This window comes from Capricornis sumatraensis, chromosome 12 (genome assembly GCF_032405125.1).
Source record: "Capricornis sumatraensis isolate serow.1 chromosome 12, serow.2, whole genome shotgun sequence".
Classification (NCBI taxonomy): domain Eukaryota; kingdom Metazoa; phylum Chordata; class Mammalia; order Artiodactyla; family Bovidae; genus Capricornis; species Capricornis sumatraensis.
Window position 1 is genome coordinate 41,310,331 of NC_091080.1, and position 241,099 is coordinate 41,551,429.

The 241,099-nt window shown below is 45.2% G+C and overlaps 1 protein-coding gene across 1 annotated transcript; it reads left to right on the forward strand.

Moving 5' to 3' along the window:
* Positions 1–30,030: 30,030 nt before the first annotated feature.
* Positions 30,031–236,600, forward strand: FLT1 (fms related receptor tyrosine kinase 1). The gene is made up of 30 exons (XM_068984312.1): positions 30,031–30,262; positions 63,736–63,832; positions 64,447–64,676; positions 93,679–93,803; positions 97,823–97,985; positions 98,097–98,233; positions 101,979–102,153; positions 103,536–103,653; positions 105,943–106,112; positions 106,740–106,899; positions 130,973–131,087; positions 140,224–140,332; positions 148,732–149,040; positions 153,973–154,119; positions 176,157–176,288; positions 190,586–190,692; positions 195,987–196,119; positions 202,743–202,847; positions 206,524–206,637; positions 208,246–208,334; positions 212,444–212,600; positions 213,057–213,154; positions 214,321–214,443; positions 216,160–216,271; positions 217,674–217,773; positions 222,205–222,310; positions 222,799–222,941; positions 226,887–226,971; positions 230,049–230,137; positions 233,916–236,600. The coding sequence occupies exons 1-30, from the start codon at positions 30,199–30,201 to the stop codon at positions 234,115–234,117; spliced, it is 4,014 nt and encodes a 1,337-aa protein (XP_068840413.1). The 5' UTR covers positions 30,031–30,198; the 3' UTR covers positions 234,118–236,600.
* Positions 236,601–241,099: the final 4,499 nt, after the last annotated feature.

Sequence of the window (241,099 nt, forward strand, 5' to 3'; positions counted from 1 at the left end):
TTTCTCAGGAGGCAGGTCAGGTGGTCTGGTATTCCCATCTCTTTCAGAATTTTCCAGTTTGTTGTGATCCACACGGTTAAAGGCTTTGGCCTAGTCATTAAAGCAGAAGTAAAGGTTTTTCTGGAACTCTCTTGCTTTTCCATGATCCAACGGATGTTGGCAATTGATCTCTGGTTCCTCTGCCTTTTCTAAATCCAGCTTGAACATCTGGAAGTTCACAGTTCACATACTGTTGAAGCCTGGCTTGGAGAATTCTGAGCATTATTTTGCTAGTGTGTGAGATAAGTGAGATTGTATGGAAGTTTGAGCATTCTTTGGCACTGCCTTTCTTTGGGATTGGAAGGAAAACTGACCTTTTCCAGTCCTGTGGCCACTGCTGAGTTTTCCAAATTTGCTGGCATATTGAGTGAGGCACTTTCACAGCATCATCTTTTAGGATTTGAAATAGCTCAACTGGAATGCCATCACCTCCACTAGCTTTGTTTGTATTGATGCTTTCTAAGGCCCACTTGACTTCACATTCCAGGATGTCTGGCTCTAGGTGAGCAATCACACCGTTGTGGTTATCTGGGTCATGAAGATCTTTTCTGTATAGTTCTGTGTATTCTTGCCCCCTCTTCTTAAAATCTGCTTCTGTTAGGTCCATATGATTTCTGTCCTTATTGTGCCCATCTTTGCATAAAATGTTCCCTTGGTATCTCTAATTTTCTTGACGAGATCTCTAGTCTTTTCCATTCTTTTGTTTTCCTCTATTTCTGTGCACTGATCACTGAGGAAGGCTTTCTTAATTCTTCTTGCCATCTTTGGAACTCTGCATTCAATGGGTATCAGTTCAGTTCAGTTCAGTAGCTCAGTCGTGTCCAACTCTTTGCGACCCCATGAATCGCAGCACGCTAGACCTCCCTGTCCATCACCAACTCCCGGAGTTCACTCAGACTCACAGCCATCGAGTCAGTGATGCCATCCAGCCATCTTATCCTCTGTTGTCCCCTTCTCCTCCTGCTCCCAATCCCTCCCAGCATCACAGTCTTTTCCAATGAATCAACTCTTTGCATGAGGTGTCCAAAGTACTGGAGTTTCAGCTTCAGCATCATTCCCTCCAAAGAAATCCCAGGGCTGATCTCCTTCAGAATGGACTGGTTGGATCTCCTGCAGTCCAATGGACTCTCAAGAGTCTTCTCCAACACCACAGTTCAAAAGCATCAATTCTTTGGCACTCAGCTTTCTTCACAGTCCAACTCTCACATCCATACATGACCACTGGAAAAACCATAGCCTTAACTAGATGGAACTTTGTTGGCAAAGTAATGTCTCTACGTTTGCTTTTTTTTTTTGCTTTCTCCTTTGCCTTTCACATCTTTTATTTTCTCAGCAATTTGTAAGGCCTCCTCAGACAACCATTTTGCCTTTTCCATTTCTTTTTCTTGGGGATTGTCTTGATCACTGCCTCTTATACAATGTCACGAACCTCCATCCATAGTTCTTCAGGCACTCTATCAGATCTAATCCCTTGAATCTATTTGTCACTTCCACTGTATAATTGTAAGGGATTTGATTTAGGTCATACTGAATGGTCTAGTGGTTTTGCCTACTTTCTTCAATTTAAGTCTGAATTTGGCAATAGGGAGTTCATGATCTGAGCCATAGTCAGCTCCTGGTCTTGTTTTTGCTGACTGTGCAGAGCTTCTCCACCTTTGGCTGCAGAGTATAATCAGTCTGATTATGGTATTGATCATCTGGTGATGTCCATGTCTAGAGTCTTCTCTTATGTTGTTGGAAGAGGGTGTTTACTACGACCAGTGCGTTCGCTTGGCAAAACTCTATTAGCCTTTGACCTGCTTCGTTTTATACTCCAAGGCCAAATATGCCTGTTACTCTAATCTCTAGGCCTATCTATGTTGCTGCAAATGGCATTGTTTCATTCTTTTTGTGGCTGAGAAATATTCCCTTGTATATACGTACCACATGTTCTTTATTCATTCACGTGTTACTGGATATCTAGGTTGCCTCCTTGTCTTGACATTTGTGAACAGTGCTGCTGTAAACATAGAGCTGCGTGTGTCTTTTCAGACCATGTCTTTTTCTGGATATATGCCCAGAAGTGCTTTGCAGGTGGTGCAGTGGTAAAGAATACGCCTGCCAATGCAGAGATGCAGATTGGGAAGATCCCCTGGAGAAGGAAATGGCAACCCACTCCAGTATTCTTGCCTGAAAAATCTCAAGGACAGAGGAGGCTGGCGGGCTCCAATCCATGGAGTCATAAAGAGTACCACTGAGCACTCGGGCGTACAGGCATATCCAGGAGTAGGATTGCTATAGGTGTGCATTTTTAACAGCCATTTAATTGTACCCACTGAGCATTTATAATTCTCTGGTCTGGAAATTGTTCCCCATCTCAATTTCCCCCCCATCATACCCTCACCTCTGATTTGGCAAACTGTTCACAAAAAATCAAGATGGAGCCACGGACGCCAGGATGGTTTTGTAGCTGACAGCTCCAATCCTGAGGAGCAAACCTTTGGGAAAAAAAGTCGTTTCCTCAGGAAATTCTTCTTTGGCCTCCTCCTCTAGAAAACTGAAGACATCGCAACCCCTGCTCTAGAAAGATTTCCTACTGTGCCCAGGAAACAGGCTCCTTACCCAGAAAGTGACAATTGCCAATCGGTTTAAAGGACAAAGTGCACCGTGTAGGGTTTATTTTGCTTTTTTTTTTTTTTTCAGAAGACACCCCCGTCAGGGAGTGCAGGGGGAAGGGCCGTGCATCTGATTTCTCTGCGGCCAAGGCTGGGGGAAACGCTTTTCGTTCTGTTGTTTACTTACTTCGCCCAGAGTTTTTATTCGGCCCCGGGAAGCTGCGACGCGGCTCCTCAGATGTTATTTATCTTTTCCTGCGAGGGACTTGTGACAGTCCAGGGTGTTGTGTATCCTGTGAGATTGTTTATCGCCCAGCCCATGCGGTGGCCGGAGCCGCCTCCTCGCCAGCACTTCACGTCCCCAAACCCCGGGCTACGTGAGCAGGCGAAGGGCGGGGAGGTTACTTTTGGGCGCTGGGATGAACCCGCGTCCTCTTGGAGCCTGTAGCAACGTGTCCTCAGGCGGAGGCTCTGACCCCGGGGCGTCCAGGTGAAACTGACCAGACAGCGTGGGCGTCTTCAAGTCACCTCCGCGCCCTCCAGCCCGGGGGGGGGGGGCGGGGGGGTTGGGGTTGGGGGGGTTGGGGAGGGGTTGGGGGTGCTGGGGGGGTGCCGCGCAGGGGTCGCCCAGAGCGCACTGCCAGCGGGTCAGCGCTGCCCAGGGGATCGGCTCTCCAGGGACATCTTACGTGAGAATCTGCCCCTCGGCCTGGCCGCCCCCGCTTTGCTCTGCGTGGGATCACCCTAAGCTCAGTTGGCGGGAGGAGCGCGCTTGGCCTGGGGTGGAACTGAGCTGGGAGTTTCGGGTCTGTCTGTGACCCAGGCCTTGGAGGGTTTGAGATGAGCCCGTAAGGTGAGTTTGACGTGAGTCTTGCCTTTTTCCTTCTCCTTTCCTTTCTATCGTTTTTTTTTTTTTTTTTGGTCTCTTTTTTTGTGCCCTCGGTGCTTTGAGGGGCTAGGTCTCTCTTGGCATCGTTGGAGACGAAGACAGGACGGAAAAGCGCAGGGCCCATCTCTACCAACCTAAGTATCTTTCTACCGCGCGCGCGCGCGCGCACACACACGCACACACACACACACACACACACACACGCTCTCACACTCGCACTTACGGGGGAAGATCAAACGCGCACGGCGGCCCGAGGTCTGTTTTCTCAGGCGTCCTCCCCATCACTACATTGTTAGAGGGACAATGGGCTCCTGTGTCAGTCTTGTTGGCACCAGTTTTGTACGATGCAGGAAACAGCATTTCCTCTCGGCGCTGGAAAATTAACTTGGATCGTGCTTTTCCCTTTTTATTGAGAATCCGCACACACCCCGGGAAACCCGAGCTCCCGGAGAGGGGAAGGAGCGGCCGCAATAGACACCCCACACTCCCGCCCGGTCCGTCCCCTTCCCGCTCAGCTCCCGGCTCGGCTCCGGGCCGCTGCCCAAGGAGGAAACTCTGGCGCGGAACAATGAGATGGGGCTGGATGTCTCAGCAGTGACCCTCCCGCTGGGGCTATCAGGACCCCGAGTGCCAGGCTGCCGGCCCTCCTGCGCCCCTTCTGTCTGGAAGGGGAACCTGGAAGAATTCCGAGTACCCCGACTCCCAAGGCCCCAGGGGGCTGTTCCTAAGCTTGGGCCGTGGGATGCGTTGCCAGGTGGTCTCCAAATGTACAAATCTGAACAGTTGTTAGGCCCACAAAAAGTCTAGTATGCCTCACCCACTCAATACTTCTATTTGGGGGTAGTCCTCTCCCTCTGTACTGCACTGTGCTTCCCAGGTGGCACTAGCGGTAAAGAACCTGTGCAGGAGACGTAAGAGATGGGGGTTCGATCCCTGCGTCAGGAAGCTCCCCTGGAGGAGGAAATGGCAACCCACTCCAGTATCCTTGCTTGGAGAATCCCATGGACAGAGGAGCCTGGCGGGCTACAGTAAAAGGGATGGCATAAGAATTGGACACCACTGATAGGAAAAGGAGTACGTCAAGGCTGTATATTGTCACCCTGCTTATTTAATTTATATACAGAGCACATCATGAGAAATGCTGGGCTAGAAGAAGCACGAGCTGGAATCAAGATTACCAGGAGAAATATCAATAACCTCAGAAATGCAGATGACACCACCCTTATGGCAGAAAGTGAAGAGGAACTAAAAACCCTCTTGATGAAAGTGAAAGAGGAGAGTGAAAAAGTTGTCTTAAAGCTCAACATTCAGAAAACGAAGATCATGGCGTCTGGTCCCATCACTTCATGGGAAATAGATGGGGAAACAGTGGAAACAGTGTCAGATTTTATTTTGAGGGGCTCTAAAATCACTGCAGATGGTGATTGCAGCCATGAAATTAAAAGACACTCCTTGGAAAGAAAGTTGTAACCAACCTAGATAGCATATTCAAAAGCAGAGACATTACTTTGCCAGCAAAGGTCCATCTAGTCAAGGCTATGGTTTTTCCAGTGGTCATGTATGGATGTGAGAGTTGGACTGTGAAGAAAGCTGAGCGCCGAAGAACTGATGCTTTTGAGCTGTGGTGTTGGAGAAGACTCTAGAGAGTCCCTTGGACTGCACGGAGATCCAACCAGTCCATTCTAAAGGAGATCAGTCCTGGGTGTTCATTGGAAGGACTGATGCTAAAGCTGAAACTCCAATTCTTTGGCCACCTCATGGGAAGAGTTGACTCATTGGAAAAGACTCTGATGCTGGGAGGGATTGGGGGCAGGAGAAGAAGGGGATGACAGAGGGTGAAATGGCTGGATGGCATCACCGACTCAATGCACATGAGTTTGAGTGAACTCTGGGAGGTGGTGATGGACAGGGAGGCCTGGTGTGCTGGGATTCATGGGGTTGAAAACAGTCAGACACGACTGAGCAACTGAACTGAACTGAACTGAGCAACTAAACAACAAGTATTGTAGGTAGACATTCGTGACTCTCCTGGCTACCCCTCTCCACCATGACCCGCCTGTCTTGGGTGGCCCCATACAGCATGGCTTAGTTTCATTGAGTTAGACAGGCTGTGGTCCGTGTGATCAGATTGGCTAGTTTTCTGTGATTATGGTTTCAGTGTGTCTGCCCTCTGATGCCCTCTCGCAACACATACCATCTCATTTGGGTTTCTCTTACCATGGATGTGGGGTATCTATTCACGGCTGCTCTAGCTAAGCACAGCTGCTGCTCCTTACCTTGGACGATGTTGCCCTTCCTGACCTTGAATGTGGAGTAGCTCCTCTAGGCCCTCCTGCACCCATGCAGCCGCCGCTCCTTAGATGTGGGGTTGCTCCTCTCGTTTGCCACCCCTGACCTCAGAATGTGGTCCACTGGAGAAGGGAATGGCAAACCACTTCAGTATTCTTGCTTTGAGAACCCCTTGAACAGTATGAAAAGGCAAAATGATAGGATACTGAAAGAGGAACTTCCCAGGTCGGTAGGTGCCCAATATGCTACTGGAGATTGGTGGAGAAATAACTCTAGAAAGAATGAAGGGATGGAGCCAAAGCAAAAACAATACCCAGCTGTGGATGTGACTGGTGATAGAAGCAAGATCCGATGCTGTAAAGAGCAATATTGCATAGGAACCTGGAATGTCAGGTCCATGAATCAAGGCAAATTGGAAGTGGTCAAACAGGAGATGGCAAGAGTGAACATCGACATTCTATCTACTACTGTGGGCAGGAATCCCTTAGAAGAAATGGATAACCATCATGGTCAACAAGAGTCCGAAATGCAGTACGTGGATGCAATCTCAAAAACGACAGAATGATCTCTGTTCATTTCCAAGGCAAACCATTCAATATCACGGTGATCCAAGTCTATGCCCCAACCAGTAATGCTGAAGAAGCTGAAGTTGAATGGTTCTGTGAAGACCTACAAGACCTTTTAGAACTAACACCCAAAAAAGATGTCCTTTTCATTATAGGGGACTGGAATGCAAAAGTAGGAAGTCAAGAGATACCTGGAGTAACAGGCAAATTTGGCCTTGGAATGTGGAATGAAGCAGGGCAAAGGCTAATAGAGTTTGGCCAAGAGAATGCACTGGTGATAGCAAACACCCTCTTCCAACAACACAAGAGAAGACTCTATACATGGGCATCACCAGATGGTCAACACTGAAATCAGATTGATTATATTCTTTGCAGCCAAAGATGGAGAAGCTCTATACAGTCAACAAAAACAAGACCAGGAGCTGACTGTGGCTCAGATCATGAACTCCTTATTACCAAATTCAGACTCAAATTGAAGAAAGTAGGGAAAACCACTAGACCATTCAGGTATGACCTAATCAAATCCCTTATGATTATACAGTGGAAGTGAGAAATAGATTTAAGGGACTATATCTGACAGATAGAGTGCCTGATGAACTATGGAATGAGGTTCATGACATTGTACAGGAGACAGGGATCAAGACCATCCCCGTGGAAAAGAAATGCAAAAAAGCAAAATGGCTGTCTGGCGAGGCCTTACAAATAGCTGTGGAAAGAAGAGAAGTGAAAAGCAAAGGAGAAAAGGAAAGATACAAGCATCTGAATGCAGAGTTCCAAAGAATAGCAAGGAGAGATAAGAAAGCCTTCCTCAGCAATCAATGCAAAGAAATAGAGGAAAACAACAGAATGGGAAAGACTAGAGATCTCTTCAAGAAAATCAGAGATACCAAGGGAACTTCTCATGCAAAGATGGGCTCGATAAAGGACAGAAATGGTATGGACCTAACAGAAGCAGAAGATATTAAGAAGAGGTGGCAAGAATACACAGAAGAACTGTAGAAAAAAGATCTTCATGACCCAGATAATCATGATGGTGTGATCACTCAACTAGAGCCAGACATCCTGGAATGTGAAGTCAAGTGGGCCTTAGGAAGCATCACTACGAACAAAGCTAGTGGAGGTGATGACATTCCAGTTGAGCTATTTCAAATCCTAAAAGATGATGCTGTGAAAGTGCTGCACTCAATATGCCAGCAAATTTGGAAAACTCAGCAGTGGCCACAGGACTGGAAAAGGTCAGTTTTCCTTCCAATCCCAAAGAAAGGCAATGCCAAAGAATGCTCAAACTACCGCACAATTGCACTCATCTCACATGCTAGTAAAGTAATGCTCAAAATTCTCCAAGCCAGGCTTCAGAAATGAACCGTGAACTTCCAGATGTTCAAGCTGGATTTAGAAAAGGCAGAAGAACCAGAGATCAAATTGCCAACATCCGTTGGATCTTGGAAAAAGAAAGAGAGTTCCAGAAAAATATCTATTTCTGCTTTATTGACTATGCCAAAGCCTTTGACTGTGTGGATCACAATAAACTGTGGAAAATTCTGAAAGAGATCGGAATACCAGACCACCTGACCTGCCTCTTGAGAAACCTACATGCAGGTCAGGAAGCAACAGTTAGAACTGGACTTGGAACAACAGACTCTTTCCAAATAGGAAAAGGAATAGGTCAAGGCTGCATATTATCACCCTGCTTATTTAACTTATATACAGAGTACATCATGAGAAACGCTGGGCTAGAAGAAGCACAGGCTGGAATCAAGATTGCCGGGAGAAATATCAGTAACCTCAGATATGCAGATGACACCACCCTTATGGCAGAAAATGAAGAGGAACTAAAAAGCCGCTTGATGAAAGTGAAAGAGGAGAGTGAAAAAGTTGGCTTAAAGCTCAACATTCAGAAAATGAAGATCATGGCATCTGGTCCCATCAGTTCATGGGAAATAGATGGGGAAACAGTGGAAACAGTGTCAGACTTTATTTTTTGGGCTCGAAAATCACTGCAGATGGTGATTGCAGCCATGAAAGTAAAAGACGCTTACTCCTTGGAAGAAAAGTTATGACCAACCTAGATAGCGTATTCAAAAGCAGAGACATTACTTTGCCAGCAAAGGTCCATCTAGTCAAGGCTATGGTTTTTCCAGTGGTCATGTATGGATGTGAGAGTTGGACTGTGAAGAAAGCTGAGCGCCAAAGAATTAATGCTTTTGAACTGTGGTGTTGGAGAAGACTCGAGAACCCCTTGAACTGCACGGAGATCCAACCAGTCCATCCTAAAGGAGATCAATCCTGGATGTTCCTTGGAAGGACTGATGCTAAAGCTGAAACTCCAATACTTTGGCCACCTCATGGGAAGAGTTGACTCATTGGAAAAGACCCTGATGCTGGGAGGGATTGGGGGCAGGAGGAGAAGGGGATGACAGAGGATGAGATGGCTGGATGGCATCACCAACTCGATGCACATGAGTTTGGGTGGACTCCAGGAGTTGGTGATGGACAATGAGGGCCCTGCGTGCTGTGATTCGGGGGGTTGCAGAGAGTCGGACATGACTGAGTGACTGAACTGAACTGAACTCAACTGGCTACCCCTGCTACTGTCTCCCACTCTTTGTAGCCTAGGAATACTAACAGCTGACTACTGAATGTACAAAGAATTTGCACATACAGGTAATTTACATGCTATTTTCTACACATTACACTTTGTACTGCAACATGCATTTAGTGACTGTAGTGCTCTTACCATTCAGCTCTTCACTACCCTGCCCTTGATGACCATCTGTAGAGAAGGAAATGGAAACTCCATTTCAAACCCATGAGAGAGGTGCACCTCTGCCTCTCATTAACCTTCTGCAACAAACTCTTCAATCATTTGATGGGGTTTTTTGAAAATGTTATTCCTTGTCAAAATTTAAACTCTCACTTTTCTAAAATAGACTTTATTTTTAAAATCAGTTTTAGCTTCAGAGTAAAACTGAGCAGATGTACAAGATTTCTGGGACTCCTCCACCCTCTGGCCCGGTAACAACAACCCCACCAGAGTGGTACCTTTGTTATGATCAGTGAGTTACATGGTTGATCACCATCACTAAGGTCCAGAGTTCCCATTAAGGCTCACTCATGGTGCTGTACATGTTACAAGTCTGGATGAATGTACAATGGCATGTGTCTACCATCATAGTATCATTCAAAGTAGCCTGACTGCCCTAAAAATCCTCCATGGTACATCTACTCATCCCTTGAACTGCTCAGTTTTTGAATTTATCATCATGCCTAATTGATGTTAAGATTAAAATAGAGAATGTCTGTTTTGTGCTTTGAGGGCTTTCTGTCCTACATGAGGAGGATATGAATAAGAGTTACTGGACTTATTGGTCTACTGTTGACCCTGCCTTCTAATCCTCCAGGTTTGAATCTGCTCTTTTTCTGAACACCGAGGTCCATCTCTTCTTCCTCCGCCAGTTCCAAGAGTTATCGGTCTGTAAAACAGTACCTAAATATTTAAATCCCCTAGGGAAGCACTAAAAGGAGCCCCTGGGACTCTTTGTAAAGTGAAAATCATCCTCTAATTGCTTTGCTCCTAGTTATTTCCGTTCTTACTGTCCTCTGAGGTGAGCCAGGGCTGAAAGCCAAGGCTGCTTTATGCTTCCTGAATGAATGAATGATGGATCATATATTTTATTCTATTTTTCATTTACATGTTATTTTATTTATATGCTTAGAAAAGAGATTTGTGGCTTGTGGTGTCTAGGACTAAATTTGGGGAGAAATAGATGATGTGATCCCTGAAATGGGTGCTTCCAAACTGCTCAACAGTCTATAATAATGAAGAAGTTGGCCTGTTCCTATGGTTAGCCAAGATGATGGAGTCCACTTCTTAGTAGGGTCCTCATGGGGGTCCGTGTGGCTTTCCCAAAATGCTCACTGTCCCCCCAAGAGCCGTGTTGCTGGGGCTTTTTGACAGTGTGCCACTCCGATTTGACCCTATAATAGTGGGGCTTCTCAGGTGGTGCTCGTGGTAAGGAACCCGCCTGTCAGTGCGGGAGGCATCAGAGACTCTGGGTCAGGAAGATCCCCTGGAGGAGGGCATGGCAACCCACTCCAGCATTCTTGCCTGGAGAATCCTATGAACAGAGGAGCCTGGAACAGCCCATGGGGTCGCAAAGAGTCAGACACGACTGAACGACTAGGCACAGCAGCGGCTGTTACTTACCTTTATATATGTGTGTTCCCATTAGACCGAGAGCTTCTTAAAGGATCATCCTGAATCTATAGATCTATTTCTGTTTCCTGCACCTAGACACAGATGAATAAATGTCTGACCCTGGCAATGAGAACAAGATAGTGACCCGTGTGAATCAAATGCAGAGGTCAAAAGTCATGGTGTAGCAAATTAAATGATGTCTAATGCCCTCCAGTGGCAGATGTCCAGTGGCATTCCATGGATGCGCTTCAAGGGACCAGGGAGAAGGGAAGTATCTAGGGACACTTCCTCTAGAGTGCTTTTATATTTAAAGGCCTGCTGCTCAGGACAGTTTTGCCAACATCCCCCTTAGAAGAAGGAAGCAGCAGGTAGAAGCAGAACGCCATCCCAAACCTATGTATGAATGGAGGAAATATTTAAGACTGAACTTTCCCCATCACCAACCAAAAGTCCCAAAAACCACGAAACTTTTTGGATTATGTGCCTCTCTATTCTACGAACTAGAAAGAAAATTTTTCAGAAAAGAAATGTTCCAAACTTGGAGAGAATGAGGAAGGTTTTAATTCTCTATTCTCTTTGATAGAAATAGTTGCTGGCTCCCAGCAGCTCTGACTTACTAGGCCGCACTGATCCCCATGCTATCGGACTGGTGGTGTTCCCACCTCACTTTTTTGCCGTCAGCAGAGGGGCAGGTGGCCCCCCGATCCTCCCTGTGCATCTCATAAAAGAATTAGCCTGAATTTAAACTAAACAAGTTAGGGGCTTCCTGAGTTGTGTGTCGTCTTTGATAACCTCCAGTTGGGAGAATTTCAGGGCTCCTTGGCAGCTGGCAGATGCAAATGGTCACATCTCTTTCAATGGTCTGTTCACATTGGCTTAACTCGTGCAAGTGACTAGAGATGGATCTTTTCTTTTCTTCATGGATTTCTTAAACAGCCAAGCTGTTCCTTGGCTCCACTAAACGGAGTCTATCTGAAAAAATTCGTTCAGGTTGCTAACACGAGCCCTCTGGCACTAGTGGTAAAGAATCCATCTGCCAATGCAGGATAAGAGATGTTAACTGGATCCCTGGGTTGGGAAAGATCCCTTGGAGAAGGGCGTGGCAACCCACTCCAGTATTCTTGCCTGGAGAATCCCATGAACAGAGGAACCTGGTGGGCCACAGTCCAAAGAGGGGTCGCAAAGCGCTGGACAGACACAACTGAAGTGACTAAGCACACAGCACTCTGGCTCGTTGGGGCTTCCTGCCTCTGGCTCCCACTTCCCACTCTATTCCAGGGCTTCTGATCTGGTCCTTCCTACCCTGGGGTCCCGCCTGTGACCTTCTTCTAGGACGGTTGCCAGGTCCCTTTACCCCAACTTGGGTCCCAGTGCTGGGACCTGGTTGAGAGCCCCTTGCCCACTGCTTCCTATGAAATAGGTCCACCCTGACATCCCCCTGTGGTCCTCTGCTCACATATTCAGGCATTCTTTCCCTTCATCCTAGGCTTCCTCCCTCATTTGCTGGCTAATTTCCTGGACTTGGACCAAAGATTACAATAAACTGTGGACGCCCCTCTCACGTGAGCATCCACGGCAGGTCAGCTCCCCTGGCCTCTGTTTCGCCTCTTAGAGTAGGGCCTTCCTCCTCTTCACTTACTTCAGTTTATTGCAAGCATCTGGCCATTTCTCCACTGGACCCAGTGACAGCTCAAAATCTTTCTGAAAGGAGGCAGGTGTAAATTTAAAAAAAAAATTTTTTATTTTGAGGAAGATCTTTGTTTGCTTTACACAGCAATAAAAATTATATATTGCATGTGTGAATAGTTGTTGTGTCTGACTCTGTGACCCCATGTAGCCCCACCAAGCTCTTCTGTCCATGTAATTCTCCAGGCAAGAATGCTGGAGTAGGTTGCCATTTCCTACCCCATAAAATAATTTTTAAAATATTTTTACCTGTTTATTTTATTTGGATGTGCTGGCTATTAGTTGCAGCATGTGGGATCTAGTTCCCTGACCAGGGATAGAACCTGGGCTGCCTGTATTGAGAGTGCAGAGTCTTAGCCACTGGACTACCAGGGAAGTCCCTGAACATTGTTAAAAGATTAATAGAGGGGCAGTGTTATGACACCCGAAAAAACAAGCAATATGAACCGCAACAAGGCTTGAAAATACCCATGATGTTTGCAGCTGCCTTGCAGATTTCAGTCTGCAAGCCTGGGTTCCCAGTATGATGATTTTTCCCCTGGAAATTCTGCCTGCATCCTTAGCGAGCTGCCACCTGGTGAGCAGTGATGACTTCGATTTTCACATGGGTAGATCAGCTCACATTCCAGTCAGTGAATCCACTGGCAATGTGGGCTTGACCAAGTTATGCATGTAAAAGAAGATACCTGTAATACAGAAATTCTTAGTGTAGTAAACATTCTTTGAAAAGCATAAAGAACAATATATTGACCTCCTAGGCTTCCCAGCTGGTACAGTGGTAAAGAATCAGCCTGCCAAAGCCAGAGATGCAAGAGACTCAGGTTTAATCCCTGGGTCAGGAGAATCCCAGAGAGGAGGGAATGCCAACCCACTTCAGTGTTCTTGCCTGGAGAATCCCATGGACAGAGGAGCCTGGTGGGCCACAGTCCATGAGGTGGTAAAGGAGTCAGACACAACTGAGCGGCTGAGCACTTGGCACACACATAGGAAATAAGCTTTCAGTTCCAAATGGCTCTACCCTGTCCTAAGTAGTTGGAGATCTAGAAGTTAATTTAAACTTATTGTATTATTTTCAGCATGATTTAATTAAATAAAACATCTAGATAAAAGATGGAAATAAATAAAATTCAATAACTGTCATTGGTCTTCAGCTGTGTTAAGACCATGGTCTTATGTATCTCTCTCTCTCGAAGTCGCTTGGTTGTGTCCAACTCTTTGTGATCCCATGGACTGTAACCCACCAGGCTCCTCTGACTATGGAGTTCTCCTGGCAAGAATACCGGAGTGGGTTGCCATCGCCTTCTCCAGGTGATCCTCCCGACCCAGGGATCAAACTCATGTCTCCTACATTGGCAGGCAGATTCTTTACCGCTGAGCCACTATACTTTATGTATATGTGAAAAGTGAAAGTGAAGTCGCTCAGTTGTGTCTGACTCTTTGTGACCCCGTGGACTGTAGCCTACCAGGCTTCTCTGTCCATGGGATTATTCCAGGCAAGAGTACTGGAGTGGGTTGCCTTTGCCTTCTCCAGGGGATCTTTCTGACCCAGGGATCGAACCCAGGTCTCCTGCACTGCAGGCAGACGCTTTACCCTCTGAGCCACCAGGGAAGCCTCAGCTGAGAACACCTTTTATCTCACCTGAAACCTTTCAGCCCTGCACCTACCTTCTCACCAGCCTCTTCCCTGTGTTCACTCTGGGTTCTAACAACAGCAACACTGTCCTTCCCCAAGGAAGATTGAACATTTTCTGTAAATGCCTCCTTCCTCTTTGTTTTCCTCGCAAGACCTCTGAATGAAGTAGCAGAAAGGATGAAATGGTACATGCAGCCCAACAGTGTGGATACCATGGTCCTCGTCTTTCTAATCAGAAGAAAACTTTATACAAGGAACTATATTCAGTATCTTGTGATAAACCATAATGGAAAAGAATATAAAAAATAATATATGTCTGTATAACTGAGTCACTTTGCCATACAGCAGAAATCAACACAACATTGTAAATCAAGTATATTTCAATTACAATTTTTTTAAGAAAGAAGAAGAGTTTATATTTTGGCTGCATTTCTTAACTAGGCTCTTTGCCACTGGAAGTCAGAGTTCATGCTCAGGCATCAAATATGCCAGTACACACCTCTGCTCAATGGGCGCAGGGGTCCAGACACACACAGTCACACACAAGCATGCACACCTGTCACCTGGCCCAGGGCAAACCAATCTGCAGGCTTGACTGAGCCAGCAAGACACAAGCTTGACAATCTAGATCGTGAAGAGATGCAGCCAGAGAAGATCCACACATGAGTCATTTCAGCAGGGAAGCCCCACTGAGCACAGTCCAGGAGGCTGAATCTGGCGTAAAGCATCTCGTCGCCTCTCCGGTACGAGGGCCTCAGGAGGCAGGCAATCTCATCCCTGTCTTACAAATGAGGAAACAGGTTCAGAGCAGTTCTGTCATTTGCGAGGATCATGCTGCTGGCCGCTTCAGAGATGACCAGCTTCCTCCATCCCTGGCTGGGCAAGAGAACAAGAGCCACGCTCCGCTTTCTGAAGCAGACCGTTCAGCTTTTCTTGGACCCTGGAGCTCTCAGTTCCTGCCACCCTCACTTCCTCTGCCTCCCTTGTTTGTTTTAACCTGATAAGTCATTTTGGTCTCAAAAGCATCTGAAGCCTACTTCACATCTCAGGAACAAAAAGTGTTCTTTTACATTCTCCTAAATTTTATAGATAAAAACATTAAGCAAATTTAGGAAAGGAGCTGAATGAAAGGAAGGAGGTTCAGAAAATTCCCAAGATGAATGCAAAGGTGAATAACTGTTCCAATCACAATGGAATTGGTATGAAAAAGACCATGAATCAGGATTACTTCCGTGTCGGAGTGCGTGTGGTCTGCACACAGAGCAGCTGTGTCTGTGGCGGGGTTGTCTTCCTCAAGTTGCCAAATTCATCACCACTTTTCGGTTAATGTTTTTCTCTTTTTGTTTGTGTGACTTCCCACCTATGCCCTCTAATTTTTTTTTTTTACACATAATGACATTTTGTGACTTTTAATTAGACAACAGTAATATCTAGTCGAACGTCTTTGTCTGACACTGGGAAATCTTGAGCAAAATTAGGCCTCAGATTTCTATGAATGCCAAAAACAGTGAAAACTCAGTTTTGCAGTACTCACCAATTAGTGAAGCAAGAAGATGAACATTCACTTTTCAAAAATAAGTTTAAAAAATTTAATAGGGTAAAAAATTCTAATAGGTTTACATTTTTTAACAGGATTTATTTATTATTGATTTATTTTTAATTGGAGGATAATTGCTCTACAATATTGAGATGGTTTTTGCCATACATCAACATGTATCAGCCACAGGTATACATATATCCCCTCCCTCCTCCCACCTCCCACTCCATCCTACCCCTCTGGATTGTCATAGAGCGCAGGGTTGAGTCCTCTGCGTCATACGGCAAATTCCCACTGGCTATCTATTTTATGTGGCGGTGTATATGTTTCAATGCTATGCTCTCAATTCGTACTACCCTTTTTCCCCCACTGTGTCTACAAATCTGTTCTCTGTCTGCCTCTCCACTGCTACCCTGAAAATAGGTTAATCAGTACCTTCTTTCTAGGTTCCATATATATATATTTGTTAATATTTGATGTTTGTTTTTCTCTGACTTACTTCACTCTATATAATAGGCTCTAGTTTCATCTAGTTCATTGGAACTGACTCAAATGTGTTCCTTTTTATGACTGAGTAATATTCCATTGTGGGCTTCCCTAGTGGCTCAGACGGTAAAGCCTCTGCCTGCACTGTGGGAGATCCGGGTTCGATCCCTGGGTCGGGAAGATCCCCTGGAGAATGAAATGGCAATCCACTCCAGCACTCTTGCCTGGAAAATCCCATGGACGGATATGTACCACAGCTTTTTTATCCATTCATTTGTTGACGGACATCTAGGTTGCTTCGATGTCCTAGCTATTGTAAATGGTGCTGCAATGAACATTAACAGGCTCTACTTTTTTTACGGGAAGTTTTAGGCTCACAGCAGGACTGGGTAGAACTTGTAGTGCTCCCACTACCCTGAGCCCCCACTGTGAGCATCCCCCACCAGCAGTGCTTCTGCTACAGCAGGTGAACCTGCACTGACACATCGCCGGCACCGGAAGCCCCCGGTTTACCTCAGAGTTCATTCTTGACGTCGTGCGCGCCGTGGGTTGAGACAAATGGGAGATGCCGTGTAGCCGCCATTGCAGTGTTGCCTCAAGTAGCTTCATTGCCCCCAGACGCCTCCATCCTCCACTCTTCACCCCACCCTCCCCCAACACCTGGCAGCCACCGATCCCTTTACTGACTCTATAGCTTGCCTTTTCCAGCACAGCATATGGTTGGAGCCATTCGTATGTAGCCTCTGCAGACTGGCTTCTTCCACTTAGTCGAGGTTGACTGTTTTAAACCAGCAAAGGAGTTTCTTCAAGCCAAGCTTTTTCTCAAAAGTTAATAACAGAATTTAACAAACCAAGGTATTAGATATACTGTGTCTTTAAAATTACATTAAAAAAAAATTTACGTAGTGTCAATGGACCCCCTGCCATAAGAGGATCTTACTTCCTGATGCTTTTCTTCCCCTCCTGATTTTTGCTTCCGTGCACAACATTTACATTCTACTAAGGAGTGTAGTTCTCAGCGTTATGCGAGTGTATATGTACATATATATGTGTGTGCTCAGTTGTGTCTGGCTCTTTGCGACCCCACAGACTGTAGCCCACCGAATTCCTCTGTCCATGGAATTTTCCAGGCAAGAATACGGAGTGGGTTGCCATTTCCTTCTCCAGGGGATTGTCCCGACCCAGGGATGGAAACTGAGTCTCCTGTGTCTCCCGCATTGGCCGATGGATTCTAGAAATATGTGTGTGTATACATATACCTTCAAGTGGCTTTAGTTTTTACTTTAAATCTTTTTACCATGGTTTCTTCATTCCCGAGTTCTTATATTTGGTTAATTTTTTGATTGGTTGGATTTATTGTCAAGTCACGTGGCTTTCCCATGCAGAGTCACGGGCTTTGTGTTCTCCAGATTCTTTCATGTCTGAGAGATGCCTGTCTCTGCCTTCCTACCTCAACAACATCCTGGCCTGGCCTAGGATCCTTTTCTTTGAAACTCGCTTGTCTTCTCTCACTGAGGGAGAAATGTGTGGCCAGTCTAATTTCTCTCCCTTACAAGCAATTTGCTTTTCTGCCTGAAAGTGAAAGTGAAGTTGCTCAGTCGTGTCCAACTCTTTCTGCCTGAACACCTGACAAATTCTTTCTTTATCCTTCAAGTTCCATAGTTTAATTAAAAGATATCTCCTCGGTATCATACTGTATTAGGTTTTCCTGGAATACAGTTTGTTCTCTTGATCTGCACAGTCAGGTCTTTCACAGAATTTTTCTTTCATATTTTAATAAACAATCTCTTTAATTTTTAGATTCTTTACTTCAGGGTCATCAATTATCTTAAGTTGGAACAACTTAACCTTTTTTACATTTCTATTAGTATCTCGTTAGTTGCTTTCATATCTTTGTCTTTTTCAGGTATGTTATATCTCAAGACTTTCCTTTATGTGAGTAGTTAGATTCTCAGTGGTATCTGCCTGTTCTTTTTGCTAATTAAAGTGTTCATTATATAATGATGTTGTTTGGAAGTTCCATTAGTTTCCTTATGTCTGCAAACTCTTTAAACTTCATTTTGTTGTTTCAATATGTTAGGATGGGCTAGGTTTTGCTATCAGGCTTCTCTGGTGGCTCAGACGGTAAAGCGTCTGCCTGCAATTCGGGAGAACTGGGTTTCCTCCCTGGGTCAGGAAGATCCCCTGGAGAAGGAAGTGGCAGCCCACTCCAGTGTTCTGGCCTGGAGAATCCCAGGGACGGGGGAGCCTGGTGGGCTGCCGTCTATGGTGTCACACAGGGTCGGACACGACTGAAGCGACTTAGCAGCAGCAGCAGCAGCAGCAGCATAGCATCTAAGCAAGAAAGTACAAGAGAAACATGCAGAACTGTACATTCTAGAGGTGAGCAGGGGAGAGAGGTCTGGTTGACTGGCATGCTTAGGGAGTCCTCAGAGCACCTGTGGCACCTGGACCAGGAGGTGCACAGTGGGTGAGAGCTGAACAGGCAGAGCAGGGTGTCAGGTGTCTCTCGGGCGGGTGGAAGGTCCCAGCAGGAGCGAACGATGTCAAGTCCTTCACATGCCGTACGGAACAGGATTGCAGCCTGCATTTAAACTCCTGCCACTGCTGGGCGCACACACCCAGGAAACCAGAATTGAAAGTGACACGTGTACCCCAATGTTCATTGCAGCACTGTTTACAATAGATAGGACATGGAAGCAACCTAGATGTCCGCTGGGGGGGCGAATGGATAAGGAAATTGTGGTACATATACGTGGCAGAATATTACTCAGCTATAAAAAGGAACGCATTTGGGTCAGTTCTAATGAGGAGGATGAAACTAGAGCCTATTATACCGAGTGAAGTAAGTCAGAAAGTGAAACACCAATACAGTATATTAACACATACATATGGAATTTAGAAAGACGGTAACGATGATCCTATATGCAAGGCAGCAAAAGAGACACACATGTAAAGAACAAACTTTTGGACTCTGTGGGAGAAAGCAACGGTGGGATGATTTGAGAGAATAGCACTGAAACATGTATATTAGCATATGTAAAATAGATGACCAGTGCAAGTTCGATGCATGAAGCACTCAAAGCCGGTGCTCTGAGACAACCCAGAGGGATGGGGTGGGGAGGGAGGTGGGAGGGGCATTCAGGATGAGGGGACATGTGTACCCATGACTGATTCATAACCATCACAATATTGTAAAGTAATTTTTCTCCAATTAAAATAAATTAATTAAAAAAAAGAAAAACTCCTGCCAGAATGTGGCCTGTTTCCCTGATCCCATGAAAAGTCATGCTCTCCATCTTCCAGGAAGCCCTGTGGATGGTGGATGATAGATGGATGGTGGATGGTGGGTGATAGATGGATGGTGGATGCTGGATGGTGGATGGTGGTTGGTGGATGGTGGATGGTGGAGCCAGCCCAGGCAGAGGTTTGAGGCTCTGCAGGGGAGAAGCACCTAAACAGTCCTTGTTCACACCAACTTTAGGCTTTGAGGTGTGGCTTTGCTCTTCACTGGGATCCCTGTCTTTCTACTATAGCTTCCTCCTGAGACTGAGATCTTTATCTCCTTTCTTAATTTTGCGTATTCTTTTTTTCTAAATTTAGTTCTTTTTGGTCCTGCCATGTGGCTAGTGGGATCTTAGTTTCCAGAATTGAACTGGGACCAAACCCACACCCCCGCCCCCCACAGTGGAAGTGTTGAGTCCTAACCACTGGACAGCCAGGGAATTCCATGTCATTTAAAAAAATTAATGTATTTTTAAAATTAGTAATTTGCTTTTTATTTTATTTTTGGCTGCCTTGCGTCTTCGTTGCTGCTCGATGGCTCCCTCTAGCTGCAGAGAGCAGGGGTCACTCTCGTTTCGGCATGTGGGCCTCTCCTGCTACACAGCATTGCCAGGGCGCCCCGGGCTTAGCACTTGTGGAGCAGGGGCCCAGGCGCCCTGTGGCATGTGGGGTGCTCCCGAGCCAGGGACCAAAGTAGTGTCCCCCGAATTGTGAGGGGAACTCCCAGCCACTGGACCACCAGGGAAGTCTCTCCCCGGCCATTCTTAATTTTGGTATCAGGGGACCAGGCTGAGGTCAGGAAATTTTCTTCAAGGTCCTAGAGAGCCTCTTAAGCTGACGACACCCCTGTTGTCCTGTTGTGAACGTCTCAGTTTCTCGGTGTGGTCAGGCTCCTCAAATCACCTAACTCTATCAATGACGGCGGATACCACACACGACAGAACATGAAACCATGTTTTCAAGTGAGTCTTCATCTGCGAGGCCTGACACCGTCGCTGTGGACGGAAACCCCGACTCTTGACTCTTGTACGCATGTCCTAGGCTGAGTCCTGTGGCCTTAGCTGGATGCATCACTTAATACTTTGAGTTTCATTTTCTTCATTTGTAAGGACTGAGTCACTGGGGCTTTCCTAAACTGAGTTCATATTTGAAGGGCTTGTTAATTATAACTGCTGTTCTTTCTAGATACTGAAATCACTGGATTCCTCCTTTATCCTCCTCTTCTACCATTTTTAAAGAGGGATGTTTTAAGCCTAGAGAACAAATATGGGAAAAAACAGTTATCACTCAGTTGTGTCTTTGTGACCCCATGGACTGTAGCCCACCAGGCTCCTCTGTCCAGGCAAGAATACCTGAATGGGTTGCTATTTCCTTCTCCAGGGGATCTTCCTGACCCAGGGATTGAACCAAGCTCTCCTGCATTACAGGCAGATTCTTTACTGTCTGACCCACCAGGGAAGCCCATAGGCAAAGGCAAAAGCAAGCTGTAGTTTGCCCAGTCAAGCAGGAGGAACGGTGGTCACCGGAAGGCCAGGCAGGCCAGCAGCTTTTTTTCTGAGTCCTTTCCCTATGGATTCTTCCTAGTCCTTGAGCTCAGCCAGGTCATGTGGAATATCAGCGTGGACAGGAGAACATCCTGTGGTAGGCTCTGAGGGGGCCGCCTCTGCCCCTCTTCGTGGGGTCCCAATAACACTGACAGCCATTTTCAGCTCAGCTCATGGCAGGTAAGGGAAGCTTTTATCCCCTGGGACGCTGCAGGGCAGTGCTGGGCCCCCAAAGACCAGCTCCATGGTGGTAGCAGGGATTAATGGGAAATTCAGGAAAGGAGATCCTGGGATGAAAGGAGGAAGGGGAGGCTTCACCAAGATGTCTCCCATCCCTGCTGACCTTCATGGACCAAGATTTTTGCCTAGTAAAGGAGTGGGTTTTCTTATATGAAGTTTAGGGTTTTACGCCAGAACTTCCGTAGCAGAGGCCCATGGAGAGAGAGGATAGGCAGGGCAACTAGGGCAGGGTGGAGAGGAAAGAAAGCAGTGGAACGTGATGATATGAGCTGGGCCTAGGAATGGCTATGAAAGGTACCACTTACTCAGCAGGGGACTTTCCTGGCAGTTCAGTGGTTAAGACTCAGCACTTCCAATGCAGGGGATGTGAGTTCAATCCCTGGTCGGGGAAACTAGGATGCCACAAACCGAACAGCATGGTGAAATAAACAAAAAAAATTGTTTTTTAATTATAAAAAAACAAAACAGCTACTCAGTAGACAGGCATCTGAGAATCAGGCTAGCAACTTGAGGCCATCAGCATCAGAGGACACTTGAAGTCAGACAGGAGACAAGGTCTCAAATGATCCCCTAGGGTCAGAGGAAGCAGGTTTGCCCGTTGGGACAAGCCTTGGACGTGTGGACAGTGTGGTGGGCCATTCAAGGCCCAATCCCATGGGAAAGCTAGAACTTAGCAGGCGTGCAGTCCACCCCCTGGGGATAGGTAGGTTAAGACTAGTTAGGGAGAGTGCAGGGGGCACGCCAAACAAACATTAGGGCTTCCCTGGTGGCTCAGAGAGTAAAGCGTCTGCCTGCAGTGCAGGAGACCCAGGTTCAGTCCCTGGGTCAGGAAGATCCCCTGGAGAAGGAAATGGCACCCCACTCCAGTGCTCTTGCCTGGAGAATCTCATGGTCATAAGAGCTAGCACTTAGTGTTTATTTTGGTCCAGGCACTATTATAAGTGCTTAAAAGGATTTCTCTTTCAGTCTTCATGACAACCCCATTATATCACCAGCCCTGCTGACATCCCAGGATAAGGGACTGGGGCTCAAGGAGGTTAAGTGGCTTTGCTCAAGGTCATGTACCTAGCCAGAGGCAGAGCACCCCTGGCAGGCTTGCCCCAGGAGCTGCCCATTGCCCTAGACTAGCAGAAGTGCTGGGCTCTCTGTTTTAGATTGCTTTCTGAGTGCAGGTGACCATCTGCCCAAAGGTGGTGATATTGAGCTGACAGATCTGAGCTGACCTGCAGGCAGGTCCTCCCTAGCATCAGCTGATTCATCCGATCATCCCATGCTCATCCAGGGGATGGAGCAGTGGGACTTTAGGGACCAGCACTCACCTTCCATCTAATAGACTTGGTATTAAGAGACCAGAAGGGCTGGGGACCGGGGAAGGGGGGTGGGGTGGAGTCTAATCCATAAGCCCAAGAAGGTCCTGCAGATTCAGGTTCCCTGCAGGCAAAGCTCATCACCTCTCTGCCTGTTTCCTTAAAGAAAGATCAAGTGTGTGGACGTGATCTTCTCTGAGGTTCATTTGTACTTTAAAATTTTATGATTCCGTGTTTTATCTTCTTCAGTCTTCTGGAATCTTTCTTTTTCTAACCTTTGTAGCTTTTTCACACATTGTAGAAAAAAATCGGCCGATTGTCTTACAGTATCATCTTTCTGTTCCTAAATTGCCTAGGATGCTTGCCAAGAAAGCCTGTTTCATTTTGCATCTGATGCCAGCTTTGCCAGATGTTGCATCTTTGGAAGTTCCAGGGCCACGCTCCTGCCTTCTGGCTGACTTCTGGTTCAGATGGGCCCACAGACCAGGGTAGAGAGTGACTCCTTGACTTCTGCTGCTGCTGACACGCATGAGAAGTACATCTGGGAGGAGTCTGGAAGAGATGCAGGAAGGAAAGGGATGGTCTTCCACGGAAGCGGCCAGCAGACCTGCCCAGAGGCTGTGTCTAGGGAAGGGGAACTTTGGAAGACGGAAGGGCTGAAGGAGGAGAGCTCTGCTGCTCACCCAGACGTGGGAATCCAACTCATGGCTTTTAGTAAACTTCCTAGTTACAGCCTGGCCATTGCATAAAACTCAGACCTTCTGAGTAAATAAGATTGTGGTCCAGCATTAGGATACAGCAATCGGATGATGAATTTCTACTTCCTTAAAATGTCTGGACCTGAGCCACTGGGTCACTTTAAACCCTAGCTTGGCTCAGGCAGGAAAATAAAGTAGGCTGCTTTCAACTGCCCACTCACCTCAACCTGGCTGAAACTTACAAGTCTATCCCTGCATTTCCCACCCCCACCCCAACCCCTGTTGCAACAGCTTCCCCTTCCTGGCAATGTTCAGAGATCTTGGAGTCCTCCTTGGAAACTTGGGGTTCTCTTGGGCTCCTCTGTCCTCCTCTCCTCGACCTCGGTGTTAATTTCTCTCTCCATCCCGTCTCTGATCTACTAACCAGAGCCACCTGTCCTCTGGGTTTGTCCTTCCCATAACTGTTACAGTTCTATCCTATTATTTCTTTTTAAAATTTATTTTAAATTGAAGGATAATTGCTTTACAATATTGTATTGGCTTCTGCCATATTCCAGTACGTATCAGACATAAGTATACATATGGCCTCTCTCTCTTGAATCTCCCTCCCACCTCCTACCCCCTCCCACCCCTCTAGGTTGTCACAGAGCCCCGGCTTGAAAGATGGTACCAATGAACCCACTTGCAGGGCAGCAATGAAGACACAGACATAGAGAACAGATCTGTGGACACAGAGGGGGAAGAAGACAGGGGGACGAATTGAGAGAGTAACATGGAATCATACATACTGCCATATGTCAAATAGACAGCCAGTGGGAATTTGCTGTGTGATTCAGGGAACTATTGCCTCTTAATAGCTTGTTTCTTCATAGGTTTATTTAACAGTTTATTCTGTTCATTTCAGTCTTATTTCCCTTTAATCCCCTGTATGCTAGTCTAACCATCCTAAACCATCCCTTCCTAGGACTGGCAGGATGGAATACATTTAAATTTACCTATACAACCAAGCACACACACCAGGTGGTCCAGGTCCCTCAGCCTTACCTGCTGGAGCTTGTCTCCCTGTTCCCTGGTCCTCTTCCCCAACTGGCCACCCCTGCCCCACACAGTCCCCCCATCGGAGTTGGGTTTCTTCCCTTTGCTCCTTGTCAGGACGCCTTCCTATCTCTGCCAACACAAATCTGATACTACCATCAAAACCGTTTCCCAGTCCAGTGATCAGTAATTCCTTTTGTGCTCACAACTGTATCTTGTTCTTGCCGTAGAATTGTTTTAATTGCAGTAAATTGTTTCCTAATGTTTCATGAAATCTGGCTGTCTCAAACTGTAAGGCCTTTGAGGGTAATCGTTAAATCTTCTATGCTACTGTTTTCAACAAGACTGGCCTGGGATTGTGTATGGGTGCAAAACAAAAAAAAATTTTTTTTCTCAATACTGAATGAGAAAATACATTTTCTGGATTATGCACCACAACACAAAACTTTTCCTTCTGATTGGCTGCCAGGTCACTGTTGGACTAAGCTGGTCCAAGTCTCAAGTGAGGCGAGAATATTAACGTGTGTGTGTGAGTGTGTGTTTTTATATGAAAGCGGCTCGTAGGGAGGAGAGGAATGGATACTGAGTGTCTGTATGTGCCTAACTGACTAAAAAACATTCCAGTGTCAAATTAAATTCATTTTGGAATTATTTATAATGGTGAAAGTGAAATGTCCAGCGGTAGGATAGTATTTCATAGCTATTAAATACAATAATTATGAAGGCTCTACAGAAACACAGAAAAATGCACTCTCTGAGAAAAGATTAACATGAAATATACCAAAGACATCACAGTAGGTTTGTTGAGATGATGGGGTTATGATTCATCCTCCAGCCCCCTCCTCATCTTTGCATTTGTCTAAAATGTTTTATAACTAAGAGTATATTAAAAGTGAAAATCACTTAGTTGTGTCCGACTCTTTGCAACCCCATGGACTATAAAGTCCATGGAATTCTCCAGGTCAGAATACTGGAGTGGGTAGCCTTTCCCTTCTCCAAGGAACCTTCCTAACCCAGGGATCGAACCCACGTCTCCTGCATTCCAGGTGGATTCTGTACCAGCTGAACCACCAGGGAAGCCCAAGAAAAGTACAGTGGGTAACCTATCCCTTCTCCAGTGGATCTTCCCGACCCAGGAATCGAACCAGGGTCTCCTGCATTGCATGTGGATTCTTTAGCAACTGAGCTATCAGGGAAGCCCTATGTTAAAAGTAATGTCATTTTAAAAAATAAGTAAAAATCAGTAGCCAACAGTTATAGACTGAGATAAAACTAATCTTTGGTAGAAGTTGTTCCATCTACTGAATAGATAACCATTATGCAGGCTTCCTTAGCCAGCTGCTTTTCCTTTAGGTATCTGTCCTTTTTCTGTTTTGCCTTTTCTCCTGCCCCAGTCTTCTCTGATTGCCTCCTTCTGAGATTTTATTTTTTTAACTTTCCTAAAATACCTTGAATAAAACTCACCTGTTTTATCAGCTCTTGCAAGGTCCATTCCTGAATAATAACATGGTAAATGGGTAAAAGCTAACATGCAGCCTCCCACGGTGAAGATGCAGCTGGAGACGCCTGCATGAGTGCTCAGACATGTCTGACTCTTTGCGACCCCATGGACTGAAGCCCGCCAGGCTCCTCTGAATTTTCCAGGCAAGAATACTGGAGTGGATTGCCATTTCCTTCTCCAGAAGATCTACCCTATCTAGGATCTCCATCATTAGCCAGTGGATTCTTTACCACGTGTCACCTGGGAAGCCCACAGAGAAAGGCTACCCACTCCAGTATTCTGGCCTGGAGAATTCCATGGACTTTATAGTCCATGGGGTTGCAAAGAGTCGGACACGACTAAGTGATTTTCACTTTTAATATACTCTTAGGCATAAAACATATTAGACAAATGCAAAGATGAGGAGAGGGCTGGAGGATAAATCCTAACGCCATCATCTCAGAGAAGATGACACAGAATACTTTGGTTTACTTAACTTCTGCAGACTCCTCCCTCTCTCCATTCACTGAACTCTGCCCTAGTCAGCTATTTTAATGATGAGACAGAAGGCACATTTATCCTATTTTCTGGATAATGTGAAGCAGGACATATAGAAAATGCTCTGAATGGCAGAACTGGAGATCAGAAAGATTTCAACAGGCCAGAAAGATAGACTAAGCGAAACAAGAACATTTTAAAAACCGTGTCAAAGGGTCTGCAATATGGGTCATCAAACACTATGGCTGGCCTAGTATAGCGAGACCACACGGCTCCCAAGGAAAAAGCCTTGGGTCTTTCAACCAAGAGCATGTCCCGCAAGCCTCCAGGGTACGAAGTGGCTGACAGGAAGGGCTCCTTTGATCTTAGGCTGCAGTAACCAAAGTACAGTGAGCTGGGAGACATGGCTCCAAAAGAAGCTGAACGCCTGAATCAGTCAAAATGAGATAAGCAGCAGCAGCACCAACCTAGGTGAGGAACAGGTGGTCAGGGATGGAGTGAAGCAGGTGGAGCCAAGAGTGGTGGGTAGGCGGAGGTTCCCTAAGGAACTCCGTCAGAACTTGGCAGCATTGGAGAAGTGAAACCATGGGGGCACCTGCCCGGTGAATTCAGCAGTTTCCCTAAGGAAGACTGTGAGCTTGTGCTACTCAGATCTCAGAGGCTGAGCTGTGAAGCAGAGATGTGCTGGGGGATACTGTTGGTTTTTTTTCCCCATATAACACAGAAGGGTTTTAAAAAGTCATTTGTTTCCTGTAACCAACCACACATAAGTATGCTACGCAGTGTGTAGCTTGGAGCAGTTTTTCTTTGCTCTGAGGCCACCTAATCTACAAGGGGACGAAGAATTCCTGACTGAGCCTTGGTGACTAGAAGCTGATGGGCTCCACACTTGGTCCACTGAAGGAAGATGAGGCTTTGGGTCCCCTCCTGTCTCTCACATGATGCTCCCATATCATTGTTCAGTCTTGAATATTAAAGCTGTTGGTTTTACCAACAGTCTGCCTCTGAATAGGAATCCTCAAGAGAATGTTTGTAGCTGATAACAAGTGAGAGTGTCTGGTTTTGCAGGAGATGAAATGTTCTTTTGTATCTGAGCAGGAAGCAAGCAGATAGTGTATTTCAATAGCTTTTTATACCCACCAGGCACATTGAAATTGATCTTTTCCATCACTATTATCTATAAAACCCCTTTCCTTAGTGATTTAGTTGGAAGAGCACTGCAGCCTATTCTCATTCAAAAGTATTATCTCTTTTCAGTGGGGAGGGCTGTGAGCCATACCTTTATTTTCCATCATTTTAGCTTAGCTATTTGTTTTTCTCAATGCTAAAATTTATGAGCTAGAGTGAAATGAGAACAAAACCTTGTGACAACTTGTAGCATCTTGAGTTCTCTGTGAGGAGGCTAATCCAAGTAACAAAATAAGAAATAGTAAGTAAATTGCTGACTATAATTAAAAGCCTGCAATTTTCAAAAGGATAGTTGGGAAATTTGGGCGAGATCATTCAATGCAGAATGTTTTTGGTGTAAATTAAGTTAGATTCCACTGGGACTCTTTAACCTTAAATCGCTGAGCCATATTCCAGGCTTATAAGGGCTTTCAGGTGGCTTATGGGCTTCCAAGGTGGCTCAGTGGTAAAGAATCCGCCTGCCAATCAACGCAGAAGATGGAGGAGACGCTGATTCCATCCCTCGGCGGCGAAGATCGCCTGGAGGAGGGCACAGCAACCCACTCCAGTATTCTTGCCTGGAGAATCCCACGGACAGAGGAGCCTGGCGGGCTACAGTCCATGGATTTGCAGAGTGGGAACACGACTGAGCGACAGAGCATGTACAATATACTAGTATTGCTGATGGACGTCTGAGGTTATGAAATTGTTTCAGCTGTCCATCAAATAGCCCTTCTGGCTTCATAAATAAACTCGATGTAGATTCATTTCTGGCAGCAGGCATGTGGAGGGTTGTGTCTCAAATAACATTTGAAGGGTTGAAAAAAACTTTTATAGATTGTCCTATGGACTGCTCCCGCCCGCCGCCGCCACCAACACACACACCCCACCCCGGAGTCAGCTAAGTGTCTTTCCTAAGAAACATTCCTGAGCTCTTGGAAAGACCGCCTCATCTCTGTGCCCATCTTGGACTCAAGCTCCCTCCAGCACTGGCATCCTCGAACTGTCATGTCATATACTCTTGACGCATCAATCTCCTCTCCAGAACTAAGCCCCTGGGAAGACATCTTCCCATCTCGGCATTTTTGGCCCTAACACGATGCGCGGCTCCAAGAGGGGCTGTAGAAGGGCGATGCAGAGCCGCTTCTGGGGATAGAGCATGGGACGGACAAGCACCTCTGAAGTGAGGCAAGAGGGACACCTCGGCTCTGCAGGTGTGTCCCAGACTGTGACCGAAGGTGGGGGGGATCAGTCGCAAGAGAGATCAGTTATCAGCCTCTAACCCTGCGATTCGTAATTAACGAAGTGTTCGCGGAATGATACTGCGGTTTTGAAGGAGTCAGCCTTGAGGGAGGAGAGAGAAAGGAGCCCTGGAAAAGCAGCAAAAGTGGAGAAGCCGATAGGCGCGCCCAGGTTCCGAGTGGTCTTTCTCCCCTCGGAGCCGCGTGGGGCTCCGACTCCCGCGCCCCATCGCCCGGTGCGCTGTTCCCTCGTGGAGCGCCCGCGGCGGGGACCTCTCCTTGCCCTGCCACCCACAGGTGTGGCAACTCCAGGTCTGCCTAACCTTGTCAGGCGGGAGGCCGTCCAGTCCTTCAGGAAGAGTCGCTGGCCCCGGGTTTAGGAGCCTTCACACTCCTTTTATCGTGACTATCTGGCAGTTACCAATAGAAGTATTTTTCAAACCAGCGGTATTTACAGGGGCAAGACTGGGCTGCTCCGTGGAGCCTGGGACGATATCAGCCTATGAGGTAATGGAGACCTAATTGGGGAACGAGGTGGAATTAGTGTCATCGCAAATGATCTAGTGTCTCACGTTAATTTCACTGGGTTTTGTTCGAAGAGCAGTGGAATCACTCGCCTTGCGGAGCAAGCTGCCGTCAGAAAAGATTCTTTTCGAGCATTTAATCAAGTTCAAGCGCTCGGCCCTTGAATGTTGCAGGAGCGGCTTCACGTTTCGGCCTTTCAAAAGGTATCGTGATGTTATTGCTTGTTTTGCTTCTAGAAGCGGCGAGTTTAGGAAATGACTTGGGCGGGTTCATCTGTGAGGCCGAAAAGACACAGACGCGCTCCCCAGGGACCCCGGCGGCTTCGCGGTCATCTCGAAGGTGCCAGCCAAGTGTCGGGTCCCGCGGGCGCTCCTGGCGCGGACCCCTGTGCCCAGGGTGTCCGGCGCCGTCCTAGCCGTCTGGGGACAGTCGGGGGAGTCGAGGGGGAGGGGCGGGCGGCGGGACGGCGCGGGAAGAGCATGGAAACCGGGAGGGAGCCGGCCTGCGCCTCGCCCCTCCGTGCCAAGGACACCGTCTCGGAGGCGCGGCTCGCTTCCCAGGGTCGGACTTTCCGCCCCGGGGGCCGGGCAGTGGAGGGCCAGCCCCGTCCCCTTCCCAGCTTCGGGCGGCCCCCAGGGCTGAGTAAGCCGGGCGGAGGGAGACAGCAAGGATTTCCTGAGAGCGAAGGGGAGGAGGAGGGGAGAGGGGCAGGAGCTCGGAGCCAGGACCCTGAACCTGCAGGTCGGTGCCCCGGGGGCGCCGCCGCCCGCGCCACCCCACGCGCGCTCCCGCCCCCGCCCGCCGCGGCCCCCGCCCACTCCCGAGCCGTAGGGAGTCAGGTCCCGGAGGAAGAGGGTAGGTGGGGAGGCGGATGAGGGGTGGGGGACCCCTTGACGTCACTGGAAGGAGGTGCCGGGGTAGGAAGTGGGCCGGGGAAAGGTTAAAAATCGCCCCCGCCCTCGGCTCCTCTGCATCGAGGTCCGGTGGAGGCTCGGAGCGCGCCGGAGCGACACTCCTCCTGGCTCCTCCCAGGCGGCGGCGGCGGCGGCGGCTCGAAACGGGCTCCGGGGCTGGAAGGCAGCGGCCAGAGAACGCCGGGCTCCGAGGATTACCGGGGGAAGTGGCTGTCTCCCGCTGGGGCTGCGGAGAGGGGCGCCCGGGGAGCAGGGCCGGCGGCGGCGGCGGAGCGAGAAGGAACCGGCTGCGGTGGGCGCCAGCGAGGAGCGCGGGCACCGGGCGAGCAGGCCGCGTCGCGCTCACCATGGTCAGCTGCTGGGACACCGGGGTCCTGCTGTGCGCGCTGCTTGGCGGTCTGCTGGTCACAGGTGAGGCGCGGCCTGGAGCCACCCCCCCGGGGGGAGGGGAACATGGCTCCGAGGGGATCGGGACACTATTTGCGGTTTAGCCGCCTGGGGCCGTGACGTTCTTTCTCCTCCGGCGGGCCGTCGGGGTGGGCGCCCCTGGAGAGCCGCTATCTGGAGTCCGCGAGCATCGCCGCCCTCGGCTCCGCGTTGAGGCGGCTCCTTGGCGCCTGGAGACCTCCCGCAAGCCAACTGACCCCCACCCCGGTTCTGGGCTCAGGGAGTGCCGCGAGCTCGGACCTGCCAGACATCCAGAGCCTGTTCCCAGAGGTTCTGGCCGGGTTCGCGGGGGCCCCCCCCGGGACAGCGGCTCCGAGGGATGCCCGCGAGGCTGCCCGGGGGCTAGGCGATGTTGGGCACTGACGGCGACGTAGCACCTCCCGAAGGAAGGAGGTGAGCCCTTGGGGAGGGGATCGCGTGCCCGGCGGGAGCACACAGATCCCAGGAGATGGCGACAGCTGGAACCCTTCGAGCCACTCAGGGCTCCCGAGCCCGCGTGTCCCGGGGAACGTTCCCCGGCGTCGACTCCTCGCCGCCGCTCGTGGTTCGCGGCTCCTGAGCGCGCTGCGCGCAGCCACCGGAGTGGAGACTCGCCCAGGTCCCCGACCTGAGTGACCGTGCCGAGGGCAGTCGAGGACCCAAATCCCGTTAAGTTTCAGAATTGCAAGTCTAGTTTTTTAAGTTCCGAAAGGAAACTATTTGGGACAAAAGATGCGATTTGAGGAATCGGTGAGGTCCGCGCCTTTGCCGGGTGTTGGGGAAACTGGCTGCGGGACCAGAAGGTTGCCCCCGGGTTAGTGTGGAGGTAGCCCCCACTGGGGCGCCAAAACTCTAGGGCATTTAGGGGCTCGAACTCGCCGTTTCGGCTCAGTGGCCAAGACCCCTGGTTCAGCCTCGGTGGGCGCAGGGAGCCAGGTTTTGGAGCGCCTGGCTTTTAAGCGTCCGGGGGCAAAGGTATAATAAGAACTAAAATGCAGTAACATAAAATAAGTTATTGCAAAGATTCTTGAGAAGGAAAGCCAGAGGGCTGGCATATATATTTTTTTTAATGTTTGTTAAACTCAAAAGGTAGTAACAGTTAAATATTCTTTGTCAGTGGGAAGACTAGTAATCCTTCAGTTTCTAAATAACAAGTACTACTTCCAGTTAGATGGATGAAACTGTTATAACCGAGAGGCAAAACGGATTTGTAATTGGAGAGAACGCGCTTTAAACTGGAAGTGTTGCTAAAACAACTATATTAAGTGGAGTACTGCTTTTTTACTTCAAAAATACATTTGGGGGTTTGCAAAGTCATGGTATTTTGAAATATAATTGCTTGGAGCGTTTTAATTACATGAAGTCCATCTGTCTATAATGTAAAAGTAAATGTAGGTAAATTACTGTGAATCAAAAACATGGAGGAAAATGTATATGCTTTATTGGATTTTCTGCTTCACAGATTTATGTTGTTTCAAAAACTAGCAAAGGATAGCTCTGTCCGTGATTAAAAGCAGCTTAGATCTGTGGAAGCTTTTCCTAACCGCAAGTGAGATTCTCTTATGATTCCTCTTCGATTTTACTTAAATGAGGCAGAAATCTTGGAACTCTTTTGTGAATTTTTAAAAAACATTTTTATACATATGTGTTATAGGAAGAAAGCAGGAGAAAAACGTTGGCATGGTGAGAATGTCTTCACCTGGGTGTACAGGAAAAGTTCTGTCAGCTGCTGGGGTTTTAAGTGCTAATGGGGACTTTGCAAAGCACACAGGCTTCTCCCAAGGGTGCACAGCTGTCTCCCTGTAAGACAATCAGCAACCTGCTTTCTAAACTTCTTCAGGGCTTTCAGACTGACCGAAAGGGCTCCTCTGTAGAGAACGGTGTCCAGATAGGGGCCAAGTTTCTGCCCTGTGGATTTTTCAAGTGCCAGCTCTGCTCACTGTTGGGTGCTATGTAATTTTATGAGTTATTAATAGTGTGTAGGTGTGCACTGAGATATAAAATAATCAGAGGTTCTTTAATACAGGAGATAACGGCCTTCCCCTGGAAGAAAATGTATTTACCTTCTTCCAAATATCCTGGGAAATAAAAACACATCAATAATTCATATACTTCCAGGTCCTCTTTATTGCAAACTCTTCCTCTAAAAAGGATACTAGTCTTCATTTCTCCAGCTCAAAATCTCATTTTCATATTTTAAGGCACCACACCTTTGCAAAAGTCACAGACCCTTTTGGTCAACTCCCCATTTTTCTTGGTTTTTGAGCAGCTAACATGTACAACTTGCTACAACTAATTGGAAATGCCTCACTCGCAAATTTCCTGAGGGGAGCTAATGATATAAAATCAAAACGTACATGACAAAAATTCTCATTTCCAAAATGAATGTAACGTTTCAAAAGCCAGCTAATTTGCATAGCAATTTTTCTTGTTTTCACCAAAGTTTATGAAGCCACACTTGGTTTTGTTTTCCCAGAATTGCACGTTTGGAATGTTAATTACATAGCACCTTTGGTGTTCCAAATGATGGATCACATTGCAGATAAATTGTAGGTGGTCGGCTATTCTAGTTCCTGAATACTTTGACCTTGTTTATTTACTATTTTAAGTTTTTTCTTTCCCTGTTAAATTCAGTGATAGGCTATCCAGTTGCTTTTCCAGTGAGTGTCAACTACAAATTGGCACTTGCCCTGGGTGCTCACCATCTCCCTCCACAAGGATTAAATCATGAGCTAATGCAGCTGCTGACCTTCAACACCCCCTGAAGGAGTTCAGGGTGGAGAGCATGAGTGAGGCACCCTGTGCTGGGGGAAAGACTGGCAGGACAGGTCTTCAGATAGTTAGATATTCTCAGGAGCTGATTTTATGAGCCCAATTCTTTTATCTCCCCATATCTTGACAATTACTAAAATCCTTCATGCTGATGACTGTTCCTCGTGACCAGCAATAGCTTCATGAGACTAGTAGAAACCTTCTGGAAGAATATGTGGCTGGTTTCATGTACTCCCCTGTCACCAAAATTTCATATACACTGACTTTCCGCCCTGCTTCTTGGGAACAGTTTCTCAGAGCTGTCTCCCGGGCTGCAGTCCTCATTTTGTCCCAAATAAAACTTAAACTGGCAACTCGCATGTTGTGCATTTTGTAAGTCAACATTAGCAATAAGTCAGTTTTGTGTTTTCCTATGTAAAATTCAAATGTTAAGTGGTTACTTCTAGGGAAACTTTGCCAACTCTCAAAAATCAATGAATGATTCCAGGAAATAGACCGAACAGTGTCTCTTTTTCTCCCTCCCTTAAACCCTGCGATGCTAGAGCTGGGGCTGAAAGGATGAGCGGACTTTACCCTGCTATTAGTAATCATGTTGGATTTGCTTAGTCACTAGTGAAACACACCTGATTCTAGCCGATTAGCTTTCTCTTTATCAGGTTTCAAAGAACTGAGCTGTCAGAGGATGCCCAGGCCAGTACTGATCATGATCTTGGGTTTTGGGTTTTTTTTTTCCCCCCACTAACAGAATCTTTATGAAATAGAGTCTGATGCATAACTCTAGTTCCATGATCTCGTCTAAGGAGACCAGTCATTTAAAAACCCATATGTATTTCTTGGCTTTTTAATTAATCCTATTTGCTCCCCAAATAACTTAAAAAGAGTTTCTGATTTCAACAAGGATGCTCAAACCTCTTATTTAAGTGTGAACCTATTTTATATGACTTTTTAGAACAGACCAAAGAATTGCTTGGTTTTTAATCTCCTTTGAATGTATACAGTATAGAAATTCAAAATGATATATTGCCCACAAAACGGTTTTATATCAACCAAAAAACAAATGGTGTCCTTGAGGAAGGTTACCCAGTTGATCACAAGGTTTTTAACCGATGTTTACTCTGGCTTGGGAATTCTGCCCATCAAGAAGAAATAACAGTGTAAGTAGCTTCTGTAGTGCTTTAAATTGAGATGTACATGTGAGTAAGTGTGAGAACAGAGTGAAGGAAACTCTCTTGGCACCTGGGTGTTAAATGCAGAGCTGGCTGGCATTAGTCTGGGTCTTGGTTCAATTGCATAGTCAGGAGTTGGATATCAGGTAAATATCATGATTTTTCATTGTGGCTAGGGGAGGAAGAACATTTGAAATAACACCGGACTTAATTTTTGTTAAGTAAAAATGTATCATCAGGAATGGTTAAAAACATCTGTTGGGTTTGGTTTAAAGGACCTTGTGGGACAGTCTGTTCTGTTCTGTTGGCCTCAGTCTTCTGGGGCAGCTTGCAAGGAATGACAAGATCTCCTGCCAGATGCTTTCCAGGTTCATTGTTGATTCCTCACACACTTGGGTGCCTTGGAAATTGCATGCTGCTGATGAAAGGACTGGATTTTTATACCAGATTGAGGGAGGGGAAGGAAATGGGAGGAATGGGGTGATGGAGGGAGGGCTTGAAAGGAAAGCCTCTGGCTTAGTATCTGGGACTGCAGGGGGGTTTCATTAAGGAAATGGTCCCATTGAGTCTGCTGAAGATAGTGGACTAGATTTCCTGCATTGCTGCTGGGCGGATGTGGGGGGATGTCAAGAATTCCTGGGGATTTCCCATCAGTCTTGGTAAGGCTGGCTGCTGGAGAGCCATGTCTGATTATTGCTCCTTTCCTTGATTCTGAGCTCCTTGAGAGATCTGCTCTCACTTCACAAATGCATGCACCGTGAGTGCTCGGTGGAATCTCACGGGTCCGTATACTCCTTTCAGAGATGAGCAGTTTAATGGTCTTTTTTCTTTCAAGGTCAACAGCTGGCTGGTGGCATACCCAGGAATAGAACCTGGTGTTCAACTGACAGATAACATTTCTTCATTTTTGTATTTCCTCTACCCCAAACAAAGTAGAGATGTTCAAATATGTGTGTGCTAAGATTTCTTTTTAAACGTTGGCATCTTTTTAAAAAACCTTATTTTTCCCTCATTTTATCAAATATATTCTTCTTTCCTATCATCAATACATGAATACATATTTTTACTCACATAAAATTAGGATCATATGAACATATTATAGTGGTAGATGTGTGTTTATATGCTCGCCAGTGGGCAAAAAAATCTATTTAAATTCCCTTTTAAATTTAAAACATTGTTCATATTTTAGCACATCACCATTAATACTTTACAATAGTACTTTTAATGACTGTGTAGGGTTTCATGTTATGGCTATGCTGTAATTTATTAAACCAAGCTGGCATCTTTTTTTAATATGAAAAAACTTTGAAGTCCCTAAGGAGTTTAATTAAGAATATCAACATGATGGCTGCTTATAGTAGACTGAAAGATTTGGTGAGAAGACTAATGTTTCTTGCGAGCAGTTGGAATCCTCCCTTTGAACTGCTGCGGCTCGAATAATTGTGGCTATGGCACTGGCTTCATCTCTTACCATTTCCCCTTCCACACACCCCGTGCCCCAGCCACACAAACTACCCTCATCAAAGAACTAACTCACCGTTCTTTAGATGGGTTTTCCACGTCTCGTGCTGTTTGCTGCAAGACCCTTTTTTCTCTCTGCACCTTTTCTTCCCCTGCCTTCAAAATTCAGCTGAGAAATTCCTGGCCCAGCGAGCTCCTTCTTGTAGCCCCAGACTGAAGATCTGGTTTCTTCTGGTGTGTGTAGTCTCTTCTTATAGCCCCTGCGTCAGCCCCTCCTCCTGTTCTCATCTTGCGTGGTTAGTATTCTGTTCGTGTGTCTGCCCTCGCTCTTTGGAGTGGAGAGCCCGTGTCCTGGCTCTCCTTAGATCCCTGGTGCCTAGTTTCGTGCCTGGCATGGATGCACTTAGTAAGTGTTGAAATAAAGGAATGAATGATGTAGCCACACTATCATTTCAAAGAAGAAATCTCTCTGGCCAGCTATGAATTTATTCCGGGTCATCAGTACCCCTGCCTGTTCGTGGAGCTCAGTTAACAGTGTATTCCTTGAAGAAGCTGTCTCTCAACAGACAGTACTTGTCTTCTGTTGTGAGTAGCTAAGATCTGGGTAATGAGTTGGGTTGTTCAACTCTGAGATGCCTGTGTCCGGTTTGGTCACAGTGCTTCCCTGAGGCCTCTGGGCCAGCAAGGCTGGGTGGGGGGCGCCCATGCAGCCCTTCTGTCCCAGCCGCTGTGAGTGAGAGGCCAGGCCCTCCTTTGTCTTTACCCCACAGTGCTCTGTACCATTTTTACTGTACTATAAGCCACAACTATTTATTGCTTTAACTTACTTGTTCTTGGATAGACTCAAACCTGAGTCACTGGGTGCTGCGCCCTGTTGCAGATCTGAATGACAAAGACACACTCAGAATCAAGCCTCTGTTTTAAAGGAGCCTCAATGCTAGTTGCCTAGCTTCCTCTTTCCTTAGAATAGGTCCTCCTCAACCATTGACGCACATTGGGTTCCTGGCAGGATCAGCCTCCTAGGGGTGAAACGTGTTCTGAAAAAATCTGGAATGCCCTGATCCAGCCTCAAGCTGGTGCCTCCCTTCCCCAGCTACCGTTCCCACCTCCATCCTCTGCACATGCCCACAACATGCTTCTTAGAGTGTGGTCCATGGCCCAGCATCCCCTAGGAACCTAGTGAATCAGAGCCTGCATATTAATAAGGTTCCCAGATGTGGTTTTGCACATTAGAAATGGAGAAATACTGATTTTAGTAAAGGGTTCTTAGCTCTGATGTCAGAGTCTCATTCTTCTTTACCAACATCTTAGTGATGACCTTGACCTGTGTGACCAAGGGACGAGACCCGGGCCTGCCAGGAGCCTCTGGTCCCATGCTGTTCCTGGGCTCTGTCTTCTGTTGGGCCACCTGTGACCTACTTCAAGACTCTCCCCACCCCAAACTCTTAGATTTAGCTTAGACCTGTCATCAGAGCAAACATGAATACCGGGGTTCACCAGACCCTCGGTCTTAGAAAGTAAGGGTCTGGTGAAAAATACTATTCAATACAATAAAAAGGCATTAAATAGATAGCTTTTGACCACAAATAAAAGTTTTACAAGGCCTTTGCTTCTGAAACAAAGTCGCTTGGTGTAAAAAGGTGGGACAGTGGGCATCCGCTCTCTGTAAGCCGTTGTCAAGGGCACGTCACCGGCCCATCGTCCTGTCCTGCAGATGATAATAAACCTGTGTGTGTCCTACTGGCTTGAAATGCCAGACACTTGCCTTCTTCCTCGCCTCATTATTGCAGATCTTGGCAAACGCTTTTGCCTTCTCACAGGTTACCACCACTGCTTACAGGTCCTTTTCTTAGCCAGGCTGTCTGTCCTTCTATTTAACGAGTGTGAATGTGTTTCCTTTCAAACCACAGACCCACCCATATGGTCAACACAAGCAAAGTTTGTAACAGTGATCAGGGTCTTTGGTGAAAAAGAGGCCTGAAGTGAACCTGGTACAAATGAGAAGCCTTGGCTTCCATTATATGCAGATATGAAACCCCTTGAGCTCACGGCCTCCTTTGGCAGGCGTTGATCAGTGATTAGGCTTCCAGCAGAGTTTCGTGAAACCCTTTTCTCTAGGGTCCCCAGCCTTGACTCAACATTAGAATCATATGAGGAGCTTTATTTTTAGAATCCTCTCGTCATGGCTGCACTTCTCACCAAGCCGATCGATCACGAGTTTTTGAGTGGGACCCAGGCATCAGTCATGTCAAAGCTCCCAGGTGATTCCAGTGGGTGGCGAGGTTAAGGGCATCGTACTATCATGATTCAAGTCACCTGGAGAGCTTGAAGGGCAGTGCTGGGCCCTGATTCAGTAGGTCTGGGTGGGGCCCAGTATCTGCACTTCTAACTAGATCCCTGGTGGTGCTGAGGCCTGAGGCAGAGACCATGCTCTGAAAGTCTGTCTTTTCTGATCAACTTGACTCTGTATAACAGGTTGTAGGTTCATCCGCCTCACTGCAACTGAATATAGCCAATGTTAACATGTGATTGTGGAATCTAGAACAGTGGTATTAATGAACCTATGTGCAGGGAAGGAATGGAGACACAGATGTAGAGAGCAGACTTGTGGACGCAGAGGGGGAAGAAGAGAGTGGGACAAATTGAGAGAGTAGCGATGATATGTATACACTTGCATGTGTGAAATAGCTAGCTTGCGGGAAGCTGCTATAGAGCACAGGGAGCCCAGCCTGGTGCTCAGTGATGACCTAGATGGGTGGGAGGGGAGGAAAGCTCAAGAGGGAGGATATATATATATATATATATATATATATATATAAAATTATGACAGATTTGCATTGTTGTATGGCAGAAACCAACACAACATTGTAAAGCAATTTTCCTCCAATTAAAAAATTAAAAACTCCCTGCCCTAGGGGTCAGGTGAGAGGCCTGGCCACCTTAGAGGTACGTGCCCCAGAGCCAATCTGGAAAAGGCACTAAATTAAATCATTACTAGACATCTAGCAGGGCTTCCCAGGTGGCGCAGTGGTAAGAATCCACCTGGCAATGCAGGAGATACAAGAGATAGATGCAGATTAGATCTCTAGGTGGGGAAGATCCCCTTGGAGGATGAAAGAGCAACCCACTCCAGTATTCTTGCCTGGAGAATCCCATGGATGGAGGAGCCTGGCAGGCTACAGTCCATAGTGGACTCTCAAGAGTTGGACACAACTATTACTAGACACCTAACACAAGGTGAGGAAACTGTATCTATGAGGAAGAGTCCATGTTAGCAGAGGAATTCTGGGATAAAGTGCTTGGGGTGAGCAGGTCTGCTTTGCAGAGCATCGTATGTGAGTTAGGAGCCAGGACTGAATTGCTGGTCTAGACAGTGAGATTACCATAGTCCTCCTCCTCTGACTCACACCATGGGACACTCAGCCTGTCCTCCACAGAAATGTGGGTGCATGCCTACAGAGTCCTTGGAAAGATGCCATGTTATTGACCTGACCTCCACCCACACGCCGTGGTCCAGCCTTGCTTCCCTCTAAGGAACCCTGCACGAGACTGGAGAACCCTGGCAATGCTTTGTGGGTCTGACTGAGCCTCTGTGTCTGAATTCCTCTGCTGGGACCAGCATCCCCCTTTGGGTGGCTGAATGGTTCCCTGTTGGAGCAGTATGCTCTGCTGACTGGGACTTGCCAGGGGCCTGTTCCCAGGGGAGAGCGAAGTCACTGCCCTGTTGCAGACAGAGCTGGTCTCACGCCAGGCAGAACCATGGTTGCAGGGACCCTTCTTGTGAAACTCCAAGAGGGTAAGCCGCTGCTCCTCCCTGAGGGCATCTCGGGGCACCTATAGGGCATTTACGACCCAGTGTTGTGTGAGCTCTGGACACTTTGGGATACAGAAAGAGCATATCCCTTCCCCGTGGGTGAATCACTGCTTCTCGGGCCTGAGTCATGATAGCGTTTGTGTCTGTCTTGTCTTGCCACATAGCAAGCTGCCCCCAAACATTACAGTGGGCTACAACAAGAATCCGTTATGTCTCATGAGTGCGTGGGTTAGAAATCTGGGTGTGGCTCAGCTGGGTCATTCACGCAGTCATGGTCCCCTGGCTTTGCAGCTGGCCCCAAAGCACTAGCTGTCATGGGGCCTCCCTCCTGCACGCAGCCTTTGCCACCCAGTCATCTAGCCTGGCCTCCTTCCTGGGGGCAGAAGCCATCTGAACTGGTGACAAAGCCTTGGAACCCCTATAACGCCATTCCTGCCATACTGGGATGGTCAGAGCCGTCCTAGGTCAGAGGCGTGGGGAATTTGATTCTCTCTGGACGGGAGTTGGTGCTGAGGCTGTGGGTGCAATCCTCAAGGAGACAAAGGACAAGAAGCTGCTGCTCTACTTCAGGCGACTGATGAATGAAAGTGTAGATTAAGCAAGAACTTTTTAAACAATGTAAATTTGGAAGCCTTTGTAGGTTGGAAAAATCTCGAGTATATTCTATATCCCTCCTTACAGTGAGATCTCATGTCCACATCTTCTTCAGGCGACTGATGAATGAAAATGTAGATTAAGCAAGAACTTTTAAAACAGTGTAAATTTGGAAACCTTTGTAGGTTGGAAAAATCTTGAGTATATCCTATATCCCTCCTTACAGTGAGGTCTCATGTCCACATCTTCCTAAGCCCATGAAATATTTTTATATCTCTCATAAATCTACTTCATTAACTTAAGGTATATAGAACCTGAAATGATAACTTGGATTGTTAGCTTTAGATATGAAAGATTAGGTATGTGCCTGGAGTTGATAAAATTGTATCAATGAAGCAGGGGAAAGTGCTGTTTGGTGCTTAGCCCTTCCTTTCAGTATGCCAAGTTGCTTCAGTTGTCTCCAACTCTTTGTGACCCCATGGACTGTAGCCCGCCAGGTTCCTCTGTCTATGGGGTTTTCTGGGCGAGAATACTGTAGTGGGCTGACATCCTCCTCCAGGGGATCTTCCCAACCCAGGGGTTGAACCCTTAGATTCAGTCTGGATTTTAGGCTGTAGTTTGGCCAAGAAAATAATAGTGAGTAATGCCTTGGCTCTAAAGACCGCTGGTCCAGTGGAAGAGCCTCCTATTTATAACTCTCTTGATCAGGGGACGTAGGCCACGGTTAGCATGGCCCCAGCCTCTCATGAACACCATGGCACCGGCAGGGGCCGAGGGGACAGCGGCCCTTCAGGTTGTGAGTGTAGGCAGCTCTGCAGCTTCCTGGGGCTTACATCAGAGGCTCTCTGATCGTCATCTTCTGGGGGACATGGTGTGGCTCTGTGTCAGGGGAGAGGGCAGGGAAGCAACTTACCCTTATGGATTGTCAGGCACTTTGACCTATACTTATTATATTGCTCAGTCCCGGGAGGTAGGCACAATACTCTTACATATGAGAAACTGTTGTTATCATTTAGTTGCTAAGTCATGTCCAGCTCTTTGCTACCCTGTGGACTGTAGCCTGCCAGGCTCTTCTGTCCATGAGATTTTCCAGGCAAGAATACTGGAGCGGGTTTCCATTTCCAATGAGAAAACTGAGGCTTAGGTAAATTAAGTACTTTGCCTAAGATCACAGAATGGCTAAGAATTAATACTTAAATAAAGTAAAGATGGGCCTCCCTAGTGACTCGGTGGTAAAGAATCCACCTGCCAGTGCAGGACCTGCAGGAGACATGGGTTTGAGCCCTGGGTTGGAAGATCCCCTGAAAAAGGAAATGGCAACCCACTCCAGTATTCTTGCCTGGAGAATCCCATGGACTGAGAAACCTGGCAGGCTACAGTCCACGGGGTCACAAAGAGTCAAGCATGACTCAGTGGAGTTAAATAATTTCCCTGAATTGGAATCATTTCAATCTGGTTCTATCAGACCCCAAGTCCCCCTCCTCTTAGCATACCTTACAGCCTAAGGAAAAGAGGAGAAGGGAAAGAGCATGGCTGAGGCTGTGCTGGTCTTTCTCTTCCTTCCAAACCATTCTCTCCTTGGAGCTTTGCCAGCTCCAAAGACTGTGAGACTCCACTGCGACGGTGGCCTGTGGCGGCCCTGGGAGGTTCCACTGCTGCGTGCAGCAGGCTCCGTTAAGACAGAATTTCCATCATCTGGGTTTTCCTATCATGGGTTATTCAAGGGCCTTCCAAAAAATTCAAATTGGAGAAGGATCTCCAAAGCCATTAAGAACATGACTCTCCATAGGCTCCCAAACTCCTCTCCCACATGGGGCTCTAAATGACCTGAGCCTGCACAGGGGGACGGCTGAGGCTGGCAGGCGCTTTGATTCCTTCGCATCAGGTTGGTCCCCGGACAGGCCGGGCTGCCCTCTGCCGGGTTGTTTCTGGGAATGTCTGCTTCCTTTTGCATTTTAGATCCCAGAAGCCACAAAGACTGGAGCTTTTTCTTAATGAAGCTGGAGTCAAGGGGAGGACCCTGATGCTTCATGAGCTGGGGCTGGGGCATGAGCTCTGTCTTTGGGGGTGGAATGTGCATGTCGCCGTGAACCTTTTCAGAAACGACCATCCATTTGCATACTTTTAACTTTGTTTTATGAATGGAAACCATGGATGTTACATTCTGATGGGGTGTCCAGGCCAGGAAACCTAGATCTGTCTGATTTTGAAATCAGTACTCTCACCACCAGCAATTATCTGAAAGATCTTGAATGATGGAATCTAGGAATTAAGGAAAAGCAAGGAGTTTGGTTTTCAGTATTTAGAATAAAAAGTTATTTATTATATTAGGCTTCCCTGTGGCTCCGTCTGTAATGCAGGACACCTGGGTTCTATCCCTGGGTCGGGACTATCCCTTGGAGAAGGAAATGGCTACCCACTCTGATATTCTTGGTGTTCTGCATTAAGATTAAAAAGCTGTTACGGGGGGCTTCCTTTGTGGCTCACCTGGTAAAGAATCCACCTGCAATGCGGGAGACCTGGGTTTATCCCTGAGTCGGGAGGATCCCCTGGAGAAGGAAATGGCTACCCACTCCAGTATTTTTGGTGTTCAGCATTAAGAGTAAAAAATCGTTATGGCCCAGGAGAAAAAGACAACTGTCCAAGGGCATTGTGCTAGAGCGAGCACCCATCAGTCTGGGATGGGCATGATCGCAGGCTCTGCAGGCCCTGTTTGACAGTCCTTGTCCGGTTAGCAAAAATGGTAGTGTTTGTTTAAGGCCTGAGTCTCTTCTCAGATCATTTCTTTCAGACATTCAGACCTGCAAGAAGGCAAGGAAAAGAAAAGCACATTTTACTTCTTTTTGATCTTTACTTAGGGATACTGTTTTGTTTTTTTTTTTTAAATTAAAGTATACTTGATTTGCAATGTTGTATTAATTTCTGCTGTAGAGCAAATGATTCAGTTATACATATGCGTACATTCTTTTTCATCTTCTTTTCCATTATGGCTTATCCCAGGATATTGAATATAGTTCCCTGTGCTGTACAGTAGGACCTTGTTGTTTCTCTGTCCTATGTATATAATAGTTTGCTTCTGCTAACTGCAAACTCCCATCCTTTTCTTCCTCCAACCCACTCGCTCCCCTTGGCAGCCACAAATCTGTTCTCTACGTCTGTAAGTTGGTTTCTGTGTTTTCGATAAGTTCATTTGTGGCATATTTTAGATTCCACATATAAGTAATATTTCTCTTCCTGACTTAACTTCACTTGGTGTGATCATCTCTAGTTCCATCCATGTTGCTGCAAATGGCTTTTTTTTTTTTTTTAAAATGCTGAGTAGTATTCCATTGTGTATGCACCAAATCTTCTTTTTCCATTCATCTGTTGATGGGCATTTGGATTATTTCTGTGTCTTGACTATTGTAGATAGTGCTGCTATGAACATAAGGGTGCATGTATAATAATAATAAAGTGAAAGTGTTAGTTGCTCAGTCATGTCTGATTCTTTGCAACCCCATGGACTGTAGCCTGCCAGGCTCCTCTGTCCATGGAATTCTCCAGGCAAGAACACTGGAGTGGCTAGCCATTCCCTTCTTCAGGGCATCTTCCTGACCCAGGGATCAAACCCAGGTCTCTTGCTTGGCAGGCGGATTCTTTACTGTCTGAGCCACCCCAGGGCGGCAGTGAACACAGAGGCACACATCTTTTCAAATTATAGTTTTCTCTGACTATGTGCCCAGGAGTGGGATTGTTGGATCACATGGCAACTCTATTTTTAGTTTCTGAGGAACCCCGACACTTTTTTCCTTGGTGGCTGCACCAACTCACTTTCCCACCAAATAGTGTAGGAGAATTCCCTTTCTCCACACTGAGAGGGATATATTTGATACCAGAATATGAGCATGTTTACTCTAATCTGAGGAGAAAAAAAAAAAAATCCCATTCTGCCATCTAGAGAGGAGTTTTATCTCTTGTTCCAAGGAGACGGTAGAAAGTGTGATCAAAAGACTGCATGGCTTGGATGAAAGTTGTAAGGAGGAGGACCTATATACTGTTGGATTTTTATGATGATTTTCTTTTTCTAAGTTGGCATTAGAGAAACTGAAAATATATGTAAACAGACAGAGAGGCAGCCATATATTGGAGGGGATTGCAAACAAACCATCTTAAAAGGCAATGTAAACTAGCGTTATAGGATTTCATCTGTGATTAATGGTATTGTTTTCTTTCTGGAAAACTCCAACTCTCTTTTCCACTTATGGTTTCTGGCTAGATCAGATTTTTGTTCTCTGTTGTTATTTGGAAAGTTTTATAGCTTTGAAATCTTCTCCATAGGGAATTCTGCTAGAACTAGAGAAGTGAGGGGGGAAGTATGGGAACTGAGTAATTGTATTGCCCTAGAATGGAATTTGTGTACCTACAACTTTTTGCAGTGAAGGAATATTTGACACATATTGTTGGGGTATAGATTAGAGGTGGTTCTACCACTCACTTCCTTATCTCATTTCCTGTTCTCAAAGCTGGTAAGTGAAAAATACATTAAGTCCAGCATTTGCCACACAAAGCCACTTTGAAATACAGGAAACTCCTATGCAAGCTAATTTTCAAGAATTTCTACTTTAGTCCTTTTGGTCTGGATATTAAATGTAGTGGTTCTGTATCCATGTAGAGAGGAGTAGTAAAATTCTAAAGAGTAGAAACAGAATTGTTGATTTTTAGTGTGCTTTATGGCAAGCAGATGGCACGGGATTGCTTAGCTGGAGTAATTCACTCACCATTTTGGAAGAGTAAGTCCAAACTTGGGAGGGAAAATTTCTTTAAAGAAACGTGTTTTCTGACAGTGTCTTGGAACACTATCTCTTCTGCTCTAGTTTCACAAAGGAAAGCACGGACCATATTGAATTTAATTCTCCTGATGTCTGTTTCACTGCCAGTCATCATCTGAGGTCCATGTTCAACCTCCAGTGTGAATTTGGCATGCATGGAGGACTCTTATTTTAGAGCATTTTTAATATACTCGCTTAAAATCTGCTTAAGCAATTATAGTCAACTAACCCATTATATTTTATTTCAAGAAGGGAACATGGTTGTATTTATTGTACTGTGTGTTGACCCTTGAGTAAGTGTGTCATTTTGTGACGTGAACTGAATTTTACTGAAATGACTCACTTATGTTAGTGAAGAATTCGTGACTCTCTGTACTCAAAAACGTGTCCTTTAAAAACAAAAGGCACCTAGCTTTGAGATGATCTCTGTTTGTTGACTTAGATAGTCTTGAACACGTGGTGGTGTTCACCTAATCCATTTCTCAGTGACTCATGTCCTAAAGGGCCATTCAGCGCTGAAAGCTCTTCAAGAAGAGCTGCTGGTTTCTGCTTCATCTTCACAGCTGTGAATCTTAGCTGGTCAGGCTTCCCAAACAGCACAGAAGACAGTCGATTGGGAACCTTAATTTGTAGGTACATCAGTGCAGTCTGAGCATAAAGGTGATGCTATGATTGCTGCCATTGTTTTTGCCATCTTGGATAAGAACATTTGTGTTGAAAACCATTTCGCCATGGCTCTGGATCATCCATGTTGTAGGCTAGGAAAAGAGATGAGGAGGGACGAGTTAAGTCCTGGCCAAACTGATCCAGGAGGAGAAGTGGGTGGCAGAGGATGAGATGGTTGGATGGCATCACTGATTCTATGGATGTAAGTTTGAGCAGACTCCCAGAGACAGTGAACGACAGGGAAGCCTGGCATGCTGCAGGCTGTGGAGTCCCAGAGTCAGACAGAACTGAGCAACTGAACAACAACAAACTGGTCATATCCAGTCATTTTCTTTTATTCCCCTTGTTTAGCATCCATCCCATCCCATGTCTCCTCCATGATTTCAAAAAGCACAATGTGACCTAGGCATATCTTCCAGTGAATGTTCACTTGTGCCTTTTTTCCCACAGTAGCAAATGAAGTCAAGTAGACCCCAGACTTTAAAAAAAAAAAAAAAAGCCTAAACCAGGGCATTGGAAAGAGACAATAGTTTCTCTCTTCTCAGCAAAGAGATCAAGGAAAGCAGAGCTTTAGAAGCAAGAGAATTAAGAGTGGTTGATAAAAGAAAACAATTGTATGCAAAGTAAAGATGAGTTTCAGAGGGTTTGCAGATTTGGAGGAGAGAGAGAAAGAGACCCTGGTGTTTGCTTCAGCAAATACGCACTAATTCTTCTGGTCTTCGCTTCAACATCATTCTTCTGAGAGAGTCGTTCACTCCCAGGATTCGATGCCCTCCCCCGACTCTGGTACACTTCCCTCTAATCATCCACTAAGATAATGTAATTTTACATTTGTAAAAAAACTATAAGTACAAAATTATATGCATCCATATATGCTTAGTTATCTGTTATCCACCCTAAGTTATAAGCCCTTTAAAGAAGTGATCTTGTTTGTCTTATTTTTACTGTATCCTTCTCTTAGGGTATGTTGCTGGTTTTCAGTCGCTCAGTCGTGTCTGACTCTTTGCAACCCCGTGGACTTCCCTATCCTTCACCATCTCCCAGAGCTTGCTCAAACTCGTGTCCATTGAGTTGATGATCCCATCCAACCATCTCGTCCTCTGTCATCCCCTTCTCCTCCTGCCTTCAGTCTTTCCCAGCATCAGGGTCTTTTCTACTAAGTTGGCTCTTCGCAGGTTGGTTTCCTTTAGGATTGACTGGTTTGATCTCCTTGTTGTCCAAGGGACTCTCAAGAGTCTTCTCCAACACCAGTTTGAAAGCATCAGTTCTTCAGTGCTCAGCCTTCTTTACGGTTCAGATCTCATATCCATACATGACTGCTAGAAAAACCGTCACTTTGACTATACAGATCTTTGTTGACAAAGCAATGTCTCTGCTTTTTAATATGCTAGGTTTGCCATAGCTTTTCTTCCAAAGAGCAAGCATCTTTCAATTCCATGGCAGCAGTCACCGTCCGCAGTGATTTTGGAGCCCAGGAAAATTAAAGTCTGCCACAGTTTCTATTGTTTCTGCATCTATTTGCCATGAAGTGATGGGACCAGATGGCCATGATCTTAGTTTTTTGAATGTTGAATTCTGTGAAGATGTATCGGACCTTCTAGAACTAAAACCAAAAAAGATGCCTTTTCATCATAGGGGACTGGAATGCAAGTAGAACATGTTAGAAATATTCAGTGGAAGAATGACACTGAGGTTGCAGAGCAGAGGGAGCCTCAAGACGCTGGGGTGAGAGGAAGGGGGTGTCTGGGGATAGAAGTAGGGGAAAAACCAGGGTTGGCTGACTGTAAAAGGGATGAGAAGAGGACATGAATGAGGGTGATGCATCGCCAGCTTCCTGGAATCGTGGATGGGAGTCTGACCCTTAACCCTTAACCTGCTGCATCAGTTTCATCTCCTGGCTGGTGGTTTCACTTTGTGGGGACAGTTTTGGTTTCATGTAACTTCTGCTTCTTGGTTTTGGTCTTGTCCTTCAGAATGAGCTGATTCATAAGTTACTGTAAAGCCTGTTGGCACAGTGGCAAAGAATCCAACCTGCCAGTGCAGGAGATGCAAGAGATGAGGGTTCAGTCCCTGGGTTGGGAAGATCCCCTGGAGGAGGGCATGGAAACCCACTCCAGTATTCTTGCCTGGAGAATTCTATGGACAGAGGAGCCTGGTGGGGCTACAGTTCATGAGGTTGCAGAGTTGGACACACTGAGCACCAAACGCATATGCACTTAAAGCCTGTTAGGTCAATGGCCAACTGACAGTAGAAATTGGTGTTTGGTTTTATTTTTTTTTCCATCAGGTGTGTGATATCTTGGATGATCGTAAAGATGTAGATTCTAACCAACTAGTGCAATTGTATGAGTAAAAATGCCCCAAGAATGAAAACCAATTTTCTTCAGGTTTTGGATGCAAATCACTTTATTTTTATTTTTTATTTTTTTCTGTTTTTATTTTATTTTATTTTATTTTTAATTTTTTTTATTTAAACATTTTTTTTTTAAATTTTAAAATCTTTAATTCTTACATGCGTTCCCAAACATGAACCCCCCTCCCACCTCCCTCCCCATAACATCTCAGTGGGTCATCCCATGCACCAACCCCAAGCATGCTGTATCCTGTGTCCGACATGGACTGGCGATTCAATTCTTACATGATAGTATACATGATCTTTCATGGATATTTGTAAGGAAGACTCTAATACCACACATTGGAGTGAAAAGCCTTCAGTCAATTATTTCTTTTAAAATCGAGATAATTCCAGTGGCAGCATACTGCTTTTAATTGGTTCCTTTTCCTTCCAGAAGCTTGGCTATCAGCAAAACTTGTATAACATTAATTCCATCTGAGATAAAGAATTTTTTTGAAGTTTGTAAAATCTTAGGAAGGCCAGCTATTACCCATACTTACTATGTAAATTGAGTCGTAAGAAAACATGAAAATAAAAGCAGAATTGAAAAGAACTGTTCAGTCAATGCACCCATCACATTGTCTATGCAGGATTAATCTCTAAAATATGTGTAATGAAAAGCAATTGTATTCCAAATTGTTTAATTTAGAAGGAAACTGATTTTGACAACAAACACAATAGTCAAGGACAGTGTTTAATGAGCCTTAGAAAGTATGCTAACAGCTTTCAAAACCTCCATTCCCCTATGATGGATAACTTTATTGCACACTCTTGGCCATTTAAATCTCAAGGGTCACAGGGTTTGTATATGTTATTGGTAACAAAGACAGAGATCTCTCAACTTTTCTCTTAGTGAGTGAATTTATAAAACACTTCCTTTATAGACAATCCAAAGAACTCCAGAAAAAATGTGTTTTGTGTAGTTTAGACTTGAGAAACAATCGGAATAAGCTTGAAATTAACATGAGGATTTTATCACATTCAGCCTTCCAATCTCATTTTATTTCTCCCGTTTTTATATGAAAAACAAGTGGTGGTATGTCAAACTTTGAGTTAGGGATAACAGCATTTTCTGCTTTCTCAGCTAGAGTTAAAGTATACACTTGCCTGCCTGCTATGCTTTCTTCATTTTATGATGTAATTAAAAAAAATTATTTGGCTGCACCAGGTCTTAGTTAAGATTCACAGGGTCTTTGTTGTAGCACTGGGCTCTTTTAGTGATCGCAGTCACATTCTTAGTTGTGGTATGTGAGATCTAGTTCCCTGACCAGGGATCAAACCCAGGCCCCCTGCATTGGGGACACAGAGTCTTAGCCACTGGACCACCAGGGAAGTCCATATGATACAAAAATTTTAAGGCATCATTTTGGATTTGAAGTTAAAACTTCAGCATGACACATATTTTTTATAGTTAGTAGCATTCTTTAGCTTCCCTGGTAGCTCAGCTGGTAAAGAATCCACCTGCCATGTGGGAGACCCCGGTTCAATTCCTGCATTTGGAAGTTCCCCTGGAGAAGGGATAGGCTACCCACTCCAGTATTCTTAGGCTTCCCCCGTGGCTCAGCTGGTAAAGAATCCGCCTACAATGCGGGAGACCTGGGATCAATCTCGACCCAGGGGTCAAGAAGATCCCCTGAAGGAGGGCATGACAACCCACCCCAGTATTCTGGCCTGGAGAATCCCCATGGACAGAGGGGCCTGGCAGGCTGAGTCCATGGGGTTGCAAGGAGTCAGACACGACTGAGCGACTAAGCAGCAGCAGCAGCACTCCATGATATGTTCTGTTTTTTCCAGAAAGATCTGTGTATGAACCTGAGGATTATAGTGTTACATAATATAGGTTATACACAATAGCTCAACTAAAATTTAAAGTTCTAATTCCCGTCCTTAAACTTTAGCCATTCTGTGGCAAACTCCTGTATTGAATCAGTAAAATATTTCCCAGATCTTCTCTGTGATTCTTTCCTTTCTAAAGCAACCCAGAGGGATCCATGTAAATAATATGCCCTTGAATTCAGGGGCCCTGGTGCCATTGCCGCCATAGATGCCCAGAACTTTGGCACTGGACAGTAATGCACACAGAGTATTTGGTAAAACATTTGATGGTAGACCAAAGCATAGTCCCAATGCCACATGGAATAGGGAAGAGTCTAGATCTTACATTGTGGGTTGTGTACATACTGTCCTGTGCTCGCAGACTAGTAATTGTTTGTTTAAAAAGAGTAATATGGAGGATACCTTTAGCTGAACTGAAACTTGTTATCCTAAACCATTCAGAGGTTAGAAGGCTAATATTAGGGCCTTTTATTAAAATGATAACTATGCCTAGTGATGCAACTTGCTCCCTGTGCTCCAGGATCCACCAATTGATGACAGATGAACAACAGGAAAATCTTGGTTGTTTCCAGTAAGCCAAGTGTTTGTGCATTACATGAATGTTTATCGAATTATGGTCCATATATAATGGAATATTACTCAGCCATAAAGAAGAACACATTTGAGTCAGTTTGAATGAAGTGGATGGACCTAGAGCGTATTGTACAGAGTAGAGTCAGAGAAAAACAAATACCATGTATTAACACGTATGTATGGAATCTAGAAAGATGGTGCTGATGAACCCGTTTGCAGGGCAGTAGTGGAGATGCAAACAGAACAGACTTGTGGACACAGAGGAGGAGAGGGCGGGATGAATGGAGAGAGTAGCGTGGAAACATTTGCACCATATGCAAAACAGCTGATGGGAACATGCTGTATGACAGTTCAGACAGGTGCTGTGTGACAACCTAGATGGGTGGGATGGGATGGGAGGGAGGCTCAAAAGGCAGAGGACATATATATACCTATAGCTGATTCATGTTGATGAATGGCAGAGACCACCTCAATGTGGTAAAGCAGTTATCCTCCAATTAAGAATTAATACATAAAAAAAAAAGAAATTGCACCTCTAATGAGCAGTCTGTTTTTCAGGAGTTTATAACCTGAAAATTAATATAGTCTGGCCTGAAATAACTTGTAAATCGACCTGAATAATAGCATAATATGACTGGTGATTATAAGCACATTTTGTGAGAGGTGTCATCGCCAGTTTTCCCAGTCTCTGAACAGCGACATTGGGTACGAGCAGAGGCTGCCAGGCTGTCTGCTTTCTATGTGTTTCCAGCTGCTGGTAGAGCAACAGCTGTACTGAGCCCTCCCCCTAAACCTTCCTCTCTGCATGTTCAGGGTGTTAAGAGCAGTGGTTGTGTTCCTCTCCTTCTGTGCAAGCAGAGGAAAGCCTACTATCTTCTCTGAGTGCTTTGCGAGCTGTGTCTCGTGCCCCGTCCACCAGATCTTGACCCTTGCTCCAGGCCTCTCAGATAACTCCCATGACGTCGAATGGTAAATGGAAGTGACCTCTCGTTAGACAACTCTGGGGAGGTAGTGTGTGGGCTCACTCGATGAACGGACATCGGTGTGGGAGAGCGTTTCAGGGGAAGAAAGGTAACTCCTCGGCTGGCAGGAGATTTCTCACTGACCAACCTTCATTAACTGTGATGTCACATGAAAAGGAGCCTGGCCTGGGTACAGGTCACGGGGAGGGTAGACTCCTGATGGTGGCCGGTGACAGGCCCTATGATAAATGAACGCGCCCTGTTAAACCGTGACCCTCTGAGAAGCCAGTGTCAAGTAAAAAGCTCAGAGAGGAACCCCCGAAGACGTGCCCCTCGTAAACACTGACGGTAGGAATGTCCATGTCAGTGGAGGACTTTGGGTAAACGTCTCAAATCACGCAGAATTTTTTTCTTTTCAATAACGTTTATAGAGTTTAAGGAAAAATGAGTAAAGTCCGTCAGCTGTGCTTGGATGGAATGAAGACCTTGGCCACCTCAGGGGCTAATACTATGGGGTGCTTTGTGCCTTGGGCTGGAAGGCTATTTATGGGTTTTGTTGACTGATAATTAAAAACCTAAATTGTAAGAGAGCTTTAAAACAAATTATTCAAATAAACATCTGTATAAGGTTGTGTCAGTGCTCACCACTGAAATGAAATGATTTTTTTCACTTGTATTTTTTTACACTTGAATTCAAGACATAAATGCTATAGAAATGACTTTTAGATTTCCTATTAAGGCATGGAGATCAGATCATTTATATTTCAAATCTGATGCTCTAGGGATAAAATTGGGTAGCAGAAACTCTAAAGCAAGAAGCCAGTGATTTCTTTTTTGTTGGTCCCTGTGATAAAATAGTTTCATGTAAAGATGAAAAAGCAAATAGTCTCTGGGATTACCAACTTTCTACAAATTAGGTATATCATTGCTGGAAGCAAAGAAAATAGTCTCTGGGATTACCAACTTTCTACAAATTAGGTGTATCATTGCTGGAAGCAGCTCTCTAACTATTCCATCGTTTGGTGGACCCGGAAGATCAATAACACAGTTACTGTAATCTAAAATATCCTGTATTTGTCCATCTAAAAGTCACAGTTTTATCTCCGCCAGGGATTAGTCAGCAGTGAGTCAGAGCTTTGGCTATTGCTGAGCACATGTCAGTTTCTGACTCCCGGCATGAAAGGAGTTCTATGTGCCTAAGACTGAAGGTGCAGTAGCTACGCAGACCATGACCCCTCTCATTTCTACACCAACCTCCCACCGCCCCTAACACAAACTTCCCAGAGAGAAAGGCGTGTGCATACATGCAGATGGCTCTGCATGTGTACACACACTTTCATAAACATCCTTTCATTTCTTTAGATCCTTCCTTGATTTAAGGCCAGTTGATTTGGGGAAAAAAAGAACATTTTAAAAACCAATATTGCTTCTCACTGTGGGACTCACTTGAGTTACGCTGCTGTTGTACAAATTCCCATGCCATTCCCATTTTGATGTAGTCTCTAGGTAGATAGAACGGAAGCCCTCTGGTCTTTCCCCATCATGCTAGAGGTGACAGAACAACGTACTTTAGGATGGCCTCCGGTAGTGTGTGTACCTGTCTGCTACCCCGGTGGTGTAATCTTTAAGAGTCATTCTGACTAGTGTGATCAGTTTGAAAGGACTCCTCGTATTATCTGGCAAATACTTTAATAGAGGTGTTAAGAAATTAAGACCAAGAGTTAACTTTTAAAATAATTATTAGAGCCCTGTAGGCATTAGCATCTCAAACAAAAGTTTTGGAAGTTTCTGGAAATTTTGGTTCATTTGCAGCTGCATTCTTCACCTTTTTCCCACCCCTGCCACCAACCAAAAAGATTCTGAGATTTAGTCTATGAGACTTAAGCTTTTAATAAGCTACATCTTGAGGAAAGAAAGTCTTCTTTTATTATGAATTATGTTTAATTAACCTCATACAACCTTGGTAAAGGCTCGTGATCTTAACATCAAATTTTAGAAACATGATACTTGGAGATTCATATTTAGATAAAGAGGTCATTTATCACATAGGATTATGTACTATTGAAAATGTGGTATGCAGAATCAAAGACAGATGCATCTCATTTGAAATGAACCTGATATACGAAGCTTTGCATTAAAAGCAAATACATTAGAAATCAGTCATTTTACTATAAAAGGAAATACCAGTAGATTTCTTCCAAGAGCTCTAGTGACATAATTTTCTGTGTGACTCAATTTGTTAAAATTCCAATTTAAATAGTTAAAATTCCATATATAATTTGAAACAATTTTAAAATTAAAGAATTGTAATTTGGGGAAACAATGTGCTTTTTGCTGTATGTTTGTAAATCTTCTAATACATAAGTAATGATGTTACTGAACAAGAAGGAAAATTGTTTTTCTAAAATTAGCCTTCTGAAGCTGTAAGTTGGAGAAACAAAAGTTCAAAATTTAACTCTGATGAGGTTATATGTAGCAAAAAAGTTCAAAATAGCACAATGTTCAACATAACTCTGTGATTATTTCAGTCATAAGCTTTGTTTTTGTTGTTGTTGCCGTTTATTTGCTAAGCCATGTCTGCCTCTTTGCGACCCCATGGACTGCAGCACGCCAGGCTTCCCTGTCCTTCTCTATCTCCTGGAGTTTGCTCAGGTTTGTGTCCATTGAATCAGTGGTGCTAACCATCTCATCCTCTGCCCCTCTCTTCTTTTGCCTTCAGTCTTTCCCAGCAACAGGGTCTTTTCCAGTGAGTCGGGTCTTCACATCAAGTGGCCAGAGTATTGGAGTTTCAGCTTCAGCATCAGTCTTTCCAATGAACATTCAGGGTTGATTTCCTTTAGGATTGACTCGTTTGATCTTGCAGTCTGAGAAACTCTCAAGAATCTTCTCCACCACCACAGTTATTCAAAAGTGGCTTTCAGTTCAGTTCAGTTCAGTTGCTCAATCGTGTCCAACTCTTTGCGACCCCATGAATCGCAACACGCCAGGCCTCCCTGTCCATCACCAACTCCCGGAGTTCACTCAAACTCCCGTCCATCGAGTCAGTGATGCCATCCAGCCATCTTATCCTCTGTCGTCCCCTTCTCCTCCTGCCCCCAATCCCTCCCAGCATCAGAGTCTTTTCCAATGAGTCAACTCTTCCCATGAGGTGGCCAAAGTACTGGAGTTTCAGCTTCAGCATCATTCCCTCCAAAGAAATCCCAGGGCTGATCTCCTTTAGAATGGGCTGGTTGGATCTCCGTGCAGTCCAATGGACTCTCAAGAGTCTTCTCCAACACCACAGTTCAAAAGCATCAGTTCTTCGGCACTCAGCTTTCTTCACAGTCCAACTCTCACATCCATACATGACCACTGGAAGAACCATAGCCTTGACTAGATGGACCTTTGTTGGCAAAGTACTATCTCTGCTTTTGAATATGCTATCTAGGTTGGTCATAACTTTTCTTCCAAGGAGTAAGCGTCTTTTACTTTCATGGCTGCAGTCACCATCTGCAGTGATTTTGGAGCCCAAAATAATAAAGTCTGACACTGTTTCCACTGTTTCCTCATCTATTTCCCATGAAGTGATGGGACCAGATGCCATGATCTTCGTTTTCTGAATGTTGAGCTTTAAGACAACTTTTTCACTCTCCTCTTTCACTTTCATCAAGAGGCTTTTTAGTTCCTCTTCACTTTCTGCCATAAGGGTGGTGTCATCTGCATATCTGAGGTTACTGATATTTCTCCTGGCAATCTTGATTCCAACTTGTGCTTCTTCCAGCCCAGCGTTTCTCATGATGTACTTTGCATATAAGTTAAATAAGCAGGGTGGCAATATACAGCCTTGACGTACTCCTTTTCCTATTTGGAAGCAATCTGTTGTTCCATGTCTGGTTCTAACTGTTGCTGCCTGACCTGCATACAGATTTCTCAAGAGGCAGGTCAGGTGGTCTGGTATTCTCATCTCTCTCAGAACTTTCCACAGTTGATTGTGATCCACACAGTCAAAGGCTTTGGCATAGTCAATAAAGCAGAAATAGATATTTTTCTGGAACTCTCTTGCTTTTTCCATGATCCAGCAGATGTTGGCAATCTGATCTCTGGTTCTTCTGCCTTTTTTAAAACCAGCTTGAACATCAGGAAGTTCACGGTTCATGTATTGAAGCCTGGCTTGGAGAATTTTGAGCATTACTTTACTAGCATGTGAGATGAGTGCAATTGTGCGGTAGTTTGAGCCTTCTTTTGCATTGCCTTTCTTTGGGATTGGAATGAAAACTGACCTTTTCCAGTCCTGTGGCCACTGCTGAGTTTTCCAAATTTGCTGGCATATTGAGTGCAGCACTTTCACAGCATCATCTTTCAGGATTTGAAATAGCTCAACTGGAATGCCATCACCTCCACTAGCTTTGTTCGTAGTGATGCTTTCTAAGGCCCACTTGACTTCACATTCCAGGATGTCTGGCTCTAGTTGAGTGATCACACCATCGTGATTATCTGGGTCATGAAGATCTTTTTTGTACAGTTCTTCTGTGTATTCTTGCCGCCTCTCCTTAATATCTTCTGCTTCTGTTAGGTCCCTACCATTTCTGTCCTTTATCGAGCCCATCTTTGCATGAAAATTTCCCTTGGTGTCTCTGATTTTCTTGAAGAGATCACTAGTCTTTCCCATTCTGTTCTTTTCCTCTATTTCTTTGCATTGATTGCTGAGGAAGGCTTTCTTATCTTTTCTTGCTATTCTTTGGAACTCTGCATTCAGATGCTTGTATCTTTCCTTTTCTCCTTTGTTTTTTGCTTCTCTTCTTTTCACAGCTATTTGTAAGGCCTCGCCAGACAGCCATTTTGCTTTTTTGCATTTCTTTTCCATGGGGATGGTCTTGATCCCTATCTCCTGTACTATGTCACCAACCTCCATCCATAGTTCATCAGGCACTCTATCAGATCTAGGCCCTTAAATCTATTTCTCACTTCCACTGTATAATCATAAGGGATTTGATTTAGGTCATACCTGAATGGTCTAGCAGTTTTCCCTACTTTCTTCAATTTGAGTCTGAATTTGGCAATAAGGAGTTCATGATCTGAGCCACATTCAGTTCCTGGTCTTGTTTTTGTTGACTGTATAGAGCTTCTCCATCTTTGGCTGCAAAGAATATAATCAATCTGATTTCGGTGTTGACCATCTGGTGACGTCCCTGTGTGGTCTTCTTTTGTATTGTTGGAAGAGGGTGTTTGCTATGACCAGTGGCTTTAGTGAGATAAAATTCACATACCATAAAACAAACCATTGTAAATTGTAAGTCAGTGATTTTTTTAGTATATTCACAGAGTTGAACGACCATTATCACTGTCTAATGTTAGAATGTTTTCACCCCAGAAAGAAGCTCCCATGGTAGTCACTCCTGTTCCTTTCTCCCCCAGCCTGACACCCGCCTTCTGTCTTTATGGATTTGCCTGTTCTGGACGTGCGATGTACGTGGAGTCAAACAATATGTGGCCATTCATAACCGGCTTCTTTTACTTAGTATAGTGGTTTTGGTTTTTAAACAAGAGAATTGATTTCCTCATGGTTCTGGAAGCTGGACGTCTAAACTCAAGGTGCCATCAGTTTTGGTTTCTCCTGAGACCTCTCTGCATGCCTTGTAGATGGCCGCCTTCTCACTGCGTCCCCACCAGGCCTTTGCTCTGTGTGAACCAGCACCACATTTTCTAGGGTCATTTATGTTGTAGCATGTCTCTGTACTTTGTTTCTTTTTATTGCCAAATAAGGTTTCATTGTATGGATTGACTGCATTTAATTTATCTATCCACCATTGGGGTTGTTTCCACTTTTTTGGATATTAGAAATAATGCTGCTATGGATATCTGTTCACAAGTGTTTATGTGGACGTATGTTTTTAGTTCTTGGGTAGATACCTAAGAGTGGAATTGCTGGGTCATAGGTTTAACTTACGTTTCACCTTTTAAGGAACTGCTGTGTGTTTTCCAACATGATTGTATTACTTTATAATCCTACCAGCAATATACAAGGGCTCTTATTCCTCCATATCTTGATCAACACTTCTTACTATTTTTTTTTTCTAATTGAAGCATCCAAGTGGGTGTGAAATTGGTACTTCACTGTGGTTTTGATTTGCATTTTCCTCATGGATTCCAGCATCTTTTCATCTGCTAACTGGCATGTGACGTGTCTCTTCAGATCCTTTATCTATTTTTAAAATGGGTTATTTGTTTTTCCAGTAGTTATGTTTTAAAATGTGGGTTCTAAGTTGTACATTGCTATTAATTACTGTGGATATAAAAATCACTGGCTTTTTAGGCCAGAAGGGGCTGTCAGAATCTAACTCCAGCCTCCTCTGTGAGCTGATGAAGAATCTGAGGCTTAAGGTGACTTGCTCTTGGCCACAACAGAGCTAGTTAGTAGTAGAGCTGGGGGGATTCACGTTCTCAATCAAAAATGGAAAAACATAGCTGTTTCATGATTCCTGTTTGAAAAAGACCCCTTTCTTACAGAGAACAACCCTTTGATTTCAGTATAGTAGGGTAAGGGGGTGTCTTGAACAAAGAGGGGGTAAAGAGCTTGTCTAGAAGTTGCATTTAACCCATCAGAGCACTATTATTACTTAGATAAATAAAAAGTGGTATTCTAAAGATACTTTTGGGCCACTTTTTATATAAGAGCCGTCTCCCAGTCTTAACAGTGACAGGCAAGGCTGTCTGGTTCATGACGAGCCGAGGTCAGCATTCCCTCTTTCATTGTCCATCATGGTAGTTTTGAAGAGTTTTGAAGAAAGAGTCTCAGTTGTTTGGGCTTTGATTTGGTTGCAAAATAAAGCCTTTTTATTTACTTCGAATTTTATTCACTTTTCCCACTGAGATCAAAGAAAACATCCCATCTTGCCAGTGAAGTACAGGTGGGAAAGAGGGCAGCATCTTAGGACCATCCACGCATGGGCTTCCTCCCAGAGGTCATCATGTGGAGAATGAAGAGGTGTTCATTTAAGGGCCATAAAGGTCTCTTCTCTTTCTGTCTACCCTATAACACAGAACAGAGAAACAACGAGGGAAACTATTCAAACAAGGACAATACAAAGTGTCAGTGGTCACATAAGATCATATAGACCTATCAGCTTTTTAATGCTATTAGCCCACTCTGCTTGACTTACTAGTTTTTCCTGATAATGAAGCATGTGGCCGAAGTCCATTTCCACAGTCTGCCTTTAGTTTGTTTTTGTTTTGATTTTTTTTGGGGGGTTCCACATGTGAGACCATACCATATTTGTCTTTCTCTGACTTATTTCACTTAGCATAATGGCCTCCAGGTCCATCTGTATGGAATCAAATGACAAGATTGCATTCTTTTTTATGGCTGAGTAGTATTCCAGTGAGTATATAGATCCATCCATCTTCTTTTTTCATCCATCAGTGGATGCTCAGGTTGCTTCCATGCCTTGACCATTATAAATAATGCTGCAGTTAACATGTGAATGCATGTCTTTCTGTGTTTTCATTTCCTTCAGATAAATATTTAGAAGTGGAATTGCTGGACCATATGATAGTTCTATTTTTAATTTTTTGAGAAAAATTCTTTCTGTTCTCTGTAGTGGCTGCACAGTTTACATTCCCATCAACAGTGCACAAGGGTTCCCTTTTCTCCACCCTCTCCACAATTCTTACAATTTCGTGTCCTTTTGGTAATAGTCATTTTGTGTGTGAGGTGATATCTCACTGTGGTTTTGATTTGCGTTTCCCTGATGACCCATGATGTTGAGCATCTTTGTGTGTTGATCATCTGTCTTGGGGGAAAATATTCAGATCCTCTGCAATGGCAACCCACTCCTGTACTCTTGCCTGGAAAATCCCATGACGGAGGAGACTGGTGGGCTGCAGTCCATGGGGTCGCTGAGAGTCGGACATGACTGAGCAACTTCACTTTCACTTTCATGCATTGGAGAAGGAAATGGCAACCCACTCCAGTACTCTTGCCTGGAAAATCCCATGGACGGAGGAGCCTGGTGGGCTGCCATCTATGGGGTCGCACAGAGTCAGACACAACTGAAGCGATTTAGCAGCAGCAGCAGCAGCAGCAGCCCATTTGTAAAACTGGTTTGGTTTTCTCCTGTTGAGTTGTGTGTGGGTTTTTTAAATATACATTTTTGATATTAACCCCTTAGCAGATATATGATTTGCAAATAATTTCTCCCATTCAGTGCAGTGCCTTTTCACGTTGTTGACTGCATTTTTTGTTTGAGTTTTCTGTTTGGTTTTATTTAATTAGTTATTTCCCTGATATAAGGAGATCCCTTGGACCCCCACGATTCTACTGTCGTTAACTTTGATGAAAACAATTGTTCACAGACCACTTAGTTCTCTGAGGGGACAATAACTTTTAAACCAGGCTTCTAGGCTACCTTGGCAAACAGAGAAAAGTCCTGATCCCCATCTGAGCCTCACAATGGGGGACCATTGTAAAGTCATAGCACTCCACCCTTTGAAATGAAGTATCCTGTTGATTTATTTCTAAATGAACAATGTGACTCTGACCTACTCATGAGCAGAGCAAACAGAGTCGTCCTTGGTGGGAAGATGTGGGATCTTGGAATATATGCATATTCACGTCCTTATACACATCATGATCGAGTTGGGAAAAATGTCTGACATGCCAGAGATACTCAAAAAACATTAGTTAAATATTTCATTACACAAGTAGGTGTAAGGGCATTAAACTGCTTCAAAGAAATGTTTTAAAGCCTATTGAAATTTCAGAGCAGTTGAGGAATAAGTGTCTCACTTTTCCTTTGTTGGTTTTCCTTTTGAACTGTAGTTTTGGCATCTCTGCTCATCTTTATGAGATTCTAGTTTCCTATTAACTGAAGAATGTGATGTCCCAAAGTGTCCAGTTACTTCAAAATACCATTTCCTTATACCTCTACTTTCTTGTCTTTCAATCACCTACTTTTTTCTAGCTTCCTTGTTCCAAGTACAAAATTCATTATGTTGGTGGAAACAAATTCTGTAGCAAAATACTTCTATCAACATTTCTCTCCCCCCAAACTTTCCCATAATGCTGTTTTTCTCTCAGTGTCTTTGCTAATCACTCAGGCTGGTTGTGTTGTTTTGTTTTTTGGTTGGAGGCTAAAGTGGGGGCAGCAGAGACGGACGTGCAGAGGGCATATTTTTAAAGGGATCTTCTCTGCGTGACACTTCTGTCTGCTGGAATTTGGGTGGTTCTTTAAGGCTTAAGGTTCTCTCTGACAAGGGTCAGGAGTGCTGGTGTTTTAGGCGCTCACAGAGCAAAGAGTCACACAATTTGGAAACCAAAATAGCAACTGAAAAAAACGAAAGACTCACCTCCTGCCAGGAGAAGGAAGGCATCTTCCCCTTGGCTGCTCCTGGATGGGAAAGCTCACCATGTGCACACAAACCACAGAGACACCTACCACTTACTGCCCAGAATTTTCCACAGGAAGCTTGGGTGGACCTGTTACAACCCACGAACAATTGCTCAATGAAACCCTCAACATTCCATGCCCTGGCCTGGGTGTTTTTCAGGGCAGGCATTATCAATTGCTGGCTGTGGCTTTAGAAAGCCCTAGTGTTCTTCCAGGTCATGGATTTTGAGCTACTTGTTGCCTCAGGAAACTCAAAAGGTGAGGAAAGGACAAGATTTTTCTTTAGGTACCTGAATCCATTGGCCTTTTCTGTGAGGTTATTTAATAGACCAATTGGATCTCAATGGTACAGTCATTTGAATTTAAGTCTAGTCAGTACTGAACCATTTGTTCCAGCTGTAATTCGATGCCAGGGCCTATTGTATATAAGAGTGACTTTGGGGACTTCCCTAGAGGTCCAGTAGTTAAGACCTCACCTTCCAATGCAGGGGGTACAGGTTCAATCCCTGGTCAGGGAGCTAAGATTCCACATGCCTTGTGGCCACAAAACCAAAACACAAAATAGAAGCAGTATTGTAACAAATAAAGACTGAAAAATGGTCCACATTAAAAAATAATCTTTTTTTAAAAAAAGTGACTTTAAAAATATTTAATGAAACAGCAACACCAGGAAAGCAGATAATATTAACATCTTTGTTGTAGTTACATACCCAGGAAAGCATTCTCTGATGGGAGTGGGGCAGGGGCATGATTCTGCTAGGTATCGGTGACAAGGGGTGTCTATCTGTCACATGCCAGGCAGCATGCCTGCCACTCAGGTGACAGAGAACCAAGTCCCCACGCTGTGCCTGTCAGCTTTCCGATTCCCTCATGAGGATACCAAGAAACGGCCTGCTCAGGAATGCCGAGGGCCTGCCTTCAGGACATGGGGACGTGCAGCCTCCCGTGCAGCTGCGCCACCGAGTCTCGTTTTCCCTGCACTATTAGAACCTGAGAGCAACACTAGGGAGCGTTGCTAGACTTCCCCGTGGAACCTGACCTGTGCAGGTCTGTGGTCCAAGATCCCATTTTCTGCTTTGGATTCCACTTTAGAAGCCTTTTTTTTTTGCATCATTTATTTTATTGTTTTGATTTACTTTTTAGTTGGAGGAAAATTGCTTTACAATGTTGTGTTGGTTTCTGTCCTACAACATTGCACATCAGCCATGATTATACATATATCACCTCCTGCTTGAGCCTCCCTCGCCTCCCCCCACCATCCCATCCCTTTAGGTCATCACAGAGCTCCAAGCTGAGCTCCCTCTGTTTTAGAGCTGGAAGCTGATTTTTTATGTGAAAACATTCCCTAAGACCAGCTCCACATACGTAACTTCGCTCCCTCTGAGAATATCTTTTCTCCTTCCCTCGACCATTTTTTTAAAATTAATTTTTTTGGAGTAAAGTGACTTTGCAGTGTTGTTTTGGTTTCCACTGCACAGCAAAGTGAATCGGGCCTGTGTATACATATATCCCTTCTCTTTTGGATTTCCTTCCCATCCAAGTCACCAAAGAGCACTGAGGAGGGTTCCCTGTGCCGTACAGTAGGACCTTATTAGTTTGTCTATTTTATCCATAGCATCAGTAGTGTATATGTGTTAGTCTCAATCTCCCAATGCAGTTATCACCCTCCTTTCCTCCTCTTGGTGTCCATATGCTTGTTCTCTACATCTGTGTCTCTCTTTCTGTTTTGCAAATAAGATCATCTATACCATTTTTCTAGATTCCACCTACCCTCCCCCGACCTTTATCCTTGCTAATCCTGAGCCCCAAACTCCTGCTTTTTTACCAGGAAAAAGCTGGTAAAAGAAGGGCAAAGAGGAGGGAGAGAGTAGGGGAGGAAGAGAGAGCTCCTGATGGAGCTGTCTCCTGATAAATCAGCAAGAGCTTCAGCAGAATTTCAACTTCTGTGGCACCAGTGGCTCAAAGAATCCTGGCTCTGGGGATGGCAGAAATGGACAGAGACCCAGAGTCATCCAGTCCAGTCTCCTGCCTTACAGTTAAGAGAACTGAGATCTGGAGAGAAGTGACTTGGCCAGGGTCCCATAGCAGATCCCATGGATGGATACTGTGTTGTACAGAGATGTTGTGTTGTAAAGGGCCATCATGCTGTAAAGGGATACTGTGTTGTATGGGGATACCGTGTTCTGTGGAGATGTTGACTTTAATGCACTTTTTCATAGCTGATCTCATGATCTCACAACGATTCCCACAAAATATACTTGTCAAGTGTCACGTAGGAATGGACAGTTCCCTCTTCTCTGTTCCACTAAAGAGGAAACTTGGAGATTATGTAAGATAAGCAAAGTGGCTTCTAAAACTGATTTTGATTCTATAATTAGTTTTCCACACGAGGAAACTGGTTCAGAAAGAGAAATGACTTTCCCAAAATACCATGACTCAATTAATGAGTGAACTATGTCTAGAATCCAGGAAAAGTATTCAGAAAAAAGATCAGACAGGCCTGTATAACCAAATGACTCATGTTGGTTCAATATTAGAAATACACTTTGGATGACATTGATATTTAATCCTGAATATTTTAATAAGTTACAGTATATTCTTAATATGGTTGTTTTTTGAACCATAAATTGAACTTATTAATGTTCTAAATTAATGGGCTTTTGAATATTTTTAGGTCATTTGGCATAGTAGGATATATAATACTTGTAAGCAAGTCTTAGATTACAAAAATTTTATAAAATATATTTGTATTAGATGTACTTTTTTGCATATGCAATTTATAGCTTTCCATAAAAGGAACTTGAAGGATTTAACTTAAAAGAGAAAAAAGAAAACGATGAGAGGGCAATTTTCAAAAAACATATTTCAAGGGACTTCCCTGGTGGGCCAGTGGCTAAGAGTTCATGCTGTAAATTTAGACCTGGGTTCAGTCCCTCATTAGGGAACTAGATCCCTCAAGTTGAAACTCGAGAGTTCACAACTAGACCTGGAACAGTCAAATGTTTTTTTGAAAAATAAATAATACACTTCAACTTTTATTTTCCAGGATCTAGTTCAGGTTCAGTATTAAAAGAGCCTGAACTGAGTTTAAAAGGCACCCAGTACGTGATGCAAGCTGGCCAGAGGCTGAATCTCAAATGCAGGTGAGTGACTGTATTGGTTTGGGAACCATCTGGTTGTCCTTCCTAAGGCAAAACCCTTCCCCAGGGGAGTAGAAAGGTGGCCTCTCAGAGCAGACAGGTAGACGGCCATGGTCTTTTGCCATCTGCCAAGTGCAAACCACATGCATCTAGCCTCCCACGGAGGGTGATTCATTCGTCTACGGAGAGATGAATTACTCACTCAAGGAATCAGAGGAAGGGATGCCCTGAACATTTTGAGTTGTTTAAATGTTTTTCTAAATGTGTTACTCTTCTATAAAGCAGATGACTGGACTTAGACCTCTTTATATATATATATATATAGTATTTATATAAAAATCAGTTGTCTCCGACTCTTTGTGATCCCATGAACTATAGCCCACCAGGCTCCTCTGTCCATGGGATTCTCCAGGCAAGAATACTGGAGTGGGTTTTCCTTCTCCAGGATCTTCCCCACCCAGGAATTGAACCCAGGTCTCCTGCATTGCAGCGGATTCTTCTACCGTCTGAGCCGCTAGGGAAGCCCAAGACCTCAGGATAGTGCTTTGTAATGAAATGAATGCTTTGGCTCTGGCCCTAACCCTGACGGTGTTTTGTTTTCTCCCCTGTGATTGCAGAGGACGAGCTGCCCATGCCTGGTCTCTGCCTGCAGCTGTGAACAGGGAAAACCAAAGCGGGAAGCTTAACATCACTAAGTCTGCCTGTGGAAAGAACCTCAAGAAGTTCTGCAGCACTTTGACCTTGAACGGGGCTCAGGCCTACCACACCGGCTTCTACAGCTGCAGATATCTCTCTACACCTGCTTCCAAGAACAAAACAGAATCTACCATCTACATATTTATTAGTGGTAAGAGCTTCATTTTCCACATTTTCTGTGGCTGTGCAGCGGGTCATCAATCCACCTGGTTCATGGAAAGGGCGCTTTTCTCATGGGTATAAATGAAATGGGCCAGGAAGGAGATTCTACCTAGCTGTCAAAACTTGTGGAGTGCATGTTAATATGTTTCTTGAGTGTCAGTTTCAACCAGAATTTTCAAGGACCAGTTGGTCAACTGCATGCTCCCTGACGGGGGCGACTCTTGTCTGTTGTGTTCACCACTGTATCTGTGTCTCCTAGAATACTATCTGGCACATCACAGTATGAATAAATGAATGGCAAGATTTTAGTTCTATTTCTTAATTGAGAAGCCCAAAGTAGAATACAAGATTTTTTTGTCCTTTCACACAACTGCATTCTCTGATATGCTAAACTTGTAAAACATTGTTCTTTATTAAATTCGTAAGTGTAGTGTTGCTAATGTTGCTTGAAGGTTACAAAATTAATTCCATTCATGATACAGTATTATTTCACGTTCACAAACGAGTACTGTAATGATATAAGAGCTGGCACGTGTCACTGCAAAGGGCAAAAGACAAAATTGAATCATTTTCTGGTTATGGTTTTTGTAGTATAATTTTTTTAAGCTTTTCCCTCCTTGGCCAATGAAGAAATGAAATAATGTTCAGAGGGAAGAAATGTAAAATCCTCAAAGAAATATAAAGTGAGGAGAAATGGATCCCTGGAAAGAATCAGGAAGATGACTTGTCCCTTTGTTCTTCCTTGTTTCATTCCAGCCAGTTTCCAAATCGTGCACAAGACTCTAGCCTTCGAGCGAGAGCTCTAAGAATGCGTAAATCAAAATTAGTAGGCACTTCAAGACAGAAACTCGGGTTGAAAAAAGGAAACAACCAACTGTCAGTGTCAATAGCATTGTGGATCTTCCTCCCAGTGAGCTAGTAAACTGCGTCTTTGCATTGAAGGCAGCACCTACACAGACTTAGGCTTTGGTGGGAATCTTTTTTTTTAAATAAGGCAACTAGACAGTGTTTTACTGGAGCCTACTATGTAATTTTCCAGATGCAGGGTTAGTCTTACAGACAGTAGAACAGTAAGTAGTATGATATTTGCAGTAGTATCTTAGCTCTTATCAGCCTGATTTTTTTTTTTTTGAAGGTTAATTGCTTTACAGTGTTGCGTTAGTTTCTGCTGTACAACAGCAGTGAATCAGCTGTGTGTACCCATATATCCCCTTTGATTGGGCCACTCTTCTGTTCTGCTCTGCCAAACTCCTGTTTGTATGCTTCGCACTTTTCTGGGTGGGTGGAGAACTGGAGGAGACACCAGCTTCCTAGCTAATCCCCACCGTAGGAATGCAACCAGTTCACTTAAAAATAAGAGGAGGGAAGGAGGCCAGGGAGTTCTGCTTGGGGAAGGCAGAACCACCTTCCCCAAGATGGAAGAGAGGATGGTGGGCAGGACAGGAGGGCAGGATTAGGAGAAGACACACGAAGCGCGCCAGCGGCAGTGGATCGTGTCACGTGCTCAGCCATCTGATCGCTTTTCCTAGCTCCACATAGTAGGTCATGTTCTTTCTGCCCCTTGCAGAGGAAAGAAAACACTTCTGTTCCTGTCTCTCTAGTGGAAGAGGAGACAAAATTCATTCATTCTAAAATCCTCATGAAACTTTCTCCTGTGGCTTTATTGAATCCACAGTAGAAATGGATCCCTGGAAGGAATAAGGAAGATGACTTGTCACTTTGTTCTTCCTCATAAAACATGACTTGTAAATCAAATACTTAAAGTGAGTGAAAGAAGACCATCTCTTTTTTTTTTTCCCCTAAGAAATAACACTCAGTTATTACCCAGCTGCTACATTACTTAGTAGAGCTCATGATTTACGGAGGGGTGAAGAAACTGTCAGCTTCCATCCCCTTTGAAAATAGAAGACACACTTAGCTGTTTAGAACTAGAATCTCCACTGCCACTGTACAACAGAGCAGATCTGGCAAATTACCATCACTCTGAGTGTCAAATCAGTTGTCAGTCTGAGCCCTGTGAGGGCAAAGTCCCTGTCCGCCTTAATTACTTTTATCTGCAAACTGCCTCCTGGGTACAGTGCCTGGCTCATAGCAAGAGCTCAGTAATATTTGTCAAATGAATACACACAGCAATTAACAGGGCTGTGTGGAATATCTGTTGAGATTGACATTGGCCTAGAATTCATCCTCAAGTAGGAAAAAGCACCATCACTGACTGTTGCTGTCTGGTGTGAGGCTGGGGGTGTGAGTACTGGTTGCGGTATCATGTGTCTATTATGTCTGCTTTCTGGTCGAAGTCCACAAATATTAGCATAAAGTTACAAGTCCCAGGATCTCAGAGCTCCCACACAGTTTGGTTGGACAGAAGGAAATTCTCTATCCCAAAGACCATATTCTTGGAGAGGGAAGGGCTGGAAAATGTACTGTTTGTGTTTCACAGGACATTACTCTGGAATATCATGAGTATTTTGTGTGTTCATTGGGAAAATCTTGGAGTCATTATTTTAAAATAGCACTAGTAAGAAAAATTATATTTGAGTCAATAGTAGTAACCATAGGAGAGCCTCTGAATCTTTGTTTGTTAATCGATTTGATGAACAGATATTTAGGAAACATTTGCTGGGTGTCTGTAACTATACTGCTCTGAATAGTAACAGGGATTTTGTTGTCTGTTTCCTGGTAGAACAATTTTGGTCTCATGATCACACTTTACTAAAATCCAAATTAGTGAAGTGAGTGAAAATCACTCGGTTGTATCCAACTTGTTGTGATCCCATGGACTATACATTCCATGAAATTCTCCAGGCCCGAATACTGGAGTGGGTAGCCTATCCCTTCTCCAGTGGATCTTCCCAACCCAGGGATCAAACTGGGGTCTCCCTCATTGCAGGTGGATTCTTTATCAACTGAGCTATCAGGGAACCACAAACCCAAGTTAGCTGTGATGTAATTCATTAAGCAGTTGTAACTTTTCCAAGTAGCCTAACATTTTATGCATTTCCTACTTGCATTCTCTTACTAATTTTATTTCTGAGAAAATTTGGCCTTAGGCTTCCATTTTTATCAATATTTACAACATTACAGGTTTAATTTTGTTCAGGGGCACAAAACTTGTCTCTGGAGAGACATACACAACTGTGTGTCCTAACACACGACTGTGATTACTTACTAGATATCAACTGGTTATAACTTATTTGTTGTTGAATATTTATTCTAGAACATGTGATTGGACAATTTCTACCCCTGGTAAGCATCTGCAGATATGTTGGCATTTTCTTTTGGTTTTCTATAACGATGAGAAACACTATTAGACACATCTTTTGAAAAGGTAAAGATTTGTGGTCTAATAGAGTTCTGAGAGGAAAAATCAGGACTGCATAGCTTTGTCCACATAATGTCAAGTGCCATATATGGATTATAAGCTAAACTATTATTTAGACGCTTCCCACTTGAGCACTGATTTGGCCACCACATCTGATATTGTATGTGTAATGTGAGGAAAATCAATATTACCACTTTAACATTACAGCTTGTATAAATCCATCATACCTCTGACATAATGCATTAAAATCAATTTAATTACTTGAGTAATTTTAGTTAGCTAATTTACTTAATTACTGATAAATTTAAATTCCCCTTAATATATCTTCTTACATTTGTGGTTTCACTTTATTTAAACAAATGGTTTTATTTCCATTATACTGTCTAATTCTTATAATAATCCTATGAGGTTTTCTTCTCGTCATTTTATTATACAAGCAAAGGGCCTAAAATCCACTTCACATGAGGCTACATGGGGAGTGATGGAAAAGTGTTAGCAGCCGAGTAAGGTGGTCAGATTCTCAGTGGAAGGAGGAGATCAGAGAGGACAGCATAAGACATGAACAGCAGGCAGGGGCTGGGGACAAGGTCACTGTCATCATACTGTGGGAAAGGAGAGAAGGTGATGGACTGGGGGGATTCAGTCCACCTTGGTGAGCTGGTGGGTTGTGGTGGAAGGGAGGAGAGATGGTGACCCTTGAAATCTGTAGAGGCACTGGGGCTAGTGACCCTGCTCCCACAGCCAAGGAGAGCTTTTTCTCACTACCTTACACTGATGCTAATTGACATCCTCTCCTGTTACACCCTTGGCTTGATCCTAACGGATGACTGTTGAATGAGAGTAGCTGAAAAATGCTATATATGTGTTTCCAAAGAATTGCTTTTGAGAAAATGAATGGAACCCCCAGCAATTATAGCTACAAAAATCTGGGTCATAAAGAAAATTCTAAAGTACTCTTCACTGTTCTGCTAATTAAAAAAAAAAGATGTTAGCTGAGTGGTCATGCCAGGATTGGGCTTCCCAAGTGGCTGAGTGGTTTAAAAAAAAAAAAATCTGTCTGCCAATGCAGGAGACACAGGTTCGATCCCTTGGTCGGGAAGATCCCCTGGAGAAGGAAATGGCAACCCATTCAAGTATTCTTGCCTGGAGAATCCCATGGACAGAGGAGCCTGGTGGGCTACAGTCCATGGGGTCACAGAGTCATATGACTGAGCGTGCACACGTGTACACACATACACATATGCTAGAACTACTTGCACATGCATGCACGTGTACACACACACACATCAGGGCTACTTAGGTAGTTGGTGGTCATCCCCTTGGCAGATAAAAATGAACATATTTACATGTCTTTTATAACTCTGGTACACACAAGAAATTGGCTCCAGATCAGCCTTTTCTAAGTCCAAGGATTTCATTGCAGTTGGTATTGTAATATATGAGTTGCGACTGTAAAATAAGGAGACTGACCAGAAGAGATTTTAATGGCATCACCAAAGTATTTAATTGGTCAGTGTCTCCAGTTTGGTTAGAAGACCTTGAACTTAGCATATTGAGTTCCCCATGCTTTGAAATCAGCCCGAACCCCTCTGCTCTCCAGGCCCAAGATTTTCAGGGCTCTTGAAGTAGATCATTTTCTCTCCAAGAATTATAGTTGAAAAGGCAAAGAGGAACAGGGACCCGTGTGCTGTGGTTGAGTGGATATCTTCTCGTTCTTCCCTGTAAAAGAAACTCACCTCTTCTGCCTCTCTCTACTTGATTGTTTTTCTCTCTGTGTCTATTAAAGCAAGTGGTTTGGAGCATTTTCACAACAGATTTTCTTGTCTTTGGTTCTTCTTTATGTATCAAATGAATGAGATTTACCTAGCAGCTTCATTTCAGGTGGAAAAATGATCAGATGCACTGGGTATATAACTGAAAAGTGGTTAGTTCAGTCGCTCAGTCATGTCCAGCTCTTTGAGACCCCATGAACCACAGCACGCCAGGCCTCCTTGTCCATCACCAACTCCCGGAGTCCACCCAAACCCATGTCCATTGAATCGGTGATCTGTCATCCCCTTCTCCTCCTGCCCTCAATCTTTCCCAGCATCAGGGTCTTTTCAGATGAGTCAGCCCTTCTCATTAGGTGACCAAAGTATTGGAGTTTCAGCTTCAACATCAGTCCTTCCAATGAACACCCAGAACTGATCTCCTTTAGGATGGACTGGTTGGATCTCCTTGCAGTTCAAGGGACTCTCAAGAGTCTTCTCCAACACCACAGTTCAAAAGTATCAGTTCTTCGGCACTCAGCTTTCTTCACAGTCCAACTCTCACATCCATACATGACCACTGGAAAAACCATAGCCTTGACTAGACGGACCTTTGTTGACAAAGTAATATCTCTGCTTTTTAATGTGCTGTCTAGGTTGGTCATAATTTTTCTTCCAAGGAGTAAGAGTCGTTTAATTTCATGGCTGCAATCACCATCTGCGGTGATTTTGGAGCCCAGAAAAAGAAAGTCAGCCACTGTTTCTACTGTTTCCCCATCTATTTGCCATGAAGTGATTAAACTCCAATAATCCCAAGTATCCAGGGGGAGAATGATTGCTGTTCCTTCTCATAAATGTATTTAGTGGGAAAAAGCTCTGCATGGCTATGGACCCTCAAACAAATACTCCACACTAAAGGTACAGACACTCTAAGACAGATTCAACATAATCGCTTATACAGCACTTCCAGTTTCCCTCAAGAACTTTTGCATAATTCTGAGATACATACATAAATCCATTTTATGTATGAGAAAACAGCTGCTGTGATCCGCTCAAGACAGAGGGAATGAAATGACTAGCCAGGAAGAGGATCTAGGTCAGACCCCAAGATTAAGGCTGTTTCCATTATACTGGGAGGTTCAGTTACTGACTTCAAACTGTAGACCAGCGGTTGTTTTTGTCTTTGGGAATAGAGATTATGCAGTTACTACATTCTGTTAAATTTCAAACTCAGTGTTTTTCTCTTGAGGAATAATAGGTTACACTGATTTCAGGCTGTTTTTCTGAGTGATCGGCCTTAGAGAACCAGACCCCAGTGCCGGAGAGCTTTGGGTTGTTACCTGATGGAGTCAGAACCTGTTGTCACTGTCCACACGCACAGTCTGTCACTGCTGCACCACAAGGTGAAGAGATTTCTATTTACTAAGATGAGCAGGGCTCTTAAAAACCCCAACTGTTAATGGGCTGTGGAATCAAATTAGTGGGTTGTGGGACTTCCCTGGCAATCCAGTGTTTAAGCCTCCACACTTCCCCTGCAGGGAACATGGGTTCGCTCCCTGGTCAGGGAACTAAGATCCTGCCTGCTATGCAGCATGGAAAAAAAAAAAGAGTGAGTTGTATCAGCATTTAAAAAAATAAAGCAGAGTAAATGGAAACTATCTAAGTTTATTGCAAAACTTTTTTTCCCGCTTGTTTCATGGTCATGCTGACTGGAATTGCCATGCACTATGGCCAGCTGGGCAACAAACTCTCACTGCTCAGCCGTCATCGGGCTACGCAGTGTCACCCCAGCACCCTGTGCGTGCTTCGAGGTGCACCAGACCAGGCGGGAGTCCAGGGGAGACGGTGTCAGGGCAGAACGATCCACAGAACCTCAGTAAGTCCTACCGGGGGTGGGGGTGGGTAGTATGATTTAGGTAAAGGTAGGTAAAACTTTTTTAAAAATAGAACTTGTTTCCCAAACACACGTACATATATACATGATAACCACATAAATGTAAAATACATGTGAGTGTGTGTGTGGTTTTGGGTCTAATGTGGAAAGTGCTTGTTGTGGAACTCAGCACAATAAGTTTAAAAGTTTCAGTCTGATTAAGTAAGGTAAACTTATTAAAATTTTAACAGGTGTGGAGGGGTCCTCTCGATGCTTTGTATTTGAGAAAACAACTTCCATTTTGAGCACCGTGGTCATTTTGGCTCATCACTCCTGAGCCAGAGAACGTGGTGATGAAAATAACCCCTCTTCTCTAGTTAACGTGGCTCCCACCCTGATGGGTACCTGTGTGCAACACACACTCATCACGTTCCTGAGACAAAGCGGGTGTGACCCAGGAGATGCGGTCAGCAGGCGGCATTCGTCTGTGGACGTGGATCACACGCCTGCTGCCTGCAAGACCCTGTTGCTCGTTCTGGGGGAGGCATGAGCAAAGTTCTGGCATCTTAGGGTTTTGGAGGCCCCTGGTCCCTCTCTAGTACTACGACTTCTATAGATTAGTGAGGATTTTAAAATGCACAGGTTTAACTTTGTGAGATAATAGCTGTTGTCCAAAAACGAGGCTTTCCAGGGAATGAAGAGGATGCCTCCAAGAGTCCTGACTGAGCCTCCCACCCCCACCCCCAGTAGGACTTACTGAGGTTCTGTGGATCGTTCTGCCCCGACACCGTCTCCCCTGGTCTCCTGCCTGGTCTGGTGCACCTCAAAGGACGCACAGGGTGCTGGGGTGACACTGCGTAGCCAGGTGACGGCTGAGCAGTGGGAGCTTGTTGCCCAGCTGGCCATAGTGCGTGGCAATTCCAGTCAGCATGACCGTGACACAAGCGGGAAAAAAAGCCAAGCAGGGACGTTGAGTGAGAGAGTAGCCATCTGCAGACTTACTCCGAGTCTGCTTCCACTTTCTTTTCCAGATTCACTCAGAGTCCACTTCCACTTTTCTCCAGATTTACTCCACTTCCACTTTTTCCTGGCTGGTGATGACATTTCTAAACTGGGGAAGCACCAAGGGTGTCAGCCCCCCAACCCACACCGAAAGGTCCCTCTCAGTGCTTAAAATAGTTGACATTTTGTGGCAAGAAAAAAAAATTTAAGAAATCAACTTACCAAAAAAAAAAAAAGACCACTTAACTACAGGTCGGCTGAGTTCTTTAGGTCTGGATTGCTTTACCAAATTTATGACATTATCTGTTATCGTTTGGTTCCTGTCCAGGGTCTTGTCTGGTTTTCACAGTCAGTTTTCAGCAGGTACGCATCACCCCTCCCGCTGCCTACCCAAAGAGCTGCTTGCCTCGCCCCCCTTACTCAACTCCATGTCTGTCTTCACTCAATGAATGCCTTCTTCCACTTACTTTCTGAAACCTCTGTCTATTCTAGCATGAATGCTCCCGTAAGAAGGGGTTCCCAAAGCTTCCATCTCAGGGGCTAAGATTGATGGTGCTTGAGCCCACAGATATTGAGAAGAAAGTGTGCCAGACACCTTGTGCCCCAGGAAGCAGCCAGTGCAAACAGGTCAGGTGATGGCTCGTGTTTGCCATCCTTCTCACATCATTTCCTGATGTATTTGCCCAGGAGATGGAGGAATATGTTGGGGTGAACAGAGTTTGGACTCAGCCTCTGGATTACTTGTTTGGAAACCCCTGGCGGGTTTCCTAAAACGGCAGCAGCCTGAGGCTGACCTGCGTTAGCAGAATTCTACTCCAAACCATCCTCTGTAAAGAATTCCTAGAGGGAACTTCCCTGGCAGTCCAGGGGTTAGGACTTCTCCTTCCAATGCAGGGGATGCAGGTTCGCTCCCTGGCTTGGGAGCTAAGATCCCATATGCCTCCCAGCTGAAAAAAAAAACAAAACATAAAAAACAGAAGCAATACTGTAACAAATTCAATAAAAAGTCCACATCAAAAAAAAAATTCTTATAAAAATTCCTAGGTATTTCCTGGCTTGCCTTTGCATATAGCTTCACCAGAAATCTAGAACAAGGTCAGGTTTTCCTGGATTTTTTTTTTTTTTTTTCCTCTCATTTTGATGAAGTGGTGAAAAAGAAGAAACAGACCGGGCTAGGATTTTAAATAGACTCTGATGACATTGCTGGTTGGATTTTTCCCTGGGGACCAGACCCCTCTCTCTACAGCCTGGCTCTGTGCTCCCTGTAAGGCTGAGGCTTGAAAGAGATTATCTGTTCGATCCATCACGGGGGACAGCTGATTAGGACCACATGGCGAGAGTTTAGAGTAACTTAACTCTTATCCACTCTCCTTCCAGCTATGTGAAAAGTTGATGGAAGACATTCTTGATCTCATTAAGCCCTGCCATTTCACATTTCCCTTCTAGAGACACTTTTGTTATTAGATGCCAAGGGGCTTTAACTTGGGGAAACCCTGGCAAACAGTTGGGACAGAAGCCGCTTGTGGACTCGTTGGAAGTCGGGGGCATCACATCTTCCTTCCGGAGCCCTTGCCCTGAGCCCTGTATTCACCCAGCATGTTCCTGGGAATTTCATTTTTAGCTCTTGGTGCGTGTGTGCTGGGTCACTCAGTCATGTCTGACTTTTTGCAACCCTTTGAACTGTAGCCCGCCAGTTCATGTCCATGGAATTCTCCAGGCAGGAATACTGGAGTGGGTGGCCATTCCCTACTCCAGGGGATCTTCTCTACCTGGGTCACCGGCATTGACAGGCAGACTCTTTACTGCTGAGCCACCAGAGAAGGCCTAGCTCTTGGTGGTAGCTGTCAATTAAAAGTTTGGGTCCTTCCTTCAGAGAAAGAGCATTTCCTGACACTCGCTAGGCTCCATACCAGAAAAAATGGGGCAGGCCAGGTCTTAGGAAGCACATAACTAAGCTTTGCTCACAATAACAGCATTGTGTATCACTAGGCATTGAGTACAACTACATAAATGCTTAAAAGTAATCAGAATGAGCATTCTCTTGACTGAGCCACTTGGACAAGACTTGGAAAAATTAGTGATTGAGGTGGAATTATGAAATCTCAAGGTGGCAGTGAAATCTAAATAAAAATCCTGTAAAATTGACCATATCCTCTCATGTTTCCCCTACAAACAAGAAGGGTGGAAAACAGTCCATCAAAACTTTATGGTTTTTAAGTATTTGAAAAATGTCCTTCATGTAATTTCTTTAAGAAAAGTGAGCAAGGGACTTTTTCCAAGAGAAATCCCCTCAAGCTGAAAAGGCTTTAAGTTTCTGAGATTTCATAACTTTCTTTAACAATGGCAATGAAATGCCACCCCGCCTGGAGACAAGGAGGTACCCTGTTATGATCTTGGTGGTCCTTGCAGTTCAGACACTCCTCAGTTTTCCTTTACTGTTTGAAATATCCATGGTTTTGTCATCTGAGGCGTTTTTGCGGGGTTGCGTTGGCGGTTGTCGTGGCTGACTGTGCTATTACTAATGCAATCAACACACCGCCCTTCCTTCCTTCATCAAATACCAATTAACATACTATATTCATTTTTTATCTTATTTGATATTGGAGCATCGTTGATTTACAATGTTGTTCAGGTGTACAGACAAGTGATTCATTTATACATATTCATAAATTTTTTCTTAAAAAAATTTTTTATTGATGTACAGTTACAGTTGATTTACAATGTTGTGCCCATTTCTCCTGTACAGTAGAGTGACTCAGTTATACACATACTTATATATTTTTTAAAATATTCTTTTCTGTTATGGTTCATCCAGGAGACTGGATATAGTTCCTGTGCCACGCAGGAGGACTTTGTTGTTCGTCCATTCTAAGTGTAATAGTTTGCATCTGCTGCTCCTGCTGCTGAGTCGCGTCAGTTGTGTCCAACTCCGTGCGACCCCATAGACGGCAGCCCCCCAAGCTCCCCCGTCCCTGGGATTCTCCAGGCAAGAACACTGGAGTGGGCTGCCATTTCCTTCTCCAATGCATGAAGGTGAAAAGAGAAAGTGAAGTCGCTCAGTCTTGTCTGACTCTTAGCAACCCCATGGACTGCAGCCCACCAGGCTCTTCCACCCATGGGATTTGCCAGGCAAGAGTACTGGAGTGGGGTGCCATCACCTTCTCCTACCAACCCCAGACTTCCAGTGCATCCCTCTCTCTTCCCCTCTCGCCCTTGGCAACCACCAGTCAGTTCTGTCTGTCTGCAGTCTCTTTCTGTTTTATAGACAGCTTCATTTCTGTCATGTATTACACTTTGCGTATAAGTGCTATCATTTACATAGCACAAATACCAGTATTTGTCTTTCTCTTTCTGACTTACTTCACTTATAATAATCTCTCGTGCTTCACTTATAATAATCTCTTGTTGCTGCAAATTTTACTGTATTTTATTCTTTTTTATGGATGAGCAGTAAGTCCATTGTATGTATGTACCACGTCTTCTTCATTCATCTGTGGATGGACGTTTCGGTTGCTTCCATGTCTTGGCTATCGTGAATAGTGCTGCGATGAACGTGGGGGTGCATATATCCTTTTAAGTTAGAGTTTTGTATGGTTATATGCCTAGGAGTAGGATTGAGGTGTGTGCAGGCTCGGCCACCTAGGTGTGTCCGGCTCTTTGTGGCCCCAAGGATTGCTGTATCACTTGGTAATTCTATTTTAAGTTTTCTGAGGAACTATCTATTTTTTTTCAAATTCTTTTCCCATTTAGATTATTACAGAATATGTAATAGAGTTCCTTGTGCTATACAGTTGATTCTTGTTGATTATCTATTTTATATAGAGTGAAAGTGAAAGTCGCTCAGTCGTGTCCGACTCTTTTTGAGTCCATGGGATTCTCCAGGTCAGAATACTGGAGTGGGTAGCTGTTCCCTTCTCCAGGGGATCTTCCCAACCCAGGGATCAAACCCAGGTCTCCTGCATTGCAGGCGGATTCTTTACCAACTGAGCTATCAGGGAAGCCCTTATATAGAGTATTGTATATATATGAAGCTTACTTCCCAAAGGTAGAGAAAGTGAAAGTGTTAGCCACTCAGTTGTGTCCGACTCTTTGCAGCCCCATGAACTGTAGCCCACCAAGCTCCTCTGTCCATGGGGATTCTCCAGGCAAGAATACTGGAGTGGGTTGCCATGCCCACCTCCAAGGGATCTTCCTGACCCGGGGATTGAACCTGGGTCTCCTGCATTGCAGAAAGTTTCTTACCACCTGAGCCACCAGGTAAAGAACCCCTCTGCCAGAGCAGGAGATGCAAGAGACCCAGGTTCCATCCCTGGGTAGGGAAGATCCCCTGGAGTAGTATATATCTAAATTATATTTGAAACAACATAATCCAGGGTTCAAACTGGATCCGGTCCCCACTCTGATATGTGTAAAGTCTTTGTGCAGATTCCTTAATAAGAAGAGCGGTTCAGACTTAGGTCTCACCATGTTTTGGATGCCACTCTAGGCACCTGTATTGGTTAAGGATTTCATTCTCATAACTTCCTAATCCTAGGAAGCAGCGGTTTCATTTTCGCCGCCTTTTCACGGGAAGATTAAGTAACTGCCCATATAAACTAGTCTGCAGTGGAGAAGGCAGCACAGTCCTTGTCCTTAGTCCCCTCTCGCATCAGGAGTTCACACACATAAAGTGCTTAGTTTTAGTGTCTGGTGTGTAGTACACACTGCTCATGTGTTTGCTGTTAACTGCTGCTACTGTTACCATCTTCCCAGCCTTGGTTTCCTTTTCTGTAAAATGGGAAGAGTTAGCACTTTGTGTGGCTGTCGGGAGATTCAGTGGGAGGCTGTACACAAACTCTGTGCCTACACTTAGGAGGACTGTGCTGTGCTTAGTTGGCCAGGCGTGTCTGACTCTTTGCGACCCCATGGACTACAGCCCGCCAGGCTCCTCTCTCCATGGGAATTCTCCAGGCAAGAATACTGGAATGGGTTGCCATGCCCTGCTCCAGGGGATCTTCCCAACCCAGGGCTTGAACCCAGGTCTCCCACATTGCCAGTGGATTCTTTACCATCTGAGCCATAATCAGCCATAATTGCTGTGGTGAAAGGCAGTGAGCTGGGCAGAATAGAAACTACAAAGATAATCCCCTCAGTTTTCAAGGGCAGCAATTAGTGATGCAAATAAAACAGGTTACAACCAACCGATTGCATAGGCCTATGGGAAGAGAGCGATAAGAGGGGCGTGGAGGAGCGATGCTCCACCAGGGACGGCACCAGTCTTCTTGTACTCACCTTTTAGGCCTCCAGTTAAACAGCACCCATCCTGGGAACCTCCCCAGGCTCCCCCAAACTAGGTTTGCCCTCCCCTCACATAGGAGTCATCTCACCAGCTCTGTGAGGACCAGGAGTGACTGTCTTGCTCGGTTTGATGGCTCCAGCCTGGGTGTGCCAGGGAGGAGGTGCTCAGAGATGTTTGCTAAATGAAAGAAACATGGAGTTTTAAAATTTATATGGGTCTCACTGGTCCTCCTGGGCATTGATGAGGAAATGCAGGGCATACAGAACAAAAGAGCCACTTTGAGGGCAAAAACACACATGTCACGTGACAGAATCACCGTCCCCAAAATATCCACCTGACCAGAACTGTGATCTGCGATTAACCAAATGAGATCTGACAGGAAAAAGTGTAAAGGACTGTATTTGGCTGGCAAAGCCAGCTGACTGCCCTAGGACTATGGGGAAGGAAGCAGCTGAGACAGCATATGTGAGAAAGATTCAGGCTTTTAGTTAACTCTGTGTTTAGCCAAGAACCCAACCTTGAACACCGTTAACAGGTGGATGGGGTTTGGGATGAAGGTGGTGCTGGGTCTTGTTCAGTCACTCAGTTGTGTCCAACTCTTCGCAACCTCATGGACTGCAGCACACCAGGCTCCTCTGTCCTTCACCATCTCCGGAGTTTGCTCAAACTCATGCTCATTGAGTGGGTGATGCCATCCAGTCATCTCCTCTGTTTCCCCCTCCTCCTTCTGCCTTCAGTCTTTCCCAGCATCAGGGTCTTTTCTGACTCTTTGCATCAGGTGGCTAAAGTATTGGAGCTTCAGCTCCAATGAATATCCAGGACTGATTTCCTTTAGGATTCTCTGGTTTGGTCTCCTTGCTGTCCAAGGGACTCTCAAGAGTCTTCTCCAACACCACAATTCAAGCATCAGTTCTTTGGTGCTCAGCCTTTTTTATGGTCCAACTCTCATATCCGTACACGACTATTGGAAAAACCATGGTGGTGGTGATTTAGTCTCTAAGTGGTGTCTGACTCCTGCAACCCCATGGACTGTGCAGCCCGCCAGGGTCCTCTGTCCATGGGATTCTCCAGGCAAGAACACTGGAGTTGGTTGCCATTTCCTTCTCCAGGGTATTTCCCAACCCAGGGATTGAACCCGAGTCTCTTGCATTGCATGCAGATTCTTTACTAACTGAGCCAGAAGGGAAGCCCATGGCAATATTTAGGGCATAGTTATACTTAAAATTTTTTATTTATACTTATTTGTTGTTTATCTAAAATTCAAATTTGATGAAATGTCAGGTTTTTATGGGCTTCCAAGGTGGCGCTAGTGGTAAAGAATCTGTATGGATGTACTAGAAAAACCATGACTTTGACTGTACAGCCCTTTGTTGGCAAAGTGATCTCTCTGATTTTTAATACCTTCTCTAGGTTTGTCAGACGTTTGCCAGGTCTTACCATTTAATTTACATTTCAAGAGGAACAGGAATTACAAGTACATTCTATGATCCTGCCCGCATACTTCATTTTCCTCATCTGTCAAATGGGTACCTGCCCCACCAGCTTGTGAGCATTAAGTAATCTGGTGGTTTTGTTATTGTTCACTGGCAAGGAACAACAAAAGGAATAGAAATGTTTTGAAAAATAAAGAACTGGGTGGAAAAATATCTCCTTCAAAGTTTTTCTCTGAGGCAAACAGATCAAACTTCATCTTTATAACCCCTGACGGTACAGCTACTATTTAAGAATGAAAGAAGTCAAGACAGGCAGATTTCATCTTGATATAAGCAAACACTCTCTAACATCTAAAGCTCTGTGGCAGTGGAATGACCTGTCTTGGGAGGTGGTGAGTTCCCTCTGTGTCCAGGTATTCAAACACAGCACAGGTGCTCACTTAGTGGAACTGGACAAGACGCCCCAGCACCTTCCCACTGTTGACACTTGAGTAGGACCGAGTGTGCTTCTCTATCCTTTATCGATATCTGGCTGAGGTTCATTACCATAGATCATATTTCATCCTTGAAATCCAATGGGATGAATTCCATTGTCAGCCTCCTTGGACAGGAAAGTTGGAGAAATTTAATACGGTATTCAGGGTCCCATACTGCATGTAAGTCCCAAGTCAAACTTGGGACCCAGATCTGATAGACTCAAGGCCCTCCTCTTGCCAGTATGTTCTTGCTGGGCTTCCCCTCAATCCCCTTGGAGGTTTGTGTGCAGGACAGAACAGAGTGGGTGGGGGCTGGGGGGCAGTGCAGACTTGCAGACCAGGAAGTGTTCAGGCCAAATGCTGCTGATATACGTTTTGACTGGCAGGCACAGTGCTTTTGGCTGCCAATGTTTAATAATTGGAGGAGTTCACATAAAAATCTGATTTCCTACTTATCTTGAAAAACTGGAACTCTAGCTGTGCTGGCCTGTATTCCCACTTGGCAACAATAGCTGCAGTGACCAAGGACTGCCCCCTCCAGACCTGGCCCCATGCTCTCAACTGCCACCACCCCTGTGGCCTTGTATCCGGCTCCCTCCACCTCCCCTCCCAGCATCCCCCTAGGAGATGTCAGGGTGCTACTCCCTGCGTGAACATTTCACATGCATGTATTACACGTTACAGGTTTGGGACAGGAAAATGTCTGTTATATTTTCTAGAGGGAACTAAGCCTCAGAGAGTCAACAGGGCAGCTGTGCCCGACCTAAACAAGACCCTGGAGGGGATGTTCTCCTGAGAGGGTAGCTGCCCTCAGGGAGAACCCATGCCCCAGGGACGAAATGCCCCTTGCACTGGAGGATGACTGTCCCCTGGAAGGACTTTCATCTCTAGGCTCCATAAGATAGAACTTTATCTGATTGGGCAGCTCTTGGCCCTGAGGTGGTAACGACAGAGACCCCAAAACATCCCCAGCACATTATAGCAGAGAGAGCTAAGCAGGGGGTCCAGTGACACGACCTTGATGTTCACAGTAGGAATTTATCAGTCTGTCCTTTCATATTTCTGATCTCCTGCCAGAAGACCCCATGTCCCTGGGCCGTCTTTCCTTCCCTCCACCCTTCCTTCCTTCCGTCCCATGTGTGGGGTATTTGAAGGTGTAATTGTCACTCCTAAGTCATTCTGAGAGTCCGGGCTAGATTTTGGTGGATGCAGAGAGGATGGCCTAGGGCCAGGAAACCTGGATTCAGGTCTGGCTCAACCATTCATGCTATTCCTGTGCCTTCTGCTTCTGTAATGTGAGAGGCTGTGTTAGAGTATCACACAAGTCCCCTAACAGTTTTGTAATCTTCCGATTCCGAGGCAGAGCTGGGAATAATAGGGTTTGGGACACGGCCCCAAATCTTGGCAGCAGAAGAAAGAATTGTTGCCCATCAGAGCTGCTTGCTTCCTTCTTCCCTTCCTCCTCTACTCCTGTCCCGTTTCTCTCCTTCCTTCCGTCTTTCCTTTCATCCATCCGTCATCCCTCTATATGTCCGTCTTTCCTTCCCCCGCCCCTTGCTTCTTAGCTTTTCTCTTTTTCTTTCTTTTCTTTTGAGATGTTTTAATTGATCAAGATGAAGATCGGACTTTGTGAACATAGAAATCAACTAAGCATCTTGTGTGAACACCCAGTGAGCAAGGTTCTAGGGAGCCCGAGAAACTGCACCCTTGTCTGCCTTTCTGGACTTAAAGTCTAGTCAGGCATACCATTTCCCTGGCACTCCATTCTTTCTTTGATCTTCAACTAACTTACTTAGGTCTTAGCTGTAAATTAAAGAGAAATTATTCTCCTTCAAGGCAGAATTTAGTATTTACTTTTTCTTCTAATCGAAAGGAAAGTTTCTGAGCCGGGGGAGAGGTATGTGTGATGTCCATACAGCTAGAACTGAAGTCCGTGGGGTTGCTGTGTGCACAGGACGTAATGCATCCTGATTTCACCTTGTTTCTTGCTTCGTCTGGTGTCTTCTCAATAAACATCATTTGGCCGTACACCATGTGCCCACCCTCTGCTGGACCCTGGGTTGAAATTATTGATTACCCCCAATTGCCTGGCTGCTAGATGAGCACATTTCAAGGAGCAAATTCATAGAAGATGCAGGAAGAAGGGGAGGGGCTGAACCACTCTTCTTGTCCTCCTCTCTCCTAAGTCTTGGTCTTTTGTCTGCTCCTAATTCATGGAGTCGAAGAGAGTCGGACATGACTGAGCGATTGAACTGAACTGAATGTCCACCTTGTCGTTATAAGTGGACAAATGGGACTTCCAAATGAGATAAGGCAAAACTGTGTGTTTCTCTTTTGAAGGAAGGTAGGCAGTCAGGAAAGAGCTTTTTTGATTTTGTATCACACGAATAATATATTCATGTTTAATTTTAGGATAGCATCTTGAGTCTGAAAAACATTGCCCTCTCTCTGCTTACCTTGCTGTAACAGAAACATTTGTGTACAATCTCGTGTAGATGGCAGAGCCTGGCACTGATATTCCTAGGTCAGCTATCGAGGAGATTATCTCACTTCTGAATCTGGGTGGGTAGCGAATTACAGCTGAGGTTTTACTTGTTCACTTGGATAACCAGCATGACTCACTAGGAAATACTGTGTGGACTTGAATAGATACATCGGTCAAGGAACCTCCTGGCTGAAGGAAGACAGAGATGTCTCACTATGTTCCCCACAGACCTGGGACTGCCAAGTGGGAACTAAACTAGGTATTTACAATCAGGATGATTTTGTCATGGGAGAAAATTTTTTGTGAGTGGCTTCCTCAAATGCAAAGAGGAGTGGGAGAGGAAGGTTGGAGGGACTCTATAAGATAAAGTAGTCGGCACTGAATGATCTCCGGTTACCATTCCAGCTCAGAAAACGGGGTCACCATGCCTGAGATAGACCCCAGAGTTCTGTTCTCTTTCAAAATAAGTGTTTTGAGATATTCACATACCATATAATTCACCCATTTACATTGTATAATTTAATGGAAAAGATGCTGATGCTGAGAAGGATTGAGAGCAGGAGGAGAAAGGGGCAACACAGGATGAGATGGTTGGATGGCATCATTGACTCCATGGACAGGAGTTTGAGCAAACTCTGGGAAATAATGAAGGACAGGGAAGCCTGGCGTGCTGCAGTCCATGGGGGTCGCAAAGAGCCGGACATGACGGAGCAACTGAACAACAAAAATGGTCTTTAGCACATAGACAGACATATGCAACCATCACTACAGTCAATTTCAGAACCCTTCATTATCTCAGAAAGAATCTCTGTACCTTTTAGCTGTCACCCTTTACCCTTCTATACCTCCCCACCCTAAGCAAACACTAATCTACTTTCAGTCCCTGTAGATTTGCCTTATTTCATATAAACAGAATAATAAAAATATGTGGCATTTTATTATTTAATATGTAAGTATGTGCTGTCTTCTTGCACTCAGCATAATATGTCAGGGTTCATTCATGTTGTACTAAGTATAAGCACTTCATTTCTTTTTAATTGCCAAATAATATTCCACTGTATTGTATGGGTCTCCCACATTTTAGCCATCCATTTACCAGTAGGTAGACTTAGGAATTGTTTCCATCTTTGGGCTGTTATGAATAATGCTGCCAGTGAACAGTCCTATGCTAGTTCTTTTGTGGAACAAGTTTTCATCCTCTAGGGTACATACCTAAGAGAGGAAGTACCGGGTCATATGTAAGCATAATTGTATGTTTATCCATTTGAAGAACTGCCAGACTATGTTCCAAAGTGGCTATCTTATGTTCCCACAAGCAGCATATGAGAGTTCCAGTTTCTCCAAGTTCTTGCCAATACTTGTTACCCTGTCTTTTCATCACCGGCCTAGTGGATTTGAGGCAGTATCTCATTTGGATTTGGCGTGTGCATTTCTCTGATGGCTCCTGATGCTGAGCATCTTTTCATGTGCTTATTGATTATTTGTACCTCTACTTTGAAGAAATGTCATTTCAGATCTCTTTTCCATTTTTTTAATTGGATTATTTGTTACCAAGTTGTAAGAGTTCTTCAATTTTATTAGGTTATATATTAATATATTTTATGTAGTTACATATTCTAAATATGTACTATAAAAATATTTTTATGTTCTATACATAAAATTTAGAGGTATCAATGTTAAGATGTGCTGTGCTTAATTGCTTAGTCCTGTCTGACTCTTTGCTACTCATTGGACTATAGCCACCCAGGCTCCTTTGTCCATGTGATTCTCCAGGCAAGAATACTGGAATGGGTGTCATTTCCTTCCATAGGGGATCTTCCACACCCAGGGATCAAACTTGAGTCTCCCTTGTCTCCCACATCACAAGCAGCTTCTGTGTATTTAGATTTTAATATATTCTAGATATATAAATATTTCTGTATTCTAGATACAAATCCTTTATCAGAAATAAATACTTTGCAAATATTTTCTCTCAGTCTGTGCATTCTTTTTTCACTTGCTTGATAGTATTCTTTGAAGCACAGAAGTTTTAACTTTTGAGGAAGCCCAGTTGATCTACTGTTTTCTTTTGTTGCTAATACCATGTATAAGAATCCAGTGTCAAACCTGAGATCATGCACATTTACCTCTGTGGTTTCCTCTGAAAGTTGTACAGTTTTAGCTCTTGAATTTAGGCCTTTGATACTTTTGAGTCCATATTTACGTATGGTTTGATGTAAAGGTCCTCTATTCTTTTGTGTGTAGAGTTGCTCCAGCATCATTTGTTGAAAAGACTGATCTTTCCCCATTGAATGGTCTTGGCAGCCTGGTTGAAAAGCAACAGACAGACCATGGACTCAAGGGCTTATTTACGAACTCTTAGTTCTGCTTCACTGACCTGTGTGTCTGTCCGTATGCCAGTACCACACTGTCTTGATCATGGTTGTTTACAGTTTTAGTAGTAACTTTTGAAATTGAAAAGTGTGAGTCCTCTGACTTTGTTCTTTCTCAAGGTTGTTTTGGCTCTTCTGGGTCCCTTTCAACTGTAAATTTTAGCATCAGCCTGTCAGTTTCTACTAAGAAGTCATCCAGCATTCTGATAGGGATTGCAATGAATCCATGGATCAATTTGAGGAGCACTGCTGTCTTAACAATATTAAGTCTTCCAATTCATGAACATAGGTAGTATTTCCATTTATTTGCTTCATTTCTTTCTACAGTGTTTTTGTGGTTTGCAAAATATAAGCTTCACACTTCCTTTGTTAAATATATTCCTGAATGTTTTATTCTGTTTTGATGCTGTTATAAATAAAACTTTAAAATTTCATTTTCAGATTGTTCATTGAAAGTACATAGAAGTTATAATACTTCTGCATATTGATCTTGAATCCTGAAATCTTGCTGAACTCATTTACTACTTTCAATTAATAGTTTTTGTTTTTTTTTTAGTGGATTCCTTAGGATTTTCCATATACAAGATCATGTCATTTGAAAATAGCTTCCTTTCAAATCTGGATGCCTTTTATTTCTTTTCCTTGCCGAATTGCTCTAGCTGGAATGTTTATTGTAGCATTATTCATAATAACCACTGAACCCTAGTGCAGTGCTGAACAGAAACGGTAAGAGTGGACAGCCTTGTCTTGTTCCTAATCTTAGGGGGAAAGCATCCAGTATTTTACTATTAAGAGTGTTGTTAGCTGTTAAGTTTTTTTTGTATATCAGATTGAGGAAATGCCTTTCTATTCCTAGCTTTTTGAGTGTGTGTGTGTGTGTGTGTGTGTGTTTTGTTGTAAAAGGGGTTTGGATTTTTTAAATTTATTTTTTAATTAAAAGATAATTGCTTTACAGAATTTTTTTTTTTTTCTGTCTAACCTCAACCTGAATCAGCCATAGGTATACATATATCCTCTCCCTCTTGAACCTCCCTCCCATCTCCCTCCCCATCCCACCCCTCTAGGTTGGTACAAAGACCCTGTTTGAGTTCCCTGAGACATACGGCAAATTCCCATTGGCTATCTATTTTACATATGGTAATGTGAACTTCCATGTTACACTCTCCATGCATCTCACCCTCTCCTCCCCTCTCCCCATGTCCATAAGTCTGTTCTATATGTCTGTTTCTCCATTGCTGCCCTGCAAATAAATTCTTTGGTACTATCTTTCTAGATTCCATATATATATATGCGTTAGTATACGATATTTATCTTTCTCTTTTTGACTTACTTCACTCTGTATAATAGGCTCTAGGTTCATCCACCTCTTTAGAACTGACTCAAATGTGTTCCCTTTTATGGCTGAGTAATAGTCCACTGTATATATGTACCACAACTTCTTTATCCACTCATCTATCAGTGGACATCTAGGTTGCTTCCATGTTCTAGATATTGTAAATAGTGCTGCAATGAACATTGGGGTACATGTGTCTTTTTCAATTTTGGTTTCCTCAGGGTATATGCCTAGGAGTGGGATTGCTGGGTCATATGGTGGTTTTATTCCTAGTTTTTTAAGGAATCTCCATACTGTCTTCCATAAGGGTTTGGATTTTGTCAAATGCTTTTCCTGTACCTAATGAAAGGATCATGAGATTTTTGTTTCTTATTCCATTAATATTATATATTAATGACATTGACTGGTTGTTGGAAGTTAAATCAGTCTTGCATTCCTGGAACACCCACTCTGTCAGGTGCATAATTCTTTTATAGGTATTGGGTTTGCTGGAAATTGAGCTTTTTTGCATCCACATTCATAAAAAATACTGACCTGTTTTTCCTTTGTGATGTCTTTGGTTTTGGTATCCCGGTAGCACTGGCTTCATAGAATGAATTGGGAAGTTTTTTGCCTTTTGTTCTTTTAGAAAAATTTGTGAAGAATTGGTGTTCATTCTTTAGATATCTGGTAGAATTCACTTGTCTTCTGGGCCTGAGTTTTTCTTTCTGGGCAGTATTTTGATGACTGATTTAATCTCTTTTCTTGTAGGTATATTCAGTTTATTCAGTTATAGGTATATTCTTATAGGTATATTCAGTTTGTCTGTTTCTTTTGAGTTAGTTTCAGTAGTTTGTCTTTCTAGGAACCTGTTTATTTCATCTGTTATCTAATTTATTGGCATGCAATTATATTATTCCTTTATAATTCTTTTTATTTTAGTAGTGTCGATAGTAATACCTACTGTTTCTTTTCTGATCTTATTGTCTTTCCTTCTCTTTTCTTGGCTTGTCTGTCAAAAGGTTTGTCAGTTGTGTTTATTTTTTCAAAGAACTAGCTTTTGGACTCAAGAATTTTTTTCTACTGGTGTTTTGGACATGACTTAGTGACTGAACAACAAGTTTCTTTCACTTACTGGTTTCTAATTTCATTCCACTGTAGTCAAAGAACATACTTTGTATTATTTCTATCCTTTTAAATTTATTGGAGTTTGTCTTATAGCCTAGTGTATAGTTTATCCTGGGGAATGTTCTGTGTGCATTTGAGAAGAGTGTATACCCTGCTGTGATGGGTTCTGTGTATGTCTGTTAGGATCTAGTTGGCTATCTGCATTGTTCAAGTTCTCTATTTCCTGTTCAGCCATCTCTCTAGTTGTTATGTCCATTATTGAAAGTAAGGTATTGAGATCTTCATCTGTTAATGTTGAATTTTCTATTCTTCAATCCTGTCAGTTTTTCCTTCCTGTGTTTTGGTGCTCTGTTGCTAGTTGCATATATATTTATAATTATTGTCTCTTCATTTTCAGTTCAGCTCAGTCACTCAGTCGTGTCCGACTCTTTGTGACCCCATGAATTGCAGCACACCAGGCCTCCCTGTCCATCACCAACTCCCGGAGTTCACTCAGACTCACGTCCATTGAGTCCGTGATGCCATCCAGCCATCTCATCCTCTGTCGTCCCCTTCTCCTCGGTGCCCCCAATCCCTCCCAGCATCAGAGTCTTTTCCAATGAGTCAACTCTTCGCATGAGGTGGCCAAAGTACTGGAGCTTCAGCTTTAGCATCATTCCTTCCAAAGAAATAATTATCTTCCTGCTGGACTCTATCATTATTACAAACTGCCCTCTTTATCTCTAGTAATGTTTTTTGTTTTAGTCTATTTTATCTAATATTTAACAACTGAACAACAATAGCTATTTATCTAATATTAGTATAGCTATTTCAGCTTTCTTGTGGTTGCTCCAAAGCTCTGTTTTGAATTCTCAAAAGCTTTGGTGGGCAACTAAAGTCAAAAGTGCCATGTGAAAACTCTCATTTCTAGATAGGATCCTTTTCGTGGTGTTGGTTAATTACCTTATCCTCTTCACTTCATGCCCAATAAATTAAAATTACATCCTCCTTGAAAATAATTAGGAGCCCTCATGACCAGGACTTAAGAATTAAGGTAAATGAAATTAAAGGAAAAGGAAATCAAGAAAAAGTTTATGAAAATCATGGGAATGAACAAGCACTTGGAAATAAGATTTTTACTCTTGAGCTCCTCTTCAGTCTGAAAAACCCCCTAAAATCCTTGGGCCATTCACTTGCTCCACAATCCATAGAAGAGCTCCTAGGTAACGCCCTTGGGAAATAGAGTGGCATGAAGCCTACCATGCTGGGACCTCTATGTCTATGTGCCTTGATATGCCAGAGTGATTACAGATTTCAAAAGGAAAAACACATTGAAAAAGTAGGTATAATACCACCCTGAGCAAGGGTCCCTGTTTGATCTTCCCCTGTGCCCAAGTCTGCCCGTTGTCCTGAAGGATGGCAGCCCAGCTACTCCAACTGGATGAGAAAACCTCATTCTGTGCCAGTTTCCTGTCACTGCTTTGAGTTCTAAGAGTTCAGAGAGGGGATGGTGGTGTGACCTCCCTGCCTCTGGGTGTGGCCTGAGTCCCTGGTGACAGTGTGTCTGCACCACGGGTACACCAGCGGTCTCCGGAGCAGCTCTTCCTCACTCTTTCAACAACCAGCCACTTTGGTCTCAGGAAACCACTCCACGGCGCTGGCTGGGTTTAGAAGTCGTTTTTAATTTTGTGACGATGATAAATGCGTCCTATGGGAGTAGTAAGTGGTTTTACTAGTGATATTAATGGAACCGTGACCTCTTCTGTATCTGTGGTCATACAAAACAAAAAATGTTTGTATTATAATATGTCAGGCAAGTTCATTCTTAGCCCTTCCTTGAAGCAAATTGCAGAGGAAATATACTATTAATAAGCCTGGAGAATAGTGTGTGTGTATCTGTAGGCATAAGTTCATTTGTAAACATAGTGGATTTATAATGCCACTATTAACTGTGCTACAAATGGTGTGTTTTGAATTATGCTGGGATGGACACCAATCATTGAAGTTCTGATATTTTTTGAACAGTGGGCCCAGTGCTAAAATTGACATTGACTTTTAAAGGCCAATAGATATCATGAAATTCAGGTGTTCGAGGGATCCAGCGTGAACCGAGGGCAAGGTGAAATTCAAAGGCATGTTGCATTAGCTGTTTTTGTTTTCTTGTGGGATTGGCATTCATTAGACTAAAAATGACTACACCAAGGTTTACTGTTTCCTCAGGAACATTTTATGCCAGTGTCCTTTGTTGAAAATGGTTGCTTAAGGAGACGGTAAATTAAATGTGAAGGATTTACAATTTAGTTTCATGAATTAAACCATTTCCTGGTGTTTGTGTTTACCTTGGGACTCACAAAGGAGATAAAAATATAGACTCTCAGGAGGAAGGAAAGGAATTGATCGAATCCCAGTAGTCCTGCCTGGATGTCCAGCTCAGCAGTTTTATTCAGGGGAGGAATTTTGTGCTGATAAGTGAATCTTTGTCTCCGTATAATTAACTCTTCCTCTCTACAGATGCTACTACACTCACTGAGCCTTCCTAATAGACATATAACTATTAATGTGATAGTTAATGCCTCCTTCTAGTATACTGGACCAAACTGATGTAAATCACATGCAAAATTTATAGTTTTCCTCAAGTAAAAACGCTTTAGATGTTGAGACTTACATGCAATGATTTAAAATGTTATTGTAAAATCATACATGCTCATTCTAGAAAATCTGACAAAAACAGAAGGGCTTTTCTGGTGACTCAATGGTAAAAAAATCTGCCTGCAATGCAAGAAACACAGGAGACTCAGATTCGATCCCTGGGTGGGGAAGATCCCCTGGAGGAGGAAATGGCAACCCACTCCAGTGTTCTTGCCTGGGAAATCCCATGGACAGAGGAGTCTGGTGGGCTACAGTCCATGGGGTCACAAAGAAAATAATAACAACTCAGTACTCAAAGGGAATCATGGCTCACATTTTAGTGTATTTGTTTTGCCTTTTTTTATCCATTATATGAATATAAATGTGTGCTTTCTGTAGTTTAGATCTTGAGTATAATTTATTATTTTCATATAGCCTAACCCCCCTTTCTCAAGTTCAGATTTCTCATAATGAGAAAATTGATGGCTAACACGCACACATCTGCCAGGTACCATTCTAAACATTTTATATGTGTGAATTTGTGTCACCCTTGAGATAGGTATTACAGATGAGGGATGGTATTGGTGAAATGCTGTGGCCACGTGGCTCAGACAGTAAAGTGTCTGTCTACATTGTGAGAGACCTGGGTTCGATCCCTGGGTTGGGAAGATTCCCTGGAGAAGGAAATGGCAACCCACTCCAGTACTGTTGTCTTGAAAATCCCATGGACGGAGAAGCTTGGTGCAGGCTGCTATCCATGGGGTCGCAAAGAGTTGGGCACGACTGAGTGACCACTTTCTTCACTTTCTTTCACTGCTAATAAGGGCCAGAGCTAGGATTCAGACCCTGGCTGTGAAGTGCTTTTGTGTGTGTGTGTGTGTGTGTGTGTGTGTGGTCACGCCGCTCATCTTTCCTGGACTAGGATTTGAACTTGTGCCCTCAGCAGCAGTGAAAGTACCAGTCCTAACCACTGACGTGAAGTGAAAGTCAGTCGTGTCCAAGTCTTTGTGACCCCATGGACTGTCCAGTCTGTGTAATTCTCCAGGCTGGAATACTGGATTGGGTAGCTGTTCCCTTCTCCAGTGGCTCTTCCCAACCCAGGGATTGAACCCAGGTCTCCCGCATTGCAGGCAGATTCTTTACCAGCTGAGTCACAAGGGAAGCCCAAGAATACTGGAATGGGTCACTAGTCAGCCCTAAATTCTCCTAAAAGGTATGGTCTTAACCACAATCTGTTGTCCCCCTCACTCCCCCAATTCTGAGCCTTGTCCTAAGGCTGTCCCAAAGGCACCCCCACCCCAGCCCTGACCCTCGATGAGCATCCTTGTCTGGGAATTCCAGACCGTGTGACATCACACATACTTGCCCCAGAGAACTGTGACAATCAGCCTGTCTCTGAAAAACAATTGCCAACAACAGCGCTTCCTATGACGAGGGAGCGGGCTCTGATGAGGGGAGGTGGGGCAGGGAAGGATCCTTGGACTGGAGCTCAGGAGAAGAAACTGGCCTCTGGGGTTTCTGTTCACAGTGAGACAACTCTCTGCACCTGTTCACGCCTCTCTCTTCTCATCTGTAAAATGACAGGGTTGGAGAGTAGTTCGTTAACCGGCTCATTCATTCATTTCATATGAGGCAGAGATGAATACCGTCTGTCTCCTCTCCTAAGAAGTCATCATCCCACGTGTACCCAGGGAAGTCGTGTGTTAGGTGCTATAACAGGAGAGTTCTGGGGCTGCTGGCAAAGCCCCTGAGGTGGACTGGGATGGGAAGCAGGAAGGGCTGGCCCAGGAAGGCTTCCCAGGAGACCAGGAGGAATTGTTCAGGGGTTTCAGATCATCCAAGATGGGCTATATCGATCGAGTCCCTCTAGGGTCCTCTCTGGTGTATGTCACACACCGCCATCTTCAGTGGGCTACAGCAAGGTCCCTTTTTTGGTGGTGGTGGAGTGGGTGTGTGTGGCTGTGTGTGTGTTAAAACTACAGAACTTTATCATTTCACATTCTAGACACTCGAGGTGGCGGCAGTCCCGTGCCCCCCTGAAGCCTGTAGGGAGCCCCCGTTTGCCTCTCCTTACCTTCCGAGGGGGGCTGGCGACCCTGTGTGGCCTTGACCTCAACTGCGTTGCTCCGTCTCTGCTTTGTCTCCGTGTGATTCTCCCTGGGTGTCTCTCCTCACACGGCCATCATCTTATATGGACACCAGGCCTATTGGACTAGGGCCCCACCTACTTAACTGAAGTAACTCTATTGGCAGTGACTCTGTCTGACCCTGGTGAGGTCACATTCTGCAGTGCTGGGGTTAGAACATATTTGCATTGGGGGGTGGGGCGCCGCAGGGGGAGACACAGTTCATAACAACATCTGCAGCCCCCAGTCAGTCTGGGCAGCCAGGGCCCCCATCGTGCCCGTGATTTTTCTCCATTCTCTGTTCAGCATCCAGGATTATTCTGAACGGCGAGCAGGTAGGGGCCCGGGGGAGAGTCTGCACAGGGCTTCTTTCCATCTGGACAGGGAGGGCTGGGTCCAGGGGGAGAAGTTAAGAGCAGTGCTTCCTGAAGAGATCGCTGTCAGGGGATTCCAAGGGCGAGGTGGACTACGAGAGTGTTTCTGAAAGAATGTTTAGTCCTGTCCCTGCAGGAACTGCAGGGAAGCCCAGCAAGTGGTTTGAGTTCTTCTGACCTCTGAGGTGGACAAAATGCTGTCGACTTGAAAAAAAAAAAATCATAATGTGAGAGTCGTGAGTTAAGTTTTACTGGGGGCAAAATGAGGACTATAGCTTGCGAGACAGCAACTCAGATAGCTCTGAGAAACTGCTCCAAAGAGGCAGGAGAGGGGTGGGGAAGGTCAACATATATGTGATTTTGGTGAAGGGTAAGTACGTGCAATCAAGCATATAGTATTTTTTTGCAGAAGATTTCTGCTTGTCTTGAGGAGCAGATGTCACCAGGAAGGATTTTTAGTGCTTTTTTAGATATGAGGAGATGCAAGAATTGGGCTCATAAAGTCATCTCCTGAGCATATCTAACTATCTGAAGACTGACTCTGCCCATTTTTCCCAGAGCGCCTCATTCCTGCTATCCACCCTGAGCTCCCTTCAGAGGGTGTTGAAGGTCGGCCCTGCAGAGGCACCTGATTTAACCCTTGTAGAGGTAAAAGGCAAGGCAGATTTGTAGTTGACTGTGCCATGCTTTTAAAGGCGATCTCTTGGGGATCAGGTAAAGCCCTTTCCAGGTCTCTTCGCGCACACTCGCGCATGCTTTGCTGTTCGTAGTCGTGCAGTGCGGGCTAAAGAACTGGACACACGTGCTTGTGAAATACAGGCGGTGCTCACCCTGCTTCTCCTGCCTTCTCCTCCCCCCTCCCCTGAAGTAGTTCAGACCTTCTCGTTTTACTTGTCGGCCTTTAAGCTGCAGAAAGCGGTGGAGGCATGCTTCTGTCATTCAAATGGAAATCCTCTCTCCAACCTGACACCTTGGTCCCCCCCTCTCCACTGTCATTTGTGCTCCTAACACTGCCGGACCTGCTCACCCACCCCCTCTGACTTCTGACAAAAGCTCAGGAGGGCGCTTCCTGAGGCCCTTTGCAAAGCTGTGGGAAGGCGTTTATGCAGAATATTCACCTTACTCTCACTCGGCACTTTCACGGCTTTTTCTCTGAATGACCTAAACACTCCTCACCCCATCCCCCAGGTCACAATTTGCAAAGTAGGGACTGGGCCTCGGGGGTCTGCTGATTGGAGGCCGAGACCTGAATAAGGAATTCGGTTTCCTTAGAGAAGCATTCTGTATCTGGGCAGAAACGCGGAGGGCTGGGTGAGAGAGAAGAATATGGATGTATGGGCGTTACATGAATGGGAAGGTGTATGGTGGTCCCTACGTCGCCTCGCCAGCTTCAGTGTCTGGGTGTTCATCATACAGTCATTTATATGTGTGTGTTTTCATTTTCTTCTCATTCAGATCCAGGTAGACCTTTCGTAGACACGCACAGTGAAATCCCTACGGTTATAAATATGACCGAAGGGAAGAAGGTGGTCATCCCCTGCCGGGTCTCGTCTCCCAGCATCAATGTTACTTTAAAAAAGGTAAAACTTCTCTCACCTGCTCTTTACCGCAAGTGAGCAGAATGTATTGTGAGTTATTTTCTGTCTCTGGAATAGTTTGCTGACATATTTTTCTATAACAGCCTTTTACTCAGAAGTCTGAGTGCTAGAGGTTATACCCATGTGTGTATTTAAATGGAATAAGAGGATAATGTTCTGGGCATAAATCTATGTGAATCACAGAAGAACCAAAATCATGAAAATTTTTATGCGTTGCCACAAATTCAAACGTTTGTAAATGTCAGAAAAACCAATTCTATGGCGTATACAAATTAATTATCCAGATTTTGGCTGAAGGCAGAACTGCCAGGCAGGATACCTGCCTCTCCAGGCATCTGAGAACTGTTGCTTTGGTCTGAGTTGGGAATTCTCTGATAACAAAAGGCTTATCTTTTGCCGAACATCTAAACTTAACCTCTTAGGGGAAATAAAAAACTATAAGTGAGGGTTTTCTTCATATTATGTTGTAAATTGTATGTGAGGAGAAGGAAAATGATTTCAAGTAAAATCTAATAAAGACAAAAATCTCTAAAATGTGCCAAGCCAAGTATTTCAGCTCGTTACTTTAGGGGTAATGCTAAGTCTGAGAATTAGATAAAAACTCTGCAAATGGAAAACTGCAGTGAATCCTGGGTGCTTAGAGCTTAGGAAAAATGAACACTGTCTAAGGCATCTCCTGGCACTGCCCATCACATGGAGGTTGGGACTCAGGTGGTGACGGTAATTAAATTGGAAGAATCCAGAGTGATTTTCAGTATCACCTATTGGCCCTGAATCCTGAAATGTGATAAGGCATCTCCCTGTCTTCATGCCTTGCATTCACTCCGCTACACGATGGAGTTACATCTTCAATATAGTCCATTAGTGACAGGCCAAGGCTTCCGTCACAGTGGGTGCCATTGCCAGGAAATATAAAATCGTGGCAGACGAGGAAGAAACCCCAGGGGAGTCAAACTCGGTTGGTGGAAGAAAAAACTGAGGTTCCCAGGGACTGAGGGGCTTTTGGGGCCACACGGAGCATTTTAGCCCATGTTCCGTCTTTTGCTCCCGAGCTCCTCCATCCTTTGCTGATGGTTTTGTTTGCGTAGGAGGAGGACCAGAGTGGTTCAGAGCAGAAGCTGGGATCATACAGCCTGGATTCTTCCTCCCCTCCCTGTCCACTTACCTCCCAGATAGATGGGCAAGTTATGAGACTTCCCTCCACAGCGGTGTCCTCGCTGGAGAGATGGGAGAGTTACAGGAGTACCCCTTCACCTGACTGTCAGGAAGGCTACGTGAGGTGCTTGGAAGACACTTAGGACCTTGCCTGGCACAGGCAAGCCCATTCACAGGTTACTATCCGTGTTACATATCTAACAGTTTAATGCCCGATAATCAATGTATTATCAAGTGATGTTTTCAAGAGCCTGGCATTACTCCCCTTAGTCCAAGATGATAATTGCTCTGTGATGAATATGGAGCAAACCATGGGGATATGAAACTTCTCTTTTCATGTAAGCCCCTTGCCTTCTGGCCCTAATGCAGGTTGCTTGTCTGTCTGAGGAATTTTCCCGAATTCTTACCTGCAAGCATTTCGGGAAGGAAAGCTTCTTTTCTCTGTTTTCCCGCCCAGCTCTATGATACAAAAGAAAAGCGAGTGAGAGAAGCATAAAATTCTAACAAGGATTTTGGTATATCATATATACATATCCAAAATATTCTAACCTATTAAAAATTACATATATATGCTGACATGACATTACCATGAGGTCTTTGCCTTCCTCTTCTCTTCCCGTCCCTCTTTTTCTAATTTGCTGCCCCTTCCCTCTCCTTTTTCCCCGGCCTGCTTCAGTAGAACCCTGGTCAGCTGGTGACAGCTCCCTGTGCCCTGCTCTCTTGCAAGGCTGCCCATCTTCCTGCCTCTTTAGGACACATACAGCGATTGCCACAGCTGACGGGCTCTGTAGGCTTTTGCTGTTGTAGCTCTTGTCAGCTAGACATAAAGTGGCTCTGTCAGTGGACTGCAACTAGTGGCAGCCGTGGATAGACGGGAGTAAGAAACACACTGCAGAGGAACACTGAATGTATTTTTTGGTGGTGCAGAGAAAGTCCATCAGCTAACCTTTCTTTTAGATTCAGCACATACTTGTTTTCTCGTGTTTTTAAAGCATTTCTCATGTTTCCAAGCGTTGATAGATTTCAGTCCCGGTTGTAAATTTTTCTGAGATTTTCCTTTTAATAGTTTGCACCAAGTTAGAAAAGAAGGTTCTTTCTCCTCCCCACCCTCCCAATCCCCCTGCCAGGGAGTGCAGAGCATTCCCAAGTTTACAAGTAGCCTCCTAATGTACTAAAACGTGAAATGCACCCTTTAATTGCTTTCAGTTCTTCGTAAACAGAATGCAGTTCATCTCAAACCCATGTCAGGCTCTGGGGACGCACACCAGGGTGGACATACACTCACTGGGAGAGGCAGCTAGTGCTTTTGAAACAGAAATCTCTGCCATCAGGTCACACATCCCAGTCCGATTCGTTCCTTCCACAAGCAGGATACTTGTGGATCAATGGATAGAGTGGTGTAAGGTGGTGTGTACTTTTAAAAAGAAGACAGAGAAGACTTGAGCTTCTTTATGGCAGTTAGTGCTGCTGTTGGTGCTGCTGCTAAATCGCTTCAGTTGTGTCCGACTCTGTGCGACCCCATAGATGGCAGTCCACCAGGCTCCTCCGTCCATGGGGTTTTCAGGCAAGAGTACTGGAGTAGGGAGCTATTGCCTTCTCCAGTTAATGCTATGAATCTTTATAATCTGTTGTGAGAAGGTGATCTGATCCCCCTGCCTTTTCCAACTGGGGATAAATAATAGTAGTCATCAGACCATTGCCTCTGAAATTGGCTGACAATCTGGCATCAGGGAATTTGGCTCTGCTGCTCTGTGAAGCTGGAGAAGGCAATAGCACCCCACTCCAGTACTCTTGCCTGAAAACTCCATGGACGGAGAAGCCTGGTAGGCTGCAGTCCGTGGGGTCTCTAGGAATAGGACACGACTGAGCGATTTCACTTTCACTTTTCACTTTCATGCATTGGAGAAGGAAATGGCAACCCACTCCAGTATTCTTGCCTGGAGAATCCCAGGGATGGGGGAGCCTGGTTGGCTGCCGTCTATGGGGTCGCACAGAGTCGGACACGATTGAAGCAATGCAGCAGCAGCAGCAGCTCTGTGGAGCAGTGACCCTTTACTCAAAGTAGAGGCTTTAGATTAACTCTCTGGTGTGCAGGAAAAGGCATTAGGGGGGAATCAAATGGTGGGTTCTTTTCTTCTGTTTGGACTCGCTGTTTAGCAGTCCTTTTAGGAATTCGCGAGCACGTCATTCCCGACTGTCTCTGGCCTCACATCCTTTTTCGGCTCTCTTTGCTCTCAGGAGCTGCAGCATCTGGGAGTTGCCGTCCCCGGTGCAGAGTCAGTACCTTCAGTTTCCCCAGAGTGATAATAACCCCAATGAGTGCCAAGTTGATGCTGTGAGTCCTGGCGGACCACTGATGATGCACAGTCCTTTTAAGATAGCCAGCTCCTTAATAAATCACGCAAAATGAGATGACAAGGTTTGGCTTGTTAAGAGCTCCCAGTGATGAGACCAAGAAGATAACCAGGCAGCCCTAGTGGAAAAAAATTCCTAATTCATTTTCCTATTGAGCATCAGGCCAGTTTGTTACAGAGACTCCCAGAGGCTTGAAGAGACACAGGGTCCTGCTAGAATTCTGACAAATGACAACTAGGTATGCCCTAGGTGGGTGCAGCTTGCTGCTAAGACTAATAACAAATTATGTTGATGACAATAATTTATCATGGTTAATGTATCATTTGTTACACGCAAAGAAAACTAAAGAACCAATTATGGCAACCTGGAGGTTCTACCTGCACTATTCTCATTTGAGATAAAACTTATATTTCAAAAATTACAAACTATGAGTGACGCTCTCACCATAGCACTAATACGATTTTGTGAACACACATTTCTTCCTTTTCCAGTTTCCATCTGATACTCTGATCGCCGATGGAAAAAGAATAATCTGGGACAGTAGGAGGGGTTTTATAATACATAAAGCATCCTACAGAGAAGTGGGGCTTTTGACCTGCGAGACGACAGTGAACGGATATTTGTACAAGTTAAACTATCTCATAATTCGGCAAAGTAAGTGATGTTCCGGAAGCATAAACATACGCCAGGACGCTCAAGGGTTTATCTGCTTAATGAAACGTTGATTTTTTTTTTTTTTTTTAACATGACTTCTTATGCTTGCAGCCAACATAATCACAGATGTCTGGATAAGCACACCAAGCCCAGTCAAACTACTGAGAGGCCATAGGCTCACCCTCAACTGCACAGCTACCACCCCATTGAACACAAGAGTTGCGATGACCTGGAGATACCCTGGAGAAGTGAGTGACCTCCTTTTCTATTTCTTCTATAGGACAGTATTTCGTTTTTGCAAGTGAGATGCTAAACTGAGTTTTTGAAGTGAGGGAGAAAATGCAGAATATTCTGATGCTTCTGGCAGAGTCAATAAAGGAGCTTTGGGTTTGGTTCGGGTGCTTCTCTTCCCTGACGTGTTGTGAGTATGATCTGCAGAGATACCGTCTTTTGATGTCTGGAGGTTTTGTTTGGAAGTGTATAGGCTGGTATTTCTATTGCACGATTCTGGGTGGAAAAGGGAATTGTTTCATCCTTGGAAACGAGTCTCTAGGATTTAGAGATGAGAAAGAAATTTATCACAACGTGCCAGGCAGGGGCTATCTTTTGTAACAACAACAGCAAAAAGTTTTTTGTCGGCGCATTAATTGAAGAGACCGGCAGACAGGCAGGCACCTGATTGGAGCATGTTTGGGAAAGATAATGTAACCCAGCCACCGAATATTCCGTTTGTCAAGAGACAAAGAAGTGATTCTGTCTTTCAGAAAAATGAAAAGAATGAAGCCTGAGTTGGGTTCCCTTGTTCAAATTAAACATCCTTGCAAACAATCTTTGTTTTAAATATGTATACAGGGGGAATCTCTGATAAACTGTTGAGAATCGTCCGACAGTGAGTCCAGCACCATTTTTTATGTGTCTGATCCCAGGTTCAGATCCCAGGAAAACCGTTGGTTACATCATTCAGGTGGCCCAGTCACAAAGTTAGCTTATGATTAATTTATGTATACATTACATAGCATGTATTAGATGGCGTGTGTAGAATTAAGGTGAGTGCGGCAGTCCCCAGCCACTGTTTTATTTAATTGAGGTACAGCTGAGTTACAACGTTAGTTTAGCTTCAGGTATGCAACATAGTGATACAGAATTTTTATAGATTATGCTTTCTTTACAGTTATTACAAAATACTGGGCTATATTCCCTGTGATGTACAATATTCATACTTCTTGCTAGGAAAACAGAATAAACTGGCAACAAAAGGTACCGCAAAGACTCCATAGGGACATATTAAAGACTCATTAGTCATAAGGTATTTTCTAGAAAATGGTTGAAATAAGATTGCTACAGCTTGTGGCAATATGTTCTGGGTTTTGCTAGAAGCCATATATTCTTAATACATGTAAGGAGGGAAGGAATTTTTTATCCTTTCAGTGTTGCTGCTGTAAGACTATGGTGATACATCTGTTGAATGTCCATTACTTTGAAAGTGGCCCTGTTCAATAGACCTTTCTGTGATGGAAGTGGTCTAGTACATTCCACGTCACGACAGACGCCTAATAGCCTGGGGAATGTGGTTTGTGGGACTAAAGATCTAAGTTGTTAACCTGTTTCATTTTGACTTAAATAGCCTGTGGCTGCTGACAAGACTATTGTAAAACCCAGAGGCAGTTTTAGGATACCAAGGCAGAAACAATGAAGATGTTACCAAATGTGGGAAGAAGAGCAGCAACCAGCACAAAATTTCTGATCTAGAATCTTATCTTGCCATTCGGATGTCCTATCTCTTTCAGTTCAGTTCAGTCGCTCAGTCGTGTCCGACTCTTTGTGACCCCATGAATCGCAGCATGCCAGGCCTCCCTGTCCATTACCAATTCCCGGAGTTCACTCAGACTCACGTCCATCGAGTCCGTGATGCCATCCAGCGATCTCATCCTCTGTCGTCCCCTTCTCCTCCTGCCCCCAATCCCTCCCAGCATCAGAGTCTTTTCCAGTGAGTCAACTCTTCCCATAAGGTGGCCAAAGTACTGGAGCTTCAGCTTTAGCATCATTCCTTCCAAAGAACACCCAGGACTGATCTCCTTTAGAATGGGCTGGTTGGATCTCCTTGCAGTCCAAGGAACTCTCAAGAGTCTTCTTCAACACCACAGTTCCAACGCATCAATTATTTGGCTCTCAGCTTTCTTCACAGTCCAACTCTCACATCCATACATGACCACGGGAAAAACCATAGCCTTGACTAGATGGACCTTTGTTGACAAAGTAATATTTCTCCTTAGTCTTCTTTTAACCTGGGCTAGGCCCTTGGTATTTTTATCTCTTTTGTTGTGTTGATTTTTAAAGGACCCCTTCCCTCTCTTCCTCTCTTCCTTGAAGTGAAGTTGCTCAATCGTATCTGACTCTGTGACCCCATGGACTGTAGTCCACCAGGCTCCTCTGTCCTTGGGATTTTCCAGGCAAGAATACTGGAGTGGGTTGCCGTTTCCATCTCCAGGGGATCTTCCCGACTCAGGGATCGAACCCGAGTTTCTTGCACTGCAGGCAGACTCTTTACCATCTGAGCCACCAGGAAAGCCCTCCCTTCCTTGAAATACAGCAGTTATTTTGTAGAATACCCGTTATTTGGGGGGTTTTCTGGTCTTTTTTCTAATTATTAGACTCAGGCCATGTACTTTGGGCAGGTGTGCAATAGAAGTGATGTTGTGTCCTTCTCAATGTCATAGATGGCAGTACACGATGCCATCTTGGTCCCATGGTTAAGGTGGTATTTGCCATATTTCTTCATGGTAAAGTAGGAAAATTTTTTGACTATAAAAACATCCCATTTTTTAATCATATTTTTACCACCTATTGATGCTGAAGGGAGAAGGGAGAAGTAATATCAACACGAATAGAATTGCTGAAGGTCCCTCAGTCTGGCACGTAGGGACCAATTCTCTTATTTTTGATGGCAATGACTGACATCTTCTCTGTGGTTGCTGCCAAAAAGGGAGAGAATTGTTTAACGCATCTGTGCCAACAGGTAGGTAGAATTTATCCAGCATGGCACAGAGGGAGAGCTAAGGTCAAGACCCAGAGACCAGTCTGGCCAACTCCCAGAGTCCTTTTCCATGCCTCCTCACGGGGACAAACTGAGAGGAGGAAATAACATATTATGTGTTACAAAATGCAATGCTTGGAAAAAAGAGCAAGAAAAAGAAAGGAGCGAACAATGAAAGGAAAAGACACTGTGACCTCATCTTCGCAAAACCGGGAGTGGATCATTGTGGCCAGGGTACAGTGCTGAGCCCGAGGCCTGCAAACATGGGACCGACCCCACCCCTCGACTGTTGGCTAAAACTTGCCAAGGGCTTTGCAGGTCCCCAGACCCATTTCATGAGGCTTAGCAGAAATTGGCAAGCCTTGCTCAAATAGTGAAATAATGAAACATGGATCATTAAACCCTAATAGGTGTAGCCAGGATTCATCATCTTTCATTTCTAGAAGGAAGAAAAAAAAAAACCCCAAAAAACTCAAACATGGTGATTTATTAGGAGAAAGCCTGCCATGAGTCCACATACTAAAGACAGTTATTGCCTGCGTTTGTGTCCGACGTCGCTGCCTATGGAACAGGTTACTGCTTAGAGAGGTGCTAGAGGGAAGAATCAGATTTGTACTCAGAAGACCCAAGTTCCCGGGCTACTCTGGTCAGTGTTTTGATGCTTTGATTTCTTTATCCGCAAAAAGGCAATAACCCCACCAATCTCACTGGCTTGTTGCAAGGAACTGTTATGATAGTGTACATGTGAAAGTCCATTTGAAGAACCTGAAGTGCTGAATCAGGGCGCTATGGCACGTGTTAGAAACATGTCTAGACAGAGCTGTGGTTCTGAGCAGCTTGCTCTGAGTGGGTTTGCCTCTTAGCAGAAAATTACAGGTTGTAGGAATCATTTTAGAAATGCTATAACTCTACATGCAACCCATGACTACTGCTACATCTGTTATACACTTTCTTCCTAGGTAAATAAGAGAGCCAGTATAAGGCAGCGCATCGACCAACGCAGTCCCCACAATAATGTATTCTACAGTATCCTCGTTATTGACAAAGTGCAGAAGGAAGACCAAGGGCTTTACACTTGTCGTGTGAGAAGCGGGCTATCACTCAAGTCTGTTAACGCCTCGGTGCATATATATGGTAAGCAACCCTTCGCTGCTTTCTAGTCACTGCAGATTTGGGGTAGGGGGAGGTACAGTTCTATAAATCATGTAAATTTTCTTTTGGAAAGGAGGTAGCCTGTCATGAAAAAATACAACTTTATCTCCCTTCACCCCCTGCCCAAGTGCAAATCACATTAGGTGTTCTTCAACTGGAATACTTTTGCACTGAGTCAAGTATCTTTCCCTTACAAATTTATTGTGGATAATAAGTCAGTCAGATCATATTAGAACCTATAAAGTGATTTGTTCAGTGTTGCATTGGGCTCCCCTGGTGGCTCAGGCAGTAAAGAATCTGCCTGCAATTCAGGAGACCCAAGTTCAATCCCTGGGTCAGGAAGATCACATGGAGAAGGGAATAGCAACCCTTTCCGATATTCTTGCCTGGAGAATCCCATGGAGAGAGGAGCCTGGCGGGCTGCAGTCCAAGTATTGCAGTCCATGGGGTTGCAAAGAGCTGGACACAACTGAGTGACTTTACTTCACTTTACATGAACAAAACAGAAAAATACAATCATTTATACCTTTAACTTCTGGAAGAAATTTCTGAGATCATACTGATTTGGAGAAAAATACGCTGTGATAAATTACTTAGAACAGATGTCCTTTTATCCCTGATTTTATTCCCATGAAATCCTGATATTATTGTTTAATTCCAATAGGCAAATTCTGTCAAGAAAATACTTTAACCTCTTCAGAAGTCTTAAAAACCTAATTTTATTTCTGCCATTGAAAAGATAACCTTGTAAGGAGCAGAAGCTGGAGGACAGTTCTACCAATGCCTTTGATCTTCTTTCGACTTGCTCCAGTTGATGTTTTATATCAAGTTAGTTGTTCTAGAGCACATGGAACAACTTTCTCCCACGGCACTCATATTGGCCAGGTTGTTTTTTTTTTAGAAGTAACTTTATATGTTTTTGTTATAATATAGATGTGTAAGGTGTATCTGTTGCCCTGCCACTGGGCTTTTATGTCCCAGGGACCATTTGATTTTGCAAATATTTCACTTGTTTGGGTACTTCTAAACAGTTTTATTCACTGATCAGTACTTGAGCATGTATGTTAGTTGCTCAGTTGTGTCTGACTCTTTGTGACCCCATAGACTGTAGCCCACCAGGCTCCTCTGTCCATGGGATTTCTCAGGCAAGGATACTGAAGTGGGTTGCCATTTCTTTCTCCAGAGGATCTTCCCAACTCAGGGATCAAACCCAGGTCTCCCAGATAGTAGGCAGCTTCTTTACCATCTGAGCCACCAGTAATTCAGTTCCATTTCCTCCCTGGTTGCACCCTCCTTGAATGGGGTTTTGGTTCGGTTTTGTTTACAGATAATCTTTTCTAATGGATTTCTCTCTTCTTTCAAAGACAAGGCATTCATCACTATGAGGCCTCAACAGCAGCGGGTGTTTGAGGTTGTAGCTGGCAAGCGGTCTTACCGGCTCTCCATGAGAGTGAAGGCGTTCCCCGCTCCAGAAGTTGCCTGGTAGGATCACAGTCATGTTCCTCGCAGCTTAAGACGTGCTTTGTCAGTAGGAAGATGCAGGAGCCTTGAGAGACTTGAATTCCTGAAAAGAAACGATATACATTTCCCAGACAACAGTGGAAGACTAGGGTCTGGGCTGATTTCTAGGCTCGGAGCAGAGTGAGTGGGAAGGGCTGATGGGGTGGACAAATAATGTAACAGGACGGAGCAAGGGTTAGGGTGTTTTGAGTGCTCATGGCGGTTTAGTCATTCACTCCCAGCGACTAAATTTCTGCCTCTCTAAACCTTCCTATGATGTCAACCTCCTCTGAATGGAGTATGTTGAGCAATGATTAGGAAGGATCTTGAGGATGTAACATGCTCTATTAACCCTGAAGAAGTGGGCCCTTGTGATGAGGATAATAATTCTCTTATAATCGGAAAATAATTCTTTTAGGTACAGCTGGGCTGAAAGTTCCAGTCTTGTTTTAAAATTAAACATTAATAGAGACAAGACTGATTTGGTGGCAGGGGTACACCCATGGCCCTACTTGAACTAATTAAAAGGTTTTCTGGCTGGAAGTTTGCATATTCAGAAACGATTTAAGCAACTTTTTTTTTTTTTTAATGCGAACCCAACACCTGATGTAAAACAATGTAATCTGTTGATAATCTGCAATCATTTTGTGAAATCATTTCTAAATGCCAGGATCTTTGGCCCAAGCCATTGCATTCCAAAGAGTATAGTACACAACTGATTAGGAAAACAACCCACACAATATAGAATCTCAACCAGAGCTTGTTTTGCTTTCAATATCAAATGGGTGTAGCATTTTAGTTTTCCTCTGCATCGTTAATAGGGCATTAAAGAGAAAATGAGACTTTGTGCTATGTCCCTTCTTGTCGTTGCAGTAGAAGAGAGGTTTTGTTTCATAATATTTAAAAAGTTTAATAGTAAATTTCCTATGAATGTGTGTTATTCCAATAGAAATACACACTCCACTCTAGGAAGTACATAGTCCTCTGTTCAACACTGCTAACTTCTCCAGTAGCTAAGTAGCAAAGACCTAAAACAGACAAACAAAAAAACCCAATTTTGAAAGTAATGACTTGTTCATAAGAAATAATTTAAAGTAATACTAAAATGGGATTTATAACCACAGCAAAATGCGTGGTTTAAAATCACACATTTTGCTGCTTTGGAAATGAGACCTACTGGGAATTAGAATTTGTTTGCATGCCTATGAACCAGTGCCACTGCTAACATTACAGCTTTATGCAGAACACAGTAAATTCCTACTTGTTGTTTGGTCACTCAGTCATATCTGACTCTGTGACCCCATGGACTGTAGCCCACCAGCTTCCTCTGTCCATGGGATTCCCCAGGCAAGAATACTGGAGTGGGTTGCCATTTCCTTCTCCAGGGGATCTTCCCGACCCAGGGATCCAACCTGCATCTCCTGCACTGACAGGCAGATTCTTTACCACTGAGCCACCAGGGAAGCCCATGAAAAATGCCCGCTGAAAGAACTGTGCCACTTAATGGAATCACAGAGTTTTACAGTTAAGAGATCTTTGAGAAACTTGGAGAAACTGAGAATCAATGACTTAGTCAAGTTCACGGCATACAGTGGCAGAGCCGGGGTGAGCCTTCTAGCCCGACTCTCGTTTCTGTATGTAATTGAGTGATATCTAGGCATTGAGTCTGTCTTTAAAGTTTAAAAAAAATTATTTTTAAGTTTATACCTTTTGTTTGTGAGTTTTGTGCCTTAATCTTTCCCAGAGGAAAGAACCTTGATAATCTTGATTTCACTATAGCTTATGAAAGGGACAACTGGTGTGACCATTTATATAACTAATAAGAACTCCACATGAGGCCACAATGGGAAAGTCTATTTTTGTTTTTATCTGGAGAAGTGATCTAGTTGATCTGACTTACAATGACCCTTGTATTGCGATGGAGCCTCATGGAGAACTCTGAAAAAATATCTCAGATGGAATCAGCCTGTGCTTCTGGGTTAATACTTAAGTCACAGTAGCAAGCAGCATCCATGTGGGTACATTAAATCATCGCTTGTCTTTCTTCCCTCAGCTTACTTCTTCCTCTTTGCCAATCAACAAAGCATTGCTTCCCGATCTAAAATTCCCCCACTGGGCTTTACTAAGTCAGTGTCTAAATGTTTTAAGTGGCTGTTGAGGAATCCAGGGCTCTAGATGTCTAAACTGGAGCTCACATCCTTACATGGCAATGTTAACGTGTTATCTAAGAGGTGGTATGAAATAACTTACTGATCCTGTGCTTAACCACAGGTTAAAAGATGGGTCACTGGCCACTGAGAAGTCTGCCCGCTATTTGATTTGTGGCTATTCATTGATTATCAAAGATGTGACTCCCGAAGATGCAGGGGACTACACAATCTTGCTGGGTGTAAAGCAGGCAAATGTGTTCAAAAACTTCACTGTCACTCTGATTGTCAATGGTAAGTTCACCGTTCAAACTTTTCAAACTTTTCTTGTGGTTCTGGTGGAGGTGAAATTAGTGACAATTTGTGTCAAAAGCCAGTAAATAAAATAGATAATGAATAAGAACCTGCTGTCTATAATAGGGAACCCTATTTGGTGCTCTGTGCTGACCTAAATGGGAAGGAAATCCAGAAAAGGGGGGGTATATATATATATATATATATATATATATATATATATACACATATACATATAGCTGATTCACTTTGCTGTACAGTAGAAACTAACATAACATTATAAAGCAACTGTACTCTAATAATTGATTTTTAAAGTCAGTATAAGAAAATTAAAAATTTTTCAATTGTTTTAAAAACCACTATGCCCCCATCCCAACTATTTCATGGTTGCTTCTTATCTCACGTAGCAATGTGATTTTTTTTTAAATCATTGTGATCAGAACGTACGTACCATGGAATCAAAACTCATCTATTGCTTTTCAATTGACATTAAGATGACAGTTACACAGGTTTGGTTTTCATCCATGTTTGTCTCCTTGACATCAAAGCCAGCTGGAACGTGGTCCTTGGTGTTGTGGTCCAGTCGTTAGACCAGTTCTCCACCTCTGTCCTGTTCTCTGCTTTCAGTGAAACCCCAGATTTACGAAAAGGCTGTATCATCATTCCCGGATCCGATCTTGTACCCACTGGGCAGCAGACAGATCCTGACCTGCACCATTTACGGAGTCCCCATGCCTGCCATCACGTGGTTCTGGCACCCCTGTACCCATAATCACTCCAACGCAAGGTAGGCACAGTTTGTTTCTCAAATGACTTTCGAATGCTCTTCAACATCTGGACTCCAGGGTCTTTCACGGCCACAGATGGGAGTCGGCACTTGGGATGTGCGGTCCACAGCAGGCAAGGCTTCCCCTGCCCTGGGAAAAGGTAGGCATTCTACCTACGCTTCTTCCTTACCGTGGCTAACCATGTCATAATTCTAATAGTTCTAGACTGGGAGCACAGGGACAGAATGAGGGTCCCCCTCTGAGCCACTCTTTGGAACTCGTGTTGGAACTCCCATCTCTTGTTTTCCAACCGGGCACCCCCAGACTTCGGCTCCATCACTACATCAGTTACTGGTCCCCCCGTTTAGCACTCCAAAAACATCGAGCATGACATCAGATCTTCCCACCACTGGTGATCATTGCCTTGCCTAGGCTCTGTGTGTGCTCTTACACTTGTTGGAGTGACCTTCCACATGCTTTCTGCCCCCCTGAGAGGTCCATCTTTATCTTCCCAGGCTCATCAGTGGGGTCACCTTCTCCACAAACCTTCCTGACTTTCTCAGACTCTTTCCTCCCTCCTCAGTATGAACAGCTGTTTGCTGACACCACTGTTACATCACAAGGTGTGGGTACACTTGTCTTCTCTGAGCTATGAGCTGATTCAGCATCCTGTCTGAATACACAGATGCTCGGGGTGTGTTTGCAGTGTTTCCTTGCTTCCTGTTGATGACCGAGCCCTGTTTGCTGTTTTCCATTACTATTGAGCCTAGGGGATTGATACCTGATAGTTCATGGGAGCGAATTTGAAGGTACACAAATAGAATTGATGGGTGCAGTAGTCAGATAGTAGTGAGACTGCTCAACAATTAGCATTAGGCCAAAATGTTTCCTTTATTGCTTTTCGTCCCACTGTAGAGTGGTTGGGAGAGTTGCTATTATTTTTTTTAATTAGCTTGATAAATAAACACAATATAATTCTAGCATGAACAGAAGAGGCTATTTGGATTTCTAGATACTTCCTGCAATTTCAGCCTGTCTTCATCTCGTGTTTCAATCTTTTAAGGCATATTATCCTGATTGTGAAAGTTCCTGGGTGAGTGTGTAATTCCTGAGAAGTGGCTGTTTTCACACATCTGATTTCTTATATGGGTGAATCCTTTGCTAAGAATAGAAATATGGGAACTCACAGATCTGGAATACCTTCTCTACCACTGTGATTATTTAACCCCAGAGAAAGTAAAATATACTGAGATTTTATTATTTTGCTGATTTGGAAATAGACATCCATATTTATGGACTCTTTCAGGCCTTGATGTTTGTGCTAACCTAACTTGCAACTGGGGCTTCCCAGGTAGCTTAGTGCTAAAGAATCTGCCTGCCCATGCAGGTGTCTCAGGTTTGATCCCTGGGTTGGGAAGACCCCCTGGAGAAGGAAATAGCAACCCACTCAGGTATTTTTACCTGGGAAATCCCATGGACAGAGGAGCCCGGTGGGCTACAGTCCATAGAGTTGCAAAGAGTTGGACACAACTTAGCAACTAAACAATAACTATTTGCAAATGCATTTAGAATAACTAACTTAAGCTTTTAGTTTTGGATAAATGTATAGAGTTGAATTGTTATAGAATAACATAGCCTTTTAAGAATATTCTTATTGTGATCTGACAATAGCAAATCTAACATTTCATTTCTATTCAGGATTAGAGCTAATGACTGTGTTAGAAAATAAGAATTATGAGTGACAGAACGTAATATTATAAAGTTAAGTTTGAATAATGCTAACAAAATATGGTTTTGGGAATTAGGTCAGCTGAAGTGAAACTTTATAAACATTACCTTTTTTTCCCAGTTCCTCTGTGGTAAGGAGGATCCTTCTCCCATTTTACGAAGTATGCTTGCCAAAGCCTAGAAAGATATCTTATTCCTCTTGGAACTCTCTCAAAGATTGAGAGCAGTACCTTAAATCTTCCGTAAATGTTTGATGGCCATCTGACATATTCTTTTAATGCTAAAGGCTTTCTTTTCTTTCTTTCTGCCTATCAGAAGACAGATCACAAATGCAAGTTTTCACTCTTTTAGTGATGATTCACTTACAAATAAATTGGTGCTTGAAATGCAGGAAATGTGCATATCCTTAAGAGCTTCTCATTTTTTAAGTCAGTAGGCTGAGTAGCTTACCTGTGTCAGGTCCAACTTGGATGCTTGATGGTTGAATCAATGCATTTAATGTAGAGATACTTCAGAAAGATACACGGGACCTTTGTACACTAGAGAGCAAATAGAAAAACTTGATTTCACCCTGCAGAGAGATCAGAGCTCACACTGACAGACAAGCCCTCTTTTACTACTAAAATTTTTCAAGTATGTCTTTATATGAACTATTTTTATGTACTTAGATTCACTTGCAGGCAGGAATTTTAGATAGTGACATTCGAATAATGGGTGTTCTAGTGTATGGATTGTAAAAATCTTAACTTATTCTGGGTTACACAGTACATATTTGCAGAATGTTATCTGTGCATCTTTGTCAAAAGAGATTACATGATTAATATATACATATTACTCTTGAATATGTAGAATAATTCTTGGTATTTAATTTTTAGGTTCTAGTTAAGAGATATATCTATCTATGGACCACACCAAAGCATTAGTTTTGAGGTCAGAATGTGTTTAAGTACCTCAAAACTATTCATTGGTTTAAAGTGGCCAACTGGTTAATGAGTCTAAAAAGATTCAGACTTACTGTATAGTTTCCTGGAGGCCAATAAATATATTTTAAAAAATGATTGGAACTGTTCAAGCCTTAAATAAATTTAACAAAAATTGCCTCCTTTAAAAACAATGTGGTAAGCTGCTAAGCTGTGCTCAAACTGAATGACATTGTGGTTGTTGATTGACCTAGAATTTGTCCTAAGACGTTAAGAATAGGGGAAAGTAGTTACTTTTAAACTCACATACATAATAAGCTGTGGGAAAATACAGTAGAATCTTCCCCGCCTTTTAATTCTCTGCATATCTTGATAGTAAAGTAGTAGAAGAAGCAGACTGTTTTGAATTTTTAAAAACATTGTTATTATTGTGTGTGTTTAGCCGCTAAGTTGTGTCTGACTCTTTGCAACCCCATGGACTGTAACCCCCAGGCTCCCTGGTCCATGGAATTTTCCAGGCAAGAATAGTGGAGTGGTTAGCCATTTCCTTCTCCAAGGGATCTTCCCAACCCAGGGATTGAACCCATGGCTCGGGCCACATCTCCTTCATTGCAGGCAGATTTTTCTACTGTAATACCAAATGAGGTGGAATGTGGGATTTCTCTCACTTCTAGCAACTGGTGAGACTTCTAAATAGATTGTCCTAACTTGCCCCATGTCAGCCTAAGCATAAAGCAGGGAGCACTCAGAAGGGTGGTGAGCTTATAGTACTTTCCACATGTGTAGTTTACAGCTTCTGTTCATATGCAATAGAGGTGATTACATACACTTCATAGGGAGTATATAAGGCTCAAATAAGGCAGTGTGTTTGAGAAAGGTATAGAGTGCCATGGGAATCTTGCAAGGTTGTAATTATTGCTTGCATTAGGGTAAATGTCTCCAAGTAAGGCTCCAAAACTTTCAAGGAACTTGGAAAACATTTTTCTCCCTACTGGAAAGCTAGTTTCACAACCGTGAGAACTTTTACCTAATATTGCAGAGAAATGAGCACTAAGACTGTGGAAAGTGAAATGTGATTTTGCTGTGCTTTAGAAATAGAGATCTAGTAGGTCTGGGTTGCAGAATCGAGGAAAACAGAATTTATGATTTTTCAGAAGCAGAGAAGAAGAAAGCACGATAGATGAGGTAGGCAAAAGTAAGAATGAACACAAGTGTATAACAGGGGAGTTGGGGCCAGCCGCATTCATTGTTTCCCGTCATGGGAGGAAGTGGTTCTGACTTGCGGGTTGGCTGAAGCTGGGGTGGGGTACACTGGGATGTAAGAGAGCTGACTCCTGCCATTTTTTTAGAACTTCACCCCCCCACACATACACCCTCCAACCCGGGTTGTAAAGAACTAAGTAGAACTATTAACCACCCACAAGGTGAGCTGGTTGCAATCTCACGGTCCTTGGTGAGCTCTGTCACAGTGCTGGTCCAGTCTCAAAGGAAAATTGCTCAGATAAGGCCGCCTCCTCCATGGAGGATGCTCTGTAAAGGAACAATATGGGGCTGTTTGGAAGGGGCCTCTCTGTGGGGAATGGGGAGGATGAATTTGAGGAAGCCAGGAGAAATTGGAGAAGGGCAATCGGGTTCTTTTCAGTCCTGGGTGTTCTTTGGAAGGACTGATGCTGAAGCTGAAACTCCAGTACTTTGGCCACCTCATGCAAAGAGTTGACTCATTGGAAAAGACTCTGATGCTGGGAGGGATTGGGGGCAGGAGGAGAAGGGGACGACAGAGGATGAGATCGCTGGATGGCATCACTGACTCGATGGACATAAGTCTGAGTGAACTCTGGGAGTTGGTGATGGACAGGGAGGCCTGGCTTGCTGCGATTCATGGGGTCGCAAAGAGTCAGACACGACTGAGTGACTGAACTGAACTGAATCTGGTTCTTTAATGTAAGCAGGTTCAAGGCCAGCAGCCTTTAAGGATGGCAGTTTGGGTTTTAGAACAGACATTCTTTAGACCAGAGGCTACTGTAATTCTCTCCTTCTTAGCATCACAAATTATCATTTCCAAGTCATCAACAACACTAATAGATTATAATAGAGTTGCAACACATCTGTGTCATCATGCTTTGATGGAAAATGTTAGGTATATTGGGTTCTTGTGAAAGTCTCGTTTCCTTCACCAGCTATCTGTGACTCATAAAAATCTGTAGAGAGAAATCTGATACACTGTGTTGACATTACCTATATCTTACAATGCATCGTGCACATGGTTCGTATTCAGTCTAGATAGACTTTCCACATCTACTGATACCAATTGAGCAAAACAAAGATACATACATTTTGTGCTTAAAATTTAATGATGTAAAGTCAAACCCACTGGGTGATTCTGTATCCTCTGTCTATATATGTACCTGCAGCGTCTCTTTGCCACAGTCTTGGGCATGGAGACCTGGGAATGAAGGAAGTGGGTTCTATTCTTGGCCCTGTCCCTGACTTCTGTGTGACCTTGGCCAGTTATTTAATCTGGGCTCCAGTTTCCCCTTCTGTGAATGGTAACTGCCCTGCTTCCCCTTTCCTATAATACCCAGTGAGTTAACGAGTGAAGTGAGACAACCACTTAAAATGACGTTTTCTTTTTTCTGAAGAGCTTGAAATAATTTCCTAGTGGTTGCGCACTGTTTCCCTTCCACTTCTTACAAATTATAAAGCCATTGGACCTCAGGATTAACTCTGAAGGTCAGGGCCAAATGCACAAAAACAACAACAACAACAACAACTTACCAATGCAGAGCGGTTGTTAAGAAAAGTCTTACATGTAATGGTGTATGCCGTGGTGCAGAATTGACGCAGTAATTATAATGTTGATAATCACTCATTAAGGAAAACAATGTAGCAACTCCTCCACTGCCGCTATTTTCCTCTGTCAGTCCTGTCCAGCCCATACAGACCAAGGCATTGGCGTTCTTCGCCCAGTTAGCCCTAAAACCTTGCTTGTTCCATTTGGCCTTTTGCCAGTGCAGTCTTTCAGAACACATGCAGTGTAACGGGATTCTCATCTTGTGGAAGGTGCCATGGGTAGAGTATTCTTTATTGCTTTCTTAGTTAGAATGGTGGGTTTGCTAAGAAAACCTAATAGACATCCATGGAATCTCAAGGAACTACTTCCAAAGGTTTAAAGCAAATCAAATTTGGAGTCTCAAATAATTCTGTGTTTAGGTGTTTGATAGAAAATATGGGGTTGGCCAAAAAGTTTGCTTGGGTTTTCCATAAGATATTACGGAAAAATCCAAACTTTAAAAAAATTTATTTTAAAATTGGAGGATTATTACTTTACAATATTGTGCTAGTTTCCACCATACATGAGTATGAATCATGTGTCCCCACCATCCTGAATCCCCCTCTCACCTCCCTCCCCACCCTACCCATCCAGGTCCAAACAAACATTTTGCCCAGCCCAAAAGTGTTCCCTGTAACACAGCATTGTTCAGACGGCTAAGAATCTGCCTGAAATGCAGGAGCCCCGGGTTTAATCCCTGGGTCAGGAAGATCCTCTGAAGAAGGGCGTGGCAACCCACTCCAGTATTCTTGCCTAGAAAATCCCATGGACAGAGGAGCCTGGTGGCCTACAGTCCATGGAGGTTGCAAAGTGTTGGACACAACTGAATGACTGACACACACATTGTAAATCAACTCTACTTCAATTTTTTAAAAAAGAAAGGGAATTATATTCCCTGCCACAAGGTTTGACATTCCATTTCTGAAACACTCTTGCAGGGGCAGTGAGGGGGAGTGTTTTGTGGGGGAGAGGAGACGGGGTTGGCCTACAAAATACGGAGGCAGAGGCCTCTAGGAACTCTGAGAAGTTGCCTAATTGCATTTCTCTATTGTTTACATCACCAAATTGGCAGAGAAAGGAAGGCCTGAATCATTAAGGATGTATTAGGTCTGGATCATTTGGGAGAAGCAGTTTTGTGCACCAGTGGGGTATGTAAAATTAACAGGGCAAAAACAAAACAATCATTAATGGTAGTTAATGAGAAATATATTCAAGGACCCAAATTTAATTGACTACCAGCATGGCTGTCTATTCTTTTTATGCTGAAACAATTTTACATCCCATATCTGATTTTTCTAGCTACCAAATACAAGTTTTACTGGTTTCAGCACTGGAAAAGCCAGCCTCTCCTGAGGCTAGATGTAGGTCAATGTCAGAGAGAAGCTGTAATTTAAGATGACCTTGTCTTTTGGAAATTTGATCACATACTTCATGCTTTAATATTTATCACACTGCTTCTAAGTATACAATTTGTACCCACATCTCATGTGGGTATACCTAGACAGACTCAAATCAGACAGGCTCCAGAGAATTTTAACTTGGTACATGCAAAACCTCAAATCAAAACAAGGACTTAAAAGATGACCACTTCACCCAAGCCCACCTGATTAGGACTTTGAGCTTTAACAACATTAGGGTAAATCTGGCCACTCCCAAGAAGCTTTCATCACAAGCCAAAACGTCACTTGGGAAACGTCTTGCCTTCTGTTATATAATGATGGGATAAGGAAGTCCTTGCCACCCGTGTGAGTCTTCCAACAACAGCCTTTATTAATATTTCATGCAGAGATCTGAAAACAGAGCGAGCTCATTTGCCAGTGCCTTTTTGCCACTTTCCTACCCTTTGTGAGATTTTCCTCATTCCCCACTCTTCCTAGGCATACAGGGAGTCCGATGAATAATTGTTGCTAATGAATTAACTGTCTCCTGTAATTCCTATCAAACGTTCCATTGTGTGTTTAAATTGAACCAAAAGGCTGAGTCATAGGAAGTCTTGCTGGGTGATTTTTAGAGGGATCTTTTGAGCAAAGTTCAATGTTAGCTTCCCCGGAGTAGGAAGACCAGAAGGTAGCAACCCACAATTTGGGGAGATTCCTCCAGAACACTGGCAGAACCGCCCCAATTGTCTTTGGCCCATGTTCACAGACTTTTTTTTTTTTAATTGAATGAGCATTTTCATGACCAAATCTAGAAACTCCTATCCTGACACAAGATCCTGAGATAATATGTAAACAAACCCCTTGTAAAACGTGCACCTTTCCTTGGAAAGGCACATCTTATGTATCCATGGGCTGGAGAGACTGTTTCTTGAAACATGGACCTTGGTCTGTGGTTTTCATGTATTGGGTTGGCCAATACATCTTTCCATAAGATATTATGGAAAAAGCCAAATGAACCTTTTGGCCAACCTAATAAACTTCACTGCCCTTTTAGGTGAAAAAGCAGAACCTGGTGGGCTGGACTAGAAGGAAGCATGTGATCAGTTTAGACTGGGGTCCAGGTGGTACTTTCTAATGAGCTTCAATATTCACTTCTTCATACCTTCTCTAGAATCCTCATGGGATGTTTTGTCACCTTGAATGCAGTTGACTACTTCATGATGATAGCTGTAAGAGATTGAACCAATGATCCTTTCTAGGGCCAAAGTTGTGTGCGTTCCATTCCATACATTACCCCTAATCTGTGCAACAGTTCTACACGATGGCCACAATTTCCCCATAGGGAAACTGAAGCTCAGAATTTTATCTCTCAGGTGTTTTCAGATCTGGGATAGAAGAGGCTAAGTAGGTTGGCATTTCAGAAGGTTACTGTTTGTTGGTGAGCCACGGTGGATCGGTGTGGGTTCCTAGAGGAAGGAACAGAAGTCCTCGAGGGGACAGGTTTGGGAGAGCTCTGGCCTCACTTTTTGGGTTTACTCTTGTCACCAGAGATCTCAGAGTCTACTGGGTTAAAGTTGAACTGGGGTTGGGGGAGGAAAGAAGAAAGAACTTAGCAGCCGTTGGGGGCATCTGACTCCAATCTCACAGTCTCTCTGGGAACCAGGGATGATGTGAATGAAGCTGGTTCAGGCCCCAAACCTGAAGAGGGAGTAGACCCTTTGAGGGGCAGAGACCCCACGGGGACAAGCGAGCCTACATAGGACCAACCTCAGGAGGACAGCGAATCAAGCAGGGAACTGGCATGCTCCGCGAATAGCGCTGCCGCCTCTGTGGCTTTCCCACCACGCAGGCATGTTTCATCTCCTACAGGGAAGTTCCCATTCCCTCCCATTCGTGGTTCAGGGTTAATTTTCTGGGTCAGGATTCAGCACACACTCAGCCCTCAGCAGGCCTCACGAACCTCATGGAAGACTGATTAAAGGAAATGAACGCATAAAAGGATGAGAACGCATAAGGGTTTACAGCTGATGAAAGGGGACGTGGAGGTGTGAGCCTCAGCCTCTGCGTGCCTGGATCTAGTCACTTTGAATGATTCATTCACTGAAGAGTTTAAGACATTCTAAATATCATGTGATATTGTGGACTCTTAAAAAATGGTAGAAGTGAACTTATTTACGAAACACAAATAGAGTCACGGATATAGAAACCAAACTTATGGTGACCAGTGGGGAAAGGACAGAGGAGGGATAAACTGGGAGATTGAGACTTACGTATAAACATTCATGTATATAAAATAGATAAGGACCTACTGTATGGCACAGGGAACCCTACTCAATACTGTAATGAACTATATGGGAAAAGAATCTAAAAAAGAGTAGATATGTGGATATGTATAGCTGATTCACTTTGCTGTACAGCAGAAACTAACACACTGTAAGTCAACTATACTTTAAAAAAAATTAAAGAACTTAAAATATTTTGGAGATTAAAGAGAGCTTGTTTCATAGATGAGAAACTGAAGCTTGAAGATCATTATTCTTCCCCTCATAGCTAGATGGTGGCAAGCCCAGGACTAGACCCAACTCTCAAATTTCTGTCTGCTTATTATTCCTGTTTATTCTTTTTTAGCTTATGAAAGTATGCTAGCACATTTACAGGAGACTTGGAAAATACAGAACAAAGTTAAATACATTATGATTATTTTTTAGGTAGATAAATTAAGATTTTTCATTGTAGTTTCAATATCAGACTCTCAAAAATTAATAGAATGAATAGACAGAAAAGTAGAAGGATACAGTAGACCTGAGAAGCACTATGAACCAATCCAACATAATTAAGATTTATACAATTTTAACACAACAGCAGGATGCAAGTTCTATTCAAGTTCCCATAGGTATAAAACAGGAGACACTGGCACATATTCAGGGACATAAATCAAGGTGCAAAAATTTCATGGTCTTATGATATTGAAATCATACAGAGTCTGTTATCACTGGGGAATTGTTAGAAATCACTATCAAAAGATGTTTGAAAGTAACCCACATATTTTCAAGTGTAATGTGACATTTACCAAGAGAGATTCTTTGACTTAGCCATTGAAAGCCTTGATAAAATTAAAAGACTGAAAAAAACACTGCATGTGATTGCAGAAAAGAAAGCATTTAAATGAGAAATTAATATCAAAGATACTTCAAAAACCCCATGTGTTTGGAAATGAACTGTCCACTTTTAAATGAGTGTATCTAAGAAGCCATAACAAGGAAAATTAGAAAATATTTGTAATTCCTGTTATTCTTATTTTCACCACAACATTGTATTGCATCCTGCTGAAAGGTGTTTATCATGCTCAGTCGTGTCTGACTCTGTGTGACCCCATGGACTATAGGCCGCCATGCTCCTCTGTCCATGGGATTTCCCAGGCAAAAATCCTGGAGTGGGGTGCCATTTCCTCCTCCAGGGAGGTGCTTATACTCTGGTTGACTAAACAAACCCACATGGTTTCAATGGACGGCAGTTAAGAGGGAGCACCATGGTGAGGCAGTGGCGGCGATCTGGGTCCTAAGGTGATGGGAAGTCGTGGGGGGATCAGACGGGAAGGGAGAGGACAGATCTGATAGAGGGACACAGGGGAATGATGGGGAGGGGTCGAAGAGGAGATGCTTAGAGAGTCACTGGCTGGCTCACCAGGACGAGGTAAAATGAAAATCTGGAAAGGGAGGTTTGGACCCAACCTAGGTCTTCTTGAATGGAGGCTAAAACTTTGCCAGCCAGTCATTCTGCTCCAGCTCGCCTTCCCTGGCTGCCACCCAGGTGTCCTGCTCTTTGGTAACCTCCCGCCCCCCATGGCACTTACAGAATGATGAGCTTGTACAGACTCAGCGTCGGGGCGGCGGGGTCGCACTCCCGTCCTTAGCCCATGTCATGCACGTTACGGCTCCAGAGCTCACCTTCCATGTCTGAAGATCAAAGTCTTAGGTTTGCACTCAGGCCTTTTAGAAAGTTGTGTGGCTGCTTATTATCCCTTTTTCTTAGGCCTTCCATGGTCCACATGCCTTGTCCTCATCACTGAAAACATGTGAGATAATCACAGATTGCTACCTCATTGAGAAATCCTCTTTCGTGAGTGTGAAAGTCTTTGGATAAGTGAGGTGAGGGAAAGAGAAATGGTATTTAGAATCTACTTACAGCCAAATGGAAGATTATGGTCAGTAGACTGTATGGCCTGGGTTTTTTTTTTTTTTTTTTCCTTATTATTGAAACTTATTAAGCACCTAACTTTGGCCACTTGATGCGAAGAGCTGACTCATTGGAAAAGACCCTGATGCTGGGAAAGATTGAGGACAGGAGGAGAAGGGGGCAGCAGAGGATGAGATGGTTGGATGGCGTCACCGAGTCAACGGACATGAATCTGAGCAAACTCCAGGAGATAGTGAAGGACAGGGAGGCCTAGCATGCTGCAGTCCATAGGGTTGCAAAGAGTCAGACACGACTTAGCAACTGAAAAACAAAGAGTAAGTGCTTTATATGTACTGGCTCTCATTTAACTCTTACAGAACTTCTATGAGACAAGGACTGTAGTTACTACCATTTCAGAGATGAGGCCCAGAGAGTTCCAAGGATCTCGTTGGGAAGCCAGTCCTGGCTGATATGCCAGAGACTGCAGACGAGTGGCCTTCTAGCACATCACCATCCATGCACTTCATCTGTCATTATGCACAACCATGTAGACATTAAAATGAATATTTTTTGCTCAAAAAACTCATGACCCAGAAAGCAAGTATGTTTTGAAAAGCCTGTGTTATGACATCAAGAACAATTTTAAAAGGCATGAGAAGGCAGAAAGGCAGTGTAGCCCAGAGTTGAAGGTCATGGGCTCTGGAGTCTACACATCCTGGCTCCTACCACCTGCTGGCTGTGTGATTCTGGGCAAAGTGAACCACCTCTCTGGGTCCAAGTTTCCTGACATCCTAAGGTTGTTTAGGGGGATTAAATGAGATAAAATGCATAAAAGTACTTAGTTAGCCCAGTAGTGGGGCTTCCCAGGTGGCACTAGTGGTAAAGAACCTGCCTGCCGATGAAGGAGACATAAGAGATACAGGTTTGATCCCTGGGTCGGGAAGTTCCCCTGGACAACCCACTCCAGTATTCTTGCCTGGAGAATCCCATGGACAGAGGAGCCAGGCAGGCTGTGGTCCATAGGGTTGCAAAGAGTTGGACATGACTGAAGCAATTTAGCCTGCATGCGCAGTCCAATAGTACTTAGCCCAAATCTGTTTGCTTATAGTTGTTTTTGGTTGCTCTGGGGCCACCCACTGCAAAGCTACTTCCCTCTCTAGCATCAGATACACAGAAGTGTCCAGCGAATGCTGACAATCTGACAAAACAGTCCCTGACATTGGGTTCATGTTCCCCCACAAAACATGCTTGCATCTTTGGACAGGTCTTCTAACCATGGTGATTTACTCCAAAGAAATTAATTTGTAAGATGCTCGGTGCAATGCCTGGTACACAGCAGACAGGTCGTTCATGTTAGCGGTGATTATCTGACCAGACTGAGGGCTGCTTAAGAGCAGGGTCTAGGTCTTACTTATCATCATAACCTTAGGGCTTAGCCCAGCTACCTGGGGACCAGCAGAAGAGCACAGTGTCTCTCACTGAGTGAAGACCCAACAAGAAGAGCCAGTCTTCTTGGCCTAACAAGAGCAGACTAGACATGGACTCAACCTCACATGGGTGTCAACTCAGCCATCCATCACTCACCTCAGACATGCTGAGAAAGGGCACTGCTGACCCTCCAGTGACCTCACACATCCCCCTCAACCTAGCGCCGTGTTGGGCTGTCCACTCCCAAGGAGGAGCATTAATGACCCAGGACAGACTCACCATAATGGGATCTGCATCTGACAAGCAAATAGTGTTGGAGAGTTTCTACGCAAACAATGATGCTGACATGTGCAGAAGCACTTTCTAGGCTAATAGAAGATAAGTAGCCAGCAGCTAATAACTACTAGCACCATTTGATTCAATAAAAATTAATTTGTTCACATATAGTCCATTTAAGGCAATGGCACCCGACTCCAGTACTCTTGCCTGGAAAGTCCCATGGACGGAAGAGCCTGGTGGGCTGCGGTCCATGGGGTCGCTAGGAGTCGGATGCGACTGAGTGGCTTCACTTTCACTTTTCACTTTCACACATTGGAGAAGGAAATGGCAACCCACTCCAGTGTTCTTGCCTGGAGAATCGCAGGGACAGGGGAGCCTGGTGGGCTGCCATCTATGGGGTCACGCAGAGTCGGACACGACTGAAGCGGCTTAGCAGCAGCAGCAGCAGCCCATTTAAGAAGTAGAATCATGTCCTCCGAAAGAAGCACAAGATTTAGTTCCTTCTGTTATTAAGGACACGGCTATTGAAAAGTCAAATGCGTGGAAAAGTGTCAGAAGACAACTGAACACAAGCCAGGATATGTCCAGAGCCTACGTGCTGTGGTAGGCTGGACAGGATGTGGGGCAATGAGGGTTTGAAGAGCTGAGGCAGAATCACCAGTGCAGCCGGGTCTAGGATATTACAACTCCTCTAGTCAGTTCAGTCACTCAGTCATGTCTGACTCTTTGCGACCCCAGGGACTGCATGGGGACGGCATGGTCCAAGCTTCCGTGTCCACCACCAACTCCTGTAGCTTGCTCAAATCCATGTCCATCCAACCATCTCATTCTCTGTTGCCCCCTTCTCTTCCTAACTTCAATCTTTCCCAGCATCAGGGTCTTTTCTAATGAGTCAGTTCTTTGCATCAGATGGCCAAAGTATTGGAGTTTCAGCTTCATCATCAGTCCTTCCAATGAATATTCTGGACTAATTCCCTTTAGGATGTACTGGGTTGATCTCCTTGCAGTCCAACGGACTCTCAAGAGTCTTCTCCAACACCACAATTCAAAAGCATCAATTCTTCAGCACTCAGCTTTCCTTATAGTCCAACTCTCACATCCATACATGACTACTGGAAAAACTATAGCTTTGACTAGACAGACCTTTGTCAGCAAAATAATGTCTTTGCTTTTTAATATGCTGTCTAGGTTGGTCATAGCTTTTCTTCCAAGGAACAAGTGAAAATCACTGCATCCAAAATCACTGCAGATGGTGACTGCAGCCATGAAATTAAAAGACACAAGACACTTGATCCTTGGAAGAAAAGCTATGACCAAGCTAGACAACTCTTCTAACTTCCTGAATAATCTGAAGATTTTACCATTTTCCACCGCGTCTTAACATTGCCAACATAGGAAGCAGCCCTATGTTACCATGTCTTACTAGTTTTCTTACAGGGATTAAAAAACAAAAAGGAAATAATTCAGAGAAGGTCCTTTTGCATCAGCAGACATGAGGGTGATACTGAGTTAAGAACACATCCATGCCCAAAGAATTCGAGGTGGTTTGTGAAAAGTATAATTCATTATTTAGCAAATCTGGATGAAGATAGGATAAGACAGAGATATGGTCCACATGCTTTACTTGCTAGTTGTCAAAGATAAACACAAAATAGACATTTGCAAGAAGAAGGGGCCCATGAGATAAAGGCAAAACAAGAGAAATACAATTTTTCAGGGAACTGAGATCTGAGAAAAGTGATTTCTCCTCTCCTCCTCTGTGGGCTGTAGGCAACGAGTTCCTCAACCACATTTCCACTCCAGACTGTGTGTGTCACAGGGTTGGTCATTACCACCTCCTCTGTGGTGACTGGTGGCATGACACCAAGGCCGAATTTATTAAGAGTAATTCCTTGGGCTGACATGACCTAGTGATTTCAGAAGTATTCGAGGAATTAGAAAGACCAGTCAAGGCCTCTGATCCATTTCCTATGACACAATTCTCCCCATGTTGTCATCCTGCCTCCCATGACCAGAAAGTTGCAAAACCATGATCCAGACTTAGGTCTGACTTGGTCTAGAATTTCTGCTTAATGCGATTCCCCGCCATCCAGCCCTGAAGGCCACCTGGACATCTCTGTGTTGACTGTGATATAGTAATCTGCTCTCCTTATTGCAAACAATACATAGCCGTAGCTTGACATATGCTTCCCTGAGCAACTGAAGTCAATACCTTAAGACTCCTTGAATCTTCTGGAATTAAAGGAGGTTATTTGTAGTCCCTCCTGCTGTTGCTGCTAAGTCGCTTCAGTCGTGTCTGACTCTTTGCGGTCTCATGGACTATAACTTGCCAGGCTCCTGTCCCTGGGGTTCTCCAGGCACGAATACTGGAATGGGTTGCCATTTCCTTTTCCAGGGGATCTTCCCAACCCAGGGATCAAACCTCCATCTCTTACGTCTTCTGCATTGGCACGCGAATTCTTTACCACCCCGAACATTTCCCTAAAGATTTTTTAAATAAAATTTCTCCAATCACCCTTCCTCCGCTGACCAGCCTTTCACTAGGAAGAAAAGTGAATGAAGAAAACTGATGGCTTCTCTAAGGCTCCTATCGGGGTGTAGCTGAGGAGGTGACCCCCTCTAAGCTCATGGTCACCCCAGTGTAGGGCTGTCAGTCCGGATACCCTGGCTCCTATTCCCTAAAAGAGAGAGTCACAGCCAGAGTTGGGAGCCAGGGGCTGGGGAGGTCGTCCTGGGGGCCCCTCGGTGGAGGCGCGAGCTGGGGCAAGAGGAGGAAGGAAGGCAGAGGCTGGGAGGACAGGCCTTGCTCCGAGTGTGAATGGACCGTGGGGCCTCGAGAGCAGGAAGCGCTGCGGGCCAAGACACTCATGGAAAAACTCTTATCTCAGCAGAGCTGGCCAGCTCCCTGGACACCCCCCGCCATCATCCCGGACACCAACCCCAGGCTCCAGTCCCCAAAAAGCCTTCTCCGCTCCCCTCCCCGTGCCGTTCAGACAAGTAGTAGTTTTCACTGTGGGCTCCAGGGCGGCACAAGGTCCTCTGGCCGAGTCAGAAAGGCCCCCCGACGCCCGCCTCCACCCCTGCCCCAGAATCCCCCCAGCCTGACCCTGTGACCAGCACGGAGGCCCAGGCCCTTTTCCTGGAGCAGAAGGAGCAGGAACCGTTCTGTCTAAACACTCCTGCCTGCGCTCCGCCGCCCGCCTTCTGGCGGCATCCTCTCCTCTGTATTGTTTTATTTGTTTTAAGAGAATGTGAGAGAAGGGGAAAAGATAGTGTTTGCAGATTCTGTTAATCTGATGGCTCAGACACACGCGCACCACTGTTTGACACAACACCCGCAGCAGCGCAGGGAAGTTTACACGAGGCCCTTCTGTAGGAGGGCAGGCGGCGATGGGGAGCCGCCCCGTTCCTGTCCTTTGGCGGAGATCCAGGTGGTCCTTTTTTTTTTTTCCCCCCTTTCCACTTTTTAAAAAGACATTTTACAGCCTCGATTTGCTCTTTACTACTGCCCTCCTTTGTTTCCTCACTTGAAATGGTTTACTGTTCTTCACAAACATTCTAATCACAGTGAGCATGGGCGGTCAGACCCGAAACAAAGACACAGACTTTGCCCAAGAAGCCTTCAGCTTCCATCCGGAAGAGAATGAAAGGGAGGAAGATTAACCTGCATCTTGGGACTCTGCAGAGCTTTTAGAGCCCTTTTCACTCCCAAATTAAAGGTGCTTTCATTGTACATTAATATAGACCATCTTCCTAGGCATGGCTCAGGTTCAGATAAGGCAGCCACCGGATGTTGGGGTGCTCAGCTCACCACCGTGTATCCCCTAGCCCACCCCAGAGGTCCCTTCTAAACCAGTTGCCTGCCATAAGTGTACTGGCATTCCTAATAAAAAACTAGCTTCATCCCAGAACGTATTTAGGACTCATGCAGACAACAGTTTTAAGTTACCAAGGGGAACAAAAAGATTGCCATGAAAGTGGGGTCTTCCTGTTGCTGCAAGAGTTTTTCTAATGATGAACTTCACCAGCCAGCAGAAGGCCAAGATTTCCTATAATTTTAGCATTTTAATGGTGAAAACTAACCAACTAAAAACTGTAATTATAAACTATTCCTCTGCTTCTTCCCCACCCCTCACCAAAGGACTCAGGGCTACATCTCCCTTCTGAAAGCTAAAATTCCACTTCTCGGGGTATCTGACTTTGTACCAGTTGGCCTCAGAGGACCCCCAGAGTTTCCTAACACGACTCTGAAGCATGGTGGTAAAGTTTGGTGGTGGGCGGGGTGGCGTGGACGGGGATTCTCTTGGGAGCAGAATTCATCTCCTGGGAGGGACTGAGTTCTGGTGTGGTGGAAAGAGGAATATCTGCATTCTAACTCCAGATTTGTCTGCCACTTTCTCTATGAATCTGAGCAAGACATTGGATTTTCCTCTCAGTTGTCTTATTTATTGGTAAAGGGAATCGTGAAGTGGAGATTGTAACACCCACTTCACTGGTGACCGCTAGAGTTAGTTCAGCTTAAATGTGTGCAAAGGCTGCCTCAGATCTGGTACAATAACAGCAGCCCACTAGAAACTGGTTCCCTTCAGCCCAATCAAGAGCCCGACTTAGCAGAACAGAGATTTTTGAAAGAAAGGTCAGCTTAATGTCATTTATCACAGGGTGAAAGGGGATCCTCAAAAGATAACAACGAAAACCAACTATCTTAAGAAAGAGTCAGCCTGTAGAGTAGACCTTCTAGTATTGGGGTGGTGATTAAGTTTGCTAGAAATCATTTACAAAAGGAGACTGTTTAGGTAACTATAGGAGTCTTAGGTACCATTACAGGCACATAATGGCCCTAGAACGAGCAGTTTCTCAAAGGGCTGAACGGAGGGCTGAACCACCTCACCTCGTTCTTCAGAGTCGAAAACACAGACAGTAACCCTCAGTGGGCTAAAGCTCATCTCTCCCCTCTGATTCCACCAGATGCAACAACCCATCCTTTAGAGAAAGAGCCAGCTCTGCATTTGGGGTGGGGGTGGGGGAGGGGGAAGAAAGGCAGGAGGACTGCAGAAAGTCTGACCATCAGGACTGTTCGAAGCCAGCACCTTAGGGAAAGCACAGGTGAGCATAAGCAGGGGCACAGGCTGCACTGTATTTCCTGTGATGGATCTGTAAAGGTGAACAGACCTGAGGTCGGAAATCAGGGGGCGCCTAATGGAATGTAGACTGTCACTGCAGACCACGGGCACGGTGGGCACACAGTACATTTCAGCTGTGTACCATGAGAGCTGTTTGTCACATCTTGGGAAAAGCAGTTGACTGGGTTATTAATACCAAAAGGGCTAAAAAAAAAAAAAAAAGACATCCAGTCCCCAACACAGTTATGGTATATGTGTAGTGATTATTTGAGAAGTCTTTCCTCCCGGGATACAAAGAAATGCTGAAGTATAATAGTTTCTTTTTAGATGATGATAGAGCATGGACATGTTACACATGGCACACAGGTTGTTACACGTGGCACACGGGTTAAACACGCCGATTCTGGAGTAAGAACCGAGTACAAAGTCCGCCTCTGCTGCTTGCTAGCTCTTTGTGCATGCATGCTAAGTTGCTTCAGTCGTGTCTGCCTCTTTGCGACCTTATGGACTGTACCCACCAGGCTCCTCTGTCCATGGGATTCTCCAGGCAAGAATACTGGAGTGGGTTGCCATGCCCTCCTCCAGGGGATCTTCCCAGCCCAGGGATAGAAACTGAATCCTACGTCTCCTGCATTGGCAGCCTGGTTCTTTCGCACTAGCGCCACCTGGGAAGCCCTACTAGCTCTTTAGTAGGTAATTTAGTGGGTAATTTACTTAACGTCCTTAATCCTCAATTTCCTCATCCATTCAATGGGGGGATAAGAGTTCCTACTTTTCAGGATGTTGTGGAGATCAATGCAATAGTGTATATGAATCACTTAGCACCGTAGAGATTACTTAGCGTGTAGAAAATATAATCCTTATTGGAGTAGACTGTGATACTGCATAGGATCTGTGGTAATTATAACAGCCCATAGTGTGCCTGTAGGGACCAGCAGTCAAAATTGCCAGTATTGCAGGTTGGATCCCATTGTTGGCTTTGCCTTTCTTTGTGAGAAAGGTGGCTTCTGTCTTAGGTCGCAAAGGAGCCAAATGCTTCTGAGTGTGCAGGGAGAATCTGTCAGCACCACAGGAACAAACCCAGAGCATGTAGGTCAGTAAGGTCATCTGCGTAGGTGTAGGTGGTGTTTCCCTACTCTGTGTCAAGCAAAGCCGCCTGGTCACTTGGACCAGACCAGAGAGCCCTACAGACCTCTCCTCCTCGGGAGGCAGAGAGATGGACGTGCCCCATGGAAGGTCCCTGCTCCATGTGTTGGATCCATAATTGGCTGCTTTCTTTTAATTTATTTACATCAGTCTCTAGTCCAAAACTAATTTGTTTCAGCTCCAGGGCAATCGACATGGAGTACACTCTTACCCCGGAAATTTTTTTTTTCCTGTGGATGGTTATAAATACCTCCACACTATTGTACTTGGCATGCTGTATGCAAATAGAGGTCGGAGTCCTGAAGCTCATTAGGAAAGGGACAGGGGGCTTGGGGCTCGGGGAGGACAGCGTGGAGCTGGAGCTGATAACGGTGGCCTTGTCCAGAATGTGCCTGGGAGCTTTCTTATCTCCCTTTGGCAGGAGGTGCGGAGGGCTTCCTGTGCGAAATCAGGAGCGAACGCCGCTTTCCTCTTGTTGTTCGGCTTCCTCCCCCCTCAAGACGGTTCCCAGCACAGCGATTATCTTTGCATCTTCAAACATGGCACAATCTACTTCCTTAAGAGCTTGATGTATTCTTAAGGCTCAGGCAGACCCCTCCTCCCCCCGACCTCTTGTTTCAAGTGCTGTGTTACACAGTCAGGCTCAGAAAGACATTCTATTTTTAAGGTTCCAGTGACAAAGAGGAAAAAATCACAGTCCCCAGTATGGAAAATAGCCACAGAATATGCCCTTTTTTCATCTGGAGGACCTTGCAGCAAGTCTAGCCTGTCATTTCCATGCCAGGGCCTGTGCTGACGGGCGCTGTCCTAGAGGGGTGGGGTGGGTGGGGTGGAGGGAGGAGCCTGGCAGCCCCAGTGAGCCCCTGCAGCTGATTGTGCTTCCTCTGGGGAAATGCCTCCTCTTGCTTTACCCTAATGTATTTCTTTACATTTCCCGATGGCCGAGAGTATGAAATTAAGACCTCTAAGGCCTCCTTCATCTTCTTTACTTCTTTGAGGAGAAAAGAATGAAATCATAAGTTTCTCTCTCAGATGCAAGAGAACTTCAGCTCTTCAGTGTCACAGTATCAAGTACATACACACATGTCCAGTACAGGCATACACATGACAACCCCCCATATCCATGTTACACACACACACATTATATAAACCCGTATATGTACCCTGTGTGTGTGAAAGATCTGAGAGCAAACAGTAGTTCAAGGTAAACATGTTATAAAAAACAGGACAAAATGATATATGGCTTTGACACTTTATCATTAGCGTATTTCAAGTAAAGGAGAAAGCATATAATTTTCTTTGGTCCAGTTTCCTCCGCTAGTCAATAAGTTAAAATGTTCATTTATTTTACCTGATAATAAGGAACAGTTACTCAAAAATCACAGAAATGATACAAATGAATGTATTTACAAAACAGATACAGAGTCACAGACTTAGAGAACAAATATGATTGCTGAGGGGAAGGATGGGGGAAGGGACAGTTAGGGAGTTTGGGATGGGCATGTGCACACAGCTGTATTTAAAATGGATAAGCAGCAAGGACCTAGTGTATAGCACATGGAACTCTGCTCAATATTATGTGGGAGCCTGGATGGGAGCGGAGTTCAGAGGACAGTGGGTGTGACTGAGTCCCTTCCCTATCCACCTGAAACTGTCGCAACATTGTTAATCAGCTATACGCCAAAACAAAATGGTTTTTAAAGTTGCAGAAGTTCCTTAAGGAATAGTCAGTCCTTATGAATTCTTTTTTATTTTAAATCTTATACTCTAACTATAGAAACAGTCATTTGAAAAACATTTGGAGAAATCTGATACTTGGGCCTGGTACAAACAACACCATGGAATTATGGCTAATTCTATTAGATAGGATCATAGCATTGTTGTTATATTGGGAAAGGTGCATAATTTTTAGACAGGCACTAAAATATGTGGGGCTCACATGACATGCTGTCTGGGATTCACTTTACAATATCTCTCAAAAGGAAAAATAAAAAGAAATAAGGGACAAATGAAACAGCGGTGGCAAACTTGGATAATTATTAAGGGTAGGTGATGGGTGTATGGGGGGTTATTATACTGACACTATGGCTCTAATCATCTGTATGATTGGAGATAGTAAACACTTAAAACAAACAAAAACTCTGAGTGCAAGCCACACATCAGTGCCTCATGCCGTATGTTTACAGAGGCTTGTGGGGCGCCAGTTACATGTGTGACTCTGGTGTAACTATGGAGACAGGGCAGTCACATGGAGGCGGTCCCTGTCCCTTGCAGCTGCCTGAAGCACTGAATGCACTTAGAAAGTGATGAATGCTTTGGGGGATAGGGGGGCGGCATTAAGGGGCAGCATGCCCCCCAGGAGAGGAGACCACCCCGGAAGACGCACCAGTTTCGCATACTAAGAGTCCTTTCTTAGCCCCAGCACCAGAGAGGAATAATTACAGAACTTTTTCATCACAGTTCCTTCTCTCTCACCCTTTCTCTCACTAATTTCATCCTCTTTCTTCTCACATAAGTAGCCAAGGGCAGCAATGACTCAAAACCAACCACTCATTCTTTCTGGAAACGGGGCTTTACACTCCCTCCTGGTTTGAGAATATCCTGAATCTGCCCAATCCATGTACAGAGTCTGCTCACCGCAGATTCGAAGCCAGAAGGAATCTGACTTGTTTCCCTGGAAAGTTCACAGTGCAAGTAATCATAAGAAGAACCACTTCCTTGCCTCACTCATTAGGCTGGGAGATAGGAGGAAAGACTGCATTCAGGAGAGGGATGGAGAAATGAACAGCGTCAATTCACAAGTCCACCAGGAAGCAGCCAAGGTGGCGCGGGGGCTGCAGGCACTCACGCCAGTTCCGACCCACACTCGGCTTCTAAGCTCCCCAGGCTGGCAGAGAAACACACCTCAGGAGCCTACAGATTATTTATTTATTCATTCATTCATTTATTTAGAGGCACAGAAAATAGCTCTTTGTATATTTGCATCATGTCCCCAATAAAAATCCATATTTACATCTCAAAAGGCTACTATAAAGGAAATGGTGTTCATTTTGTCATAAGTGGTAGAAAGCAGATCACCTGCAGTGTCCACTTAGCACCTGCACTCATCAGACAGGGCAGTGCCGTGCTGGGCTCTGGGCAGGACGTGCAGATAGAAGTCACGGCACCAAGTAAGGTGGTCCATCCTCAGGCTCACCCAGGGGTTCTGGTCTTGAGCTTAGAGGAGACCGGGCTGTGGGTGGTGAGGGGGCGTCGAGGCCCTGGTAACTGGTGAGTGAAGATGAAGGAGTCAGGTGTGTACACCGCGAAACAGGAAGATTAGTTCCCAGGTTTTCTAGGTGGCTTTCATTGACAAAACCTCCCCAAGTAATTTAAGTCTTTTAACGTTTGTATGATCCCATGAGATTAATGGGGCAGATATCATTGTATTCTTATTTTTCAGAGGAGAAAGTGGTCATAGAGCTAGGGGAAGTCAGGGCAAGTAGAGGACTCAGGTGTTCTTTGAAGGAGCTGAACCAAACCGCAGTTTGCCCAGGAGGAGGGTGTCTGTAGGGGTAAGATCAGAAAGGCAGGTAGGGAGTGGACTTTGGGTGGCCTTGGTTGTCAGTTATGGAAACCTGGGCTTTCTGCAGTACAGCTGTTGAAGCAACGAAGATCCCACTAAAACCCAAAGTGCTCAGGGGTCTGGTCTGGCAGCGACTCCGTAGGTGTTGGCTTGGGGATAGGCAGGTTGAAACGCTACTGCACTGCCTCTGTCAGAGTGGACATAAGGGTCTTTTTTGGTTGTTTGGATTTTTTTATTCATGGAGAACCTACAATACATGAAACATACTAAATGATCCAAGTGACAACGAAAACGCAGTGGTCCCAAACCAGTGGGATGGAGCAAAAGCGGTTCTAAGAGGAAAGTTTACAGCAATATAGTCTTACCTCCGGAAAACAAGAAAAATCACAAACAACCTAACCTTACTCCTATAGCAACTAGAGAAAGAAAAACAAACAAAACCTTAAATTAGTAGAAGAGACATCACAGAGATAATGAAATAGAGACAAGAGACATAATAAATAGTAGATATTTACACTGATGATTTGGATAGTAAACTGATAGGAGCCTACTGATTATACGGTGTTTGAAAGAACGTGCTTACTTTCAGGTGAAGGCTGGAATCTCATCAAACTACCTGGGACTCTACTAGCTGGGCTTCCCAGGAGGCACAGTGGTTAAGAATCCACCTGCCAGTGCAGAAGACTCGAGATGTGGGTTGGATCCCTGGGTCAGGAAGATCCCCTGGAGAAGGAAATGGCAACTCACTCCAATATTCTTGCCTGGAGAATCCCATGGACAAGGGGCCTGGCGGGCTACAGTCCACGGGGTTGCAAAGAGTGGGACACGACTGAGAGATTGAGCATATACTCCACCAGCTAGTTTAAGTAGTGAGAGAGAGATTTCATGTACTTTTAGAAGCCAAAAAGATCTTAAAAATCTTTAACACACGTATTTTATAATTAAACGCTTGAGGCCTGCCTGAGAGGTTAAAGAACTTGCCGTGATACTCCCAAACTTGAAAAGAGATAGACTGAAATTAATAACTGCTCCATGATGTGTGTTTCCATATACACTTAATTAGCCCTGGAAAAAATTAGCTGTATAACGGAATATTCTCATTAAATGCCAGCCTTTTATAGATGTGAAATGCTGTTATTTCCTAAAGGTTTCCATTCATTAACATAACTTTTTTCTCCTGCGTTTGCATGTTTTCTCCACTAGGAACTAATTAAAATCTAGATATTAGACTGTTGAACTTATGCATTTTTATTTAGTATTTAACATTTAGAACAGGAAGTTTGTATGAAAACACATTGGTGGTCTTTTTTTTTTTTTTTTTTGGAGATAAGGCAAAATCTGTCTGCTATTTTAAGTTTTGAGGATGGATGCTGGTGGGGATGGGGTTGGAATCTAAGGAAAATAAGAAAATGTGTGATTTTATTATCTGAGGGCTTAATGGTTTTCCCATCACCAGCCACCATGGGCTGGACCATGCTGCAAAGCAATATAGTGATAACTTCCTTTTTTTAAAAAACAGGTATGACTCTTGCTCCACTAATGAAGAGGCCTTTATCCTGGATCCTGACAGCACTGTAGGAAACAGAATTGAGAGCCTCACTCAGCGCACGGCAATGATAGAAGGAAAGAATAAGGTACTGTTTACCAGAATAAGCGTGGGGATATTTATTCTAAAAGCACACACTCATTTCCTAGTTATGGGTTTATTAGGGTCAGAAGGAATTCAAATGCTCACACAAAAATTCTGAGAGAAGAAAGGCAGTATGTCTTCATGGAGAGATGCACTGAGGTCACTCAAACTGATGCATCCCCCAAATGACCACCAGTCACCAAGAAACAAGTCCTTGTCCTGATTCCTCTTGAACATGAGACTGGCCCCCATCCACAGTTCTGGACCCTGGCTGCAGAGTAGTCTATTCTTCCACTATATAATACACATCAGTTCAGTGCAGTTGCTCAGTCGTGTCCAACTCTTTGCGACCCCATGGATGGCAGCACGCCAGGCCTCCCTGTCCATCACCAACTTCCGGAGTTCACTCAAACCCATGTCCATTGAGTCGGTGATGCCATCCAGCCATCTCATCCTCTGTCGTCCCCTTCTCCTCCTGCCCCTGATCCCTCCCAACATCAGAGTCTTTTCCAATGAGTCAGCTCTTCACATGAGGTGGCCAAAGTACTGGAGTTTCAGCTTTAGCATCATTCCTTCCAAAGAACACCCAAGACTGATCTCCTATAGAATGGACTGGTTGGATCTCCTTGCAGTCCAAGGGACTCTCAAGAGTCTTCTCCAACACCACAGTTCAAAAGCATCAGTTCTTCAGCATTCAGCTTTCTTCACAGTCCAACTCTCACATCCATATATGACCACTGGAAAAACTGTAGCCTTGACTAAACGGACCTTTGTTGGCTAAGTAATGTCTCTGCTTCTGAATATGCTGTCTAGGTTGGTCATAACTTTTCTTCCAAGGAGTAAGCATCTTTTAATTTCATGGCTGCAATCACCATCTGCAGTGATTTTGGAGCCCCCAAAAATAAAGTCTGACACTGTTTCCACTGTTTCCCCATCTATTTCCCATGAAGTGATGGGACCAGATGCCATGATCTTTGTTTTCTGAATGTTGAGCTTTAAGCCAACTTTTTCACTCTCCTCTTTCACTTTCATCAAGAGGGTTTTTAGTTCCTCTTCACTTTCTGCCATAAGGGTGGTGTCATCTGCATATCTGAGGTTATTGATATTTCTCCCAGCAATCTTGATCCAGCTTGTGCTTCCTCCAGCCCAGCGTTTCTCATGATGTACTCTGCATATAAGTTAAATAAGCAGGGTGACAGTATAAAGCCTTGACGTACTCCTTTTCCTATTTGGAACCAGTCTGTTGTTCCATGTCCAGTTCTAACTGTTCCTTCCTGCATATAGGTTTCCCAAGAGGCAGGTCAGGTGGTCTGGTATTCCCATCTCTTTCAGAATTTTCCAGTTTATTGTGATCCACACAGTCAAAGGCTTTGGCATAGTCAATAAAGCAGAAATAGATGTTTTTCTGGAACTCTCTTGCTTTTTCCATGATCCAGCAGATGTTGGCAATTTGACCTCTGGTTCCTCTGCCTTTTCTAAATACAGCTTGAACATCTGGAAGTTCACAGTTCATGTATTGCTGAAGCCTGGCTTGGAGAATTTTGAGCATTACTTTACTAGCATGTGAGATGAGTGCAATTGTGCGGTAGTTTGAGCGTTCTTTGGCATTGCCTTTCTTTGGGATTGGAATGAAAACTGACCTTTTCCAGTCCTGTGGCCACTGCTGAGTTTTCCAAATTTGCTGGCATACTGAATGCAGCACTTTCACAGCATCATCATCTCACAGGATTTGAAATAGCTCAACTAGAATTCCATCACCTCGACTAGCTTTGTTCCTAGTATATTATACTGCTCCACCAATTACTATTCCATGTGAATCTTCAGCATGGAGCCCAGGATGCATAAAAGTTCCCTGAGAGATGCTGGCTTAGCCAACATGGAGAGTCTCTGACATAACTGAAGTGGGATGTCAGTCAGCAAAAGCTACTACCAAACTTTAGGCTAAGATGGAATGTTTCCCTTTCACAAAATATCTGGTTTTTCCCCTCCGTTTCTGCACTGGCAAAGCTTTAGTTGGGATATACAAACCCACAGCGAATCAGATATCCTGACCTAAGAAATGCAAGTCAAAACCACTGTGAGATATTTATCACCTCACACTGGTCAGAAAGGCTGTTGTCAAAAGACTAGAAATATATGTAAAGCAATTATACATGCTACTGCTGTCTGTTCAGCTATATTCTTTGCATTTCAAAGCAACAAAGTAGATGGCATCATTGTCCCTGCAGGACTTCAAAATAACAAATAACATCCGAGTTCTTCATTATGGAAAACTTTTTGACATATGTTCATGTCAATATCACTCTTTGGCAGGTCCAAGTGGTTACTCCATTTTAAAGATAAGAAAAACTGAGGCGATAAGATGATTAACTCAAAGTCACAGCAAACCAAAGTCTTCCTTTGCCAAGGCCCAGGGCTCTGACAATTAAACCAATACAGAAATTTGTTAAGATGCTGATGGCTCACACAATAACATCCGCAATCACTTGTCAAGTACTCAGGAAGAGTTTTTCTAACCACTGCAGTAGCTGTAGGTGGTTTACACGTCTTTTTCTTGAATACAAATGAACTGTAGTTTAAAACATTCCATGATGTGTAGCGATTGATGACAGAGCCATGTAATGAAATTCTTAGAAAAGAGGAAATTCTGTAAACTGGAAAGTTTAACTCAAGCAACACTACTTTTTTTAAACAGGAAATTGCCTCGGAATGGAAAGCAAGTTAGTTGTCACAAAGTGCTAGAAAATTCCAAGATGCCATTGACAGTGTCGAATCATTTTGCCTTTTCTTGACCCTATCAGGTGCTTGTACTGTGAACCACTGGATATTAAAGCATGAATTACGATCTTAATTTCAAAGGAACTTCTCGTCTGGTTTTGGTATTCTATCCACAAAATATATGTGATAGAAAATAGAAAATGAAAAAGCTAGGTCAGGTTTCTGATTAGGCTGAAACCATGAAGTATCCACTTGCCTCCATACAGAATGCCTGTGAAAAAGGATGGAGGTGGAGGAGCAAAATCTGGGTGAGATAGTCTTCCCTGATTTCTTCCTTGTGTGCTCTAAACAAATGCATTGTCTCATAATTCTGTGATTGTCAGTTCCATTCAGTCACACAGTGGTGTCCGACTCTCCAGCCCCATGTACTGCAGCACGCCAGGCTTCTCTGTCCATCACCAGCTCCCGTAGCTTGCTCAAACTCATGTCCATCAAGTTGGGGATGCCATCCAACCATCTCATCCTCTGTCGTCCCCTTCTCCTGCCTTCAATCTTTGATCAGGGTCTTTTCCAGTGAGTCAGCTCTTTGCATCAGGTGGCCAAAGTATTGGAGTTTCAGCATCAGTCCTTCCAATGAATATTCAGGACTGATTTCCTTTAGGATTGACTGGTTTGATCTCCTTGCAGTCCAAAGGAGTGTAGTTATACCGAGGCTTTAAACAGAGACCACCAGACAGACACAGTTGGCTCTGGAGTCATCCAGCCTGGGGGCAGGATTCGTGGTTAAGCTCAGCTCTTTCTATTATATATAACCCACTGCAAATCAGTTCAGCTCTCTGAACCTGAGTTCTCCCCTCCAGAAAAAAACAGAGCTCCTAACATCTGACCTATCTCATTTGCCCATTATCAAAATGATTGTCATATGTGGCCTAATGCAATCCCCCAGATACTGAACATATGCTATCAAGACTATTGGGCTTCGCAGGTGGCTCATCGGTAAGGAACCCACCTGCCATTGCAGGAGATCCTGGCTCAATCCCTGGGTCAGGAAGACCCCCAGAGGAAGAAATGGCCGAACATGACTTAGCAGCTAAACAACTACCACAAATGAAGACTGCTGTTGCTGCTAAGTTGCTCAGTCATGTCCAGCTCTGTGCAACCCCATGGACTGTAGCCCACCAGCCTCCTCTGTCCATGGGATTCTCCAAGCGAGAATACTGGAGTGGGGTACCATGCCCTCCTCTAGGGGATCTTCCCGACCCAGGGATTGAACCCGTGTCTCTTACATCTCCCACATTGTCAGGTGGGTTCTTTACCACTAGCACCACCTGGGAAGCCCAAATGAAGACTATTTGTTAAAATAGTTTGCATTGAAAAAAACTTTTATACTCCTTCTTAACAAAGTATACACACGCACAAAACCCACACACATCCTATTAGTAACAGTAACACATTAGATTTTAAGGGAGTTATTAATTTCACATCTTAACCTTTAGAAGAATTTCTTAATTTGGCTTTTAGTGTCTATTGATGTATCCTTGTGTGTCTGTGAAAAACATCAACCTTTCAGATGACAGATGAAAGTTTTGATGTCTCAGAATTCTTTGCATAGTCTTTCCTTTACAATTAAAACTGCCTTTCTTTTCTGTACATGTTAAGAAAGCAAATGAAAGTCCCAGCTTAGAACACACCAATACGTTTCCCCACAGTCATGTAGTCAGCATGTCCAGTACCCCACTTCAACCATCAGTGAATGAGGTCCTATTCAAGCACTTGCCGGATTTCAAGGACTTGCTTTTTTTCCCCTTTCTGTTGTGTTTTTTGTTTTGTTTAACCCAAGGAAGGGTGCACAGGACAATAAAATTCAGTCTCCATATGGCCAAGTTTTGGCCCAGATTTATGAAAAGTGAGTCATCAATTGGAGCTGCTAATGGCACACGAGGAGCTTTGGTATTGTTTCCCCAGAGTTGCCAGACTGTTGGTTTGTAGAGTTGGAGCAGGAAGTAGAAGGAACCTGGTGTTAGGGGAAGACAGACAGGAAATGCGTTTTACAGCATTGATTCTGTGAGGCTGGAGGATTGTGACAACTTAATGTCTTAGCAACATTTCCATTGAAATCATTTTGAGATTTCATTGAGAAATGTGTATGCTGTAGGAGACACGTCCATGACGGAAGCCTGAATGCCTCATCTCAGAGTCGCAGTGTGGGCTCCACCCCCTACACACTCCCCAGCTTTGTCTAATTCTCACGTCCTATTCTCCCATCAGATGGCTCAGATGTGCCACCCTAGGATAATTTTAGATTCTTCCCTGACCTTTACATATCTGCTTTTATTTTTCTCTGAAACACTTCAAAGGAAACTGTATTAGAAACATCCCAAGATTAAAATCACTGTTCCATATATAGTTTTTTTTTTTTTTTAAAGCAAGTGCTGGAAATTAGACTGAATTACACATCATCCCATCCATTCTGTTCCGTGAGGTTCAAACGCATTGAAGTAGTGAATCACTAATACTTAGCAGAAGGGAAGGAAGGAAAGAGTAGGAATAAATTCCAAATGGACGGAGCCTGACGACAATCTTCAGCAGTGTTCCTGGGTCACACAGAAGAATCCAGAGAATGGACTTTAAGAGCATGTTTCTAATATCTTAATCCTGTGGTCCTCCAAGAGCAAATAGAGGCAAAGTGTGGGTTCAGAACTCAAAAAGCTGTGACAAATGGAAACTAATTCTAGAACAAAGGCAAGCAGACAGCCTTGAGAATTTCTTTTGGTGTACCTTATGAAATACGATCATTTCAAATAGATGCTATGACTCAAATTCTTGAGTTTGAAATACTTCCTCTTTTTAACTACAAAGTTGATATTTGCTAATGCACAACTTTAAAAATATACTCTAGAAAAATAGGTCATCAAGAAATCAGATAATTTTGAATAAAGTTACTCACATGATATAAGTTGTATCTTATTTTAAAATTTTCTCCCAATACAGGGGGCCCAGGTTTGATCCCTGGTCAGGGAAACTAGATCGTTTGTAACTAAGATCCCTTGTGCCACGACTAAGACCCATACAGCCAAATAAGTAAATATTTTAAAATAAATAAGTATATTTTTCTTATAATTGTCCATTGTAAATCATATTTTCAAACCATATAACACTTTATCCATTGGAAAAATAGCTTGCAACTTGTATAAAATGCTAAAAGAAACTAGTATTTCTGTACCGAGTAGTATTGAGCTTGTAGGGACCCATATCTGCTCATTAAAGGAGGTATTTTCCAGGGGAAACCCAATTCAAAGAGTAGACAGAACTCTACCACCAGATCTGTGCTGTGAAATTTAAAGAGTTTTAGGCCAACAAGTTGTTTTGTGTAGATTAAGAGCTTAAGCACTGGAGTCTGACAAACCCGGGCATAATTTGAGCAAATCGCTTGACCTCTGTAAGCTCAGTTGCCCCTTCTGTAGATCAGGTAATACACCCATGTCCTTAAGCTACAGGGAGGGTTAAATAAGGTAAATGCTTCCCACACTGTCTGGCACTCGGCAAGGGCTGCATAAAGCTACCCAGAAACAAAGAAATAATGTAAACTCCATCGATGTCATTCTCTAGATCAATTTTCATAGGCACTTGGGAGAGGTGAGTTTTGGGGCAGGCTTGACTGTGGGTGAGGAGTCTGTTTTGGAAGAGGTCATTCAGGCAAAGTGAGAGACTCAAATGCACCCCTTATCTCTAGGGTACCTGGTGTGACCTGAATTCAATCATTTCCCTTCTATGGACCTCAGTTTTGTGCTCTGGTTATATAGAAGTTCTGAGCTACTGGGAGGCTTGTAAAATGGCCACAGCTATCCGCAGGTTCCCGCTCAGGCCTTAAACGGGGCAGGTGCACACCTCTGAACTGATGCGTGCCCTCGCCATGAACTCCCGGTTCTCAGCTGGCCTGAGTTCAGCGAAATCAGAGTAATTTTAATAGAAACCCGAATGCAACTTTCAGATTCAGGTAATCACTGTTCATAATTTCAAAGGTCTAGCCAAACAGCAATGAGGTGTTCACTTATTTATGGACCAGCAATACATCTGAGATCTAAACAAGGTTCTATTGAGGCCCATTCGGATCAACACTGGAGCCCTAACTTCACCAGGAAGTCCGTGCTCGAGCCGAGAGACAAACAGCAGAGGAGCTGTGAGGGCTCTGAACCTGTTCATCTGCCTCTGCCCCAAGCACGTGAGCGCGTCTCCCAAGAAGATTATGGCAATCAGACTCTTACTCAGTTATCTCTCTGATCCTCCCACCTCTCATCTACAAGCTCCTCTTCCAGCTGCTTTTTCCTCTGTGACTCTGAAGTGGTGGGTGCAACAACTGTAAAGAAATCGCTATCCAGAATATTTTTAAGTCCCACCTCTTAGAATGATAATCAAATAGAGAAAGAGGCATTTGAGCTCTCATTCTCTCGCCACTGGTTATTTGCCTTCATGCGAGTGTTTCTCTGTGAAAGAGAGAATAGTATAATATATATACTTGATCTTCAAGTAGGGACATTCTTCTCTGTTACCTTCAAGTAGTCCTTCAAGTTAAGAATAAGGGTCGTGTTCTTATTCCCCTCTGTCTCCCTTATAATATTTGGGCAGTGCCTTAAATAATCAGTTATCAGGAAGATCCCCTGGAGGAGGGCATGGCAACCCACTCCGGTATTCTCGCCTGCAAAATCCCACAGACAGAGGAGCCTGGCGGACTGCAGTCTATAAGGTCACAAAGAGTTGGACATGGCTGAGTGACTTAACATGTATATACGCTCTGCTAAATTGAGTGAGCATGCCACAAATTGCAAACATTTTCATTTCCCAGAATCTCAACAATACACAGAGGATATATGAGTAGATGTAATTAAACAGATCCAACAAACAGATCATGAAATATTGACTGTACCACGGTGACAATTACAAGAAATTTGGAGCAATAGAGTTGCTGGCTAAAAAAAACTAGGAATATAGTTTTTAGTCTTCCTGACCTGTAGATGAGAGACAGACATACTTTAATTTATTGGAAGGAATTTGAGAACACGGGTAAAATGCCTACCATGTGGCTGAGCAACTTGTAAAATTGCTAAGACCCTTTGTAGACTTTGTGTTATCATCTTAGAAAGCCCAGTGTCAATTCACTTTGCTGTACAGCAGAAACTAATACAACATTGTAAGGCAATTATACTCCAATAATATTTTAATTATTAGGAAAAAAGTCTACTGTCACAGTCCAGCCTTTATATCCCTTTAGCCTGTGAGTGACTGGATCATTTTACTCCAGCCAGGACACCCCATTAGTCTGAAAGCACCAGCTCTGTCTACAGTGTCAGAGCCTGTGACCAGACCTTTGTGCCCTAGAGATAGGCTGCAGTGATCAATAAGCAACTGGATCAAACTTTTTTATAATTTTTAAATATGAAAAACTTACTAGCTATCTCACTATTTCATGTATAGTATGCATTACTTTTTTGCAAGGTCAGGTTAAATTTTTAAATTCTCAACAATGCATTTCCTACTACTAATTTTTATCCTGAAGACAGCAGTACAGATCCTTAAGCCATATAAGTTGGTGTTTCACTACTTTTGTTTTTTTGAGGCATGACTTTTTGCGATGTCACAGTTTGGAAAGTGCTTTCAAGTTTACCCATTTTTGACTCATGTTTCTTTAGGGGCACACTCACCAAACAGCAGCGCTAAAATCTAGTGAAATGATATTGTGGTATGCATTCATCCCTTACATCTTCATTTTCTAGAATAGGAATGAACAGACTGAGAAATTAACTATTAGGTTGGCCAAAAATTTCATTTGGGTTTTCTATACCATCAAGAAAAACCCAAACGAACCTTCTGGCCAACCCAATAATTTACAAACACATGCAGGGGTCTTAGGAAGCGTCCACTCTTCCTCTGGGGATGTCAGGGCTGCAACATCACGTTTCAGAAAAGCAATGGTTCAGCCAGACTTTCTCCTCTGTCCTTGCTCACTTAACACACCCGTGTGAGGAAGGCTCCTGTTAGCAAGCCGTGTTCATGATCACAAGTTATCCAGACAAAAGAGAAGGGCCAGGCTCCCCTCTGGCCAGCGTGGCACTGACCACCTCTTAGGGAAGGACGTGCTGTGCCGCATATGGGCTTCAGGTCTGTAATTGTTACGCCAGCAGCGCGAGGTAAATAAGCCTGAAGCCCTCGTACAAGTCGGATGTCGTAGCCCCCGGTCTCCTGAGGACCTGTTTTCCTCTTGTTTTTCCACCCTTTCTGGGCTGCAGAGATCCTGGTAACCAGCACGCGTGCAGTCCCATTTGTGTCGAGGCCACGGGGTGGCCAAATCACGTCCCCCTCAGAAGCATCTCGGGGGTGTCCGAGGATTCTCTGTCCCATTGCTAAAATTGCCTCTCCTTTTGCAGATGGCTAGTACTTTGGTTGTGGCTGATGCTAGAATTTCTGGAATCTACACTTGCATGGCTACCAATAAAGTCGGGACTGTGGAAAGAAACGTGAACTTTTACATCACAGGTAAGACACACGCCCTGCACTTAGGAAGACAGCCCAGTGACCTCAGTATCTCTTCTAACCTTGTCTGCTTTTAATGCACTTGAGGGATTTTTATTTTTAAAAAAATTCCGTAGAATTGTTCAACTCGAGTACCTTCATCCTTGCTCTCAGGAATCGTCTTCTACAACATCACTGGGTCTCTTGAAGAGTTACTTCCCTGAATTCTCTTTTAGAGCTATTCATGGACGTCTTCCCAGGCTGGATTGTGAATCTGGGATCTTGTCTTTTTTTTTTTTTAAGTCTTTATTGAATTTGTTACAATATTGCTTCTGTTGTTTTACATTTTGATTTTTTGGCTGTGAGGCATATGGGATCTTAGTTCCCTGACGGGGATCAAACCCTCACCTCCTGTATTGAAAGTGCAGAGTCTTGACCACTGGATTCCCATGGAAGTCCCTTGTCATGCTCATTTTTTAACATCCCAGAGTCCCCAGCACAGGGCCTGGCACACAGTGGTGGTACCGGAAAAGTCAAGGAAACCATTTACACTATGTGTGATGACATTTTTGTCACCCAAGAGGTGAATTGTTTCACAGCTTTTTTTAAACTGAAATATCATTTATTTACACTATTGTGTTAATTTCTGCTATACAGCAAGCATCTCACAAAGGAATTTCAACTTTTTGAGAAATGAGGCTCTCCTAAAGACATCTGAAACTGAGCTTGGCTGAAGGTTATTCATGTGCTATTTTTCAGTAGCATTTCAGAATTTTTAACTTGAAATATGATGGCGTCTGCAAATTTTAAAACTTGCAAGGCACACAAGTGGCACTCCCTGTGTCCCAGCATGGTACAGGAAGGAAGTCAGCAGCTCACAGTATAAAACAATTGCCTGGCTCCACGCTCCCCCAATTTTCTGAGGAAACCTGGGCAGTTGGCCAGTTCCCTGGAAACTTCATGCTGTCTGGGGCAGGCTGCCGCCATTACCTTGAGTTCTCCCGAAAGAAATAGGTAGGTAGGTCCGATTTCATGAAAAGTAGGTGCTACCAGAGCGCAGGGAGCCGTTGGGCAAGTTAGCCAACAGAGCGGTGCCATGGGGGACATCCCTTGGTGGGTCCCACAGGCTGTCAGAGCCAGAAGAGGCCCTTGGGGCTATTTGGTATGATAACCCTGTGTTTTCTAGATGAGCAAGTGGGATCTAGAGAGGCGGAGAGGCACCCAGCAGAGCCTCTGAAAACTAAGCCAGTCCCCATCTAGTCAGTACTGGAGAAGTGGAGACAAAATCATCTTTGCATTCATTCCAAGTAGGGAAAGGCCTTTATTTAGAGGATTCAGATAGCTGTTTTGCACATACTGATTCTCAAAGCCATCTCAGATGATCTGAACTAATGAAGCTCAAAGGTTTGTATTGTCCTTTTTATTTCGGGAGAAACAAGCTAACCCTTCTGGAGGAGGAAACGGCAACCCACTCCAGTATTCTTGCCTGGAAAATTCCATAGACAAGAGGAGCCTGGTGGGCTATAGTCCATGGGGTTGCAAAGAGTCAGACATGACTGGTCTGTTTGATTTAGAGTATAAAAGATCGACCCATTCCTTTTCTGTGCTGAATGTTCGATACGTTTGTTCAAGTTTAATGAGCAGCAGCTGTTAAACAGTACAGGTCAGCTCTGTGTTGAGCTCTCCAAGGGACAGCAAGGAGGCCCTGTCTTATTAGGAAGACAGGCTGAACACCACAGACACAAAGGAGAAATGTTGTCTATATTCTAGTATCAAAAGGAATGAGCAGGGCTTCCCTGGTGGCACAGTGGTAAAGAATTCACCAACCAATGCAGGGGACACAGGTTCGATCCCTTATCTGGGAAGATTCCACGTGTCATGGGGCAAGTAAGCCCATGCACCACAACTACAGAACCTGCGCTCTGGAGCCCGGGGGCCGCAACTGCTGAAACCCACGTGCCCTCGAGCCCGTGTTCCACAAGAGAAGCCACCGCAATGAGCAAGCACCACAACGAGGTTGCACCACAACTAGAAAGCAGCCCCCGCTCTCTGAAACTAGAGAAAAGTCCAACCACAGCAAAGACCCAGCACAGCCAAAAATAAAGACATTAAATTTTTTTTTTTAATAAAAGATGAATGAGCAGAACTAACATGACCAATGAATTTACCAGTGCTAAGTCAATGCCACCAACAGAAATATAAAAGTCACATGTTGATTTAACATTTTCTAGTAACCATTTTTTGAAGTAAAAAGAAAAAATGCATTTTATTAAACCCAACAGATCCCAAACTTATCATTTTAACATGTCTTCAGTATTTTTTAAAATATTACACTGCTTTGGTTTTTAAAATTGGAATTGAAATAAAATCAAATGAAATTCAGTCCAGTCCCACTGGCCACATTTTCAAAGCTTGGAAGCCACAGGTGGTCCTGTGTTGTACAGGGTTGCTCCAAGCCCCTGAAAAGGAAGCAGAACTTGGGTGATCCTGGACCTGAGGGGGCATCCTGAGGGGCCTAGAATTTGAATTGGTTGAAAGAAGAGAACATTCTGGCCTTGGCATCTTCAGAATCAAGGCAAGAGGACCAGCAGAGAGGCCCACAAACTATACATCTAACCACTTGCAAGTTCTAAATCATGCGAATACGCTGGTAGATATATTTTAGCCTCTGGTGGACAAATATGCTTTCATGATGACCTGAAAGTCAGGTGCAAATCGAGAATTCTGGGTCTGCTAGAAGGGGCGTGTGGTAGTGCTGGAGGTGCAGGAGGAGCCTACCCCTGGCCAGCCAGCATTACTTGGCTCTGTCTCCACCGCAAGGGGCCATGGACCCTGGGGATGGTCTCCCAGCCACACCTCCAAACTCTGTTTCCCCTCCCCAAGACAGTCTCCCTGGGCCCCCCAAGTGTGCAGACCACCCAAAAGTCTGACCTCAGGAGGAGGAGGCCTGAGACCGTCTGGAAGCAGCCTTGGGATCATCTTCCAGGGAATTCCAGGACCCCACTTGGCCCCTCCATTGTAGGGAGGGGTACAGCCAGAACAGAGAGCCCTGTGCCTGGGTCCGCAGGCAGTACTGGGAGAGGATGCCCTGACCGAGGGGAGCTCCTCTCATTCCCTCATTGCTCCGCGTCCCCAGGGAAGGTTCATGCATGCTCAACATCCAGCCCGCACATGCCCCTGAGTTCTCCATGGCTCCAGCCTACATCTGTGCCCAGTACTGCTCCTGAAAGGACTCCAGCTGACAGAGCAGACCCCCTGCTGAACCCAGACGGAACTCACCCTTCACCTTCTCCCTACCGCATGGTCCACTTTATAACCGTGGAGCACTCGAAACCTTTTCTAGATCCCAAGGCTCATCCATGGAAAAGAGTGATGGGGATTCTATTCCAATATACCTGACTGGAAGCTCACAACATCTTGCCTCTAGAAGTTTAAGAGCTTTAATCTTAAATCTGAGCACAAATTCATTCCGATCAAGTCCCCATTGTCTGGCATATCATTCTCCTAAATTCTTTGCTCCCAGTTTTGAAAAATTATAGTTTTTACTGGTAACTGAACATTACTGATGTTCATTACTTCTAAAACAATTCTTTCTTACTCAAATCTCTGTCGTGAGATTTAGTCTCACTGGATGGTTTAGTTGCTAAGTCGTGTCCAACGCTTGCGATCCCATGGTCTGTAGCCTGCCAGGCTCCTCTGTCCATGGGATTTTCCAGGCAAGAATACTGGAGTGGATTGCCATTTCCTTCTCCAGGGGATCTTCCGAACCCAGGGATCAAACGTGAGACACGTGCATGGGCAGGCGGATTCTTTACCGACTGAGCCACGAGGAAAGCCTAGAGATGAGACTAAAATGTTGCACCTTCCATGACTATTTCTTGAAAAATGAGTGTATATTTGTTCAGTGTTTATATTTGACCTAGTGCAGCTCATGCTTTAAAAGAGCTGCCTAAAATTTAACTGCTTGAAATCAAAAGACCTAGATCTGGATCTTTCAGTTCAGTTCAGTCGCTCAGTCGTGTCCGACTCTCTGCGACCCCATGAATCGCAGCACGCCAGGCCTCCCTGTCCATCACCAACTCCTGGAGTTCACTCAGACTCAGTCCATCGAGTCGGTGATGCCATCCAGCCATCTCATCCTCTGTCGTCCCCTTCTCCTCCTGCCCCCAATCCCCCCCAGCATCAGAGTCTTTTCCAATGAGTCAGCTCTTCACATGAGGTGGCCAAAGTACTGGAGTTTCAGCTTTAGCATCATTCCTTCCAAAGAACACCCAGGACTGATCTTTAGAATGGATTGGTTGGATCTCCTTGCAGTCCAAGGGACTCTCAAGAGTCTTCTCCAACACCACAGTTCAAAAGCATCAATTCTTCGGCGCTCAGCTTTCTTCACAGTCCAACTCTCACATCCATACATGACTACTGGAAAAACCATAGCCTTGACTAGATGGACCTTTGTTGGCAAAGTAATGTCTCTGCTTTTCAATATGCTATCTAGGTTGGTCATAACTTTCCTTCCAAGGTGTACAATCACCATCTGCAGTGATTTTGGAGCCCCAAAAAATAAAGTCTGACACTGTTTCCACTATTTCCTCATCTATTTCCCATGAAGTGATGGGACCAGATGCCATGATCTTCGTTTTCTGAATGTTGAGCTTTAAGCCAACTTTTTCACTCTCCTCTTTCACTTTCATCAAGAGGCTTTTGAGTTCCTCTTCACTTTCTGCCTTAAGGGTGGTGTCATCTGCATATCTGAGGTTATTGATATTTCTTCCTACTGATCCTCATTTCAATCAAGGTTGGCCCCTCCTTAAAGTACAACAACAACAGAGTTGCCTTCCAAACTAATGGCAGCTGGTTAACTGTGGCCATTAACTCCTTCATGGCTTCTTCTCCATACTTCTGCCATTCACTAGAGGGATGGGATGGGCAGGGGTTGGGAGGGAGGTCCAAGAGGGAGGGGAGAGATGTATACCTATAGCTGATTCACTTTGTTGTACAGAAGAAACACAATATTGCAAAGCAACCATGCCCAAAATAAAAATAAAATCAGAACCTTTCAGCACTCTATATACAAAAAACACCATAGTATCTAATTAGAACACACAAACCTTTCCAGTCACCACTCATTATCTAGAGAATGCTATTTCTGTTCTCCAGTAGAAGTCAAGTCTTCCCTGTTGCCACCTGCAAAAGGAGAAGACACCTTTCATCCTTTTAACTTCTATACTTCTCTCTCGTCATGAACTTCATTCATTGGTTTGATCCAATCAAGTCACAATGGCCAGCCCCAAGTGTGCACCTTTGTAAATACAGCCCTCTATCATCTAACCCTGGGTAGAATGTCTGTTCTGAGCAAAGGTGAGTCTTCTCCATGCCATCTCCTAAGACGCTGTGGATGTGACCACGTGTCAGATGCATGAGTATGAGTTGGTTCTGCTGCTGACTGGACTGATTCCACTACAGATCCTTAAGTGTGGGAAGATTGCTTGTTTTCACTTTGAGAGTCAGAAGGCAGACCTGCTTTCTTAGGTCTGTTTTTGTACTCAGGCCGAAAAAAATTGACATGAATTAAGGGGAGAAATCCCTCTGGATTCATTAACTAGTTTAGGACATCTTATTTACCATCTCCCATGCGTCAAAAAAGAACAGCAGAGGGGCTGTCCTGAGAAATAGATCATTTCTAAGCACTGTCTGATAGCATAAACCAAACCAGCCTCTCCACAGGGTCTCTTGCCTGAGAAACAGACCTGAAAGCTGCCTTGGTGCTTCTCTCTTCCTGTGTGTGTGTTTTTGCTGTTTTGCTGGCACTCAGCATGACTGTGGGTGTGTTAGCAATTACTGAGGCTCAAACAGGAACAGCCCGGCCTTATCTCCCTGGCTTCCCAATGTCACTAAATGCATTTTATTTTGAGATTCCTGGTGGTGCTTGGCAAAGATAAACAAAATCTTCCATCAGGAAACCTGTGAGCTATTTCCACAGGAAGTTTCAAATCACTAAAGTAAATAGAAACTCTCGACATGATCTCAATGGTGTTACTTCGGCCCTCTTGGGTCCTAACCACAAGGATGAGACTTGGTAAATGGACGCTCGCCGTCTTTTGAGAAATGAGTGGATCGCAACCAGGGCACGAGACTTCGGTCCTGGTATGTGTGTAAAAGTTGATGGCTGATGGTTTACTCCTCATGCTGGGAAAGTGTCCCAAATATAAAAAGATGCTGAATTCAAGGGGCTATTTCTGACACCTTATTGTTATGTTAAAAGGAAAAAAAAAAGGACTGTCAGCTGGTTCTGCCTCTTCTGGCAAATTCTTAGGTTTTTTTTTTGTTTTAAAAGCAGACAAACCCATGGTGCCTCCTCTCTCTCCCTTCATTGACGGCTTCATAAACCACTGCTACCCCCATCCTGGCTCCCAGGTTTCAGATGAATACTTTGGCATTTCTTCAGTCGTGACACTTTATAATAAAGCCAAAGCCCAGAAAAATCAGAAAAACAAGCAAAGTGAGATTTAGGAAAGAGTTGATATGATATCTAATTTTGGACTATTGTCCCCTTAAGGTTTAAAGGTTTCTTTATAGCTTTGTGTGCAAAGGATAATAATAATAATAGCATAACATAGTGCTTTTCATCTTCAAAGTTCTTTGTGAAATGCTGGCGACAATGCTTTGCTCGAGTGCAGATATGCCGCTAGTCACAAGCAATGGAAAGGTTTTGAGAGCAGGCCAGTTCAGGGCCAGGAACCAATGATTTTCTAAAGTTGTCAGGTGAGATGGTCCAAAAGAAGATGAAGGAACTGTCCGTGTAGAAGCCAAATGATGGTCCAGGTTAAGAAAGCTGAGGAGGGAAGCTGTGAGTGTGGCTAGAGGGGACAAGAGGATGGAAATGAAGGTTCGCTGGGAATCGTCGCTGGAGAAAATCCCTTTTAATGATGTAGCCCCTTTAGGAAACTGTATAATGTTGTTTTCTTTAAGTGGATATAGTGTATGTGTATTTGGTTCAAGAATTTTTCTGTTTTTTTTTTACCTACCTTGGCATGCAGGATCTTAGCTCTCCTACTAGGGATCCAGCCCATCCCCCCTGCAGTGGAAGTGCAGAGTCTTAACCACTGGGCCGCCAGTGTGTGTGTTAATTGCTCATTCGTGTCCGACTCTTTGCAACCCCATGGGCTGAAGCTCGTGAGGTTCCTATGTCCGTGGGATTCTCCAGGCAAGAACACTGGAGTGGGTTGCCATTCCCTTCTCCAGGGGATCTTCCCGTCCCAGAGATCGAACACGCGTCTCCTTGTGTTGCAGGCAGTGTGAGCCACTGGGGAGCCAAAGAAGTCCCTTAATATGTTTTTGAGAGCAAGTCTGATTTAGAAACCATCCGCCCCCAACTCTGTGCACTCTGGCAACTTTCCCAAATTACTTGTCTGCATTTTCAGAAGAACTCTTGCTCTTTTATGTTAAGTAGAAGTGGAGTGATGACCAAAGTGAAGTGAAAGTTGCTCAGTTGTGTCCGACTCTTTGCGACCCCATGGACTATACAAGTCCATGGTATTCTCCAGGCCAGAATACTGGAGTGGGTAGCCTTTCCCTTCTCCAGGGGATCTTCCCAATGCAGGGATCAAACCCAGGTCTCCCACATTGCAGGCAGATTCTTTACCAGCTGAGCCATCAGGGAAGCCCAAGAATACTGGAGTGGGTAGCCTATCTCTTCTCCAGCGGATCTTCCCGACCCAGGAATTGAACCGGGGTCTCCTGCATTGCAGGCGGATTCTTTACCAACTGAGCTATCAGGGAAGCCCCTAAGTTAAGTAGAACAATCACCATAAATGGGTACCTGAGCAGGATAGCTGGCTCCCTTTGGCCCCTCGGTACCAGCAAAGAGCAGAGGAATGTTGGGCCAGCCCAGCTAGGGAAGGATGCTGTCAGTTCAAAGTGTAGGATTAAAGTGTTGACTGGAGTCTCCTAGCTCCAGCCTGGGACTTCTGTCTCCTTCACAACTTAGTTAAGTAAATTTGCCTATCAAAGCACCTGTGGTTTCTTTTCTAGCACAAACTCCTCTTAGATCCCTTCTCTATCTTGCCCACTTGCCAGGAGGAGTTCTGTACATGATAGAGCAATGGGTTATCATCCCAAGTTATAAAAAAGCATTCCACTAAGCAATATTTGGTAAATAAACATACCCTCCTAAGAACATCCTATTTTGCATTTCCTGCCTCACTTTGATGGAGCAAATTGAGTTGGTTCCTACCTGCCACATCTGATCAGTTCCCTTAAAAAAAAGAAAAAAACAAGATAAATACCATCCTTGTAATGCTGATGCTGAGACCATTTGTGCAGGGACAGTTCTTAAGATCCTTGACTGTCTTGTGATGAGATACAGTCTTAGGTTGAGACACGGATTTTCTGATGAACTCAAGTCCTTTGTTCTTATTTTCCAGATGTGCCCCATGGATTTCAGGTGAGCTTGGACAAAATGCCCGCGGAAGGAGAGGACCTGAAGCTGTCTTGCACGGTGAGCAAGTTCTTGTACAAAGACATTACCTGGATTTTGCTGCGGACAGTGGACAACCAGACCACGCAACAGAGCATCAGCAAGCAAAAGACGCCTGTCATGAAAGAGCACTCCATGACATTCAACCTCGTCATCAAGAACGCCTCCCTGGAAGACTCAGGCACCTATGCCTGCCGAGCTAGGAACATATACACAGGGGAAGAAATCCTCCAGAAGAAAGAAGTGATCATTAGAGGTGAGCACTGCAACAAAAAGGCTGTTTTCTCTCGGATCTCCAAATTTAAAAAAAGCACAAGGAATGATTGTACCACACAAAATAATGTAAAACATTAAAGGATTCATTACCAAGTAACAGTTGTCTCATATCATCTTGATTTATTGTCACTGTTGCTCATTTTCCGGCTCAGAGGAGAAGCTCCTCCCAAAATGAGTTTGGCGATGATAGGAGTAACAATGAGCCCGCGTGGGGCCCCCAGCTTGGGGCGCCCCGTTTGGGCCAAAGGGGTCCGCTCTCTGGGGCCGACCCAGTGCACGTTTGGATTTGGAGGTTCTGTTGTGTTTTGCTCTTTGCTGTCTTCTCCCGCCTGATAAACGACAACTGGGGACTGACCCTTTCCTTCCACTTTAATGCCCACCCCTTTTTATGTTCATGCTTCCAAGCTGCCAACCTGAATAATTTAAACAGATGCTGGTGTCTACCAAAGATGGACATGGATATCGGTTCACTGGCCAGCCCAGAACTAGGGACACTTGAACTGGAGACTCTGTCGGACCTCTGCCGGATTTTATTTCCTGCTGTTGCCTCTGCTCTTTGATTTGTAAATAGCACCTGGATGATAGCAAGTTATAATGCTTATTTATTTGAAGATGCTTTTTTTTTTATATATGTTAAGCACATTAATTTTAAACTGGAGCGTCTAAGATGGTCCCCAGAGGTGCAAGGTGTTGGGATAATTCAGAGGTCTTAAAGCTTTATCACAGTGTGAATTACAAAAGTCCACTCAGGCCAAGCCCAGTTCTCTCCTGCGATTCCAGTATCTAGTCAACTAGTCCAGTGGGCTCCCTCCTCACTGCCCCTGAGTGGACCACATAGCCATTGACAGCACCTGAACAAAAAGTGGATCACACCTTCGTTTTCAATATTCTTGTTCCTGGTGAAAGAACTTTACCCTGTTCGATGGATGCCATTCAACGGTGTGCCATAATCAATTTATCAAGAAAATAAAGGCTATTGTGACCAGAGGTTTAATGCATTTTCTTAAACGTCAATCTCAAATTTGTCCATCCAAAAAAAAAAAGTCCACTTCCCTCATATGCAAATGTTAATAGGGGTTATTTTTCCCCTGGGGATTAATGGTAAAACTACAGAAGCAGGACTCAAGAGTCATTCTAAAATGTATCCCATTTTCTAATCCAGAGAGATTTGTAATCTCTTATTTACAGCTTGCATTTGAGGGGAAAGTGACTTTTTCACCAATTTCATATGCATTGTTCTGTTGTTTTCATTTATGATTGATCATTGCCTGTGACTTGCCTGAACTACTGGAAAGCAAATTCTAATGACCAAAATAGCCAAGGCTGAGAGCAGCGGTGGCTGGACTGGGTAGTAAGTAGGAGGTGTCAGCATGACAGCTCCTGAGGCTTGGGAACTCACCAGACTGTTTCCTCCTTTAGGTAGCAAGCTCTGTCCCACGGCTAAACTTGTCTTTCACGTGGGAATTGCTTTTGTCAGATGTGAAGGAGTAAACAATAGCTTTTCCCCAGATTGCCACTTTCGTGGAGCCCCAAATGCTTTGAAAACAATTAGCAACCTGGAAGTTGTCAGCCCAAAGGAAAGAATAATCAATTGTATCTGGAAATTTTACCTATGGCTCTTTAGCCTGGCGAATTGTTCATTATAAGTCAGTGTGTTCCTCCAGGAAACAGTGCCTTAGTGCCGTAGGACTTGGGGGAGGGGGGTGCTCAGTTTTTTTTAATAAAGCTGAAAAAGCAAATGAAAAAACATGGTGAATTGGACATGCAGAACCGATCATTTCCCGGGTAGAGGAAGGACATAGTATTTTACAAAGGATGATGTCAAGAATCCCTTAGAGTAATGAATCCTTCCAGAGAGTTTCTAAAAGAAAAAATATGATTGGGTGGGTTTTGACTTTTGTCCATTTGTCTTCTGGGTGTGGCATAAGGGTAGGGGAGGAGAACAAGAAAGAACAAGGAGCCTGCTGTGGAGAATGACTGAGATGGAGTAGAGGGTGTGAGGCTGGTTCCTCAGGCCCCTTTCCAGATGGAGAAGAGAAACCACTTATTTGTGGGACCCAGCAGATCTCTGGGGCACAGATGCTGAGAAGGAAAAGGACCTGGTGGGGTGCTATCTTTGGCTACTGATAACCAGCAGAAATATTCTTTTCATCCTGGTTTTCTCCAAGTGAAGGGATCTTCTCCCTTTCATTAAATTTTGGAAAGCAGCTGTTTCCATCAAATAACTCAGGTTTAAAAATATGGGTGCAGTGTACCTTTTCTCTATTTAAAAATGCCGAAATAGATGACTATAAAGTGGGAATTGACTAAAAAAAGGAGAGAGAGATTCCTTGGTTGATTTAGGCCATTTAGAAACTTGCCAAAAATGAGACTTTGCACCTAGGAGAAATTTTTTTTTTTCAAACATGGGTACAGAGGAAAAAATCCTCATACTGTATGTTTCAGACACGTTGATGTGAACTCTGTATTTAGCTGAGAGTCCTCTGCTCATACTTCCGTCTTCGTGCTACTTCTTGTCTGATGTTCGTTTGGTTCAGAGAGGGCTTTGGGGAGCTGTGCGTGACGTTTATGTTAAAATGTTCTCTTTCGTATAAACATTGTTTTCAAACACACCTGTCAGGGAAGCCAGATCCTGTCTGTGCTGTTGATGGTTCCAGTTTGTAGCCATGAAAATAATCTGGGTGTGACGGGCCATGTATTCAGGCTTCCTTTTTAGAATAAGACCTATGGGTAATGATGGATTATTTTTTCATATTTAGTGCCTGGGAAATAGTAAATGTGCTGGAGGAAGCCGCTACAAGTATAACCCAGTGATCTGGGTCTGTTCTGGGTTTTAAATGAGATGTGTCATACTTGGCTGTAAAATATGTGAAATAGTAATATGATGCTGTTCTTTATTATCTTGTCATGTTTCACTGATATGTCTGGGGGCCTGATTGTAAAAACGTCAAAATTGTAATGATCGAGCATGTAAAAGTTATCAAAGTGGAAGAGTTTGATACATGGCTGCGTTAAGCTACTTGACAGAGCGGACAGAATGTAAACCCAGAAATATTAAAATGAGTCTGCACGACAGACTAGGAGAACTGCACTAAAACAGGTCAAAGGATGGTTGCTGTTACGAATTTCACACTCTATTTGAAGAGTCGATACATTAGCACTCCTTCAGTTCTTTTTGCCTTCAGATTTCATTTTGTATAAAATGAGAAAAGGCTAATAATCATAAGCTATGGAAATCCAAACTGAATGAGAAATCTGTTTCTTCTAACAGCCAGCCACCCTGCCACGTCATGCTGTGTCAACATGTTATCAGAGTCATTTAGTAACATACTTTTTAACCTGAGGTTTCTCAGCTGCTCTAATGAATGCTCATACAGAGTCTCCCTGTAGGAATAAAATCAGAAAGGAGTGGGGACTCAGCAGAGTTCTGCAGGGACATGGAATCAAAGCCATTCATTGCAAAGTGTCATCTCAGAGCTTTGTGGGTCAGGAAGATCCGCTGGAGAAGGGATAGGCTACCCACTCCAGGATTCTTGGGCTTCTCTGGTGGCTCAGACAGTAAGGAATCTGCCTACAATGCAGGAGGCCTTCAATCCCTGGGTCGGGAAGATCCCCTGGAGGAGGGCATGGCAACCCACTCCAGTATTCTAGCCTGGAGAATTCTGTGGACAGAGGAGCCTGGCGGGCTACAGTCCATGGGGTTGCAGAGAGTCGGACGTGACTGAGCGACTAAGCGCACACACATACACACTGCTTTCACAGTGTTAGTTCAATGAGAGGAGGACATCAGAAATGGGCAGAGTCAGCGCAGAAACCAATCACACAAAATGTGTGAGTCATGCCAGAACTCTTTTGATTTATCTTCCCAGATGGGCAACAAGTGGTGGGGAGGATGGTTTGAGAGAGTGGGAAAGATTATAGGAGCCAATTTTATCCTTCTATCTTGGAAGCTTGACTTACCAATCCAGCACCTGTCCAACTAGAATGTATACTCATCAGCAGGACTGACTCCATTAAAATAGAGACGCTGTACTCACGGGGCCTTGGGGTACTGCTGTTTCTGTGTGGGATTTTAGTGTTATAATGTATTGCCTCCTAATGTATTAAATTCATTTTGTTGTACTATATTGGTTGGCATTTTATTAAATTGTATTGTATCATATTTGTATGTTTTAAGAGAAAGTAATATAAAATACATTATTTGTGCTATTATATAGTACAAAAACTACACATCTGTGCCTCTGTCTCTTGAATTAATCCTTTGGTCGTTTGCATTGGGGAAGGGATTGGAGGAAGGAAACACTCCTAATAAAAAGTTTTCAAAGTTCAAGAAATTCTCCTGTTTGGTCTGCCTACCTTACAGTTTAGGTTACTGACTGCCGAGAGACACAAGCATGCCCTCCCATGTTAGTAAGATGCAAAAATGCACAGTTAGATTAGCTCATCACTATCATGTGAATAAAACACAAAAAATGCAAAATTCAGTTAGCTCATCACTGTAACTCCCTGCATATATGTAAAAATTCACTGCCAGCCATATCCAAAATTATGTCTGTTTCCTTTTTAGTTCCTAAAATATCATGCAAAAATCTGTAAATTTTAGGAAAAAAAAAAAAAAGCTTCTCTCAAAGAAAGGAAGGAAACTAGCTGGACAGGCAAAAACCTTGATACTGAAATCTAAAAATACAGAACTGAGTGCTTGATTTTCCTCTGTGTTCTAACATTTCAGTTTATTGCAGTAACTTACGAGGAAGCGGTAGGCTAACCACAGAGGAAGAATGGAGGGAACAAAATATGAATGAACACTTACAGCTGGGTCTTGCTGCTTTTCCATCTGCAAAGTGTCAATATGCATATATAACGAAAGAATGAGACCTGTGAGTAACAACAATTCCCTTTCTCTATCCACTAGATCAGGAAGCACCCTACCTCCTGCGAAACCTCAGTGACCGCACAGTCGCCATCAGCAGTTCGATGACTCTAGATTGTCATGCCAATGGCGTCCCAGAGCCTCAGATAACCTGGTTTAAAAACAACCACAAAATACAGCAAGAACCTGGTAAGAGACTTTTTTTGTTGAGTTTCCTCTCTCTCGTTAGCCTCTTAAAATCCCTATAGCTTTCTTCCAGGATGTCTAAAGCTGCTGATAGAACTGCAAAAATCCTATTTGAGCTCTGATTCATGGTTAAGCCACTTCCAGGGAAGGATACTGAAATCAGTTCTTATATAGACCATATTACTAAGCCCATAGAAAGTCTTGCAGAGTCTGCTTTAAATCAGGCATTCAGGGGATTGCCTGGTGGTCGAGTGGTTAGGACTCAGCTTTCACTGCCTGGGGGCCTGGGTTTGATCCCTGGTCTGGGAGCTAAGACCCCACAAGCTGCCAAAAACAATAGAAATAAAAAATTGTGCATTCAGAAAATGGTAAGAGCCACTCAGAAAATGTTTCAGTTCATCTGGACAACAGGGAAAAGTGAGAAGTTAGTTCCTCCAGTTTGAGGTAAAGCAGAGCTTTGACTGCCTGGCATAGTTTAAGTTCAGAGTAGATTTATAATCTCCTTAGTTCACTGATACTGATTTCAACGATTTGGTTTAAAAAATATTTAAAATTATATTTTGGAATACTGATAAGAAAAAAAAAAACCCATTTAAACTGATGATCGTTTGTTGATTTTCAACAAAAAAAAAAAAACTAGACTTAAATCCACAAGTATAAACATTATCTGTTGTATGTCTCTTGATTCCTAGTTAAATAAGATTTATAAAGATTTTTTAATGTGGACCATTTTTTTTTTAAGTCTTTATTGAATTTGTTACAGTGTTCCTTCTGTTTCCTTTTTTTTTATGTTTTGGTTTTTTGGCCATGAGTCCTGTGCAATCTTAGCTTTCCAGCCAGGGCTCAAACCAATGCCCTGGCATTGGAAGTAGGGTCTTAACCACTGAACTGCCAGGGAAGTCCCTTAAATAAAATTAAAATGAACTTATTTCTAATTTTGAGTAGGAATTACATTTATAGTAAAGATAAACTTGCCATTTATTTGCAACCTCCCAACAACCTAATTCAAACATTGGCAATGCGGAATCCTCCTTCCATGAGAATCCTCTACTCAAAATGAAATCTGTTTGTGTTTGATGCACAGGAAAAGGTTCTGGTAGAATGTCACCAATTTTAAGGTATCTACAAATATCTTAGAGAGGCCGGACACCAAGCAGGTCCAAAACTGATCACATCCCATGATTCTTCTCCTCTTGTATAGACACCATGTATCCATCATCCACACCAAAGGTGGTCCACCTTCTTCCCCCTCTTCCTCTGATCCATCAGGCTGAGCAGATTGTACAAACTGTGAACTGTCTCTGCTTCCCTCTTGTCAGTCTCCTGGTTCAGGCGTTCACTTGGACGTTTGCAGGCGTCTCCTAACTGGTCTCCCTACCTCTCTTCTCTCTTTGCATCTTTTTTGCCACCCAGTTGCCTAAAATGTCACATCTCTGTTCCAAGTCCTCCACTGGCTCTCCATCGCAAGATCAAGTTCAAGCATCTGACAAGGAAGGCCCTCCACAGTGGTCCCTGCCTGCTCCACACAGCTGTAGGCTCCCCTGCCTTGAACGCTACATTCTAGCAATTGTCACGCTCTTGTAGATCATGGCATGTGTTACGCTGCTTCAAACTCTATGCTTTGTTTGCTCCTGTGTCCCCTCTGCCTGGTGTGTCTTCATGGAAGCCTGACCCATCCCTTCAGATGCAGATTGGGTGTTTTCCCACCAGAAAGCCTTACTCAACACCTGCAAAGAGAAGGCAGGTCCTCCAAGAGTCTTTATTATCCTGGAGTATTTCTGTTCTCTTCCTGAGCCATTTTATAGTCATCAGTTCATGTGAGTCTGTATTACCCACACAGATTGCTACTGACCCCTTCCTGTACTGTATCATGCTGTCTTCCTCTATGTTTATCATCATATCATGCCCTCATCCTGAAGACAGTGTCTTTCATGTTATTTGTATCTTGTCTTTTTTTCCTCCAAACCTGTCGGAGTGGTTGGCAATCCATAAATGTTCCATGAATGAATGAATGGAGTGGTTTTCAACAAATCTCATTCTATCCTTAGTGAGCTCACTTGGTAGCACAAATGCCTAGACTTTGGGTGGTGGGGGGAGAGGCTTCATCATAGAATTTTTAAAGCTAAAGGGACTTTCGGACTGTCTTGAGTTCCATTTGGAGAATAGAAAATGTAGGTGCAAAGAGGCAAAGTGACACACTACTGAGAAGGATAGTTTCACATTTACATTACTATGTGTAAAATTAGATTAACCAGTGGGAATTTGCTGTAAGACGCAGTGAGCTCAAAGCTGGTGCCCTGTGACAACCTGGAGGGGTGGGATGGGCTGGGAGGTGGGAGGGAAGTTTAAGAGGGAAGGGACATACATATACCTATGACTGATACATGTTGATGTAGGGCAGAAACCAACACAATATTGTAAAGCAATTATCCTCCAATTAAAAAGAAATTTAAAAAGAAAAAGGATAGTTTCAGAAAAAATTCATCCCTTGCAGTATTCTAACACAATAAAAGGATGAATGAATATGTGAATAAGGAAGCAACGTCTGTATAGGCTCTCCTTAGACATTCGGAGTTCACATTAGTATTTTATTAAGGATCCAAAGAAGTCCTATACTGAAGAAATCAGGTGGGATTGTGGTTTCAAGTTCTGTGTTCCCCAAAGTGACTTGATCACAAAATATATTCCATATTTTATAAAATGTTATTATGAGATGTTGGATGATTCTTTGAAAGTAGTGAATTTGACTTAAATTCAGTTTTCATACTTTGGATATGGGTTAAAGAATTAGAGTTAAACCAATTTGAAAGCCCACAACCATTCTGGGACTAGAGGAGAGAAAAGAAGTTATTACAAACAGAAAATATTAAGAGGTGTTGAGAGGGTTTGAACCTCCTGGGTCAGAGAATTTGGGAAACTCGCTTATACTTACTCTTTGAGCCTCTCTTTCCTTATGTATAAAATTGAGATAATACCAACCACATAGGAATGTAGTATGGTTTAAATGAGTTAATATAACTTGGTTGACCCACAGTCATGGCTTATACAGAAATTTATACAGAAATTGGCCCATGAGTTGACAGAATTTGTTAAATGATATCAGAGGGTTAATGTCATCTCAAAAGTCAAACAACTTAACAAAAATGTATTCCTCACAACTGTTTCTAATCTTCCGAGGGCCAAAAGAAGCATGTCTATGAGTATAAAGAGTCTTATATAAATTATATGAAATCTTTCCTAAATATCATTCTAATATGCTATTGGGGTGGTGGGTTAGTCACTCAGTCGTGTCTGACTCTTTGTGACCCCATGGACTATAGCCTGCCAGGCTCCTCTGTCCGTGGGACTCTCCAGGCAAGAATACTGGAGTGGGTTGCTATGCCCTCCTCCAAGGGATCTTCCCAACCTGGGGATCGAGCCCACGTTTCCTGCATTATAGATGGTCTCCTGCATTGCAGGCTAATGCTCTGCTGCAGAGCCACCAGGGAAGACCAATATGCTATTATTAGCATTTATTGAGTTCGGCTACACTACGTTGTTGATTTTCTCTCTCTCTTCCTTTTATTCACGCTTTAAAACTACCATAGCTTTTTGCAGAGGAATTTCTTAACTTTTCTGGGGGGGAATCTCTTCTTACATGTATATGGTGTTTGTAAAGTTTCATATGTAAGATTCCCATGTGAGGCAGCAAATTCAACAGCCAGTGCAACACACTCTTATGACTGTGACCCTGTTGTCCATGTGTATAGATAAGTGAAGATCACTGATAACCAGAGTGAACATCCTTGACTCACTGTTTGTTCCAAAGCTGATATCGAAAAACATCAAGATCACAGGCTGAAAAAGACTTGAGAACTAGTCCATCATAGCCTAAGCCTTTGAAAGCTCGACTGGGTTTTAGTAACCTGAGAATAAACTGTACTTCCATTAGACACTTGAGATGCCTCTTTTTATACCAAGCCTGGCAACTCAAAAAGAACTCATATACCGAGAGCATTTCAGTGACTTTGGATCACTGACAGGATCCAGCCCATTATCACTGTTTTTTGTTAAATGACAACTTACTCGATTCCAAAAACAACAGAGTTAAGGCTCTAGACAAGTGGGGATGAAATAACTGGTGAGAGAAATGAGGGGAGGGCAACTTCTTCCCTAAGCATGCAGCCCAGGGAAGTGTGTTTTCAGGGGGCAGGAGGCCCTCTCCCTGGGGTACCCACGGGGCGGGCTTCCCACTGCCAGCTGCACGACCCGGCACAACCACAGGCTTTGCGGGGCCTGGACGGCATGCGCCCAGCCTGCTAACTTCCATCTACCCCCCCGGCCCCCAACAGCCTACCCTGGCTCCCTAACCTAGAAGACGCCCCCGGCCTCTGGCCACCAGGGCCCCCTTTCACATCCAATGGCATACATCATGCTGCTTTCTCTCTGAAGCCCGAGTTTATTCACAACCCACCCCACGTCGTACAGCACGTCACTCAGCTGTTCTCTGGTTTCATGTGTGACTGTTAAAACCTTTGAAGATATGCTATCTTTATAGGCCTTCCTTATCAAAAATAATAATAAAAATGTACTGAGTGCTCACCAGATACCCAAGGAGCTGTTAAGAGTTTACGAAAGTCTCATTTACCCTCCACGGCTGTCGACCAGCATCTGAGGCAGGTGCTGTTATCAGCCACATTTCCAGATCTGTTTTGACTTGACACACTCTTGTTAGGCGCCCGGTCCCCGTTGACGCCCCTCACTAACATTGCTTTGTTTACTCCTCCCACCAGTTCTGTGGGGTTTGCTAAATTATCATGCCTGTTTGATGAACTAAGGGATGAGGAAGCAGAAACATGGGAGAAATGACTAAGTGGTAGGGTTAGTGGGTAGCACACCAAGCGTTAAACCAGAACAGCAACTCTGACACCCAGACCCTGGATACAGATACACCATGTGGAGCTAAGCACTAGTTCCCATCGCTCAGAAGAGAATAGACAGACACTAGTTTCAAATGATCTTGTGGGCATAAGTCAGCACTGAAAACAAGGAAGATTTTCTCATTTCCAACTCTTAACGTTTAGGCTTCCTAAAAACCTCACTGAATTTTTTAAATTTATTTTTAATGTAAAGCATATTAAAACCATTTAAAGCATTTTTTAAAAAGTGGACATGCCATATATAAAATTAAAAATTCTTTTGAACCAAAATCCAGTTACTTTTAAATCTCAGAAGGTCCAAAATTCATTCTGTATCAGCCTTACAGTCTTTTTACTCACGTAATAAAACATCATTAAGGCACTGTTTTGTGTCTGGTGCTGTGCTAAGCTCTGTGAATATAGCGCAGAACAGGAAAATGAAAATCTGAATAAGCACACATCTAACATAACAGTGTGTGTGTTTGAGTGAATACAACTTCTTCAAGCAGCAACCAGCTGTGTCCCTACTCACTGTCATAGGTCATTAGGCACCACAGTTAATGAGTCTAAAAACTGGAATAAGGTAAACTATTAAATGAAACAAGTAAAAATACATCCTTTGTGCTTTTAATTGAAATATTTTCATTTTGATTCCTAATGCTGAGCATACAGCAGGTTCTCAATCATCCATTTTTAGTGGAGTACATAGAATGGAAGAGAGATAAGGAGGAAATAAGAGAAAATACGTGATAAAGATTGGAGAACCTCCGAACTAGACCCAAGTCAGGAAGCAACTGGGAACAACTAGGAGGGATGGTAGGGTACAAAGTGTTGAAAGGAGGTGATTTGAGACATATTTCCTTTGAAGGGACAGGTGACCAAAGAATGGAGCTGCTAAAGTGAGTATAATATAAAGGACCAAACATGAAAGAAAAAGGTCCTAAGACAGGACCAGCGCCAGAACATCACCACGAGGACTCTAGGCTGGAGACACGTTCTCTTTGGCAGCGGCTCTTTTGAGGACCGTTCGATTCTTAGCAGTCTGCAGACAGGGAAGCTCCTTTAAGAAACATTCTTTCTGCTAGGGCTCACCATATTTAGAGTTTGCACCCAGACTTGGAACAATGTTACAAAGTCACCTTGGAGAACTCCTGGTTCCCCCAGAGTGTCCTGGTGACCCCTGCACCCGCCTGCCGATGGGACTGGAAGTTACCCCAGATGATCAGAAAGTCCCCTTTCTAGCTCACACTCTTCCCAGATTCTCCAGCGAGGTTCTAAGATGTTTCATGCTGTGACAGCGAAGTAAGCACAAGAAGAGGGGCTGCTGGCTAGGGGCTTCGGAGTGACACCATTTGCAAAGCAGAGGTGGCAGGAGGCAGGCCCAGCTTAGGGCTACACCAGCGTAAGCAAGAACCACCTCCCAAGTGGGGGCGCAGAGAAAGTGGGGTTCCTGACAAGAGCCATGAACTGCTGAAAAAAGTACACTCTTCTCTAAAAATATTTCAGAGAACAGAAGGTGATAGTGACCTGTGATGCTGTTAGTAAAGCCCAAGATACCATCATCAAAATCTCTAGGACGGCAAGGCATTTTCAGAACATTTTAAGATTAAAGCAGTAGGGTTCAAACCACAAAGAGTTTCAGTTCAGTTCACTCGGTCATGTCCGACTCTTTGTGACCCCATTGACTGCAGCACGCCAGACTTCCCTGTCCATCACCAACTCCCAGAGCTTACTCAATCATGTCCATTGAGTCAGTGATGCCATCCAACTATCTCATCCTCTGTCGCCCCCTTCTCCTCCCACCTTCAATCATTCCCATCATCAGGATCTCTTCAAATGAGTCAGGTGCCAAAATATTGGAGCTTCAGCTTCAGCATCAGTCCTTCCAACGAATATTCAGGATTGATTTCCTTTAGGATGGACTGGTTGGATCTCCTTGCAGTCCAAGGGACTCTCAAGAATCTTCTCCAACACCACAGTTCAAAAGCATCAATTCTTTGGCACTCAGCTGTCACATGACTACTGGAAAAACGATAGCTTTGACTAGATGGACCTTTGTTACTAAGAGTTTAGGGAGAATAAATTCCATCTTGAACGGACAGAGGCTGGAAGAGGAATCACTGATCAATACTCCTTCCTAAGTGAGATCTTGGTCACCAGAGTTATTTATCCAATGATCTCTTGTTACTGTGTCGCTGATGCAAATCTCTGTACCCGTAAGCGATTATTTAAATCAAGGTGGCTGACTGTCCTAGAACCCAGGGGGCAGAGTTACACCTGAAGCATAACGTGGTTTTCATGGATCTGGGAGAGATGCTGAGGGAAAGTAGAGGAGAGAGGTGAACAAGGATGCTGACGCCGGGGGATGATCAACTGACTGTCACTCTCAAGCTGTTTCTGCTTTATCTCCTAGAACAATAAAATTCAGAAATGTCTGTTAACCTTCCACAAAACTTATAGAGTAATTGCCTTTTCTTCCTCATGGAAATGTACCCTTATGGTGCAAAATAGGTTGAGAAACACTGCAGGAAAGAAATGAGGCCACGCTGCCCAGGCACACAGAACCCAGTGAGTGGGGAGTGAGTAGGCTCTGTCACCTGACCTGAGCCACTCAGTCAGTCCATGTGATCAGTGAAGCGGCCGTTTACGTCATCCCTTCCCCTTCCATCAGTGTCTCTAAAGTAAGGGGGTCCAGGTACCCAGACAGAGAAGGGCCAAGCCCTACTAGTAGACACCCCAGTAGCTCTTCTCCAAGAAGAACGCTTCTGCTAGAGTCTTCTCAGGGCTTGGTTTACTTGTATCTCTGACAACAATAGAAGCTTAAAGGACATTCCTAAGATTGCTGGGAGAAATACCAATAACCTCAGATATGCAGATGACACCACCCTTACGGCAGAAAGTGAAGAGGAACTAAAAACCCTCTTGATGAACGTGAAAGAGGAGAGTGAAAAAGTTGGCTTAAAGCTCAACATTCAGAAAACGAAGATCATGGCATCTGGTCCCATCACTTCATGGGAAATAGATGGGGAAACAGTGTCAGACTTTATTTTTGGGGGCTCCAAAATTACTGCAGATGGTGATTGCAGCCATGAAATTAAAAGACGCTTACTCCTTGGAAGGAAAGTTATGACCAACCTAGATAGCATATTGAAAAGCAGAGACATTACTTTGCCAACAAAGGTCCGTCTAGTCAAGGCTATGGTTTTTCCAGTGGTCATGTATGGATGTGAGTTGGACTGTGAAGAAAGCTGAGCACCGAAGAATTGATGCTTTCGAACTGTGGTGTTGGAGAAGACTCTTGAGAGTCCCTTGGACTGCAAGGAGATCCAACCAGTCCATTCTAAAGGAGATCAGTCCTGGGTGTTCTTTGGAAGGACTGATGCTGGGGCTGAAACTCCAGTACTTTGGCCACCTCATGCGAAGAGTTGACTCATTGGAAAAGACTCTGATGCTGGGAGGAATTGGGGGCAGGAGGAGAAGGGGACGACAGAGGATGAGATGGCTGGATGCCATCACCCACTTGATGGACGTGAGTTTAGGTGAACTCCAGGGGTTGGTGATGGACAGGGAGGCCTGGTGTGCTGCGATTCATGGAGTCGCAGAGAGTCGGACACGACTGAGCGACTGAACTGAACTGAATTACTAGCTAACGTTCAGCTGCTTCAGTGAGACTGACAGGTGTTCGGCAGTGGAGCTGTAGGGTTTACATCGAGAAAAGTAACATGACCTGTGAGTGGAGTCCCATTTTGAACTGGAAATCAGTAGGAGTTATTATGGAGACTCAGTCCTGACACCCTCAAATCTCTCTATCCTCGAGTTCCACCACATTTAGCTCTTTCTCATATGTACCTAGCATTGTGTGATATCCTAATGCTTGCCCCAAGGAAGACGACTTGGATGCCTCTTCCAGCGCGTGTCCTCAGCCCCGTTCAGACCAGAAAAGCCTCCTGACAGCTCTTGGCCCCAGCCAGACCCAGTGGAGCACTCACACACGAGCCGGCACAGACTCACTCATGTGAACGAGAAGCCCCTGCTAGTTGTTTACTCTTTTGAAGTCCTCTTGAATGTTCGAGTGAAAAAGTTGCAATGTAAGAAATGGGAAAAAGCTTGCAAATGTGAGCATCACTTTAGAACAATCTCTCCCTTTAAAAAAAAAATGTGGCGAAATACATGTAACAAAAATTTTACTTTTTCCTTTAGAACTGCCAAGTTCAGTGGCAGTAAGTATATTCACAAGCTTATACAACCATCACTATCTCATTTCAGAGCTTCTGCAGCACCTCAAACGGAAACCTCATACCATTAAAGCTCTTCCCTTCCCACTGTGAATTAACCTCCTCTTTTGATTCTTTCTGTGACCTCTTGGGACGCAAGGAACTGTCCTTTGAGCATGGCCACAACCGGCAGCTTGTTTTGTCTGAAGAGAGCAGGCGATGTTTGAGAGACCAGTAGCAGAGAAAAAGGAAGGGGGAGTAAGAAAAACAAAGAAGAGAGGAAGAAAGATGGGTGGGGGTGGAGGAGGACAGCTTCTCCCAGGGACCGGGAGGGGGCTGAACCTTGTCCAGGGTCACTAACTCTAAGACTAAGAGCTGTGGTCTGAGCTCCTGGAGTAGAAGGAGGTCTCCTTCCCCAATCTACATTTTCCCGCTTACATGGAAGCCTAGGTGATTATACAGAAGGGAAACTCAGATACTACCTGCCCTCCGTTTACTCCTCCAGCTCTTGGCAAACTAATGAGATGAGGCTTTTCTACCTCACAAGTCCAGTATTTGCATGGGAACACCTCCTTTCCCCAAGGAGGAACTTGAAACAGCTTACCCAGGATCTAAAGTGACACCCAACGATGCAGTGGGGGGTCACCGCTCTACCCAGTACAATTAAGGAAAATATGCCAACAGATACATTCTCGGATAATCTAATCTGTGAGCTCAGCAGGATGAAATCACTGCTGAAAACGCCAAATCAAGGAAGTTCATTCCTCCTCCACCCACACTCAATCAAAACCTGATTTTCGTGTAATCTGCTACTAAGACATCTTACACAATAAGATTGTATATTAGTATAAGTAGCCATCTCATTCACTCAGTCATAATTCAACTATCATGAAAACTCACACACAGGAAACATACTATAAGTCATGCCCCAACCCTAACACACACACACACACACACACACACACACATACACCCACCCACCCACCCACCCACCCACACCCTCCCACCCACCCACCTTCTCTCTCTCTCCTCCTCCCTCCATAGGGACCAGTCTAACATACTATAAGTCATGCCCCAACCATAACACCCACATACCCACACACGCCCCTTCTCTCTCTCTCCCCCTCCCTCCATAGGGATCAGTCTAACATACTATAAGTCATGCCCCAAACCTAACACACACACACACACACACACACACACACACACACACACACACACACACACACCCCTTCTCTCTCTCTCTCCCCCTGCCTCCATAGGGATCAGTCTAACATACTATAAGTCATGCCCCAACCGTAACACCCACACACCCACACACCCCTTCTCTTTCTCTCTCCCCCTCCCTCCATAGGGATCAGTCTAACATACTATAAGTCATACCCCAAACCTAACACACACACACACACACACACACACACCCCTTCTCTCTCTCTCTCCCCCTGCCTCCATAGGGACCAGTCTCCTGATGGAATAAATTTTGGTTGTCCTTTTATTGCTTTAATCCAAATTTGTAAATTTTGGGGACTTCCCTTGTGATCCAGCGGTTAAGACTCTGCACTTCCACTGTAGGGAACGCCAGGTCAATACCTGGCTGGGGAACTAAGATCCCATATGCCATGCAGCCTGGCCAAAAGAATTTTTTTTTTAATCGTAAACTGTGGGGAAGCATAAATCTGCTTTACTTACTTCAAAAATATTTCATCATCCTATCCATAGTCAGTATCATAAAGTTTTGCAGATGTACAAGTATTTGGATCTGTATTGCTTTTAAACTTTCATTCAGTGGTTCTTTGCGGATAGTAAAGAGACCTACACCATTTCATTTTTGTAGTAAAAAATTACTGTTATTTATTTTAACTAAATAAGTAGTACATGAATACTTTTAAATTGTAAGTGATCACATAATACCAAAATAGAATACACTATAAAATTGTCTCTTGGGGGAATTAACCCATGATAACTGTTAGATGTGTATTTTGTTAGATTTTTCCATTTCTTTACTTATATATGTGCCTTTATGCAAATATGTATGTGTGGGTGCTAAGTCGCTTTAGTCGTGTCCAACTCTTTGTGACCCCATGGACTGCAGCCTGCCAGGCTCCTCTACCCATAGGACTCTTCAGGCAAGAACACTGGAGTGGGGGACTTCCCTGGTGGTCCAGTGGTTAAGACTTCACTTTCCGATGCAAGGGGTGCAGGTTCAATCCCTGGCCAGGGAGCTAGGATCCCATATGCCTTGCAGCCGGAAAACCAAAACATAAAACAGAAACAATATTCTGACAAATTCAATAAAGACTTTAAAAATGGTCCACATCAAAAAAATATTAAAAAAAAAAAAATACTGGAGTGGGTTGCCATGCCCTCCTCCAGGGGATCTTCCGGACCCAGGGATCAAACCTGCGTCTCTTATGTCTCCTGCATTGGCAGGTGGGTTCTTTACCACTGAGCCACTAGGGAAGCCCATGCAAATATGGGGCATAGGTATTCATGGGGCAAAAGATAGCTGGGATTCACTCACAGCTTTACGCTGAGAGCCAGCCCTGTACCAGGAATACACTAGGTGCTGGAAACAAAACAAGGACCTTGAATTTATATTCAAATGAAAAAGTACAGGTAATAAATCTAACAAAACTATAAGCATATAAATACAATCAGATAGTAGTAACTGCTGTGGTGAACAAAATAAGGTAATGGATTACAATAGGGTGATCTGGGAAAAGCCAACATCTCCAAGATAAATCTGAGTTGAGCTCACACTCTGTGTTTGGTTTCATGACTTGTTTTTATCACAATTTATTTTGGAGATCTTTCTATGTACATATTACCTGCCTAATTTTTTAAGCAGCCATGCCCTATAATATGGTATGTGTTCCCATAAGTTATTTAGCTATTCTACTGATGGAAAAAGACCTTCTTGCCTTTAACCCCTTGAGCAATGGAATACTATTTCCTGCCTGAAAATGGCCATAGAACTACACTATACTACCCACAGAAAGGCCACTTTAGGTGACTGTCTGTATCCTACGGTATAAATTCCTCCAACCACACAGAAGGGGCTATGGTAAATCTGGACACACCATAAGAATTTGTTGGGGCAGGGACAGGGTGTGTGTGTTACACGTGTGAGCACACACGTGTCTGTTTATAATTTATAGACATACATAGTGAATAGCTAAGGTTTTACAGCTCATAACCACAGAGTTAGCACCACTTGACACCTTTTTTATGTGCCCAAAGCATCTTGAAATACTTCATTGGAACAATAGTAAAATTCAGTGAAAGAGCAGGAAAAAAAAAAGTGCTTTTCACTTTAACGTGTTTAGAAATACATGTGTTTTGGGCACAGTTTCAAGGTGCTCACTTCAACCATAACCCCTTCAATGCATCTGGTTTACAATTTCTTAAGAGCTTTTAAAAAGTATTCTGTTATCATAACCCACTTCGGAAAGTGAAACTAGTGAAGCAATAGCCATTATCCCAAATGAAAGAACCTTTGTGGATGGCTTTTCCCTTATTTAGTGGTTGCATGGAGAAGAATATTGTACAGCTTTTTTTTCCCCATCACTGTCCTTAATCTAATTCTTTTCTAAAAGCTTCTCTTCTTTATCTTTTTCAAGGCTATAGAGCAAAGAGTCTCACCATGGATCACATTGCCCATTGGATTGCCTTTAGACTATATGTTTTCAACATTTCACAGCTCTCTTCCAACTTAGCACATTATTATAAGGCTGCATTTCACTATGTCTCAGATTATTCCGTACTTCACCAATTTTTTTTTTCTTACATCTGTAAAGGCTTTGCCACAAGGCTTGATCTTAGAGTCAAATTGTCAATGAAGGAAGAAGCCGCATGGTGAACATTTGAAAACATTGGAATCATTCATCTTTTTAGTGCTACTTAATGAGCCATCATCCTTCATGTCTGAATTTTGTCACCCTTTGAAGTTTACTAAACTTGAATTTCTCTTCCCCAGATATAATTTTCCGAACCCCAAAAGTTTGACTAGATATATAATATCTCCTTTGTGGTATTTGTGGGAAATCAATCAGACATCTAGTTTTCTTGGGCCACCTTTAACCATCCTAAATCTATATTTTTGCTCTTCTGATCCTTAATTCAGATACAGCTCTTAATGAATTCCTATGAAAGTGAAAGTCATTCAGTTGTGTCCGACTCTTTATGGGTCACTATATACGGTCCATGGAATTCTCCAGGCCAGAATACTGGAGTGGGTATCCTTTCCCTTCTCCAGGGGATCTTGCCAACCCAGGGTTCAAACCCAGGTCTCCCACATTGCAGGTGGATACTTTGCCAGCTAAGCCACCAGTGAAGTGAAATGAAGTCGCTCAGTCGTGTCCGACTCTTTGCGACCCCGTGGACTGTAGCCCACCAGGCTCCCCCGTCCACGGGATTCTCCAGGCAAGAATACTGCCACAAGGGAAGCCCAAGAATACTGGAGTGGGTAGCCTATTTCTTCTCTAGCAGATCTTCTTGACCCAGGAATCAAACCGGAGTCTTCTGCATTGTAGGCGGACTCTTTACCAACTGAGCTATGAGGGAAACCCATGAATTCCTTTAAGAATGGCCAATCTAAAGGTGTGATTATTTACTAGGTACCCAGAATTGGATGCATCATCATCCTAGCTACCATTTATGGAAAATTTATCATATGCCTACCTCAAAACATTTATCATTTATTTGGCAAGCCAAGACCATCGTAACAAAGATTACTTTTTATTTTATTAAGTGTAACTTTAATTCCCTACCATCAGTCAGACATTTTGTTATACTCTAGAGAAAAGGAAAATGAGTAAAACTTATTCCTTACCTTTGAAAAACACACACATAATAGGTACAAAGTCAATTCAAAAATATGCAACATGAAGGGCATAAAATTCCATCCAATACAAATCAGCACCTCTGACAGGTGATCGTGGGATGCTTCATGGAGGAAATGTCATTTGAGTCTAACTTTGATGGATGAAGAAGAGAGTGTTGACAATGATAAATTGTAAGTTTTCACAGGAATTGTCATGATTTTTGTGGTTGGAATTTATTTAAGCAATCCTCCTGGAAAGAAGCAGGCCTACAATTAAATTATCTCAGGAAAACATAGTACGGCAGCATGCTTCTGAGTTCTACTTGTTCATTCTAATAACGAATACCCAAAGGGGAAGAGAATATGCAGATAAAGTGATTCTTCAAAGCACCCAACGCCATTTTGCATAATAACAAAAATTATAACTTTATCTAGGAAAATATAACTGAGAAGCAATATATTTAAAGAGAAGATCCTAAAGCTATCAAACGATGTAAAACAAGACCTAAGTAACACAGAGATATTTGGTATTCTTAGAAGGGGACATATATTAGTAAGGTGAACCACTTGTGAGCCATTTTTATAGGTCAAAATATTGAGAGTTTCATTTGTTTCAAGCTAAAAATAAATAGGACAGTTTCCCCCAATGTGCTGAATTATATAAATTCAGAGAAATTCCCATCAACATTCCAACAGTGCTTTTTATAGAATTTGACAAGCTAAACCTGAAATCTGTATTGTAGTGTAAAAGGGCCAAGACAATTTTGAAAACAGCATCAACTCATACCAAAGATTAGGAAGTGTTATCAAGCAATCCTAAGTTAATCGTGGATTCACTTGTGTAGGAGAGAGCCTAAAAACAGAACAAATATGTAGAAACTTAGTATCTGACAGAACTTGCTTCACAATTCAGTGAGAAAAGAACAGATTATTCTGTAACCCTTGCTGGCATAATTGGCTATTTATACAGTAAAAATTAGGTCCCTATCTCGCACAATATACGTACTCCCTTCAAAAGGAAATCTAGGTGTATTAAAGACCTAAATGAGGAAAATCAAACTGATTTAAACAGATTTTGAGGGGAGGAAAGCATATAAGGGAAATGCTTTATGATATCAGAATAGGAAATATTTCTTTAACAAGTAACAAAAAGCACAAAGGATAATGGAAAGATTGATACATTTGACTGCCTTAGGATTTTAAAGTGTGTATATTAAAAATCCACCATAAACAAAGTTTAGAAGACTGCTTATAGAATGGAGAAGACTTTAACAGATTGACCCAACAAGACTTTAACAGATTGACCCATGCTCAGGATCTGAAACATGGAAAGAACCCAAAAATCATTGAGAACAAGACAAAAAGGGTACGAGGAAAATGTGCAAAGGACATGAACTGGTAATTCGCAGGAAAAGAAGCCCAAATGGCCAACCAAACTGAAAAAAAGATATTCCACCCACCCAACAAGTAATCAGGGAGATGCAGGTTAAACCCATATCCAGATGTTTACACCCCAAATATTACCAATTAAAGACACCTGAAAACACCAAGTATTGGTAAGTAAATGGGAAAGGGAGGTGCTTGCTCATTGCTGGTTAAAGTGTAAATTGGTATATTTTCAAAGACAATTTTGTAATAATTGATCGAGTCAAAAATGGGTATACTCTATAACCCAGGACAAGGATACATAGTGTAACAATGTGCGCACAGCTATGTTATCTGTGCATTTAGGCCTTCTTGGTAAAGATCAAAGAGTGAAAACTATCCCACAGGAGAGAGGTGAATTTTTTTTAAATCTGTGGCTTTTTGATACAATTATACATGAGTTAAAAATTAACTGCATCTGCATGTATCAACAAAGATAAATATTAAAACATTGTAGAAGAGAAAAATGTCCAAGTTAAAAAAGGATATATACTATATCATACAATTTATTTGGAATTTTTAAAACCACAAAACAATATTATAGTCTATAGAGATAGACATTTATGTGGACAAGGCACCAGAACCTGCATGAAACCAAGATGCACCAACTTTAGGATAGTGGTACCCCTGGAGAGAGGGAAAAAGCATCTATAAACTTCATTTATATAAAATAAAGGTGGGAAAATGTTGACATCTGGTTATCTTAATGGTGAGCACAGGGGTTATGTTTTTCCTGCACTTTTAAGATCTTTGAAATTAATCAAAATGAAAAATTTAAACTAAAGGGGAGCCGTCCTTAAAAGGTGAGCTCCGCAGCAGAACAGAGCCTGTATCACAGAGAATAGGTTGCATACAGGTAGTAACAGGTTACGGTGTTAAGGAGACTAGGGAAGACAACTATAGTCAAGTATGGGCAGAAGATGGAGGAATGGGGGGAAAGAATGAGGGGAGTAACTGGCCTATTTTTGTGAGAAGGGAAATAAGTGGAGAGCAGAGGAGAACAGTGCGATGAGGCTTCAGAGCCTGATAGTCACACATCCAGGTCCGTGCCTTTGCTGTCATGCAGCGTGTGGCCAAGCCAGAAAGAGGAGCTGTGCTTGTTGACTTTGGACACTCTCTCGCCCCTTTTCTCCTCCCACGTGGTGGGAAGAGGGACCCGGGCCAGATGATGTCAGCTCGGCAGCATCTCTGGCTCCATCCTCTCACCTCTCCGGTTACACATCTGCCTCCTTGGGTGCAGTCCAAGTCCTCGAGCTTTGTTTGATCATGCCGTGAGCCTTAATTTGGGATCAGAGTGATAGGAACTTGGTTGAGATGCAGGTCAGTGCAGTGGAGACAATCGTGGATAACCAGATCGTTGCTCTTCCTGACGTCCGTTGCCCCGACCACCCACTGTCCAGTCACACTTTCTCTCTCTGGGATCATCCCTTACACCATACCTTACTTTTCAAAGCTTTTACTTAAATTATTTCTACTGATTCTCATAGCAAATACCGTGGAGTAGGTACAGCAGAATGTTTTTCCGTTTGTTTGTTTCACAGATGGGGAAACGGCCCCAAAGGGATTCAGTGATCTAGCCAAGGTTACAGGGGAAAGCTCTGGTTTTTTTTCCAGAACCACCCTGGACTCATCCCTGATCTATTCCTGGATCCAGTAAAGCACCAATCCCTGTGGCTTGTTTCTGCAAAGTGTCTGCTTCCATTTCTTCCCCTCCACTTCCTTTCCCACCATCCAGACTCGGAGCCTCATCGTTCCTTGCCTGAATGACCACTTGGTGAGCTGGACTTCCAGATACCACTTTTTCCTCATTCCAGTCCATCCTGCATTCTCCTTCTAGACTAAACTTCCTTAAACACGGCTCTCATGTCATTTCCCTCAAAAGCCTTTGTGGCCCTCTCCTTCTCCAATGAACGAGAACTCCTCAGCCAGGATTTCAAAGCTCTCCTTCATCTGAGCTCACCTTCCCAGTCAACGACTCAAAACAGGCGCTTTGAAAATAAAAATGGCTAAGGAACACATGAAAGGATGTTCCAAAACACACACACACACACACACACACGCAGATTAAGACAACTCATTTTTTCTCTATCAAACCAACAAAGTTTTGTGTTTTGTATTTTTCAGATGTTTCTGCCCAGTCCTGGCAGGAAAGTGATAAAATTGTCTCTCACCCTCTGCTGGCCCCAGTGTTAACTGGAATAATATTTTGGGAAGGAAGCTTGATTATATGAATGAAGAGCTTTTGACCTAATAGATCTGTTTCTGAAAATCTAGCCTAAGGAAATAATCTGAAATTTTAAAAAAAAAACCCTTTATGCTTAAAAATGTCTTTGCAATATTGTTTATAGTCATGAGTGATTAGATATAACCTAATACCAACCAGTAAGTTACACGCACAGAGGAGTCAGTGTTTAAAGCTGTATAAGCATTAGGAGAACCTGAACAGCATTTCACAACTGGATTTGTTTTCTTTCTCTGCCAGCACCCTATTTCACATCTTCTTCTCTTGCTTCAAACTTCCAAAATTCCTTCCTCCTCCTCAATTTCAACCGATGAGTACTTCTTGTTTACTGAGAAAATGTATCACCAAATTGTCGGATCTACCTGTCCCATCCTGAGCTCTCCGGATTCCTGCCCAAGGTCAGTTTGGCCGCTGAGTTCCATTCCCTCTCACTTCTGGTGTTGTTCCTTCGGTGTCCTCTCTCCTCTTTCTCCCTCAGTATCTTTTTCTCCCTCCTTCCTTCCCTCCTAGATTATTCCTATCAGTACATGAATATGCGATACAATTTCACATTTCAAAACAGAATTCACTCCTTGACCTCATGTAGGTCTCTTCTCCCTGAAAAGTTAACCTGCACCCCCGCCTCTCCTCCATCACCTCCTGTTCTCTATGTTGTCACGCTTCTGTCCCAGACGTCACTGAAGCAGCTCATTGTCAGATCCAGCAGTTCGTTGTCTCCCGTCTCTGTCTTCCTAGTTTCTCAGCTGCTCTGAACGCAGCAGATCCCTGTTCTTCTCTGTGAGCTCTCTCCTCGGATCTAGGACTCACGTTCTCCTGCTTTTCTTGCAATCTCCCGGGCTACTTCTTCTAAGCCTCTGCTGCTTCCTCTTCCTCTAATTTCCTGGGGCTTGGGCTTCAGACCAGCCGGACTCACTTCCCATGAGCTTTGTTGCCATTCCCCTGGCTGTCCCTGCTTCCCAAATGTTGATTCCATTTAGCTGGCTCTAACCCTGACCTCCCTGATGCTGGAAAAGACTGAAGGCAGGAGGAGAAGTGGGCGACAGAGGATGAGATGGCTGGATGGCCTCACCGACTCAATGGACATGAATCTGAGCAAACCCCGGGAGATAGTGAAGGACAGGGAAGCCTGGCGTGCTGCAGTCGCTAGCAGAGTTGGACACAACTGAGCGACTGAACAACAACGCTGACCTCTTCCCTGGGCCCCAGTGAAACCTCCTTTGGGATGTGCCACGGGACCCTAACAAGACAGAACTCTCGATTTTTCTCCCTCAAACCTGCTCCCCCACAGGAAAGGTACCACTACCCTCACAGTTATTCAAACCATCACCCTTGAAGTCACACATTTATGACTTGGTATTTCAAGTACCACGTGCTAACCCGTTAGCAAGCCTTCACAAAGATCCCCGATACCACCAATTCCTACCACTTCCAACAAACACAGTTGCTCCAGGCATTTCCCCTGGTGGTACAGTGGATATGAATCTGCCTGCCAGTGCAGGGTACGTGGGTTTGATACCTGGTCTGGGAAGATCCCACAGGCTGTGGAGCAACTAAGCCCAAGTACCACAACTACTGAAGCCTGAGCACCCTAGGGCCCATGCTGTGAAACAAGAGAAACCACCGCAGTGAGCGGTCCACACACAGTGACTGGAGAGTGGCCCCCACTCCCTGCAACTAGAGAAAGCCTGCATATGGCAACAGAGAGCCAGCGCAACCCAAATAATTACTTAAAATTAAACATTACTTAAATTAAAAATTAAATTGCTTAATTGTAAAAACAACCACAATCACTCCAGAACAAAGCCACCGTGTCATTCCCTAAACAAGCTCCTTCCTGCCCCTACGGGCTTTCAGTTTGTTACTTCCTGCCCCTGAAATGCCCTTTTCCATGTCTTTACCTGGTTCACTCTAGCCCACCTCCCTGGTCTCTGCTCAAACGTCACTTCCTCAGAGTGAAACAGCCCACCTAAGACAGCTTCCTCACCCTCCTTAACCTGTGACCCTCCTTAACCTGGCTCATTTTCTTCACAAACTTTATGGCCACTTAAAATGACATTGTTTGTTTACACTTCTCCCAAAGTAGAACTGAAGCCCTGTGCAGGCAGGGACTGATTTGCCTCGCTTATCGTTGTACTACCAGCATGTAGACTAGTGTCTAGTACCTTGTCGTTGTTTAGATGCTAAGTCGTGTCTGATTCTTTTGTGACTCCACGGACTGGCCCTATAGCCTGCCAGGCTCCTCTGTCCATAGCATTTTCCAGGCAAGATACTGGAATGGGTTGCAATTTCCTAACCCCGGGGATCTTCCCCGCCCAGGGACTGAACCTATGTCTCTTGCATCTCCTGCTTTGGCAGATGGGTTCTTTACCACTAGTGCCATCTGGGAAGCTCAAGATTAAAATATGATGTCAGTAAGCAAGCTGTGTAAAAAGACCACTTTAAAAAGACTAAGGGGGACTTCCTGGTGATCCACTGGTTAAGACTCTGTGCCCCCAATGCAGGGGGCACAGGTTCAATCCCTGGTTGGGGAATAAGGATCCCACATACTCCTTGCTACGGCAAAAAAAAAAAAAAAAAAAAAAAACCTAAAGGACAATTGACTGGGAGTGAGAACATAGGTTTGTTTGTATTTTTCTATTCTTTATGCTTTCCAATATATTTCTCAAGTTTTCTATATCGAATGTTATTCTTTATAATCAGGAGAATACAAACTATTTCAGCTAACAAAATACAGCCTCTGGTCTGGTCAGGCCCAATTTATTCCAGAACCAGCACTCAGCGCATGTTCATTCCAGGGTCCTGCTTCTTCTCAGTGCCCCCTCTTTCTCCCATCACCTCATAATGGTTCAGACCTTAAGCCAAAGCCCACCGCCTCCGTGCTGCCTTCCCTGACTTTCCTATTCTTAATGAGCTCCTCCCTGCCCAGACTTCACATTTGATTGGCTCTGCAATGCTCCATGTATTGATTCTCACTCAAACATTTTCTGTTTGCTGGTGTGTGTGTGTGTGTCTGAGAGAGAGTGTGTGTGAGTGTGTGTTGGGGTTAGTATGAGTTAACTGTCCCTCAGCAGACGCCACACCTTAGCCTGCCCCTTCCCACCATCAAGTCTCAGCCTCAGACTAAGCAGTCAGTACTCAAACGCAGGGTGACAGTACTTGGTACTGAAGCAACTGGGTCTGGAAGGTGGATCCCCCTCCCTCCACCCGCTCCACAGTAACACTTCAACCTACACTTACTGAGCACCTACTGTGTGCTGGGCACTTGCTATCCATTTTTCCATTATCGAGTAGGAGCTGTTTTCACTGTCACCTTAAGGCGAAGGACACGGAAACAGAAAGGTGAAGTAGCTGGCCTAAAGGGACAAGCTGCAGGTGGTGAAGCCTCATTCAAAGCCCAGCCCACGCTCTTCACCACCGTGACCAACGAAAAAGGCCTGGCTTTGACCCCTGAGCCGCAAGTGTGCCTTCCGTCCGACTGCAAGCTCTCAGTTGAGTTCCTTAACCTCCCCGAAGCTCAGGGTCCATGTTTGTAAGGAGGAGACAATAACCCCTTTCAGGATGATTGTCAAGACAGGAATGGGGACTGGGAGGGAGGCCCAAAAGGGAGGGGATATATGTATACTTAGAGTTGATTCACCCTGATGCATGGCAGAAACCAACACTGTAAAGCAATTATCCTCCAACTTAAAATGGGGTCTCAATCTTGCCTGGCACACAGAAGACATCAAGGAAATGGTTCTTGTTATCAGTCAAAAGGAGAAAAAGGTGGCAGAGGATGAGATAGTTAGCATCACCGACTCAGTGGATATGAATTTGAGCAAACTCTAGGAGATAGTGGAAGACAGAGGAGCCTGGCTTGCTGCAGTTCATGGGGTCGCAAAGAGTCAGACATGACTGAGCAACTGAACAACAACATTGCTATTATTATTATTAGATATACTCCTTCTCTGGGGCTTCCCAGGTGGCACTAGTAGTAAAGAATCGCCTGCAATTCCGGAGCCCTGGGTTCGATCGCTAGATCGGGAAGATCCCCTGGAGGAGGTCATGGCAACCCATTCCAGTACTCTTGCCTGGGAAATCCCATGGACAGAGGAGTCTGGTGGGCCATAGTCCACAGGGTTGCAAAGAGTCGGACACGACTGAGCAAGTAACACACACACATGCACACACTTCTTGACACGTGCTCTTCCAAGGTGCAGGCAGCTGCCCCATCTTTCTCTCTGGCCTGGGTCAGACCTGCATCTCCAGAGTAGCTTCAGAGCTCCAGAAGGTGCCACGAGACAGCCTGGACAAGACCAAACAAGCAGCGCTGGCCCAGGTGAAGCAGAGCTCGGATTTCCTCATCCGAAGGCATAACGCTAGGAAGAGGGCTGTGTCACACAAGTGGCTGTTGTCTCTGTCATCCAGGCCCACTAATGTAAACATCTCTCACTCCCCAGGAATTATTTTAGGACCGGGAAGCAGCACGCTGTTTATCGAGAGAGTCACGGAAAAGGATGAAGGCGTGTATCACTGCAAAGCCAGCAACCTGAAGGGCTCGGCAGAGAGCTCGGCCCACCTCACTGTGCAAGGTAAACAGCTGCCAGACACCTGCTTCCCCGTTTGGTGAACTTTCCAACTCCCGATCCCCCACTGTCCCTCCAGTATGTTCCTTTCCCCAACTTCCTTCTCCCCTCCCCGTCCCACTGGGCTAGCCTGTCTGGTCCCTCCCCGCAAGGCCGAGGGGGAGGACATAGGCCGGCCACCCTGGAGAGAGGCCACTGTCGGAACACAGGCTCCGGCAGAAAGTAGACCCTGGAAGATGGGAGAGCCTGTCAATGCCAGAGCCGTGACGTTAACCCCCAGAGAATGGCCAGAGTGGCCACACCTGTGATAAAGAAGTCCAAGAAGACAGAAGCCAGGCATAGAGAGAGAAAAAAATACACACGCTGGAAATTATTCATTCTTTTCCCAATCCCCTTGAGTTACACATACACTGGCTGTTCCCCGTGTTGTCACAAGCCTGTTTTTAACATGAGATAGGCTGCACAGTGGGTGTCCCAGGTGGTGCAGTGGTAAAGAACCCCACTGCAATGCAAGAGACCCAGGTTCGATCCCTGGGTCAGGATGATCCCCTGGAGGAGGGCATGGCAGCCCACTCCAGTAGTCTTGCCTGGAAAATCCCATGGACAGAGGAGCCTGGTGGGCTGCAGTCCATGGGGTCACAAAGAGTCGGACATGACTTGAGCACAGCACAGGCTGCAAAATATGATCAGAGAGAAGCCACACATGGTAAACAGACCACGACGAAGAAAAGTATTCCACAGGCTTCCTCAAACAGCTCTGCTGAGCAGCAAAACCCAAAGAGGCCATATCCTAGCCTGGGCTTTGGCCACGTGGCCTCTATTCAGAAAAGAGATTAGACCTCGATTTTAATTCTCCAGTGCCAAGAGTCGTCCAAAAACATGACATTTACAGCACCATAAAGTCTTCAAATTGGCACCTCTTAGGTGTACACATCTATGACTCACTGAGGTTTCACATGTCGTTCAGCGGCCTATTTGCAAATGCTCCCAAGGAGACTTCAGAGTATGTAAGAATTTCCTAAGGAGGAACTAAGGGAGAAGGCAATATTCATCAACTTTTCTGCCCTGGAAACTACACTACTTAAAGATGGTAACTGAGAATTTATCATCCCCATTCTTTTTTTTTTTTTTTTTTGGCTGCACCTTGAGGCTTTCCATATCTCAGTTCCCTAACCAGGGACTGAACCCAGGCCATGGGTGTTAAAGCATTGAATCCTAACCCTAGACCACCAGGGAACTCCCCATCAATCCCAGTCTCTTACAAGGAAATGATCCTGGAGAGTCTCCTGAAAATTTGAAACTACCACCAATTTACAGTTTCAGAAAAAAGTCGAAGGTAGCATTTCCCAAACCCTTTAAGTTATGGTCCTATTTGTCTCCCCAATCCTCCTTGTTTTAAAGTATCAACTCATTTGCTTACACATGGAGAAGATAACGCATCAAGGGTACCTCTCTCTTTAATACTTCCTTCTGTAAAGGACTGTTCATTGATACTTTAACGAGGACCCCAGACTGCATCAGGGAGGGCAGGGTGGAGATCTGAGAAGGGGGTGCCTCCCAAGAATGAAGAGGTCTCCCTGATCCTCAATCCTGGGCTCCGATGGGTTGGGAGAAGCCCTTGCCTGAAGCAGGGATATTCACGCAAGTTCGTAGATGCCCGCTTCCTGACCCTTCCCCCTTCTGCCAGGCTGCTCTGAGTTTCCTAGAAGGCCCACTGCTTCATGACATCGGTGAGTCTATCCCACCCACTGGCTCTGACCACCACTCTGCCAGCTGCCTCAGTCTGCTGTCACCCCTCCTGCAGCTGTGGCCAGAGCAGGGGCGGTGTGGAGCCCCAGGCCCGATCGGGGGCTAAGGAGCCAGGGTTCTGGCCATCAGTCAGCCTGACTCACAGCAGAAGGCTAAGCATGGCCTGGGTTCACCATTAACACAGCCTGGAATGCCTTCTGCCCAGGTGCCTGTTTCAGGCGAATCCTCCTTATTCTCTAGGGCCAGTGTAGATGCTTTCTGCCTGTTACAGCCTCTGGGATGAAAGCTGAGTCAGATATATGTCCCTTTCTCTCCTCACCCACACCATTTTCCTTCGATCTTGAATCAGAACTTACTCTATTCTTCCTTTCATGATTAGTTAGGAATCGATATGCTTCTCTTTGGGGGCTTGCCTGGTGGCTCAGGGGTAAAGAAACGACCTGCCAGTGCAGGACATGCAGGTTCAATCCCAGGTCGGGAAGATCCCCTGCAGGAGGGCATGGCAACCCACTCCAGTAGTCTTGCCTGGAGAATCCCATGGACAGAGGAGCCTGGTGGGCTCTGGTCCATGGGGTCACGAAGGGTTGGATAGTGACTGAGCACATGAGTCTCTTTGCTACTGAATTACAAGCTTTTTGAGGCAGAAGCTGTGTCTGCATTCCCTCCCCAGCACTTAGTAGGAGACTGGTATTTACTTAGTACTTTTATTTAGTACCCTTATGCACAGGTGCCAGGCTAGACACTTGACAAACTGAATCCCACTTAACTTCATGAGAATCCAAAGAAGGAATATTATGCTCGGTCTAAAGATAAGAAGATGGAGACTTGAAGAGATTAAATTACTGGCACAAAGTTGCACCACTGCCAGGACTGACTTGAGTCTAGGTCTTTGCAAACTGCAGAAGGAAGGTTTCCATTCTCCTGAAACACCCCGGGAGCTTGTCTGCAAGGCCTTAGGGTTTAACTGAGCCCACCCACCCTGCTCCCTGTTGTCCTGTCTCCCCGCTTCTAGATGGCTTGCCCCGATTCCTCCTCCCACGAATGTCACGCTCTTCAGCAAAGTCAGGCAATGTGGTCATCTCTCCAAGTTTCTGTCAACCTGGATCATTCACTGTTGAGGAAACGGGAAGTGATTTTTATTGAACGGCCCACATCAGCTGCCATTCAGCTGAGCTGACCCCTGTCATCTGTGGACATCACCCCTTCCCTCTCAGACAGCATTCCGCTTTCTTCTCTCGCCCTCCTCCAATCCATGCCCAAGTCTAGAGTCATCTTTTTACAGGACTCATCTTTGTACAAGATTTATTAGAGTATAGTTGATTTACAGTGTTAGTTTCAGATGTACAGCTGGGTGAATCAGTTACACACACTCACTCTGTCTTAGATTCTATTCCCAGACAAGCTATTACAGAGCATGGCGCGGAGTTCCCCATGCCACACAGCAGGTCCTTATTGGTTCCCTACTTCATACAGAGTGTGTTAAATGCCTGACCTACAACTTGTTCCGCCCCCGCTTCAGATGCTGCAGGGGCTTCTGGCCACCATCCTCCTCATCCCAGTGCATCAGGTCCTCCTCCAGTCTCAGCTCTCACCCCCCTCCCCACGCCCCAGCCCCTCAGCTGGACTAAAGCAGAACACACCCCGTCCCCCCGGTCCTCTGCCCATACACATCCTTCTCCTTCGGTCTGAACAGCCTCCCTTCTCCACTTGTTCTCCTCCAGACAATCCTACTGTCACCTTTTATTCTTCGTTTTTATTGTTGTCCGCTCAATTCACAACATTGTGTTAGTTCCAAGTATACAGCAAAATGATTCAGTTATATATATATATGTTCTTTTTCAGATTCTTTTCCATGACAGGTTATTATAAGATACTGAGAAGAGATCCCTGTGCTACACAGTGGGTCCTTGGTGTTTAAATTTTATATATAGTAATCCTAGTGAAGTGAAAGTTGCTCAGCGTGTCTGACTCTTTTGTGACCCCATGGACTATAGCCTGGCAGGCTATAGAAATACATCACTGTACTGTTGAGGGCAACAGAGAGGAACCAAATTAAATTAACTGTTAACTCAACAGCTTACCTATTTGCCCAGGACTGTGCAGGATATGGGGGGCTTCCCTGGTTCGATCCCTGATCGGGAAGATTCCCTGGAGGAGGGAATGGCTCCCCACTCCAATATTCTATCCTGGAGAATCCCGTGGACAGAGGAGCCTGGAGGGCTACAGTCCAAGGGGTTACAAAGTGTCAGACACTACTGAGTGACGAACACTTTCACTTTCATGCAGGATATGGGCTTTTGAGAAATGCTCCCTAACCTCCATGTGCTTTGAAAACCTCATTGAAAGGCAATTAAGGGGGACATGGAACCAGGAAAACCAGATCAATAGACATTTTGAGCTCCTCCTACAGGTAAAATAGAAACGCTAATTGGTAGTAAACAGACTACACAATGCTGCTGATAAGGGCTGACAGACTACATAGAGGCTGAAAACGATAGGGAGAGTGACTTGACCTCTGAACGAAGCCTTGCAGGATGTTGGATTAGCCAAGCGAATGAGGCAGGAAAGAAGACAGTGAGTTATGAGTAATTCTGGACCTCCCACATCCAGACCACCCTTGGCAATGACAAAGTCTAAATAATTCTCAAAAATTCCTATTGACTAGTCCAGTGACTTCTGTGAGAAACTGGTTACTTTGTAAAATATTGTATTCTGTTGAAGTCCAGTTGATTTACAATGTTACTTCCTACTCTATGGCAAAGTGATTCAGTTATACATAGACACACACTCTTCTCCATATTTCCATTATGCTTTATCACAGAATGTTAAATATAGTTCCCTGTGCTCTACAGTAGGACCTAGTTGTTTATCCATTCTACATGGAATAGGTTGCATCTGCTAATGCCATCTGCTTATAGCCACATAGTATTATTTTTGTTTATACAGTCAGTTTTCATTTAGAGGTAGGTAACTTCACTTTTACCCTGAGGGGGGTTGCTTTCTGGCATGCCAGCCTTACAGGTAGGATTTTCTGCCAGATATCCCACCCCTGTGAGGACCCTGAGTTTCATTTCCAGTCCCCTACACTCTGGGAAGCCATGAAAATTGAATCTGCTGTTTATAAGGTTCTGTAAAAACCCTCAGAGTAGAAATGCCTTCACAATCCTACTCAACCCTACTTCATTCCCACTTTCATGCATATTTTGGCCCGTTGTGTCAGATTGTTTTAAACTTTTATAAAGATTTTTTAAAATGTCCAGTTGTTTTAGATAATTTCAGGGGGGAGAGTCGATGCAAATCATTTTTCCTTTTGGCAGGGTCAGAACGGATTCCTCCCACACCCCGAGGAGCTGGTCCCTTTGATTCATGACCTCTTTTTCCTCATGGGGCATCAGTCTTCAATATCACTTAGAGAAATGGTATAATTTGCAAGGTAGCTGCAGCTACTCTGTACACGACTCCTTACTTTCGCCCATAATTGCCCCCAACAGCTATGCTTTTCTGAGTCTTTATGTCTGCTTTTTATAGTTTGCGTTCCTCTTCCTTCGCTTTCTTTTGCAGCTTTTTTCCTGCTCTCAGAATGACTGCTGTATCTAGCCTCTCGGCTGAAAAATCATGGTTAGCTGAGAAATTACCTGATCAGCCATCATCAAACCATACCTGAAATATCCATACCCATTTCTAAGAGGAGCATAAACAGATGAAGCCATATCCTAATAGGGTAATGATAAGACAGCGCAAGGAAAGGAGGATGTTTAGTCTAAAAATGAGTCAACTTGGAGAGAGGGGGTGACATGACTGTTTTCTTCAAATATTTAAGGCATTGTCAGACAGAGGAGACACTGGCCTTACCCTTTAACACTCCAGAAAAGAGAAGCAGAACCAAGAGAGGGAGATGGTGGCAACGTTTCAAGGAGGCAGGTTTCAGCTCCCTAGAAGATAATCTTGAATGGGAAGAATTTCTGAAAGTTGATGTTATGTGGACCTTACCAATTAGATGCAGTATCTTGACTAGAAGTACTCTGGGCTAATTGAATAAAAATTTGATCCTTGGATGCTGTTCAGAACAATTAAAGGTGGTACCTGCTTCGTAATTTCATCACTGAAATGAGATTCTTGCTTCTGGAGTCTAAATCACTGCTTCTCTCTCTGGTAACTATGAATTAGGTGCATCAGGCTGAAGACTTGGCTTCCTAATATATGCAACCTAGACCCTCCCCCCTGGCCTATATCTTGTCAGGTTGAGTTTAGGAAGTGAAGCTGGGCAAATAAGTTGTGTCTGTGGCTATGTTTAACAGATTGAAAGAGGTTCACGCATTAGCCAGGAAGGAAACTGTCTGCTCTTTTTATTTCCTTTGAAAAAGGATTCTTATACTCCTAGATAAAACAATGTGTTATTTTTGTATCTGAAAAGGATGAGCGGACTGGGGAATCAAAGTGGCTTCTTTAAATAATCACAGGTCTTGTTTGGTTTGGACTGCCCAGAAGCACATGTGGAGTGCTCAAAGGGGAAGTGCTAATATTAAAAACAACAGCAACAAAGCTGTTACTAACCAGAATAGTTTCTGAAATTAACAGCCCTCCATAGTGAGGCGACTGTTACAATGCACGGGTGGCGCATTTTCATCCGAGGATTTAAAATAAACTCTATTTTATTATTCTAAGTAATAACCACTATATCTATATACATATATGTATGTGTATATATGTTGGGTTGGCCAAAAAATTCATTCAGGTTCTTATACAGTGTCACTGAAAAACCTGAACTTTTGGCCAACCCAATATACATATACACACATTCTTCTAACACATTTAGGCTTTGCTATTGAAATAATAGCAAAGCATAATAGTAGCATTTGTCATCATGCAAGAGGAAACAACTTGAAGAGTAGCTACCATTTTTAACATTTGTTAAAAGCTTATTTATTTGGGGGCTTATGTCAGGCCTTCTTTGCGGCACGGGGAGCTCAGTAGTTGCTCTGGCAGCATGTGGGATCTTAGTTCCCCGACAAGGAATCAAACCCATGTCCCTGGCCTTGCAAGTTGGATTCTGAACCACTGGACCACCAGGGAAGCCCCTGTAACATTTTTTTGAGGATGACTAATGGATGCAAACAGGTGTGGTTTGTGGATTTTGTGCCACAATAACACACAGTGACACATTTCAGGAAAGGACACACACGGCAGGAAGGATACGCTACGTCCCTTAACAAAGTTCCAAGTGTAAAGAGAAGGAAAAGCTTGAACAGACTCGTCTTAGGGACTAGCCTCTCCCCTCTATCCTTCTGAGCCTCCTCCGACACAGCTCTCTGCCCTGGCTCTCCTGGCACTAGGAAGGGTGTGATAAACTAATTCACACGGAGATGTTGGTGACTGGTGTCACTCCTCTCCTGGGAGAGAGAGTTGAGCTGGCAGCTCCCCGATTTCACCCTGGAGGGCTGGGGACAGGCTGTGCGTGCCTTTGCACTGAAAGCTAAACAATGACAGAAAGCTGGCCTTGATCGAGAATGCAAAAAACGGTGCTGGAATTCAGTTAGAACATCTCACACTTGTTGACCTTGCAGTGCACCATTTTAAGCACATAATATGCATCAGTCTTCTTCGCTTTTGCAATAATCCAAGGAGAGGTTTTTTTTTTTTTTCTACTTACAAGTGAGAATCGGAGGCCCCAAGAGGGTGAGGACTCTGTCCAGGGTTACAAAGCTGGGAAGTGGTGGCGCTGAGAACTGGATCCCTATTTAACCACTCCGCTCACCTGCCCCTCCACCTGGTGGGGAAGAGGCCCCGTTCTGAAGTCAGGTGTGTCCCTGCCCATGAACCATGCAACCCTGGACAGATGACTTCCCTCCTGGAGCCTCAGTTTGCTCACCTGCAAAGTGGGTGTGAATTATGGCATGCCAACCATACAGGGTTGCTGGAAGGATTAACAAACTTAACAGTGCATATGGCATATGATAAAAACTTCTCAAATATATAAGGAGAATGGCAGGCTACAGTCCAGAGGGTCACACAGAGTTGGACACAACTGAAGCAACTTAGCATGCATGCCTTATTTGTTAATATGATAAATTGAATTCCATTTCAGCAAAACTTGCTGTATTATACTTTTTCTAGACTTAGGCAGTAAGTCACACAAATGGTGTTCCAGGCCACAAAATTCCTATTTGACCTAAGGCTTTACCTTACTGTGATAAAAATGTGTTACAGAACTGATAGAATCGCAATTTTAAGTATCTTTACCTAAAGTTCCTCTTGAAATGTATTTCAAATTTAATCCAAATACAGTATGTCCACAGCTCACTTCCCAAGTTGGTGTCTGTATACCAAACTCTGTAGTATACATATAAGGCTTCACAATTCGTATGTATACCTAAAAGTAAGTGTGTGTATGTGTGTGCTTAGTCACTTCAGTCATGTCTGACTCTGCGACCCCATGGACTAAAGCCCACCAGGCTCCTCTGTCCATGGGATTCTCCAGGCAAGAATACAGGAGTGGGTTGCCATGCCCTTCTCCAGGGGATCTTCCTGACCCAGGGGTCAAACCTACATCTCCTGCTTCTCCTGCATTGGCAGGCAGATTCTTTTGTGTTGCATTACCAGGGAAGCCCTCATAATCAGCATGACAGTCAATCTAAATGTAACTGGATTCCTGGTTACTGGATTTTAGGTTAAAGGAGGTGTAACCTGGCTTGATTGACTCCCATGGGCAGCCAGGTTCAGGTGTATTGATTGATTTTCTTTTTATCCATATAGAAACATTTATTGAGTCTTTCTCTAGGCCAGTGCTTGAGATGCAGAGTGAACAAGAAACACACCCTTCTCTTGATGTCCCAATAGCATAATGGGCAATAAACCGACATGAATGGTCCCCTCAAAACAACACCAGAACCAGAGAATAACTCCTAAGCCATGCTGAGTGTTAGGCCAGTTTCTCAGGGAAAGTAACTCAGTGGTTTAAGGAAAATGGTCAGTACTTGGGTCAAAGTCTGATTAGTTTTAGAAGGAAAAGCAAATTGTGTTTTACGTAATATGTTTGGATGAAAAAAAAAAACTATGTTGCACTTGAAGTACAAAGAGTAATAAGAGGAGGACTTTCCTGGGGGTCCAGTGGTTAGGACTCTGTGCGCCCAACGCAGGGGGCATGGGTTCGATCCCTGGTCAGGGAAGTAACGTTCTGCATGCTGCGTGTGTGTGTGTGTGTGTGTGTGTCAGTCTTCCGATCGTGTTTGACTCTTTGTGACCCCCTGGACTGCAGCCCACCAGGCTCCTCTGTCCACAGAATTCTCAAGGCAAGAATACTGGAGTGGGAAGCCATTCTCTTTTCCAGGGAATCTTCTCCACCTCGGGATCAAACCCGTGTCTCCTGCACGGCAGGCGGATTCTTTACCGTCTGAGCTACTAGGGAAGTCGGCATGCCACGTAGCATGGCCAAAAATAAAATAGAAAATAAATAAAAACAAAAAGTAATAAGAGGATTTTTTAAAAGGAAAAGAGAGTGAAGCCTCCAAAATAACACCTAGTTTTATCCATCTCTCCTGTGAGGTGGGGTGCTGTTGGCACGTCCACACTTTAGGGATGGGGCTGGCGCACAGAGCCCCCGGCACTCACAGCTGTGTGCAGGGTCAGGGAAGGACTTCCTTCTCTGCAGTCAAGGCAGGCCTGGGGCTGGGGCCCTGGCCTCTTGCTGGGGAGTTGCCCTCACTTCTTGGGAGGCACCACCCGGCTACACCGCAGGAGCTGAGCTACCCGGTTCTGCTGCCCGTTCACTCAGGTGGTCTGGGGCCACAAAGAGCCATGTGTCCCGTCCGGGATGATGCTGCCACGTCACACAGCCTGGGTCCCATGCAGAGAGAGCTGCCCACCACCGTCAGAAAGGCTCAGGGCAGGATGGCAGGACACAGTCAAGCTCTGCAGACTCTAGACAAGACACACCACCTTCCGAACCCAGCCCTTCCCCCGCCTGCCCTTCCTACCCCAGCAGGGATGGGCCAAAGCCCGGGAGGGAAACTGACACGGTACGTTCTGGGCAGCCCGGTCCGCAATCTGAAATAAGAGGTACAAATACCTGACCTCTTTCAATCAGCCACCTTCTTGTCATCACCCCATATAAAAACAGCCTCATGCCACGTCCACGCGGCACATTCACACCCATCAGACAGGAGGGACGGCCCTGAGATCCAGCATTAAGTCCCATTATTGTCAAATCCACCCATGTTCTCCCGCCTCCTACGCCCGCCATGTACAGCTGGGCTGTTTCATGCACCAAGTTCATCAGCTGACACCAGCGAGGTGAAGCTGGGTCCAAGGCAGGCCAGTGTGTGGATGTCTGACCCCTGAAAACACAGCCAACAGTGGATGAGAAGAGATGCTGCTGACTTAGGTCAACCTACAGCGCATGATCCTCGTGGTTACCTTCCGAGCGAAGATGAAAATCAAGTTACCGGACAAGACAGAGGCAGAGCCTGTATACCAGGTCTCACAAAATGAGTTCAGTGTTCAAAAAACAGTAACAGAGTATTAAACAGATCTTTCCCTTCTAACCAGTGTTCAACAAAGATGTTTTTAATGAGCTGATTCCTTAAATGCCTAAGTGCACCCGGACACATTCAGTCCCACTGCAAGGAATCTGCCTGAGTAAGGACTGTGGGATTACTTCGGGGGTCAACTTCCTGCCCCTGGGAATGCAGTGGGAAAGTTCCCACCGCGGGCGGGGTCTCTCGGGGTCAGTCCTTGCAGAGACTGTACGCAGACCGTGCTCAGTCCCAGACGTTCTCGGCTCCTCCAGCAGCCAAAGGCCACTGTGTCCCCAGCAGGTCCCAGTCTGGTTTTTGGTTTCATAAAACATATCTGCAGCATAAGCAAAGACACGTGTACGTGTGTGTGTGCATGTGTGTGCGTGAATACTGAGAGGAAACATTAAATCTCTCACCTCAGGGGCTCATACAAGCTCAGTTGTTCAGTCATGTCCAACTCTCTATGACCCCCTGGACTGCAGCCCACCAGACTCCTCTGTCCATGGGATTCTCCAGGCAAGAATACTGGAGTGGGTTGCCATTCCCTTCGCTAGGAGATCTTCCCGACCCGGGGATTGAACCTGCATCTCTGCATCTCTGGCACTGCAGGTGGATTCTTTACCATTAGTGCCACCTGGGAAACCCAATGAAACCCAAACTCATTAACTGGCACTTATTGTTTTCCCATCGAGAGGACCCATACTGAGAGAAGAGGGGGGTCATGCCTGGAAATTTCTCAGTTGATCTCATGAGATTCAGGGAAGAATAACCACAAGCCGCCAGAGCAGCAAATGAAGCCAAGTCCACTCATTCATTCAACCAGCACTTTCAGGATGCCTGCCTGCTGCATGCCAGGCACTGTCCTCTGGACCAGAGGCATCTCTGTGAACCAGAGAACCGCCTGCTGCTGCTTCACCCAGAGCTCTGAACACACCTGTCCGTTCATACCTGAACACCAGACCATGAGCTCCTTTCTGTGTCCCTTCATTTATCACCACATTCCAGCCCCCCAGAGCAGAGCCTGGCACTTGGGTGATGATCTATATGCTTATTGGGTGAATATACAAGAATGGGAATTTGGCCTGAACCCTTTGAAAGTTTCATGAAACTATCTAGAGACAAATCAAAGTATGACTTAATCCACTCAATTGGTGAGTAAGGTGTGACCTCACCCCTGGGAAGGTGATTTCCTGGTAGAGAAACAGTGAGGGCAGAAGCACAGGGTTGGAAGGGCTGGTCTATTTATGAAACTACAAGTATTTGGATGTAGAGCATGTGGAGGGGATGGTTGGGCAGCAGGGGATGAGGCTATAAGGAACAGGTGAGGTTGGGCAGACAGGATGTAAGAGCTTGGGTTTCTCTCCTGACAGTGCTGGGGGTAGGCAGCAATGATGGAATTTAAGGAGCTCCATCACTTTGTTGACAAAGGTCCATACAGTCAAAGCTGTGGTTTTTCCAGTAGTCATGTCCAGATGTTAAGAGTTGGACCATAAAGAAGGCTGAGCACTCAAGAATTAATATTTTGAAAATGTGGTGTTGGAGAAGACTCTTGAGAGTCCCTTAGACAGCAAGGAGTCCAAGCCAGTCAATGCTAAAGGAAATCAGTCCTGAATATTCATTGGAAGGACTGATGCTAAAGCTCCAATATTTTGGCCACCTGATGCGAAGAAGTGACTCACTGGAAAAAACCTTGATGCTGGGAAAGACTGAGGGCAGGAGGAGAAGGGGGTGGCTGAGGATGAGATGGTTGGGTGATATCACCAACTCAATGGACATGATTTTGAGCAAACTCTGGGAGATGATGAATGACAGGGAAGCCTGGCATGCTGCAGTCCATAGGGTTGCAAAGAGTCAGACATGACTGAGTGACTGAACAACAGGATGGAATCTCTGATTTGGCAAGATCGTGTGGGCTCGACTAGGGGCTCCAGGATGGCTAGGAAGCTGCTGCGGTCATTCAAGGGGACTGCAGGGGCCTTGACTTAGGTGGTGATCCTGCGGTAGGACAGGAGGAGAGGATTTCATGAGCCATGGAAGGAGAATGAACAGGAACTGGGGGTGGGCTGAAAAGAGGAAATGCCAGAGTCCCCTCCGGATGGGAAGACACACCGTGGCGGGGACTGTGGCCCACAGGGACTGTTTGTACGTGGTGACTGAATGGAGAAGAGGAAAGAGGCTCCCATTTTTAGCTTGTGTACTTGCTCCTGTTCCGGGCAGAGAAGCTGCACTGGCTCCAGCTGCCCGAGGCCCTGAGTTGAGAGCACAGGGATGCTCAGAATTCTTGCCCTGCTCTTGCCCCACCTCCATGTCCCAGTTCTGGGTCATCACGCACGCCTTCCCCTGCCTTCACCCCTGCAGGTCAAGATCCATTTCAAGCGTCACCTCTCCCTCAGCCTCCAAACTCTCTGCACCTCATTTCTTTCCATTTGCCTTAAGCCTCCTGGTTGGGTTGTAAGTGAGCTCCTGGTAGCGACAGCTTTCCCTGAGTTACCCACCTGTCTCCTTGCCTGGAGTCGGATTCAATACATCTTCACTGAGTTAAAACAAAGAGCCCAGGGACTTTCCTGGTGGTCCAGTGGCTCAGACTCTGTGCTCAAAAAATGCAGGGGCCCCCGGTTTGATCCCTGGTCAGGGAACAAGATCCCATACACCTCAAGAAAGATCAAAGGTCCCGGATGCTGCAACTAAAACCCGGCACAGTCAAATAAATAAGTTAAACCAAGAGCCTCCCTGCCAAGATGAAGCCCTTATGCATGAAATGGGGATATTCTTGCTCCCGTGCTTCATAGATAGGTGTGAGGACTTGACGCATAGTAAGTGCTCAATAAAAAAAATACCATCATCCACATCACCAGTTCTTGGGGGCTGGGGGGGTGGGGGTGCGGTGCAGGGCAGGAACACAGCATGCAGGACTTTAGTTCCCCAAACAGGGATCGAACCACTGCCTGCCAGGAAATTGCCTCACCATTTTTAAAGGGAGCAAGTTTCACTGGATCTTGGCCTCACTTGATACTGAGTCTGTCTCCCTTTAATGAGCTTCCCTCCTAGCTCAGTCGGTAAAGAACCCACCTGCAACACAGGAGACCCAGGTTCAATTCCTGGGACGGGAAGATCCCCTGGAGAAGGAAATGGAAACCCACTCCAGTGTTCTTGCCTGGAAAATCCCATGGACCAAGGAGCCTGGTGGGCTACAGTCCATGGGGTCGCAAGAGTATCAATGAAGGTTAAGGACAAGGGCATCCCTTTAGAGCTCCCAGGACACTCCCCTGGCATCAAGAAGCAGGGAACCTCGGTCCTGGCTCACCGGGGCATTCCTTTAAATCCCAGGGAGGATCCTCTCTGGAAGCTTCTCTTGGATACCTTTGGTCTTTTCTTTCTGGTCATGGAGAAACAGTGCTCAGCTTTCATCTCTGATTCTGAGGAACAAGGTGATGGGGAAGAATCAGCTCCAGCAGGTCCCTTGGCTCAGCTCTGCCTGAGGAGGAGCCTCGGACGTGAGCGCCCCAGACATGAGTGGTCAGACCCGGAGGGTTGGCCTGTCTGTTCCAAGAGAAGCGAGCGGGTGATTGTGACAGTCCTGGAGCTTTATTTTTATTTTTAAAGTCTACTTTGAAGACGTTTGTGATTCCCCAAGGAGACTTTTTATGTCCTTTTTTTTTTTCTTTTTCTTTAGAATTTCCTCTCAAACCCATTAGGGAGATTTCACATCGTCCAAATTTAGCACTTTAATGAGGTCTTGTTCCTGCCTTAATTTTTTTCCCCCCATTTTTAATTTCTCCTCTGACTTTTAACTCACTATTTCTGGAGTTGTTGGCAAACTCCACAGCAACATTTCTGGAAAGTCTTTTCATTTCCATGTGAGTTTATGACGATAATAGCATGAACCCTGCCTGACCCAGAAGGTGAGAGGCTCTGTGCTGGGAGCTGATTGTGTTCGCCCTGATGAAGCACTTGGGGGCCACTGACCTCTTTCTGTCAAATCACAGACCCAGGGGTTGTGAGCTGCTGTTTAGCGCCCTCTTGGTGTTTTTATCTCTCCAGGGACCTCAGACAAGTCTAACCTGGAGCTCATCACTCTGACGTGCACCTGTGTGGCTGCAACCCTCTTCTGGCTCCTGTTAACGCTTTTTATCCGAAAACTGAAAAGGGTAAGAATATTTCAGATGAAATTCTATGCTCCTTTTGGCAAAAATCTGCCACAAGGCCCAGTGGCACTGCTGGCGTAGTGACATCGTGTTGCTGCTGCTGCTGAGTCGCTTCAGTCGTGTTCGACTCTGTGCAACCCCATAGACGGCAGCCCACCAGGCTCCCCCGTCCCTGGGTCCTCCAGGCAAGAACACTGGAGTGGGCTGCCATTTCCTTCTCCAATGCATGAAAGTGAAAAGTGAAAGTGAGGTCGCTCAGTCGCATCTGACTCTGTGTGACCCCATAGATAGCAGCCCACCAAGCTCCTCCATCCATGGGATTTTCCAGGCAAGAGTACTGGAATGGGGTGCCATTGCCTTCTCCAGACATCATGCTAGATTTCCCCAAAAAATGCCTGTTCCCCCAAATGCCTGATGTCCAGAGCAGGCCCTGAACAGGTGAGCATGGTAGATGAATCATTAAACCGTCTCTCAGGACTTCCTTCCCTGTTTGTCTGGCAGTTAAGACTCCGCGCTTCCACTGCAGGGGGCAAGGGTTCAATCCCTGGCCAGGGAACGAAGATCCCACATGCCTGATGGCCAAAAAAAAGAAAATCCAAAAAACAAACATCTCACCCTAACGTGGAGTGTTCAAAAAACAAAGCTAGAACAATGAACAGATGACTATTTCCCACACACAGAAGGAACACCTTCAGTGTAAAAGGAAGTCTTTAAAGTCCACACGAGATCTGAGAAATATTCATTTTCTTAATCTCACTCTCTGCCAAAAGACAAAAAGGAAAAGGCAAAATAAAGACCCACCTCTGTCTTATCTGTCTGCTGTTCCATCCTCTGAGCCCCATGATAAAATTAAGTTCTTCAGCGTGTGAGGCTCAGGTTGGAATTCAAGACATCAGATTCCTATCATTAGGCCTGTTAGCACAACCGGTGCTTCTCTGGAGCTTACTGGGTTGGGGGGAGGGGGCGACGAGCCAACACTCCTTCGTTCATTCATGCCTTAAATACTCCCAGGCGCCCGTTCAGGGCGGAGGCCAGGCCCTGTGTAGGGCTCTCTGGTGACAGAGGAGAGGCTGCTGTGTGCAGTCTGGGGAGAGGCTGACTGTAGCACAGGCAGAGGTCAAGAGGTGACCGGAGGCAGCCGACCACATAGCAGGTAAGGGAGGGGAAGTCTGCAGGCAGAGGAGATGCAGTGAGGCGGTCAGACTGATTGGGCAGAGGTGGGGGCGGCGCACGAGGGGAGGCAGGAGCGGAGAGGCTGTCCAGGCAGGCCCTGTAGGCCGTGGGAAGCGACTTCCTCCGTGTTTTAGAAGAGGAAGCCTTGGCGGGGGGGGGAGGGGCGGTTAAGCAGAGGTAGGTGATTTTAAATGTGAGAGACCTGTGTCTGGAAAGACGATTTCAGGCTGTATGAGGAGGAAGAACCAGAGTGGACAAGAGTGAATAGAGAAGAACCCAGTGAATGGAAGAACGCAGTCCAAGTCAGAAATGACGGTCGCTTAGTCCAAAGGATTAGACTTGAAGAGATATTTAGGGGATAAAATCAACAGGACTTGTAAAGTACCGAGGAGAGACCACCTCAATTTCTAGAGCTGTATTAGTCCTTATTAACATGCAAGTCTTATTTTTTAAGAATGATTATATTATTTTCATTTAAATTTTTTAATGTATAAAGACTAGTTTTGGTTGCTGTTAAAAGGTATTACATTAAAATATAATATATAGAAGAAAAATATATCAAAGAAACAGTTATCTTTAAGGAGTTCTGAATTAGAAAATCATTACATAACATAACAAGCTCATCTCTTATGCTTTGATTATTTTTTTAAAAATCAGTTTAAATCACTTTCACCATTTTATGTGCTGAGTGTTTGTGGCATATTTGGAGAGCTCTTTATGTCATATCTCAGTCCTTTAAAAAACACAACGATATAAACATATTATTATTCCCATTTTAAGGAGAGGGGAACTGAGGCTCAAAGAGGTAAAATAACCTGCCTGGAGTCACTCAGCTAGTTAGAGTCGCAGCTGAGTTTTGAACTCAGGTTGTGTGACATTAGACTCGCTGTTCGAAACCAGGAAGGTTATACTTCCAGGGTTGGTATGTCGACTGGCAGCCCTCCTGCACGGTGAATAAATAACCTGTGGCTTCTGCTGCGTGAAGCGACTGGCTTTAAGACACGACAAGGAAAGCCACTGCTTTCGAAGGAAGCCAAAGGTAAACAACGGGATTTGGAAAGGGGAGGTACATCGTATAGGAAAACACATCTAACAAAAGCGGAACCTGCCAGATCTGCAAGGGCGGTACAAAGACTACAGAGTTCAAAGGAAGAGAGGGCAGAGAAACTTCAGAGAGAGCTCCGTTTAGAGACAGACTTTGAAGGTTGCTGCTGGAAGGAAAGCAGTAGAAAAACAGCCCACCCTCACTCTGGCCCACTCCCCAGGTTCGGGACAACGTCTGGGTACTTTGCATATGGGAGCTTAGTGGAAATAACACTGGAAAGGCACTCTGGGACTCAATCGAAGAGGTCCCCTGTATGTCTAAAAAGTCAGAAAGCTTGAATTCAACAAGAAAGCATGAAGGCAAGAAAGGACCATCTCAATGACAGAATGCCTATAGGATTTGAGAAGTAATTGGTTTGGGAAGGCAAAGAAGAACAAGGCATCAAAAACATATCTCCAGCTGATTTCTCTAACCGCTGTGTAAATTCCTCACTGATAAGGACTGTATTTTCTCTTTTCATCCTCACCCTGCACAGGCCAACTAAAGCTAATATTTATTCATGCTTACTATACACCAGGCCCTTCGAATAGCTTTTCATAGACTATTTTGCATGATATTCACAGCAACTCTATGAGATAAGTACCACTACTGACACTGTCTTACTGATAAGGAAACTAGGCTTAATAAAGTTAAGTAACTTGCCCAAGGTAATATGTAGGTTCTGATTCAAACCCAGGCCTCCACATCTGGGTTCTGAAGCGCCTGACCAAGCAATTTCCATGCCTAGCATCCAGTGGGTGCTCTGTGTGTTTGTCAATTGAAAGAATAAGCATTGGTCAACCAAGATTCTCCCAGCAGGCTCGTCTCAAAGCCCTTCCTGAAGGTCTGTTGGGTATCTCCTCTCATCTGCCTTAAGACAAACCATGGGCTTCCTCAGGTGCCATGTGGGCAGACTGTCTCCGTGGGCTGCTCCCCTGGCTCGGTCACCACCCCTGCCCACGTCGCTCAGCTCCCACAGGACCCAAGCTGTCCCTGGCTGGGCCGCAGCTCTTCTTCTGCTCTTGGAAGACTGGAGACAGTGTCTCATGGCCTTGGCTATTGCGCACGCTGAGAACTGGAGTCATCAAAGCTCCATCCATGCCACTCATGAGCACCCAGGACCCTGGGGTGGGAAAGAACACTCCCGTCCAGCCCTGCAGCCGCGCACTAGTGTCTTTAAGTGGGCGCCCCCCCCACCCCGTCTACCATGCTGGCAAACGCATGACAAACATGCTCCCTATCTGTCCCCATTTTCCACTCTGTGGAGCCCCGCAATCTTCCTGCCCTGAGCTATCTGTCACACATTTCAGTGATAATTTTTGTGAGAAAGAGGCAGATTGCGAGTGATGGATGAGGTGAGCTGTGACAGTCCAGGACGGGGTGAGTCAGGGCCAAAGAATGTGGGCGGGTGTGAAGTCAAATGGATAGAGAGGTTTGCCTTCTCTGCTCAACTCTGATCCTGTTTAGGGAAATGCACAGAAAGGAAGGGCCCTAAACTCATTTAAATGAAGTGTAAGTAACTTCTAGACAAGAGTTATCAAAACCCACCCTCTACGGGCAAGTGTACTTCTTTTCTGTCTTGCCTATGGAAATGCAGTCAATTCTACAATCAATCAATATAAACAGGGTATATTACCCATGAATGTGAACCTAACACACTAAATGTAAATCCGGTTACATATGATCTGAAATAAAGGGTATGTTCTGGGTTTCATTTGCATCACCAAGATAAAACAAGCACTAGAAGGTAGGTACCACCTCATTTATTCAACATCTTATTATACCAGTGGCCAAAAGAACTTGGAATATAGCTGTGTATAAGTCTCATCCCTTTGCCTTTGAAATAATCAACTTCTATTTTTTTTAAATTTTATTTATAGCAAATATTTACTATCTCTTAACTTCAATTTCTCACTGAAGACAAATCTATTTTCTTTTTGTACATTTTTCCTTTTTCTTTTCATCTTTTTCCTGCCTGTGAGTCACAGCTATGTATGCTAAATGTATAAACTTGCAATGTGCTGAAAAACCTTGCATTTTACATGAATTTTAATGTAAATACTCAAACAGTTCAGATGAATCCAGTCCACCTGAATAGGGACTCACAAAATTTTGGTCACCAGGAAACTTGTGAGGCCTACTTGCTGGTGGATTCCTTTATATTATTCTTTCAGAAGGGCTGACTGGTGTTTAAGTTCTGAGCTCAGTACCCTTTTTCTGTAACTCCTCCAGGTGAATCTTATTCTAATCTCACTCTAGCCTTTTCAGGTTGCTGTGGCAACCAAGGGGCCTTCTGGGTGTCTTTAACCACCCCATATGAAACGTGCTTCTCCACTGTCCCAGGGACCCTGGGTTTACTTGCCACTGTAGCCTTTCTTACAAATCCAGAAAAGCCACAACCCACTGCTGACCCATCTGCCATGCGTGTTCCTGGAGAATGACCATGGAAAGTTATTTATAGTCATTGTTTGGAATGATTTTATTAAAATACTTTGCATTTTTTCAGAGAAGAATTATGTGATCACTGCTTGGTGGTGGTTTAGTTGCTAAGTCCTGTCCGACTCTTCGTGACCCCATGGACTGTAGCCCACCAGGCTCCTCTGTTCATGGAATTTCCCAGGCGAGGATACTGGAGTGGGCCGCCCTTCCCTTCTCCAGGGGATCTTCCCCACCTAGGGATCAACCCACATCTCCTGCATTGCCAGCTGGATTCTCTACCACTGAGCCGCCGGGGAGTTTCTGATCACTGTTTAAGAAAAAGCACTAAGGTCACTGCAGAATCTGAGCGCATTTGGTCTGAGACAGGACAGTGGAGGGGGTACCAGAGAAACGCACTGTGAAAACGAGTGGCTTGATGGAAATTGCATGCTCGCGTGTGATGCATCTGTGTGCATGCAGAGGGCACATGCTGCTCCCGACCATGTGGTTTCAGCCCATTGAACCAAAATAGGACCTGATGATGCCAAGTATTGTTTTACATTACATATCTGGGTTTAAATTGTTCCCTGGTTGGTGACTCTGAGATCTCTTTATTCCTTAGTCATCTTCTGAGATTAAAGCTGACTATCTGTCGATTATCATGGACCCAGATGAAGTTCCCCTGGATGAGCAGTGTGATCGGCTCCCTTACGATGCCAGCAAGTGGGAGTTTGCCCGGGAGAGACTTAAACTGGGTAATGTATTTGTTCCCTGGATTCCTAAACCTGCACCAAGCACCCACTGCCCACAAAACACAGTGCTCTGAGCGAAGCAGAAGTAACTAGATGCGGGATTCTACCCTCTAGTTGCTCAAAAACCAGCAAGGGAGATGGACACAGAGATAAAGAATTCTCTGGACTGGTGAGACAGCAGGTCAAGGGGACAAGGCAGCACCCGTCCCTTCTTTCAACAGTCATCAGGCATCTTCACCAAGCAGCTGACACCCATCTCAGTGGTAGGGATGCAAAGGTGCTTGAGTCCGTCCCCTCAAAGGGAGAAGGACACAGACATGAGAGCAGATATAGTGAAGGGGAAGGGAGCGATTAGTTTCAGCAGCGTCTCATAGGCACTGTTAAATAACAAAACTTCTGTAGGATGAGAAAGTGGTGAACATGTGCCCCAATGTTCATCGCAGCACTATTTACAATAGCCAAGACATGGAAGCTACCTCGAGGTCTGTGGACAGATGGATGGATAAAGAAGTTGTGGTACATAGATACAATGGAATGTTACTGAGCCATTAAAAGGAATGAATGAGTCAGTTCTAATGAAGTGGATGAACCAAGAGCCAGTTACATGGAGTGAAGTAAGTCAAAAAGAGAAAAACAAGTATCGTATATGCTAAGTCACTTCAGTTTTGTCCAACTCTTTGCAACCCTGTGGACTGTAGCCCTCCTTTAGATTCTCCAGGCAAGACCTTTGGAGTGGGTTGCCATGTCCTCCTCCAAGGGATCTTCCTCACCCGGGAATGAAACCATGTCTTTACATCTCCTATACTGGCAGGTGGGTTCCTTACCCCTAGCACTACCTGGGAAGCCCCGATCCCATGGACTTTAGTCTGCCAGGCTCCTCTGTCCATGGGATTTCCCAGGCAAGAATACTGGAGTGGATAGCCATTCCCTTCTCCAGGGGATCTTCCCAACCCAGGGATCAAACTCGTGTCTCTTGCATCGAGGGCAGATTCTTTACCATCTGAGTCAGCGAAACCCAAATATCATGTATTAACACATATATTCCCTGGTGGCTCAGAGGATAAAGCGTCTGCCTACAATGCAGGAGACGCGGGTTCAATTCCTGGGTCAGGAAGATCCCCTGGAGAATGGAATGGCAACCCACTCCAGTACTCTTGCCTGGAAAATCCCATGGACTGAGAAGTCTGGTAGGCTACAGTCCATGGGGTTGCAAAGAGTCGGACACGACTAAGCAACTTCACAACTTCACTTCATGGAATCTAGAAAGATGGTACTGATGAACCTGTTCACAGGGCCGCAGTGGAGTTGCAGACATAGAGACAGACTTGTGGACACAGCAGAGAAAGGAAAGGGGGGGACAGATTGAGAGTAGCTGGAAACTCGTATATGAACATGTATAAAATAGGCAACTAGTGGGAATTAATCGTAGGATGCAGGGAGCTCAGCCTGGTGCTCTGTGCCAACCTAGAGGAGCGGGATGGGGTAGGGGCTCGAAGGGAGGGTCAAGAAGGAGGGGACACGGGCACACCTATGGCTGCTTCATGTCGATGTATGGCAGAAACCAACACAACATTGTAAAGCAATTATTCTCCAATTAAAAATAAATGAAATTTTTAAAAAATTTAGAAAATGATGACCTGGAACACAATTCAGAATGGGGAGGTGAGGGGGAAACCGAGTATTTGGTGAAAGAGCTGGTGCTTGCCACAACTGCGGATCAAAAAGCCCCGTTGCACAAATCTATAAGTTACATACTTTGAATTTCCCTGGGTGTCTGGAATGGCCAACACAGAGAAGAAAGCCCTTCTCTTTCATGTTTATGCTCCACTGACAGAAAGGGAAGATTGTTGTTTCCTAGGTAACAGGGATGCTGTCAACACCAAGTAACGTGCTTTCCCGCCAGCTCAGCCCCCAAGTGCCTCCAGCTCAGAGGTCACAATGCACATTACTCTTCAGCCCAGGAGCTACAGGACAACAGGAGCCTCCAAGACTCCTGTCCAGATACTCAGACAGTGGCTTCTGAAGAATCATTAGTATTTGGAACTAGGGAGAGAGATCGTGAAGCCAGTGGCGCTTGTTACTCGGTGCAGAGCACTTGTTACAAATGCAGTGGCCAAGCCGCCCCTCCCCCACATGCAGACTGTATTGGGGGGGAGGGGAGGGGACAGAGGGATTTTCTTGTCATTCTCTTGGGCTTGATTCCACCTTTATTTCTTCCTATATGAGAAAGAAGACTTGGCCCCAATAATGTGTGCTGTTTGGCTTGGGGCAGAAAATTGGAAATCAGTTAAAAAAAAAAAAATCAGTAAAAAAAATGCTCGAAAGACAGGCGAAAGCCAGCAATGGCTGCTGATGGGGACAGTGGGGGGGTGGTCAACTAAATTTAGAGCAGTTCGGGGCAGGTGGTACACCAGATGAGTTCCTTCTGTAAGTCTAAATTACATGGCAGCTGGCCCAGACCCCCCCACCCCCAGTGACCTTGGCAGGAACATGTGATAGTTTTCCCACAACTGTAAGCCATTCTCAGGCCACACTGCTTTCCAGAGGTATTAGTCACAAGCAGGCACGCTTCTTCTGTACAGGATGCAAGAGCTTTCTGTCCCATGCCTTCATTCCTTGGCCTAGGACCACTATGATCCTTGATGGCCCATCGAGGTAGACTGTGAACCAGAATTCCCCCAGGGGCTCTGTGGGTTTAGATAAGCCCATTTCAGAAGATGCTCCTTGCTAGAGATCTTATAGTTCTCTTCCCTCCCAGAGTCACCAGATGCAATGATTCAGCTGATAGGCATGCGAGTGTCTCTGACGGGTGAGAGTAAGTGTGTCAGACAAACCAGCTTGGCCTTTCAGTGCTGAGTATGGCTCCAAGCGCCAGAGGAAGCCTCATCCCACTTCTATGGGAGCAGAGAGCCCCAAGATGTGTTACTTAAGCCAAGTAGATAACAGAACAATCTGAAGTCACGTCTGACAAGTGAAAGTAACCAAAATGATGTCTGGGTGTATGACAAGGAAAAGTTGGTTTGATGCGAGAGTTATAATGGGTTACAGATATAGAGAAACACAGAGACCAAATGGCTTCTGATTTCATCTGCGTCTTCCCTCTGGGTTACAACCCGCAGCACTGGTGAGAGAAGCTGGAACTGATAGCATCTGAGAGACAGACAGGGCTGAGGCTTGGGTCCAGAGTATTGCTACCATTGAAATTCCTGGAATCCAGAACTAAAAAACTTGTTTTATTAGTGATTCCTCACCAAAGCTGGAAGAAAATTCAACTCCTATATATTTATCACAAAAGTTGAGATCATGTCAAGGAAGATAAAGTCAGAATTACCTACCATGGGAAAGCACATAGGATGTCTGAAATCTGGTGAGTGGCTTGAGCCTGGGTTGCTTCTGCCTCCTGGAAGACCATCCTGGATGCCAAGAAGGGCTCAGCTCCAGGCTGCCCTGATCTCCCCCAACCACCCTCCCTGTGCAGGGACCCTAACCAGTCCCTCTCAGAGGAGATCCCTGTAGTATTCCATTCCATAACAATGACCCAGCACTTTTCCAAGCTAGCTAGTGGCATCCGGGTAGCACCAAGGAGGATTAAGGGAAAAGAAGGACCAAGAGAGATCAAGTCCAGCGTGGCAGGGCTCCCCTGACACTGGAATTGTGTGTCCGCCAGAGGACTAAGATGTATCAGATGATTAAAGAGCTTGTAAGAGCTTCAGGCTGTTTTACGAGGCGACAGTCATCTTCCAAGAGAATAAATGAAAAATCTGAAGGAAGTCAAGTGAGAATGGGCTCATTCTCACTGGTCAAGGCAAAGTCGTCAACTCACAGAAGTTAAGATCATGTCTGACAGGGCACCTTCCCGTTGGAAGATGGGAAGTGTTTTGTGCTGACAAAGAAGGGAATGTGTGGGGGCTGGAGGTGTGGGGATGAAAATGACGCTGCCTGCCCCAGACAAGCAGGAGTCTGTGGACAGATACCCAAAACAGAGATGCTCATTACCTGTCTCAGGCTCAGGACAATTTTCACAGGAGACAACAGAAGGTGATGCAGAAGAAAAGGTGTTCTTTTACCCTATGAAAGCAAGGATTAAGCCTCTAATCAGAAAACACCAATTTTTACAAATCTGGGGAAGGCATCTGCCAGCGTGCTTCCTGTATCCCATTTCAGGGTCCCCTTGACATTCTTGTATGTAAGAGAGAAGCCCTGATTTCACTGTTTCTTGGACACTTTGATCTGAAGAAGGAAGCAGAGGCTGTATCCCAGCCCATGAGCGTGCCTTGGGAGCAGGATCTCTGTCGGCACGACAGGTGCCCCTCTGACCCGGGGAGGCATGTCATCTCACCAGCGTCCTCGTGAGACCCAGGCAGGGAGACGCCTCTGATGATACTGGTGACCGAGCTCTTCCCACGTTCTTACTGGATGCCGGGGGGTGGGCAGTGGAAGACTCTAAGTTGAGGCAGGTGAGGACACTTTGTTACTGAGGAGTTGTGCATGCAAGTATAAAGGTTCCGGTAGGATGAGGACACGGAGAAGGCGATGGCACCCCACTCCAGTACTCTTGCCTGGGAAATCCCATGGATGGAGGAGCCTTGTAGGCTACAGTCCATGTGGTCGCTGAGTCGGACACGACTAAGCGACTTCACTTTCACTTTTCACTTTCATGCATTGGAGAAGGAAATGGCAACCCACTCCAGTGTTCTTGCCTGGAGAATCCCAGGGACGGGGGAGCCTGGTGGGCTTCTGTCTGTGGGGTTGCACAGAGTCGGACATGACTGAAGCGACTCAGCAGCAGCAGCAGCAGGAGGATGAGGACAAGGAGAGCTTCATTGTAAACTTTCCAGGAATCTTAACAAACAAACAACAAACTGTGTCTTTTGGGAAGGAAGGGAGGGAGAGAGGAAAGTTAGCTCACTGAAAACACATTATCAGAACAGCATGAGAAAGAAATAGGACCAGAGGTGCTGTGTTAAATTAACACTGACTACCAGAAACGTTACTTTGCCAACAAAGGTCCATCTAGTCAAGGCTATGGTTTTACCAGTAGTCATATATGGATATGAGAGTTCGACTGCAAAGAAAGCTAAGCACAGAAAAATTGATGCTTTTGAACTGTGGTGTTGGAGAAGACTCTTGAGAGTCCCTGGGACGGCAAGGAGATCCAACCAGTCCATCCTAAAGGAAATCAGTCCTGAATATTCATTGGAAGGACTGACATTGAAGCTGAAACTCCAATACTTTGGCCACCTGATGTGAAGAGCTGACTCATTTGAAAAGACCCTGATGCTGGGAAGGATTGAAGGCAGGAGAAGGGGATGACAGAGGATGAGATGGTTGGATGGCATCACTGACTGGATGGACATGAGTTTGAATAAACTCCAGGAGCTGATGATGGATAGGAAGGCCTGGCATGCTGCAGTCCATGGGGTAGCAAAGAGTCGGACACGACTGAGTGACTGAAGTGAACTGAACTGAACCAGGATTTAATTTTCATCAGAAGCATTTTGTTGGCTTCCCCTACTCCACAGCTCTGCCCCCAAAGAACCAACCAAAGGTTACTTCTTTGGCTCACTGTTTCTCCTACCATATCACGATTGAGGGGTATTGGTTTCCTGCTGGACAGGTTGGAGTCAGCTACCTGTGTCCTGGAGATGCAGAAGGAAGCACTGATCGAAAAAGGGGGGAGGTGCCCTCCTCACAGAGCACTGTTCAGCTGTGCATCCCACGGGCCCCTCCAGTTAACTTAGGACTGCAAGAGGCTTGGTTTGAGCATTTCACAAACTCCCAAATGCACCTCTCCCTTCTGTACTAATGCACAGATGCCCCCCATGCACCAGGTTCTGGGAAGATTCAGGTATGGTCCTTGCCTCTTTGAGTCAAGTGGTCTCATTCAAGGGTGAGGGAAACAAACAAATGTGCTAGCAGTCATTAGAACATAGCATACCACTGGGGAACCATGAATGAAACCTTACACTTTGTTACTGCACTTGGCAACCACCTCTCTGTGGTTGAAACAAATTGCTACCCGGGGTTGAGGGGTGCATGGTTTGAACCACAGAGATTTGTAATCATCATGTAAAGACACGTTAAAAATACGGAGGATATTCTGCCTGGCAAGGAAGTCTGAGAAATTACTTATGTGATTTTTTGGTAGCTCTGAAGCATCATTATAGCCAATAGCAGTAACCACCCTTGTCAGTTTGTTCCCTTTGCTGGAACACGGGTCAGAAGAAATAAGCTTAAGTGGCAAGAAAAGGGGTTTAGTTTAAACATAGGGGAATTTTTGTGGTAATGATGTTATCAGATGATGGAAAAAACCAACTGCAGATTCTGTAGCCTCTCCCCCTGGAAAAGGACTTTGTAAAAGAAAACAGGCCCTACAGCTGCCCCAAATGTCCTGGAAGGTTCTAGCCTCGCTGTACAGGGCAAGGGCCACGTGGCAGTGCAGTAAAGAGTTGGAAGGAAGATGCCACATAAATGTGTCCCTAACCCATTTGGGGTCTGTTCATTGGAGATTCCCTTCAAAGCTACATGCCACACATACACACATAGGGAAAAGGCCCTTTCTTCCTGGGAAAGACTTAAACTGATACTGCTGGCTTGGCAAACAAACAGTCTTCTTCCCATTGTAGGCAAGTCACTCGGAAGAGGGGCTTTTGGAAAAGTGGTGCAAGCATCGGCATTCGGCATCAAGAAATCACCCACCTGCCGGACTGTGGCTGTAAAGATGCTGAAAGGTATGGATGCTCTGATTGGGCTTTCAGCTTCCCCATTACGTTCCCTATGTGTTGGTACTAGTGGAATGTGGCCTAGCAGCAGACAGAGGCCATGTCTGCTCTGGCCACATAACTTTCTTCTGCTGGAAGACCCTTGACCTCTGGAGCTTTCCATGAGGCCACAAGAGCCCAAAATAAACCTTGTAAGTGAAACAGTCCAACAGTATCCATGGGAAAATGATTTCTGTCAAAGATGTTTCTCCTACCCCGTCTCAGACTCTTGTAGGCTACCAGGGACCTAAGCTCACAGTAACCACAGGTATGAATTTTTGGAGTGGTCCCCTATGACATTACAGTGGAAACTTGGCTGTATGTCTAAATCTCAAAGGCTCAGCTGGGGCTTGAGCTCACTATAAAGACGATGAAGCTAGAACAATTGAGTTGATCAGAACGTCAAGCTATTTTATAGGATCAAGTCCTGTCCATAAAACATTTCCTCTTTAGAGATTTAAAAATAAATAAACAAATTATCTTTCTATGTTGACAATACTATCACTCTGAAGCACTGGGAGCTGGGTCAAATGACAAAGCAATTTATGACCACCACCCTAAGACAGAATGAAAATGAAAACCACTGAAAATCTCATAAACCAAACATCTCCAAGACACACAGCTCCCCAACCTCCAGAATCTACCGTCTGATGATCTGAGGTGGAGCCGATGTAGTAATAACACAAATAAAGTGCATAATAAATGTGATGCACATGAATCATCCTGAAACCATCTCCTCCCCCTGCCCCCAGTTCATGGAAAAATTATCTTCCACAAAACTGGCCCCTGGTGCCAAAAAGGTTGGGGACCTCTGCTTTAAAGTGCAGAAAACACTTCTTCATTGTGATGAAATTGTCATGTTACTTCAATGCATTTTAAGGTTTCCAAACCAAAAGAAACAGGACTGAAAGCCCACAGGGCAGTTTTCAGCTTTCCAACATTGCTGACACATTGCCAGGGGGTTTTCAGGCACAGGAAGCTCTGCGCTCAGCCAAGCAGGTAGCTGGCAAAGAGTCCAGCTGTGAGACCCATTCGCTGGGGGGGGGGGGGGGGGGGGGGGGGGCGGGGACAGCAAAGCCTTCACCTTCATCCAGCGCTGACACCGTCACTGCAAAAAGCCCCATGTGGTGATATTTTCCACTTCAAAAGCCTGTTGAGTGACGGCTCTGATAAAGCTCTACAAAGAGCCTGAAGGTAGCCAGGAAAAAGGAGTTTTGCATCCACGAAACAGGAGGATTTGTTCAAGGGGAACTACCCAGATGATCACAGGCATTTCTGAGATCATCCTGCATTCCAGCACCCCACCCTGGACACCCCCAATCCTAGGGTCTAAAGAGAAAAGGCATCAGCACGTCTTCTATGAGAGAAAGCACCAGACTAGGTATTGGGTTATGGAAAAACCCAAATGAACTTTCTAGCCAACCCTATATACTTTAATACGGTAGCTTGAACTGCATGAAATTGTCACTTTTCTTATTTTTCTCTCTAGAGCTTCTGTGAGGTAGATTTTATTATCTCAGTTTACAGATAAAGAACCAACACCCAGAAAGGTTAAGTAGCCTCTGCAAGGCCACACAACTCAGCCATGCAAAAGGAAGAGTTCGGGTGCAAGGCTCATCCCCCTGACACACACACACCTCAGTGCTACAGAAGGGCTGCCTTCTAGAAATGATCTATTGCTCCAAAATCCTGAAAATGATTCTGGTCTGTGTTCTGGAGGCAAGGTGGTATCCAGCCTTGAGATAAGTTGACACTAAATCTGAAAGCATCTTATCCCTCAGCTCGTTTTGTCTTCCTGCTTACGACCACACACAGGGAGACAAAACTAGTTGAGCAATAAGATGCTAGAAGGGGCAAATCGGCTGCCCATGCTTGTCTATTATAGGCCCAAGATAAAAGCCATGGCCCTGCCTGTAAATGGAAAAATCTGAGCTAAAGAACCTCGTTTTCCCTCTGTGTCAAAGGGGCATCAGGGCATGGAAGAATGAATTTGAGGGGGAAATTCTGACTTGAGATTTTCTTTAAAGGCCCAGAGAATCTGTTCTATGCAATACAAAAATAGTGTGTATAATATCTTAATAAAGGCTTATCATTTTTTTAAGCCAGCAGCCTTGACAGCAAGAGGTTGCCAAATCACCCACTATATAACATCACTAAAACACTATTTTCATTCAAGCTTTCTTGTTTAAGTTGGTTGGCCATCTGTTTCTAGGAGACACTGGAAAGGCAGAAGGTCAAACAAAGGCCATGACTCAGAAGCTCTTTCAAAGTGCCCTTGAGCAAAACCTTTAACCTTTCTGGGCCTTAAGCCCATGTCTGAGATGAGAAGAGTAATCATGTTGTTTATTTGTCTAACGAATATTTGTTGAGCATCTACTGTGAGCCAATCCCAACTCCATTGGGAGGCTTCTAGTGTTTATTTGGTTATTATTAAAAAATGACTTGTGCTTATGAAATTCCATTCCAATATCTACCACAATGTGAAACGCACAGCCTTCCACTCACTTCTAGGACTGTCCTACAGAAACACACACGGGCGCAAAGATCACAGGCTGTTTATTAAATAGTATTTGTAATGGCAAAAACAAACCACAACTGTAGACCATCTAAATGTCAGGAATGCCATTAATCAATTTAAAAGGATGAGAAAAGTCCATCACATTTAAAAGGAGAGAAAGCAAATTATATACATCAAATTTGCTTTTATATTTTTATATATGATCCCATTTATGTAAACAAACAAAAGACTTTTGATTGGCTACATATATTTATAAATGCATAGAAAACGGTCTGAAACTCCAAGTGATTAACAGTGGTTACTTCTAAAAAGGTAACTGGATTTCTTTCTTTTTTTAAAAAAAAGGTAACTGGATTGGGATGACTTTCACTTTTTACTCCATAAACATATTGTTGAAATATTTTACAGCAAGCCAATATGACTTGTTTTAAACTTCTAAACATAATTTGAAAGTTGTTAATGCTTTATAAGTTAACCAGTAAGAGCAGACAGACAGGACAAAGTTAATCTAGGCTTTAGACTCTGCTAATTCTTAGACTGACGTTGTTTATCTCTGAGAATGAAGCTGAAGTCAGATGCTTACAGACCCTCCTGACTGGAGATAACCTTGAGGAATCCAAGGAGGAAGAGGTTACAGGGAAAACGTAACAACACAGCAGAGATGTTTACAGAAGGGGCCTCTCTGCCCTTGCAGGCCCCTCTGTGCTTCTCCTTTGTAATTCTCAAAGTGGGGAAAGTGAGAAAAAGAGGAGATGTGGGCGCATCCCTGCCTGGAAGCTTCTAGCTGGGCCTGGTTCTGACAGAAGTAAGCCTTGGGAGGGCGCTCCCGTAGGGCGCTCCCATGAGGTGCCCAGGTCCGAGTCAGCACCTGACCCTCAGGGACCCGGTCCACCCAGAGGGACATCCAGTAACTGACCCCACACCACTCCAGCCTCACTGTAGCCCAGAGGATGCTGGCTCAAGAGGGTGGAGGAGTGAACACAGGCTGGAGACTGGCCTTTCTGCAGAGCGTGGGGAAGTCGGTGCAGTGAGAGCTGAGTGCTGCTCACCTCCGAGGGGACGAGGGCCGCCCTCGAGGAGAGAGCCCCACTGTCCCGTCGCCCTGACTCTCCCTTGCCCCTCACACAGAGGGGGCCACGGCCAGCGAGTACAAGGCTCTGATGACCGAGCTCAAGATCCTGACCCACATCGGCCACCATCTGAACGTCGTCAACCTGCTGGGAGCCTGCACCAAGCAAGGAGGTAGGTGGTGAGGGGGCTGCTCTTCGGGTTCACACGCCAGGGCAGCTTCTCTGTCCCCCCGACCCTTCCCTCCACCCCCTGGAAGATGGCCTGCTGTGGTCTGGAGGAGTCTGTCCCAGGATGGAAGGGGCTCCCATCCTGGAAATGCCTTCCCTGGATGCTTAGCTTAAAGGTTCCAAACAGAAGGACTCCCTTTGAGACCCGAACCAGAAGGACACCCATGATGGGAGCCGAGGTAAACTTGCAGAAGGTGGGCATTCCGGAAGCTTCCTCCAAGGGAAGGGATGGCTCCAGGCAGGATCCCAGTGGAAGGAGGGGCCAGCCATGGCCTTCAGACAGGCCTCACCCACCCGGGCCAAGTGCAGGGACTGGGTAGTGTCATGACCAAGGCTCCCACAGGCCTTTCCAACCTCTCCAGGGCAGGGCCCGCAGCCAGGGGCCCCTCTGGGGCCACGTCTTCTTTGATCCAGAACCTGATGCTGTTCTCCCCTCAGGCCTCGAGCCCGGCTGGATGAGTAGTGGGGAGGACTGAAGAGCCTGGGGGAAGGCTACAGGGCGCCCGGGGACCCGCAGTGCAGGTCTGGGGTTGCCTCCCTTCCCAACCCTCTTGCTTCTTTTGGCCAGAAGTTGGCAAACCACGGCCGGTCAGCCTGTGGGCTTCATCTGACCGTTTGAAATAGCCGGGGGACGGGGTTGGGGGGGCGGGCAAAAGAAGTATATTTTGTGACATGGGATAATGTTACGAAATTCAAATCCGTGCGTTCGTAAAGTTGAAACACAGTCACGCAGGGGTGTCATCCAAGGCGCTCTCAGGCTTCAGAGGCAGACTTGATAGAAATGTGGCCTGCTGCCTAGTCACTCCAGTCGTGTCTGACTCTTGGCGACCCCGTGGACTGTAGCTCGCCAGGCTCCTCTGTCCATGGGAGTTTCCAGGCAAGAATACTGGAGTGGGGTGCCATTCCCTTCTCCAGGGTTGTGTGGCCCACTGAACCTCAAATATTTATCTTCTCTTCCTTTATAAATTGGCTGATCCCCACTTTAGATCTTGAAAGCCCCAAGGCAGTCTCCATGCAGACGCCCCCAGGGGGCTGTGGTGCAGGGAAGCCAGGCCAGACAGGACCTGGGAGAAGGGGCTGATGTGACAGTGTCCAGAGGCTGGGGGCAGGGAGGGTGGCTGCCAGTCACAGGCAGAGCCCTGACCTTGCCCCGCCCCCTCCTCAAAGTTCTCTCTCTCTCCTCCTGCTCTTTTTTTCCTGCTTCCTCCCCATACTCCTCCCCCAAGTCTACTCCTTTTGTATTTTTAAACTCTTTCTCAGGTTCAACTGAAAAAGAAATCTCACTCCTAAGTTGCATCTCCCAGAAAATGTTAGTTACCAAATCATGTCTGACTCATTTTCGACCCTATGAACTGTAGCCCATCAGGCTCCTCTGTCCATGGGATTCTCCAGGCAAGAGTACTAGAGTGGGTAGCCATTCCCTTCTCCAGGGGGTCTTCCCAACCCAGGGTTTCCTGCAGAACTCGCTAATATTAAAATAAGTAGGTTTGAGACCTCCAGGCCTACCGAAGCTGGTAGATGACTGGCTGAACTTGCGTTGCTTTGGTTGCAGGGCCCCTGATGGTGATTGTTGAATACTGCAAATATGGAAATCTCTCCAACTATCTCAAGAGCAAACGGGCCTTATTCTTTCTCAACAAGGTAAGGAACTTCTGGGTTGGGGATTTTTCAACAAAGAATTGAGTTTCCATTCAGGCTATAGCAACATAGTCACGTCTAGTAGTCATGTACGGATGTGAGAGTTGGATCATAGAGAAGGCTGAGCACCAAAGAACTGATGCTTTCAAATTACAGTGTTGGAGAAGACTCTTGAGAGTCCCTTAGACTGCAAGGAGATCAAACTAGTCAATCCTAAAGGAAATCAACCCTGAGTATTCATTGGAAGGACTAGTGCTGAAGCTAAAGCTCCAAGTCTTTGGCCACCTGATGGGAAGAACTGACTTATTGGAAAAGACCCTGATGCTGGGCAAGACTGAAGGCAAGAGAAGGGGGTGACAGAGGATGAGATGGTTGGATGGCATCTCCGACTCGATGGACATGAGTTTGAGACAGTGAAGAACAGGGAAGCCTGATGTGCTGCAGTCCATGTGGTTGCAAAGAGCTAGACATGACCAGAGCAACTGAACAACAAAAATAATAGCATAAAACAAGAAAATACACTTTCCCGTTGCCAACTAGAGAAATGTTGCTAGCTATCCATCCGGCTCTACAAGGACCGAGTCATGAGCCACTTCAGTTGCTGACCTTTGTTCTCAGTCGCTCAGTCGTGTCCGATTCTTTGCATCTCCATGGATGGTAGCCCACCAGGTTCCTCTGTCCATGGAATTTTCCAGGCAAGAGAACTGGAGTGGGTTGCCATTTCCTCTTCCAGAGGATCTTTTGCTGCCCTTTAAAACACTCTGAAAGGAGTTCAGGTGGAGATTAGAAATAAGGCAGTCTGTGCCCTGGGGAAACTAGCAGAACAGGCCTTCAGATAGTCACCGATTTTCACAAGAGAAATTTTTTAGGAACCTGTATCTTGCTCTCTCTTCTAATCAGAAAAGCTCTGAAACCTTTAACTAAAGTATCTATTCCCTGGGACTAGCAGCAGCCTTTCGCCTGCATATGCTCTGGGTTGCACGCACTGTCTTCACCAGAATCACGTGTAAACTGACCTCCTCTACCTCCTCAGAGCTCTCCGCAAGGCTGCTTCCAGAACACAGTCCTCAGAAAGACACTGAATAAACCTGACTCACAGTTTTTAGGTTGTGCTTTTCCTCAGTCAACACCATTAATAACTAAGCTTAAAATACAATCTCTGCTTTTTCCTTTAAGTTTTTTTTTTTCCCAGAAATTAATGCAACATTGTAAAGCAATGACATTCCAATAAAGGAGCTAGATAACAAGGAAGCAAAAAAAAAAAAAACAAAAAACTCTTTCTTTCTGTGCTAATATATCACACTCTTTGTGGTGAGCACAGAGCTTATTTGATCCCACTGTGTGCAGTGATAGAGATTAAATCTACTAGCCATCTATCTAAATATTAAGTCATCTTGATAAATTTCTCTCTCCCCATCTCCCTCCCCCTCTCTCCATACAGACCCAGACATGCACAAATCACTTAGTCACTCATACCTTAAAAGATGATGGCAAGGCAGATTCTTTACTATCTGAGCCACCAGGGAAGCCCAAACCTAGGTGGCATATTAAAAGGCAAAGACATCACTTTGCTGACAAAGGTCCGTCTAGTCAAAGCTATGGTTTTTCCAGTAGTCATGTACAGATGTGAGAGTTGGACCATAAAGAGGGTTGAGCACTGAAGAACTGATACTTTCGAATTGTGGTGCTGGAGAAGACTCTTGAGAATCCCTTGGACTGCAAGGAGATCCAGTTAATCCTATAGGAAATCAACGCTGAATATTCACTGGAAGGACTGATGCTGAAACTGAAGCTCCAATACTTTGGCCACCTGATGGGAAGAACTGACTCATTGGAAAAGACCCTGATGTTGGGAAAGACTGAGGGTGGGAGGAGAAGGGGACGACAGAGGATGAGATGGTTGGATAGCATCACCAACTCAAGGGACATAGGTTTGAGCAAATTCTGGGAGACTGAAGGACAGGGAAGCCTGGTGTGCTGCAGTCCATGGAGTTGCAAAGAGTTGGACACGACTTAGCCACTGAAAAATAACATGATGAGAAACTTAAGGCTGAAAGGGATCTTTGTGATCAGCTAGTCCACACTCACATCACAGACGTGCCTAGAAAGTCCAGCGATTGCCTTAAGGACATGAACTTGGCAAAAGATAAAGTCAAGAAGAAAGAACCCAGCTCTTCTAATGTCCCTTCAATACTTTTTCCATGCACTGACCTGGGTAAGAGGGGGGGAAAAACATAAGAAAAAGTGGAGAATGGTACCCTGGACTGGGAGCTGTACAACTCCTCCTCAGTCCTGAAATCCTGGGCTGGCTTCAGGAAGAACTAAGCCAGCAAGAATACCCCAGGGACCTGGGCAGGATGGAACGTTTGCATTCGTACGTCCTTTGTTTGAAGAGCCTGCTTCCTTCTCAGGCTATATTTAATGATTCACCTCCCTGTTGGTGGAGCTCAGTGTTTTCGTGGAAAACACACAGCTGTATTTCATATTTGGAACCTAAAGACATATAAAGAGAAGGTGAAAGAAAAACTGAAAGGCTAAATCGAAATGGGATATTTCATTTTCCAAATAAATTCACTAGGATCTTTAAATATTATTTGTAATAAATCCAATGGATTCTGTCTGAGTCCCAAAAGTTCAGTAAATCAACCTTTATTTACCCAAAACAGTTACCAATAAGCAGAGCTAAGTATACCATTGACCGGGAGTGGGGAAGCGGGAGTGGGGTGGGGGAGTCTGAGTTATGGTCCCTGGAGCTTCGCCAAAGAGTCAAGAACTTTTCACCCCAGCACCTTCCCCTGCCCACTTCTGTCCTGGAAAGGGTCTCGTGGGAAATAAAATTTCAGTCCCCAACTGAGCAGAATCAAATCTAACTGCCTCAGGGACATACAGTAACCAGAGTTAACATTCTTTACCTGCTCTCAGGTAGGTCACCTGGATGGCAGCGGGGGTTCACTCTGAGAACTAACTCCCTTCTGCAGCAGGCACAGAGGGCCTCTTTCCAGGGGCAGGAGCCTAGCGACCCTCTGTGCTTCCACGGTTTTGGGGGCTGAAGCTGTCTTGTCTGTCCTCTGCTTGCTCCCACTACGCCCTCTAGTGGAGGGAACATTCCCATGTAGTGATGCTTCCAGAAAAAAACCAAGGAAGGATGGAGAGCCGGCCTGGCCACAAAGCGCAGGTGGTTCAGGGAACACCTCTGAACCCCAGTTCCCCTACAGCCATCCCTGAGCCAGGTACCTGGTAGACTCACGAAGCCACTGATAATGCTGTTTCTAGAGTCACAGCAATTAGATGAATTACTAAAGATGATACCCATCTTTTCTGGTTCCACCCAAAATGCATAACTCCTGTGAGTCCAAACACAAGATGATAGAGCTTTTCAGATGTGGAAAAGGAAATCCCAGAAAAGCAAGGTGGTTCGCTGCTCAAGATCACACACTTAATGAAAGAGTTGGATACACACCAGGGCTCAGATGCCCAGTTCAGAATGAAAGGCATTTTCTGCCTTTGTTAGGATCAGGCTACATCTTTGAATGGAGAGGAGAAAAAGAAATATTCACGTTCCCTCCTTCTCCAAGGAAACCAGACACATTGGTAACTGCAGCCTCCTCTTATTACTCCCCCTGGGGATTATAAAGCATGGTCTCGGGTCGACTGGGGACCCTTGTCCATCATTCCATATCATCTTTCCCAAGATGGCGCACAGGATGGAAAAGTGCTTATGGGCACAGAACGGAGTTGGCCAGACCTGGGTACAAGCTTTGCCATTTACCAGCTGCATGTGACTTTGATTATTTGACTTCTCTGAATCTATTCCTTCATGTATTGTAAGAGCTACTTTGTAAAACTTTTGGAAAGATTAAACAAGAAAACGTACCTAAGATCCTCAGTGTGCTGGCTCGCAGAGTAAGTGCTCGGTAAACAGCAGCTGCTGTGAATATTCCTTTATCCCACCTGAGATGCTACCCAGAAGCCCAGTCAAAAGTGGAAGACATCCCACCCCCAGGGGGCAGCCAGGTTACTAGTTCACTAGCCCTTCTGCCAGAGGACATCCTCCCAACACAGGCAATTGCTGGCCGTCCCTTTCATCACTGTCTTCCTTGGTCTCTTAAAAGGATGCAGCCTTACACGTGGAGCCTAAGAAAGAAAAGATGGAGCCGGACCTGGAGCAGGGCGAGAAGCAAAGACTAGACAGCGTTACCAGCAGCGAGAGCTTCGCAAGCTCTGGGTTTCAGGAAGATAAAAGCCTCAGTGATGTTGAGGAAGAGGAGGGTAGGTATTAATTCCTTCCTGTCCTCCACTCTGAGATATTTTTACAACACACTGTGCATCTCTGAAATTTTTTTCTTATTTATCACCCTAATAAACATCCGTGAGAGACTCGAAGGCTAATGTCCTGGGGAGATAAGATTTGAATTTAGATTATTTCCAGAGTTACTAATTTTGACAGGGAACTGTACAATTGTCTTCCCCCCCGGGCCTTTCTGTCTTAATGGATCATCCCCCCTGCCCCCACCGCCCCCGTCCCCACCTCCCCCAACACTAGCAAACCGGGCTAGAGGCCTGGAAAAATGTTGACTATTCATGTGGAGACTGAAATGCTCTCAAAGATGAACTCTGATCTGTTCGTTGGTTTGTTATATGTTCGGCTAACACTGTTCCAATAAGCTGGAATTTGGTGGCCTGACAAGGGACTTTACAAACAGCTCCGGTTTTAATGCTTTCCAGATTTTGATGACTTCTACAAGCAGCCCATCACTATGGAAGATCTGATTTCTTACAGTTTTCAAGTGGCCAGAGGCATGGAGTTTTTGTCTTCCAGAAAGGTCAGCTCTCACTCTTCACTGTTCTGCTTCTTCGCTGGGCCTGGATGTGTGGGTATACACATGGGCAAACACAAACCTTCGCTATAAGTTCCCTTTTCCTCATATTTGCTAGTATGTAGGCCCTTAAATGGGCTTCCCTGGTGGCTCATTGGTAAAGAATCTGCCTGCCACTCAAGAAGATGTGGGTTCAATTCTTGGGTCAGAAGATCCCCTGAAGGAAAAAATGGCAAGGCACTCCAACATCCTTGCCTGGAAAATCCCAGACAGAGGAGCCTGGCAGGCTATAGTCCATAGGGTCACAAAAGAGTGAGATACAACTTAGTCACTAAACAACAACAGGTCCTTAAACGTAGAGTGAACTTCACAACACACGTCTTAGTCTGTCCTGATGTGAGCGAGGAGGTTTGAGAAATGACTCTTGGGCACCAGTGAAAGTGTTAGTCGCTAAGTCATGTCCTACTCTTTGCAACCTCTATGGACTGTAGCCCACCAGACTCCTCTGTCCATGGGATTCTCCAGGCAAGAATACTGGAGTGGGTTGCCATTCCCTTCTCCAGGGGATCTTCCTGACCCAGGAATCAAACCCAGGACTCCTGCATGGCAGGCGGATTCTTCAGTGTCTGAGCCACCAGGGAAGGCTTGTAGGTAGGGTACCAGTGGGTAGAACTTAATTCCAGGGGAAGAGCTCGCTGGGCTTCAGACTAGACGATCCCGGCACACACGCTCCATGTTTTCCCCTAGCATGCCTCCAGAACCGGTCAGAATCTCAGAGTACACAGCTCCACGTCTGTTAGCTCATCCCAGGGGAGTCCTCCTAGGAGACTCCAGCTGGGCGGTGATCTGGTCTCAGCAGCTCAGGATAGAAGGCTATGGGGAAGTCGTGCTCCCTGGGAGGATGGACGGCCAGCTCTGCTTACCTGATGCCATCCTGCAGCACTGGGGCAGAGAGGATTCGGGGCACTCCTTGACTTGGGGGCCTCCAAAGGGTCTGAATTTGTAGAGAGAAGTGCTTCATGTTTGGGGCGACCCCATGTGCATGGAAAGCTGGTCCCTTCGTGTAAAGGAAGCATGTGGCATGAGTCCCCAAGTTAGGAACAGTGAGAAGGCGCAGGAAACTTCTGGACGAGACTAAGACAGCATCGACGGTGCCGCTGGCTTCATTCTAGTGCATTCATCGGGACCTGGCCGCGCGGAACATACTTTTGTCTGAGAACAACGTGGTGAAGATTTGCGACTTCGGCCTTGCCCGGGATATTTATAAGAACCCCGACTACGTGAGAAAAGGAGATGTAAGTCCAAAGTTTGATGTTTGTTTGACTCACTGGGGCCCTATCATTTCTAAACCATAGACCAAAGCCCTTGGTAAATATTTACACTTCCTCGGCAGAGGTCCCCAAACAACAGCCTGTGCAGACAGGCTGGCCCCACGGCCTCTGGACCCGAGGGTCCTCGCACAGGGCCCAGAGAGGCCCTGCTCTGCTCCTCCAGTCCTTCCCTTGGCCCCAGCCCAGCTCCTGTCCCTTGGACCCTTGACCACTGGTCAGTAGCCCTGCCGAGCCCACGTCAGCCCCTCCTCTCCCCTGCCTGGGGGAGTTCCCCAGGCAGCTGGGAGAACAGCCTGGACTCTTCCCCTCAGATAAAGCCGGGTGATGGATTCGGCAGGTGTACACGTCTCAGGAAAGGGTGGGGGCAGCCGTCCACATGACTTCGCTGGGGAGGAAATCACGTCTCCCTCAGCCCTGCCCTCCTGCCCAGCATCTCTGCTGGCTCACACTGGCCTCTCCTCCCTCCCGTCTCTGGCGATAAGTGTTATTTCCACTTTCAGAGCTGACCTCCCGTGTCCTCTCCCCTCTGGCCTTTACCCTGAAGGCTTCATTACGTCTGGGTCTGGGCCCAGACAACTACTCTCTGCTCCTGGCTCTCAGGGCGAGCACACAGGTCATCCAGAGAGCTTGTTAAACTGATTCCAAAGTCTTGAGTGGGGCCTGAGAATGTGCCTCTCTCTAACAACTCTTCAGGTGCCGCGGACTCAGCCAGTCCCAGGATTCTACTTTGAGAACCATGCTCCCCTGTCTCTCTTCTTTCTCTCTCTCTGACCTCACTTCGAGGCATGCAGGATCTTAGTTCCCCGACCAGGGATGGAACGCACATCCCCTGCATCGGAAACCTGGAGTCTTAACCACTGGACCCCGCTGGGGGAGTCCCCCACAGTTTCTTTAAAAGGAAAACACAACAGGCTTTCCTTGAGAGCCCTGACTTGCAAAGATGGCAACTACCTGGGTGTCTGTCTTGCTCTTTCCTGTGCGTCATTCAGCCTCTCCCCACCCTCCCTGCTCTATCTTTCTCTGTCCCCCACTCATCCCAGGGTCCCTGTCAATCTCCATCCCTATGAAGCCATAGGGCTGAACCCACTGGGACTCCCACTTCAAAACTAGTCACATGGGGCCCTAAACACTGTCTATCACCTGCCTTCTTTTCCGTGCCTTCGCCCACACCTCCCAGTCAGTGACTCTTAAAATCCTGTGTTTTATATCGGAACGCCTTTCAAAAATCCTCCTTGTTAAGAAAAATTCCTGGAAATGATCGATTTTCCAGACGCCTTCTATTGGGTTGGTCAAAAAGTCTGTTTGGATTTTTCCATTAGATGTTACAGAAAAACCCCGAGGAACATTTTGGCCAACGCCGTAATTCGCAGGGCTCTTTCCCAGGTCCGCGTGGCATACAGGCTGTTTTGGGAAGGAGGCTTTCTTACAGAGTCAGAGTCGGGTGCTCTGGGCACAGAGGAAGGGCTTACTAAACAGCTACTGCCCATCATAGGGATGAACACAGCACACTTTCAGGACCGCACTTCAGGCTGACGCTCACTCTCCGTCCTGGGAAAGCGTGGCTGCTCTGGGAAATGGTTTAAGGCCACGCGTTATCTGGGAGGCAACCCCCGGGTGCTCGGGTCGAATGTGCTTGTCTGCATGCCCTCCTGCTCAAGGCCTCCCTTCACCCTTTTCCAGACGCGACTTCCTCTGAAGTGGATGGCTCCCGAGTCCATCTTTGACAAGATCTATAGCACCAAGAGCGACGTGTGGTCTTACGGAGTGCTTCTGTGGGAGATCTTCTCCTTAGGTGAGGCTGGGGGCAGGAGGAGAGGGGGACAGCTGCCCAGAGCTGAGCGTCTGCCTCCTCTAGGGAGCTACCTGGGCTGCGGCAGCCACTAAAACCGCTCAGAGCGGTGTGCCCGTACACGCCTGGACCGCAAAAAAAACACGCAGCGGGCTGTGAGAGAGGTCCAACTAGGATACAACCTCCAGTCCCACTTACCTCCAGCCAATCTGGCTACCCCTTCCCTGTCTTCCTAATTCCCTTCCCTTGTCCTAATTCCTCAAACACCCAGACTCTTTAATACCCACGCCTCTCTGCTCCCTGCATCCTTCCACCCAAAACCCTGCAGAATTTCCCAGGAAAGACCCAACAAGCTCAGCTCACCACCTCTGTTCAGCATGGCTGGCCCCAGAAGCCAGTTCGCACAGGATGAACGGCAGAAATGCTGGTTGTGTGTGGGTGCGCTCAGCTTCCACCAACATGCACTGCAGTGGCCGCAAGCCTGGTCCCAGGCCCGCGCTCCCAGATGAGTCCGGCGCCCACATCTGGCTGCAGACATGGACCTGATGCTCCGTGGCCTCCCTCAAACGGCCGGGTCTAGCCAAGTCTTTTAGACTTTGCCAAAAACTTGCCTCTCAGAGCAAATAAAAGTCACCCAGTAACATCCCTGGCTTCCTGTAATGTGGGAAATCCATTCCCCTGCTTTCGATGACAGGCACCTGTTGCCTGCAGTCTTTGAAAGCGGCTTGGCGGCCGCAGTGGCCCCGCGGGGACACAGCGCCAGCGCCGCACGCACCCAGCTGCTTCCTCCCAGCTGCGGTCACTCCAAGGTGCAGACAAACAAATGCTGAGAGACACTAGCTTCCAGGGCTGGGATGGGGCTGATACGGAGGCCTGCTCACCCCCAGCCACAAATCCCTCCAAGGGGGCTGTTCCCTGCGATGCTGCCCAGAAAATTTGGCAAAAGGCAAAGTCCCGACTCCTCTGGCCCTCCAGGCCCATGGGCAGCCCCCCGACCCTCGCATCAGCCCGCCCAGTCCCGGCTCCCAACCCCCCTCCCCCAGAGCCATCACAGCAACTGCCCCTCCTCAATGCTGTATGAGGTTTACAAGAAAGTAGGGAGTTAAAATCCCAACAAATGAGTCTCTAAGGATGGGATTTGTCTAGAGCTCCTTCTCCAGGTAGGGGGACCCCTCAGATGCCAGCCTTTCTCCTGACCAGACAGCCCTGGGAACCAGGCAGGGGGCATCAGACACCCAGCACTGCGGGGCCGACCCAGCTGCTCTGTGGCCGTGCTGTGTGCCAAGGGCCCTTCCCATCCCTGGGAATTTACCGCCAATTGTCACCTCGGAGGAGACAGACACTGAACTGGCCCGCACGTGCCCGAGGTCGTAACACGCCCTGTGCTCTCTCGTCCCCGGTGCAGGCGGGTCCCCCTACCCGGGGGTGCAGATGGACGAGGACTTCTGCAGCCGCCTGAAGGATGGGATGAGGATGCGGGCACCCGAGTACGCCACGCCTGAAATGTGAGCCCCCACCCCACCGCCTCCACTCCCACCCAGACCCCCATCCCCCACGGGTCCCCCCAGACCAGGCCTCCTCAGGAAGGGGACGCTCTGTTGAGTTTCAGAATCCCCCGTCCTGGGAGATACAGGTGAACCCTTGTCTCCAGGGATGCCCCTGAGTACCTCCGTGGGGACCCAGCACCCTCCAGAAGTGGGGCTTTGGGTCCCGGACCCATCCCTACCTGGGTCCTCCCTCCACCCCGACACAGCATCCAGGTGTGAGCCTGGGGAACCCTGAACAGACCACCGAGGAGCTGGGGGCCAGACCTTGGGGGTGGCTCAGACTGGGAACCAGTGGGCTCGGCAGGCAGCCAGGGTGGAGGCCAGCAGGGAAACAGCGCTGACCCCCATCCACAGCAGGGATCTGTTGGGGGGCTGGTCTGGAATGCAGGGGAGATGGGAGGGAAAGGGGCCTCCTGTTAGGACCTGGCTGGGACCTGTGAGCCCAGGGCCTTCCTGACAGCTCTCCCCGGCGGACAAGTGCTCACTTGCCCCGCAGACACTTTTTCCACTCTGGGCCTGTTTTGCACTCTGAGGCCTGGGCAGGAATGTGATGACCCCAGCAGTTTTGTGTCCAGCTGCCATCAAGGACTCAGGGGAGCCCCACCACCACCACGTCCCCCCGCCCCACAGCAGCACCGCCTTTCCTGCAGGGCCCTCCCATCCCACCCACACAGCGAGGGCCCGCTGAGAGCCCTGCGATGGCCTTCGGGAGGAGCTAGAGGGAACGAAGGAAGTGGGGCTTGGCCAGAGTGCAAGGCCACGACTCTTTCCTTCACGGTCCAGAGACGAGCTAGGTCAGACCCGGGACGAGGAGGCCCGAGGACTCAGGCCACAAGGGCAGGGCTGGGAGCAGCCCAAGCGCAGAGGGAGAAGGGACCCGGCCTCGTCAGGTGCTTGTGGTGTTTTGGCCAGGAAAGCACAAGGCCCTTCTGAGAGCTGGGGAGACAGCCAGGTGAGGCCCAGGCCTGACTGGGCTGCAGAGAGAGAAAGGCAGGAGAGCTCTGAAGTGCTAGCTTCTTTTCACCAGGAGTTCTGGTTTAAAATGATGACTCTGCACTTCATGGTTTAAGTATTTCCCCTGCTATAATCTCACTGGAAGACCCCAGACCGTGTTGGGGGCAGGGGGGCGGGAATCGCCATCTGAACTGAATGAGTGATGGAGCTAGCCTCTGAGAAGTGTCATGACTAGTTAGCTACATACAAAGGAGACAGACAGAAAGGTGGTCCTCCGGACTCCCTAGACCACAGGACTATAAAGATAGGAACATACCTCATGTTCCTTAGAAGAAATATCTCTGACATGTTCACTCATGCTTTGAATTAAATATTTCTGTCCACTTTCCATATAATCTGAAAGTCACAAGGGCAAGTTCCTAGTGACTAACAATAATAATTGTTGGTGCTCAGTTGCTAAGTCATATCCGATTCTTTGCAACCCTGTGGACTACAGCACGCCAGGCTTCCCTGTCCTTCACCAGCTCCCAGAGCTTGCTCAAACTCATGTCCATTAAGTTGGTGATGCCATCCAACCATCTCATCCTGCTGTCCCCCTTCTCTTTTCACCTTCAACAGTAATAATAATTGCAGTCATTAACAGGGTTTGTTATTTATTAGTTACTTAGTGCTTATGAAGAGTCAGGCACTATCTTAAACACTTTAACATATACCCATTTACCTCATTCTCATAACAACCTATGCAGTGGGTGCTATTATTATCCCCATTGTACAGATGAGAAAACCAAGGCATAGGACACAGAAGTGGTTTGCCACTTTGCTAATTAGTTAAGCAAACCAAGTCTGAGTCCAGAGCCCCCAGTACCACTACACACCTGCAGGGTGTGTTTCCAGCGTTTCCAGTTCTTATACTTGTTCTGGTCCAAAACAACTCACATCAACTTTGGGCCCCAAATGGCCTTGGACTTTATGAAAGCTTCAATCTTTATCTGTGAAGAGCACTTGTACCCCAGCTTAGAGCTAGAGAGAAGGGTGGTTCCTCAATTCTAGGGAGTTTCTTATAGAAATTACAAAAAGCAGCAGCTTTGGGAAATGTTAAGTCCAGAAATCAAGAACAGACACAAGTACATGTATGGCTGAGTTCCTTCACTGTTCACCTGAAACAACCACAGCATTGTTAATTGGCTACGCATGCAAAGTTGTTGCAGTCATGTGTGACTCTTTGCGACCCCATGAACTGTAGCCTGCCAGGCTCAGGTCCATGGAATACTCCAGGCAAGTATACTGGAGTGGGTTGCCATTGGCTATACCCCAATATAAAATGTTTTTGGTGTTTAAAATTTTTTTTCTTTTAATTAAAAAATGAAGTCCAAAATTCAAACCTTTAGCATTTGAAAGCTGATGGAGCCATTTCCATGTTGCTTGTACCAATAGCGGGAAGACCTGGGTAAGGATAACGTGCATTCTCAGAACTTGGGTCCTGTGACCTGAACTTGACCTAAATTGACGTGCGCTTGGGAGCTTGGGTGATAGCTTGGACAGAAAGCTCCCTCCACAGGCCCCCTCACCCCTAGCTTGCTTCGAGAAGGCCTGTGGGTTTGGGTGTAACTGGTGTCTCTTTTTCTTATTAAACCTATTTACTTAGTGATGTAAAACGGTTTAACGTTGAGTCATTGGTTCCTCGCCCACAGCCTGTTTGATCAGATGTCTTTCAATGAGGAGAAGTAATGAATGTTTTGATTTTTTTTCTTTTCCTTTGGTGTTTGCAGAGATGATTCGCATTGAATTTTAGGCAAGAGGAGTGGAAATCAGAAACCAGGGATCAAAATAAAAAACAGCAATAGTTGTAGGTGGTCCCTTTGGCTGGTTTCAGCAGAGAGGAACCTGGGAGCACCCTGCTCACAGCTCTTGCATTTCCTCCACCTCCGCCTTTCAGCGGTGAAGCAATGCTAGTTGAGATAAGCCTGCAGCCTCTTCTTGCCCGAATGCTGCCAACTCCCAGGCCCACCTCCCTTTTTTTGCCTGGTTCAAGCCTTTCTTGCTTTGGCTACTTTTCATAGAACATCTATGTATCTTTTTCGGGCATCCCTGGTGGCTCAGTGGTAAAGAACCCACCTGCCAATGCAGGAGACTTAGGTTCAATCCCTGGGTCAGGAAGATCCCCTGGGGAAGGAAATGGCAACCCACTCCGGTATTCTTGCCTGGAGAATCCCATGGACAGAGGAGCCTGATGGGCTACAGTCCATGGGGTCACAAAAGAGTTGGACACGACTGAGCAACTAAACAACAGCAAGTGTATATACAACTGTGTGTGTGTGTGTGGGGGGAGTGTGTGGGGGGGGGTGGTGTGGGTGTGTGTGTGGGGGTGTGAGGGGTGTGTGTGTGGGGTGTATGTGGGGTGTGTGTGTGTGGGGTGTGGGGGGGTGTGTGGGCAAGGTGTGTGGGGGTGGTGGTGTGTGGGGGTGGTGGTATGTGGGGGTGGTGGTGTGTGGGGGTGGTGGTGTGTGGGGGTGGTGTGTGTGGGGGGGGTTGTGTGTGGGGTGTGTGTGTGGGGGGTGTGGGTGTGTGTTTGGGGGGGTGGGGGTGTGTGTGTGGGCGAGGTGTGTGTGGGGGGTGGTGTGTGTGGGTGGTGTGTGCGTGTGCGTGTGCGTGTGTGTGTGTGTGTGTGTGTGTAACTGCTCTCCCAACAGCCTCTGAGGGTCTGTTTCTTGCTAGAGGCCAGGGAGCCTTAAGTGAGATAAGGCAGATTCAGGCCAGCCTCCGCCACAGCCCCTGCACCTGAGCTAAGGATCCAAGACTCGAGTCCACCTGCCTCTGCAGGATTTCTGCACCTGTCTCAACAGATTAGTTAGATGGCATCACCGACTCAGTGGACATGAGTTTGAGCAAACTCCAGGAGATGGTGAAGGACGGGGAGCCTGACGTGCTCTGGTCCATGGGGTCGCAGAGAGTCAGACATGACTTAGTGACTGAGCCACCACCTTACTGTGAGATCCACATGGGACTGTCTTACGCTCCTCCAGGCCACTGGCAGGCTGGCCCAGGTTCCCTGGATGGGACACGTGCCTGGAGCCCCCACTCTAAGGCATGGAGAGGTCAGGGAGGTCTCTCAGGTCAGGGAGAGTGAAGGGACCTTGGGCACGGCAGCCCCCGTCCTGTGTGCCCAGGGATCAGGGGCGACACCCCCGAGTTATAGTCCCCTTCCTCGCTCCCAGCCCCCTCCATGCCTGTAAGTTCCACTCCCAGCAGGACCTGGCCCAAGCAGCCTCTTACGTATCACACTGTGTACCCACAATTTAAACAGAGCGAACACTACATACTGAAAAAAGCATCATCTTTATACGCATGACAAGGCCCACCCCTCTGCCGACATGTATGGTAACCCATGTACCCACTACCGCCTCCAGCCGTCTCTATTTTCCTCTCACCCAATAGCTACCAGATCATGTTGGACTGCTGGCACAAAGACCCAAAAGAAAGGCCAAGATTCGTGGAGCTTGTGGAAAAACTAGGTGACCTGCTTCAAGCCAATGTACAACAGGTAAATTTATCTAGACTATCAGAAGGCCAGCTGCCTTTGATGTTAGTCAAGGGGGTGTCTTACTTGTCTCTCGTTATTTAGTGGCTATTCACAGCTGAGATCGGGCTTCCCTGGTGTGGCTCGGCGGTAAAGAATCCAGCTGCCAAAGCAGAAGACATGGGTTCTACCCCTGAGTCTGGAAGGTCCCCTGGAGGAGTACCCACTCCAGTACTCTTTCCTAGAGAATTCCATGGGCAGAGGACACTGGTAGGCTACACTCCATGGGGTTGCCAGAGTCGGAAACAACTTAGTGACTAAACGACAGCAACAACAGCTGAGATCACTAGCAAAAAAAAAAAAAACAAACAAAAAAGTGCATATATGCGGAATTATCATCCCAAAACACAACCAAGATTATGGAAATGACACAGTTGAACTGAGACAGCGCTGCACAGAAAATAGGCTGAAGTAGAATGCGCGTGACCAGAGCTCCACCTTTGCTGTTTCAGGATGGTAAAGACTACATTCCGCTCAACGCCATCCTGACAGGCAACAATGCATTTACGTACTCGACACCTGCCTTCTCTGAGGACTTCTTCCAGGAAGATATTTCTGCTCCCAAGTTTAATTCAGGGAGTTCTGATAATGTCAGGTAAGATCTTTTCTTCTCCCACTTCATCTGATACGATTTTCAACCTTAAAAAAAAAAAAAAAAGTCCACCTCCTAAATTCAACCATAGCATGTTGCCTTACTCTGTCTGTGGGCTTAGCCAGTGGCCCAGTGGGTGAAGAATCCACCTGCCAATGCAGGAGACAAGAAGTCACAGGTTCAGTCCCTGGGTCGAGAAGATTCTCTGGAGGAGGAAATGGCAACCTACACCAGTATTCTTGTCTGAAAAATCCCATGGACAGAGGAGCCTATAGTGAGTGTGTGTGTGTGTGAAAGAGGACATACACCATTTAATGCTTTGCCTCTAAACACTTTGGTATACATCTTGTATGGAGAAGGACATGGTAACCCACTCCAGTATTCTGGCCTGGAGAATCCCATGGATAGAGGAGCCTCGTGGGCTACAGTCCATGGGGTTAAAGAGAGTCAGACTTGACTGAAGCAACTTAGCAAGCACATGTATCTTGTAAGGGGTGCTCTCCTGTGCCAGCACACCAAAATTATCACAAAGAAGCTGATCATCTCTTCATCTTATTAAGTTTTCACGTTCCCATTATTGTCCCCAAATGTCTTCTGCACCTTTTTTAAAAGCACCATCCAATCAAGAATACCTTGCATTTCCTTCCATTTCTTTAGTCTGTCTTACTCCAGAAGAACTCTCCCATCTTTTCCTCCTCGAGGACCTTGAGTTTTTGCATGATACCTTCAATACAGTGAAAACAAACTGGATTTGTTTTCTTACCTGACAAACTACAGTATCTCTTGTTAGTGCGAAGGAAACTGGAGAAGGGGTGAGGGAAGACAGATACACCGAGGGGCCACGCTGGATAAGGCCAGCACCTTGGTGCCAGGAGTGACAGGTATGTTCCACTCACTACAGTAAGTCCCCTACATACAGATGAGTTCCATTCCAAGAATGTCCAATTTATTAGTAAGTCCAACAAAGTTAGCCTAGGTACCCATCTAACACGATCGGCCATGTAGTACTGTGGTGTAATACAGTCATACTGTATCACTAGAAACCTATTACAGTAATACTTGACCGTAATAGGTTTATAATACTTTTCCCACAAATAATACATAAGAAACACAAAAAGGAAAACATTTTGAATCTTACATACCTAGTGCGGTACAACAGCTGACACTCAGGGGCTGGCATCAAGTGAACAGGCAAGAAGAGTTCCTGGCTGGAGGAGGGAGAAGAGGTGGGAGATGGTAGAGGGCCATCAGCAGCTGGAGACGGAGGGACATCAGCTGCGATGTCACGCTGACGGCAGGTTCTGATTCCTTGCTGGGTTCAATTCTATCTACCCTCTTGCTTCTGGACATCCTGGGCTTGATATAAAGATACTGTACTACTGCACTCTACCGAACAGTAATGTTTAAAGCACACAAAAGCACAGCCGCTTGTAGAGAAGGCACGCACACAACGATGTACGCTAGACAGGTCAACTAACTTACGCCATTGGACATGCGAACACACGTTCATATCTTTGAAAACTCACAACTTCACATGCAGGGGGCTTACTGTATAGCGAGACACATGCTTTGTGGTCTGGTACAGCATTGGGCTCTTTGCATACATCACCTCCTCAAGACAGTCCTAAGAAGGAGGTACTATTCCTGTGGCACAGATGGAGACATTAAAGCTCTACAGAGGACAGCTTGCCACAACCATGCAGTCGGAAAGCAGCAGAACAGAGTTTCTAACCCAGGTGTTCTGATGCTCTGTCCCTTCGCAATCAGTCAGAACCGGTATGAGGACTTTCAGGCTATTCTGTGGGCCTCCTAGCAATTTTATCTGCAGTGGGCGCTAGTGAAGCAACTTAGGATGGACGGACGGAGGTATCCTCCTAGACCGCCAACCTCAGTTCAGCCACGCTTGGCAGGTGACCAGGGAAGAACTGGGAGGATTGACGGTCTGGGACAGGCCTGGAAGAAATCCAGTGGCCAGCGCAGATTTGTGGGGTTGGGTCACAGGTCAGCGACCGATTCATGCTTCACAGACCAGCCCAGATGAGTCATCTATTGTTTTAAAGAGGAGACAAGCAAGCATGGATTAAATAAATTAGCAGAGGCAGACCAGGTCAGACATGGGGCAGGGAAATATCAAAGTGACACGGGTCCTTCCAGACTGTTGCTTAGCCTTCACCAGACAGGGCGCTTGCCTAAGAGACGAGCCCTGTCGGTGGTGACAGAGTCCCAGGTGAGTGTGTGTATAGTGGGCCACCGAGCTCAGCAGGCAGTCACAGGGACGTCATCCAGTTACTGCCCCTTCCTCCCGGTGCTTGGATATACACCACTGAATTGGCCGTGCGGCCCTGACCGGTCATGGCCTTACAGAAGCAGCAGCTGTACACTGATGAAGCCACATCACCTCTCTGGGCATCATCTCCTCCTTCTGTCACATTCAGACCAGATGACAACTCAGAGCTCTTCTTGGCCTGACGTCATCTGGTTCCCTGAGGGACCAGAGGCCTGGCCACTGGTGAGTCCCTCAAGGGTCCCTGTGGGGTTCTGCTCACAACAATGCAGTGAGGGCCATATGAGTGATGAGAAACCACTGCCGGGATTCCCGGGGCACACAGCCAGGGACCTGCAGCTTCGAAAGGTATGAGGTCACTCCTCTGGCATTCAGGTTCATCTTAGCTGGGATGGGGTGCCTGTGATCTCCTGACTAATCAAAACTGAAGGTGTTATCCTGACCTGATTATTCTTTTTTTTTAAATCAGCATTTTTAATTTTTTATTCATTTTTTAAAATTTCTTTAATTGGAGGCTAATTACTTTACAATATTGTAGTGGTTTTTGCCATACATTGACATGAATCAGCCATGGGTGTACATGTGTCCCCCATCCTGAACCCCTCTCCCACCTCCCTCCCCATCCCATCTCTCTGGGTCATCCCAGTGCTGAAGCCCTGAGCACCCTGTCTCATGCATCGAACCTGGACTGGCGATCTGTTTCACATATGATAATTTACATGTTTCATTGCTATTCTCTCAAATCATCCCACCCTCGCCTTCTCCCACAGAGTCCAAAAGACTGTTCTATACATCTGTGTCTCTTTTGCTGTCTCACATATAGGGTTATCGTTACCATCTTTCTAAATGCCATATATGTGCATTAGTATACTGTATTGGTGTTTTTCTTCCTGGCTCACTTCTCTCTGTATAATAGGCTCCAGTTTCATCCACCTCATTAGAACTGATTCAAATTATTCTTTTTAATGGCTGAGTAATACTCCATTGTGTATATGTACCGCAGCTTTCTTATCCATTCGTCTGCTGATGGACATCTAGGTTGCTTCCGTGTCCTGGCTATTATAAACAGTGCTACAATGAACATTGGGGTACACGTGTCTCTTTCAATTCTGGTTTCCTCAGTGTGTATGCCCAGCAGTGGAATTGCTGGGTCATATGGCAGTTCTATTTCCAGTTTTTTAAGGAATCGCCACAGTTTTTTAAGGTTCTCCAGAGTGGCTGTACTAGTTTGCATTCCCACCAACAGTGTAAGAGGGTTCCCTTTTCTCCACACCCTCTTCAGCATTTATTGCTTGTAGACTTTTGGATAGTAGCCATTCTGACCAGCGTGAAATGGTACCTTATTGTGGTTTTGATTTGCATTTCTCTGATAATGAGTGATGTTGAGCATCTTTTCATGTGTTTGTTAGCCATCTGTATGTCTTCTTTGGAGAAGTGTCTATTTAGTTCTTTGGCCCATTTTTTGACTGGTTCATTTATTTTTCTGAAATTGAGCTGCAGGAGTTGCTTGTATATTTTTGAGATTAATTCTTTGTCAGTTGCTTCGTTTGCTATTATTTTCTCCCATTCTGAAGGCTGTCTTTTCACCTTGCTTATAGTTTCCTCCATTGTGCAAAAGCTTTTAAGTTTAATTACTGACCTGATTATCCTTTCTGCTTCTTTAGATATGTCAATGCTTTCAATTTCATCAGCCTGGAAAAACTCAAAACCTTTGAAGAATTCTCACCGAATGGCCTTTCCCTGCTTGATGTAAGTAACAGAATTAACTTACTCAGCACACCCTGGGCAGCCCCCCATGCAAACACAAATCCCAACTGTCCGGTTGCTCTAGGTCACCAGGGGCCAGTCATCAGTGGTGGCTGAAATGACAGTTCCAGGGGAATGACAAGACATGGGACATACAGAGCTAATTTGAAAGGAGTTCTGTAGTCTGAAGATGACCCAGAGCTCACCCCAGGGCCCAAGTCTTTGGCTGGGCATAACCTTAGGAAACGTCCTTGGGTGTTTCTAAACATCTTGGCTATCAGGGATGGAAGCCTGCTATCACCGCATCAAAGCAACTCAAAACTGTGTGAGGGGCGGGGCCTCCCCTCTGAGATCCTGGAAGACTCTCCGAGACCTCTTGCACCTTCCCACAAACTTTCCAGAGCTGACCAGCCAGGCTCCCACCCAGCCGCACAGAGAGAAGCGATCCATACAGCCCTGGCTAATAAGAGGCCTCAACTCACCTGTCCCTTTAAAGGTCTGGACAAGGGGCTGAGAGATTAAGGGGAGGAGACAGAGAGCTGGACCAGAGCGTGGTCTCCAGGGACGCAGCCACTGGATCCCAGGACCATCCATGCTCACAGAGCCATGACCCAAAAAAGGCCTGGAAAGCCTACTGCGATGAGAAGGTGATGACCTCAAACGCTGCGGTCACCGCTGGAAAATGCCCAAACCCTTCAAACACACCAGATAGAGAGGAAAAGATGATGTGAACATTAAAAAAAAAATTACAAATAAGCTGTGACTACAAAGGCAAAGTGCTGGAAATGTTGCTTTGCTGGTTAGAATGCTGGTTTTAAGTCCAAGGAAATGGCACTCAATAAAATATGCAAGATTTCTTTGACCCTTAGCCCTCCCGACCCTGATGCACTGGGCCCTAGGGCAGTATCCTTGCTTAGGTTCCTCCCTGATAGTCAAGGACACACACAGAGCCACGTAAGAGACCCAAAGTGTGGCAGGAACTACATGTGGGGTCCACTCACTGGAAACACCATTTTGATAGTATAAGGAGGATCCTGCGTAAAACTCAGTGCTAAACATGACCCAATTAGTAAACAGAATTGCTGGAAACTGTAACTCAGTTCAGTTCCGTCATTCAGTCATGTCCGACTCTTTGCGATCCCATGGACTACAGCACACCAGGCCTCCCTGTCCATCACCAACTCCCGGAATTTACTCAGACTCATGTCCAGTTGAGTTGGTGATGCCATCCAGCCATCTCATCCTCTGTCCCCTTCTCCTCCTGCCCCCAATCCCTCCCAGCATCAGAGTCTTTTCCAATGAGTCAACTCTTCGCCAGAGTACTGGAGTTTCAGCTTCAGCATCAGTCCTTCCAATGAACACCCAGGACTCATCGCCTTTAGGATGGACTGGTTGGATCTCCTTGCAATCCAAGGGACTCTCAAGAGTCTTCTCCAGCACCACAGCTCAAAAGCATCAATTCTTTGGCGCTCAGCTTTCTTTATAGTCCAACTCTCACATACATATATGACTACTGGAAAAACAATAGCTTTGACTAGATGGACCTTTGTTGGCAAAGTAATGTCTCTGCTTTTTAATATCCTGTCTATGTTGGTCATAACTTTTCTTCCAAGGAGTGTCATTTTATTTCTGACAAAGTGTGGCCCATTGGAGAAGGGAATGGCAAACCACTTCAGTATTCCTGCCTTGAGAACCCCATGAACGGTATGAAAAAGCAAAAGGATAGGACACTGAAAGATGAACTCCCCAGGTCAGTAGGTGCCTAGTATGCTACTGGAGATCAGTGGAGAAATAACTCCAGAGAGAATGAAGAGATGGAGCCAAAGCAAAAACAACACCCAGTTGTGGATGTGACTGGTGATGGAAGCAATGTCTGATGCTGTAAAGAGCAATATTGCATAGGAACCTGGAATGTTAGGTTCATGAATCAAGGCAAATTGGAAGTGATCAAACAGGAGATGGCAAGAGTAAATGTCGACATTTTAGGAATCAGCAAACTAAAGTGGACTGGAATGGGTGAATTTAACTCAGATGATCATTATATCTACTACTGTGGGCAAGAATCCCTTAGAAGAAATGGAGTAACCATCATAGTCAACCAAAGGGTCCAAAATGCAGTACTTGGATGCAGTCTCAAAAACGACAGAATGATCTCTGTTCGTCTCCAAGGCAAACCATTCAATATCACGGTAACTCAGAAGAGTCTCAAACGTCCATAGAATCTTCAAGAAAGAAAATTAAATTGTGTCTTTATTATTGCTCGCTCAGTTATGTCCAACTCCTTGTGACCCCATGGACTGTAGCCCCAGGCTCCTCTGTCCATGAGAATGCTCCAGTCAAGAATACTGGAGTAGGTTGCATTCCATTTTCCAGGGGATCTTCCTGACCCGGGGATCAAACCTGGGTCTCCTGCTTTGCAGACAGATTCTTTATCATCTGAGCCACCAGGGAATCTTTACATATCACTGCCAAGTCATCTGCCCAATTAGCTGAACATATTTATGCAATAGTTTGCATAAAATAGCATAAAAGTTGACTACGAAAAATGCTCACCTGTTACCTGCAATTTTCTATTTTGATTATATTTGCTTTCTTCACCTGCAGGAAGAAGGGTCTCTGAGTCACTGGACATAGGGGCCTCTTGTAATTGACAAGGTTTAGACTGGCCAGTTGGAGAAGGCAATGGCAACCCACTCCAGTTCTCTTGCCTGGAAAATCCCATGGACGGAGGAGTCTGGTAGGCTACAGTCCATGGGGTTGCGAAGAGTCAGACACAACTGAGCGACTTCACTTTCACTTTTCACTTTCATGCATTGGAGAAGGAAATGCAACCCACTCCAGTGTTCTTGCCTGGAGAATCCCAGGGACGGGGGAGCCTGGTGGGCTGCCTTCTATGGGTTGCACAGAGTCAGACTTGACTGAAGCAACTTAGCAGCAGCAGCAGACTGGCCGCTATGGAGAGAGTGCTCTGTCCTCACAGGGAGGGAGACCAGATGCTGGAGTGACCTCAGACACGCATTCCAACATCACGAAATCCTCTGGCTCAAGCAGGAGCTGTAACTATCCCTTCTTCCCTGCAGGACTACCAGCTGGATAGTGGCACCCTGCTGGCCTCCCCCTTGCTGAAGCGCTTCACCTGGGCAGAGAGCAAACCCAAGGCCTCACTGAAGTGAGTAAGGAAGCCAGGGGCAGGGGGCTTTGCTCACTTTCTAGAGGGGCAGGAGGGACGTTGCCCGGGAGGAGGGTTTCATGGCCATACTTGAGGGCTACCTGCCCTCCTAAACTACAGTGTCCGGGCTGTGCAGAAAGCTGTTTTCCCTGGAAGGACAGTAAAGAGGGCATGAAAGCAGATGTATGGACGCGGCTGGGGCGGAGGGAGGAAGGAGAGAGTGGGAGGCCTGGAGAGAGTAATGTGGAAACATACATTACCATATTTAAAATAGAGAGCCAATGGGAATTTGCTATATGACTCAGGGAACTCACACCGGGGCTCTGTGACAACCCAGAGAGGTGGGATGGGGAGGGAGGTGGGAGGGATGTTCAAGTGGGAGGGGACATGAGTAAACCTATGGCGATTCATGGTGATGTTCGGTAGAAACCAACACAATCCTTTAAAGCAATTATCCTTCCATTAAGAATAAATAAAATTTTAAAAAATCATAAAAAAAAAAAGAAAACAGAAAAAAGCAGACACCTGAGCACCATGCTCTGGAAAGGAAGAGTGGGATCTGAGAGAAGACAGAACATTCCAGCAAAGAAGGCAGTCCAAGCACATGAAGCACAGTCTTTCAGCTGAAAGGAGCCCGACGTCCTCAACTGTGAACAGTGTACAGTCCGGACCAGAGACCTGTCCGAGGGGGCGGGGAGAGAACGCACACCCATTACCTGCTGGGGACCTGCAACGAGGGGACGAGAAGGGCCCCGGAACAGTCGTCCAGTCCTAAGACACACCATCCTGAGCCCCCAACTCTTCCAAATGAAGGCTCGTTTCCTGTTAGAGCCCGCTCTCCTGCCTCCACCCGGCAGCCAGTGACAACTCTGTCAGAACTACAGGGCCCTCGCTGCACTCTGCCCGGGCTGGCTCCTCTCCGTGCTCCTCTGCCCAGGGACATCGCTGGACAGGGCAAGGGCCACCAGATTTGCCTTCCTTTCCTGGTTCAAACATCTGCCCTTGACCCTCCCTGCCATGCGGAACCGTTCTGCCCCTCTTTTATCTCAATCAGGGATCTGCAAACTTCCCCCACCCATCATCTTTTCATTTGCGCTTATTTAAACAGAGTTCCCAAAACACTTGGGAGAAGTTGGGCCTCCTTTGGTAAGCAAAGGACCCGAAAATAAGATTTAAAGTGAACAAAGTCTTCAGTTCCTCCACAACACAGGTGGGGTGCTCACTTCTCTTTTCCTCAAACTCTCAAGCCCCCCTTGTTTTCCATAGAGGTGAAGAGCTAGGAAAACACGAGAACTTGGGGGTGGACCTGTTTAAAAAGGGAACCGTGCCTAGGGAAGTCAGGTGACTTTTTACATCTTTCATGATCAATACTTTGGGTGGCGTTGAAATGCTGTTTTCATTCTGCATTTGTGTAGTTCGGCTCTGTGTTCAGAGTTAAGTGTTTTCAGAAAAGTATGTTCTGCTTGTGTTCTTTTACAGTCTAAATTCTGACTGCCGAGAAGTTTCTATTGTACGAAACTTCACTTAGATGGTTTTTCTACTGAATGCAGACCATTCGTAAGGGGCCAGTGATAACCGCTCAACTCTGTCACTTATAAAAGCAGCTGATAGGCGAACAATAAAATGCAGCTGTGTCCAGTGAACCATACTCACAAGAGCTGGTGGCCTTGGCCAGGGAACACGTGAAAATAAGCTTCCCCTCATCAGACATCAGGCCAACGCAGATCACATGAGACACCTCTTCACCCCCCACCAGGATGGTTTGAACCAGGGACATGGTTCTAGAACTCAGGTCCTCACTTACCAGAGTCAGTGTTGGTAAGGACGTGGAGGAATTAGAACTCTGGATGCTTGCTGGTGGGAATATGAAACACTGCAGCCACTTTGGAAAACAGTCTAGCAGTTTACAGAGGAAAACAGTCCTCAGAAGGTTAAATAGAGCTACTCTGTGAGCCAGCAATGCAACTCTGTAGGTATATATATACCCCACAGAAACGTATATGCAAATATTCATAGCAGCACTGTTCACAAGAACCAAAAGTAGAAACAACTCTAGCGTCTATCAGCTGGTGAACGGATAAATAAAATGTATATATCCTTACAAGAGAATATTTGTCGATCAAAAGTACGAGGTACTGATAGGCAGCTACAACATTGATGAACCTTGAATTGAGTGAGAGGAGCCAGTTGTATGATTTCATTTATATGAAATGCCCAGAGTACACTTTAAATAGGTATATTGTACAATATGCAAGCATGTCAATAAAACTATTGTTTTTTTAAAAAAACAAAAACCAAACCAAACAGGTGGCCAGCTCACAGGCTAGTTTGCAGACCCTGATGTAAACCAAAGGGTGTCCACAGACACCTCTGAGCAGTGGGGCCCCAGCTCATCAACCACAGAGGACTGGAGGGCTGGGTACGCTCCCTGAAGGACACCTGGCGCACCCGTGTCCTCTCCGCGGGCACCCAGGGACCCCAAGCCCAGTCTCGGGCAAGTCACAGGACACGGAGTGAGTGGGGGGAAGCGCGGCCCACGTGTTCTTGTTTCCTGCCTTGAAACACTTCCAGACCTTTGTGGAAAAAAAATGAAAGCCATCCATTGCCTCCTCCACTCCGAGACCAACATACAGAACATTGTTCAAAGGCCCGGTGCATCAATCTCGAGCGAAACGGCCAGTGGCGGGCGGGGTTCTCACTCCCACTGGCGCTGCTGAAACCATCAAACACGGAGGACCAGACCGGCTCCCTGCCCCACGCGGACCCAACCCAGAAGCCTGTCTTTTCGCCCTGGCCAGCAACACACTGCCTGGCACCGAACTGAACCGAACGCTTCTCTCCTCCAGAGCACAAACTTAAGAGGGAGAAACTTACTAAGTTTCTGTAGCATGTCCTAGGCGTCGCTCCAGGCGGCTGCAACAACTTTGCACGGTCAGTGGCTCAGAATGGGAGAAATGGATCCTCTTGCAGTTCCGGAGGCCAGACGCCCCAGAACGAGGTGTCGGCAGGACTGCACCCCGACATGAGGCCCCCTCCCCCACAGGACATCCCGGCCCGCACCTCCTCCAGCCCTGCCGCCCCTGGCACTCCTCTGTCTGTGGCCGTGGCCCCGCTCCTCCTGCAGGTGCTGCGATGCTCCCGCCCAGACACGTGGGATTGCATTCAGGGCCCACCTGGTGATGCAGGAGGCGCCTCCTCTCAGGATCCTCTCTTTTAATCGCAGCTCTCCTCTTAGAAGATGTTGTTCCCAGGTTCAGCATCTTTCAGCCAATCCTAGGCACTAATGGACCCGCAGAGGGGAGCACTGGACCCAAGCCTGGGAGCTGTTTTCCACCAGGAATTCTGGATTTGTTTTAACTAATCCCACCCTCCATCCCTGGCCACTGGACTGACCCCCAGCTGGTGGAGGAGAGGCCGTGGGCAGCTCCAGACACCCCAGCCTAGTTTGAGGTAGGACTCAGCAGACATTCACTCTGGATGGGTTTGAACAAGTGTTAGTCCGCCAGTCTACTGCAACTCTGCAATCCCATGGGCTTTAGCCCACTAGGCTCCTGCGTTCATGGGATTTTCCATGCAAGAATACTGGAGTGGGTTGCCATTTCCTTCTCCAGGGGGTCTTCATGCCTCAGGGATCGAACTCAGGCCTCCCACGTTGCAGGTTCTTTACCGACCAGGAAAGCCGCTGGGCTTGAACAAACGGCCCATAAAGAGTGGACTTCAGTGTTTCCAATAAATCCACTTTGTACAATTGATTTTTTTCTTTCTTTTCTGTCTTTAGCTTGAGAGTAACCAGTAAGAGTAAGGAGTCAGGCCTTTCTGACCTCAGCAGACCCACGTTTTGCCACACCAGCTGTGGGCACCTGGGAACAGGCCACCGCCGGTTCACCTATGACCACTCGGAGCTGGAGAGGAAGATTTCCTGCTGCTCGCCTCCCCCCGACTACAACTCTGTGGTCCTGTACTCCACCCCACCAGTCTAAAGCCCGATTCTGCACAGCCTTCTTTCTAGAACCACGTGTGTATTTATAACCCCCAGAAAACTAGCTTTTGCCAGTATTATGCGTATAGAAATCGACACCTTTTCCTTTCCACAGGAGCCGGCTGCTTTTTTTGTGTTTTTTTAATAGTGCTTTTGTCTCTTTTGACTAACAAGAATGTAACCCCAGATAGAGGAATAGTGACAAAGAGCGCCACTGCCAACCTTCGCAGGACTCAGCGGGGAGAAATCCTGACTCCGCCCTGGACTTGCCCCTCCCCCGGCCCCAGAGACCCCAAGGCCTCCGGGCTCCAGGTGGCTCAGGACACACGCTGTCACCTGTCACTGCAGCTCAGACTCTCTGGGCCAGCAAGGCCTGTGCTGTCACAGGCGTGGTTCTGGGGTCTCCAGCAGGCTGTGTGTGTGGGGGGAGGGAGAAGAGATGGGGAGAGCGCACAGGGCAGGGGCGGGGACAGGGATTGGAGCTGCACCTTATGGGGAGGGAGTGGGCAGAAGACAATGCCACCGGTCCACCTTGGAGAATCCATCCAGGGAGCAGACAGGACGGAGGGGTGATGAGAGGTTTAAAAAAAAAAAAGCCAAACATAATTTTTGGAATTATCAAGCAGATTGTAAAACCTTAGGTGGGCTCACCCCAGTGAGTCTGGTCTGTCATGTCACCTGTTAGGCTTAAAGCCACGTTTTCACAGATAACGTCCGCTTCTATTTTGAGTATTCATATATAGTCCAGACACTTAACTCACTTCTTTGTTCTAACATGTTTCAATTAGTAATCAAAGGAAGCTGAGGAGAAGGGCAACAGTCTTGTGGAGGTTTTCTCTAGACCCAAACTAGGATAGATGGAGAAAAAGGGAAGGCGGAGTGAAAACCCCCTCTGCACCAGACCAACTGCCTGAGACCGAGGGGACTGGAGGACAGGAAGGCAGCCACGTGTCCTTATTCAGTGGGGACCCCAACTCTCTCACGCTCATCTCCTGGACAGAAGAGCAGTAACCAATGTCTATGAAGCACTTTATGCTCCTTAAGGAAAAAGATGCTGTGTGATTTATGCAAGATGTTTCTAGAACTGGGACTCAGGATATTAGTTAATGAGCCGTCAGTAAGAGAAAAGCCTCTTTTCATCTAATTTGGGCCCTGCCTCGGGTCTGAGTTGTGACCAAAATAGGGACAGGGTACAAAAAGGCGCCCATTTCTCGGGGCCAAGAGGCCCTGGGTCCGCCACCATCTCTTCGTGATGCTGTGTGTTTAGGATGTGTGCGCACCTTCTGGGGCCAGTCAGGCCACAGCAAATCACTGCTCCTGGTGGAGAGGAGGATGCTTACCTTGATGCAGGTGATGTAACCCTAGAACCTGAGACAAAAGTGATAGGCCTGGACATCCTGCCCTGGCCCAGGGCGGGGGTGGGCGGGGAGCAGAGGGGGGCAGGTGGAGGTGGGGGCGGCCAGAGTCTCATTTTAAGGCACTTGGTGTGAAGAGACAGGAGAGCTGGCTTGTCCCCAGCCAGAGCTGCTCCCGGGGTGGTGGTGGGAGGGGGCCTCTGCTGGAGGAGCCACCGGCCAGTCTCCACCAGGAGCCATGTCCAGACAGCACGGGACCAGGGACCAAGGCAGGGAGAGCCTTGATCTTCCTCTTCTTTACCAGCACAAGAGCACCTGTGACCACTGGCAAGAGTAGCAATCAGGTAACCGGGAGGAGGTTAAACAGGCAAAATATAAGAAGCTTCAAACTGAGTCTCTGGTTTTTTCAAGTCAGTTAAGGATCCAGCAATTAGGGAAAACAAAAACCTTAGCTATACGTATATCTTGATTTCAGTAATCCGTTCTTTAAGAGGCCTTAGTAATACCATCTTTCCAAAAGACAATCTGGCTTCCTCAGAGACTCAGTGGAATCAGAGACTGTCTAGCAGTCCAGCTCCATCTGGGGTCTCAACATAGAACAAAAACGGGAAAGCAGGAGGAAAGACGCTCTCCAGTGGGAAAGGGCTTGTCACAGGTAGGTGCGCTGAAGCAGCACAGAAAATTAAATCACTAATGAATCGATGGTATTATTAGACCCATTTGTCAATTTTGACAAAAAAGGTTGGTATGAACAATTAGGGGCAAGGACCCCCTTTCCAGGACTTGTGAGATCACGTAACCCGAGTATGGTGGGTGGGAGGGGACTGGAACCACGCACAAGCTTGTCTCTAGTTATTCTCAGAATGACGCTCAGACCCGAGGAGCAAGTGTGTTCAAAATCCTGATGAGGTTACCTTCGGATGTCAAACGGGAAAAAAACACTTGTTGGCCTCTTTTAACTGATTAAAGGAGGAGCACACCTTTGACTGACAGTGGTGGAAACTATATGTATATTTGTGTGTGTGTGTTGTGCAGAACTATTTAAGGAAACTGGAATTTTAAAGTTACTTTTATACAAACCAAGAATATATGCTGCAGATTATAAGTGAGACAGTTTTGTCCTACATCTCTAGTCACTATGAATGTATTTTGTATGTTATCTTCATATAATAAAATTAACTTACAAAAACATCCATATATTTCCCATTTTGTGTAAAAATGAATAAAGGGGTCTTGGTTTTCTTCGGGCTGTTGAGGGGGGACAAGCATGAAAATGCTCGTGAAATACCAGTTGCTAAACCAGCACAAAAAAGAGACAGCAAATGCAGCTCAAGACAGGCACAGATCATCCATCAGCCCACAGAGTGGCTATATGAACAATCAAGACACGAACAGTATAACAAAAGAGAGAAAAATGGTACAGATGAAGTTGTTTGCAAAACAGAGATAGAGACACAAACATAGGGAAGAAATGTTAAGGACACCAAGCAGGGGGAGGAGAGGTGGGGATGAACGGGGTGACTGGGATTGACATATACACACTACTGATACTACGTGTAAGAGAACTAACGAGAACCTATTGTAGAGCACAGGGAACTCTGCTCAGCTCTCTGGGATGACCTAAATGGGAAGGAAATCCATAAAAGAGATACGTGTGTGCTGGGTGCTGAGTTGCTCAGTCGTGTCTCTTTGTGACCCCATGGACTGTATCCCACCAGGCTCCTCTGTCCATGGGATTCTCCAGGCAAGAATACTGGAGTGGGTTGCCTTGCCCTATCCAGAGGAAAAAGAGACACATGTATATATATATATAGCTGATTCACTTTGTTGTACAGCTGAAACAGGACACTATAAAGCAACTATACTGCAATAAAATTTTTTAAAAAAAATCTAAGGTGAACACAATCACAAGTAAAATGTACAGACTAAGGGTGAGTGCTGGCTACAGATCAAAGTTCCCTCAATTAAAAATGAGGCAGGCTTTCCCAAACAGTAATATTACCATAATGAAGAATGTGTTTGTAAAAGACGCTTGCTCCTTGGAAGAAGTTATGACCAACCTAGACAACATGTTAAAAAGCAGAGACATTACTTTGCCAACAAAGGTCCATCTAGTCAAAGCTATGGTTTTTCCAGTGGTAATGTACAGATGTGAGAGTTGGACAATAAAGAAAGCTGAGTGCCAAAAAATTGATGCTTTTGAACTGTGGTGTTGGAGAAGACTCTTGAGAGTCCCTTGGATTGCAAGGAGATCCAACCAGTCCATCCTAAAGGAAATCAATCCTAAATATTCATTGGAAGCAATGATGCTCAAGCTGAAACGTCAATACTTTGGCACCTGATGCGAAGAACTGACTCATTTGAAAAGACCCTTATCTGGGAAAGATTGAAGGTGGAAGGGGACAACAGAGGGAGAGATGGCTGGATGGCATCACCACTCAATGGACGTGAGTTTGAGTAAACTCCAGGAGTTGGTGATGGTTAGGGAGGCCTACTGTGTTGCAGTCCATGAGGTTGCAGAGTTGGACATGACTGAGCAACTGAACTGAACTGAACCGTGTGTGTTTATTAGAGGCTGTGTGCAGGAAATCATACAAAATAATTAGGCAAAATTCAGAGACACAAGAATTTCCATAAGAAAAGGACACTAGCTAAGTACTCAACTTTGTTTTGTGGGTTACATCCTAAAAAGAGAAAAAAATTAGAGAATCACTAGTAGACATAGAATAAGCAACCACCACGTTGTTAGTGCTCACACCATCACCTTCCTAATAATACCATGAGCAAACCAGATTGGAGAAACATTTTCCAGGAAAACAAGCCTACTTTCTTTGGGATAAAAGCAAGAAAGGGGGATAAATGACTAATCTCAATTAGCTGAAGAGGGCAAGAAGCATTGTGAGAATCCGAAATCCTTTTAAAATATTACTGGTTTTCTTGACACAGAAGTCACTCATTTAGGCAAACAATTTGAAGAATGCTCAAGGAATTGGTGTCATGTCATAGTTTAGAAGTTTTCTCATGACTTTAGAAATTTACAGTACACTTGGGAATAGTCTTTTTTTTTTTTCTCTTTACTCCAGCGGAAGGATGGCCCAGTAAGGTTTATTGAACCCTTCAGTGTTAAGCATGTTATCAGACTTTTGGGTTCCAAAGGCCAGGAAATATTTCAACAATCTCCTGGGTTTCAACACAGGAATGACTAGCCTTCTGTTTTTTGAACTCAAGACATCTAAGAGAAAACAAACCAAACCAAACCAATTAGATGCCACAAAGAAGGTTCTATTTCTTGATCCGGGTGGGGTAGCAGGCACCCTCATTTTGTGATCACTCACTTGAGCCATCCACTTACTTGCAAACCTGTGTTTGTGAAGTATTCTTCGATAAAAGATATGCAAAAGGAAAAAAAAGATTGACTATCACAACTTTTCACAGAAGAAAAACCCATTTTAAAAAAAGTAAAGGCTTAGCCTCAGACTCTAACACAGCAAGTGAATTTTCTGTGCCAGCAATTATTCCAAGTGCTGAAAAAAAAAAAGGAAAACCATTTAATTTTCAGAGCCCAACACGATAGGTACCACAGTTTTACCCTTCACATTAATGGGAAAACTGAAGGAATCATGAGAACTTCAAAATCCCCTGGTGACATTTTCCTACCTACCAGCATCTGCACCCACACACCGACTCAAAACACTCGCTGGTGCACTCTGACCCCAACCAAACTCAACCCAAGGGCACTATGCCAGCACCTCACCACGCCCACCACCCCCACAGGTCATTTCTGTCTTGTATTGGTTTTGTCTGATCTGTGGATAGTGTTCCAGGGAACCCAGGGCACTGCCATGGACCTTTGGTCTTCTAAGCCCATACGAATTATCTTCATAATCTCAACCAACCTCGAGACTTGCAAGGACATCTATGGGATAATGACATGCAAATTACAATTATCAACCAGATCTCCTCCCCCCGACTCTCATGTGAATGCTAAATTGATGACGTGTGCTCTTGACACTGTGGCCAATCCAAAAGATAGCCTCAACACTCTCCCATCCCATGTGAACCTCAGTGTTCCTGCCACTCCCCACCCAGTTCCTCTTCCCTGGGACCAGGGCTGGCTCTGCCAATTCTGTACGCACCACCATATGGCAGAAGTGACACTGCATGACTCTGAGGCTAACTTGGTGTTCTTTAATTTGCTCAACTTGGCAACCTGATCCTTTATGTTAATCACTTCTGTGTTATTTAATCGCATAATCACTATTACCTCTGAACTACTATATGGAAGTTTCCCTGGTGGCTGCCATGCAGGAGACCAGGGTTCGATCCCTGGGTCAGGAAGATCCCCTGGAGAAGGAAATGGCAACCCACTCCAGTATTCTTACCTGGAGAATCGGGTGGACAGAGGAGCCTGGCGGGCTAGTCCACGGGGTCACAAAGAATCGGACATAACTGAGCAACAAGAGCACAAATACTTGTTGTGGTCAGGATTCTAATGGTTCCTAGAACAATGCCTGGCATTAACTCCTTACTGACTGGGGGCTTTTTGCAGAAACTAACAGCTGTGGCAGACAATTTTTATTCTGACCGGGCCCAAAATTCATTCTGTTATTTCATTAACACTTTGCAGGTTATTGCATTCAATATAGGAACACCCGACACACCTGTGAAGTCTTCTAATTTTCATGAAACACTGTCTTCAAACTACTCTTCAGTAGAGGCAAAGGAGAATGCATCCCCCAGCACTGGTGAGTCTCATATCCACTTTCCATATCAGAATCAATCACTAAGGTTTTCTGTCTTTTTACTGCTCTAAAGTTCACATCATCTGAATCAGAACTATATTCTGAAGACACTAGTATATATATCACTCGGCCTATCAGAGAAAGTTCACCAAAAACCTTTTCACTTAAAATTTCTTGATGCACCATTTTTAAGAAATTTCTGTTTATGATATACACAAGACTGGAACAAAAACCTAATGGAGCAACACGTGAATGATAATAATCCTAAGCTGTACAACGAATCCTGGATTGATTTCAAGCTCTGACAACTTCGCTTGAAGTTGTACAACTATGCAACAGTGTTAACTGTGTCGCTCTCTTCAAAAAAAAACACAAGTATTGACAAGTTTCTGGTCAATAATGTCTGAGTAACAAAAGACATATTAATACATCTTTAGTTACTAATGTGATAACAGGCATTCAATAAAATACAGACAGCCCTCACAGTTACTGTGCTTTCTACAAACTTGAAGTTTGTGTGGCAACTTTGCGTCAAATTAAGTCTAAAGGCACCATTTTTCAACAGCAGTTGCTCACTTCATGGCTTGTGTTGGTAATTCTCTTACCAAACTTCAACCTTTTTCACTCTTACTCTATTTGTTATAGTGATCAGGAATCTCTGCTGTTACTATTGCAAAAAGACTACAACTTGCTGAAGGCTCAGATGATGGCTAGCAAGAGTTTTAAATCAATGTATATACATTTTTTTAGACATAATGCTATTGATAGTGTAAATATAACTTTTATATGCAAGGGGAAACCAAAAAATCCATGCAACTCACTTTATTGCATTAGTGCAGGGGTCTGAACCCACAGTCTCTCTGAAGCATGCTTACATTTAATGAAC

Coding starts and splice junctions, on each gene's coding strand:
- FLT1 (XM_068984312.1), top strand. CDS start 30,199: ATGGTCAGCTGCTGGGACACCGGGGTCCTGCTGTGCGCGCTGCTTGGC. Junction 106,900..130,972: donor CATAATCACTCCAACGCAAG/GTAGGCACAGTT, acceptor TTTAAAAAACAG/GTATGACTCTTGCTCCACTA. Junction 214,444..216,159: donor ACTACGTGAGAAAAGGAGAT/GTAAGTCCAAAG, acceptor ACCCTTTTCCAG/ACGCGACTTCCTCTGAAGTG.